At 35.7% G+C, this 245,023-nt stretch overlaps 9 protein-coding genes across 19 annotated transcripts; 4 read left to right on the plus strand and 5 right to left on the minus strand.

The window, feature by feature from the left end:
- Positions 1-1,343: 1,343 nt before the first annotated feature.
- LOC128991775 (uncharacterized) lies at positions 1,344-34,026 on the minus strand. 2 transcript variants are annotated; one of them, XM_054414960.1, is made up of 7 exons: positions 33,828-34,026; positions 27,006-27,162; positions 15,911-15,962; positions 11,662-11,691; positions 10,675-10,709; positions 9,553-9,687; positions 1,344-3,383 (listed from the first exon to the last, which is right to left on the minus strand). In XM_054414960.1, exons 1-7 carry the CDS (start codon positions 33,865-33,867, stop codon positions 3,188-3,190), a joined length of 645 nt encoding a protein of 214 aa, XP_054270935.1. In that variant the 5' UTR covers positions 33,868-34,026; the 3' UTR covers positions 1,344-3,187. The 2 variants fall into 2 exon arrangements, with proteins under 2 accessions (XP_054270935.1, XP_054270936.1); XM_054414961.1 differs by lacking the exon at positions 11,662-11,691.
- An 18,076-nt stretch (positions 34,027-52,102) lies between these two features.
- Positions 52,103-67,558, minus strand: LOC128992204 (probable low affinity copper uptake protein 2). The gene is made up of 4 exons (XM_054415670.1): positions 67,117-67,558; positions 63,240-63,417; positions 56,406-56,623; positions 52,103-55,431 (listed from the first exon to the last, which is right to left on the minus strand). Exons 1-4 carry the CDS (start codon positions 67,190-67,192, stop codon positions 55,328-55,330), a joined length of 576 nt encoding a protein of 191 aa, XP_054271645.1. The 5' UTR covers positions 67,193-67,558; the 3' UTR covers positions 52,103-55,327.
- A 3,583-nt stretch (positions 67,559-71,141) lies between these two features.
- On the plus strand, positions 71,142-77,123 carry LOC128992447 (ras-related protein Rab-9B). Its single transcript, XM_054416024.1, has 3 exons — positions 71,142-71,510; positions 72,700-72,897; positions 76,609-77,123. Exons 1-3 carry the CDS (start codon positions 71,319-71,321, stop codon positions 76,864-76,866), a joined length of 648 nt encoding a protein of 215 aa, XP_054271999.1. The 5' UTR covers positions 71,142-71,318; the 3' UTR covers positions 76,867-77,123.
- Positions 77,124-82,880: 5,757 nt separating this feature from the next.
- Positions 82,881-110,441, minus strand: LOC128991866 (exocyst complex component 8). 3 transcript variants are annotated; one of them, XM_054415108.1, is made up of 15 exons: positions 110,340-110,441; positions 108,643-108,743; positions 107,997-108,152; positions 107,165-107,349; positions 106,214-106,356; positions 105,526-105,679; positions 102,185-102,317; positions 100,965-101,139; positions 97,610-97,754; positions 94,960-95,143; positions 92,908-93,038; positions 91,832-92,054; positions 91,191-91,381; positions 85,145-85,316; positions 82,881-84,093 (listed from the first exon to the last, which is right to left on the minus strand). In XM_054415108.1, the coding sequence occupies exons 2-14, from the start codon at positions 108,695-108,697 to the stop codon at positions 85,146-85,148; spliced, it is 2,046 nt and encodes a 681-aa protein (XP_054271083.1). In that variant the 5' UTR covers positions 108,698-108,743; positions 110,340-110,441; the 3' UTR covers positions 82,881-84,093; position 85,145. The 3 variants fall into 3 exon arrangements, with proteins under 3 accessions (XP_054271083.1, XP_054271080.1, XP_054271082.1); XM_054415105.1 differs by lacking the exon at positions 110,340-110,441 and adding an exon at positions 109,924-110,187; XM_054415107.1 differs by lacking the exon at positions 110,340-110,441 and adding an exon at positions 109,869-110,187.
- An 81-nt stretch (positions 110,442-110,522) lies between these two features.
- Positions 110,523-117,941, plus strand: LOC128991867 (uncharacterized protein C1orf50 homolog). Its single transcript, XM_054415109.1, has 4 exons — positions 110,523-110,720; positions 114,233-114,345; positions 115,469-115,687; positions 116,715-117,941. The coding sequence occupies exons 1-4, from the start codon at positions 110,663-110,665 to the stop codon at positions 116,907-116,909; spliced, it is 585 nt and encodes a 194-aa protein (XP_054271084.1). The 5' UTR covers positions 110,523-110,662; the 3' UTR covers positions 116,910-117,941.
- A 2,623-nt stretch (positions 117,942-120,564) lies between these two features.
- LOC128992659 (uncharacterized) lies at positions 120,565-148,935 on the plus strand. Its single transcript, XM_054416351.1, has 24 exons — positions 120,565-120,638; positions 121,642-121,778; positions 124,519-124,663; positions 127,248-127,517; positions 128,236-128,367; positions 130,176-130,341; positions 130,799-130,923; positions 131,270-131,397; positions 131,748-131,966; positions 132,551-132,753; positions 134,827-135,045; positions 135,838-136,032; positions 138,516-138,654; positions 139,378-139,501; positions 139,633-139,834; positions 140,123-140,284; positions 140,998-141,112; positions 141,482-141,597; positions 142,670-142,804; positions 143,813-143,979; positions 144,961-145,178; positions 145,542-145,775; positions 147,062-147,220; positions 148,658-148,935. Exons 2-24 carry the CDS (start codon positions 121,656-121,658, stop codon positions 148,799-148,801), a joined length of 3,840 nt encoding a protein of 1,279 aa, XP_054272326.1. The 5' UTR covers positions 120,565-120,638; positions 121,642-121,655; the 3' UTR covers positions 148,802-148,935.
- Positions 148,936-151,252: 2,317 nt separating this feature from the next.
- LOC128991942 (inhibitor of growth protein 2-like) lies at positions 151,253-157,130 on the minus strand. Its single transcript, XM_054415240.1, has 3 exons — positions 156,752-157,130; positions 154,755-154,961; positions 151,253-152,591 (listed from the first exon to the last, which is right to left on the minus strand). Exons 1-3 carry the CDS (start codon positions 156,885-156,887, stop codon positions 151,975-151,977), a joined length of 960 nt encoding a protein of 319 aa, XP_054271215.1. The 5' UTR covers positions 156,888-157,130; the 3' UTR covers positions 151,253-151,974.
- Positions 157,131-157,780: 650 nt separating this feature from the next.
- LOC128992109 (jupiter microtubule associated homolog 1-like) lies at positions 157,781-206,052 on the plus strand. 7 transcript variants are annotated; one of them, XM_054415524.1, is made up of 4 exons: positions 168,231-168,274; positions 196,713-196,787; positions 199,722-199,864; positions 205,253-206,052. In XM_054415524.1, the coding sequence occupies exons 2-4, from the start codon at positions 196,717-196,719 to the stop codon at positions 205,426-205,428; spliced, it is 390 nt and encodes a 129-aa protein (XP_054271499.1). In that variant the 5' UTR covers positions 168,231-168,274; positions 196,713-196,716; the 3' UTR covers positions 205,429-206,052. The 7 variants fall into 7 exon arrangements, with proteins under 7 accessions (XP_054271502.1, XP_054271499.1, XP_054271501.1 ...); XM_054415523.1 differs by lacking the exon at positions 168,231-168,274 and adding an exon at positions 195,119-195,144; XM_054415525.1 differs by lacking the exon at positions 168,231-168,274 and adding an exon at positions 195,231-195,250.
- Positions 206,053-210,364: 4,312 nt separating this feature from the next.
- LOC128992310 (threonine aspartase 1) lies at positions 210,365-221,403 on the minus strand. 2 transcript variants are annotated; one of them, XM_054415813.1, is made up of 9 exons: positions 221,158-221,403; positions 219,693-219,760; positions 219,313-219,584; positions 216,650-216,729; positions 215,931-216,031; positions 215,732-215,845; positions 214,263-214,434; positions 212,103-212,251; positions 210,365-210,480 (listed from the first exon to the last, which is right to left on the minus strand). In XM_054415813.1, exons 1-9 carry the CDS (start codon positions 221,183-221,185, stop codon positions 210,409-210,411), a joined length of 1,056 nt encoding a protein of 351 aa, XP_054271788.1. In that variant the 5' UTR covers positions 221,186-221,403; the 3' UTR covers positions 210,365-210,408. The 2 variants fall into 2 exon arrangements, with proteins under 2 accessions (XP_054271788.1, XP_054271787.1); XM_054415812.1 differs by having other exon boundaries at positions 210,375-210,475.
- Between the last annotated feature and the right edge of the window lie 23,620 nt (positions 221,404-245,023).

Consider the following 245,023-nt stretch of genomic DNA (forward strand, 5'->3'; position numbering starts at 1 on the left):
AAGTGGTGCAAGCCATGTAGGTGGTTTTGTTTGATCAAGATATAGCCTAGTCGAGATTGCAAATCATCTTCCTCTAGGTCTTTCCAAAGCAGGCATAATATTATTGATATGATATATAGTAACTGGGTAGAAAATATCAATAAACATTCCACACCTGCAAATGCATGTTTAGTAATTAAAATATTTAACACTTTTAAGACAATTGACGATCATGCGCTGTCACACTTCTTAGGTCGTGTAAGGAATAATTGCATTTAATTTATATTTAGACCTGTTTTACGAATGCTTTGGTTTTCACAATACACCTTTATTTGTCAATATCATACAGCTATTCACTGAAACATGTTTTTGTAAGTCAGAATATTCAATACTAAAAACAGAATTACTGTATACACAAATCAGGTCAAACGTTAAAATACATGTTTTATAGTAACCAAAACAAAATGCATTTTTCTCAATGTAGTTCATTTAGGCTCCATGGCAAGAAATATTTTATTGATCAATATGAAGCAACTGTTTCATGAAGAGTTGTCTGTAGCTTCATTTAAATGGTTCCAACTAACAGCTGTAGGAATGTTATTATTATTTATTGCCTTCTCTGCACAAATGTAAACAATCTGCACAAATGTAAACAAAATAAATGTTGAATATTTAAGGTTTTCAGAATTTTTCACCGAAACAAATATTATACTTAAACATAATATATAAGGTACCTAATAGAAACTCTCCTGGTTATTTTGGTGGTGGAACCACACTGATCGGTAAAAGAATCACAGAGAAATTGGTGAACATACATAGAAAAAAAAAACATCGCCACAAACAAATTGAGAACCTCCTCCTTTTGTTGGTAGTGGGGAAGTCGGTTTACAGTTCTTTTTACTTCAAGCAAAATTAGTCCTAAGAATAAACTTTAGACAAGTGAACCTCAACCCTTGGCTCTACAGAGTTAGTTAACAAGGAGTCAACACATTCTTTACAAGCTTGCTAAATAGTGAATAAAATTAAAGGGTATTTGAAAATAAAACAATTAAGCACAATATAAAACACTTAATATTTAGTTGAGAGATCAGGTCCCTCCATAAAAGATAACAAAAAATGTGCTCATAAAACAAACAAAATCAATCTTTCCACATAGGATACAAAACATGTTTAAACCATCTTAAGGATGGACTTTAGTATGCATACTAATATTGTGTAATGTAGGGATGGTCAAGTCTCGAAATTTCGGGAAATTTTCGGGAAATTTTCAATCTCGTTACACGAGACGAGATTACTTTTTGGCCGAGATTTTTATCAAGACAAGAATAAAAAAAAAAAAAAAAAAAAAAAATTAAAAACGCCTGCAGAAAGTCAATGCAATACCCGCAATACAGGAGCGTGTTGTAGTTGCGTTTCCTTTTCGAAGGCGTTCTTATTTAATTAATTCTTTTAATGTAAATATTACTTTAAATCTTTTAATGTAAATATTACTTTCATTATTTTAATAATATTACTTTAATAACATTTGAGAAGTTTTGTTAAGTGTAAGCAGTGTGAGGAATGTTTTATTACTATAAAAAAGTCAAAACAAGTAACTATTTTATAAAAATTAATATTGCTTTTATTTTATGATTTATTTTATTTTAGGATAAGTTGAAATCCATCCTAACTGATATCACCATGTTTCCTAATCGTAGGCATTTTTAATAAGTTAGGCGTGATTAATAAAAAAATGTTATGCTGATGTTATTTAATAAAAGATTGTAAATATTCTTGCCTATTATCATTATTTTAGTATTTAAACAGTCATCTAACAATGTTACAAAATCAGGTAAAAATTTCGAACGTGCATTTCCCGTTGTGTATGAGAAGAGAAATCTCGTCTCGATCTCGTCTCGAAATTTTATGAGAAATAAAAAATCTCGTCTCGTCTCGTCTCGAACTAAAAATCCAATCTCGTCCATCCCTAGTGTAATGCATTAACAAACTAACCAAATCAAAAACATGTTTAGACTGTATTAAGGTTAAACTTTAGTATAGGTATTTACAGGTATTTAACCCTCCGAGTGTCCCTTGTTTTGGCCTTAATGTCTGCCTATTTTTTGCTCATTTGCAAGGTTTTATTAAAACGGATCTGAGAAGCTTGAAAACAATGTTAATTATACTGTTCTATATACCATTTTGTTTGGAAAATCATGGGCTTCAATGTTATACATAGAACATAAGGAACATTTGTTTCAAAAATTTTTTTAGGTAAAAAAAGAAAATATTTTGGAAAATTTTCAAAAAAAAAATAAGTTTGCGCTCAATGAAATTGTATAAATTATAGGCCTATAAATATTTGAAAATAGCCACTTTGTTCTAAATTTTATGAGGATTACAAATATATAATAATATAAGGAAGTAGATTTGCAAATAAATAAGTTATGGGCAAAAAACAGATTTCAGTACATAGCGTTTAGCTAAGAATGCCTAACCATAGCCTAACCATAGCTAGGAATCTGGCTGATAATTTACATCAATATCACTACCTACTTCTTCAGGATCAACAACCAGCCCTTCAAAATCACTTAAATCTTCTTATAATGCACCACGTATATCACTACTTTTGATTTTTAACACTAAAACAATGATAAACGTAATAAAACACATCAGTCATCGGTCCGAGGGTAACCTAGCTATTTACAAATACGCACGTCAGCTGTCTGCTACAATTACGATCGGCTCGGAGAACATACAGCGCTGAGACAGACCTCTAGAGAAAGCTTAGAATATAATGAAAAGAAGCTTAGAATATAATGTGTTATGTGTCGCTGCAGCGACAAATAACACTCAGAGGGTTAAATACCAGTAATTGTATTTACTCTAACAAAATCAATCTTTCTGAGTAAACATGTTCCAACTATCATAAGGATAAACTTTAGTAAAGGTAGCCTATACTAGTACAATAATGAAATTGCTAGTCGTAAAATTGTAAGCTCACTAAAGACTTGACATAGTTTTATATAAAAAATACAATATTCATTAACAAAAATGTTTTTGAGGCAAATGTGGTGTACAGCTAAACATTTTACTATAAACAATATGTTGTTACATAGAGCACAGGTAATACAATCTCATGTAAAGTTTGTTGTGAGAATTGCAGCCATATTTAAGGAATCAGCTATTTGTCATTTACAAGTTCAAAACAGCTCTGTAATAACCGATTTCAATCATCATTCATCATAAAACGAGCAAATGTCGGTATGGAGGTAGCAACTGGCGTTACCCTGAACTGACTGAGGGACTTCAGGTCATCTACGAATATTTCTGTGCGTGTTTTCAGGAGAGGCTGGTCACCTGACTCAGCCATTCTTGCAAGCAGATCTTGTATCTCAGGATCCAGTTCTCCTTTCAAGCTGTGCCTGTAACAAAAAGCATAACAATTATAACTGGTATTCACTATTCAACTTTGAACTTAGATGCATGCTACAGCAAATGCCCCGACCGCATCCATCTTGCTGACTAAGCAAATTTCCATTTACCTGGTTGGATTTTCACCAAAATATTTCCTTTGAGTGTCAGTTATATTTTCTACATATTCAGCAGAAGGATTATGATTAAATTTTGGAATTAGGAACTTATGGGCCTATAAACGTGATTGACCACACCCACTACCTCAGGAAAATTCGTACTTCGCTTCACAACTCATTTGAAAACTTACAAATTTCACATTGGCCTTATTGTGAAGTAACTAAATACTAGCGTCTCATTTTCCTCGTCCGGAACTGGTGAGGACCTTTTCTGCGAAGGAGTGGGGGATTGTGGGAGAGCCCTTTACGTCAATTTAAGAAAAACTTTAAATTTATTTTATAATTTTTTAGTTATAAAATTAACATTTTTATTATAAAATAAACATTTTTAATTATAAAATTAATTTTAAAATTATTAATTATAAAATCATAACCTAGCCTAACCAACCAAACTTGCTGATAATATAAAAAAGAAGATACAAATCAAATGAAGATTTACTTAAAATTTTCAATTATAAAATTAAACTGTCATAACCTAACCTAAACAACCAAACTTGCTGATAATATAAAAAAGATACAAGATAAAAATCGAATGAAGGTTTACTAATAAAAAAAAATTGTTCTGTTCATAAATAAAATTTTAATGCCTAAAATTCTAACAAAAGATGTACAGATTCACATTTTAAGCAAAATCTTTGAAAAAAAGTTAATATCCCCAGCAGGATTCTAACTGGAGACCTCCATAACACCAGTCGAGACGCTATCATTTATCTTATTTAATAAATTTAGCATTATATTCTTTTGAGGAGTTTTCCACCTCCCATACATAGATATAGTATTTTTGTTTTAAGTATTCTGACACTATTCACTGTACCACCAATGTACATGACTTATGATGAATAAAGATGTTTGAATATGAATATGAATATCAATATCAACTACGCCACAAACACCGATGGAATCATATTGTCTCGTTACGATAACGGTGGTCAAATAAAATCAAAGAAGATCCCTCAAGAGAAGAGTGACGTCACGCCCCCCACTCCTTCTCTAAAGAGGTTTTCATCCGTTCGTGATGAAGAAAACAAGGTGCTATAGTAACTAAGTTGGTTGAACAAAAAAACAAAGAAAAAGTAAACAAAAGACTAGTCACATGTGTTGATAAAAAGGTATCCACAGTATACCAGCAAATTCAGTAAAAAGGGGGAAAAATCAGTTGTATCTATTAAGCAAAGATTGAACTGCAGCAGCTGTGTACCGCTGGGGGACTTGGCGGGGCGGAACGCTGCCGCGTTCCTTAATATAGGGTAAAATAGTTCTGATCAAATACAGATTATTTATTTTACTTAGCCCTATCCTGCCAAAACTCGATCCACGTAGGCATTCCAAGTAAACTAATTAACAGCGGGTTTTAATCGGCAAACAGACAGAATCTCAATTTCTATAGAAGTTAGAAGTAGTATTGAAAATCTTTGTCACAAGCCATTTTGACCCTAACATAATTTTGTTTGTATTATATTTTTACCTGCTGTCATTGGTGAACAACGGGTTTCAATAACTAGACGGGAGAAAAATTCTGTGCAAGTAGTACTTTCAAGATCATAAAAGTATATCTTATTTTTGTTTGGTTACATTCTATATATTAATTTGAAACTGTTTTTCTTTGTCACAGCTATTTTGAGAGAACGGCTGGGCGTAGAAACTCGGTAGAGGTGTCTAAAGAAAGGTCTTGGTCTGTAGATGAGCCATCAAAAGAGAAACATTGTGAATTCCCTTGGGGCTCTGCCCCAGTGGCTTTTGAATTCCCATCCCATGTTATTCTTATGGAGGAAAACGGGGTTTTTGTCACAGCTAATTTGAGAGAACGGCTGGGTGTAGAAACTTGGTAGGGGTCTCTAAAGAAAGGTCTTGGTCTGTAGACGAGACATCAAAAGAGGAATGAGGTAAATTCCCTTGGGGCTCTGCCCCAGAAGCCTTTAAAGTTGCCTCTTCAGATTTGTTTACATTACGACCATGCATAATTCTACACTACTTTTTAATGAAGCAGCTGTTAATATTTAAATTGTGATTTATTGAATTTGTCAAAATGAAGTACAGTATTTGCAATGGGTTTTTCTGATTTTAAAATGGATTTTCTTCTGCATCGTGTCATGTTTTGCAATATCTATTACCAATGCAATGTTTTCTATTACCAAATCAGTGGAAAATCCTAATATCACAGTAACTCTTAAAATTATTTCTTTTGAAGTTAACTTATATCTATTGTATGGGTTGGTTTCTGCTTTTTATACCACTTCTTGGAGATTGTACGTAAGTGATATTCGTTGGCATATTGCATCTGTAGACGAAACTTGGGTTGGTGTAATTATTAGAATGGAAAAGAGCGAGAAATCCTGGACAATTTGATATAGGCTAGAAATAAAACTGAATTAACACTCTTCTACATTTCTTGAGCAATCATTGAAATAACCGATTTGCAAACAATGGAAACATAGGAAAAGTCATAGAACACAACCAAGTAGAAGAAATAGAAATAATGTTTTTTTTTAGCGAATTTCCCTATAGGGAAGTAGCTATTACCGTAGGTCTCATGGTAAGACCTAAGCCCGGGACCGATTTAATTTTTCATTTTGATGTCCCCAGAGGCCAAAAACACCATTCGTTCAAATTTTTATATATCTATATATAGAGATATATATATATACTAGTGAACCTGTGCGGCTCAATGCCCCGCAAAAACATATGAATTTAGAAAACAAATTCATCGTGTTATATATTGACTCGTCAAAAATTAAATACAGTAATAATAAAGCCTTAGAAGGGAAGCAATCCAGCCGTTTTCTAGCTGTATGCGTATTATATTTAGTAAATTAATAAGTGTTCAAGTTCAAGTATTTTACAGGGTAGTTATTTTTTTAAGATTTTTAAAAACACATTTAACAAAACGTTTTATCATATCAAACCAATAGGCAGTGAATGTAGCATATTTTGAGGGTCATAAAATGCTGCTTGAAGAAAACACTTTTAAAAATAAACACTAAAAACAATATTTTTATCACAAAAGCACTTCCATAAATACTACGATTTTAGTCTTAAAGTTACCTTCAGGAATATTACCCTGGTCAGAATTTTCCGTAATGAATATGCTTATCCTACTATTAAAATATGTAGCCTTACTTAAAACAACATATACAGTTTAAAGTTGCTTATGACTTAAATTGGTCTGGCTAAGAACATTGCTACTCTTTAATTAAAGTGCTTGTGCTGCAAATGCCAAAGATAACAGAATTTAGCATCTTTCCATTTTAAAAGGTAACTTTGTTTCAGACGGGCAAATTTTTTATCCTCGAAATCAAAATATGTCCCTACTCACTTGTTCCATGTTAGGACTTTACATTCTACTTTACATTGTTGTTAACCGTTCTGATCACATGAAGCCTTGTGCCATTAATGGGGCCCTTTTTGATGTATTAGTATCAATAAAACCACTGCCTCCTTTTATTAGTATAATCCGTGTCTTGGCAATCCACTGACCTCTATATTTAAAAACTCAGTTGGATTTTCTCGATGGGTGCCTCTGCCTTCGACTGTTTTCGAGGACCCACTCTTCCCCTTGGCATACTGACAATTAACTACCTATCTTGTAAAGTTCGTGTAGTAATTCATTAATACTGTTAGTTTATAAAGAAAATTAGGTAAAAGGTACTTGGCTTGGTGCTTTCATAACTGCAAACTCAAAACACACCCACAAGTATAAAAAAAAATCAAGTTATTGGTAAAAAAAAAAACTATGTTTGTGTAAAAACATTATTCACATGAAGTAGATGATTTGTTTGATTTCTCGATCAGCTGTTTCGTTTCTAATGAATTAATAATGTCAAAGATTTGTGATTTTAAATACATCAATTATTATAGTAAAGTTTTCTAAATATGGTAACTTATTCTCAACTAAATTTTACTATTCCCAGCATGAAAATAAAGTAGTGAGATCCATTATGAGTAAACTTTAAGGTACACAATCCTTGATTGAAATGTAGTATACATAATACACAGCAATTATTATGTAGTAGACCTTGACTATTTTCAAGTAACAAACATATGTTTCTGTAAATAAAAATTATCTCCCTTGTTTTCCTTATGGAGAAATACGAAACTTTAAAGGGCCCCAGGGCCTCACTCTCTAATTATTTCCTTAAAAAGAAGGTTTCCTGCACAACTTCACGTTACGCTCTTTCCAATGACACCAAAAACATGTCAATCGGTTCAGTAGTTTCGGAGGAGTAATTGTCACAAAAATCGTGCTTGCGTATTAAATAAGTACGAGAGGTCGTCCAGTGGTCGAAACTCGACCAAAAATATGTAATGTACTCACTTATCTATTTTCACCCCACACTGTAAATAAAACATGTGATTGGAGTTTCCTCCATTTGTTTTGATTTTCTGTTTATATTTCGTTGTTATTTCGTAACCAGCATAGCAACGCATAAGATCCATGTTAATTTTTTCAAATTTTCAAACTCATTTTTTGTGCTTATCTTTGAGCCTATTTAAATTTATAAAGGGATTCTGCACACCTACAGGAAAATAGCTTTCCAACGGTATGCGTAGATTTTCCCTACGATTCACACGAGCTGAGAAAAAAGGTTTTAAAGAAACATGCTTGCCTATTAATATATAGATAGATATAGATATAGATGTGTCCATCCGCACGATAACTTGAGTAATTTTTGTCCGATTTTGATAAAATTTGGTTTGAAGGTGTAAGGCGGGATAAACTTGAATGAGTTCGCGAAACAGCATGATCGGACTATGGGAACGGGGGTTTATGGGGGGTTTTATGGGGTAAAAATAGGTTTTTCCCATTTTTGACCCTAAAAACACAAAATTTCACAATTTCTTTCTAAACCATTTTGTAGAGCTTAAAAAAACAAATAATTTAGTATATTGAAGCATTATTATGCGCCTAATTGTTACGGAGAAAATTCAAAAAAAATTGTAATTTTAAAATTCCCATGTTATTCTTATGGACAATAAGTCAACTGTTGTAGTTTGCTTGTTTATGAACACATTTTGATAACATTTGGAAAATACATTAATTTCTTACTAAACCACAGTACCTTTTAATATTATACACAAAAAAAACTTTTTTACCCTCCCTGTTGCAGCAAACCTAAGTACTCATTAAACTAATTCTGTTTAAATAGGGAATAAATGTGATATTTTTAAGGAGACATTTTAGTTTAAATCCAATCAGGCAAATGGAAATTCGCTAAGTCTGCAGGTTTGCCGCGGCGGGGGTTTTTTCATTTATAATCGTTATCATAGACAACCTAATGCGGCTATGAGAGGAAAAAAATTGTAGAAAACACTTAAAAAACAAGATCAGCTTTTTGAAAAAGATAAGATATTTATAAAAGATTTTGATTATATCTAACTGTTGTGTAGATTGTGAGTATTTACATAATCTTTGAGTCGCCTGTAATGCTTCGCAATTGCTCGAATTCGAGCAACAGGTACACTAGTACTTTTATATTACAGAGCTGTTATCATTTCAGCGATCAAATGTCTTTGGTTTGTAATAAAATACTTTTTAAATTACAAAATTTATATTTATGATATTGCTTTTTAACGATTTAACCACAACCTGTCCCCCGGCACCATAATTCTAAACGAGCGAACTACAACGTCTTATTTGTTCTCCATAAGAATAACTTAAAATTACATACCCTATGGACTTTTCAGAAGTTTAGTGATCTTTTAAGCCAATCATCCAACAAAAATTAACTTGATCCATACAAGTTTTTAATAAATTTCCCTGACTGGGGAATATTATTTTTTTTGAATTTCCCCTGACTTGTCGCCTTTTTCAAAAACTTTCCCTGACTTTCAAAGTCCGTGGGAACCCTGAACTAAGACAGCTGATCCCTCTATATAACAAAACAATCATTCAAAGCATACCTAGAGTTTTATTTTGTAAATGAATGTATGAATTGTTCGTCCAATTTATTTCAGTAGTACAAATTACTAATAGTAACCAATAATCAGATTTTACTATCCTTACCTTTTTAGTTGAGGTCTGCTACTTCTAACAGAAAATGACGATACTGAAGGAGATTTCTTAATTCGCTTAACTGTGAAATTGCCATTTGTTTCATTATGTCTCTTCAGCACTCTTGTTGTAAGTGGAGGAGCCATACTATAAAAAAAAGTTTATGAATTTTTTTAAGTTTGTGAACCACTAACTTTTAAACTAGTTTCAAGAGGGAATTTATAAATGATTCTTCAGGTTTTAATATCATGTATCTCATTTATTTCTTATCCCGCTAATGATTTTAAAATAAAATCAATAAAATCAAAATTTCTTCTATTTCAAATAAAATAATCAGTTTTATAAAATATAGTACGTACAATAAAGGTAAGTTTTAAACTAACTGTATAACTTAAAAATAAACTAAAATAATCAAAAATGGAAGAACCCGTGCATGGGAGTGAGTCATTTTATATTGTAATACAAAAGAAATAAGAGCTTTGATAATATAGAAAAAACAAAGAAACCTCTAATTACTGTCATGACTCCACAGTACTTGTGGAACTTTGAGAAATTACATTACAACATAGATAATAACCAGATTAACCTCCCTACAACCACTAACCACAACAGTCGCCCAGTCTAATAGTACATTAGCGCCATCTCTACCAATGAATTTGAACCAGGGACTAATGTGTTTTTTGTACGCAGTAATTGAGTGTAGTCTCAATAGTCTAGTGGAAGGTTAGAGTGAATTACCTATGTGTGCAACGTAGTAGCAATTAGGAATTGGTGGTAGAAAGTCTTTGTAAGCCTGGGTAACCATATATCTTGGCCCAGTAGTGCATGTCAAGTATTATAGTCATGTCGGAAACGATCAAAGTTTGTCTCATAGTGTCAGTGAAACAGTGCTAATGAATAGTTGTTTTATGTAAAGTACATTCATTTCAGGTAACAGAGCTTCCAAAATGTATTGCCTACATTTGCAGAGTTCAGCTTTGTTGTAGGATATTGTAGTATACACAGTCCCAGGCAATTATCCCCAAATCCACCAATTTGCTTGGGAATGCTAAATGAGCTATTACTTTTCAATCTTTTCTTAATAAAAATAGCTTTATACAAATATAACAATTTTGAAAATTATCAAACACTTACCTGTTTGAATTGTTATTTTGAAAATTCCCTTTTTTCTGAAAAAAAGGAAGAATGTATTAGTAACCAAACATTTTGAAAAAAAAAAAACAATATGTAGGCTAATGTCAAAAATACAAATATTATTAAAACCATAATTAGTATGTAATAACAAAACTTGTGATTGGTTAAAAGCAGTATCTAAGCCTCTTTTTGGAACCTACTAGTTCAACTGAGTAGTAAACACCCTAAAAATGTATATGAACAGGATACAGATAAACCGTGAGAAATAGTCTTGGTATCAAGTCCAGGAAGTGACCGGATAAACCAAGGACCGGAAATTCTGAGGCTGGATATTAGGTGTTCTACTGTAGTCATATAAAAAATGTACCCCATCCGTACACTCGCTATGTATATTTTTCCCTAAAAAAATAAATGTTTAAATCACAATAACAAGTTAAATGTATGTACTTTTTCATTAAAAAATATGATGAACAAAAGTACATTTTTTGGTCCTATTTCAGCTCAAATGGTCCTACAAAACAAGGAGATGGAAATTTTAATTACCATCACAAACGTGTTATATACAACCTACTACATACAATATACACAACATAGGCCTACATTATTCAGGATCCTGCTGGGGGAGCACAGATCAGACTATCTTAAGCGTTTTCAAAATTGGTGATTGACCTTTTTTCTAAATTGGGGTTTCTATTACTTAACACTGTCCCATTCTACTCTACCTTTTTCTTTGTTAGTATTTTTGGTGGGCTAATAATTAAGTTAGGTTTTGTAAGCGACTGCTGAGAGCCCAAACTAATAGTAGGTAGCCTCCAGTTAGCCCGGAGGTTACCTTCAGAGGACCCAAGGCCAAAGACCAGCAATACTTGGTGGACATTAATTTACAGCCAGATTCAGAATGTGCACTTTATAATTTTTTTTTTCACTAAACCATTACAACTGTGGAAGTAACCTCTGCAATGTGCCCTATGGTAGGTAGTGGTTTACCTTGTAGTACATTTTTCTGTTCAGGCTATTCTGAAAGAAACAAAGTAGGAGTTAAAGATAAAATTAAACAAATCAAATTAATTGTCATGGGAGGTTATTGTTGATAATGATAATGAGATTGTTTGATATTGATATTGACAATGGCGAAGGTGAGGTAATTGTTGATAATGTTAATGAGATTCTTTAATATTGATTGACAATAGCAAAGGTGAGGTTATTGTTGATAATAGTAATTAAGAGGTTACTGTTGGTATTAGTAATGATGTGGTTACGGTTGGAAATATAAATAATACAGTTACTAAAAAATATATTTAATCTTTACCGTCTTCACAACACAATCAGAGGTAATAATGCACTACAGGTTTTGAAGATCACTCTAGCCGTCGGGTGCGGTACACTAAACTAATGTCTTGTTTTTTAAACGCTTAACACAAAATTTCTTCATTGGCATTTCATTACCGCTATTCTAATACTGATTGCAGACTTATCAACTAAAATCGTGTGATCGGAAATATACTACTATTCCGATAACGATTTTCAACTTTTCTGACAAGATCGCGTGATCAAAAATATACCGCTATTCCAGTTACAGATTTTCACTTTTTTACATGAGCGCGCTATCGAAAAATTACCTCTATTCCAAAAATTCCGATACCACCAACCGGTCACCGGTGTAGGTGACTTCTACGAAGATCGCAAGATCGGAAATATACTTCTTTTCCAATACCAATTTGCCGACTTATCTACGAAAATCGCTCGATCGAAAATATACCGCTATTCCAAATTCAAATACGGATTGCTGACTCTTTAACGAAGATTGCACAATCGTAAATAAACTGCTATTCTGATACCGATTCCCGAATCTTCTACGAAAATTGCGCGATGGATAATATAACGCTGTTCCGATATCGTTTGTTGAATCTTCTACCAAGATCCCGCGATCAGATATAGGCTACAGCTTTTCTGTTACACATTCGTGATTTATCTGCAAAGATCGCGTGATCTGATATACAGCTATTACGATACAGATTCGTTATTCATCTGCAAAGTTCACGCGATACGAAATAAACTGCAAAAATGCTATTCCAATACAGATTTGCGGTTCATCTGTGCAGATCCCGGTATCGGATACACAGCTATTCTGATACAGATTTGTGATTTATCTGTAAAGATTGGGGATCGGATATACAGCTATTCCGATACAGATTCGTGAACCATCTGCAAAGATCGCTCGTTCTGAATTTACTGCATCGCGCAAGACTACAATAATGCCCAAACAGTATGATTTAATTGGATTTCTGTAAATATCTAATAAGTTTTTTTTTTAAATTCCGTTCTAATAACAGTACATTTAAGCCCCGCGCGCACTGCGCCGTCACGGCCGGCCTTTTACAAAAGTCGTTCCCATGTAATGTAATGGAGGTGCGCGCACTAGAACGGCACGGCCGTCACGGACGCCACCGCCGCCACCGACGTCTGTCAGAAAGTTCGGAGGAGCGAATCTCAGGACAATTCCGCGGCGTCCGTGACGTCCATGCTGTCCCAGTGCGCGCACCCCACGGCACGGACGTCACAGACGCGATGTACTTGCCTTAGTACTTGCCTTAGACAAACAGCTAATCGTTCCTTCGGTTTGACTGGACATCGGAAATTTGTATCATGTCTAGAAAGACTCTCCTCTAGGTATCGAAGTAGACATTCGAACTTGTCATGGGTCATCCTAAAGTACTGGAAAAATTTATCATCGTCCTCTACAAGATCGGGGAATAATGTGTGAAATTCACCAAAACCTAGTCGTTTTCTATTTATATTATGTATCCAAAATCTCGCTTTCCTCTTCCTCTTGCCCTAAAAATTAATCCAACTACCACCACGTCTTCGTCGATATCCATAGCTCCCACACTCACACTGTTCACAGCAAAACAACTAAACTGCAAAATACATCAGTCCAAAATGCTGTGACGGCCGTGTCAGCCGGCCGTGCCGTCGCAGTGCGCGCACCCCCCCTGAAAAAGGCGGTGACGGCCGTGACGGCGCAGTGCGCGCGTACCTATACAAGTACATAGTCAAAGTGCCTGCTCCAGGTCAGTTTCTAGTCCAGGTAAACTCCAAGGTATTTTGTTTCCTTCACAAGTTTTACACTTGTCCCCTGAATTTTCGGGGCTGTTAGGTTTGTTCTCCTTCTCGTAAAGGAAATTATCTCTGTTTTGTCAGGGTTAATTGTGAGCCCCTCTTTGGAGCACCACCCCTCAATGAAGCTAACGGCTGTCTGGGTGAGGTTGTTCACTGTGGCTGCGTGTTTTCCTCTGACAGTCAGCACTAGGTCGTCTGCAAAGGCTTGGATGTCCATGTCTCTCCTATCAGCCTCTCTCAGTAGATCGTCCACCACAAGAGCCCACAGCAAGGGTGAGATAACTCCTCCAAGGGTGAGGAACAGGAGCTTTTGGTGCCTGCAGAAGAATCTTTGGCAAGAAATGGGGACTTAGTCCCAAACTTACACATTGGACTTATGAAGCCATAGTCAAACCAATGGTTACATATGTAGCCTTAGTATGGTGGCCTAAGGCAGAGCAGACAGTAGCTGGCAGGAAACTGCAGCAGCTGCAAAGGCTAGCGTGTTCGGGGATCTGTGGGACCATGAAATCCTGTCCCACAGCTGCAATGGAGGCAATACTCGACATGCTCCCACTAGGGCTGGAAGTCAAGAAATGTGCAGCTATATCTGCACTAAAAATGGGTAGCAGAGGCGAGCTGAATCTACAGAGGCAGTCTGGTCACCTGTCCATCCTGAGGGGATTCCCAAGCATGGACATGGAACTAGGCACACCAGACCTCATGACAAAGGAATACGACTTCGAGAATCCTTACCAAGTTGCAATAGGGGGAAGAGACAACTGGCAACAGTGCAACTTCAGCATTGACAGAGCATGCTTGGTCTATTACACCAACGGAAGTCGGAAGGATGAGAGATCAGGGCTGGGAGTGTATGGTAACAAAACCAAAATATCTCTGGCCTTGGGTAGAACAACGACAGTATTTCAATCAGAGGTCCTGGCGATTAAGTGCTAGGTGCTAATAATATTATTGGCAAGAATCTAAGAAAGGGGAAAATCCTTATTCTCTCTGAGAGCCAGACAGCATTGAAGGCGCTGGGGTCATGTGTGACACAGTCACGAACAGTAAAAGGGTGTAAAAACACTCTCAAAAAGTTAGCAGAGCGAAACCAAGTTAAATTGTCTTGGGTTCCTGGACATTCGGGGCATGAGGGGAACGAAAAAGCCGATGCATTGGCCAGAAAGGGTGCGGAAGACCAACTGTCAGGACCAGAACCCTACTGTGGTACCCCCATAAGCTCACGAGTAGCCAAAGTCCAAGACTGGGTCAAGGCTCAAAAGGCTCTGGCCTGGATGAACCACCCAGGTATGAGGACGTCTAAATTACTAATTGACCCCACTGATAAAGGTTGGAAAGGCTTGCTGAGCCTTAAGAAAGGGGACATTAGTCTATTAGTAGGAGTGTTAACAGGGCACGGTCCTATGAGGAAACATCTAAGGACCATAGGGAGGTCACAGACAGACCTCTGCAGGTTCTGTGAGAACGAGGTAGAAACCTCAGAACACTTATGGCTGGACTGTCCAGCCCATAGAAGGCTTACATCTCTGGGGAGGTTATTCCTGGAACCAACAGAGATAAGGAAGCTGGATGTCTTTCAGCTCCTGGGCTACTTGAGAAGCCTAGGGCTGTCATAATGAATTAAAGGGTGCTACAAAAGGTCTCCAGGCCAAAGTAGCTAGGGGTAGGTTATTACCCCAACCCCACAAAAAAAAAACAGTACATATAAGGTCTACACTGAGACATTGCCTTGCCATATAAATTAATTGTTTAAAGATATAAAGATATAAGGTTTATTTTTTTCCTTATGTTTGACTAAGTTAAGCTGTGAATTTAAACTTCAGTTTTTATAACTGAACCAAGATTAATAATTTAAAATATCACAATTGCGCAGTATTCATATTGTAGTTTTTGTATGTAAAAATGTAAATTATAACTTCTCAACGTTAATATTTATTTATTAGGTACTTGAACGTCAAACCATCCGAATCCGAACCTCTAATTCCGATCAGATCAGAACCGAGCCTTAACTATCCGAACCGAATCCGATCCGAACTGAAATTTCACTATCCGCACACCACTAATTAACATAAAGACACACATTTATATTTCTTTATGCAAATAAAATGTTACTTACCTTCCACCCGAGTCTGTCGTGGACAGGCCTTCTCTGAGACATTAGGTCCTTCCTGAAAAAATTTAAGTTATTGGGCCAATACATATAAAGTGATGATCCAATAAAATTAGTTGTTGGACCATTTTTTTTTATTTATTTGATATGTTTTTACTCTATAAATGCAAAGTTCACAGCAATTATTAAAATGTTTTTATCTTGCACCATTACCAAATGGTGGAAATTATTGTTTGGGAGTGCAAAGCCATTTTTCAGTTTACATTTATGTTATTCTGAATATTTTGTGAGTGGAATAAGTTACAGCAATGAATATGGCACCACTTTGTTGCCATGAATGGCTTCCCCGCCATATTGTGGAGGCCCTAACTGGTACAATAGGGTGAGGTTCATAAGGTCCAAATTTCACAAAGTCCAATGGTTAAAATATTAATAAACAGAGCGTTTCACAAGGTCCAAATTTCACAAAGTCCAACGTTAAAATATCAAATGAACAGAGCGTTTCACAAGGTCCAAATTTCATAAGGTCCAAAACTATGACATTCAATTAATCACCGTTTCACAATGTCCAAATTTCACAAAGTCCAATGTTAAAATATAAAATAAACAGAGCGTTTCACAAGGTCCAAATTTCACAAGGTCCAACGGTACAGTCTTGGCCAGAAGTCGCTGCAGAGGTTGCCGTGGTTCGGTGTTAAGTCACTACACGATCTAGTGTTCTTGCCGCGCGTCACAAAACATCATTGTGGGTCCGAAGATATGTTGTAAAGAGTGTAAAATAGTGGTATTTACCCCCTCCGCAGCAAACCTGCAGACTCATAGAATTTCCATTTCCCTTATTTGATTTACACTAGAATATCTCCTTAAAATGATCACATTTATTCCCAATTTAAATAGCATTAGTTTAACAAGTATCGTACTTAGGTTTGCTGCAACAGGGAGTAATCAGTAATCAGTAGTTGAGGGCCGGCGGACGGTGCCTGCTATCTAACCGTGGCAACCACTGTAGAGACTTCTGGCCCAGACTGTACCGTTGGACCTTGTGAAATGCTCTGTTTATTTGATATTTTAACATTGGACTTTGTGAAATTTGGACATTGTGAAACGGTGATTATTTGAATGTTATAGTTTTGGACTTTATGAAATTTGGACCTTGTGAAACGCTCTGTTTATTTAATATTTTAACTGTTGGACTTTGTGAAATTTGGACTTTATGAAACGCTCCCGTAAAATAATCTATCAAATTGATATGTTTTTAACATTGTTTAATTGCAGCTGACTTTTAAGTTCTTATTATTATTGTTTTTGTTTCTAGTTTTGACTCATGAATAAGTTCAGTTCTATTTTATTCAACTAATTTACCTATCAATTTATGTATTAACTTCAAACATAAAACTGGCAACAAGGATGATTTTATGGAAAACTTAAGAGTGCAAGATAGTTTATTCAATTCCACAGTCTAATTAATTATAATGTCTGAAGATACATTACCAGCAACTCTTAATAATCCTATGTTGGTAAGTCAACCTAGATGTGAAAAATCTAACCCTAATTCATGCGACATTGATGTCTGGAATATTAAATTCAAGGCAAATTTATGTTTGGGCAATATTACAAATGATGATATTAAAAGATGTTTATTCATTGACTGCCTAGATAGTACAGTTCTTAAAACATTCGTAACTATTTGCAAGCCAAAAGATATTTGTGAATTCACTTATGAACAACTTTATGAACTTTAGGTAAAGCATTTCAAGCCAGTAAAGTTTAAAGTTGCTGAAAGAGTAAAATTCTTTTCACTGGAGCAAGGTGATGAATCTTTGTCCACCTTTGCAACTTAAAAGAATTAGCCAGCAGTTGTGATTTCCCTGGCGACTTTATCAAGATGCTCTCATTACATCCTTCATAATGGGCATAAATGAAGATTCTATTAGAGCTAATTTACTTCAGAAAGATTACACAGATTTCAATACTGTACTTGAATTCGCTAGAACATTAAGTTCAGTTTTTACCACTTCAGCAAAGAAAAATCTTATTTCATTTTCCGATTATGAGAGCAATGGAGAGGTTCTAATTACAAATTCAAACTATTTATGCTATTCTTGTGGTGGTGACCATTTTAGGAAACAATGTAGATTTAGAAATGCAATATGTAATAATTGTGATACAAAAGGTCACTTGGCAAAAGTTTGCAAAATTAAAAGTACGGTAGAACGGATTTTCAAAACAAAAAAATTGGTGGACATGGAAAAGGAACGTACAACCGCCAAGTAAATTTCACTGAAAATGAAAAAGGAAGAGATTATAGAACCGTTATCGACTCTTAACATACTTGATTGTTCACCTAAGTTGACAAATAAAGCTATTTCTTCTCTTGGTCTTCAGTGTCATAATGTGAGTGTATTTTCTCCAATTTGGGTTTCTATCTGTATCAATAGTATTTTAATTAATATGCAACTAGATACAGGAAGTTGTGTTTCTGTTATATGTCGACGAACTTTATTCCCTAAGAAAGATTGGAAAATTTCATTCAAATACAAAACTGACATCTTATAGTGGTCATTGCATAAACTTGATTGGTGAACAAACAGTTAAAGTGGCATTCAGGAAAACTAAAAGAGAGCTAAAGCTGTACGTTGCTGAAGGTGGCACTCAGGATCTTTTAGGTAGAGACTGGATCGAGGAGCTTAAAATCAACGAATTGCCACTTAATTAATTACAAAGTGATTCTTTATGGGTTTCCAAGGAAGTTGATGACATTTCATGGTCAGGGTTTCAAAGTTCACTTCCAAGAATGAGCTTAAGTAAATTAATTGATTATAATAAGGAACTCTTTTGTAACAAAAGCGGCCATTGTACAAAATTCACGGCACACTTAATTTTAAAGGAAGACGCTTCTCCTATTTACAAAAAGGCAAGGCCAGTTCCGTTTGCAATAAAGGACAAAGTGTGTGAGGAAATCGACAGGCTTGTAGAATCTGATCTGATAGAACCAATTGACTATTCTGATTGGGCTGCACCTTGTGTAGTTGTCAAAAAACCTTCTGGTCAAATAAGAATTTGTACAGATTTTTCAACAGGATTAAATCAGGCTTTAAAGATTCAGAAGTTTCCTCTACCTACACCTGAGGAAATATTTGCTAAGCTGAATGGAGGAGAAAAATTCTCAGAGATAGATTTATCTGATGCCTACTTGTCAATACCAGTTGATAGAGATTTGCAAGACTTACTAGTGATTAATACCATCAAAGGACTTTTACAGATACAAGCGACTTTGTTTTGGAATCGCATCCGCTCCAGCTGGTGGCGAGAGGTAAGCGTAAGCCCCTCAGGGGGGATGTGGGCCCTTGTGGCACCCTTCCCTCAAGACCGCTGTGAGTCAGTTAATCTGTACTGTGTCCTTTAGTCACAGCCTACATGGGGTGCCACTGTTATCACTAAAGGCAGCGGATCTATGGTGGCAGAGTGAATGTCTGCCCTAGGGTCGGGGAGCAGCGACACTAGTATGACCTGAGGCCGAGGTGATGGACACCGGTCCGGGCTCAGTGTCAATTGAGCAGCAGGCGGAGTGAATGGATCACGGTAAGGCTGCTGCACTGCCCTCCAGTTCTGGTATGTGTGCAGCGGTGCTGGAGTAAGTATTGATGAGCGGAGTGTATGGAACACGGTACGGTCTTCAAACTGCTAACCTGGTATTGTTTCAGAAGCTATGATGTCTGCTAATCAAACTACGGAAAATACCCCAGGTGGGTCAGCGCCTAGGCGTGAATCCCACCCCTCCATCTTGGAGGGCTTGCCCATGGATTCTGGGGAGGGCAAATTATCAGGCACTGTTTCAGAGACGAAGGTGGAGGGGGGCAAAGAGGCTTTTGCCAGCTCCCTCACTGCTAGATCTCCACAAAACCTTAGTATCGACGATGTTCAAATGCTTGAGGAAGCACACAGGGCTTTGGCGGGTAGTGTGGCTGACTCAATCGCCCATTCAAATCTAACCCTGGGCTCTACCTCTGAGGTGGCAACACCGGATCTGTGCGTAGAGACCCAGGCATGTGCAACTGTTCCAGAACAGGAGAGAAGACAACGGCCATCTTTACCCCCTAGTGTGTGGAGGACACAGGTCAGGGCAAGGAAGGAGGCTGAGGGTACTTGGCTTTCAAAAGCCGAGTACAAAAAATCCAAAGGGTTTGTCAACAAGCCCAAGAGGAAAAGGCAGGCTGAAACTCCCAGTCCTGCTGGAGGAGAGGGCTCTGGTATTTCTCCTATGCGCAGAGTTTCAGGTCCACCGCAGCAGCATCAGACTCAGCAGACTCCAAAGCGGCCGAGAAGGTGGGATGTCCCACCCCCGCCGCCAAGGAGCGCTGCAGAGGGCGATGCCAGCAAGGACTTGACCTTCAAGGACCAACTCTCGGGCTGGAAGATGGCGATTGTTCCGGAGAATTATCCTGACGATAGGTTCACTGATGAACAATTTTGCCTGTTACAGGAGAAACTGTTTGAGATGGTTATTATGGCCGCCACTCCTCAGCAGATCCTGAAAACCTACAAGGACAAAGGTGCCCTCGCAGTCTTGTGCGGAAACGAGGAGACCAGAGATTGGCTCAAGGAGGTGGCTGTTGGTCTGGGTCCGGTGGGCGTGGGGGGGCCGAGTGTGATTGTGGGGGATCATAAAGATCTCCTGCGTACAACCAAGGTCCTTCTCCATACCGACTGGATCCTGGCCAGGAAAGATCCTAAAGAAATCTTTGAGTTTGTCCAGAAGCTGAATCCTGGACTGTCAACCAGAGACTGGAGAGTGGTCAGTTGCAAGCGAGAGGCGGAACACCAAACTCTGGTTCTGGCAATTGACTGCGGGAGTGCCAAGTTCCTGAGGGACAGGGGCTGGAGGATTTTCTTGGGTATAACAAGGGTTCAACTCAAGGTTCTTTCAGGTGCTCCTGATGACGATCCGAATACTGCAGGCGAACCTACAGCACAGTAAAGCTGCCACTGCGGTACTCTGTGCGAGTACTGCGGGTGGGGCTTTTGACTTTGCCCTTATCCAGGAACCCTGGGTTAGAGACGGCAATATAACGGGAATGGGGGTCTCTAGGGGCCAGGTATTCTCGGCTCAGGTCCGGAATCCTAGAACCTGCATTTGGACTAGCAATGACACCATTTGTGTGCCGGTTCTGGAATTTTGTTCCAGAGACATCACGACGGTAGAGACCAAATGCAGGGAGTCCGGACGGCGTCTACTACTTGCTTCAGTATACATGCCGCAAGATGAGCCCACGCAGCCTCCGCAAGAGGAAGTTAGGAAGCTGGTCGAGCACTCGGCCAGGACCGGCGACGACCTCGTGCTGGGCTGTGACTCCAACTCCCACAACACTGCTTGGGGTTGTAGGGATAATAACGCAAGAGGTAAGGCACTTCTTGAATACTTAGCCTCTAATGGTCTAATGATTGCTAATGTCGGTTCAGAACCAACTTTTCATAGCAGGGTTGGGGAATCTGTAATAGATCTTACTATAACCAACGTGGGGATCAGTAACAGAATTCTGGATTGGAGGGTATCCCAGGAACCTTCCCTCTCTGACCACAGACATATCATGTTCAACATTGGTAACTTTTCCTTGGAAAAGATTGAGTTCAGGAATCCCAGAAAGGCAGATTGGGATATGTACAGATCAACTCTTAAAGAGCGCATTGAATGCTTTGACACACAGTTCCCTTGGGTCAGAGACACCAACACGCTAGACCTTGCCTCTGGGAGCTTAGGCGAGGCCATTGTCACGTCCTTTGACGAGAGCTGCCCGCTAACGGTGAGGAAGCAGGGTAAAGTGAGTTGGTGGACCACAGAGCTTACCAGCCTGAAAAAGAGAGTCAGGTCTCAGTTCAGGTGGGCGAAGAGGACAAATAATTGGGATGGCTATCATAGATTGCTAACCCAATATAACATGGCTGTAAGGAGGGCCAAAAGGCTCTCCTGGAAACATTTCTGTAGCAAGCTAGAAAGTGTTAGAGATACATCTAGGATATACACTGTCCTAACAAAGGACAACTCCTCCAAGCTAGGCCCCCTCAAGGAGCCTGGGGGAGATATGCTGTATGAACCTAAGGAAGTGCTAAAGCTCATGGCGGCCACCCACTTCCCTGGCTGCATCATCCCAAGCGAGCCATTGGTGCCGGAGGATGAGGAACAAGCTGTCGCAAGGGCAAACAACACTCGGTGGAGGGTTGCGTGCCACATTGTGACACACAGTCGTGTGAGATGGGCCATAGGGTCACTCATCCCATACAAATCACCTGGACCTGACGAGGTAAGACCTGTCTGTCTCCAGCAAGGTATCGATATATTACTTCCGGCAATGAGTAAGTTGTTCAGGTCCAGCTTGGCCCTGGGACACATTCCCCCGGCCTGGAGCATCTCAAGGGTGGTTTTCATCCCAAAACCTGGTAAGGCAAGTTACACGGATCCCAAGTCCTTCCGTCCCATCTCTCTGTCCTCATTCCTGTTGAAGACCTTAGAGAAACTGGTGCTGAGGTATGTGGGGGACACAGTCCTCAGAGTCAATCCCCTACATAGAAACCAGCACGCCTATACCCCAGGAAGATCCTGTGACTCTGCCCTACATCACCTGGTAAGCAGAATCGACAAGGCGTTTGAGTTCAAGGAGATTGCCCTTGGGGCGTTCCTTGACATCCAGGGCGCCTTTGACAACACTGAAACCCAGGCTGTAATCAATGCTGCCAGAGCTCGTGGATTCCATGAGGTGGTGTGCAGGTGGGTAGAGTCTCTACTTAAGAGGAGGAAGGTAAGACTCTCTCTTCACAATGAGGTTCTGGAGGCCAGGACCACACGAGGGTGTCCACAGGGGGGTGTACTCTCTCCTCTTCTCTGGAACCTTGTTGTGGACGACTTAATTAGATCTCTCAGTGATAGTGGTGTATTCGTTCAAGGATACGCGGACGACATTGTGATACTAGTTATGGGTAAATTCAACAACACAGTCTCCGACCTCATGAACACAGCCTTGAGGTCAGTTGGACAATGGTGCACTGAGGTAGGCCTTTCTATCAACCCCTCCAAAGTGGCGGTTATCCCCTTCACGAGGAGGCGCGATCTAAATGGCATTGGACCTCTGAGACTACAAGACACAGTGCTTGAAATGCAGAATCAGGTAAAGTACCTGGGGGTGGTATTGGACCGAAAGCTGCAATGGGGGCCACAACTCCAAAAGGTCATTGATCGAGGTAAGTGGTCACTCATGGCCTGCAGACGCATGGTGGGAGGAACCTGGGGGCTCAAGCCGGCGCTCATGCACTGGCTATTTGTCTCCGTGGTAAGGCCCACCATGACATACGGCTCACTCGTGTGGTGGCCCAAGATGGACTCAGTGTCGGCGGTGAGAGATCTGGCTGCCGTCCAAAGACTCGCCTGTCTCATCATCACGGGCGCAATGAGCAGCTGTCCGGGAGCCTCACTGGACTGCCTTCTCAACCTCACTCCGATTGACCTGCATGTCAAGGTCACTGCGAGGAGGACTGCCTACAGACTCCAGTGTGAAAACCTTTGGTTGGATGTTGGAGGATCCCGAGGTCACTCTCGGATCACTCAGCAGGTAAGAGGGGAGGTAATGGACATGCCCTCGGATCACATGCCGACTCGATTCTTCTTCGCCAGACCATTCACTGTCCTCCTTCCGTCCAGGGATGAGTGGAGTCCGGTGGGAATCCTCTTCCACAAGGCAACCTTGAATGGTATACTGATGGTTCTAAGGTAAGAAGTGGGACTGGGGCTGGAATTCATGGAGTGCAGAACGGGGTGGACATTTGTCTTCCTATGGGCACTCACCCAACTGTGTTCCAGGCCGAAATGACTGCGATTATGGTATGTGCTAGGGAAAACCTGAGGCTAGGCTTCAGGGACATCAACATTTCCATTTTCACAGACAGCCAGGCTGCGCTCAAAGCGCTTGATTCCTATGAATTTAATTCTAAGGTGGTCTGGGACTGCCTTTCTGCGGTATGTGACCTGGGCAGGCGCAACAAGGTAACGCTCTGTTGGGTTCCTGGGCACTCAGGGATAGAAGGGAATGAGGTGGCTGACAGGCTAGCAAATGTCGCGTCAGCCTCAGACTTCGTGGGACCACAGCCTTTCTGTGGAATCTCTCGTGGGCATGCATGTCACTCAGTCATGGCATGGGCTCAGGAGGAACACAGGAAAAGATGGGTTAGGCTTCAGCACCATAGGGTAAGTAAGCTCACCCTCTTCTCTCCTTCCCAGACGGTCGCCTCCAATGCCCTACGCTTGGACAGGAGGCGACTCAGACAGATCACAGGAATGGTCACTGGACATGGCTTTCTGAAATTACACCTGCATCGCTTGAGGATCCACAATGGTGACACTGCGTGTAGGAAATGTGGGCAATCAGAGGAGACTGCTGATCACCTACTCTACGACTGCACAGCTCTGAATGAGGTAAGGGACAGTACTCTTGGTGTAATGACAAGGGGCAGACACCTTCCTCAGGAGGAGCTCATTGACAGGATGCTTGAGTTCATTAAGCAACTCAGGTTTGACGGACTCTGAAGTACCATGTGGGGAGCGCAAAAAGCCCATCAGTGGCTGACGTGCAACAGGACAAGGTCCGCCCCTACAGAATCAATCAATCAATCAATCCGCTCCAGCTATATTTTCTAAAGTTATGTAGGTACAACATGTTGAATGGGTTGCCAGGCGTAGCAAACTATCTAGATGATATAATTGTTACAGGGCACAATGATGAAGAACACTACAAAAATCTAGAGAATACTTTCAATAAAATTAAAGAGTTTGGATTCCAATTGAACAAAGATAAATGCAAGTTTATGGAAGAAACAGTGACATATCTTGGGTTTGTAATAACTAAAAATGGCTTACAAGTTTCGGATTCTTAAGTTCAAGGCATTGTCGATATGCCACAGCCATCAAATGTCAAAGAACTGGAGGAATTTTTAGGGATGATTACATACTACTCCAAATTCATACTAGAATTTTCCAAAGTTTGTTATCCTGTAAATCAATTGCGAAAGAAAGGAGTAGATTGGTTGTGGACTGACCAATGTAAACGCAGTTTCAACAAATTAAAAACCTTGTTAATGAATGCACCAATACTAACACATTACAATCCAGAGTTACCCATCATTCTTGCTGCAGATGCATCAGCTGTAGGAATCTGTGCTGCAATTTTTCATAGATTTCCTGAAAACTCTGAAAAGCCTATTGCATATGCTTCGAAAACATTGACTTCCACTGAAGCGAACTATTCTCAAATAGAAAGAGAAGGACTGGCCATCAATTTCGCCCATATCTACTGGGAAAACACTTGATTTTACAGACCGACCACAGACCGTTGCTTACAATTTTTGGATCTAAGAAAGGGGTACCTACCACAACTACCAATAGACTTCAGCGTTGGGCACTGATACTGTCTAACTATACGTATGACATTGAAAACATATCTACAAAAGATTTTGGTAAAGTCAATGGTTTGAGTAGATTACCGTCATTTCAACCTAATTCTTTTGATTCCAATGATGAGGGACACCATAAAATAGTAGCGACAATTCAAACAGAAGTGCAGTCCGAGATCCCCATTACTTGTACTGCAATCGGTGAGGAGTCTGTTAAGGACCCTGTTTTGAAGAAAGTGATGCACTATGTAAAAGTTGGTTGACCTACCAAGTGTCCAGATGAGAACTTGAGGCCTCACTTTTCTAAGAAAGATGCACTGACTCTACATAATAACTGTCTTCTGTGGGGAATAAGAACTGTTATTCCACCTAAATACGGAACTTACATCATGGACTACTTGCATGAATCTCACAATGGCATGGTCAGAATGAAGTCTGAGGCTTGGGGTCATGTGTGGTGGCCAGGTATGGATGCCCTAATTGAACAGACGTGTCACCGTTGCCGAGAATGTAATTTGTTTGCTAAAAATTTACAAAGTAAAACACATCTAGTCAACTGGCCCAAAGAAAGTGAACCTTGGAGTCGAATCCATTTTGATTTTGCTGGACCATTTTACGGACAAATGTTTCTCTTAGTGATTGACGCTTTCTCGCAATGGCCAAAAATAGTACCTATTACAACAGAAAAGACAGTAGAAGCGCTCAAGAATTTGTTGTGTAAATATGGCATACCTAGGACAATCGTCTCAGACAACGGAACTTCATTTACTTCGCAAGGTTTTAAAGATTTTTGCCTGCGCAATAATATCACACAAACTGTCAGATTTATAATATTAGTAAGATTTAAAATAATAATAAAGAGAGAGCTAAAAAACTCAGTACAAAATTACTGAGCTTAAAATCTTTTCAGCACATTATTAAATGAATAAATAATATTTATTGGCACAAAACGTACAGAGTATTACAGGATATTTATACAGGTGCTTTGTCATGAATAAAATTGTCAAGTCATCTCTTTCCTTCAAGGTTAAATTCATTAAAAGATCGTGAACAAAAAATAATTCAGTGATACGCTACCTCCTCAGGGGGATGGCCAACTAGGAGTCAGAAGAAAATCTTAAAAAAGTGTAAGCATAGTATGCATTTTGTATGCACATTAAATAAGGCCCAAAGGTCTATGTTAGTAAAATACAATTTTGCTAACTCCCGAACTCAAACAGACGAGTCCAGAATGACAACTAACTGTAGAAAGATTCCTTGTATTTATAAAGCTACAATTCACTATCTTCTCAAGGAAGCACATAAGCTTAGGTCAATATGCACATCAAATTAGAGGTCTTCATTAGTAGACACAATACTGCAAATTTGAGCTTAAAAAAAACAACAGAGCACAAAATGTCAGCCATTCAATATATTCAAAATGGCAGATTTAAAAAAATCTTTGGACGGCTACCATTGTTGACTTGGTTGTCCGTTCGGGTTCAAATTTATAGCATTGTATTCTACTTAGTAAATGGCTTGATTTTAATGCTCAGAAACTTTGTAGGATTTTTTGTAGCACTACCTTAACTATTTTTTTAAATATTTACCTGTCCCGGGATTTTTTCACCCTGTAATAAACATATGCTGATGAAAAATAATACTATAAGTTTACAAAATGACTAACTTTATAAGTCGATGACGTTTGATCGGGCTTACTGAAGGTGGATCTTCATTGATCACGGATCCAGCCCTGGATTGAGTTCTGCTGTTTATAGTGAAAGCAAGAGCTTTTTTCTCCTCCGCTTCTGAATTCCGTTTTTTGTTTAGTACTATAATCTCATCTGAAAAAAAGAGAATTAAACAGTGTTTGACATGTTGGTACCACCATGGTTTAAGGATTAATTAACTAAAACCTAAATTAATAAGACCTTGACTTAAATAGGCCCTATTATATTCTGCTAACTAGCAGGATCTGGTAATGAGAACAAGGTGTTATGTGAGTTCAAAATTGTTCAGAAAATGGTTTTTTAAAGCCCTGTTTTCATTTCATCCATTGTGTAGATCTCAAAAACCCAAAGTTAAATCGTTGTTGTAGGATTGAAGGTTATATAGAAAAGCCCAATATTAATAAACTGAAGGCCTATATTGCAAATGTCCATGTTATTCTTACGGAGAAAAAGTCAACTGTTGTAGTTTCCTTATTAATGGATATATTTTGATCAAACATGGCAGTTATATGTTTTCGTACTTTTGAAATTTAAAAAAAACCCTTTTCCCTTAGAGGAAGCAAAACTAAGTGCTCGTTAAACCTAATGTATTTTTGATAGGGAATAAAACAAACTGTAGGTCCCTTAGTTGCCATTAACTGTATGGGCTATTAATTAAAAGCTGTGTCTAAGGAATATGTCGGATATAGTTACTAACAAGACTACAAGATTGCGCCACTCGTCCTACACTCATCTCCTCTACTTGGCTTAAAATACCTTGTACTAAAAGAAAACACTATGTGTTTATTATGATTTATCACTACCCAATTGGTTGAATATGTTTTACAAAATTTGTTATTGGTAGTGCTTGTAATTTAGACTAATAAAACTTGGTTCAGGTTTGTATCTTTACTTACTATAAAGCTAAGTAAAGCCAAGATTAAATATACTTATAGAAAGACAAATGATTAAGCTGAAGTATTTCTTTACAATACAAATTTAATGAACTAAGAATGAGTTAGGATATTACAATGATGAATGGGGTTTGATATTTAAATGAACAGATACAGGGTCGCCATCTTTGGTTTAGCCTAGCTCAGTAAAACAGAACAATGAGTTTACAATAAGTTTAATTACATAAATTTTCTCAGGGAGGGGAACTCGGCTGGCTAAAAAGATCTTCAAATATTTTAGGCCTAATTTATAAAATAAAATATGTCAATTATGAAGATTTGGGAGGCTTGGATAGGTAGGTAAATAGTCCAAACAATGAATAGAATAGGTGAAAAATTAATCAAGGTTGAATTTAGTTCTCTTGTTCAAATTGTTTTTCTGGAATTACTCTAGATGAAAATAAAGAAGTTTTTGAATTCAAATATAAGGTTCGATCAGAAAGTAAATAAAATAGGTCTGTATTAAGTTGAATTTTCTTGAAGTTAAGCTAAGCCACAAAATGGAGAGCTCTCACCAGATTGGTTCAAGAAGCTGGAATCATTTCCAAAACAGACAAGTCCGATTGGGGTACTCCAATTGTACCTGTAGTAAAGCCTAATGGTAACATACGAATATGCGCTGATTACAAGGTTACAGTAAATAAACAAATCAAAGAAGAACATCATCCAATACCTCGGATCGAAGACATTTTTGCTCAAATGAATGGAGGACAGTTGTTCTGTACTTTGGATTTAAGTAATGCTTATCTCCACTTGGAAATGGATGCTGAGAGTGCAGAAATTCAAACTTTGAGCACTCATAAAGGACAATACATAGTTAACAGACTGATGTTTGGTGTAAAAGTTGCTCCAGGGGTTTGGCAAAAGGTGATGGACGGAATCCTTCAAGACCTTCAAGGTGTTCAGTGCTTCTTCGACGATATAATAATTCAAGGAACGTCATCAAAAGAACTACTAGATAGACTAAAGCAAGTGTTTGAGCGTTTAAGGAGTCAAAATTTGAAGTTGAACCGTGACAAGTGCAAATTTTTTTAAAAGAAAATTGAATACTTAGGACATGTTATTGACGCCACTGGAATCCACAAAAGTAAGGATAAAATCACAGCAATTAGAAATGCACGAAGGCCTCAAAACATACAGGAACTCCGATCTTTCCTAGGGCTTGTTAATTACTACAACCGGTTTGTAAAGAATTTGTCCACTGTTTTAAATCCTTTACATAGACTTCTAAAAAAAGGGCAGTCATTCATATGGGACAGTAAGTGTGAAGAAGGTTTCCAAAACATCAAGAAAAGAATAACAAGTGACACAGTTCTTTGTCACTTTAACCCAGACCTGCCATTGATCCTTGCAACTGACGCTTCACCAGTGGGACTTGGAGCAGTGATGTCACATCGTTTCCCAGATGGAAGTGAAAAGCCTATAGCTTTTGCTTCAAGATCATTGACCAATGCTGAAAAACATTACAGCCAAATCGATAAAGAAGCCACAGGTATATACTGGGGGTTGGAGAAATTTTTTTTCTTATTGCTACGGACGTCATTTCACACTCATCACGGACCATAAACCATTAGTGTCAATCTTCAATCCCAACAAGAGCCTACCGTCAATGTCAGCTACTATTCAACTACTCCCATTTTTTATCAGGATTTAACTACACAATTGAATTCAAGAGAACTGGTGACCATGGCAATGCAGATTTCCTCTCAAGATTTCCTGTGGAAGATTCAAAAATTACAAGTATTGACCAGTTTGGACATTTTCAAACAAACCAATTGAACACCATAACTATCAATCCCAAAGAACTAGCCGAAGAAACTAAGAAGGACGCATATCTAAAACAAATTCTTGAGGCTCTTGAGGAGGGTCAATCATTAGAGCCATTGGGATTTCACGATAATGAAGTTACATTACATGAAGGATGCCTCTTCAAAGGGTGGAAAGTAATCATCCCAAATTCCCTTAAGAAAAGAATTTTCAATGAACTACACTACGGGCACATTGGTATAGTAAAAACCAAAGCTTTGGCAAGAAGTTACTGCTTTTGGAGAGGAATGGATAAAGACATTGAAAACATGATTGCTGTTTGCAAGCCTTGTCGTGAGAAACAAAATTCTCCAACGAAAGAGATCAACCATCCTTGGGAACCAGCAACTCAGCCATGGGAGAGAAAACATATAGATCTCATGGGCCCAACAAATGGACAACAATTTTTCATTGTTGTTGATGCCTTCTCCAAATGGGTAGAGGTAATACCCACAAAAACAGCAACTACCGATTGGACTATTAAGGAGTTGAGACTTTTTAGTACTTTTGGTCTTCCAAGCCTCCTAATTTCAGACAATGGACGAAGTTTCACTTAACTCTTACTTTTCAAGAGTTTCTTAAGTCATGTGGAACTCAATACAAAACGACTGCTCCGTTCCACCCATCATCTAATGGACAAGCTGAACGCTTTGAACAAACAGTGAAGAAGATATTGAAGTAAGATATTAGATGAACCAGTAACACTTGACAGTAAAATTCACAAGGTGTTAATTCAACTCCGTCAAGTACCAAACTCAACAGGAAACTCGGCATACTATCTCATGTTCAACAGACAAGTAAGAACCAGTGTTATGATACCTTCTAGAATCGAGGACTCAAAAGACAAACCTAAAGGTATAACACGCATTTTTAAGGTGGGAGACCGTGTTCAAGTGAGAAACTTACAAGGGTCAGACAAAATGGAGTTTCGGAAAATTTACATCAAGAGATGGAAATCTACATTACAACGTTGAACTGGAGAACGGAGTAACATGCAGACGACATGTAGATCAAATGCTGCGGTCAAGACTTTAAAGGGGGAAAATTGATGTGTCTTTTCTAACATACTGTATGTTTAAAAAAATACAATATGTTATGTTTAATGAGTTAACTTTGTTTTTGTTTACAATCATTGTTATTCTAGGATTCAATTCAGAATACACCTATTTTATTTTACACATCTTTTATTTAATATGTAACACCAGGAACTGTTCCAAGGCCTTCTGTGCGTGTGGAATCTGAGGGGCTCGTGGGTACAGAACGTCGAGTAGAGTGTACTACATTGAATGGAACTGCGGTTGATACAGATAATAATTTATTTTAAAAAACGATAAGACAACTCAGTATGTATATGGATGGAAATGTGAGAATATTGTATTCCTTGAAGAGAGGCTTGCAAGATGTAGGCTACGACGGAACATTTTAAAGGCTGCTCTTAGGGCTATTTTCTGAAGACGGAAAACAAACTTTGTTAGTACGATCTCACAGCCCCAAACTGCCACGAAATACGACAATAATGGGTAAATCAGTCCATAATAGGCACTCAAGGTTACACGAGAATCGGTAAACTTCGAAAGACCTCTAATCACAAAAATTGGTATTTAAAATTGTCCTTGATCTACAGAATGAAATGATAAATAATATGTTTGTGTTTTTGGTAGAACTTAGGTAGCCTATAAACTAAATAGCCTATAACGCAAAACTGCCCTAAAACCTGTAGCGTTTTGGAAAAAATGGTCAGCGGATCTAGGGTTAATTGCACAAAAAGTCATGATAACATAAACTTACAACTAGCAGTTTTTAAAGTTTGGGCCTAAGTTAACTTAGGATAAACTTTAGGCTACCTCAAGCAAAAACACTTAACCTTCCGTCGGTCGCACCTAGTAATTTTTTTAAGTGACTGCTGGCTCAATAAGTTATACCTTTATACCATGTAGCCTATCCATCATTGACCAGTAGTGACTGGATAGATTTCGTCAAAAAAAAAACAACATTTTATCTCTCAGATAGGTAGATTTTTCCTCAAAAACTCTTTTGAGTCACAGGCTACTTTGGACATAGCCTATATTTTCCCCCTAATTTTTATTTTCCTTAATATAACCAACTCTTGACCTATAGATTTCATACACATTTGCCGTCGTATAAGCAATTCTCAAATAGTAAAAAAAGTTGTCAGACCATGTACGCATTCCTGTATCCATTAGCCTAGATACAATAGTGCGAACATGCCCGTGTAAAATTGAATTGCGGCCAGTGCAACTGTTAACTTATATCTAGGCTAAGTTAAAATTGAACTCAACATTTTCTTTGCTGGGTAAAAACAAATTTACTTAATTAGCCTAAGTTCAATATTTAATGGAATGACCTAATTTAAGAATATATATTTTTTTTTTTCAAGGGAGGAGGGAAAATGCTTTTATGCACACAGGTAGCCAGCCTGTAGTGTGAGCAAGCCTCCTGAATTTATCACAGACTACTCACTAAAAAAACCCCTCTACTCTGTTGGACACAGACTGTTTGTCACATTAAGTTACTTCAAAGTCAGGCCAACATGTGACCTAAGACCTCAGGGCTCTCACCGTTTCTGACATTTACATACTTTATGACCTACACCACATCCCAGTCAAGGTCAAGCTTCTTGGCGCGGAAAATACCCTGGATGTAATGTGACACACAGGTCCAATTGTCCTCACCCTCCATCATCATCGGTATGAATTTTTGAATGATATGACACATGTGTAAGTTAGAGCTTATCCTGTAAAAACGAGACCATATCCTGTTTTTATTTTGGGATAGGCCTACATCACAAATTAGGAATGGCACCGATAGTACTGCATCGATCAGATACAACTCAGCAAAACAAGGTAGGTACTTAAGTAAAGTAGCCTATGTGTGCACAGGACGGCGCAAACAGCGATGGGTACTGAAGTGGTTGGGGGGAGGGGAGGAAGCAGCACACTGGCCAAGGCTGGTTTTGGAGCGGGAACACAAAAATGGCAAGAACTTTTTAATGTAGGCCTATACAATATCTAAGTTAAGTAGGCCTAATAGATTGGGATGCGACCGAAGGAGGGTTAAGCTTAATCAGTTACAGCCCTGAATCCACATAAATTCTGACCTAACTTAGGCGTATCATCCTAACATGCCTAAATGAGGCAACCTTAAAACGCGGATTCTAGGTGAAATAGGCGTTTGCCCCCCAAAGTTTTAAAGGAAAAAGGAAATGGGCTTGCCTGTAGGTCGACCACTTAGAAAAGAGTGTTCTATGTGGTCGCCCTATAGGTCAAAGACATTTGCCAAAAAAAGCCAAATGACTTAGGCCTAAGTTAGACCATAGTCTCTTGCTACGGCTAAAGGTGATTGCAATAAATTTCTTGATGTTGAGACTCATATCAGAGACACACCAGTCGCATATCCTCCTGAGGCAGTTCTGGAGTGTTGTACAATCTTCAATGGAAGAAATGGCCGTAAAAATCTTAATATCATCAGCAAATAACAGTTTATTAACATCCATGAGTTCTATGATGTCATTAAGATATAATGAGAACAGAAATGGACCCATGTGTGAGCCTTGAGGGACGCCAGATGTTGCAGTGAAGGGTTTAGACATTGATTGTTGAAACTTTACGATAAGTTCCCGGTTATCCAAGTATGAGCGGAACCATTTCAAGAGTTGTCCAGTGACTCTATAACTTGCCATTTTGGAAAGTAGTATCTGGTGGTTAACACGATCAAAAGCCTTCTGGAAATCCAAGTAAAAGCTGTCGACCTGAAGTCCCATCGGCACATTGGAAACTAGGAAATTCTGGTAGATTACTAGGTTGGACGAGGTTGACCTGCCAGTCGAGAACCCATGCTGGTGAGTTGAGAGGAGTTTATGAGCAATTGGCTAGGCCTAATAACTTAAAACCATGTTATGCTACTGTATCGTAAGCGTAGGCCACGTATAGTTGGAATTGTTTAAAGAAGGCGTTACTACATATTCATATAGGCCTACTGTCTGTTGTTATAAAGAGAATAGACCTAGTGCTGTAAACTAACCTAGTGTGAGAGTAAATGGGTTGGGCTGATCCGTTTCCATTTTCAAAATTCCTTTGACTTTTCGACTCCTAGACGGTCAAAATTATTATTCTGTTAGAAAATTTAATTAATTCTAGCTAGGCTAGAAACAAGAAACTGGATGGCGTTCAACTACACTGTAACTAAAAACTATTCCAACCGAGAGAGAACGAACAACGAGAACGAGGAACGAGAACTAGTCACTCTCACTCAGAACAGAACGCCCGAGCCCGAGGAGAAGGAGAAGGAGAACAGGGTGAGAGACGACCTTCTCACCGCAGTATTTCACCTCCCTTTTTTTAGAACCGTTGGAACAGTTACACGGAACTGTTTGGGATAATGTTCAATACAACTGTGACAAAAAGTATAGAATAGGTTAGGCGAAACCGTTATATTACAAATAGCTCCGTTCCTTTTCAACTTTATTATTTTTCCTGCATAAAAATTTAATTATTATGATATACCTTTTTTCCTCCTCCTCATAATAATAACAAGTCTTTTATAGACATGGACATAACCTGTAAGTTAGTTAACTGGTTTCGTTTATTTAATTATTCTTACATTACATCACGAAAACCGGCTTATTCTTAAAAGACAATGATATAATAGCATATTAAGGAAAACTATTCAAAGAAATTGCACAGTTTTGTTAAATTTGCTAACAATGAGAAAGGTTATAAGGTATAAGGTATTGTTGATGGAGCAGGAGTCACAATGAAAAAGCACATCCAAATTAAAATCAAAAGTTTTACTATTATATTTATAGTTATATTTTGGATACAGTATTGTGAAGTTCATAATTATAATAAATTTAACTTACCTTCTTCTGTTTCAAAATTCAGCTCCCCAACTATTATTTCAATGGCATGGGCTTCTTCCAGATGCTGGATCAAGTTTTCAAACCACGAAAATTGATGAGAGCAATCACCCTCTGGGCCTTTGGGCAAATAAGCCTTTTCGGGTTGTTTGAACAGTCAGATTGTTCACTACAACAACTATCATGCACATTACGTGTATGGCGCGTTAAATTAAATTTACTAGCAAAAGTGTTTGTCACAAAATGAACATTCAAACTTTTTTGTATTAATATCAGACATACTGATCCAGTAACTCTTTAACTTGAAATAACACCATCGATTTGAGATAAAGTTTCCAATCACTTGACAAAATGGAGGTTAAAGACAGAGATCCACGAAAAACAAAATGAACGCCTAAAAAGGAAATGGAATGGAACTCTTTGTTTGTAATGTAACGGTTTTAACAAATCTATTCCAAACAGTTCCGTGTAACTGTTCCAAAAGTTCAAAAAAAGGAAGGTGAAATACTGCGGTGAGAAGGTCGTGGTGAGAGTAGGAGTAGGAGTAGAGTGGAGAACTGAGATCAGTGAGAGTGAGAGTGAGAGTGAGATGAGATGAGAACTGAGAACTGAGAAAAGAGAGAACTGAACTGAACTGAGAACCGGAACAGACGGAGCAGAGCAGAAGAGGAACTAAACACTGAACTGAACTGAGCCTGAGCGAGCACCGAGCGGAGCGGTCAGCGGAGGTGGGCTCGGAAATTTTTATTTCAGCTGCAGTTTTTTAATACGGGCAAAATGAGAGTTTAAAATTAGAAATAAAAAAAAAATTTATTATAAAACTAAAAAAATTTATAATTAATTTTTTAATTATAAAATTAAAATGTTATAACTTAACCTAACTAACCAAACTTGTTGATAATGACAAAATTGAATGAAGGTTTACTTATCAAAAAAATAGTTCTGTTCATAAAATGAAACTATAAATGCCTCAAATTCAATTTAATTTTTTTTTTATTATAAAATTAAACTGTCATAACCTAACCAAACTTGCTGATAATGCAAAAATCTTAGATAAAGTTAGTACCTGGTAGAACCTGGTATGTACCTTTAGTTTCTCAGCCTAGCACATTTACAGTCAACGCTAGCACTTTATCCATTAGACTACCGAGGCCGATGGCTACAAGCCGTATCGTTGCGCTAATGGCTCCGTGTTTAGCCCGGACGTGTTTGACGCGGACACCCTCAAAATGGTGTTTCACCCGGACGGACGCTTCAGAAATCCCCGCGCCACGGCTGGGTGGGTAATTCGTCGCTTTTCGCCCCCATTATATCGAGTAAGGACGCTCGGTGGCGTTTCCCTCCCAACACAGGGAATTATTACTATCGTAACCAGAACTGGTGGCCCGTAGCTACAAGTGGTAGAAAATACTGTTTTTTTATTTATTATTAATTCTATTCGGATTTCAAAAACTAAACGTTATTACACTACCTGTATTGCAAGCACGGAATCTATAATGTTATAAATTACAATTACAAATATTACTTTTAGCAATAACTTTTAAATATAACAATAAAATAAAGGACATTGAAAGTAAAGCCTTCAAATTTTAGTATTATATTAAATATTGCACATACTTATTAACAATGAACCTGAGCATATTCCATAACAATTAGAGAATGATTACTTAGGTGGCTATTTTAAAATCAAAATTTAAACTTCAATTTTAGTCCTGCCCCATGGATGGTAACAAGACTGTTTCATGATTCTTAGCCTGAATTTTTTTATACTGCTTTACTGCTGTACCGGATTTTTTAAATTATGACACAACTATATATTAATGACGTAAGCCGATTCTTTGCGTCAAAATTGTGGGCAACTGGGAAGTTGTAGAACGACCGGAGAGGGCTCAAATTAAAGGTCTCGATCCCGTAACGGCGGGAAAAATACCGGTAGTGAAATTCCAAAACTTTTTTGATCGTGATTTATCTTTAAGCCAGTATGCAAAATTACATCTGGATTACTCCATTTGCTAGTCAATTCTGCAACATACTGTATACTATAAAACCAGGGTTAAGGGTACCTATATTAATTAAGACTTTTTAGGGTTATAGAATGTTGAAGTAAATTATTTTACTGTGAAACTTTTCAAATTTGTGTATTTTTAACGTTTAACATGAAATAACCACGTTGACTAAATAATTAACGATTCAAGATGGAAAACTTCTGCTTTGTTTATATTTCAAAACACATGTTCTAGATTTATTCTACACCTTCTTTGTAAATTAACTAACATTTTAAATTTTTAGATTTATTGTATATCAATTTTGTATATAATTGTATATAATAGGGCCTATAATTTTTATTTATTGTACAGGGGTGCCCACAAGGGGGGGCTGTGACGCAGACTGCGTCATTGAAGTTCTTGGGGGGGGGGTTCAAAAAACTAAAATGGGGGGCTATAGTTAATTGCAACAGTGTTCAACGTGACGAAAATAAAAAATACATTACGAAGTCGCCAGATAGAAAGTCGATTAATTAATGACAATAGTTATATTATTTCATTCAATTAGTAAATAGTTATTTGTGCAACTAGTGAGAAAAGTGAGCAATTGACTCACTCGAGAGAAATCCTTACTCACGAGCCGTAGGCGAGTGAGGAATGGTTTCTCGAGTGAGGCAATTGTACTTTGAACTCGAGTTGCACATTATACTTTTCCTACAGATACCATAAAACAAATAAATTGGTGAAGAAACATAACCTATTTTTACACAGAAGTGAACTTTTAACATAACATTTAATGTGAAGTGACAAATACAACAGTACAACAGCTGACCAGCTGATTTACAGCCAGTGCTGCCAACGTATTTCGCGCGCATACGACGTTGCCTGCATGTTACGCGCTCACTATTCCGTGCCTTCACGTTGCAAATCTGGAGTGAGACAAAGTAATTAGAGTGAGACAATGTTAACATTGTCTCACTGATAAGCGAATTGGCCACTTTGCTTTCTTAAATCAGTGAGAAACATGTACATTGTTAGGTAACTGTAGGAAAAATAGGATTTACTGATAGTTTAGGATTTGTAGGAAGTTATTATTCAAGCTTAGTAAGACGTGAGATCTATGAGGGAAGGCACGGAATGGCTCAACTGCTGTGATAGATAAAAGATTGGCACACCCACGTCCAGCTACACCGCGACTTAGCCCAGAACGCTTTGTTGACATAAAGCTAGTTAAAATACAATCAAGTAGCATAGGCTACAATACTTTACACTATTGTTTAGATACAGTACTCGATTACCTGAGTTAATAGGGAGGGGGGTAGTGGGTAATGAAAAATACGGTTAATCCAATATAATATAAAAATAGATGACAAACCCATTAAAACGCGGTAAGCAGCCATTAACGTCACGATTTGCATTTTTATAAACGAAATTCAATATTGCACAATGATTATTATTGTAACTTACATTTCAAATCATTTATCTTGGTTCGGTTGTACAAACGGCATCGTTTAAAATTATAGCTAACTCAAACGTTTTCTGTGCTCAAACACAACTAATAACTAGCCAAACACTGCATTGCTATAAATAACGTAAATATTAAAGGAACCTTTAGAAAGTGTTATAAAAGCTACTGCTCATGATAGACAGATAGCCTACCGGTAGGTGCTGTATCACAGCATAGGAGTTGATAGATAAGTAATAAAAAGGTGTAAAATTATATTTAGAGATAATAAAAACACTCTTAAAAAAGAATGTAACGAGAACAATCTTGTTATTCTTTTTCTTTGTTCTTCTGTTCTTTATAAGTTTTTTTCTTCAATTCATACACAAATTCAACAAGTCTCCATATTTAGGCCTACTCATTGCCCAATCACAGCCTAACTAAAGTTACCATGGTTACTAATCACAGTTTACTAAGCATTATATCGTCATCATTCCCCAGCTGTTGTATCTGAAATCTGTTGTAACATAGCGCACAGCAGACAGAAGTGTATAAGGCCCCGGGTACGATACGAGCGGCGAGCGGCGAGCGGTGAGCGGCGAGCGGCATGAGCGGCGCCGCTCTGACATCGGGTCTCATTTAGTTGCGTGTAAATTTGTTGAGGTTGGCCACGATACGTCTGAGCGGCGAGCGGCGGTGAGCGGCACCGCTCAGCGCCGCTCATGGTTCCAAGTCAAAACCGATTTTCGCGAAAACGCCGCTCGCCGCTCAGGTGATTCATGCTTCAGTTCGGCCTAAAATGACAGGGAAACAGCAGAAAACATGCGATACTGGTCGATACGTGAGGTGCAGTCCAGGGAATGTTTGTGTAATGACCAGCACGGAAGTTTTAAAACACTTCAGTCCCCAGAAAAGTATGGGAAAAAATTATGGTTAAGGTTTTTCAAAAAACTAAGTTTTTCTTTAAAGGCAAACAATTGTCAGATATCAACCGAAGTTGCAATACGTCTTGCAGGTAAGCATAGTTTACCATTTTATACTAAACTAACTCATAATAAAACTTGGGAAATTTAATGAGCGTTATAAAAGTGCCGCTTGTATCGTAGCCACCACCGCCGCTTACGTGCCGCTCAGGTTGCCGCTCGCCGCTTGCCGCTCACCGCTCGCCGCTCGTATCGTACCCGAGGCCTAACGGAGCAGACGACTGTTGGCGCAAGCGTTGTTTCCATTTAATTTTCATCGAAGGAGCTGTGATGTTTCCAAAGAAAGGGAGAGGGTTTCGTTATATCAAGAAAAAGACGCTGACAAATCGTTAAGCAGAGGTTACGAACGCTATATAGCTATTCTGGCAATAAAAAATTCCTTAAATTGAGGTGATTTATAATACTCTAATTATATTTATATAGAAAGATAAGTTTTCCAGTCCTGTACAACACTGATTCACGTACGGTCTTTTCCCGGTACCTAATCAAAATTCAAGTACAACTTGATATACACAGAATCTCCGGTTCCCGACCTGGATGATGGCTAGTTATTTATTTTTTTAATTTACAGTTACATATTAGTACCCGTGATAAATCAAACCCGTTATTTAAACTAAAGCCACACGGTTAATTATCTCACTTGGTTTTGGATTTGCTTACAAACGTGATCGGAAATGGTTACAAACGTGATCGGAAATGGCTAGGGCCTAAACAGTATTATTCGTAAATTCGTAAACAACGTTTATTTTTGTAAACATATCAGTGACAGCTAGAAAAATGAATCGTTATCAAAATAGCTGTTCGTAATTTCATATATGACGTGTTCTCTTAACAGATTATTAATATTTCATAAATGACGTGTGTTAACGTATGTTTACTAACATGGAGAAAAAACCTAGAAAATGACACAAAATTGGGTTTTTAATCGTCCGTTATTTGATTTCCAAAATAGTGAGGCCATGTTTTAATGGCTAAGGATGACACTCCTGTGAATACAATTAAACCATTAGAATCATAATCGGTACTCTAGTTTTCTTTAGAGTAGGCTGCGTAAAACGCATTCTGGGCCGTGACAGACGGACATAAATTGAGATAAGACATGTTTCAACTTCTTCAATGTATAAAACGTAAAAATAAACCAAAACATGTATAATTCTGAGCAATGTATAGACAAAACTATTTATATAGATTAACTACAGGGTGTCCACATTCTGGAAAGTCAGGGATAGTCATGGAAAGTCATGGAAAAAAATTCTGGTCATTGAAAGTCATGGAAATAGGCAAAAAGTCATGGAAAGACATATGGAAATCCCCAATGATGGATGGATTTCAGGGGTCCTTTCAACGATCTAGTCGGCCGTAACCCCGACTATTGTAGCATTTTTCCGAATTTTTCACAAATATAAGACAATTCAATTTATTCAGTTGGTTTAGTTGATGGGTTTTGAGTTTGTATTTTGTTCATTGTTGTACCTGTTGTACGCCATTGTTATCTGTTAATACATATTTCAGCATTTTCTGTCTAGGCAGTATTATTCGTGTGTTTACGGTATATTATAATTTTCGAGTAAAGTTTGTGAGTCATCGAAATCAATGGTTAATGGTCATGGATAGGCCTAGTCATGGAAAGTCAGGGAAATTAATGAAAAAATTTCTGTGGACACCCTGAACTAGGTTTGAATTTTTAATATAAAAAAATGTATAAAACTTATTTTAGTTTTACAAATAGTGCTTGGCGGGGAATAATGTTTCTCATTTGTTGTGTACCTCATTTATTGGGGGGGCTGTTGCTCAATTGGGGGGGGGGGGTGCGTCATGAGTCTAGGGGGGATGGGCACCCCTGTATTGTATATAATCAATATTTGGTATGAAGTGAAATAACCTCAACGGCTACTCTTACAAAATAACCTGGGAATAAAGATGAAATAGGTTTGATCAGGAAATAAATTTCTTAACTAAGTGAGTACTATGACAAGTTCCAATGGGCGGAAAACAATATTGTTTGGAGGAGATTTGAAACAGGTACTGTCTTTACGTTCCAAGCAAAAAAGGTTAAAATAATATAGCCTAGCAAGTATGGTATGGTAGTAAATGGAGCATCCATATATAACAGTAAAACCTAGATGTAGTTTCTGTTTCTTTACGTTTTTTAAACAAACCAAAAAAAAATATGCATAAATGCTGATGAAAAGTATTTTCGTAATTGGTTTCGATAACTGGGTAATGGAACCAGTCCAATCGCAAATGAGTTAGGAATCAGCTGATGATTAGACTTATTTTATGGTGGTTGTGACGTCGCCGGTGTGACGACGTCTTAACTTGACAGGAGACGGGACTAGTGAGAAATAAAAACTACATAATTAGTTAATACCACGGGCTGCACGGACCGGGATAAAAGTGTACGGTTGCAGGACTAGGACGGACTGACGTAGTGGTTAGATGCACGGGTATAGGTGGTCGCGGCAGCCAATGGGAATTTATTAAAAATCACCTGATATGACGTCACAGACGTGGCGTGATGTACACACACACTAACACACACTAACATTTTATACAAATCTGGTTTCCTACAAGAAACGCTGTTTTACAAATATAATATTGAATACATAAAATCATTAAATATACTACAGTGGTGTCAAACTTTATTTGGTGGTGTCAAGTCAATCGCACCTTTACGAGGAATACCACCTAATAATCTTACACTAGGCTAATTATTGTAGTTTTTTATGTTAATCAGGTTAGGTTTGGCCAATGGGATACCTTTACTTCACACTAATTTTGTTAAACCTTTTACAAAAGTAGTATAAACTATTATTTTGATTTAGCTGTTTTGGCCAAGAACTAAGCATACCTCAACACACCTTCTTTGCCTTTATTTGCCTTTTTATATTTCACGAAGGCAATGTCTAACATTCAAATCAGGGAATCCTTTTTTATGCAAGTTAATCACGAAACTAAATCTACCTTAGTATGACAGTACCGTATTTATTCACAAACAAGTATATGTTTGCTGCCTTTAGCAGAGTGATTTACTTATGGAGTGATTCAAATAATCTATTGAAAATAACATCATCAAAAGCAAACAAAAACAAACAACAAACTGTTTCTACACAAAAGTAAAGTAAATTAAAGTAATGTGTTCTCCATAAGAATAACATTAGCAGCCATTTTACAGCTGATTTTTGTTTACTTCAATACTGATGATCGTGATTTATCACTAATCCAGTACGCAATATTATAATTTAGAGGATTGCGTATATAATTCAAATATAATCTTATTTGCCAGTATATTTGGCAATGTACTGTATACTGTATAAAACCAGAAATAATGTTATCTGCATAGACCCTTTTCGTTAGTCTAATAACATCCAAAGGCTCTCTAAGGGGGAGTTCAAGTTCTGATTTGTATACTTATCTATTTTGAGATAGACCTATTATGTTTTCACTAAGCTGAATGAATACATCGAAGTAACCTCTCTGAAAGGTACTAGGAAGCCTTATAAGTTAGCCTAACTTGAATGAAAGATATTTTTCCAAACTAAGAGGTCCAATTAATTTTTTTTAATAATGCAAAATAATACAACTTCCTTACGGTTCAAAAGTTATTGCAACTTTTGGGATTTTTTCTACACAATTATTATAGTTACTCATCCCACCACTTACCCATGATAAAGGTTGTTTACAAGCTTATGGGAGAAAGTATGTGTCAGATTTGTGATACAATTTATTTAGTTTCTTTAGACTATTTAAAGATTTTTACACATTTTTTAATTTTCTTCTATTTGCCGAAAGACATTTTGTTGGACAACTTCAGGTTCGTGTTCAGAACCTCCAAAAATATAAAGTAAGCCTTAAAAAACAATTACCTATGAACTTTCCACTTCAAGCCCTTTTAAAAACCCACTTGACTAGACTATAAGGCCGTTATTTTAAATACAAAATTAATGTAGGTTAGGATAAGGTTGCCGTCATAAATATCCTTATATAATTCTGTAAGACAAAATTTTTACCCTAAAATTGTGAACGTCTGGTAAGTCGCAGAAACGTGGGAGAGGTCTTAAATTAAAGGTCTTGACCCCAAGGACTCAGGAAAAATAGCAGAATTTCCATAAAGTTACAAGAAAACGAGATGTAACGTTAAATGTTCTTTATAGTAACTAGCTGTTACCCACGGGCTTCGCCCCGTTTGAGTTCATAAGTTTAATAGCATTATTGATTGGTTAGGTTGGGCTGAAATAAACAAAACAGAATAAAGTAATACAAACAAATAAGTACAGCTGAGGTATTTTAACATTAGGTAAATGGAAAGTTTCCTTTAGAAAAGAATTACGACCTTAAAGGGCAATTTATGAAATAATGGATAGTTTTGCGCAAGGTTTCTCGTCATTACGAACATTTTAAGTATATGGTTTATGGGCATGGTGGAAGATGTTTGCGACTCGGTCCCTGCACTGAAGCTTTGCTTTGCAGGGACCTGATTTCAGATTATTTAATGTAAAAAGTATATGTAATGTTTATTTTTTCTAAATAAATGAATGAATTGAATTGAATGAATTATATGTTTGCTGCCTTTATCAGATTTAAACTTATGGAGTGATTCAAATTATTTATTGATAATAAATATATTTTCATGACTCACAACACCGTATAACATCAACAAAAGCAAACAAAGGCAAAACACCAAAATGTTTTTTTACACAAAAGATATGGTGTACGGGGATATCTATTCTGACACATTGATAACATATTTATGAGATTGTTTAAATATTAAAATAATTTGTCAATTATTCAGCTTTTTAGGGACTTATGTCCTTACAAGCCACTAGTGATATTTATTTAAGTAAATAAAATAGGTATGTTGAGCTTTAGCTTATGTTCTTTATTTTCACACCTATTAATAATTGCTGCGGCACACGTGATGCGCTAATATTTTGGAAATAATAAAAACTAACACTTTTAACTGAACTATAATTTTATTGATGTAAATATGAACAAATTGTATCAGTGGACTGTATAGTGAAACTACAATAAATGAATGTCTATATCGAAACTGATTTGGTTGTAAACTAAATGTGAATTTAAGAATATTAAGAAGCTGAAAGAAAGCAATGTTACTCGGCCGAACACGACAATCTCTAGGCTAGACCCTACTAATCATATTGACCACAGACCACCCTTAACCCACGGCCCTAGATAGCAATTCTAAAGACAAATAGAAAGGTAGTTTATGTGACTGTATTAGTTCTTTACGCAGAAGGACGGTCTCAACTGCTTTGTTAAGAAGCCGACTTGCCCTAGCAGAACGAATGAGTGGTTTATGCGATCGTAAACAACTCTAGATGTTTGACAATATTTGAAATTTAGAAACGTAACTATCTTCTAAAAACATAAATATAAAGACACACAACAAATGAATTAGATACACTCTCCCCAACAATGATTGTTTCAAGCAAAAATACTCATAAATAAAAAAACAAATTTTTGAATGAATAGTATACAAGTATTTGCCAAAATCGTGTACGCCATCTTTAATTTTGGACTTCCGAGACTCCGATTTCTTTATACCGTTTCCCTAGTAAAACCACACAATTCTTAGTCAAAATAACCAATTAAACAATTTAAAGCAATTTTTTTAGGGTTGTCTTACGGATTTACTCGACTATATTCAAATCTTTGAATTATGTTTCAATTGTTTACTTATTAGTTCAGTATATTTTGAAAACACATAAATTGATGTTGCTGACAAATGCTGTGAATACAATTCAGTGACACAAGAACAAAAAATCTATGTAAATAATACCCCCGCCGCAGCAAGCCTGCAGTCTAAGCGAATTTCCATTTACCCGGTTCGTTCGATTTTTACTAAAATATTCCCACAAAATTGTCAGATTTATTTTCAATTTCTAAATACCATTAATTTTAGTGAGTACTTAGGTTTGCTGCTATGGGCAAGATATGAGGTGTGATTTTTATTGAAATGTTGATAACTATGTTGATAGCTTAGTATGAAATAAACAAAATTGCCAAATTTGATTAAAATATGTCCATAAACAACCAAACTACAACAGTTTATTTATCCTCCATAAGAATAACATGGGAATGTCAAATTTACAATTTTTAAAATTATCTCCAAACCGTTGGGCATACAACAACTCTTCAATATACGAGTACAAAATTATTTATTTTTTCAGCACTACAATATGGTTTGGAGAGAAATTAAAAAAAAATTGTGTTTTGGGGTCAAAAATAGGAAAAATCAATTTTCGCCCCATAAAACTGGTTAGCAAACTCGTTCGAATAAACGTAGGTTTACACGTTTGTGCCAAAATGTCATCAAAATCGGATCATTTTTGCTCTAGTTATCCTCAAAACGATAACGTAAATCGGTTCCGGGTCTAGTCTTACCATGTTACATGTGTCTTACCATGAGACCTAGGGTGAATTTTTGCTTAGTCCCTATATGGGAAATTCGCTAAAATTAGAGTTTTGTCTGTACACTGCTTAGAATCGTAAATGTTTCGGTTAGTTTCATCGTATGGAACGAGTATTACGATAGGAAAGCCATAACGCGTGCTATCTCAATTTCTGTATAAAAAGGATTAGGTGTAAGGTTATAATACCCCCGCCGCAGCAAACCTGCAGACTAAGCGAATTTCCAATTGACTGATTGGATTTACACTGAAATGTCTACTTAAAAATATAACATTTATTCTCTATTTAAATAGAATTAGTTTAACTAGTACTTAGGTTTGCTGCATCAGGGAGGGTAAAACTGTTTTTTTTTTGTAAAACGTTAATAGTTAGTAAGAAATAAAAATATTTTCCAAATTTGATCAAAATATGTTCATAAACAAGCAAACTACAACAATTTACTTATTCTCCATAAGAATAACATGGGAATTTTAAATTTACAATTTTTTGGAATTTTCTTTGTAGCCATTAGGCGCATAATAACGCTTCAATATACTAAATTATTTGTTTTTTTAAGCTCTACAAAATGGTTTGGAAAGAAATTGCTAAATTTTATGTTTTTTGGGTCAAAAATGGGAAAAACCTATTTTTACCCCATAAAACCCCCCGTAAACCCCCCGTAAACCCCCGTTCCCATTTTCCGATCATGCTGGATCGCGAACTCGTTCGAATAAACGTAGGTTTACACGTTTGTACCAAATTTTATCAAAATCGGATCATTTTTGCTCGAGTTATCGTGCTAACGGACACACATATATATATATGGCCTAAGAGCCGAAACATGTAAGTTTATTCAATAAATTAATAACTTTAAAAAAAGGGTACTAAATGTTTAATTATTTATTTCATTTATTAATATATATATATGAATTTGAACGGATGGTGTTTTTGGCCTCTAGGGGCTTTAAAATGAAAAAAAAAATCGGTCCCGCGTCCAGGTCTTACCATGAGTACTACGGTAATAGCTTATTCCCTATATGGGAAATTCGCTAAAAAGTACAAACAAAGAAACAGCCAAGAATAAATTATTCACAAACACAATTGTAGCGTATTACAATGTAAATGATCACTGTTTTACAGGGTTTTGCCCGTGGTCTGTGTGTACTGTTATCCAAGTGACAGCCGGTCTATGTGTAAGATTCAAATGTATACTTCGGTCCGTGGCAATGACCGCGGCACGTGTTAAACGTGTCGACATTTTAGATGAGTACGGTAACGCCAAATCCTGAACATATAAATCAACAAATCCTAAATTAACACATAGACCTATTCACGTCTTAAATTTAAATTGAAGATTCCACAACATTTTAGAGTTTAAAGATTTGTCTAACCCTTCTAAAATGTTAACATTAAAAATTTGGACGTCCACGGGGAGTAACCAGAGATGACTAGGCCTGCGTGTTAGGTACTGCAATTGGGTTATTAGAAATTATAGATAAAACATAGTCTCTTAGCTATTAACCTACAAAATCAGAGTAGGTAGTTTAGGTGTGGTTGAAAGAACTGGGCACTGGGAGGCAAAACGCGATAATTCCTCGGACGATTCGGTAACGGGGATATTCCCCGCGAGCCGGGTAGATGCAGGGAGACGTCCGCTCAATTACCCACCCGAACCAGTTTTGTCCGCCTCACGCACTGTCCGCCTCAAGCACGTCCGGGGGAAACACGGCACCTGCGCGAATGGTGTTCCCTCAGCCAATAGAATGCTCTCATTTTGACCGTATTAAAAATACTGCAGCTGAAATAAAAATTCAGCGTTAGGGTCGGACTACCCAAGCGTATGTAACGTCGCCGACCGTCTGTTTTTTTGCAGAGCCAATAGTTTTATATGATGTGGACTACACGAGCGTTTTGTCTGCCTGGTGAGGACGCGAAATTCAGGCGTTCGGCAGATCTAACGCCTCTGGATGCGTAAAATACGCGGGCAGATCGTCGGCGCACCGGACTACACTAGCGGCAGTTCACATTTCTCCTGCGCGTTACATCCCTCCCCTCACTTGGGCGAGTCAAATTCAGCATCTACACTACTTGTTGTAATTGGATATGAGTCGTCTTAATTATTTTAAAATGTTTTTGTAATTGTTTTTTGTGCCTTATTTGTATTTGTTTTGCTGAAAACGTTTGTCTGGGTACATTCTATAGAAATAACAGACAACTGGATTTATTACACTCTTATCTCAACACCATATCACCTAATTTAAAATTTACAATGAAAGTGGAAGAATCAAATAAGATTATTTTTTTTGGATTTGACCTTAGAGAAAGTAGATAACAGATTACGTTGTCTTGCTCAACGATGAAATCTCTGAGGACCCTGCCAGGGTTGCAAACCTATTTGCCAGCTTCTTCTCTTCAATCTTCAAAACTCCCAAAAACGAACCTCCTACTTTTGATAGTAAGACTGAAGAATATCTTCTGCTTGGCCCTTTTTTATTTAACATCTTCATAAATGACATCGCAGATATTCTGGACGTTAGGTTTCTCCTCTTTGCAGATGACCTGAAACTCTTTTGTGAGATTTCCTCAAAGGATGACAACGCTCGCCTTCAGAGAAACCTTGACAATGTTATTCATTGGTGTCGAATCAACTCTATGGACCTGAATGAGAATAAGTGTGTGGTCATGCAGTTCACACGCTCTTCACAGATGAACTGTAGATGATGTTGATGTGTTGTTTGAAGATGTGGTTGCATACAATGACCTGATGATGTTCTAAGGAACGAAACTAGTTGTCATACTAGCAACTGTGGTTGGATAAGGTAATTCTTCCATTTTATGAACTGTTTCAATAACCATATTGGTCTTCAAGTTCTGCAGTCTGTCAAAGAGGCCGCGACTTGGGGGGTTTCTTCACATCCAACCTTCACCCTGCCGCTCACATATCTCGCATATACTCCAAGGCCTACTCCGTGCTCGGTTTCACCTTCAGAGCCACCAGAGGACCATTTTCTCTTACTACCATTAAAACTCTCTACATGACTCTCGTCAGCTCAATTCTTGAATTCAACTCAACTGTGTGGTCCCCTTACCAACTGGGATTGGTTAATGAACTAGAAAAAGTCCAAAACCGTTTTCTCAGATTGATCGGAGTCAAGATGGGTCTTCGCTACACTGAAGTTGAAATCAACGAGATTGGTCAGCTTTTTGGCCTCCCGCCGTTGGTTCTTCGAAGAGAGTTGATGGACGCAGTATTCCTCTTCAAGCTATGGCTCATTGGACTGTCCTGAGCTGCTTGGAAAGATCGACTTCCACGTCCCTCCGTCATTCCAAACATCAACAATTGTTTAAAAGAGATCACTACTCCACCTCTTACATTCAGCACAGTCCAGTACCTCGCCTGATGCGCACAGGGAACAGCATCTGCGGAGACGTCAACTTCTTTGCCCGCAGTGTCTCCTCCTTCAAGTCCGAAACGAGTGCCGTACTCAGAAGAATGCACATGTGGTGAAATCTTGTTAATAATGTCACTCATCTGTTTCACTTTCTGTTTTACTGTTAAATGTTCTATTTATTTTGTTTTTGTTGTGAAATAGTCTATTTTATAATGGTTTTGTTGTAAATGATCTATATATTTGTCTTGCCAAGGCCCCACTAGAAAAAAACTAGTTTTTCTAGTGGGGCCTTGGTCTTGCTCAAAATGATTTGTTATGTAGTTTTTGTTGTTAATAGTCTATTTAAAATTGTTTTTGTTGTTAAATTGTCTATTTGTTTTTCGTGCATCATGCCTGTATAGCTGTCACGTCCTGTAAATCATATTTATTCATCAAAACTTTGTTGTTATCGTATTTCATATTACTGTATCATATTTCATATTATTTATTATCATTTCATATTTGTTAATATTTGATCGCACTATAATCTATTTCACTTAAGTCACATTTAATTTTTATCAATCTCAAATCAACTCTCTTGTAAAATGGCGTTTTTTGCCGTGCATAAATAAATAAATAAGATTTCAGCATATACAGGAAGCCAACCACTTCAAACCAAACCATTCATAGCACCTTTTACCATCCACCCTCACATACAAGTTTGCAGCATAACAGAATGGTGTATAGGCTCCCTATGTCACCCACTAACTATCAAAAAGAGCTCAATATCATTAGGCACATAGCAATAACTAATATGGGTATGAAACAAACATGGTTGACAGAATAATTAGCAAACAAAGGAATAAAAATAAAAATAAAAATGGTAATGAAGTACCGCGAGATAAGAAATATGTATGCAAATATGTATGCGTATAGAATGTTATTTATTTATTTGTTTATTCAAGGTAACACCATTTATACAATAGTAGTTAGCATAATCAATTACAAGATGGCATAATTTACAACGACACTACATTACTAATACAATTAATATCAAACAAAACTGAACTTGAAAAAAACTTTGGGTAAGTATGATATTCAATGAAAACAACAGACAACAGGCAATGCAGACAAAAAAACAATCAATAACAGGCAATGAAAGACTAAAAATAACAGGCTATAAATACGGCAAGCAATAACAGGCAATGAAAGGCTATAATGACAGGTTATAACTAACAGGCTATAATACAAGCTATAATACGGCAAGCAATAACAGGCAACAAAATACATAAAAAAACAGACAATAACAATACAGAAGCAATAGAACAACAGGCAATAAAATATAGAGGCAATAGAATAACAGGCAATAAAAAACGCTCAACAGACAATAACATGCAATAAATAAATACGGACAATAATACAGACAGTGAATGCAGTTAACGGTGGTGTCCTTTCAGATTTATGTAGATTTTTTTGGTGGTCACAACTGAGGTGTTCCAAAGGTCAACGTGAGGGAACAGGAGGTTCCCAATCCTATGGAGACGGGGGATCACACTGTTGTGCTCATAGTTGTTGGCATAGGCTTGAATAGCGAAGAGGTTCCTTGACCGAGTTCCTCCTGGAACTCGAAAGTTGATCCAACCGAGTAGCTGAGGGCATACAACATCACCATTTAAAAGATTTACGAGAAGAGAAACATCAGCTAATTCTCTTCTCAAATGTAGATATTGTAGTCCCAATTGAATTTCAATGTCGCTGATGGGAATTGTTTCATAGTTATAACCCATCTTGAGTCCAACAACTCGAAGAAACCTTCTTTGGATTTTCTGTAGGCGGTCGATTTGTCCAATTGCATAGGGAGCCCACATAATGCTGCAATATTCAAGTACTGAGCGAACAAGGCAGATGAAGAGATACCTCAGCGCTGTGATGCTGAGACCATGTCTAGAGGTGCGAATAATGAAGCCCAGTGCCCTTGATGCCTTGCCACAAACCAATTCCATATGGTCAAGAAATGTGAGGTTTGATGAGAACACCACCCCGAGGTCACGAACTGAGGTCCTCCTAGGAATATCACTGCCATCGATGGTATAGTTGAAGATAATATGTCTCTTGCTACGGCTAAAGGTGATTGCAATAAATTTCTTGATGTTGAGACTCATATCGGAGGCACACCAGTCGCATATCCTCCTGAGGCAGTTCTGGAGTGTTGTACAATCTTCAATGGAAGAAATGGCCGTAAAAATCTTAATATCATCAGCAAATAACAGTTTATCAACATCCATGAGTTCTATGATGTCATTAAGATATAATGAGAACAGAAATGGACCCATGTGTGAGCCTTGAGGGACGCCAGATGTTGCAGTGAAGGGTTTAGACATTGATTGTTAAAACTTTACAATAAGTTCCCGGTTATCCAAGTATGAGCGGAACCATTTCAAGAGTTGTCCAGTGACTCCATAACTTGCCATTTTGCTACTTGCCTTTTTGGAAAGTAGTATCTGGTGGTTAACACGATCAAAAGCCTTCTGGAAATCCAAGTAAAAGCTGTCGACCTGAAGTCCCATCGGCACATGGAAACTAGGAAATTCTGGTAGATTACTAGGTTGGACGAGGTTGACCTGCCAGTCGAGAACCCATGCTGGTGAGTTGAGAGGAGGTTGTCAAAAAGGGGCTTTATTTGGTCTAAAACGAGACTCTAAAATACCTTGCCCAGGGTGGGTTGAATGACAATCGGCCTGAAGTCACTTACACCGGAAGAGTTTTGGACTTTGGGAATGGGGACAAAAAAGCTGGTTTTTAATGTATCTGGAAAGATTCCTTCTTGAAGTAAAAGATTGAAGACATGCGTCAATTTGAGGAGCCAGTAGCACATTACAGTACTTAAGTACAGATGGAGGTATTAGGTCAGGCCCCGTTCCCTTGTAAGGATCGAGAGATGCCAGCTTCTTTTGAACGTCATTACAACTTAGTCTGCAGGAGTTCAAATTCAGTTGAGTTTTGAAATCGTAAACTGGTTTAGCCAAGGGATGAAGCTTGGCTGCTTGTGTGTGTAAACTAAAAGACATGTACAACTCTAAATGTGTGACAAATCATTTCTATAAAGGCAAGTCTTTTAAGAGCACTTTTTCTTCTTTTTGTCCAAAGGAAAATGCAAGGTTAGACCAAAAGACAAAGGTTTACAATATGTTTTCTTAATGAACATCACAAATATTAGGATTTCAAAAAAAGACTCACACTCATGTTTAAACATTTTTTTATTTTCTAATCTCTTAAAAATCAACATTTTAGAGTCTATTAAAATATAATAACTGTAACAATATAAAAGTTCTCACAAAATCTATTATTGTTTGGTATTACTCTGGGCAGTTAGAATATAGACTTTAGAATAGAATTTAGAATTTATTCTCCTATTTACAAGATGATAATGAGTTGAGTCACAGGACTAATTGTTTTACATATCACAATTTGTATTCTGGTAACATCAATGGCTGTTAAAACTCGGCTTATAAATAGGTAATATCTAATGAGCTCCTCACAGCACTCTTTGAGTATAAAATAAAACAGAAGAAGGATAGGTATATATTATAAAAGTTAAAACTAACGAGTATACACCGTATATATACATTCAAAAGATTACATTTAGAAACATAAAATTTCTTCATACAACTATTTTAAATATTGATTTCATTAAATTAAAAAGTTCTGTTAATAGTTTTAACTGAAACAGCTCTTAACAAGCATGAGTATTTTTTTCTGCAGTCAATTGAAGATATTTCACAGTAGATATATTTTAAAAGAGACGGAAGCTTTTAAAACACCAAGGGTTTAAATTCAGTGCTTTTGCAAACTAATTATCTATTTATAACGACATTTTTTTACAGTTAAAAATATTAAAGACTTTAACAGTCTATATCATATATGGTCATCTATGGATTTAGAATATTTATCAACAAAAGAAGACATTTTTCTTAAGCAATTACGGTATTTGATCAATTAGGCAGGTTTTAAGTAAATGATAACACATGCAATATACTGTTTTAAGAGAATCTAAGTCAACCAAAAGTAACAAGAAAAGTTTCAATTTCGAACACAGGCAAGACCCATGATCACTGGCAGGAAAAAATACAGTAGGCAGACTAAATACTTTTCCCTTGGTTATAGTTATCATTTTTTAAAAATATATTCAACAAGATAGTATCCAACTGTAACTACAAAAATATGGAGCTATTCATAATTAATTTTAAAATGTTCCAGGTGAAATGTTGTTCAATAAAAATCACAAGCTAGATTTTGATCTGTCCAGTTACTATCATGGTTAAAACTTACATAAACTTAAAAAACGGAAAGGGAAAGATGGTTAACATTATTCTATTAAACCTCCAAATGCGTAACATCAGAATGAAATGGAATGTTTAGAGAGGATGGGCAGCAGTTGTAGATTACATGGCCATGTCTCATGAAGAAGTAGTTATTTTTCTGTACTTCACCTTAGTTAATTGACTATTGCACTTCCTCTTTTACTAACAATATTTGTTCACAAACAAGTACAGGTTCATATAAAACTAGTCTATTAGCTCCTGTCTCTCAATGACTTAAAATTATACAGGGGAGCAGAGTACTAAAAGGAACATTCTATTTTACAGTTCAGACTTTATTATTCTATCAGGGTTCCCCAATAAAACTAACTATACTTAATGAAAAAAAGTTGTTTTCATGTTCTTTAATTCCTTAATTTTTTTATTTACAAGAATAATTATTAATCCAGGGGGTGAAAGTTTCTATAAATCCCCCATAAGATAATAAATTATAAAACTGAACAATTTAACCAGTTATTTGTTAATTAAAAGAGTTTGTAGATTTAACAAACGTGTCCATCCAAGAGATCTATTTATGCATCAGGAAGACTTTTACCTCATGAAAATAGAAAAGATCTTTTAAGTTTCATGTAAACTTTTTTAAACAATTTTTAATATTTAGGATAATAACTTTTGTAAAATTGATTGGCATTAAACTTCATTTATAAAGTCACACTTGCTCATTAATTAACAAACAAAGGGTGCATGTGTGATGTTAACGCTGTTACTATGTTCAATGCAAACTACGGCTTTCACCTGCACAAACAAAACTTGTCTTTTCATTGGCTCATTATTAAGACAGCTTTGTTTAACAATGTAGAAACCTCACAGTAAAAAGATGTTGAATTTGGTAGGTAGCCTAACAAAGCATTACAGAACAAGGCTTTTAGCAATCGTTTACCATCAACAATGTTCTTTTACATGATTTATCATCAGCTATGTTAATATATTTTTCAAAAAGTTACAATAACACTTCAGATAGTATACAGTTTTAAAATACTTATAATTGAGTGTAAATTGTTGTTAAATAAATAAATAACAATAAAATTTTATGCTGGAATTCAAACAATAAGCAAAAATGAAAAATTACAACATCAAATTTGCCAAGAAAGCATTTTGCTCTTCAAAAAAATTCTACAAAAATCTTATCTTATGACAGTTGTTATATTGTCGCCTCATAACAAATAGTCTGGTTATGATTAAAAAATCAGACAAATCCTTATTTTTATGACTTGTTTGACTTTTGGAAAAAACGACCAAATAAAGGAAAAACTTAATGGGTAAGACACAATAACAACTCAGAAATCTCTTCAAAGAGGAATAAATATTGGCAGGAACCAAATGTAGAAGGCTAAGATAAGCTGACCAGCTCATTTAAACAGAAGAATAAACCACTACAACAGACCACACACCACACAGAGGAATCAAAAATGAAGGCGACTGTGTGGTACATTAAAAAGCGGTGTGAACATGAAGTAGAAAAGTTACCTGGCAAGAAAGTATCAACATACAGGTGACAGGTAAAGTACCATCTGGATAAGCATGGTGATAGGTGTACATAAGATATCCTACCCAAACACCTCCCCCTTTTTGATTGAGCACTTCATACATTTTCTGCTCCCCTGACTCGATACTATCTAACTAAGCCTAAGTATGCTATGGAAAATATTTTTTTACAAATTGACCATTGATAGTTATTACTTCCATCCATGATCAACATTAAAACCCAAAAGTTGCACCCCGACATGTTTCCAAATCATATTTTAAAAATTGTCTGGTTCGATAGAATAAAATGCATTATGATAATTCTTGTCAGCGATGAGCACTCACGAATATCGACCACACTTAGACAATGTAATCAGGATCAATTGAGGGTGTTTGGCTTGAGTTTGGTCATAATAAACACCTAATCTTAACAACCCTATTTTAAAATGAAGTGCCTAAAACTGACAAGTATACACCTTTTCCATCATTTTACTTACAATATCTACTGTAAAATTCAGCTGCCATCACCTTGTGAAATGGGTGCAACTTTCACGTTTTGTTTATGGCTCCTTAATAAATAAATTACATTACATTACAAATATTGTACAGATTCAAGGCTCGCTTCTGGTTAATCTGTTGGAACTTCAGACGCATGTTGGGGCCGAGACGGGTGTGAACAGCTTGATGAGTTTGCAACCTCATCCAAAATTGCAACTTCTGTACTTCCTTTTCCTGTTGAAATACAGTTAGAAATCATAAACGTTAATTTATGACAGAAAAGGAAAATTGAGATAGAACTATATATTTGTATGTAGTCATACTACATAAATTCACTTTCTCCCCCAATAATATGGGTACTATAGAAAAAATATAAAATAAGATAATTGGCATACTTTTATTGTTCAGTGTTATTATAACTTTTATATGGAAGACTGTGAATAATTTAATTGAGAAATCTCTTTCCAGCCCAACAATCAAGATCGTTAGCAATTCTGATTACAAAGCCAGTACTAACGTACTACTGAAGTATAACCTAAAATCAGCTTTTGTAGGGAAGGGATGTTATCAACATGTTCTTGGTAACAAATTATATCGGCCTGTTATTGGAAAAACATTTTATTGACCTGTTGTTGAAAAAGAATGTTTCGGAATGTTAAAGTATGTTTGTCACTGGTTTATTATTTTAAAGAAATGTCAATGACATCTTGTTGAAAATAAATATTTCAGTTTTATTATTTTTTTCCAGGATAATTTAATAAGATCCTGGGCCACTAAGAATGAATTTACTTCAGCCAGCTGTTGGAAAAGTATCAGTCTTTTAATACAAAGGAATGTTATCGACTTGTTATTGGATAATGGATGCGAATAGTAACGGCTCTCTGATGGGAAGGAATGTTCTTGGGTAATAGGTAATTTATAACCTGAGTTCAGTTTTAACACCTGAACACGAAATCGATCTTAATTACGATTAGAACTTAATACTTTGGGATTAAAGGTGACTGCTCTGTTCAGTTACAACAAATAAAGATTATGGAATTTTCTAAATGTCTGTATAATGTGTACTTATAAAGTCCCCGACCACTCATGAGTTCTCTTGTTGTCTCCAGTTGAAAATGGATCAAAACTGACACTAAGTTCAGCTAGACCTATCGACCCAAAGCAAGTCAGATAAAAATTTATTTATGAAAACTATTTTCTTAACTTACCTTCCCCAATAAGGCAATGCTGACAAGGATAGTTTGCCCGAAGACTCATCAAATTCCTTTCACTAATTTTTGGTCCGAACACAACGTAGCCAATGGCATATCCAGACAGCACAGCCAGTGTAAGGTAGCCGTTGAACGACATCACGGCAAGCATCAACACGAAGCTCATTATTGAATGAAGCATAAACAAGCAAGACCCAATTAGGCGCTTGTATGTCCTGAAAAAATATTGCAAACATTCAAATAAAAAATCTGTAGGCCTAATAGGTAAACCTTCGATAGTTCGACACTCGATAGTTCAACACTCCTTGTAGTTCGACACGGGCTGAGCTATTTTGTCAAGTGATATTTAATGGTTACTATTGTGTGATGTTAGCTGACTTGAACATTAATTTGTCATTTGTTGTTGACTTGAGACTTAACTAATGAACAGTCAAATTGTTAAGTATTTTAGTATTTAATAAATTTTGGTGATTTCTATATACCATAAGACTTGTGTTTTTACTTTCCTGTCTTTTTAAACTCCAATTACTCCCATAGTTCGAAATTTTAATAGTTCGACATCCCTTAAGTCCACAAAGTGTCGAACTATCGAGGTTCTTATGTGTTTTAAAAATTTTGTAAAGTACCTAAAATGTTTTATGTTTTGGGTTTATTTATTTATTTCATACGGAATCACCTTTTTACAAAAAATATTATGCAAAGCAATAAATAAGTTCTTCTAAAAAGCTCAAATGTTTAACTCTGCTAAAGGCAGCAAATATGTTGTGAATAAATATTGGTTTACTAAGGTAGCTTTGGTCTTTTGGTTAGTGATAAAAAGGCTTCCCTGATTGAAATATTGGAAATAGTCTTAGAATAAATGAATGAAAAGACAAATAAAGGTGTGTTGAGATAAGCTTACAACCGCTAAATTAACACCCAGGCCTAGGTATTATTTTTAAGTTTATACTCCTTTTTTAAAACAAAAAAGTAAATCGGTCCCAGGTCCAGCTCGTACCATGAGTACTACGATTCGCTAAAACAGCCCACTAAGAACAAACTACAACACTGCGAGTCTCAGCACACTGTGCAAATGCCCACACTAGCTTGTTTCTAACCTCAAACTTTTATGCCAATATCTTGACATGATGTCCGTTGTTTATTTTTGTTTAAAAATCATGTTTAAAAACTTTCTGAAGCACAAAGATGAGTTAGCAAAAGAAGGAACAAAATACCCCCGCCGCAGCAAACCAGCAGACTAAGCGAATTTCCATTAGCCTGATTGGATTTACACTAAAATGCCTTCTTAAAAATATCATATTTATTCCCTATTTAAAAAGAAATTAGTTTAACGAGTACTTAGGTTTGCTGCAACTGGAAGGGTAAAAAAGTATTTTTTTTATGTTAAAAGTTCAGTAAGAAATGAATGTATTTTCCAAATTCGATCAAAATATGTTCATAAACAAGAATAAATTAAAGGTTTACACGTTTATACCAAATTTCATCAAAATTGGATAATTTTTGCTTGTGTTATTGTGCTAACGAACACATATATATATATATAAATCTATATATCTATATCAATAAAAGAGGAACTATGTATGTATATATGTATGTACCTTATGGACTCTAAAACCGCTCGACAGATTGTAATGAAATTTTCAGGCATCATTAGACATTATTTAAGGATGGTTTGTGTGAAGTTTGGAGCAGATCTGTCAAAAGGGCTCCGCCCCAGAGGGTTTTAAGGGGTCCAATGTCAGACTTTTGGAACTACAATGTTTACAAATAAATATAATTTAAAAGCAGATGTTTACTTTCACCAGCTGTTGGTTTAAATAATCACAACATTCTGTATTAGTCATGATTTGGAATAGTGCCACAATATTTCCACAGAATGCAGCACAAAAAACTATTTTACTTTTAGATAAGTCCAAATATATTAAACCCGAATCGCAGAAAGTCCGATTAATCCAAAACCAAAAAATATATTTTTTATATTTTTTTATAAAAAAATTTTTTGAAATTTTTTTATTTAACTTTTAACACAGTTAGCTGTACCTCGTCAAAATATTCTGTAGCGGCCGGGCGAGATAGACTTTTTTTGTAGAGTATTTAGTAACTATTTCACCATTTTTGTTATTAACATTTTTCATTTTTGCCCACCAAATCACAAATGGATTTTATTAAGTGACTAGCTGACCCGGCGAACTTCGTATCGCCTAAGTTATAGGTTTCCCCTAAGACGGACCGACCCGGCAGACGTTGTCTTGCCTTTGACTATTTATAATTTAAGTACCGTTACGTTTAATTTTCAAGATGATCTCGTTCGCATCGCTCAATCACGTCCTGGTTGAAGTTCGTTCGCTACGCTCACTCACCTTTGGGTTGGAGCTCGTTTGCTACGCTCACTCACCTTTAGGTTGGAGCTCGTTCGCTGCGCTCACTTGCCTTCAGGTTAGCTCGTTCGCTACGCTAACTCGCCTCCAGGTTGAAGTTTGTTCGCTACGCTCACTCACCTTTGGGTTGGAGCTCGTTCGCTACGCTCACTCACCTTTAGGTTGGAGCTCGTTCGCTGCGCTCACTTGCCTTCAGGTTAGCTCGTTCGCTACGCTAACTCGCCTCCAGGTTGAAGTTCGTTCGCTACGCTCACTCACCTTTTGGTTGCAAATTAGCTGTTGTCATAACTGTAAAAGAAATAATAGTGCTGCACCCTGTTGGTAATCCTTGTAACTTTAATGCTATTGCACATCATAGAACAGAACCAACTTGTTTAATTGAAACAGCTGTTAAGATTCATTAATTCCATTTCTCATAAGGTTAACATGGGAAACTCCAGAGCCACTGGGGCGGAGCCCTTTTAAGAATTTCGAAACGGGAAATAGTTTACGTCCGATTCGCATACCTACAGAATTTACACACCAAATTTCATAACGATCGGTGAAGTCGTTCCGGAGGAGTTTGCAGACAAACACTGTGACACGAGAATTTTATATATTAGATAATGCTGCAGCCACTAGCTCTAGCCTTAAGTAATGTGAAAAACAATCCCGGGCTCGTGCCTGTGTCCTAAGACAAAAAAAATTTAAAAAAAAACTTTTAATCCGAAATATTTGGTAATCTGAAATGGGCCCGGTCCCAACCATTTCGGACTAACGGGACTCTAATGTACATGGTGTTTTTGGCTTCTAGGGACCTCAAAACTCAAAACAAAAAAGTAAATGGGTCCCAGATCCAGGTCTTACCATGAGTACTACGGTAATAGCTTATTCCCTATATCGGAAATTCGCTAAAACCTATTTACTAACTTATGAATTGCTCTGTAAAATTTCAAAATAGTATTCATAGTCAAAAAACTATTCAGTTGTATTTAACCAAATTTAAATCTGAATATTCTCTTCCAAACACTAACAACATTCCCATCCCCAAACACTCCACTTCATTCTTCCAGCATAATTTTTAGTACAACACTACAAAGCTGTACAACAGCCTCCCTCTGGCGTTGAAGACCGAGCAGGATCACCGGACTTTTAAGATGGCTGTGAAGAAACTGTTCTTAAATAAGATTTACTACATCGTCCGGGATTTTTTGGCTGGTAGTCACAACCCGTAAATAGTCTTACCAATGCTATCACCTGAGAAGTTGTGTATTTTAGTTTTTAGTTTACTTTGGCATGGCTATCGCTGATCATTTTGGTTAGTTTGACGGAATAAATTACTTATGACCCAAATAAAATCAGTTTAAATTTGTCCTTAAAAAACTTCCTAAAATTAGCAATATGTGTTGTCGACTCTCTTACTACATCTAATATCATCTTATACTATTAGTCCTTACAGTAAAAAATCAAAATAGCTTCCAGTGAAAAAATAGTAGGTACCGTATTCATTATCAAACTATTCAGTTGTATTAAAAAAAAATTAAATCCGAGATAACTTAGATCAAACCATATAGCCTATAGATCAACTAAACAAAATATAATGGTCAACTTTACCATCGACAACTGTAATAATTTTATCCTCATAACTCCAAAAGATCGTAAAGTCGTAAAAAACAATGTTAAAAAAACTTAGTAAAAATCTTTTTTGAAGTAACAATATAGAAGTTGTTCTAATAAATTACTTAATATTTTTTACATTCAGAATTCATTAGTAGGTAATTTCATATGTTTTCCTTACAATCCCATATTGACCTTGACAGAACTTATCAGTGTAATATTGAATTACAGCCTGCAGAAGTTGTCAACCATTCAGCTATCATTGTTTTAAACTTAATGCTAGACTGAGAAAACAGCAAAATGTGCTGATTAAACCTGTGTTCAAGGTCAAATGTAGCAGAGGATAAACATTTGATTATATGTCAAATTCACATGGTGCATCCAAAAGTTCAAAAACAGATTATTATTGAATTTTTAAATTAGAATATTCTGTGTTTGAAATGTCTTGAATCATATTTTTGTAAATTATCTAGTTATTTGACATATTTTTATTGTATTTTATTATTTTAAGTAAGTTACTTGTTGAAGTAATTTTAATTTAATTTAACTGATGAATATTAAAATATTATTTATTTATTTATTTTAAGAGGGCGGCATCCATAAATTCTTACAGGGGGTGTATGGGCTAGCAGCCACTGCATACAAAATGTAAATCCATTACGCTATGTGCCAATAAATCCTAGGGTAGCCTATAAATGAAATCCAATTTTAATAAATGTTTTTTTTTTAATAGCCATTGTGGCCTATTTTCACTGAAAGACAATCATATTCCATTTTAATTTTTTTAACTATTCATTAACTTAATTTACATGTTTGTTAATGGAACTTTTGAAACTTTGCCTCTTTTAATAGAAACCAGTTCAAATCCCTCAAATTTTTTGTCCAAACCTCTGAAATTTTTACCCCTTAAATTGATATGCCTGTATGTTAATTCTAATTTTAATAGAAAAGTTAAAGAATATTGGCAACATCTTTAAATAGGTTTAATACATTTCTAGTAAATAGGTATCAGTATGTAGAAGTAAAACATTTGTCACTGAATAACAAATTAACGAAATATATAGCTTCAGACCAGGAACTAGTAAAATATAGTGTCGCACAGGGATCAATATTAGGACCTTTGCTTTTTATAATACTCAAGGATATAAAATAAGGTTCAGTCTTATAAGAACAAATATTAGCTTTATATATATGCTGATGATTCCAATTTAAAAATAACATCAAACTCAATAGAATAAATGGAAGTACAATTTTTGTAGAGGTAGAAAATTTATATGATTACAGTACACTCCCTCTTATCCGGACACCTTTTAACCGGACATCGGTTTAACCAGACTACACTCGGCGGAAATTATATCTCTTTAACCAGACAATTTTTATCAGCACATCGGAATAACCGGACTAGATGATCGGCAGGAAGTGGGTGGTACTGAAACAACTGCTCTCATGGGAAAGATTTGAAACCAGTGATCAAGTGTGTAAATACAATGCTCTCCTAAATTTAAATCAAATACTGTAAACAGTATGCATTTAAATGGTCCGTTTTAACGAGTTTTTGGGGACGTCGGTTTAACCAGAAAAACCGTTATCCGGACTGGCCTCGGTCCCAAGGAGTCCGGATAGGAGAGAGTCTACTGTACTTTAAAAAATCATAATTTGTTACTAAACACACTAAAAACTAACTTCATGCAATTTAAAACTGCCCAAAATAAAAATAAATGAGAATTTAACTAACTATTATGTCAGATTCACAGATGATTGAGAAGACAAGTAGCCTACATGCATCCTTGGTTTAACCCTTTGTGGTCGAATGGCGAGTATAGGTTGCCGCCCGCCATTTTCCCAACTGCTCAAAAGTGGCAACCTATACCTACTCACAAAAAAAAAAAAAAATTAAAATACAAATTTCTTGACTCCTCGAATGGTGATCTATACCACATACTTACCACAAAAAAAAAAGGGAAACAAAATTTACCTCAAGGATTAACAGTGGATGCAAATTTAAATTGGAATACTCATGTTAATAGGGTGTTGAGATAAGTTAATTCTGGTATATATGCTCTTAGGAAAATGTTGTTATACTGTGGATCGGAAACATTATGTCATAATTATTTTTCATATATTCACTCAAACACAAGTTTTGGATTGTGTCTTTTTGGAGCAAAACGGTTGGACAGTACCTTGAAACAACAATAAAGAGCCATAAAAATGATTCTTAAACTGAATTATGATCAATCAGCCAAATAGGAACACTTTGTAAATAAAAAAAATCCCCTCAGTTTATGGACAATACATCTATGACTACATACTAATTTCTAAAAATGAGGCAGTAAGTTCTAAATATTCCATATGCTACAAGTACAATACAAGACATAAAAATGAAATAATCCCAACTCATCATGGATTACAATTTTACGGGAAAAAACCGACATATTCGGGAAAGAATTTTTTTATGTACTGACCAAAAAGTCTAAAAAATATATAGCTAGTCAAATTTAAAAACAAATTTAAAGAATTCATAATAAACAAACCAATTTATTCTTTGGATGAGTTTTTCCACCTATGTTCACAAAAAAACTAAAAGTAGCCTATATTTGAGGACGAATTGTGTTGAATAGTTAAGGTTTCAATACTAGGTTAGGTATTTTTAATGTAATTGTTTGACACTATTTATATATGTAGGCCTACCAATGTGCATGAAATAAATAAGAACTTTTGATTTGATTTGATTAGACATGTCCATCTTGCACCGAAGCACGAGACACTAACCGCTAGTTTAGCAAATCACTCCCTTTTAAGTAGTCCCAGCTCCCCAGAGCCCGAGGACGCCATGATAAACCCTTTAAAATTGACCTACCTTTTTCTCCTGATGCCTTTTGGTACCTCCCCAATCAAAGTGGTGCTATCATGAGGATTACTTTGTTGATTCAGTTGAGATATTGAGTTTGTTTGGTTCTTGTTGTCAGCTAGTGTAATTTTTAATCCTTCATAGGCGACCCCAAGCACAATAAGAATCAAGCAAACAATGAGAAATTCTGAAACAAAAGAAAGTTGTATCAGGTCAGTATGTCATCTATATATATAAAATGCAAAGCCCTCACTGACTCACTCACTCATCACTAATTCTCCCAAACTTCCCATTTACCTAAAGAGGGCTGAAATTTGGTACACTGATTCTTTAGGCATTAAATAGGAAAACTAAGTTGTTTTTATTCTGATCAGACTCTCGGGCTCCGCCCCAGTGGCTCTGGAGTTTCCCATGTTAAAATTATGAGTACTCATATTTAAATGGAATTAATGAATCTTAACAGCTGTTTCAATTAAACAAGTTGGTTCTGTTCTATGATGTTCAATAGCATTAAAGTTACAAGGATTACCAACAGGGTGCAGCACTATTTTTTTTTTATTTATGACAACAGCTAATTTGCAACCAAAAGGTGAGTGAGCGTAGCGAACAAACTTCAACCTGGAGCCGAGTTAGCGTAGCGAACGAGCTAACCTGAAGACAAGTGAGCGCAGCGAACGAGCTCCAACCTAAAGGTGAGTGAGCGTAGCGAACGAACTTCAATCAGGACGTGATTGAGCCATGCGAACAAGCTCACTTATGAAGTTAAACGGGGCGAAGCCCGCGGGTACAGCTAGTTTGTTCATATTCAATAGTCATTTTGTGTTAACTTATTGACAGTCAAGCTTGGACTCAGCTGGGCTATGAGTGTACCAGAATTGTTTGTAGGTACACTAAATCAAACGAATGTAAAACATGTAGGCATATGCATTTTTTTTTCGTTTCCTCGTTGATTAACTAACTATTCCAAAAAGATAAATAATATGGATGTAACATTAATGGGTACACTTCCGCAGAGAAGCTACGATATATTATCGTATGAATAATGAGAAATATCGAAATAGGGATAATACTGAACGTCTACTACGTATGTTATATTGCATTTTTTACCTTATCTACCAAAATTAGGCTATTTTAAGAACTTTTTCCCTCTATAGCACTTTTTTGGCAAACACCTACCGGTATTTCACCCCGAAAAACATGAAAAGCATTATAAGTCACTAAATATCGGCACATTTGACCGGTAAGTGTCAATAACATAACCTAACTAAACCTTGGTTTACCCAAAATCGGCAATTTTGGGCACTTTGCTAACCTACTTAAGCATTGTGAATATTCACCAAATTTCTAAGCATTGGGTTAGGTTGGATTTAGTTAGGTGGTAAATATATTTAACTTGGTTTACTCGCAATCATTCATTTTCAGGGTGAAATAGTCGTTTCCCCCAAAAGTTCCAAAGGAAAAAATGCTTTAAGGTCCCGCATCCACACTTGACAAACAATGTTCGCTAACCCCTAGCGAAAGTTCAATAATGTTCGTTATGTGTGGACGCATCGACGTTCAGGTCGAAATTTTTGTTCAGCCAAAATGTTTGCTCTATGAGCGCACTTTTCTCCAGTTCAATATTAATAACGCAATGATTTTAATTTTACTGTATGGTATAGGTAAAAAAACAATAGAAATAAATTAACGAAGCGTTTTATGACTTCTAGTTTCCACTTAAATTAAATATTTACCTAAGATTAAAAATTGAAGAAATGGTTTGTAGCCTAGGTTTTTAGTTCATATTTCTTAATATTTGTACCATTAATTTATCTTTTGGTTATTGTTTGTTTTGTTACTTTTCATATAATAATGTTTTTCACTTAAGCTTATGGTTTTTATTGATAGTTTTAACTTATTTATTAAATCTATACTTACATATTTAATACGCAAGCAGGTTTTTTGTGACAATTAAAACTTACTTCTCTGAAACTACTGACTGAACCGATTGACATGTTTTTGTTGTCAATGGAAAGAGCGTAAAGCTAATCTGTGCAGGAAACTTTCTTTTTAGGGAAATAATTCGAGAGTGAGGCACTGGGGCCCATTCAAGTTTCGTATTTCTCCATAAGATTAACATGGGAAACAAACATTGTTATGAAACTCCAGCTGTTGTCAGATATTAACCCCGGGCACATATTATAGGCTATACCAAAATGTTCGACTAGGTGTGTAGATTTGCAAACTGACCTTAGATTTTTTTATAAGTCACTTGGGCTCTCCCCAGTTGCTTTTTAAGTTCCCATGTTATCCTTATGAAGAACATATTTGTTTACATTAGGCTATGGTCAGCTGGATAATTTAATTGCTGTTAATATTTTAGTCGCAATTTAAGGAATCGTGTGCTACAAACATTTACTGACAAGGTTGGAATGAAATATTTACTTATTTGAATTTGGGTTGGTGTAAATATTACAATGAAAAAAAGCGAGAAAGCTTGGACAGTTTGATATAGGCCTACTAAAAAGAAAACTGAATTAAATGTAACACTGTGCTGCATTTCTTGAGCAATCATTGAAAGAGCCTATTTACAAACTATGGAAACATAGGAAAGTCATAGAACCACACCAAGTAGAAGAAATAGAAATAATGTTTTTTCAAGCATTTATAATCTTACTTAAATTTCAATTAAATGACGACCATACAAAGTAGGTATTTTAAGCCAAGTATGAATGGAGATGAGTGTAGGATGAGTGGCGCGATCTTGTCTTGTTAGTGACTAGGCTGACTTATTCCTTAGACACAGCAGCTGTTAATTAATAGCCCATACTGTACCGGTACTGCTAATGGCATCTAAGGGACCTACAGTTTATCGCTAGTGGAATCCGAACCACAATTTGCCTTGGTATATCTACAAGAATTGGTTTAATTTTCAGGATAGTACTACGGATAGTTGTAGTACTCACTCGTGCGGACGTTAATCCACACCAGGGAGTATCACATCCACAGTGCATGCCTATGGACAACCTAATGTGGGTATGAGTGGTAAATATTTGTAGAAAACACTAAATAAATCAGCTTTTGAAAAAGATTGATATTTTCAAGAAATGTTGATTATATCAATATGTTATGTACATCGTGAGGATTCTCATAATCTTTGAGGCGACTCTTTTAAAGTCATCTGAAGTTATGACTGATATTCATTTTAAAATAACGCCTGTATTACTTCGCAATTGCTCGAATTCGAGGAACAGGTACCTACACTACAGTAACTTAGTATCAATAAAAACGTAAACAAACCAATTTGAATTCAATGGTTACAATAGATTATACAAAATCGATGTAAACTGAACAAGTTTCTATATAGCCTATATCGTTATACATCCGATAATATATCATAGGTTAGGTTCTCTGCGGAAGTCTACCCACATAGGCCTAAATAAACAACCCGATTAAGCTTTACTAGGGTAGGCCTATAACCTACACTTTACTTTCCTAACCTAACCGCAAAACACTTCAGTTAATGCAGCAACAAATCCGCATAAAACCCCAACATGCCTTCCCCACATGCCTAAGTTAAAAAAGGGTCAATGTCCAATCTGAATTTCATATAGGCTACTTAGGCCTAACCCTTGGTTTTGGCATAGATAAATAGGCTAACTTAAAACATAGGCTTCTTCCAATAATTATATCCAGCGCCTACACTGCAAAGGTTTGTGACTACGAATTAGTTATTTTAAGCAAATCCAACAATGTCTAATGTAGGCCTGGTTAAGTTAGCGTATAGGCCTATCTTTACCCTTAAACAATCTCTCAAACAAATCTATCTTTTAACTTGTCCTTCATATTTCTAGGTTGTACCTAAATGATTACAAAATTGTTACATGCAACACGTTAAGTTGCTTACCTGCAATATTGTCGGTATTTAAACCATGAATGAAAAAGTCTTGAAGTTTGTAGTCAAAATAAAATGACATATGCATTTTGACAAATAACTTAATGATCACATTCGCCAATACAAAAACAAGTCTGATACTGATAACCCCAAGCTAAGTTTACTACAACACTTACAGCTCAAATAGGCTGATGATTAATAAAATAACACTAGACCATTCCCAAAATCTCACACTTTTAGTTCATGCTTGGTGACGGTTTGTTGTTGAGTTGACAGACAAGAGACAGGACATGTCAATCAATTGACGTGGGTAGGATAATCAGCTGGCTAACTAAACTGCACTAGAACTACTCGAACTCAACTGGGCTGGAACTTCCCGGAATTTACAAACTGGATCAGATCCCTATTAGACCTGTCTGCACTCTGCAGGAAGGAGGAAGGACAAATCCTAATCAACAAGAAAACAGCTGTTTACATTACAATTAAACAGCAAACAGCCAGTCTACGTACAGTACAAGGGGAAATGTAACTAAAAGCGATTGAAAGGGGATGCGAATGAGAGAGAACTGATAACTGGGAGGAATCATGGTGGAAGGAAAAAACATAGGTCATAGGTGTGCTATTCCCACATATTCTGACGTCACTCGGATTGCAAACAAAAGATCACCTGGGGCCTATTTCATAATAAAGTACAAACTAATATTATTAGTAAATCAGCTGATCGCCTAATGCAAATCTAATGGAAATTACAAGTTACAAGTTGTAACTTGTAGTTTATTATGAAATGGGCCCCTGATTGTAACTGTCAAATTAGTATGTATTTTTTTATTTGATTGTTATTGTTTTTATAATACTGTAATAAAAACAATAACAACCAAATCAAAACAAATACATATACTAATTTGACAGTTACAATCAGGTGATCTTTTGTTTGCAATCCGTGGGAGTATATAATATTATCATTTGAAATAGTTATTTGTGCAACTAGTGAGCAACTGACTCACTTGAGAGAAATACTTACTCACACGAGCCGTAGGCGAGTGAGGAATGGTTTCTCGAGTGAGGCAATTGCACTTTGCACTCGAGTTGCACATTATATTAAATTGTTCCTACAGATACCATAAAACAAATAAATTGGTAAAGAGACGTAACATATTTTTACACAGAAATGAACTTTCAATATGACAATTAATGATACAACAGTACAATGCTGCCAACGTATTTCGCGCGCATACGACCTTGTCTGCATGTTACGCGCTCACTATTTCGTGCCTTCACGTTGCAAATCTGGAGTGAGACAATGTTAACATTGTCTCACTGATGAGCGAATTGGCCACTTTGCTTTCTCAAATCAGTGAGAGAACCTGTACATTGTTAACTGTAGGAAAAGTATTGTTTCCGTCAACATTCTCGAGTTAAGAGTGGACAGTGGATATATCCGTTTAGGGTCCCCTCAAAAAAAAAGTTGTTTTCGAAGTGATGTCGATGTCTGCCTGTGTGTGTGTGTGTTTTACAGTATGTGTGAAAATGTTCAGACCACACCCGTGTTATGAAATTTCTGGAGTAGGTACTAAATCCATAGTATTTCCGAAATACTTGTTTACAGTATACAGATTTGTTCGTTCTAGCATTTTTCTAGTTACTTGACATGATTTTTTCGCAAGATCTATCACTGGAGAGATTCTTGCTCAAGTCATTTATTTAAATTATGCCTTTTACTAATCGTTCATAATTCTGAACACATTTTAAAATGAAATAAAGTAAAAAGAATATGAAACAGGTCCCAGGCGTATTTTAAATTTTTTTTTATTTTTTTTTTTAATTGTGCTTTTTCTATAAAATCTAGAAAATAACGTAAAAGTCACATTTTCTAAAACTGGCTGGGCAATTTTGATGAAAATTAAATGTTAAAGTCCTTTAAATTCTGAACAAACTTTCAATTCCGCACATTGCTGTAAAATGAAACGGTTCAAAAGTTGATAGTGAACTTACTTTTATTTTTCCATTTAAAAACCATAAAAAATATCCTGGAGAATTTTATTGGACGTTGATTTTTTTTAAAGACGTTCACTTCATTTCAATGGAAATTTTACAAAAATGAGTATAGTACCAGTACAATCAGAATTCAACAACTATTATAAAATAACGGAAGTTCAGATGTAAGAAACCCGGGTTTGATTAAAACCAGTATGTTATGGATTATGGTGGAAGGCATTTTCCTTTCACCATGGTTATTGATTTAATTTTTTTGTCCATGGTTATGATCCTTATAATTCTTAACAAAATAGTGTCATAACCCCCATAACCCCATTGCTGTAACAATTAATTGCGGTTTGGTTCAAAAGTATTTGCAATGTTTGTGATTTCCCCTATAAAATACAGTATAATAGTAATTTTATAAAATACCATCAAATATAATAGTAAATTATATAAAATATAATATAATTTTATTTTTACCCTCGCACCAATGAAAATAAACGGTATCAGCATTCTGACACATACTTTCTCCCATAAGCTTGTCAACAACCTTTATCATGGGTAAGAGGTGAGAGTAAATATGATATTTTATAGTTAAAAATCACAAAAGTTGCAATAACTTTTGAGCCATAATTTTTACATCAATTGGGTGTTGTACTATTTTTTTTTATTATAAGGACCATAACATATTAATTTGGATATAAGCCAGCTTTCCTCCAAAAATCAGATTTTCTGTTATATGTTTTTTTTATGGGAAAATGACATAATTTACAATAAATTTTGAACCGAAATTTTTAGGGAAATAGGATTTGTACCATTCTGTTCAGAATTTAAAGGACTATAACATACTAAATATTTTTCAAGGTCGTTCTGGCCATTTTCGAGAAAATCCGATTTTCCCGTTTGTTTATGGGGTTTAGTGGGAAAATTCCCATTAAAAGTCAAAATTTCAAAAAAGTGAAAAAACCTTCAACGTTTTAAGGATCAACATTTTAAGGATCCTTTTTAAGGATTCAACATGCTAAGTTGAATCAAAACCTGCTTTTTCTAAAATCCTATTTTTCGTGTTTTTGTGGGTTTTTCACGAGAAAATAAAATAATTTACAATAAATTTTGAACAGTAATTTTTACAGAAATTGGAGTCATACCATTTTGTTCAGAATTTAAAGGGCTACAACTCCTACATTTTTTATCAAAATCGTTTGGGCCATTTTTGAGAAAATCTGATTTTCCCGTGTTTTATGGGAAAATTTACATTAAAAATCAAAATTTATAAAAAATGAAAAAATACTCCTGGAGATACCATGGTTTAACCTACATACCAAATTTCATCGTAATCGGACCACAGGTGTAGTCCCTAGCTCTGTACACTTCCAGCTTCCAGACACACAGACATCACTTCGAAAACCACTTTTTTGGGTCCAGGGGGACCCAAAACGGATATATCCACTCAAAACTCAAACTCGAAAATTTTGACGAAAACAATACTTTCTCCATATACTAACTATGGTATAGGGGAGAAAGTAAACGTTGTTGACAAGCTAATGGGAGAAAGTATGTCAGATTGCCGATACCGTTTATTTAATCTAAGAAAGTACTTTATTTACAACCACAGATGTAAAACTAAACAACCAAAGTCGCATTACGAACGGAATGACTTACGAAATATATCCTATAAATTAAGATTTTTCAATACCCCCTCCCCCACACTTTGCACCCATTCTTTACAATCCTCTCTTCAACACTCTATGGACCCAAAAACAAAATACCTGGAACCTGCTGAACTAACTGAATGACTAATACGCTAATACCATAGAATATAGATAAAACCATAGCATACTCCCTTCTAAAAAAGAAAGGACATCAACATGAACATTTTCCCAAAACTATTTTTAGCATTTTCTGAAATGTATGGCTCAAAACAAACAACTAATTTAAGATTTATCATTTGTATATGTACAGTTACATAGTTAACCCGTGTAAAAAAAGAAAAAGTTAAAACCCAACCCAACAACTCAAGTGTAAAAAAAAAATAATGTCAAAACAAAAGAACTACAGACAGACGGACAGAAGGAAAGAGGTGTTGTTGTTGTTTCAGAAATATCCGAATATCGCTGACCATGAAAGTAATTGAATTAATTTAATTAGATTTATTTTTCTTAACTTAGGCTATAGGAAATTATTTCTTATTAACTACTACCTTTTAAAATGTCTTAACATTAAATGTCACATCAAACATGACATCTTCAAGCTGCAACCGTAAGAACAAATTATTAAAAGTTGTTATCCTGGGCGATGGAGGTGTTGGAAAGTCATGTATAATGAACAGATTTGTTAGTAACAGTTTTGATAGTCACTCTTTCCATACAGTCGGGGTTGAATTTTTTAATAAGGACATTGAAGTAGATGGAGAAAATTATACTCTTCAGGTAAGTTTGATTTATGATGGATCCTAATTAGGCTAGCTCATTTGTTTACAATACTGTTGTCTTTTTTCAGTCTGTAACTTAATCACTATAAATAGTCTGAAGACTATGCCTTGCTTACTTTTAATAAGACCCGGATAGCTTTTCTTCTTAGACTAGGCTTTTGACCTAGTGAAATGTAAGATAAGGTCAAACTAAGAATTTATTTAGACCATTAACCGAGAGGTACCCAACTGCTTTCGACAGGTGCTGTCACTGCACTTCAAGTTGTGTCAATCCTAGTGCACACATCGTTTTGCCTCAAGCCTTTAGCCCGAAAGACGAAAATAGACAAGGCAGTACAAAGCGCCATGCGGCGCTGCTTTGCCTTGCCTTGCAGTGCCCGATTATATGTGCTCCATGTAACTCCATTTGAAATACAGTATTAGAAACCTAGTCGCATAAGGCAAAACGTCGTGCTGTGCCGCCTCTGGTACATGCACCAGGCCTTATAATAAGAAAACATTATTGACTACAGAATTTGAGAATTACACGAAATATTTTTATAGTCAAGGATCATTCTTTAATCAATAATGTTCTTCTCATCAACTATATTATTCTTAGGCCTATCACTTCAACTTACCGTACCGGTACCAGACTAGCAGCATTATCAGCACAATATTGGTATTCTAGTTGTAGTGAATGAAGTTAGGCCTATTGACGATGACAGAATCAGAGTTAGTTAATAATAAAGTTGACACTTCCAGCTGCTAGCCGTTGAAAACACTCAGCTTATCCTACTTTACCCATAGTTCATTCCACTTGTACCTAAATGTCATCTGTGCTACATTGTTTATTCAAATGTCTTACATTTGAATGGTGATATCTTCAGTAATATTCATTTGCAGTTTTTTTTTCAATTAGACTCTTAGGCCTAAAGTCAGGACCACGTAAGTTTGCAGTTGGTGGCAGCCAATCACAAGACAAGGCCAGTGCGACGTTGCCACATCGCCCGTTGACAACACTAGGCCTAATTAAAATATACTAAGCAATATTTTCAAATCAGCTGGTATTATTAGATTTGGCAACACCGCACGGTTCTAATTGGTTCATTCAAAACCATATGGTAAATAGGCTCCTCCCTCAACTGCAAACTTACGTGGTCTGACTCTTGGTTAAAATTCTGATGGCATTGAAATTTCTTTTGTTTTAGCTATGGGACACGGCCGGTCAGGAACGATTCAAAAGTTTAAGAACCCCTTTTTATCGAGGAACAGATATTTGTATGTTGTCTTATTCAATTGATGACCAGAAAAGTTTTGAGAATTTAACAATGTGGAGAGACGAATTTATTTTCTATTCAGGAGTGCAAGATGCTCAGCAATACCCGTTCTTGGTTGTTGGAAACAAGGTACGCAAGATAGTTAATAGGTATACTACTATAATCTAATAAATGGTTGTCTAATAATCTTGAATAAGTTTTAACAAATTAGAACACTTATCAACAATTGCACGATTAGCAAAATTTATGAATGGAATATTAATATTTTTGAAACATACTCCTCACCCACACTGGAGATTTGTTTTCCTTATGGTCTTCTGGTTTTAGCGAATTTCCCATAGGGATTAAGCTATTACCGCAGGTCTCATGGTAAGATCTAGACCCGGGACCGATTTACTTTTTTGTTTTAAAGTCTCCAGAGGACAAAAACACCATACGTACAATTTCATATATAGGCCTATGTATAAAAAAATTTAAAACATAGTTAATAAAACGTAGTTAAAAGCATAATTAACATTTATTATATTAGTAGCCCTAAACATGCAAGAAAATAATACACATACTAGGTGAAACCCGTCAAATTCGACGGTTACTCTTGTGGTTTTACGTAATTTCAGCTAACTGCGATAGAAAGAGTGAAGTTCTTAGTTAAATGAAGGGAGGATAAAACTAATTATTAGTACGACGATTGTGTACCTTAAAAAACGTGGTTGATGAATTCGTTGAATACCGGTACATTATTTTCTGTCCTTTCATCGGCTTTAGGTTGCCCAAAAGGTTTTTTATGAGTCTTACAATTTTTTCTTCTTCATGTTTCTGTCATCTGACAGAAAGAGTTAATCTATAATATTAAAACGTGACAGGGTTTTTTTATTTCACGATTCTGAATCAACCACTTGACGTATTTTCATGATTTCTGTGTTGAAAGAAAGATAATTTTGAGAACTAGGGAATGTCGAAGCCATAATTTTAGTTTAGGGTCCCAGTTTTTTAGAAATTAAGTTTTAATTTTTAAAAAGTCTAGCAGCCGACGCTAAAATTCTAAACTAGCTTTTGGTATGATATAATTTGCATAACATAACAGCTGTAAACATTCAGCGTTTGTGACACAAATTCAGCATTTGGATAAAAATGAAAAGACATAGGCCTACTAAGGGTTGACATTTATACTAGGCCTATGTGTGATGCTGATCATTGATACGTTCAATTCTTCGGTAAGAGGATGACAGATTAATTAAATATAAATAGTAAAATACTAGGATGTTCAAATTATTTTGTAAAGCAATCTTTGATTTGTTTTAGTGCAATATCATTTGTTTTAACTAACAGCTGGGTTAAATATAAGAATATTCTATAGAACTATTAGGTTATTTTATTAACTCTGATTTGGTCATTGATTATAGGAAATAAGTAAGATTAGTAGATATAATTAGACCACAGAGATAAGTAAAACCATTGCTGTATACAAATCGAGGCTCTGTACACGAGTTCTATTTAGTTAGTGGCCCAGAATTAGAGTGCCTCATTTTCAGTCAACTTCAGCACACTCAAATGTCGGCAACAAGTTACACTCATGAAACAGGGATCCAATCCAACGAAAGGATCAGAAGTATTGCACTGTTCAAAGTCAATTACATAACCGCATGATTAAAGTTACAGTAGTATCCTTGGATAAATAGTGGTTTAAAAAACGATACTAAGTTCAAAGAGCTGATTCAAATGGTTTGTTTTATCTGGTATGTTTTATTTACACAGGCCTAGCTCAACTTACAGTTGGTTGTTATGTCAATAAAATCAAAACCCTTTAATTGACATCAGTGCACTCAAACATTTCTAGCATCAATCATACTACAAAACCAATAAGTTAATTATTTTTAGGCAATGGTAAAAATAACATGTTTTTATTAGCCTATTCATAGCTTTTCATAGAGCTTGTGATTGACTTGACGTTTGCTAGTTCCCTCGAGCCAGAGTCCCCTCTAAATGTAATTCTTAGTTACTGTAGCATAACAGCAGTGACAAGTACAGTGGCAATTAACAATTAAGCAAATCTCAGTGTTTTGAAATGAAAATAAAAATGAATTTGGGCCTATTGAAATGATTTTTTGGATTTCGGCTTAGTTTAGCCGTAATCCGCCATTTTGTTTTTTGGGGAAAATATTTATTATTTCAAAATCCCTTTGAGATATTTTTACAAAACTTGGCAAAATTGTTTACACTATAGTAAGTAACATTTCTAAAAAAAAATATTATTTTAACTTTCCAAATTTCAAAATGGCGGTCGTTTGAATTTTTTTAATGCCAAATTTCATGAAAACCGGTACCTAAATCAAAATTTTGTAAGAGACAAAAGTTTTAGTATTTATTATGACAAATCCAACAAAACAAAAATGAATAAAATCGGTTCATAAATAAAGAAGCTGTGTTTGTTTTAGTAATTTAGACTGAAATTATTTAATACGTTACATAAATTATTACATTACATTTAATACATTTTAATATTAATAATTTCAGTCTAAATTACTAAAATAAACACAGCTTCTTTATTTATGAACCGATTTTATTCATTTTTGTTTTGTTGGATTTGTCATAATAAATACTAAAACTTGGTCTCTTACAAAATTTTGATTTAGGTACCGGTTTTCATGAAATTTGGCATTAAAAATTCAAACGGCCGCCATTTGGAAATTTGGAAAGTTAAAATAATAATTTTTTTTATAAATGTTATACTATAGTACTATAGTAGTACTATAGTATTGTTTACTATAGTGTAAACAATTTTGCCAAGTTTCGTAAAAATATCTCAAAGGGATTTTGAAATAATAAATATTTTCCCCAAAAAACAAAATGGCGGATTACGGCTAAAGTAAGCCGAAATCCAACAAATTTTATTCTTCATTTTTGACTTATTTTTGCATGTAGAATTAGGTCCTGTATAGCCCATCACACTTTTTTGTGACACCCTGTATACTAAAAAACTTTTGCAAAACTTATGACAGCTAGCCTGACCATACTACCATTGACTAAAAATAAAGTCAATGATACTACTGTACCGAATTGCATGCTGTTGGTACCAAATGAAAGATATTTTCCTGTAGATGTGCAGAATATAAACAGAAAATTAAAACAAATGAAAGAAATTACAATCACGTAGGTTTTATTTACAGCCTGGGGTGAAAATAGAGAAGTTTGCACAATACATACTTTTGGTCGAGTTTTCGACCATGGGGCGAGCTCTAGTTCTGAACTAAAAAGTTTCTTGACAGCTGGCTGTTTATGTCGTTTCCTAACCTCAAAACATCACTTGAAACACCTGATCACTTGAAACACCTGATCACTGAAATGACATAAACATGTCAACAAAACAGTGGATACCGTACCTAATATTGCTCGCACCAGTAACTCGCGAGAAAATGAGTCATCACGCCACTTCAATGTCCACTGATTCAAACGAGTCCATGGCTGTTTTCGGGGATGGGAGCTTGGTTGGTGTGTGATATTACTGGAGTGTGTGGAAAGATTTGATGATTACAGTACGTCTAATTTTCAACCTCCGACTTTCAACTGGTATAAAGTTTTTTTTTTTTTATTTCAGCTAAATATATTTTTGAAATTTCAAACTAAAAAAAATTCTTCTAAAATTTGCCGCCCTTACAAATCTGCCGCCCTGGGCAGCAGCCCCTTCAGCCCCCCCACCTAAATCCGCCACTGTTTACAGCCAGCCTTCTAGTCTATTTAACATGTCTGAAATCCTCTTTCAAGCATAATAAACTTAGAATCGCTGAAAATGAACATAAAACAAATAATATTTTTTTTTTTAATAATTATTATTTTTACCAGGTGGATCTCGGAGAGGAGAGTCGGAAAGTTAACGAGGGTGAAGTGGAAGCTTGGTGTGAAGCTAAGGGTAAGCTGCCACACATCGAGACTAGCGCGAAGGACGCCATCAACGTAGACAAAGCGTTTGCCTTGGCTGTGGAACGATGGAACAAACTCGAAGAGTTCATAGAACGATCAAATGATTACAAAGCCGACATGGTTGATCTGAGAAGGCATCGTGGAACCAAAGAGAATACCAAATCAGGCTGTTGTTCTTAAATTTGTATCCATACAGTATTCATACAATCTTAAATATATTTATATATATGTATATAAAATATTTAAATATTTTTATCGTATTTACTTATACTGTAAGTAAAAAATATTTTTATATGACTTTTGAGGGACCACTATATGTAAACATATCACCAGTATTAGTTACCAATGATGTATAAATCATACAATCATATAAAGTAAACAATTTTATTGATTGTTCAGACTATAATGTTGCAATAAATTTACAAGTTTCATGTTTAGACTGAGTTTTTTTATCTGTTCTTGAAAATTGAACTTAAAACAATGTTTTTTCTCCCTCCAGTTCTTATGAATGCAAGATCATCCAACCATTCTTGAGATCAATATGCATCGCAATCATTTACAATAATGCTCCCTAAAGAAAAAAGTAGAATCATAGATAAAACATACTCCCTTAGTAGATTTCTCATCCTTATGGAACAGCTGAAGACAATTTTATTGTTAGTTCATGTACGGTTTATGTAGAGGTCGTGTTTTGTTTACAATTTGTTTCCTGTTATTACAGACATTTAAAACCTCGTTTAACCAAATAATACGATCTAATCATAAACAATAACTTGTCCCCTAGCTATATAACCAAACAGTAAAGCACAAATCAAGAAATTAACCCTAAAATAATGGAAACAAAGTTTCATCGACACTAGTGCCTTTGTGTCACGTACATGAACTAGACACGAAAAACGTGCTTCAAAATTTACAATGGGATGAGAAGTCTACTTGTGTTGGTTAGTCTATGGTAGAATGTATTTAATACACAGTTGCAACACTGTTTTCTCAGTAATTACTGGACCGATCTACAAGATTTATGTCTCAAATTAAAGGGGATAGTGTGTAGATTTGCCGAACTTCCTTAGAATTTACGTTTTTTCTAAGGGCTACGACCTACAGCCCTTTAAAGGTCGAGTCAATACAATTCTTATTGAAGAGTATAATATAATACACAGTTTATAAACTATTCGTCAGCTGTTTAATGTTTGTCAGACATTTGTTATTATTTTTATAACCTCACTTTCAGTATGCAATTATTAAACTTAGAGTTTCTGTTTATAAACACACGATTTTGATCAAGGAAAGTGTATTTGTTAACTTATTTTTGAAATGTTTTAGTTTTCCTGCAAAGTGATCTGAAGGAAAGTGGTAATTGAGTTTAAGTTTGAGTATGGAATGTGAACTAATACCCATAGTAGGGAACGGAAACTTATTGTTTTGATCAATATAATTTATTCTCTACGGCCACCAGAATAATCATGGGGAAATCCGCTTGCAAGTTGTACATATAATTGCTAATGAGTGGGAAACATACAAACATTTTATAGTAGGTGACGAATCTTACTCAAGATCAGTGTTAGACGTTCAGTGGTACCAAACTTTACCTTCTCGAGATGGCGAGTACGCTGGGATACGTGGAACTACAATATATCAGTGAATTTTTTTCAAGTACACAGGGAAGTTGCTTGAGAAACTGTGACTTACCATTCGGTTCCATGGCGAAGAAGTATGTGACTTGATGTGTTAATGGCAGTGTTGACTTGAGTCATTATAGCGTTATAAAACTTTATCATTAACCCCAGGGTGTGAAAAGTACAAAAAGAAAAAGAAAAGGTAATCATCAACCGGGCGTAAAGAGACATACCGAACGAAAAAAAAATGTAGAGAACCATCGAACTAAAAAGGTAAAGAGCAGTGTTGGTGTTAACCCTCCGAGTGTCACGCGTCATAAAAACGACGCACAACACACTTTGTGTAGGGTCACGCGTCGCTTTTAAGACGCACAAACATCGTTTACGGCGAAGGCTCTATGACTGACTGAATCGGATTGAACTGGATCGAGTTAGGTATCGTTCTTTCCGTAATATTCTAAGCTTTCTCCAGAGGTCTGTCTCTAAGCGCTATTCATTTTAGTTCCGAAAATATTGTAGCAGACAGCTGACGTGCGTGTATTTGTAAACAGCTAGGTTCCCCCGGACCGATGACTGATGTGTTTTATTACGTTTATCATTGTTTTAGTGTTAAAAATCAAAAGTAGTGATATACGTGGTGCATTATAAGAAGATTTAAGTGGTTTTGAAGTGCTGGTTGATGATCCTGAAGATGTAGGTAGTGATATTGATGTAAATTATCAGCCAGATTCCTAGCTATGGTTAGGCTATGCATTCTTAGCTAAACGCTATGTACTGAAATCCGTTTTTCGCTCATAACTTATTTATTTGATAACTTACCTCGCTATATGATTATATATTTGTAATCCTCATTAAATTTAGAACAAAGTGGCTATTTTCAAATATTTATAGGCTTATAATTTATACAATTTCATTGAGCGCGAACTTTTTTTTTTTTGAAAATTTTTGAAATTATATTTTTTTTACCTAAAAATTTTTTTTTTGAAAAAATGTTCCTTATGTTTTATATATAATATGGAAGCCCATGATTTTCCAAACAAAATGGTACATAGAACATTAGAATTAACATTGTTTTAAGCTTCTCAGATCCGTTTTAATAAAACCTTGCAAAGGGGCCAAAAATAGGTGGACATTAAGGCCTAAACTATGGACACTCGGAGGGTTAAATGTGCTCTGGAAGTCCCTACAAAAAATACCAACTCTTTTGAATTGGGGTCGTTAGATTGGATTTGTCACTACTTCAAATCTATGAATTTCGAGTCAGAACAGACTAACTGGGACACAGAAATGTTTTAGTTTTCCTGCAAAGTGATCTGAAGGAAAGTGGTAATTGAGTTTAAGTTTGAGTATGGAATGTGAAATAATACCCATAGTAGGGGACGGAAACTTATTGTTTTGATCAATATAATTTATTCTCTATAGCCACCAGAACAATCATAGGGAAATCCGCTTGCAAGTTGTACAGATAATTGCTAATGATTGGTAAACATACAAACATTTTATTGTAAGTGATTAATCTTACTCAAGATCAGTGTTCGACGTCCAAATTTTACCTTCTCGAGATGGCGAGTACACTGGGATATATGGAACTACAATTTATCAGTGAACTATACCCTAACTATATTTTTTCGAGCAGGCCTACACAGGGAAGTTGCTTGAGAAACTGTGACTTACGATTTCGGTTCTGGCGAAGAAGTATCTGACTTGATGTTTAATGGCAATGTTGACTCGGGTCATTATAGCGTTATAAAATTTTATCATTAACCCCAGGATGTGAAAAGTACAAAAAGAAAAAGAAAAGGTAATCATTAACCGGGCGCAAAGAGACATACAGAACGAAAAAAACATGTAGAGAACCATCGAACTAAAAAGGTAAAGAGCAGTGATGGTGTTAAATGTGCTCTGGAAGTCCCTTCTAAAGAATACCAATTTTTTTGAATTGGGGTTGTTAGATTGGATTTGTCAGTACTGCAAATCTATGAATTTCGAGTCAGAACAGACTAACTGGGACACAAATATTTTTTCCTTATGTTGTCACAAGGGGAAGGTAAAATGAACTCCTTATTAACATTTTGTGTTTATGGAAAATCTTATCAACAGCGACTATAAAAAAAGTATTAAGGGGCAAAAGAGACGAAAAACTATTTGAGTAAAATATAATACAAATCTGCATTTGAAATGGCCAGTTCTAAGTCTCACTTGAATCAACATCATTCTGGTAGTGGTAGTCTACATAGTTTTAAAATCCACGACTCCTTTTCCATCAAATTGGACCGTTAATATCCTCTAACATTGAACAAAGTATGCCCAACTTTATATATAAGACGTAAACACAGCTTTTACTCACAGTATGGGTCAAAGATTCGTGAAATGCAACCAACTGCTGATGCGTGATTTACATGTAGGCTAAGTGACTATCTTTAATCCATACAACAAATGTAATGAAAAAAAAACGACGAATATAGGAATATACTTGAGCAAATGATCTAAATAGCATAAATAGCTGCTTATTAGGTTATCAGCATTGCCCAGTTCATATACTATTTATTTTTCAAATGAAACTCGAATTAATATAAAACATTCATTTGGTTAAAATAATATATCGGTTTGATTAACATAAAGTAGTTTATACAGACAAACAATCAGTTCTATTTCATGTAAAAAATTAAACAACCCCTAAATAAAATACAAAGATAAACAGTATTTGTTAATTATTATTTCTTTTATTGCTGACAATATCCCGTGGCGGAGCACGGGCGGTTAACTAGTACAATTGAAAGAGCAGCTAAAATACTACTTTTCTACATAAAGAATTATATAGGATGGAGGGGACACAGCTAACACACCTGAAGAAAGGTTGCAGACGAGTCACAGCATAAAATAGAGCAGTTGTGCTGTGACTTGTCTGCAACCTTTCTTCAGTGTTAGCTGTGTCCTCTCCATTCTATATACCCTAGCTAAATGCTTTTTCCTAAAAACTTCTACTTTTCTACATTGTCACTGAACAAGGTGTCACATTTATTATACCAGTGGACAAGCTTAGAAGTTTATTTTTTGTAGAATTACACCGTCTGTTAGCTGAGCCCACCCTGACACGCAATTGGATTTCCACATCATCATCAACTTTATCTCTTGAACATTAATTATAGTAGAAAACTCGAACCTTTAGATTAACTCAAGCCTTGACAATACCACTGTTTGAGTAGTTTTAACACATCCAACCATTATAAAGCAAACTAGCCTATTTGAAACACCGGAATGAGCTCTATCTAATATGACAAGTTTGTAAAAACACTTTCAGTGTAAAAAATACCAGATATTATCCAAATTCCAAATTTTACACCATGAATATGCCTTGAAAGAGAAATAGTTAGTTTCTTGATTACTTTAGGTATAGTGTTTTTTTTTTGTATTTTTTTTTCTTATGCACCATATAACTGTATGTCAAGTCAAGATATAAAAATAATAGCATAGTTTTTTTCTACAAGCAAGTAGTTTACAATGTTTTATAATTTATATGTTACGATATATGTTTGTTTGTATGGATTTTCCAGATATTTATGGTGATTTACTCAATTTGTGACTCTATTTATTATATTTTCTTTCTCAAATATGTCATAGATAAATGGTAATAAGACTGCAGTATGGAATAGATATAGCAAGACATTTTCAAATCCAACGGTAGAGGTCATAGTCATAATTCTTTATTTACAACTGATCTTCAAGAACTGTAAATGAGTCAATGTTACAAATAAGTAATGAGTTCATGTGTTTAATGTGTTCTTCTTTGCTTCTTCATAATATTCCATGATGGTGTAAAATGGTCTCAGAAGCAGCCACTTATGTAGAGCCGACTTAAGATCTTCTTACTTTACCTCGAAGAGTCTTCATTGTTTTTGGTAGTGTTGCATAATCTACGACCTGCGTTTGAAGACTTCTTCTCAAGCTGAGTTGTTTGGTGATTGGGCAGGGGCGGAGCCCAGAGGTCAGAGGGTAAAATCCTTTCTTAGTGAGCATCTACTACCCAAAAGGAAGATGCCTGCCAAGTTTCAGGTTCCTAAGTCTTATGGTTTCTGAGATTTCGTAATGAGTGAGTGAATGAGTCAGTGGTATTTGAGCTTTATATATATATATAGAAGATAGACCGTAAGCTGTGCTGCGGTTACCATAGGTTCTGGCACACACAGCTAGGAGCGCCATGTAGTCACGGCCTAATCACTAACAACACGGCGCTCCCAGCGGTGTGTGCCAGAACCTATGGTAACCACTGCACGGCTGACAGTACATTTATTCTTTTTGTCTATGGTCTAAGGAATATGTCTGACTTGGTAACTAACAAGACTACAAGATTGCGCCACTCATCCTACACTCATCTCCATTCATACTAGGCTTAAAATACCTACTTTGTATGGTTGCCATTTCATTGAAAAGTATTAAAATTATTTAAGTATATACCGAACTGGCTAAAAACAGGGTTTATACAATTAAAGTCAAGTTGAGTACAAATATTGTTTTGCTAATTTATTAAATAAATTACACTCTTCAAATATATACATTGACACTACTTGTTTAACCCTCTATCTGGCGCTGGTCGATTTTCGACCACTAAAACGTGAGTTCTCAGTGGCGCTGGTCTATTATAGACCAAGATGACATGGGTTGGGTTTTTCTATTATTAAAATATGAAAACAGTTTTAAAACGCAATAAATCTTATACCATTAGAAAGATGAGATTCTGAGGATTCATTTTCATGCATAAAACATTATTGAGTGAGTATTATGTAGCGAGAAACGGTAGTTTGAAAAACTAGAGAGTTCAAAATAGATTTTGGCGGTGGAAAGTTTTGGTCACCTGACTACAAAAACAGCTGTTTTTGGTGATTGTCAATTAAATTGTATACAATATTAGTACATATTCTGAAACTACAATAAATTCCATACAATTCCATGTGAATCTATATGGTTGATTGTAAAATTTTTTTTTTTTTTTATGTCATAAATACCTATTATGTTTTTGTAAAAAAATCTTCAAAATTTTACATTCCGACGTAAATTTCTCCGACATTTTAGAATTCAACTAAATATAACTATATATTTTCAGAAAGATCTTTTTATTACCTATTGTACAGTATCATTTTATTTTTTGTTGATGCATTCTATTATTTCCTACGTGACAAAAAGAAATTTTGTAGTTTTTCAAAAAAGAAAATATGTATGAAGAATTTATTTTTTTATAATTTTATTTTTATGAGTATTTAAAAAACATTGATATTTCTACGTAGGGAATCATATTTCACACAAACTTTACAGTTAAATAAAATGTGTAAAAAATTATTTTGTGGTTTTCTTGTGGGTTGCTTTTGAAATTTCTAATTTGCATAATCCAAAAATTTGCAAACCTTTTGCTACTACGCCTAAACGCATTGCTATGAAAAGAATATTTTTATATCATTATATTCTAAATTCATCCCTGAAATAGAATATATATATATGTGTGTACTTATATTCACAAATAAATGTTCTGTGGCAAAATATATGATACCACTACAAAAGCGCCAAAATATACCCGCCACTGGTGAATAAAATGACCGCCAGATCTAGGGTTAAATGAAGTGTTGTACAAGTGGGTTATGTTATATTACATATCATTACTTTTGATTAAAGCTTTATAACGTTACATAGAACCAAATTCTTCATTGAATCTTATCACCTCTTTTCTTCAATAGATGATTTTCACTGGACTAGCACTCCTTAGCTCCCTGTCTGTCCAAAAGAATATTTCAACTTCAGCCTAAAAAGTCAAGATAAATAAATGTTTTATCAGCAAACACTATTTTTAGTTATTCAATTTAATTTAGAATGTTAGACAATAGACTTGAAAAAGGAATGACAAACAGTAAAAATTAATTTTTTGATATAATGTCACACAAATTAAAATTTGGTTTTTAAAAATAAATCTATGAAAATCAACTTTTAGTAAAATTATGTATAAACCTTGTGTATGTATTTAGCTTAAATTTGAACATAAACGAAACACTTAACAGTAGAACCCCTCATATCCGACCTCGGAATAACCGACTTCTCGGGATATCTGACCTTGACCTAGTGTCCACTGTCAACTTGTTTCCTGTCTGGGCACGATAACGCAGAGCTTGATCAGTTAACCGAAAGGCCGATCACAGATGTTGCCGTAATCGCGGCAGACGATCACCACTGTCACCAATCAGCGGGTGTTGCTGCCATCGAAGAGACTTCAAGCTACACTCATGGGTTTTGTCGCAGGAGACGATTACTGATGTCCCACAGAATGCAAGTTACACTCACGGCTGTTGCTGTGATTGCGGGAGACGATTACCGAAGTCACAGAGACTGCAAGTTATGCTCACGGCTGCTGCCGCAGTCACAGGAAACGATTACTGAAGACGCGGAGGCTAAAAGCTACGCTCCTGGAGTCCTGGGTGATGTCGCAGTTGCGGGAGACGATTACTGATGTCGCGGAGACTGCAAGCTACACTTATGGGTGTTGTCGTGGTCATGGGAGACGATTACTGATGTCGCAAAGACTGGCCATTCCGACCTTGCCCCGGTCACGTCGTGGTCGGATATGAGGGGTTCTACCGTATTAGATAACCAATTTATTCCAGTGATCATTTAATGTTTTCATCCAAAACCTCTCCAGCAGTCGTATAGTAATTTTTGTCTCCTGCGCTCAAGAAAGCATTGTCCTCGTTTTTGGTATCACCATAAAATGTTATATATATCCCTATATGTTAAAAAATCTCTCAAATGATATTTTATTAGTGTTTGGATATAAAAAAAAAACTTGTATTTCTTGTATTTACCTCAAACATAACCAATTATGTTGGTACCACTCTCTCTGAACTTCGGAGAATACTCTTTGACGATCAAAGGAAGTTGGTGAGAAGGAGTGTTCAGGTGTTTTACAAACGACTTTTCACAAACTGGCACCAATGAGTCCAATATGAATGAGGCATTTTTCACTATCAGTGGTCGCTGAAATATAATGCAAAAATTGTGGTACCTATATTATTTTTTTATTAAGTAAAATTGAAGTAGTAACACACAATTATTTAAGAAACTGTTTATTTACACTCAGTGTTTCACTCAGCACCTGCAAATTCTTCAACATTAACATGTTGAAAGACTAACCAAATTTCAATTTGTACAGGTATACAAATAAACAAAAATCAACTCATTTTGAGGTTAAGGTACACTGCTGTTATAGCAGGCTAGGATCCAACTGGTGGAAAACTGTAGAACTCAGTCTGTGTCAATAGTTACTCAGTAACTTAACTTGTCTTTAAAAATTTGACCTAGCTCTAGTTGAAGACATTAAGACCGATGAGCCACACAAACCTCATAACCAGAGCGCTGTAGCCAGAGCCAGTAGCCTAATTAACCATAGTGTGGTGGCTTAGCAAAATGATCGTGACCTGATGGATTAAAGCTGCAGCTTTTGCACATTTCTTCCATACCCTAAATACAAACAATTTATGGGGGGGTGCCCGATTTTTAGGTCCGCCATCTTGAAATACGACGCCATCTTTGTTTTCTTTAGAGGAATTGAACTATTCATTGAAAATGGCCTAATATCACCCAAAAAGACACTTTTACGACATTTTTATACAACATGTTTTGTTCACAATTAAATTTGCTATAAAATGAGATAAAAACCACTTCAATAACTTAAATAGTCTTGAAGATATAAACTGTTAAAGTTGAAAATTTGATATATTCCTCTACGCTACATGTAGTTTTTGCTATATTTCACCCAAAAGGTCAACGGTACATATCTGTTATTATGATATATTTTATTCGTAATTAAATTTGCTACAAAATAAGATGAAAATCTCTAAATTAACTTAAATAGTTTGGAAGATAGAAACCGTTAAAGTTATAAATTTCTTTTATTTCTGTATGCAATAGGTCAGTGTTTCTTAAAAGTCCCCGCGCTTTGTTTTTTCTGCACGTATGGCGTCAGAAGACTGCAACTTCACACATCAATACTGGACCTAAAATAGTACTTTTTTAAGTACTTCTTGACTTTTTTCTCCCAAGGGGGGTCGGCCCACAAGGAGTAAGTTAAAAATCTTAAGTAAAAGCATAGGCCATGATGCATATCAAATTAAAGAGATTTACCTGTAGAACACGTTACCACAAACTGCACTTTAAAAGGACAAGTGGGTCAAAAGTTATACAGTTTTATAGTTTCGCATATTTATTTATAAGTAACGGTCAACACCATTTCATCTCATCTTGATGAAGCTCGGAAAGTTCCCTCGGGGTCTTAAAAATGGTAATGTGCTACCAATTTTCTAGAAAGGTGACACATCTGTCAAAAATCATCGTCCAGTGGTGGTACAACCTGCATTGGCTAATATATTTCCAGCAATTCTACTTCATGGACTCTCTTTTTCTGTGAAAAATATCATCGTGCCCTGTCAACATGGCTTCAAGAAAGGGTGATCTACCTCGACCAATTTGGTTCTGTACCAGGATGACATTATGCAAGCCTTTTCTCGTAACCATAAGGACGATTCTGTCAATTTGGACCTATCCAAGGCTTTCAACCGTGTAAGTCACACTTATCTCGTGACAAAGCTTGGTGGATTAGGGATCACTGAATAGTACTTGTATGATTTGAGGACTATTTGTGGAATCACTTTTTAACAATGAAATTTGCTGGAGCGAAGTCTTGTAAGTTTGAAGCTTCTTCTAGTGTACCTCAAGGATCTCTACTGGGACCAATTTTATTTTCAATATTCATTAATATATGGCTGACGTTGTCAAAGATTCTTGACAACCGGCTTCATTCGCGCATATTCCTCTGACAAGACCACCATTTTGAGAGGGGTGCCTCAGGGCTCTGTTTTAGGACCTACCCTATTCCTGCTCTTCATTAACACCCTTCCATCTTGCAAATCAACCGCCAAACCAGCACTATTTTCTGATGACACCTCACTCTCCATTTCCAGCCGCAACATCGAAAGCTTGGAGCTAACTACCTTTCGGGAAGCCAGTAACTTAAACGACTGGTTTGATTCCTTTCTCCGTCAACGCCGAAAAAAACCCAACTTTTGCACTTTTCTATTTCAAAGAGACTCTCTAATGGATTCAGCCTACTTCTGGACGACACAACAGTTCATCCAACTAACAGTGTTAGGTTTCTGGGACTGACACTAGATAAACATATTGATTTCTCAGATCACATTAAGCAGGTTTCAAGAAAAGTCGGTTCTGGAATTTTTGTTCTACGTAGTTTAAAGAACACATCTACCTCCGAAGTTCTAATATCCGTATATTACGGACTAATATATCCTCATTTAGCGTATGCTATAGCCTATTCCTATAGCGTACGCTATACCTATATGGGACTATGACATTTTAAAAACTGAAGTTCTATTTAAATTCCAAAAGTCGGCTGTACGAACAGTTTTATCTCTGCCCAAACGCAAATCATGTAGAAAGTTCTTTTCAGAATCAAAATGCCTCCAGCAGGACATCAATGGAATTACAATGTCTTTTATGCAAAATGGAATGCTTTTGAATGAATTCAAGTGCATGATAGTTTCATTCAACATGACCTCAACACCCTCTCTATTTTTAACTATTCAATAAATGGGAACGCACTTGTTAGATCCACCTCTGTCAACGACCTTGGAGTATCATTTACATCATCTCTCAACCCTGATGATCAAGATAACAGGTTAACAAGGAAAGCAAACTCAGCCCTTGGTTTCATTCTGAGATTATCCAGAAATGGGTTCTCTCTGTGTGGGCTGTGCCCCCCTTGTTGGAATATTTTTCTGCTGTATGGTCCCCATTTATACAGTTGGTCTTTCACAGGACATCGAAAGAGTGCAGCTCTTTTTTTAGAATCGTAGAACTTCGTCTGGGATACCCATTCAGGAATGTACCCATTTGAGGATCTTCGACAGCATCTTCGGCTAAACCACTTGAGTTCTCGAAGGCGTATTGCTGACCTGGTTTTCTGAGGAAGATTCTCATTGCAGAACTTGACTCTCCTGAGCTGCTGAGCAGGGTAAATTTTCGCTGCTCCAGACCATACTGATCCCAGGACCTATTTGAAAGGGGATATCATTCTACAGCATATGCCTACAACAGCATGCTACCAAGACTACATCGTTTGGGAAACAGTATTCCTAAAAATCTCAACTTTTTCTCCTCAAGTTTTATTACTTTTAGGAAATAGCTGCTTGCTTGTTATTCATAATCCTTGGTGCATTATACAGTAAAGTGGTCCTATGATTTAGTTTGTTATTGCATTTCTTGTTTTGTTGATACATTTTGATAGAATTTCTAAATATTATCACTTTAAACCGATCAATTTATGGAATTCCAGATTTATTTACATCTTTTTTATTCAATTCTTGTTAAGTTTGTTATACATTTATTCTTGTTGATCAATGCTTTGCTTGTTATCCTTGCTGTTAAGTTCCGTTACGTTTTTTATATGTTATGCAATGAGATGAAATGGTGTTGATCGTTGATTAATAAATAAATATGCGAAACTATAAAACTGTATAACTTTTGACCCACTTGTCCTTTTAAAGTGCAATTTGTGGTAACGTGTTCTACAGGTAAATCTCTTTAATTTGATATGCATCATGGCCTATGCTTTTACTTAAGATTTTTAACTTACTCCTTGTGGGCCGACCCCCCTTGGGAGAAAAAAGTCAAGAAGTACTTAAAAAAGTACTATTTTAGGTCCAGTATTGATGTGTGAAGTTGCAGTCTTCTGACGCAATACGTGCAGAAAAAACAAAGCGCGGGGACTTTTAAGAAACACTGACCTATTGCATACAGAAATAAAAGAAATTTATAACTTTAACGGTTTCTATCTTCCGAACTATTTAAGTTAATTTAGAGATTTTCATCTCATTTTGTAGCAAATTTAATTACGAATAAAATATATCATAATAACAGATATGTACCGTTGACCTTTTGGGTGATATATAGCAAAAACTACATGTAGCGTAGAGGAATATATCAAATTTTCAACTTTAACAGTTTATATCTTCAAGACTATTTAAGTTATTGAAGTGGTTTTTATCTCATTTTATAGCAAATTTAATTGTGAACAAAACATGTTGTATAAAAAATTGCGTAAAAGCGTCCTTTTGGGTGATATTAGGCCATTTTCAATGAATAGTTCAATTCCTCTAAAGAAAACAAAGATGGCATCGTATTTCAAGATGGCGGACCTAAAAATCGGGCACCCCCCCATAAATTGTTTGTATTTAGGGTATGGAAGAAATGTGCAAAAGATGCAGCTTTAATCCATCATGTCACAATCCTTGCCGATATTGTCTCTAAGCCACCACACTACCAGCAGTCTAGTAAATCAGCATTATTACCATGATTTTTTAAATCATGTATTTTCTTAAGTTGATTTTATGAATCAAAATGTTACGGTGTTCTTAATATGTAAAACATTAAAACATATATAAGAAAAACAAAAGGAAAATTCAGTATAGTATGTCTCTGTTTTAATTGTTTACACTTTTTCTCCATGTCCAGGACTTTTTGAACTCGGCACCCATCTGGTCCACATCACGCCAAGTTTTTAGGATTGAACAACAACCTCCAAAAATATTTAAATGTACTTTTTAAGTTTTTACTTCTACTACTTCATCAACTAATATTAGTCAACACTTAAATTACTAAATCATCTATATATTAATTTGAAACTGTTTTTCTTTGTGACAGCTAATTTGAGAGAACGGCTGGGTGTAGAAACTCGGTAGGGGTATCTAAAGAAAGGTCTTGGTCTGTAGATGAGCCATCAAAAGAGAAACGTGGTAAATTCCCTTGGGGCTCTGCCCCAGTGGCCTTTAAATTTCCATCCCATGTTATTCTTATGGAGGAAAACGGGGTTTTGTCACAGCTAATTACTGAGAACGGCTGGGCGTAGAAACTTGGTAGGGGTCTCTAAAGAAAGGTCTTAGTCTGTAAATGAGCCATCAAAAGAGAAACAAGGTAAATTCCCTTGGGGCTCTGCCCCAGAGGCCTTTAAAGTTCCCTCTTCAGATTTGTTTACATTACGACCATATGCATACATTTACACTACTTTTTAATGAAACAGCTGTTAATATTGTGATTTACTAAATTTGTCAAAATGAAGTTGGTTTTTTCTGATTTTAAAATCGATTTTCTTCTAAATCGTGCCATGTTTTGCAATATCATGTTCTATTACCAAATCAGTGGAAAATCCTAATATCACAGTAGCTCTTAAAATTATTTCTTATGGAGTTAACATCTAGGTATTGTATGGGTTGGTTTCTGCCTTTTTTACCACTTCTTGGAGATTGAACGTAGACGATATTCTTTGGCGTATTGCATCTGTAGTAGACGATACTTGGTTGGTGTAATTTTAAAATTACAATGGAAAAAGTGAGAAATACTGGACAATTTGATATACTAAAAATAAAACTGAATTAACACTGTGCTACATTTCTTGAGCAATAATTGAAAGAGCCGATTTGCAAACAATGGAAACAGGAAAGTCATAGAACACAACCAAGTACAGTACAAGAAATAGAAATAATGTTTTTTTTTTATTTATAATCGTTATTATATACAACCTAATGCGGCTATGAGTGGGAAAAATTGGTAGAAAACACTAAAAAACAAGGCCAGCTTTTGAAAAAAGATAAGCTATTTACAAAAAATATCTAAACTGCTGTGTACATCTTGAGTATTTCCATAATCTTTAAATCGACTCTTATAAAGTCATCGGAAATTATGACTGTTATTCGTTTTAAAATAACGCCTGTAATGCTTCGCAATTGCTCGAATTCGAGCAACAGGTACACTAGTTATAATCAATATAAAATGCTGTCATACCTGCTGGGACAGTTTGTCAGCCTTGTATGAGGTGAGGAGGTGTTTCAGTTGCGCACTGAGAACGTCATACAACACTTTGTCTACAGTATAGGCCATGTCACAGTTAGCCAGGCGTAGGCTATCATTGACCAATGACAGGTAGAGCTTGGTGAAGGACACGGTGTTGGCTGTCAATTCCACCCAGCTGTCTCCTGCAATAAAAAGGTCCAATTTATTTTAGTGTAGGTTGACAGAGTTGCTACTATACAGTCTTGAGTCATAAAAATGTCTAGGTTAGGCCAAGCCAACAGTTGGTCTGAGAGATAAGTTAAGGAAATAATTTTTGGACCAAACTTGGGTCGGGTAATTTTGGGAAGTGAGCGGCATGATTTTCAAACCTAGCCTAAGAGTTGGAAAATTGAGCGGAGCCCAAGCTTTTTATTCTTCCAATGTTATCGGGATTGCAGAAAGCGTCAGCAAAGATTTATCGGGATTGCAGAAAGCGTCAGCAAAGATTTGAGACTATACAAAGTTAACTATTTTGCTTTGATTGCATTACAATACTTTATAAGCCCCTAATTTATGGCATGTTTGGTGAAACTTTGTGATCGCGTACCTGTGACTCCAGTGACCAGAGACATAGCTACTTTACAATATCGTACCTGTGACATACTTGGTGAGAGTGAGTCCCTGATCACTCAGCTCTGTGGACAGTTTGTGTAGGGCTGAGGGTGTGTTGAGGTTCAGTGGACGCCAGTTGTCCTCGACACAACGCAGCTTCACCGCCTCCGTCAACTTGTCTCTCGCCTCCGTCAGACACCTGGTGATGGGCGGACTCAGCTGACCATCCAGCTGGTAACACAGGTCCATGCCTAGCTCTCCAAGCTACACATTCAACAGTGATACATTGAAAGAGTTTATTTAGAGAGATTATTATGAGCCAATGATACAATTTCATCAAATATCTTCACTTATTTCAAGTTTTATTTTTGTCTTCTTTTTGTGCATTGTGCACAACATAGATTTAGTAAAAACACTTTCACCAAAAATGCACAATCACAGTCTTTAGGGTAGAACCATGTCACATAACTAACATGGCGTGCTAACGTTTTGGTCTCGTTGCAGAAGGTGGCTGGCAGTGCTTCATTAGTCAATAGTGCTCTGAAATTTACAACCTGGAGGAGAAAATATCTGCAACAAGGCTGAGTTGTCTGTTTGGTATATTGGTGAATGTCAAACTGCCCTACCCTTATATAGTGTTAAGTTTGACCTTGGAAGTATTGCATATAGTGCTAATGAAGGTAGTTAAGTTACAATACCCAACAACATAAGACCTAACCAACATAAAAAAAGAGAAAAAAAGAAGAGCCCACTTTTTCATCCCCCTAACGACAAACATATTGACTGGTACAGTGGCGTCATCCTGTAATCCAGCTGGTTGGAAGTCACGAATTGGTAGAATCTGTGAATTGTGATACTCCCTAGTGACGGTGTGGATTAACATCTGCACTAGTGAGCACTATGACTATCCACAGTCCTATCTTGATAATTAGACCAATTTGTAAAAAGTGGTTCAGATTCCACTATAAACTGTAGGTCCCTTAGTTGCCATTGGTCGTATGTGCTATTAATTAACAGTCCTGTCTAAGGAACATAGTCAGTAACTCATACTACACTCATCTCCATTCATACTTGACTTAAAATCTACTTTTTCAGACTCAGACAGTACAAATTTTACCTGTTGACATTGAGATCGTACAGACACAACACATTCCGCCAGAGATGTGAGTGAAGCTTGTGGCATGAACACTTGCTTGATGAAGTGTGAAGTGAAATGGGACAATTCTTGGCTAGCCCAAACAACAAACACTGGAAATACCAAACATACTAATTTAGGCCTACTACACAAAATAAACTATAGATAGGATAGCAGGCCTACCAGAAAGGGAAGGAGTCTAAACTAAAGTTTTGCGTTTCTTGTATCCGTTAGGGTTTTCATATTTATTTAGGTAATCAAATCAAATCAAATCAATTTATTGTTGTAGACATTTCACAATGCATTAACAATGTCACAAAATACATAATGCTGTTATTAAATACAGCAAATGAATACTTACTTGTAATCAATCAATATAATAAGACAGTACAATAAAAAATTATATATATACATATAAAATACAGGCACAATTAAATAGAAATATTTTGACATGTAAAAAAATCCTCCACTGTATACGGGCATTTTTGTAATAAATATGTTTTCATTTTTGATTTGAAAGTGTTCAAGGACAACTCCCGAGACTCCACTGATAAATTATTAAACAATTTAGCTGCCATGAATTGAATGTTTGTTTGACTCTTTGAGTATTTACAAAGCACTGTTTGTAAGTTGTCTTTAAATCTGGTTTCATAATTATGTTTATTTGAATTTTCTGAAAAAATTTCCAAATGATTTTTTACATACAACAAAACTTGAAGAATATATATTGCAGGTAAAGTTAAAATTTTGAAATGTTTAAATATAGGTTTACAGTGAGTTCTAGAGCGTACACCACTTACAAGCCTTATCGCCCTTTTTTGCAATTTAAATAACTTTTTGGAATATGATTGGTAACCCCACACCAATATTCCATAACTCAATAAACTATGTATCTGTGCATAATACACTATTATCATAACATCTTGTGTTACACAACCTTTTAATCTTCTTAAACAGTAGGACACCTTTCGACAGCTTGGTTGAGGTTATGTCAATGTGACCCTTCCAATCTAGTTTTGAATTTCCTTCCAATCTAGTTTTGAATTTAAATTAATTCCAAGAAATTTTAAAGGTTTTATCTCATTTAATAGGGGCTGCCTATTTGAGAAACAAATTTCCAAATCTTGCAATTTATTTAGATTTAGGCATAATCTATTTGCATTACACCACTGATAAATCAGATCAGATCTGTAGCATTTTCAGGATGTGATTCATTTGATCTCTAGATTCAGAACAAACATTCAAGCCTAGGTCATCAGCGTAAAGAAAACTATTAATATTTTCACCTAACAAATTGTATGGCAGATCATTGATGTAGATATTAAACAGTAGTGGCCCTAAAGATGAACCCTGAGGAACACCAACGTCTATAATTTTTCCTAGAGATAGCTCATTTTTGAAACTAACAAATTGTTCTCTATTTTTTAAATACGAATTGATAAGTTTAATTGAATTGTCTTGAAAACCATAAAATTTTAATTTGTGTATTAATATGTTGTGATTAACAGTGTCAAATGCTTTTGACATGTCAAAAGAGCGAAAACAAACCAGTCTTTTGTTCTCTATATTTTTAATCACATCTATGACTAAACTAACAACAGCATCATTTGTGCTCTTCCCAGAGCGAAACCCAAACTGCCTATCAGTAAACATGTTATTACTTTCAAAGTATTCATACACCTGGTTATACATTAGTAATTCAAACAACTTTGATATGGTTGGTACAACTGATATTGGTCTGAAGCTTTCGTAACTATTATTATTTTTCTTGGGAACTGGAACCACTTTAATTTTTTTAAGTACTGTTGGGTATACACCCTTTTCTATCATCCTATTAAATATTGTGGTCAATACTTCACAAATACTAAAAGAAGCGTGTTTAAGAATAATTGAATTCAATCCATAGATATCCAAACATTTACTTGTACATACGCTAAGATAAGTTTAAGTTTTTTAAAATATGTCAATACTGTAGAAGAAACTAAAAAATATCAGTTTGAGTAATACTGCGGGAAATACAGGTTGAGCTCATACCTGATGCTAGGGATGGTGAATTAGGGAAAGCACGACCATAAAACTCCTTTGTCATGTCCGTCAGATTTGTGAAGAATATTCCCCCAAGTCTCTTGACATAAGTGATTGTGGCTCCTTCCCTCTTTACCCTTTTCAGCTGAGCTTTCAGGATGCTTGTACAGAGTTGCAGAAACAAATCACAAGCCTGAAACAAGTTTTCAGAGGTCAGAAATTTGTCTTTTGATTTTTATTTTTCTATGTATCTGTATTGTATGAATATCAAATCATGTGGAAAAATTGTATTTTTTCACATTGAAATATAAATTCTAAATTGAAACATTACTGTTGGCTACCTTAACCCTTTGAGGTCGAATTTAAAAAAAATGTTTTGTGAGTATAGGTTACCATTTGAGCAGTCGGGAAAATGGGGCCCGGCGACCTATACTCGCCATTCGGCCGCAAAAGGTAAAAAAAAATAACTTTTCCAAGCATTTACCTTTTAGAAATTAAGTTTAGAACTCAAATAATATTTGAGGCCTGCACAGAATATCTGTAGAAAACAAAAGAAAAATAACTAAGTACACTAATTAAGTAGGTTTTTTTTGAGTTTGTGTAGCACTGAGTGATGCTAATTTTACCTCTTTAGATTTTATCTTCAAGACAAAAGTTCAATACTAACACTTGATTGGCCTTGGCAATCAATTTGAGCATTTTGAAGACGATTTACACACAGAAAATTCAATACAATTGACATAGGCTAATTACATTAAATTGCTGACCCCATATTAGGGTTGAAACCGCACGCAACCATACCGCACGGACGGTATGGTTATCTTGAGTGTGGGGGGTTCTTCCCGGAACCTCAATTGAGTCAAGGGTGTCGCCACCTCTGGTGGATAGGTTCATCCGGGTGGGTCCCACTTCTATACCTGCCTCCTTTTGGGAAACCCTGATGGCCTGGCAGTGATGTTGGGTCTGACGGGCAAACGAAGTAGATCGGGTGCTGGGTCCGAGCCCGCCAGGGGTATCTGGGGATCTATCGCTCTGGATATCTCTGGTTCCCAGCAATGGGTCAGGCCTCGATCGGGCAGCGGTGTAAATGGGAGGTTGGGGTTCCCCCCCGTCAGCGTGCTGATGGTCCCCTTCCTCCTGGCTATTGATGGCGGGTTCTGCCTGTCAGGGATGAGATAGGTCCCGAGTGTTGCTTGCACTAAATGCGTCGGGGCGCTCTACTATGGACCTCTAGGTTCCGACCTAGTGGAACCCAGGTGGAGTGACGCTTAAACAAGCAGCCGGAATCCCTGGTTAGGATTGAGGGGCAACCCTCTTTCCGAAGGGTCTGCTTCGGCAGCCGGCGAGCCTGATGACCTTAAGTCATCCGCCCATGATGTGCTAAAGGTTGATGCGTAAGCTTCGGCCTACATCATGGGGCCCGGGTATGTCCTGTAGGATAGGTACCGGGTAAGCAGTCAGGGGGCTTCGGCTCTCATGACAACAAATAATAATAATAATAATAATAATGACCCCATATTAGTAGTCCTCCAGAAGTAACCTTTCCTGGAGGTGAAAACGGGCAAGTACCCGCAGCTCACGGGGACACTCAAGGGCAACGTAACTTTCCGCAGTGTGAGGGCAACGGTTTGTAGGTACTTATGCAAACCTATCCCTGTCTCTGAGCACGGACGGTATGGTTATCTTGAGTGTGGGGGGTTCTTCCCGGAACCTCAATTGAGTCAAGGGTGTCGCCACCTCTGGTGGATAGGTTCATCCGGGTGGGTCCCACTTCTATACCTGCCTCCTTTTGGGAAACCCTGATGGCCTGGCAGTGATGTTGGGTCTGACAGGCAAACGAAGTAGATCGGGTGCTGGGTCCGAGCCCGCCAGGGGTATCTGGGGATCTATCGCTCTGGATATCTCTGGTTCCCAGCAATGGGTCAGGCCTCGATCGGGCAGCGGTGTAAATGGGAGGTTGGGGTTCCCCCTGTCAGCGTGCTGATGGTCCCCTTCCTCCTGGCTATTGATGGCGGGTTCTGCCTGTCAGGGATGAGATAGGTCCCGAGTGTTGCTTGCACTAAATGCGTCGGGGCGCTCTACTATGGACCTCTAGGTTCCGACCTAGTGGAACCCAGGTGGAGTGACGCTTAAACAAGCAGCCGGAATCCCTGGTTAGGATTGAGGGGCAACCCTCTTTCCGAAGGGTCTGCTTCGGCAGCCGGCGAGCCTGATGACCTTAAGTCATCCGCCCATGATGTGCTAAAGGTTGATGCGTAAGCTTCGGCCTACATCATGGGGCCCGGGTATGTCCTGAAGGATAGGTACCGGGTAAGTAGTCAGGGGGCTTCGGCTCTCATGACAACAAATGTAAATGTAAATGTAAATGTAAATGTAATGACCCCATATTATCTAAGGAAATAGCCGTGGCTGTGAAACACTAAGGATTCAAAAAAATTCTTACTACTAAATCAGCCAAAAGCCAGAACACATTACCTTTCATGGTCATTTGTATCAGATTTACGATGCATACATTAGTTAGTTACGTATAGAAAATAAATAGTTTGAATGAGTTATAAATGTAACTTTGTAAAACCAAGGGTGAAACCAAAAATTAATACTAGGCAAAAAGAAGAACAAAAGTGCAGGCCTAAGACTTTTTTATTTTAAAATCACATACTTGTGTTGATCTTCCAAGTAGGTTGAGTAGGCGCACAGACCTCCTAGCCGCTCGTAAACCACCCTGGAAACTCTTTTCTGATGTCACAGTCAACTCAGCTGTCAAAGCGTTGATGAGACTAGTGATTCGTTGGTCTAACTTTCGTCTAAAATATTTCACATTCTTATAGAACTTTGATTGCAAAAGCTTGGACTTTTTAAAGTGTAAGTTCAAAAATATCATCAAAACTGTAAATAAGAATTTATTTTCAACATAATTTAATAAGTCCACTGAAACTGTATATTCACTATTCATTTAGTCAAGTGTAAATATTAATTATACGAGACATTTTCTCAGTACCTATCAAAAAGTGCTGCATCAATGAATTTAAAATAAGTTACTTTTATTTACGAATACTTGAAAAGAACCGTTATGGATCATGAAACAAATGACGTGATTTTATTCATGATTATTATTTTTTGGCTTGAAAATAAACATTATTTAGCATTGCTTGAATGGAACTGCCAAAACATTATTATGTTAATGCTGTTGCTGTTAGTACAGGATTTGGGCCAACAACGTCATTTGTTTATGTTTATGATCCATACCGGGTTTTATTCTAGTATTCTTGCTTTTATTCTAAGCCAGTAGCATTTCCACTAGTCTAGCAAAACTCTTAGCAGGAAAATTTATTTAGATCTTGTGGGTGACAAGTAATTAATTGTTTGTACTGTGTTATAAAAATATATAATTGTTGTCATTAACCGGATGTAAAACTTTTTTGATGACTACAGTCCCTTGAAACAATATGTAACAGCACAGAAAACATATTACTATAACCCAGAATGCCAACCGCGTGGTAAAAAGCATTAAGCGGTTTGAGAGAGCTTTGCCTGTCAATCCGTAGGCAGCGCCACCAGCGTTGCCATGCAATAGCATTTCTGTGGTGGTGTTTTCTGTGGTAACAGCTGTACAATACAGTAGACTATAATGAGTGGCTGAGTGATTATATACGATCAACATTGTGGATAATGGAAACCTAACTTTAATAATCACTTTTCAATAGGGATGGACGAGATTGGATTTTTAGTTCGAGACGAGACGAGACGAGATTTTTTATTTCTCATAAAATTTCGAGACGAGATCGAGACGGGATTTCCCTTCTCATACACAACGGGAAATGCACGTTCAAAATTTTTACCTGATTTTGTAACATTGTTAGATGACTGTTTAAATACAAAAATAATGATAATAGGCAAGAATATTTACAATCTTTTATTAAAAAACATCAGCATAACATTTTTTTATTAATCACGCCTAACTTATTAAAAATGCCTACGATTAGGAAACATAGTGATATCAGTTAGGATAGAGTTCAACTTATCCTAAAATAAAATAAATCATAAAATAAAAGCAATATTAATTTTTATAAAATTGTTACTTGTTTTGACTTTTTATAGTAATAAAACATTCCTCACACTGCTTACACTTAACAAAACTTCTCAAATGTTATTAAAGTAATATTATTAAAATAATTAAAGTAATATTGACATTTAAAGAATTAATTAAATAAGAACGCCTTCGCAAAGGAAACGCAACTACAACACGCTCCTGTATTGCGGGTATTGCATTGACTTTCTGCAGGCGTTTTTAATTATTTTTTTTATTTATTTTTTTTAAATTCTCGTCTCGATAAAAATCTCGGCCAAAAAGAAATCTCGTCTCGTGTAACGAGATTTAAAATTTCCCGAAAATTTCCCGAAATTTCGAGACTTGACCATCCCTACTTTTCAATGAAATGGCGACCATACAAAGTAGGTATTTTAAGCCAAGTATGAATGGAGATGAGTGGCGCGATCTTGTAGTCTTGTTAGTGACTAAGGCCGACATATTCCTTAGACACAGCTGTTAATTAATAGCCCATACAACTAATGACAACTAAGGGACCTACAGTTTATAGTGGAATCCAAAACACATTTATGCTTTGGTATTAACGAATTGGTCTAATTATCAGAATAGTACTGCGGATAGTCGTAGTACTCACAAGTGCGGACGTTAATCCACACCAGGGAGTATCGTATCCACAGTGCATGCCTATAAATATCCACAATTTGTGACCTCCTAGTAGCTGGATTACAGGATGTCGCCACCGTCCCTGTATAAAATTCCTAATATTCCAAAAAAATAACCTAAAATTCCCAGGAAATAGCTAACATTGGCTTGGAATGTATAGTTAAGATTCAATACAGGTTTTAGTAATAATAACACATTTCAAATTCAGTACCTATGTGTAAATATTACTGGATAAGGTTAAAAACCATCAATGTGACATTAAGCGCATGTGTCTAAGGAGAACAAGAAAGAATTGGAGGACCCTTAGAGAGTTTGATGTTGGGGCTGGAGTAACGCCATTTCATTAATTATTTAAAGAGAATTGTTTATTTTTTATGTAAACTGATTGATTTATATTAAATTTCTGTTAATATTTCAAATTCAGTATCCTCATACATCCTTTTAATATTAACTATGTTTCACACACTTGTATTTAGAAAATTAATAATATAAGCTCTTCCACCTATATGCATGCAGTGCCCAATTTGCGGAGGAACAGAGTTTCTGTACCTCTCTTCGGGAAGATAAAAATATTGGCATAAATAGATACAAATCACATTCAATAGGTAACAGTTCCGGAACCTCATTTTTTTAAATCCAGCACTCCCTACATGTATAATATAGGCCTAGTAAAAACAAAAATTGGACCACACAAAATGTAACTTAACATAACTAGCTGTTACCTCGTTTGACTCCATATAAGTATTAATAAAACTATTGATTGGTTGAGTTAAGCTGAAATAAACAAATCAGAATACAGTAATACAAAAAAATAATCACACCTGATTTTAATAAGGAGCTAAAGTATTTTCAACATTAGGTATATGGAAAGTTCCCTTTAGAAAGGAATTACGACCTTAAAGGTCAATTTATGAAATAATGAATAGTTATACGCAAGGTTTCTCGTCATGATGAACACTTTAAATATATGGTTTATGGGGGTGTGACTTTTAGTTTTCTCAAAAGTTCAAGGGTACTTTGGGATTTATATATGGATATGGTTGTAATGGGTGACTCGCATTGGTAGTTGGAGAAGTAAACAGCAGCTCGCAAGATGATGGGTCTCCTCACACTAAACATCTTGCTCGTCACTGTGTAGCTTACATTTAACTTGGATCAAAATTTTGTTTGCAATCGTTGTTAATCCGCAGCGAAGTTAATCCACTCATAGATAATCGTGAGTCAACTGTTACTTAAACACTGGTATTGTATGAACAGTATGTCTACTAAGAATGGTGGGAGTAATTGTTAAGGAAAAACCAACCTTATTTCTAAATTAGTAGGCACATTGGGAGCTTTCTCAAGGCACTCTTTAGTTTTCTCGATCAAAGCGTGAGCTTCCTCAAAGTGTCTTTGGGCTATCAGCACATCTAGGTCTTCAGAAACTTCGCTCAACCATTCATGCTCATCTGAATTGTCTTCATCAGGATCACCAAAAGCTGTAAAAAAAACTGCAATATTATTATACAGTAGGAAAAGGTAGGCTATATGAAGAATGATGAAAACCAGCTGGTCCTGAAAAGCTCTCTGAATTGTTTGTCTAAAGTATATTGGTTGTACACTGGGTTCTAACAAATAAACTTATCAGCAAAAACGTTGGCTTGCTAGTGTCTGCTAGCTTCTATTGCACCTCATTTCAATATATAGCTCAAATATAGGAATTAAAAAAAGTGGTATGTTTTAAATTTCCGTATATGAACCAATGTCATCACGTGCATCCCCCTCAGTTTGGCCCACCTCAAATACTTTATAAATCTGGGGCTGATCTAGTGGTTAGAGCGCGGGACTTCGATTCCAGAGGTACCGGGTTCATATCCTGCCAAATCACCAATGGATTTTATCCATGTGATAATGCCGCAACTCCTAGCTAGGTCTAGCCTGAAGTAATGTGAAAAACTATTCCGGGCTTGTGCCTAGCGTCCTAGGACAAAAAAAAAACTTTATCAATCTTGGTGCAGTACCACTACCACAGCATAATATGGATTGAAAACGTGTCTAGTTAAAAGCTGGGTAAAAAAAAACAAAAAAAAAACAACAAAGATTTTCACTGAGATATAAATAGAGTACCTTTTTTGTTGTTATGATAGGCACTACATTTACAACATCATGACATTGACATAGATAAATTTAACTTGCTGAAGAGAAGCTTAACTGTTATTGGCTCGGTCGTTAATCATCAGTTATGAGTAATGCTAGTGTCTCTGTCTCAATGTCCTTAAACGGCACTAGGTCCAAATATGAAAGGCAAAGAACTGAATGACTCTTGAAGTAACTAGTTATGCAGTTCATTACCAGGATCGCTTGCATTTCGTTCGTAATTAACATCTTTGGGGTAATGTGAACCTTGCATAAAAATATTTTTGGATTCGATAATGTATCCAGACGGTTGGGTCATCAGATGCAGAGTTTTTTTGGGACTTATTAGTGGGGAACTTAACTCAAATAAATATTTTATCAATATTATCTTAACAGGCTCAAACTTACGGTTGGAAGCTGAGTCTACTGAATCAACATGAACCAAGGAGTGTTGGTCAGATATTGAAACTGCTTCTCGTTTTGGATGTTCTTGGTTTGCTTTTGCTTTCTTGGCCTTCTCGAACTGATCCAACCATTCTTTCTAAAAACAAATAAAAACAAACTTGAGGAAAAATGCAACTTTGCTAATTTCATAATGTCTTATTGACTATCATACTCAGAACAGAAGATTATACACTATTGTACTTTTCAATATACAATTTGTGTCTATGGAATAAAGATGATTTGATTTGATTTGATTTGATTTATACTTGTTGTAAATGGACTTAAATTATGTAGAATGATAAAGAGAAAGGTGTTTTAGGTACAAATTTTACTCAATACAAAACCACAACATAGCTTTCCACACAACACATCTGGTATCCATGACAACTAACTTATACATAGAACACATGTGATACCAAAATGAACTATTCACACAAATCATATTTCAACAATACTGTATATGTGTGGCATTCCCATCCCAGTCTCAAGAACAAGTATTAATAATTTAGGTTTATTATGGTTGCTCGTTCTTAAAGTATGTGTGAAATGTAGCCCAATGTACATTTCTTCAAATGTTTGGTGACATCAGGAGCAAAGTTTATATATTTATTTAAACAATTTCTTGATAAAACTACACTAAGTATATTCATTTAGTTAGCAGCAGGAATTAATATTGGAACCAAAATAAATGTGCTAGCGTTTGCTGAGGATGTGGCACTTCTTGCAGAAAACAGAAAGGATCTAGAGAGCTTAACAAAAGTTTTAATAAAAGAAGCCAACCATGTTGGGCTAACAATAAACCATCAAAAAACTAAGAATATGAAAGTGGCTAGAACCGAAGGAGTAGTCAGGAAAGAGAATTTTAAAATGATCTCCTTCTTTAAATGATCTCCAATCTTTAAAGTGGATGATTTGGAGTTTGAGCATGTGGATGAGTTTGTATACCTCGGCATAACAATAAACCATGATAACAAAAGAGGAAAAAGAAATTCAAAATAGAGTAATTGTAGCCTCAGCAACCTACTAGTCCCTAGTCAATATGCTTAAGTCAAAAACTCTGTCCAAAAATACCAAAATTAAAATCTACCACTCGATCATTCTTCCAGTACTACAATATGGATTAGAAACATGGGCACTAACAAAAGAATGGGAAAAGAAACTTATTATTTTTGAAAACAAGATTCTAAGAAAAAAATATGGACCAATTCAAGATGAAGAAGGCTGGAGAATTAGGAAGAATAAAGAATTGAGAGATGTGTATCACCATCCAGATGTAGTAGCAAGGATAAAAAGCAGGAGATTGAGATGGGCTGGACATGTGTGGAGGAGAGAGAACTGATCATTAATAAAAGCTGTGGACCAGAACAAACCAGAAGGCAGAAGACCACTCGGCAGGCCGAGACTGCGATGAGTCAGGTGCTGCAGGATGTGGCTGTGTTGGGCACTACTCCTGAGGCAGCGGAGAATAGAGAAGAGTGGAGAAGCATCGTTGGCGAGGCCAAAAACCTTCTGAGGTTTCAATGGCTAAGGAGGTAAGTAAGGTAAGTATCTATACTTATTTAATACGCAAGCAGGATTTTTGTGACAATTACTCCTCCGAAACTACTGAACCGATTGACATGTTTTTGGTGTCATTGGAAAGAGCGTAACGTGAAGTTTTGCAGGAAACTTTCTTTTTGGGGAAATAATCAGAGTGAGGCCTGGGGGCCCTTTAAAGTTTCGTATTTCTCCATAAGATTAACATGGGAAACAAATATTGTTATGAAACTACAGCTGTTGTCAGAAATGCTGTTCTGCTATTTAATTTAATTTGTTTGCAAGGAAAATTGTTTCTTGGTACCATGTGGTCAATGAATTATACTTTAAATGCATATATTTTAAATGCTATACACTATATAAAATGATAGTACTTTAATTAAGAGATCTTAATTTAAATAATCAATAAGCAGGATTGAGCTTTTGCCTATATGTTTCCTGGTAAGTGTGTTGTAACTGTTTCTCATAGTATATTATAGTATCTTAAAGTAAAACCGAATTATACTTTTAAAACTGCATTCTCACCCCGTAGCGAAGCACGGGCAGAGCAACTAGTATTCATTTAAATTCAGTCAGCGAATGATTTAAGTGTGGGCATCGGAACCTGTGCCCAGACTGGAGACGTTACACCTTCACTTATGTTCCATGGACCTTTTTTTTTAAGGATCCCGTAAAATACAGGGTGTTTGCTAAAGAATGCCAGGATTTTAAATGGTAATTGCTTGAGTACTATTCAAGGTAAATAAATGTGTTAACGTCAAATTGAAGCTAAAATAATAAGTTTTGTTTCCCGTGTAGCAAGGGAGGAAACTTCCAAACTTTGACCTTGGCATGCGCAAATCAGGTGCGGGGTGATAGGCCACCACTCACACGCCTGGCGCCAGTCGTCAGTGCGATGCTTACGGCACAACAGAAGGCACATAGTGTAATCTGTGGTTCACAGAGTTTATATCGATTGCTTAATTAGTCTAAATTTTAATCTACTTTATAACAAAATTTGACGCGGCTTTAATGAGTTTCGTGGCACCGTAGTGTTTTGAAAAGCATTCACCTGGCCGGCTATAAATAAGCGAGGACATAGTTGAAGAAATCTGACAATTCTGCATCAGAAGCTCGAAAATGCGATTGCCCGACGAAGTCTTCAGTTGAACATAATTAAATCGACACTTCATGATGTTATCTGTAAAAGATAGAGTCTTTGTGCCTAAAAAATTCAGTTAAGCATCAGATAAACCCACCGATCGCCCTAAGCGTACAGACTTGGCCAGTTTTACGTTCAAATAAGATTGATGAAAATCTGAATTTTATCAAATTATTTCAAATTGTATCAAAGTATGTAAATCTTTGTTCATTTCCCTTCAATTTGACGTTAAAATCATTTGATTATATTGAACTGTCCCCGAGCAATGGTTGTTTAAAATCCCAGTGTTTTTATACAAACAATCTGTAGGCCTACTTTTGCAAATTTTTTTTTTCCTAGGACGCTAGGCACAAGCCAGGGATTGTTTTCACATTACTTCAGGCTAGACCTAGGGGTTGCGGCATTATCACTTAGATAAAATCCATTGGTGACTTGGTGGGGATCGAACCCAGGACCACAGGGACTGGAGTCCCGCGTTCTAACCCCTACGCCAGTTCGCTCCCCCTACTTTTACAAATAAGGTAGCCAAAACCACCATATTTCATTTCCTAAATCATTAACAATCCTCTAACGTACAAGCTAATAACCTTCCTTGAGGGCTTCAGCTTAGATGAAGATTATATCCTACCTTGGCATTGAGGCTGGAGCATTGGAAAACCCTGGAGTCGGGGAAGGCCAGCAGTTTGAAGGCGTACCTCACGTTGCCGAGGTCTCGCACATTCACCACCGCCAGGCTATCCAGCTCGTACTGCGCCTGGAACTTGTATTTTGCTGGGCCTCGCCTGGAAAACAAATTCTGAGTTTCAATCTAAAACCATTCAGAAAGTCTTTCACAAACTTTGACCTAAATTACAAGAAAAATGTGTCACAGAAACTTGATTGGGTCATTTGGAAAATATTAGCTTTCGCAATGACTTAGATTGTTGCTTTATACCCTATACCCTTTCTTATAAGTATTTTTCACCATGTATCTGGCTATAATAATGAATCTATGCTATAGTTTAATATATTTTAGCTTAACTTCTTCATTTAAAGTTATTATTAAATAACCTTACTTTGGAGAGAAATTCATATGCTAACTTTAGGGGGAAATTCAGAAGCTAACTTGGTGATTAAAACTAATGAATAAAAAACTCAAAAGACTGTATATTCCTTGACTAGTAGGAATGCTTATCTAGATGAATTTGTTAAATGCAAAAAATTACTAGGTGTGCAAACCGATTGTAAATTAATTTGGAACAATCATATAGATTTAGTCTGTAGTTAATAAATATTCAAAAGACATATATAACACCAACCGTAAAGCAGCAGTCTACCTGTTAGATATCCAGGTGGCGATGAGCAGTATGTCGGTGAGAAGGTAGGCATGTACTCTATGCAATGGAACACTCTCCACAGGATCTAACTCTAACAGATCTCCTTCATGACACAGTCCACGGTCCTTGTAGTCTAACAGGCTCTGTAATAGAACATCCTTCTAAACAACAGCATTGATATTCAAACATTTGCAAAGCAACATCACCAACAACAAAACGTGAGCGAAAATATTTGTCTACAGAGACGTACATGTTAGCGCAACTTTTGGGGTGGCTATCACTGAGTGAAGGCTGTGTGAGACAGTGGTGAAATTATTTTAAAAATTACCGAACCAACTTTTGCATTGAGGACAGCGGTAGTAGGTTTATCTAGACTAATAGACTGAGGTACTGTTGGAAAAATCTATGACAAAATCAGCAACAATTGCCGTTCCACAATCAAGGAACTCGCAGAATATTTTCCCTAAATTTAAAGGCATTTGGTTAGTGAAATTGGTTTGGAAAAACTTGATGAACAAAAATGTTGTGCTTCAGAGGTTTTTAAGATTTTAACGGATGATTAAAAAACAGCCTTGCTGCAGCACTGACATTGCAGGAGTTTTAAACAATTTGATGCCAACACATCACTGTCTAACTTGGCCTTCACTCATCACTGCTTTGCCATAAACGTCACAAAGCTGGCAATAAATTTCAATCGGCTAGTGGTTTTTCAATAACAAAATTCTGATCCCAGAGTGCATCTGGCAAGATAGTGCAATTACATCACCCATTTTAAAACTCCACTGCAGAAAATATGTACGAGTAATATGATGCTCAGGCTACTTATGCTGGATGCGTACAGAGTGTAGAAACGCTTTGATACTACAATGGCTGATGCAAAACATCTGTTACTTTCTGGATGGCCTTTGTGCTAAACCTGATCCACAATATTTAAAAATAATGAAAACTCACAGCACATCCTTCGACTTTCTCCGCAATCGCTGTTAGCAGGTTGACTCTCCGGTCTTCTGTTTTCACTTCCTGCTGTGGGCTCTCCAACGGAGCGGCCGGTGCGACAGAGGAGCTGGCCAGGGTTGACAACAAAGTCCGCTGCTCAGTCAACATATGTGACAGCTGGTACATCTCACTTTCCAGGTCTACCAGGTTTGTCAAGGTTACAATGAGCCATCATTTCAAGGCAAATGTAAAATTTAATTTCAAAATTTATAGTACCGGTAAGCGAATTTGTAGAACTGAATGTGTTTCCAAATTGTATTTATCACGATTGGTTCATTTTAGAAAAATAGCTACAATATTTATTTATTTATATGTTGATGTTCTCTAAAGTTATAGAGAACGGTTACGGTAATTAAAACTAACTAATTGGGATGAAGCCCCGTTTGGGTTAGTGAAACTTTGGATAAGGCACTTTTATCTGCTAATGACATACATTACTTTTATGAGGCAAAGGTAAGAGTTTACATAATATCCTAGTACACTGCAATTTAAACATCACTGTGTGTAGGTGACAATGATCGGAGGTAAAATCAATATGGTGGACGAGTAGTAGCAGAAGAGCAGTGATCTTGAACTTGGATACTACTTTTTTCTCTACTTTTCGAAGTCCAGAAATATTTTACTATTTTTTCTGCTTCTTTTTGGGTTAGGTTGATTTTAGGATTAGCATGGTTTCAACTATTGGGACTCCAAGGTGTAAAATATTTAAATAGTACGGTACAGCTTCTTTTCTAATGAATAAATCTTAAAATAACATTACAATAGATGTGGCAATGTCAAAGGATACGTGCAATCTCTTTTGCAGTTTCGATAAACTGCATATAATTGTGGTACACATTCTTCTTTAAAGCCGCACTGCTGTCCTCGGCTAGTGTTTGGATCTTTGATCGAAATTGTTGAAGTTCTTGTCCCCCCACACAGACTTGAGATATTTCCTTCACATCTAGAAAAAAAAACATACTCACCAATTTAATGTTCCTACACAAATGCAGTTAAACTAAAATAAATATAACTATGGTCAGCATCGAGTACCCGGATATAGCAGGGTTGCCACTCGTCTCGATTCTGTCGGGACAGTCTTGCCTTGGTCCCATAAGCCCATGTTTATGTATGTGTTAATCTAGGGGGGAGGGGGGCCCATCCTGATTTTCCCTAACCAAAGGTGGCAACTCTGACCCATAGTTTTAGCCTACTTAGTTTCCAATAAACATTGTCCCTGATTATAAATGAGAAAAACATTGTTAGAAACAGTTCTGTATTAAGTAGACCCAACTATATGAGCATGTTCTAAAATTTTTAGAACATGCTCATATTGTTAATAAAAAAAACTGTGGGAAGTCAAAAAAAAGCCTATAATTATCAGAAATGCATGAGAAGGCTTCATAAAAAAAAAAACATATTTCTGTGACATTGGAAACAGATTGAAAACTTACATTTATCTGGATTGAAACCAACTGACTCAAATTTCTTAACGTTTACTTCTGCCATTATACTGCAAGATGGAGGTCAACAGATGCTCTATGAATAGTCCAACCTAAAATCATAAAATGATTGGATTATGTTAAACATTTCAATAAACATTATTTAAGATTCAATAAAAGATTGAACATTATAAAAGATTCAATAAAAATCATCAGGCCTACAATAAACATGACAAATACTAAACCGACAGGGTTCGTACTTTACACAAATATAGATTACGCACCCACTTAACACATAGGCCTATTTACGTCCTTAAACTGCCCTCGGGCTCCGTCCCAGTGGCTCTGGAGTTTCCCATGTTAACCTTATGAGTTTTCATATTTAAAAGGAATTAAAGAATTTCGTCAGCTGTTTCAACTACACGTGTTGGTTCTATTCTATTCAATAGCATTAAAAACTTTAAGGTTTGCCAAAAGGGTGCAGCACTAAGGTATTATTTTGTTCGCATTTATGACAACAGCTAATTTTAACCAAGCAGCAACAAAAATCTGTGTTACCCTACACTAACTTATGAGAACTTTACTTTTTCTATTGTTTAGGTGCAGTGGTGGTAGAACGTTAACTTAATTAATTAAGGCTATGGTAGATGTGCTATAAAATGGCATAGGCCTACCGAAAGTTAAGAACGATACCATGTTAACTTAAATGGAGAATAAATATGTCTTGTTTATGGAAATATTTTAGTAAAAATCCAATCAGACAAATAACAATTCGCGGGTAGACTTCCGTATCTGTTGACACAACAACCGAGTTAAAATATTGATCAGTATATTGATTATTCGCTATATCGTTTTAGTTAGGTTAGTACCTAGTGTAACCTAACTAGGCTAACTTAACCAAACGATATATCGAATGAAACAATCAAATTATCAATATTTTCATTCGGTTGTTTGTGCCAACAGATACGGAAGTCTACCTAAATTTGATATTTCTGTAGGTTTACTGCGGTGGGGGGTATTGTGTTTTATATCTTACAACAGTAAGTTAAGTTGATTTTATATTATGGAACCAGAAGACCTAAATTAATGTTTCGACTAAAACCCCTGACACCAATCCTTAAATATTTATGCTGATTCAAATGTAGCTAAAAGAATTAATTCTAAATAATATCAGATCATAATAATAACTTAACCAATGTAATGCTGAAGTAAAGCTAACCAAAAAATAACTAACTTACTGAATTGCTAAAAACCAAGATTTCTAATCCAGATAATGGGGATTGTAGTACCTACCTGAAAATAATATTTAAAAACACGTAGGCCTAGACATTTTCAAAAGAAATTTAAAAAGTAACATTACAAGTTGGCAATAGAAGTCAATCAAATAAATAGTTAAAACAACAGTATGATTGGTACTTGGTAGGCTGGTAGGCCTTTGACAAAGAATAATCACAACGAAATGAAATGACAATGACAGTGAAGTGAGTGAATCGAATGAAATAATAACCAAGTGTCAAAAATCAGTACTACATGGTACTACCAAACTTGAGACTTGAACTTGAACACTATAAACTTCCCAGAAATAAGTTGAAATACATTGTTTATATAACTACTATTTGATCAAGAATTAGGATTGTCCTAGGATACAACAAGGAACAAGAACAAGAATACTGGCAATGGGCAATACTCATAGATATATAATAACTTACTTATATATCTATCTATGGCAATACTGCGTGGTGATAGCTCCAGTTATAATTTTAGCTCAGTGGGTGATACTGATAAGTCTCAAAGCATAGACAATATCTGTGCTCAAAGTCTCAGCCTCAGCTCCAGCTGGCAACCAACCCTACCACCAATGCCAGAAAAAAATAGGAAGAAACATAACCATAACATAACGACGATAACCTCTTTCTTTTCTCTACCCCTGCTTTGCTTTGGCTTTCTGCTAGTGTTTCTGCTTCTTCAACACTTTAACAAATCAAGTAGTTTATTAATTTAAACCGGTAGGATTCAATTGCCACTAATAAAAATGAAACGACGTGTTATGAATACAAATCATAACATAAAGGGTGAAATTTTACCTGAAGGTAAGCACTTATTGTTTTCTATTACATAACCTGAATTTTCAGTAGATTTTCCAAATTTTTATAAAAAGAATCGTAGAAACTAGAATTCTCAAGTTTCATAATGTGTATAAGTTAGTGAATTAATTAATATTTCGATTTAAGTATAGGGGTACAGTTTCTTAACTGGGCTACGCTAATATCGATTGAAACTATCGTTTCAATTAGTAAACCTTCATGCGATTTTTTCACCATCAGCAAGTTTGGTTGGTTAGGTTAGGTTATGATAGTTTAATTTTATAATAGATATATTTTAAAATAAACTTATCGATTATTAATCAATATTTTCAATTCGATAGTTAACTCAATCGGTATTAGCGTAGCCCAGTTATGAAACTACCCAAGTATAGTACGTCACATCTATGCAGCTTTACCATCACTTAAATTTTGAATTTTTTTACCTTAGCCTTCCTAGCTTAGGCCTAAGTTAACTTAGTTCATTGGTAAAGGTAGGCCTAATTGCATCAAGTAGGCCCACGCCTACTATTAAGTTAGCTGTTGATTGACGTTGAAACTGTGAGCACATTTAACTTAGTTTTTACATGAACTTAACTTAAGTTAGGCCTATGTCTAAAACTATTGACTAAACTTATGGGAAATTGTTTTTAGGTACAGTTCCGCAGAGATCCTGTGATATATTTAACTTATCGGACGAATAATGATAAATATCAACATTTATCCAACTTGATACCGACTAGCCTAAACAACATTTTTATTTTTTCCCAATTAATGTAAATACCGTAGGCCTATCAATTGTTAACATTAAATTTGATTACATTTCTTTTTTATTGATATTTTATAAATAAAACTACTTAGCCTATTACCCTAATAAAAACTTATCCAACCAAAAACAAAACATATATTTTATGAAAATTAACAAAACAAATTACAACAACAACAGTATCTAATTGATGTTAAAGAAACAAAGAAATATAGGCTAGTCTAAAAAAAACCTACAAACAAGGCTATATTAAGTCAATTTAATATCTATCGATACTGTTGGATATGGTAATCACATAGAAATCGAAAATTCATGGTTTATTCCATCTTGGGTAGGCCTATATTCTATTTATAAACAAATGAAAAAACAAATGATAAAATAAAGAAAAAGCCCCGTTAATGTTTTGTTATTGTTTTTTTAATATATTTTATAAGAAAATGTAAGTAATTTGATGCGATAACTTATTAATGAGTGAAAATTTAAAAACGTACGTTTTCAGGAAAAGCACTTTGCAAATTTTTCTCCCCTTTTTTCAAAACTTTTATTAATTTTTTTATTTCATTAACATTTGAAGTTTCATAAAATGTCCATGGTAACGCAATATCTTTGGTAGTTATTTTTTAAAAGAGCGTCTTTAGTGGAAAAACACAAAATCCTGTCACGACCATAACGGACGTTTAAATGAATATTAAAAATGGTTAATATTATTTTTATAACTATGTTTTGCTATAAACTAATTTACTTTTATGACCATTATACAATAAAAAGGTCACTAAGCTTTTGGTATATTTGGTCTTTCCAGAAAAAAATAAAAAAACTCAAAAAATTGAAAAAAAGCCAATAAAATCTTTTTAAGTTTGTATAACTACGAAAAAACTTACCTGAGACCCAAAAAATCGTTATGTTTGTATAGAGGTGTGCTTTTTTTATGTATAAAACATTGAAATATGACGATATTTTAATTTTTGAAATTGTTATGATAGAAATCATAAACGTGATGGTCAGGGACAAGCGGTACGGTCGTGAATTGTCTGGAATAATTTAAATCTTTCTAAGCAATCCTTCAATTGTACTCTTAGTTATAATAAAAATATGTGTTTCAAATTAACTAAACTGTTCAATTTACAATTATATTAAATTTATTGTCACGACCAAACACACTATAATCCATAAGGCTGGATTGGTCATGAAAAAACCCGCGATGGTCGTGAAACTTTGGTCGTGAAATTACGTGTTATTTGGCCCTGTTCTGGCGGTAGCCCTGCACCTCATGTTCGAGGATACAAAGTGGACTTCTAGGTTAATCTAGCAATTGAAATATCTTATAAACAAAAATTAACACCATGTCTACTTCATCGAATGACTACGTACGGTCATGGACACACCAAAATTACAAAAAACACAATCTTTCCTTTATTAATCTTGTAATTCCTCCTTTCAACTCGAAACGACCGGCACTACAATCCTGACGTACACCCTGAACTAGTCTCTCAAACCAACTGACTCCATCGACGCCAGGCTTGCCACTGTCGTGCTCCAAAGTTGAAAATTTTTCCCAAATGGTCGTGACGCCAAATCGAGGGACAGACTTATTTTGTCATGGTAGTCAGTTTGCAATGACAATAAAATTATAATATGCTCCTTTTTTGTAAGTTTAATAACCATTGATGACACAAAAATATGGCTTTATATATTTCGGCATGAATAATTAGTCTAAAAACAGCGTGAAAGTTGGAAAATGTACCCTAGGGACACGTCATGGTCGTGAATTTTGAGACTTTAAAAATACGAAAAAAATACCTAGAACCTATTTAAAACCAAATAAATGTGTGTAACATGTTGCCCCCGTCCCAAAAAATATTAAAACACATAATAATAAACTACAAATCCAGTATCTACGAAGTAAAAGGCCAGGGACATGAAAACGTACGTTTTTAAATTTTCACTCTAATATCAAATTGTATAAATATCGATATTTATTGTTATTCATCTGATAACATATCACAGGTTCTATGTAAAACTGTACCCAATTGTTTGTGATAAGCTACAGGCTACAGAGTTTTTTGACAGATTCACCTACCAATAGACCTACTTAAATACTGTCGCCGCTGAAATTTAAGTTATTACCGCACAAATTAATTTTTTGTTGGCAGCATTTAGGATAAGCATTTCTAAATACCCGACCCACTGGGTATTTAGGACCCAGACCACATAAGTTAACTATAGGTCGACCGCTTAGAAAGTGTGCTGCGTGCTAATGTTTATTACCTTATTACCGGTTCTTCATCTTTTACCCCATGGGGGATTGATGGCGTAATTAAAACATGAAAACCCTTGACTAAATTGTATACATATTTACAAGTTTCAGAAAATATATTTTTAACACTGAGGCTGTGGACAGGCGTACTTCAGCCAAGGCCTGATATAGGATCATCAAAATATTCCTTCAAGGGATACTCGATGCTAACCAATACTAGAGGAGGTCGCTTTCTAAGCGTCTGACCTATAGTTAAACAGTAGGCCTATAGGCTGAAGCCGACAAAAGCATCAAACAAAACAATTAAAATAAGTTAGGCCTAATCATTATTAACATCAATGTTTTAATGATGGTGTACGTTGATGGTAGATGCTAATTTTACCATAGAAGGTGGACATTGATTGTTGAACACCCATTGATGTCCATTCCTACTAAAGCTTTGTCTACTCAGTTTTCAATGATATTAAAAAAAAAAAAACATATTTTCTTCTTTTGCAGTTGTTCTAGTGGAGAGGAGTGAACAACCATTAGGACAAGCTTTAGTCAACAGCTACGCTGTTCATAAAAGTTCATCCATAGACCTCCTAGAACTAGCCAAAGAAATTCAAAAAGTATGTTAGTATGTCTACCTGTAATGCCATGCTGTAGCTCCATTCAATTCAGATTCAACCATTAATTCTTTAGCGATTAACTTACTTTTTAATCATCGACACTATAGCAGTAAAATTATATGTTTACAGAGATGTGATTGTCAGCATCATTATAGATAGGCCCATATATTTTTTTCAAAATGTTTTACTCTACTAGATTTTAGTGGGTACTTTTTGATCAAATAACATTGTCATTATTTGTGTTGATTCCAAAATCTTAACATTGTGAATTACTTGTATGAAGTACACTGTATAACTCTTCAGGATATCCCACCTAGTGTCCGCCGTTTACTTGTTTCCTGTAGGTGTGGTAACTCCAAGCGTGATCGGTTAACCGAGAGGCCGATCGTTGATGTTGCCGTAATCGCGGCAGACGATCACTACTGTCGCCGATAACGGGTGTTGCCGCTGTCGCGAAAGACGATTACCGATTTGTGGAGACTGAAAGATACGTTCATGATTGTTGTTGTGGTCGCAGGAGACGATTACTGATAACGAGGAGACTGCAAGTTACGCTCACAGCTGTTGCTGTGGTCTCGGGAGACAATTGAAGTCGTAGAGACTGCAAGATATGGTCACGGGTGTTTTCGCGGTCACAGGTGACGATGACACATGTCTCAGAGACTGCAGGTTATGTTCCTCCCAATATCCCACCTTTTTGTCGTTCCGACTTTTCCTTGGTCCTGTCATGTTCAGATATGAGGGGTTCTACTATATAATAATGGCTGGCAATTGAGAACCTTTTTTGTAGGAAACTATTATTTTGTTACCATAGAACATAAATCTGTTGTTGGGAAGTACTAACTAATAATTAAGTAATACTGAAGTATAGACAATTCATCAACCTCAACTATATTGAGGATCAATTGTTCTCTGGCTCAACTCTAAACTCTCCTTTTGCTTATTAAAATGCTTGATAAGATGGAATTTTCAACTTATGTTAAACTTAGCACCTTAAAGTTATTGAATTTGATTAAATAGTCATAGCCTATAGACAGTTTAATTTTACCACCATTGTTCTCCATTAGTTTGTTTTGTATGGGACCCATTTTTTGTAGGCCTCTCATATTTTTATAATTTTCAGGCGGACAGCTTTGTGCAAGCAACAACATGCAACAAGTTGAAAGTGATTGCAGAACAGATGAAATTTTTGAAGCAGCAAGCAGAATCTGTCTTGTTGGAAGCTAAACGAGACGACCATCTACACCATGTTGCTTGTAATTTCCAAAAAGTGCCTGGAAAAGTGTATCACCTTTACAAGAGAGATTCTGGGCAGCAGTTTTTTTCAATTATTTCTCCTGAGGTTAGTTGATTATTTAAAACTGTTCTTAAGGTATTTCAAGCGGATTATCAATTACAATCTTTTTGTTACAGGTGTGTTACAGAGAAACCCCTTACTGTATTAATTGTACTAAAAATGCCAATATATGTGAAATTTGACATTTAAGGTTAGACTAGCTAATTGGACAGTTCTTATTCTTCAGTTTGCGTTTGCACAATTTAAGTGACGTGTTGGTGTTCCTCGCCTGTTTTTTTCCTAAAACTAGCAGTATAATCTTTTAAACAACATAAACTTTTAATAATGACATACTCTAAAAAAAGAAGTGGTTTATTTTACATGCCTAATCTTTTATTTACCCTACAGAAAATGATTCATTGAGTTTTTCATAGATTTATAGGAAATGTTTTAGTGTCGGTTTCACAATCAATGTTTCTTATATAAAACAACACTTAGGCCTAAGTAGCCTACCCATTTTAGTAATTACGTATTTAAGTAGAACCACAATTAATAATATCCAGTCACTTTGAAACCTAAGCTTGAGTATAGCTCAAGACATTAGTTTGTTGTATCTCACCTGCAAGAGCTAGTGTGCTTAAAATAGCGGTTCTTGACGCGTTCAGCCAACAGTGGCATGGTAGCTAAGTTGGCTAAGGCGTTACACTGACGATGACGATGATTCTACATGAGCAGGTTTGGATCCTGTACATGTGCAATCCATACTAAGCTCACAATAATGTGTTTGGATCAGCTGACGGGAGAGGTCCACCTTGAATAAGCGATGTGTGGCTTGGGTGGAAGTTGACAGCGTTATTGAGTTTAATAGAGATTGCACACAACACCAGTTTTGCTTTTACATTAGAGGAGGAGGACACAGCTTTTCTAATGCTATAATTTTAGTTAAAAATTAACGTACCGTATTGTGTTAGAAGAAATATACTATTAATGAAAAAAGACATGAACCTAAAAAAGATTTTAACAGAAAAATATACAAAAATGGGCTTAGGACTTAAAGATTTATACCTGACTGAAGCCTATTTTAATGTTTTAGGAATGGGGATCTTCACTACCTCATGAGCACCAAGGTTCTTATCGCCTGGAACACGACATGTCATGGACCCCTGCGGAGAAACTTCACTCGACAGAAACCAGAGACAATATGTTTCTATTGAAACAGGTGCTGCATTTAGAAAACAAAGTGTCCAAAGATATTCAGTCCGAACAAATGATGATAGACTTTGAATGAATGAGGTCATCTTTTGTACAGTATGACCTAAGAGAATTTATTTCACATTACAGTTTTATCGTTAATACTTTTTCCTTTAGAACACTTTTCCGTACAAACGTTGATTGTCTTTGAGTTTTTTCCAAGCATATTAGAGTTTAATAATTGGATGTTTGGAAAATAAACAGCCATAGGAAGATTTTAATATATTTAGTTTATGGTTTTTTATAAAAAATAGAACTACTGTATTAGGCCTAAGTGGTTTCCCATCCAAACCACAATGTATTGAAAACCAAAACACCTATTTTGTGTCAAAGTAGGTACTTTAAAAGATGCAAATTATGAAATGTTGGGTCCCTATTTTTATAAATACATGGGGAACTAAATGAAACATCTAAAATAGCCATTTATTTCTAAATGTCATAGAAAAAAAAAAAAAAAATAGGAACCTTGGTAAGAGTAACCTAATTTTTAGGATCCAGCTTAAGTCATGAATATGATAGAAGAGCAGTTACAAAATCACTCATTGATGTATGTGTTGACAATGACTGTAACTGCCTTTACAGATAAACTTCAAAACATTACAGTACAGCAAACACATCAAACTAACAAATCACTCATTATTGATAATTTTGTACATCTAAATACACAGTCTAAAGTCTAAACAGATAAAAATCATGTATCCCCAGAGCGTGTCTTAACCGTTTTTACATTGAGGTTTGACACTGAAGGGTTGAAGAAGGCTACCATGTCATAACTTACAAATGTGCGTTTCATATTTTTAAACTGGATAAAATAAACAGAATGTTGTGAATTGTATTATTTTTCCTCCTCAATGTATGGAAATGGTCACATTGCCACACCTGTAAACAGTACGGTACGTAAAATGGCTCATTTCCACTTGATTTATTCTTCCCGCTCGCAACCTTTATTCATTCTCAAAACCTCACAACCTGAAACTGTATAATTAAGGTTAGGGTCCTATTGTAATATACCTGATGTTTTTATTGTGATATTTGTTTGATTTAGGAATATTAAAATTTATTTTATTTACTTGTTAGTTTTCATTGGAACCTCTGAAGTTGCATTATTAAATTTTTATGTTGAATTAACAATACTCAATTAAACTATCTAAATCCATTCAGATAAACTGTTATTACATTATTATCAGTTAAGTGTAGTCATGAAAATCTGAAGAATTTTGCATCACTACTTAAATCATAGTAAAAAATTTCAATATTCCTTATGTTGATGTGAAACCTATTTACTTGGCTGCTAATTAATTATTGAAAGATAATTCATTTATTGATAGTAAAAACACGATTTTATTAGCCTACTAAAACATTTGTTTTGTATTCTTAAGAAAAAATAGTTTGATGTGATTTAATTAGTAATGATCACAGTCAGTAAATTCAGTTATTTTTTCAAAAACTAGGCCTATACCAACTGTTTCCACTTGTATGTTTTAGCAGAACATACTCATACGGATGTGACATCTTTTGAATCTGCTGAATTTTAAGATTTGTTAATATTTTTTGTAACACTTTCGAGTTTGTTGATTTTTTCCGTTTGTTTGCAAGTTATTTTAATAACTAAACAAATACGACCAACGACCAACTTGAACACTATGTTTGTAAACCACGGCTTGTTCTCTTGTACCATAGTCAACGAGTATAGTGCGTACTTTTAAAATTTGCTCTAAAATAAGAGACAATCATATAGTTGACAACAAAGCACTTTACTTAAAGATCCGAAATTAGTTTCATTATCATACTTTTTTTGTCCTAGGACGCTAGGCAAAAGCCTGTAATTGTTTTTCACATTACTTGAGGCTAGACCTAGGGGTTACGGCATTATCACTTAGAAAAAATCCATTGGCGATTTGGCGGCATTTGAACCCGGGACCCCAGGAACCGGAGTCCCGCGCTCTAACCACTAAACCAGCTCTCATTATCATACTACCAAGACATCAGTTAGCATACTAAGCCGAGCATGAATGTAAAATAGAAACAGATGCCTTGTGTAGTTTGGTTACTTGTGTAGTTACTGGCAGCTTAAGGGTGCACTCTACCTCAGCTCGGAACTCTCGGATCAGCCTTCAGTAGCTATGCTGCGCCATTGAACAGCGCCGTGAGAAGCTCTTGCAGATGTTTAAGTCCTCTCAAATTGAAGTTTCGTATGAAGTAGGTTTCTTACTCATTACATTTTAATCTTTGACTCTCTGGTTTTGATTACTACCAAAAAATTAATTCTCATGAGTAAAGTGTTTTAGAAAAAACTTATTTGAGGTATTTACCAGTCACTTCACACTAAAATTTCTACTATTAGCACAAAATTTCAACCGTAAGAGCCTACACTAATATGAAATGAATAAACTTAAATATATTTTCAATCGGTTAAGAACCAAGCTGACAATGACGGAGATCCTAAACCCTTGCATTTGCGCGTGGCAGACAGGTAGAGTGCACCCTTAACCATAAAAACATACTGTCTTTTTCACAATTACCTACTTGTACCAGCTATCCTCTGATTAAATCAGCTACTGTGCTAACTTATCTTTTTTTACAGTAATGTAAGAAGTATACTTGCAACATCAAAATTCAATGGTTTTACGTAGGTATTACCAACATCTATGGAGAGTAATTATTATGTAATGTTTGCTTAATTGTTAATAGTTTCATAACTGTACTAATTTTAGCGAATTTCCCTATAGGGAAGTAGCTATTACCGTAGGTGGCATGGTAAGACCTAAGCCCGGGAGCGATTTACTTTTTCATTTTGATGTCCCCAGAGGCCAAAAACACTATTCGTTCAAATTTTTATATATGTATATACATATATATATATAGATTTATATATATATATATGTGTCCGTGAACGCGGTAACTTGAGTAATTTTTGTCCGATTTTGATGAAATTTGGTTTAAAGGTGTAAAGCGGGATAAACTTTAATGAGTTCGCGAACCAGCATGATCGGACCATGGGAACAGGGCTTTACATGGGGTAAAAATTGGTTTTTCTCACTTTTGACCCTCAAAACACAAAGTTTCCCAATTTCTCTTTATACCTTATTAAAGAGCTTAAAAAAAACAAATAATTTAGTATATAAAAGTATTTTTGTACGGTTATTGGTAATGGAGAAAATTTAAAAAATTGTAAATTTAAAATTCCCATGTTATTCTTATGGAGAATATTGTAAAATGTTCTAGTTTGGTTGTTTATGGATATATTTTGATCAAACTTATTTATTTTGTACTAAGCTATTAATGTTTTACTAAAAAACACACTTTATTAGTTTACTTGTAGCAGCAAACTTAGGTACTCGACCTATAATGTTATTTAAATATATTTAATTGAAAATCAATTCAGACAAATGGAAATTCGCTTAGTTGTCAGGTTTGCTGCGACGGGGGTATTTTTTTTGTATACCGTATTTATTACACATAAATATTTACATTTTAATTCCACCATGTAAGAAACATGTATTAAATGATCAATTGAATTGCGGAACCTCACTCAAAACAAATAAACTAAGTATTAATAGTTTGTTACACATTGATGAGCGTGTCAATTAAAATTAAAATTTAAAGATAGAGGTGGATCAGAGAGCTTAAATCCCAAGTGTTATCATATGATTGACCTTCGAACATCGTATGACACTCCATAGAAGAGGCTGACTGAACTGGCCGGTCTGATAAAGTAGCGTCTTGGTTGTCAGTGACTGTTTACACATCCAACCTAACTTTTCAGGTAAAGTGTTTTTAGCTTTTTCTATGTTTTATAATTGATCAACCACAATTTAAAAAAACTTATTGTGTTCAAAACAATTTGTTTGAATAACAACTACACTTTTTTTGTTTATTGTTTATACATTTCTTTTGTTTCATATTTGTTTTTTTAATAGTTTTTTTTAAATTTGATTTAACATACTTTTTTCTCTTTGGGTTACTATGTAGTACGCTTAAATTTATGTATAAAAATACAATTGTTTCTTGCATTTTACCAGTTAGTTACTTTACTCAGAAATATTACAAATCTATTTAAATAGTTATTTTGAAATATTTTATATCATTTATTTAAAAATTCAGGATTTTTATAAACATGATTTTTTTTAAGTATTACCTGAGTAGGTGAGATGTTATGTGTTCCCAAAACTCTGTATGAAGCTTGACTGTAAGATTAGTCACGTCTAATTGCATTTCAATTGATCCCACATTAATGTCTTAAATTTAGTTAAAAATAACGGTATCAGCAATCTGACTCATACTTATTTATTTCATTAGCTTGTCAACAACCCTTATTGACATCACATTTTAGTGGTAAGTGATTGGATTAAAGATGACCGTTTTGGGAAAATCACCATAAAAAATCCAAAAAAATTAAATAAAACGCCTGGAAATACCATAGGTTAGTACCCACATATCAAATTTCATCTAAATCGGACCACACAGATACACACACACCAGCCAAAAAAATTATATTTTTTGGGGGGTATAAGGGGGCCCAAAACAGATAATTCCACTCAAACTGAAAAAAAAATTTCCATGTACACTCTATAGGGGGAGTTATCCCTCATATAACTCTGTATTGAGGGAGAAAGTAAAATAAAATAAACCTATACAGTCCATAATAACAGAATATTCCACAAATAGTTTCAAAATATTAAATTATCAACTAGTAATACTTGCAATACGAACCAGATTGTTTGATATTTCTTGTTTTTATGAAATACATGTTAACTTTTTATTTGCAGATCACCCCTATACAATGTCTACTCCGACAGTAGACATGTCTGATTATGACAAACTCGGCTGCCTTCACGATATGTTTACATCACAAGTAAAAAAAACTCCGAACAACATAGCTGTGGTTAACTGCGATGGCTCAAAGGTATGTCTTATCTAACAGTTAATAGTAAAATGTGTTCTACTTTGGAAGGTGTTTTTGAGACCTCAGATCATAGTTTGCTGAAGTGGAAATTGAAGAGTAGTGAAGTAAAATTGTGTGTATATCACAATCCTCCTCTTTTCCAAAATTTCTTAGTTTTTAGTAGCAAGTAGCAATGGTACAGCGACAGGTTTAGTCATGGACATTCATCTGACTTTTCTATAAGGGTGGCTGGGGGGAAGGGGTACGGAATAAAGCACAGTAGTAAAAGGGAAATCCTATGGGTACTCCTGGAAAGTGATTAAAATTTAGATCAAAATGTTTGACCTATTTAAAACCGAAATTTGCTTTGTCAATTTATATTTGTTGTTTTGTTTTTAACACGTTCGCTGCGGCACGTCAAATAGCGGGCGTATCCCCAGTGCGGCGCAGCCCTCAGCGTCGAGCAAACCCGATTGCCGCGTGTGATTGGTTTTCCAATTTTGGTCTGACGATTTACAAATAACGTGCGGGGATGTCCTGCTTTACAACGAGATTCGACGTAGTTCGCTAAACACCCACAGATAGCAGCACTGCTTGGAACGTAGCCGGTCCCATTGGAATTGTATTGCCAAATGGAGGGAAAAAGACAGGACAAAAAGAAGACTTTTGAAATTGCCAGACGGGGGTTTTACGGGGAAATTTACTACCAACCTACACCACAACAAAATGCAAGTCACATACTACACGCTAACGTGGTATGTGTCCGCTTTCGACCGACGCTAGAGCAAAAACGAAGATATACAAAAGGCATAGCCGAGCGTTCCCGATGGGGTACAGACGCACCGTACGGGGGCCAAGCGCCGTACCCGATCAGGAACGGCCGCACTCTACGTGTTAAAATTTGAATACTTACCAGTGTGCTACTGGCATATTGTAAATTTCTTAACTTTTATATTTCTTCTCAAAAATCCAAAAAAAATGTAGTTATTTTGGGCAGAGCTCCAAGGCATGATTCATTAATTACTATCAGATTTACTGACGGAAAAATCCAGTTTTTTCCTGGTCGTGATTCCTATAGTTGCCAAGTGTACCATACCTTTTACCAGTTGTCTGTGGGTATTCCATGCTTTTGGATCATGACTGACCAATGGTTGGCACGAGAGAACCGTACGCACAGAAAATTATAATCAGACCAATGTTGGATCAAGTGGAGCCGAGCTGAGCACTGACAGCAGAAAGCGTTTAGGAAAGATGCACGATCGAAGATCTAAGATTTTGCCTCCCTGATGGCGAAGGATGATGTCCCGTGTGCGCTAAAGATATTCTCAATCTTGCCGTGACCGCAGAAAATGTTTTGGATTTTGCCGTAACCACGGACGAACAACACAATTTCACTGTTACTGTAATATATTTCATATTGACACATTGATTTATGTTCTTTGCATTTATTTATTGTCATATGTTTTTTGTTATTAATTCCAATTATTGTGATTTTGTTTACCTTTTGTCTTGTCTTTATAAATTGAAAATACAGTCCCTTTCTATTTGTAATAGTCTGACATAATTTCTACAGTTACTGCAGGCTAATGCAGGAGCAATTTTAAAATTTTAACATTGTTCCTGATTTAACAAATTTATGCAAACTTCTCAAAATTCTCAGTCTCTATAGTCAAATGGTGGGGTCTCAGATGATGGCACCCATGGCCCATGGGTTTTGTGGTTAGTGAGCAGAACTTCAGTCTTGGAGGTCCATGTTCTAATCCCATCAACTGTAAGCTATAGCATTCTGTGACTGGCTCACATAACTATGTTCTCTTGAAATAAAAAATTGGCGACAGCTGTTCCGTATAGATGGGATGCTACTTCAGTATCCAATTGTCAACGGTATTATCAATGAGTACAAACCTCATAAGGAACAAAATGCCCATGTTAAAAATCCAGCCTGGAATTTTTGAATTTTGGCAAGTTTTAGCGGCGGCCGCTTGGTAGGTAAGGCTCTACTATCGATGACGTGCGGCGGCGTCAATGTGTCACCACAGCAGTGGGTGAAGTTCGAGTGAGACAAAGGATGTGTGGAGAGAGGGGAGAGGGGAAGAGGCTAACGCTTACTTAGTGGCGGCCGCGCAAAGCTTATTTCAGCATCAAAATCCAGTCTGACTATTCCCCATAAATATTTTGCTTCTTATAAGGTTTGTAATATTTTTTTTTATAATTTTAACTGAAGTAGCGATCACACGAAGGTAGGTATGTTAAGCCAAGTTTGAATGAAAATGTGTGTAGGATGAGTGGCACGATCTTGTAGTCTTATTACTGACTAAGGCCAACTTGTTCCTCAGACAGGACTGTTAATTAATAGCCCATACAGCCAATGGCAACTAAGAGATCTACAGTCTATAGTGGCATCCGAACCACATTTTTGTCTTGTAATTTACGAATTACTCTAATTATGAGGATAGTACTGCGGATAGTTGTGGTACTCATTAGTGCGGATGTTAATCCTAACCAAGGAGTATCGCATCCAAAGATCATGCCTATAAATATCCACAATTTGTGACTTCCAAGTTGCTACATTACAGGAAGATGCCATGTTCCCAGTCTTCATTGGTATTACTGAATCTTTAAAAGTGAACAATTCTAGAAGTAAATCAAACGCTAGTTGGGTGAAGTCCTAAAGGAAATCAAACCGTTACTGTTTAACCATTAAAACCGGTTGGCGGTTAGTAACCGTTAAAAATCTGAAAACGATTTTAAATTGTTTCAGACTACATACAAAGAACTCGATGATATGACCGACCTATTAGCCAACAAACTTCAAAATCTTGGATTGAAAAAGAACCAAGTTGTTGGAATTTTGATGGAGCGTTGTCTGGAATACACAGTGGCCTATATAAGCATTTTAAAGGCAGGTTAGTGATAATTAAAAGGTACTGCATCAGCAAAATGTTCAAATAAAAAAAAATCTACTAAGGATAAATTCTTATTATTGGTGTTTGGCATATGAATTACTACTATAGATATACCACGAACAAAACAACCTGCGCAGAAACGAAAAGATCACGTGGTTCGCGCAGGTAGGTGGGCCGTACCATTCAAACCTGCGCGGCTCGAAACGGCCGAGGGTTCTTTTGTTTCTGGTATTACTATAGTGTACATGTTGCTCGAATTCGAGCAATTGCAAAGTATTAGGCCTAAAGGAGTTATTTCTAAACTAATAACAGTCATATTTACATTGAGTTTAAAAGAGTCAACTCAAAGATTACCGGTGTGTAACTCATGGAGATACTCAAGATGTACAAAACAAAAACAGTAATCAAAATTCCCTGTAAATATTGTATCATATTTCATAACCTAAGATTGCTTTTTAATGTTTTATACAAACACTTCCTGACTTATAGCCATATAAGGTTGACCACGTTTATCTTCGTTATTGATAAACCTCAAGCATTCCGGTCGGTTTTCTCCTTCTCAAAATGCCTCGCTGTACAGGCAACACAGGTCATTGATAGAGGGCCAATTGAGAACGAAAAGTCGTTTTGTGGTAGTGTTAGGGCGCATTGTAACCTAATAGTTGAGATTGTCCAGGGTCAGGTGCTGACTGTGATGAGTTAAGTCTATTACGCGCCCCTGTTCTGTAGCTGCGGTCGTTATCACGATTACGCCTCCTGTCTATGTTTCGTTTTCGTCGCGTCGTAGGCATTTAACGAAATAACAAATAAACAAATTATAGATACACAAAACAACGATAAATGCACAAATTAAAGTTACAATCATGCTAACCCGATCCGTCATAGCGACACAAAACAACGATAAATACACAAATTTAGGATACAATCATACTAACACGATCCGTCTTGGGGGTTATGTTTACACAAACTCAAATGGTAAATAAATGTACTCGGTGCGCCGAAACGGCACACGGAAGATTTCTCAGGTGCCGTTTGACGTCACTAACTGCTGACGTCACTTTGAGGGAACACCAATACCGCAACGATACGGTTTCAGCCATCGGCCTCGATGGTGCAGTGGATAGCGTTGCGGGCTGATAAACGGAATCCGAATGATCCGGGTTCGAATACCGTCGGTGGCACTAACTTTTTATCTAACAATTTTTTCATATCAGCAAGTTTGGTTGGTTTGGTTAGGTTATGACAGTTTAATTTTATAATAAAAAAATTATAAAATTGAATTTTAGGCAATTACAATTTTATTTTATGAACAAAACTATTTTTTAGATTAGTAAACCTTTATTCGATTTTCCATTATCAGCACGTTTGGTTAGTTTGGTTAGGTTATGACAGTTTAATTTAATAATAGAAAATTATAAAATTGTCTGTTTCTTCAGACGCAGCAGTTAGTGACGTCAGCAGTTAGTGACGTCAAACGGCACCTGAGAAATCTCCCGTGTGCCCCACCGCTCAATGCGCTCGTTGAATTGAAAAATAAATAACAGCAATTAAATTATACATACAGCTGATCAAAATGTAAACAATTGTGTTCTCCATAAGGATAACATGGGAACTTTCAAAGCCACTGGGGCAGAGCCCAAGGGACTTTAAAAAAAATGTAAGGCCAGTTTGCAAATCTACGCGACACGCTCTTTCCAATGAGGCGTCAATGGATAAAATCGGTCAAGAAATGGCGGAGGAGTTCAACCGACAAAGTTTCATGTAGCGTATTAATTATATAGATTTGTATTAAGTTTTAAGTACTGTCATAATCAAGGATTGTTAGCTACTATCAGTTCCCTACAAATAACTATCGACAATGCTATAAACATTTTAGAGGATTTAATAATCTTATCTGTGGTATTTACAATCCTTATACTTTGGTTCAAAGTTTATTGCAACTTTTGTGATTTCTTACGAAGAATCTGTATTATAACATCAAGGTTTCTTGATATTAAAATCTGTAGTTTAACTTAAAAAATATAAATAATGTAAAATAAAACTTGTATGTATATTATTATTATTTATATGCACATTAAATACTGTTCTGATATGTACAAAAAAAAGGTTAAGGTAGTTTTTTGTTGGGCTAAAAGATATTTTGGGCATTTTTTGTGTAATTTTTAAGTAATAATCCTGATATAAGTTTTGAAGTAAAATAATAACTTTTTATATATTACACATTTTTATTGACCCACGCCGCAGCAAACTTGCAGACTATGGAATTTCCATTTACCTGGCTAGATTTCTACTAAAATATTCACATAAAATTGTCAGGTTTATTCTCTATTTAAATAATATTAATTTGAATGATTACCGGTACTTGGGTTTGCTGATACGGTGATGAGGTGCGTTATTTTTAATTGAAATGATGATAGCTTTGTATGAAGTACCTAAATAAAATTGCCAAATTTGAATAAAATAAATCCATGAATAAGCAAACCACAAAGATTTAGTTGTACAAAGATTTTTGAACTGAATTAATATATGTAAGAGTAGATTAGCCTTCAGTTTTTCAATAAAATTATTCTTATTTATTTTTCAGGAGGGGCGTATCTTCCCATAGAGGTATCTTGGCCTTTACCTTTGGTAGAGTCAGTGTTGAAAGATGCCACCCCTTCAGTGATTTGTGCAAAGGAAGCTTTCAGTGATAAAGTCAAAACGTCCAATGTCCCTGTCATACTTATGAATGGAGATTGGTTAGATAAGTTGAAAAAAGAACAGAAAGTTTCACCCTTGCTTCCCCCAGTGAAAACTTCATTGGATGACATCGCTTATGTGGTTTATTCTTCTGGAACTACAGGAACTCCTAAAGGTTGGTATTGAATTTTAGGTTGCATTATCAATATTTATTGAAGGATTTCAAAATGTAGGATTAGCGCTGATAAATCTGTATGATAAAAAAGGAAAAAAGTTTAATGAATTGGAACCAATTACATGAATTTGATAAATTATTAAGAAATTGGGTTACACGGCCCTTAATTACCATCCTCCATGGTCTTTATGTGTTAGCATGAAAATTTAAAATTGTTCATTTAAGAATAGAAAAAGTAGGTAGGATTAGGTAAAATAAATCTGGTTAACGAATGTAAAAAAGTTGAAGGAGTTGGAATCAGTCACATCACTTGAGCTGATTTATAAAAAAATTAAGTGACACAGCCATTATTGTCTGTTCTCCATAATCGTTTAATGTTAACTTAAAACATACTTTTTAATACTTTTAATTGAAATGGCCACCATACAAGTAGGTATTTTAAGCCAAGTATGAATGGAGATGAGTGTAGGATGAGTGGTGCGATCTTGTAGTCTTGTTTAGTGACTAAGTCCGACATATTCCTTAAACAGCTGTTAATTATTAGCTTAATAACATTAAAGTACTTGTTATACATCCACATTCAACATCATACTCCTATCTTAGCTTTGACTTGATATAACCATTTGTTTATAATTACTCAATTTTATAATTTGACTGTGTGTCGAGAGATACTGGAAGTTAGTAAACATATTGACACAATCAATTTCACTCTTCACAGGTATTCTCTGCCCTCATCGAGGCGCTGTGTTCTCCTACACTTGGAGGCATCGGGCTTATCCCTACGCAGACAACGACCACGAGGCTTGCAATGTCTTCTTCGTGTGGGAAATGTTCCGCCCCTTGGCCAAAGGTAAGGGTGCTGGCTGAGTGCGGTGCTGTCTACTGTAATTATTTATTACCTTAGAGTTTCTTCTAATTGAAACTCACACCACTTTTATTTAACTGGTTTCAAGGATTTTCATGTCATAATCAAGGCCTTTTGTTTTGACAGAATAGTGTACATCTCATGACACAATGCTGCATATTTTAAGATGTTATTAACGAGTGTACAGAGGAGTGGAGATGCCTTGTGTAGCTTTTAGTAACATTATGGGTGTTTCTTCATCCATGATGATTAATCTAAACAAAACTTCAATTAATAATTATAGCTGAAGCTGGGCTCGGTTTGCAACAGTAAAAAGCTTCTAATCTTCATCCACAAGCTTTTGTGGCTGGTGTCAGACAGACTTTTCGTGTAAATTGTGTTGTCTGATGCCTTAGTTTAGCCACTTAGACATCACTTTATATCTAGGACAAAATATCAGGCAGTTAACTGGCTTTTTCTGACATCCCAAAAAAATCAATGGGATAAAGCTTTCGACATTTAAAATGTTATTTGTCACTTTCAATGTAATAAAAACAAAAATATATATTTTAGAAAATAATGGACGTTTATGAGTAAATAATTACTTTTATATATTTCCCTGATATGAGCAAGTTACAAGAGTAACTTAAGAGTCATGCACATGAGTAGGCCCAGTGGCCAGAGCATAGGGCTTCTATCCCATCAACAATCATAGACTATATGATATATGATAAAGATAATGCCCTGACTATTTGACTAAGTGGTTTTGTGTCCACATTAAGCTGGCAGATAACTTATTAAAAAAAGTAACCTAGGTTTATTATCTTGAGAAAATCTCCCTGAAATCTAAAGATCTTCCTCACAGAAAAATGTAACACCCCCGCCGCAGTAAACCTGCAGACTTAGCGATTTTCTATTTGTCTGATTGGATTTTTACTTACATACCGTCAGTCGGGGCTACTTTGCTCCTGGGGGTATTACTTTGCCCCACTTCTGAGAAAAGATGTCAGTGCCATCTAGTGGCATTTTAATGTAACATAATGACTTAGTTACAGGTTTCCCCACTAGGTAGCATCACTGTTCACATTTAGATACCATCTTGTGCTCTTCGGCCATCTTGTTTAGTTGTTTTGGTGGTATAAAGTTGATGAGGCAAATGTTGATCTAAGTTTACCTCCAAAAAAGTGTTACCTGTACGAGATTTTTTTTCTTTTCAATAATTTACCTGTAAAATTTATTTTTGGTCTAATGATATGATCCATCTTGTTCAGAGATAAATTCTCTACAAAATCAGCATGTTTAACTTTGCCCCACTGCCATTTAAAATAATAATACTGAGGATTTATTTAGGTGGAGCAAAGTAACCCGCTCTTATGGGTTACTTTGCCCCACTTAAAAAAATAATAAAATCATAATAAACAGTTGATTTTCATGTTTTTTGAGGGTAGCACTACTCTTTCACATTAGTTTAGAGTACAAATCAATATTTATACCTGAATTTAAGTGACAAACAGTGGTGTTTTTATAAAATAATGAAATCAAGTACTCAAAAATGGAGCAAAGTAGCCCCGACTGACCCGGTATGTCCATAAACAAGACATATTTATTCACCACTTAAATAACACCAGGTAAAACCCGTTGAAATCGATTATTCCTCTTGAGGGTTGATGCAAATTCAGGTAGGCCCTAACTACTAAAGTTTAGGGTAACAGCTACTTCCCTATATAGAGAAATTTGCTAAGGAAAATTACTTTTTTGTAAGTTGGCAGACAAGCATAGCAAAGCAATTCTAATAACTAAATCTACTTTGACAGGCCTGCCAATGTACATAATCCCAGACGATGTTATATATGATCCTCCCAAGCTTGCAAACTTTATCCAGAAAAATGAAATAACCAGGATGTTATTCACACCTTCTTTGCTACAAGCTTTGTTGGAATACAGAGGAATTGACTTGCAGACTACATTGAAGTCGTTAAGGTAATATATTTGGAGATAAGAAACTTTTTACTTCCCACTTTAAAATGATTCAATTTTAGATATTTTAAAACATAGCATGTATCTAGTTTTTTAGTAATTTAAATTGTTAATATATGAAACCTGTTTGAAATCTAATTTACAAGGAAACCTTTTGTTTTTGTTCCAGAATTTTACAGTTTCATATTTCATTAGTGGCTCAAATACACTAAGTTATTTTTTATTCTAAAATTGGTTAAAGCTTTCATCTACTTGACAGTAGTGTATCCATAGACAAAGATGAACATTAATTTTTTTTTGAACTTGCATATTTTTATTTTGGTAATTATAATTAAAATTCTATTGTCCACAGAAAACATTAAGTGTTGTAAAAAAAATCCAAAAAGCATGTTATTGTAACTCCTAACATAGAATAATTGTCTGGACATTTTCCAAATACAACTTTCAGCTGATTGTCTAGGCAAATCATCTATTGTGGTGAAGTGGTGACGTCAGCTTTACGAGACAAGGTCGCCCAGCAGCTACCGAGGATTCAACAGCTCAACTTGTACAGCATCTCAGAGTGTCACGATGTGTCTAATGCAGGTACTAAAAGACAGTTGACTGTCCTAGAGGCAGTTAATTTGGTATATTTTACTAAGAAGTTTGATCATTCTTACCCTCTTTTAAGTTGAGAAGAGAATATGGAGACAAGTATCCAGGAATCAGGGCACTGATTGTATTATACAAATTTGTAAATTGTTACTCATGTAACATTAATTGTGGGTTTTAAGGATATAAAGATTATTTTCTGGGCCCTTCCATTGAATTTAGCCTGTTAAATTGATAAGACAACTTTAGAATGTTTTTCAACTCTTGTGCGTTGTGTGCGCTATGTTAAAAACTTGATTTTACCAGATTTTTAATTGGAAGATCATTTACTTGATTTCAGATTTGTCTGATATGCCCAGCGGCTGTGGAGGAAGACAGTTTTGCCCGGTTGGCAAGTTGTTTCCTGGAGTTCATGCTGTTGTTATGGATGAAAACCTTACAATGAAACCAGTTGGAGAGCCAGGAGAGGTAATTTTTACCCATTTTAGCTTATTGAAGTAGAGTCCTTCTTAATTGTATTTGGGGTTAAATAACATCCTTAACCACACAAATACATATTTATCTTTATTTTTTCTCAAATGCCCTTTGAATATCAATCTATATTTGTATGTTTTCCCTGCAAAACATTCTTGTGTACTATTTTTTCTCAAATAAGAAATGCAACTGAAATGTACTGAAACTCTAAAACTAAAAATAATAAATGTTGACGGTGACGGTATCAGTAAATTAAAAAGTCATGTTCTTAATTATTCACTACAGTAAGTAAAATTTTTCAAAATCCTTTGAAGCCTATGATCTGACAAAACACTTTTCCCCAGATTTACATTGGAGGCCCAGGACTTGCCATTGGTTACTTGAACCGACCTGAGTTGAACACCCTGAGGTTCATACCTCGACCGTCTCACGTCAGCAGTAGCGTGGGGGATCGTTTGTATCGGACGGGTGACTGGGGATATGTGCTCTCTGATGGGAGTCTGGAGATCTGTGGACGATGCGACTCCATGGTCAAGATCAGAGGGTACACCATCGAGATGGAGGTAGAGTATAGTTAAGTCTAGGTAACATAAACAGAGTTTTTAATTGAATTTATTGATTTTCAAAGGTGTAATAGTAATGAGCTAAACTGTTTAAGCTATTATTTTACATTATTGATTTGATTGCCAATATTTCATGTTGACTATGTCAGTTTCTGACTGCTGTATAGTGTGACTTTGTCAATGCTAATTGTTTTACGACCATAAAAGATTACTATTATCATCCAGAGTTTTCAAGCGGCAACGACAAACTTTATAAACTTAATAAAAAAATAAAAAAATAGCTTTAGTAGTTCAGAGCTTAAGGTTTATAGTTATACAAATTTAACGCTTGAAGCTTGAAAGGTAAAAAGAATGCCTTTATAATTATGATTTATCTGTAAAACACCTTCTCCCCCAAGCAACTATTATGTTCATACAATAAAAGTAATTTTATATTTATTTTGTTAAGAAAGTGTTTGGGTGATTAATTCTTTTATCCCTCATTTCCTAGCTATTTTACACATTAACCCAAAGTTTCACAAATAAATAAGTAGAATTTTCCACACTTTTTAATTAGTTAAACTTAATTTTGTCCACCTTTTCAGGCAGTAAGACTGAATCTTCTAGAACTACCAGGAGTATTATCCACTAGTGTTCAAGTTTATGGTTCGGAGGGAGAAGAGAAAACTTTGGTGGCCTTCCTAGTTCTCCAGGAAGGTATCCAGTTATCGCATCGTGACATTCGTGTACAGCTGAAGAAAAAGTTGCCTTTTTACATGATTCCTTCTCGATTCATAATTCTTGAAAGGTATATGACTTCAGACTATCTGTTAGACCACCATGTGTAATGCATGAGTCAAATGTGTATTTATCTTTAAAAATTAATTCTTCAGGGGCCCAGTGAAATAAATGAAGCAACTTAGTTGGAAGCTAAAATTGGAATATTTTCTTTCAGAATCGATTCGGGCAGACTGATAATTGTTTTGTCTATTTAGAGCAAGAAGGAGTAATATTATGTATTACTAGCAGAGTACCGTCCTTCGTACGGGGTTAGCATATAAGCTTTGACTATTAATACAATAGTATTAATACAAGACTTCTGTATCCAATAGTCAATGATATAAGTATAAAATGCTTATTAAAGTTATGAGAGAGGACACAGTTGAAGAAAATTTGGTCTTTTAATTTATAAGGTATCCTATAGTGTAGCACACATCTACCATAGCCCTAATGCTCTACCACTGCACATAAACCATAGAAAAAAGTTCTCATTGTGTACCACAACTTTTTGGCCCGACAGACGTTGTCCTGTCCTAATGTGGTTTTATGCCAAATGCTTGTTCATTTTCAAGATGAGCTCGTTCGCATCGCTCAATCACGTCCTGGTTGAAGTTCGTTTGCTACACTTACTCACCTTTAGGTTGGAGCTTGTTCGCTGCGCTCACTTGCCTTCAGGTTTAGCTCGTTCACTACGCTAACTCGCCTCCAGGTTGAAGTTCGTTCGCTACGCTCATTCACCTTTGGTTGCAAATTAGCTGTTTTTATAAATAAAAAAAAATAATAGTGCTGCACCCTATTGGTAAACCTCTTAACTTTTTAATGCTATTGAACATCACCGAATCAAATTGTTTAGTTGAACCAGCTGTTAAGATTCATTAATTCCATTTAAATATAAGTACTCATAAGGTTAACATGGGGAACTACAGAGCCACTGGGGTGGAGCCCGAAAGGATTTTTTAGATAAGAATATGCCTAAATGTTAATCGGGAATGTGAGCTATTATCATAACAAATTTCAGCCCAATCCGTCCAGTAGTTTATGCGTGATTGAGCAACACACAAACTTTCAGATTTATAATATTAGTAAGATTTATTGTTTCTGATATGAGATATTAAAGTTCATCAAATCAAGATAATTAAGAAACATAAGTCCAAATGTGTGTGAGTGTTGACATTTTCAAAAGGATTAATACAATCTTGATTGTGATTAAATGATAACCATATTTTCTGATCATATCTGATCATAGACGTATTTTTATTGAATTTTCAGGTTATTCTCTTTTAATACCCTCGCAAGATGCAAAATCATATTTTAAGAAAAGAATTTTCTCAAAAATTAAATTGTGGGTCCCGCAAGGATTAATTATAGGCCAACTCTTATTCTTGGTTTATGTTTATACTAGCTGTACCCGAGGGCTTTGCCCCGTTTAACTTCTTAATTTTCAAGATGATCTCGTTCGCATGGCTCAATCACGTCCTGGTTGAAGTTCGTTCGCTACGCTCACTCACCTTTAGGTTGGAGCTCGTTCGCTGCGCTCACTTGCCTTCAGGTTAGCTCGTTCGCTACGCTAACTCGTCTCCAGGTTGAAGTTCGTTCGCTACGCTCACTCACCTTTTGGTTGCAAATTAGCTGTTGTCATAAATTAAAATAAATAATAGTGCTGCACCCTGTTAGTAATCATTGTAACTTTAATGCTATTGAACATCATAGAACAGAACCAACTTGTTTAATTGAAACAGCTGTTAAGATTCATTTATTCCTTTCATAAGGCTAACATGGGAAACTCCAGAGCCACTGGGGCGGAGCCCGAGAGTCCGATCAGAATAAAAACAACTTAGTTTTCCTATTTAATGCCTAAAGAATCAATGTACCAAATTTCAGCCTCCTAGGTAAATGGGAAGTGGGAGAATTAGTGATGAGTGAGTGTGTCAGTGAGTCAGTGAGTCAGTGAGGGCTTTGCCTTTTATAAGTATAGATGAATGACATTCCAAAAAACTCATAATCTAACCTCTTACTATACGATGATGATACCACGGCTATAATCCAGGCTAAAGACTCCTTAACTTTATCACTGTCCTAAAATTGCAACTGTCTGATGCAGCATACCTGTGGTGGAGGCTACAGGTAAGCTGGACTCCAAGGCTCTAGCCTCTCTACACTCTCAGCTGAGAGAACAGTCAGCAGCTGTGGATGTGGTGAAGGTGGTAGAGGGGAGAGAAGTAGCAGTCAGCACAGAGGAGCTGAGAATAGCTCAAGTCTGGAGTCAGCTGCTAAATCTCTACGTGCTTGATACTGAGGAGAGCTTCTTTGATGTTGGAGGGTAAGATTTGACAAGCTGTGCAATGGTAGTTTTTGTTTTGTTCACCATTTGCATTTTTGGGGGTTTTTTTAGGAACGATCCAAGCCCTGTACTTGCTACTATCTTATGTTCTCCTATCATTAACGTGAATAATTGATAACTCTGTGATGAATGGAGTCTCTGGGAATTGATATCAATTTTGATTGGAATCGAAGCGTTATATACCCAGACAAATAAGTGTAGCAGACAGTCCAAGGAAGAAGTTAGACAGTCCAGTATGGTCGAAATGTAAAAATCAAGCACCAAAATTACCAGACTGAATTTTTTTAGTTGAGAATGCCTTCACTGACTTTATAGAGCCTTAGTTTCAGCACCAAACAGTAAAGGTATTTTTGACATGTTAAACATTTTTCAGCTGTTCTTACTTCATTTAGCTACCTAGGTGTTGAATAGCTGGCCACCATCAGGGTTGAATATAGTAGAAAAAATTAACTTCAGAATTAATTACGATGATAGGTTCATTTTTTGGATCAGAAAACAATAATTTTTTGGATCAGAAAACAATAATATGGTTAACAGTTTTAATAAGACACCAAGCTTAAGAGGTTGTATATGCTTCTCAACAATTTAAACCAGATAAAGTGATAAAGTCATCCATATACAAGATCACGATATTGGGTGATTTTAAGGCAATGATCTTACATTTTAAAATTTGACTTTTAAACATTGTATCCATCCATCTTGGTTCGTTTACTTTATAGCGTGAGTGAATATAAACTATTTTTGATTTACTCATTTTTTGATAATTTTCAGACACTCACTGCTAGCTGCTGCATTAGCGAGCCGACTGAGTGAAGAATTCAAAGCCAACCTTACAACAGCAGATATTTTCAAAAACCCCACAATATCATCTCAAGCATTACTGATGAGTAATTCAAACTGTGCAAACCCCTTGGAAAAAATAGACCTTAAAAAAGAACTCAGAAACTTGAAGATTGAATTTGGTGGGTAAGTAAATTGATAAGTCAATATCATGGATAAAACATACTCCCTAAGTAGATTTCTCATCCTTATGGAACAGCTGAAGACAATTTTATTGTTAGTTCATGTACGGTTTATGTAGAGGTCGTGTTTTGTTTACAATTTGTTTCCCGTTATTACAGCCATTTAAAACCTCGTTTAACCAAATAATACGATCTAATCATAAACAATAACTTGTCCCCTAGTTATATAACCAAACAGTAAAGCACAAATCAAGAAATTAACCCTAAAAAAATGGAAACAAAGTTTCGTCGACACTAGCGCCTTTGTGTCACGTACATGAACTAGACACGAAAAACGTGCTTCAAAATTTAAAATGGGATGAGAAGTCTACTTGTGTTGGTTAGTCTATGTCAATATTCAATGGTGTATCTCCTCTTAAAAAAATACACTTCAAGCCAGCAAAGCTGGATAAACAGATGGGAAATGTCAAGGTTTACATCAAACTCTAAAACCAACTCACTAACACTCAAACTATTACTGATCAAGTCAATAACTTGGATGGAACAAACTAAATATTATTGTTGACATGGACTGTGTCCAGATGAGAATCTATTATATTATTAAAGTGATACAATCAAATTTTATGTAAACGGTTAAGGCCATTTACCAAATAAAAATATAGGCATATGTCACATCAAAATGAAGCTTAGAGTGTGTAGATTTGCCGAAAAGTATTGATATGGATGAATTTCCTAAGGGCTCTGCCCCACAGGCTGATTTCCAAAGGGCTACGCCTGGCATGCTTCCAAAGTTGAATTTTTAGTTAATGAAACAGCTGGTCAGTACAATGACTGATGTTTGTTTATTTACTCGAAAAAGTGTAATGCTTTATGTAGATTTAGGAGGGTTATGTTTGGTTTTAACCCTTAGAGTGCCAGGCGAGAAATAAAAGTAACGCTCAAAAAATGCCGATGATTTTTCCCGAAGGTCGCGCTAAAAATGCCGAGCGCAATCTGGCGATTTTTAGGTTAAAATTTCGTAAAAATCGAATTTTCGATATTTCGACCAACGAAAATTGATGTATCGCATCTAGTAACTTTCGACTCAATGTTAATATATGGGTTAAAAGAATCCGAGTACACATTCGGTTGTTATGACAACTGTTCGATCATTACGAAACGTCCGGTCAGCCGGACGTTGGCACTTTTGGCTCGTTCTAAAAACGTCCGGTCGGCCGGACGTCGGCACTTTTGGCTCGTTTTAAAAACGTCCGGTTCCCCGGACGTTGGCACTCAAAGGGTTAAAGAAATGTTGTATACGTTTTGTAAAGTGTTGCTCAAAGTTTCATTTTGTAATTTATATAGTAAGCTACATGTAAAGAGGCTTGACTAAAGTTGAAGAATTATGGTAAAACATGTCATTCGTGAAGCATCAATATTAATAAATTGATGCTGTTGCTACACTAAGGTGTTGTCATATACTTTTCAATCTATTAACATAAAAAGTAGGAGTTTGAAAGTAAGTAGGTTTACACTTTTAAATCAGTTTATATTTTCAAACTAAATCATAGACTTGCCGTATTAAAGCACACATCAGAATTACTTTAATAGCTCTCTAGGTCACATTTTCTTCCCGTTGCAAAGCACGGGTATAAGCAGCTTGTCTATATATAAAGCCAAAAGTACCCATGAACTTTTGAGAAAACTACAAGTCACACCCCCCATAAACCATATACTTAAAATGTTCGTCATGACGAGAAACCTTGCGCAAAATTATCCATTATTTCATAAATTGCCCTATAAGGTCGTAATTGCTTTCCAAAGGGAACTTTCCATTTACCTAATGTTAAAAATACCTCAGCTGTTATTATTTGTTTGTATTACCATTACTGTATTCTGTTTTGTTTATTTCATCTTAACTTAACCAATCAATAGTTTTATTAATACTAATGTAGTAAAACGGGGTGGAGCCCGTGGGTAACAGCTAGTTTAAATTAATTAATGGATCACGTGTTTTTATTTACATTTGCAATTTACTGTTTTCTTTATATTTGATTATTAAAGTCGCCCTTGTTTGATTTAAATGTAAAGAATAATTGTTCTATGTTTTGTGGGTTTATTTAAAGTCTATCCCTTTTTTAGATGAGTCAGCCTCGCGTTTTAACAATCATACATATGAATGTTTGGAGTATGTCAATAACGTGAAAACTACTTGTCCAATTGAGCTGATTTTTTCCATGAGTAGAGCCAATATAACCACAGGCTTAAAGGACATAGTCAAGAATCTTTTATTTTTATAAAACTCTACGAGGGCTCTGACCTGACAGCTTATTAAGTTCCGTGAAAAGTCTTTCGTAATGCCACAAAAACAGGTATGGCAATACTTACTTATTATGTTGGCGCTAAGTTGATTCTTTTTTAATCTATAAATAAAGATTTACTGTCATTAATTGGTGATCTCAATTTATTTATGAAAATATTAAACATTGGCAATCATACTTTGACTAGGATGGATGCAGACATTCGAGCGTTCTGGCAGATTGTGAGTTTATCCCCAGGAAAGTTTACCAGAGGAAGTGTGCTTCTCACAGGGGCTACTGGCTACGTTGGCTGTTTTCTGCTGGAGGAGCTGTTACAACATACACAGGTCATTAACTATCTTTTTGAATTGAAAAACCTATTTTAGAAACAAGTACTTTCTCCATCTCAGTTTGAAACCAAGATACCGTTAGTAGTTTTTGCCGTAGTAATTTTTTGTATATTATATTTGTGTAAATATTAGGCTAGTTTAGTAGGCTACCGGTACTATTTATGCATTTGAATAAAACACAGTTTCCTCAAAAGTTTTTTTAACTTGGAATTAAATTAAATGAGTATTGATAGACCTACATGAATGTACTTTTTTATGACTCTTCATGACAAATATGGAACCTGAAAACGTATTTTTAAGGACACAAATAAATGTCACCTTGTTTAGTAGTTCAAGGATGAACAGTATTGATGAAATAATGTCAGCACCAAGTCATCACAGCCTTGGTTTCACAGTCTGTTGCAGTACCAACCCACAATGCTACTCTTATGGCATGTATATTCCAGTTCTTGGAATTGACTGCATATTATATGCTCCATTTCATCATACTTGGGAAAGAGGACGAAAAGAAGGCTTGGAAATAAAGCTCCAACCTATAAAAGACAATTATCACTTTTTTAAGACGGCAGTTATTGATCACCATTCACCTTAAACTCAAATTAACAATGAATAGGTCTTGTTTGATAGTTCATCTTCTTTACAATATTTTGCCATCTCACACGACATACATTAGACATTAAATGTGGATTTTTCACTCTAAATTTTGTATTATGTCTACAGACAACAGTCTACTGCTTAGTGAGGGAAAGTCCTGACGTCAGCCCCTTGGACAGACTCATCAGAGTAAGGACACAGAACGGCCTACGAGGATACCTTCCTGCTGACAGGGTGATTCCCATCAAAGGTATACTCTGTCACTGTAACAGAAACAGATTGCTTGACTGTAGGTAGTAAGTTACTTTGATAAAAAAAACTTTTTTACCCGATTTTCACAGTTACCTAATTACCTACTTTTAACAAAATCTTCTTACGCAGGTGATGTGTCCCTGACTAACCTGGGACTCAGCAAGGATGTCTACTCAGCTCTCACAGTCGAGGTTGATGTTGTGATACATGCTGCTGCTCAGGTCAATCTTATCCTTCCGTTTTCTGCTCTTTACAATTCCAATGTACTTGGAACGTACAATGCACTTACATTCGCCTTCAGTGGGAAAATCAAACCAGTTCATTACATAAGGTAATCTTTTAATTTAAACATTTTTAATGCTCATTGTGCGAATTCACAATGTTTGTTTTTCAATATCTCGATCGTGAAACTTCCCAGTAGCTATATGGAACGTCAACATGATTCATGCATTCTGACACACCTTCATACAAAAATCACCACCAATGTCGTTAAAGAGTTGTGGTTCTTGGTTTGTTGTTGCTCTGGCATTACTTAAGTAAATATTAATTTAGCTATGATTTAAAAGTAAAGTAATTCTGATAATTCCTCAAATCTTGTTCATGATTTTCATCTTTCAAGCACAAACGCAGTATTTCCTGACGGGGTGAAAGACGTAGAAGAGAATGTGGACATGTCACTGTACGCAGATGTTCTGCAGAACGGGTACGGACAGACCAAGTGGGTGGCAGAACAGTTGGTTTTGGAAGCGTCTCGGAAAGGATTTCCAACTGCTGTTTACAGGTAGTTCTTGTAAACATATTAACATGTTGTGACATGTAGACCAGGTCAGACTTATGTCAAATACAGACATCTATAAAATAATGATAAATAATCTGACTCACTTGGGTGGCAGAGCATCTGGTTTTGGGAGTTGTTTAGAAGGATTTTCAACAGTTTTATCCCTGTACAGGTAGGTTTAAACAACATATGTACCTAAAAGATACTATAATACCACTGGTGTAGTTGCGTGCCGGAACGCTCACCGTTCAGAAACTACAGGGTCCTACCAATTAGAGGATTTATTTTTTGGAAAAGCAGAGTGGGACCGGCGTTTCTGCTCCACACTACTGTATACTACCACCACGGTACTTGTGTTGTGGACCAGGACAGACTGATGTGAGTCAAGACGATGAGATTATCCATAAAAGAATGATAAATTGAAACCGGTAAATGTTCTGATTCGCTTGAATGGTAGAGCAGCCGGTTCTGCTCAGAAAGTATTTCCGACATTTATATACAGTAGTAGGTACGGTATAAAAAATTGATCCTGAAAGGACCATTGTAACAATAGAGTCAACTAACCAAAATGATCCAATGAAAGTCTACAAAAATAATATATGTATAACTAGGTTGTGAGTTAGACCAAATGTATATGAGCTGAGCACATGTAAAAAAAGCACAAGTCAAATTTGTATTTACAATTCAATTTAGACTATAGACTGTGATCATTACAGGTGTGGCAATGTCGGAGGGTCACGACTTGTGCCAGGCTGGAACTCCGCTGACTTCAATCTTCACATGCTAAAAGGAGTTTTTCTAACAAGTTACGCGCCTGACTTGGATTGGCAGGTACATTGCTCTTCCTTTTCATCCATAGAGTTTGTAACCATAGTAAATGTTGTTATTACACTTTGTGTATCTCTTGAATAGTGTTTTTTTTTTACCAATTAAAATAGCAAATCTACAGATTAAAAAATCATTTACGGAAATATTACTACTACTGTAGCATGCAATTTGGCAAATTATTTTACAGCTTATAGTGAAGGTTACCTAAACAGAGTAAGTATAGGACAGCTCTTTCTCATCTGAGAGACATATCTTTTTGTTCTCTGAAATGATGATCTTGTATTTTGAAATCCCTCTAATTAAAAATCTTTAAAACATGTTTTGGGCTTTCTCTCGTAAGTACTGTTATTTAACTCTGTTTTACGCTTACAGATTGAGCTCACCCCAGTTGACTTTGTAAGCAAACTAATTATACATTCGGTTGGCAATCTCAATGATTCAGTTGGGAAAGTATTTCACTTAATCAACAACAACACATTCTCTTGCAAGTAAGTATAGAAATAGTTATTTGAGTAACTATTGCGGCTCGTGTGGAAAGTTTCTCAAGTGCAGCAAAGGCACTTTGCTCTAGCGTCACACATTATATTTTTCCTACAGTTACTTAAAGCATAAAAATAACTAGTCAAACACTATACAACACTTTTAGGTTAGGTTAAATCCATGTTGAACAATATGGGAAACACTGCACCAGCTGTAGTCTTTAAGTGTTGCCAACTTATTTTCAAGCATACATGTATTACGTGGCTCATAAAATTACACTGTTTTGTGTTGTTTGGTTGGAATACTGTAGTAGTGGGGCAAATAAAAGAGTGTGGAAAGTAAGTAAATGCATCAATTAGCTACTTGGCATGCTATAATCAGTGCAAGGAAGCACACTTTGTCAGGTAACTGTAGGAAAAAATAATTAATCTAAGAACAGCCACTTGATTTAAAGATGTGTCAGATATCTTACATATAAATCAAATCACATATGCTTTGACAGTGGTATAAAATTCACATTATACTAATTCATATTATCAATTATCATATTGAAATTTTTGCTTTGATACTCTTAATTAATTGTTGGCTTATCAGGCTATATTATTTTAGTTTTTTTAGTTCTGACCACACCAGATATGAGGGTTCCTACCCAAGGCCCCACTAGAAAAACAGTCCATGCTGCAGGATCCATGACGTCACACTAGTGGATTTCATTGATAAATTCATTGCCATCACCATTCCCATATGTTTTAGGTAAATAAACAAGCTGGTTGTTTGTAGATTTTAATGGTAAGAGTTTAGTACAACTATCCACCACCGTGACTTAGTGTTGCGCTGCTCGTGCTGCAGCATGGCCTGTTTTTTCTAGTGGGGCCTTGTCCTACTACGCTTTGGGTGGTTTTCAAACATTGACTATTACACACAAAGGAGGTTTTTTGCTTGGTCTCATTTCCATTGACTAGATAATATCAAACTAGTTGTTGTAATAGTCTAATATTGTTAATAGTGAACTTGTTGAAATGATTCTTGTGTTGTAGTATTCTTTTTAATCTTTGATCAAGTGAAACCTTTTGATTTCAGGAAGCTTTGGGCGTTATTGGAGGACCTTGGTTATAAGGCTAAGATAATCCCTTTTTCTGATTGGAAAAAAATTATCCTGGAAAACTCCAATGAACTGCTTGCTCAGCTTCGTCCGCTTCTTGTTAATTACGCTTCGTAAGTTTTGCATTTGTTTTAACAATATTGTCAGAAAATGTTTAAAACAGTGGTGTTGTCTAATATGAATATGATAACAGAATTTGAAGGATGTCATGTAAGTAAAAGAAATAAAGGAATAATTTTATGGGTTGAAATAAAATGAAAATCTAGAAGATAAAAAAAAAAAAAAAAACACCTTGTAAATGAGATAGCACCCATTTTTTTCATTTAAATTTTTAATGTGTCTATTATAACAGTTATCTTTAAATTATGACATAAATTGTAGTTTTCAATGTCTATCAAAAATTATATTTTGGGTTATTTTTGGGAACACATTCACTGCCCATGAAGAGCTATCTCGGTCACTGCTAGCCCTTTCCATTGGCGTGCGACGAGTTTACTTGTCAAAGTGTCGTTTACAAACTATTTTGTTCCAATGCAAGGTTAGCCACTACCATGAAATGTTGTTTCGCTTGCCGCTTATTTCTGGTATAATTCTTTTTAAGATCGGACTATTTTATCGGTGGTAGGGATTGTTACAAATTTATTACTAGTGTGGGTTTAAGCTTGGACCTAATGACATGCAATAGAATAACGATAATGAATGACTGTAGCATTGTAGAAGGAGCCTAACCTCAAAATTGTGCTTGACAGCTATTTTGCGGTATTTTTTGATAGTGTATCCGGGTACTTCACCCCTGCTTTTCCTTCCATTTAGCAGTACTGAGGGCCGGCTAGCAGTATTGTTTAGTGCTGCTATCTGTTGGGTTCTTGTAAAACTACGTCCATCTATGACTGGGGTGCAGTATGTGCCTCCCATTTGGATAAAACTAAATTTAAACGATTTCGCGCACTCATCCACGCAGCGCACATTCACTATACACATGAGTATAAAATTAGCTGTCTCGCGCCACCGGCCGCGGCCTGCCATCTCACAACCGCATTGAACGTGTTAAGCTACTAATTATTATAAACAATGTTTATTTGTTGTTATTTGAATAATAAAACACTAATACAATTTTCTAGTGAAGAAAATTCCTTCTTGACGTCAAGTTCTTATAGACAAGACAATATGAGTGCTCTCCTCAAGAAAATGAATTTGAACTACCCTCAATTGACTAATGAGCTTTTCCAAGCTTATTTCAAGGATCTGTCAAATATTGGAGCTATCCCTAGACCTACAGTAGTGAAAGGTAAGAATGTAGTTGTATTTTTTAGTTGAGGTTTTAAAATGAAACAATAAATTTTTCTCTAACAAAAACATATATATTTTTAAATGGTGTGGTTGGGTTACAATACAATACAAGCACACGCAAACACACATTTACACAATAAAAAAAACTAGTGGTCATCCAGTGGTCGAAAACCCGACCAAAAACATGTAATGTACATGTATTGACTATTGGATACTGAAGTAGACATCCCATCTATATGGACCAGCTGTCGCCATATTTTTATAAAAAAATATGTAGTTGTGTGAGCCAGTCACCGAATGTGTGTCTTAAATAATTGTATTTTCTACCTTATTTTTGTAGCTGACAAAGTTGATGGGTCTTAAAAGTTGCTATAGCTCATAATAAGTCATTCAAAAAGCTTGAGTTGGTAAAAAACATTGTGTATTCAACAGAATTTAGTCATTTAGATCCATTATTAATAGGCAAGCATGATTCTTTAAAACCTTTTTCCTCGGCTCATGTGCATCGCAGGGAAAATCTACGCATACCGTTAGAAATATATTTTCTTGTAGAAGTGCAGAATCCCTTTAAAAGTCCAAATAGGCTCAAATATAAGCACGAAAATGAATTTGAAATTTTAAAAAATTAACATGGGCTTTATGGGTTTCCATGCTGGTGACGAATTAACAACAAAATATAAACAGAAAATCAAAACAAATGGAATAAATTACATCACATGTTTTATTTACAGCGTGGGGTGAAAATAGAGAAACCTGTACCTTTACATTCCATCCCAATGTTAAAGTTGTCATAAGTTTTTTAATTAAATTTGTCGTAGTTGATGTGAGCCACCAACAGACTGCGCTGATCTAAATTAATTAATTCTGTTGAATACACACATTGGACATGTGTCAGCGCCATATAAATCTAATCTAATAAGAAGTCTTTTCTCTCTTTGCCCAAGCAAATTAAACAAAATATTTTTTAACTTTTTCAAAGGTGTAACACGAGACAATCGTCTGAACAGCAAAGTAGTCTTGGTAACAGGTGCGTCATCTGGTATTGGTGAAGGCATCGCACGCACACTTGCGCACGCAGGGGCAACAGTTGTACTGGCTGCAAGACGAGTGGATAAACTGCGCAGTATAGCTACAGAGCTACGGCAGGCTGGTGGCAATGCACATGCAGTAGAAATGGACGTGTGCAATGCTCAACAGGTGAACAAGGGGCTGTTTTAATTATAAGATTTGAGAATAACAGTTGAATTCCCCTCCGTGGGACACAAAAATCTTAACACCAAACATAAAATTAGAATATTTTACCGTCACTGAAAGTCAACTAACGTTTCAGTTGGGAAGAGAGGATATGTTGTTTGGGGTTGATGATGACAACCGGTGAACGAAGTTTTCAGTGACATAAAAATAATCTAGTTTCAGTTTGTGTGTATCGTGTGAAGCTTTTTTTGCTTCCTTATGCCAGAATTACTTTCTCCCATCTGATAAACAGAAATCCATAAAATCTTTATGATCACGTCAAATCTATGAATGTATATTGAACATAGAATGTATGTTTACTCGTAGGTAACCAACTGTATCCAAGATATTGAAGAGAGGATTGGCCCTATTGACGTGCTGGTGAACAATGCAGGAGTAATGTTCTATCAGATGATCACTAAATGTGACTTGCCACGGTGGCAACACATGGTGGACGTCAACGTGAAGGGAGTGCTCAACTGTCTGGCCGCAGTGCTGGGTCATATGGTTGACAGAGGCAGCGGCCATATTGTCAACATATCCTCTGATGCTGCTAGAAAGGTAGGTTCTTAGTAATATTCTGAACTGTAGTAGATTAATGTTTGAAATTTTGGTATTTTTCAACTATCTGGACCCTACTAATTTATGTACATTACCAACCTCCCGGAAACAAAACATCCCCGTTGTTCCAACTGAGTCCTGGATGCCAGAAACTTTGTTGGATCCAGCTGTCTATGATCTTAGGCACATGGATATATGATCCTAGCTAAAAAAAAGTACCCCCGCCGCAGTAAACCTACAGACTAGGCCAATTCCCATTTGCCTGAATTGATTTTAAATTATATCTATTTAAAACAAAAATGGGTTTAACGAGTACCTAGGTTTGCTGCTACAGGGACGCTAATAAAGTGTGTTTTTATTCAAATATTAGGAGCTTAGAATAAAATTAATAAATTTCCTAAGTTTGATAAAAATTTTGCCATAAACAAGCAAACTACAACATCTATCTTTATACATGAAGCGGTTTTTTGTGAACACTACTTCTTCCTTATTTGTGGACCAATATCAATGTTTTAGGTGTTACAAATTTGTCTCAACTTGTAGTTTTGCAATAAGGTTTAAGAATTTAAATATTCTTACCCTTAAGGGCGTGAGGCGCTCTCAAAGGTTGATTTTTTCTCATAAGAGTTACATAGAAGAAATAAAAAAAAAAAAAAAAAAAAAAAAAAAAAAAAAAGCTGCTGTGAACAGAAAGGAACTCAGCAGATTTTTGGAACAAATTTATTGATGTTTGTAATATTCAAGAGGTTACAGACCCATGTAAACAGTCGATCAGTTTTGCTGGAAGAAATTATTAGAAAATTTTGAGAGTCAAAAATGAGAAAAACTCATTTTTATCCCATAAAATCCCCCGTAAAACCTTGTTCCCATGGACATCAAATGAAAAAGTATATCGGTCCCGGATCCAGGTGGTCTTACCGTGCCACCTCTTTCCTATAGCTACTTCCCTAAAATTTGCTAAAAACAGTTGGTTTTAGTAAGTACCAAAGCTACTACACAAGGCATCATACACTCATTCTTGACTTGTATTTAAGTTCAAATATACCCAATGGGATATTAAAATTTAAAGTACCCCCAATTGGTTACGCTTATTGTAAATGATTTAACCTATTAACCAAAAAGGAATAGGTAATTCATTTTCTGAACCTTTAGATATTTTTATTCTGTCTGCGTAGTTTTTTTTTTCAATTTGTTTTACTATATGTGAGGTAACTGAGATGTGTGAGATGGCAGATATAATTGTGGATGTACACAAAGTGGAGTATTTATTACATTTTATTTTTCAGCCATTCCCTGGTTTGGCAGTTTACAGCGGCACAAAATACTTCGTCCACTGTTTGTCCGGAGCGTTGAGATCCGAGGTCGCGTCAAGTGGTGTAAAAGTTACTGATATCCAACCTGGAGACGTAACATCTGAACTTCATAACTACGTGTCCGATCCAGAGGTGGGTTATTTTATTACAGATAAATTTTTGTTTCAGAATTAGAAGGTTTTGGATAATTTAATAAACTAATTACTTTCAGCACAGAAAACAGGAAGTGGATTTAGTAGTTTATTGTTTTTAAGCTAAATAATGTTCCAGTGTATTCAACTTTAAAATGTTTCCATTTGAGGCAAACCTTAGTACTAGTACTGCTATTTATCTAGCCCAGGGAAAAAACTAGATTCAAATGTTCTCTTAGTTATGAATGTAACTTATACCTATAAAAATTGAAAACCTGTTTAACTAAAAGACCTTTGGGACGCCAACTTAAAAAAATTGTTAGGTACTTTGCGTTACCGGAGATATCACTTAACTGGAACCCAGATTAAACACAAAAAATATGACAGTATAAGCTGCTGTAATGGCCACCTACCATTTATAGGAGTGGTTTTGACAACCTGACCAGCATTTAATATTATTCATTCTGATAGCCCCTGGACTACGGATAATGACTTTATAGGCTTACCTCCGTCAGTAGTCCAAAATTGTGTTTTCAATTTCAACTAATGTTGATCAAAGCTAACATGTTTCGTTGCACTGCAACATCCTCGGAGCTTTACGTCAAAAACATCAAATATCAAATTACAACACGGGACACGGAACATTTAAAACACGAAATAACACGATAGCGCTATCATGACACGGCACGGCAGCGGTTGTAGGTAGACTGGACACGGGTTATGTAACTTCGTCTCGTCCTTCTCTGTTATTAGCTCGGTGGTCAGCTGTTCCAGATGAGATAACAGCGTTGAAGAGGGATGACCGGGTCTGAAGTTTTACATTATTGCGGGAAAGGTAATAAGTTGGACACACTTGAGGAGTAGGAAATATATAAAATGAACATAGACGAAGAACACAAGGAATACATCCTCAATGTTAAACTACAGTTCAAGTCCCACTCCCTCTTCAACACTGTTATCTCATCTGGAACAGCTGACCACCGAGCTGATAACAGAGAAGGACGAGACGAAGTTACATAACCAGTGTCCAGTCTACCTACAACCGCTGCCGTGCCGTGTCATGAGCGCTATGTCATAGCGCTATCGTGTTATTTCGTGTTTTAAATGTTCCGTGTCCCGTGTTGTATTTTATGTAAATGATTTGATGTTCTTGACGTAAAGCTCTGACGATGTTGCAGTGCAACGAAACATGTTAGCTTTGATCAAAATTAGTTGAAATAGAAAACACAATTTTGGACTACTGACCTGTCAGCCTATAAAGCATTTAATACCCAACTTCAAAGAGTAAAGAGGGTACTTTCTCCCAAAATTAAACGTTTAAACACATCAGGAAAAATATCTTGCCCTGATCATTCCAGTAAGTAATTTTCTGTACATTATATCCATACAGAAATTTCTATAATTTAAAATATAAGTAGTAACAATTATTTAATTAAAGGCGGAGTTGGCCTATGACTGGAGTGCCAAGGTGCCCATCTTGAAGCCAGCTGATGTGGGCGAGGCTGTACTCTACGCTCTGTCACAACCTTCGCACTGTGCCATCAACGAGATCCTACTAGAGCCTCAGCTGCTACCACTGTAGAGAGTAAAATAAGATATAGAGAATATATTTCATATATATACTTTCCTGTTGTATCACAATGTAACAAGTTTGACTCAGTTTGTGCTTGTGAAAACCCCAATAATTAACATTTTAATAAACTTTTTTCCATTTAATTTCGGTTTATCTCTGGACAACCTGTGCTATTTTCATGTATTTTACCTAGAATTACTTACCTTGGAGGGTTGCCAGTTTGATTCTGAGAGGAGTCAGTAGATTTTGTTAGTTCACAACTGGGCCCAGATGACCTTGATAATTAATTATTGGGCTATTATAAATAGTCCTGGCTAAAGATACATCACATCCTAGTCAGTTACAGGAGTTCTCACTCATGTTAAGGTTAAAATTATATCATGAACATAAAAAACTCAAATCTTTAACTGAAACCATCACCTTGTTACTTCACCTTGTTGTTTCACCTTGTTACCTTGTCACCTTGTTGGTCAATCTACAATACTGACTTACACAACTGGTTTAGACTTATATTAGAGCAATCATTATATCTATCATTGTTATCAAGGTTCTACTGTAGTTCATACTCGACTATTTCATTAAAAGAGAACCAGAGACTATTCGTTGAAATATACAAACTAAACAGCAAGATATTATTTCTTGACTAGCAGAGTACCCGTCCTTCGTATGGGGTTGGCATTTAAGTTTAAAATGCTTAATGCAGTTATACTCAAGCTTTCCGTTTGCAAGGGGGGAGGACAAAGTTTGATAAAATTTGCTTCTTTAAATTGACGGTATACTAATGGTATTACCATTGACTATTGGATACAGAAGTTTTAATAGTATTAATAGTCAAAGGTATTAAACATCTAACAATCTAACATAGCCATAATGTTCTACCACTTCAACTAAACAATAAAGAAAAGTAAATTATTACAAATTCACAAAAAATCAAAAATTACTCATGACATTAAAAACATAAACATAACTGTAAACAATCCTAATTTGACAGTTCTCATTGCGTATCACAGTTATTTGTTGATGCTTAGTTCAAATTAGCTGTTTACATAAAAGCAAAAGAAAAAAAAAATATATAGTGCTGCACCCTGTTGGTAAATCTTATAACTTTTTAATGCTTTTGTATATCATAGAACCAACTTTTTAGTTGAAACAGTTGACTAAATTTTTCAATTCCCTTTAATATGAATACACATAAGGTTAACATAGAAATTTCCAGAGCCACTGGGGCGGAGCCCTCGGAAAGGATTTTTGAGATAACAATATGCCTATATGTTAATCGGGAATGTGAGCTATCGTCATGCCAAATTTCAGCCCAACCCGTCCAGTGGTTTATGCTTGATTGAACTTCAAACAAACAAACTTTCACATTTATAATATTAGTAAGATAGACTAGTAGCTTTGACTATTAATCCAATAGTCAGTGCTAGTAGTCAAGCTAAGCAAATCATATTCTTTTGTGTGATGACTTTTGATTTTGATTCAAAAGAAATTTTCAACCCATATTTAATTTGTAAACCATACTACGGTTGTATCTCTAAGTCGGACACTAAACCACTTTTGCTAAAATTTATGTTGTAACAGGATCCTTTGTGAATCTTTGATGGATTATGACTCAACCCTACATACAGCATGCCACAAAGGGTATCATTATGTAAATTTCACATACATAGGAATTGTATACAGTAAGCTATCGTCGATACAGCATGACGCTAAGGGTATCAATGTATCAATACGTAAATTTGACGTACTGCCGGCAATTTCACTATACATAAAAGGTATTGACACGTAAGTTTGACGGATGCGTTCCAAGAAACCAACTAGCAAGGACATAAAGAAACACACTATACGACCCAACCAAGGCAGCCATCACAAGGCAAATTACTGCTGAGAACACTGCTGGAAGGAGGGTAGCGTCGGTTGAGGGGGTGGGTTGTGGGACACTAAAAATTACTCGCCCTACGTCAAATTTACGTGCGATACCCATATAGGGTTGACAGCAATTTGATTATAGTCTTTATGACAAGAACCGGTACATCTTTTGATTTCCAGTGTGAATCTTTAAGCTTTCTTTGACTGTGTAAGGTTGCCCTTCTGTTTTTTCACACATATTCATTCACACCTTTTACTGAGACCTTAACATTTGATGTACTGGTGGCATTTGATGTACATATTGGCTTGAAAAAGGCATCTAACTCCATTCTACATCATTGATACCCCTGCCAATTCACCAATGGATTACTACATATTGGCTTGGTAAAGACATCTAACTCCATTCTAAATCATTGGTCACCCCGCCAAATCACCAATGGATTTTTATAAATACACAGGTAGTTGACATCTCTAAATTCGCTAACGTATGTTGGCATAATTAACTGTCCTCAAGTTACTTTTTATGCATTAGGAATAAGTCAGATTCAAGCAAATAAAAAGATCACGTTTAAAAATAATACACATATTTTATTCAAAGGCCTACAAAGGTTTTTATTAGACACATAACACAATCAACATGCACCGAGTTAAATATTTTCAAAAAATAAACTATAAAACGATTCACTTGAAATTATGTTTAAAAACATAAAATTCAAATTTTAAGATACATTACTAGTAAACCATGTTTTACAAAAACATTTCTGGGAATTATATATAAATATATTTATTTATATATATATGCTTTTATGTTCTGCAATAGTAAATTTACAAGTTAAACTTTAAAGTACACTAACAATCAAGGACAAGCAACAAAATAAATACAAAGAATAATTACAAATTGACAGTCTAAATTTTTACAAATTATTATCTGTTGATTGTTGGTAGAGTCTTCGCCATCTGACACTTTGGCAGTCTAGCCTAATACTATTGTACATTTGATCACATAAATGTACTGTACTACTATTTCAATATCGTCGATAAAAATATAAATTATGTACACTTTATGTTATAATTCAACTGTTGTTACCATGTAGCCTACTCACGATCAGTCATAATTTAACGCTCATTTAATATTTATAATTTTACACTGTGATTAGGTCATGTGTCAGAGCAGCGTTACTCTAGAATTTCAAGTGAATTACTACCAAATTGGAAGAATTAAATAAAACTAGGCCTTACCATGGAGACCTACGGAGTATAGGGAATAGTTTTTTCCCTAAATGGGAAATTTGCTCATAAAAAATACAGTTATTTTAAGACTTCTCCTCCTTCTCTTTGTTATATCTTTCAAGCTCCTTTAGAAACTGGGCCTTGGGTTTCATGATGGTGGACCGATCACCGCGGCACTTGGGGCAAAACCACTTGCCCTTAGGTTTTGTCGCGAGAGCCACACAAGAGAAATGAAACCACTCGATCGGACACAAGTCATTGTCACACAGGATCATCTCTCCGTACGAGATCTGATCGCACAGACAATAAGTTGGCTCGTCCGGGTCGATTGCCAACTCTTCTTCTCTCGGAGGCGACTCTTCTCGCTGCACTTGTCGAGACTTCCTCTTCTTCTTCTTCCCGGTGCTCGTTGTCTTCTTGTTGGCCGTAGCGGTGGCGTTGGCTCTTGGTAGTGGTGTTATAGGCTCTGGCGGGGGAGTCGGTTCCGATACTGGAGTGGAGTCCACCACCAGAGATGTCTCTTGACGGCTGCGTCGCGACCGCTTGCTCTGCCTCTCCCCTCCCGCTCCCCCACTGTTGTTCTCCCTCACTCCCACCACAGACAGTTGCGGCAGCGACCCTTGTACATCTCTTGTTTGTAGAATGGCTCTCTCTACGCTTGCCTCGATGGGGTCTGGGTCTTTGCAGAACGACTTGGGATCTGTAATTTTTAAAGGAGAAATCAATTTATATCACAGAAATCCTGCTGAATATACAAAATATTATTTGCCTAGTTAAATTTTCACTAAAATATTTCTAAAAAATTTCAAGAATTATTCCCTATTGAAATAACATTAGTTTTAATTAGAATTTCTATGAAATAACCTAAATAAATTTGCCAAATTTGATCAATAAGTCATAAACAAGCAAGAAACAATAACAATTTACTTAGCATTTTTACGTAAAAATAACATAGGAATTTCAAATTCATTTTTTGGATTTTTTCTGTAACTATCAAGCAGACAACAATACTTTAATATACTGTACTAAGTTAAAGTTTGACCTTTTATGTTGTTCAATCTCTATATTTAATAGTTTGAAAAAAAGTTCAAAAATATTATCTTCTGAGAGTATAAAATACCCCCACCGCAGCAAACCTGCCGTTAGAAAAAGCCATTAGAATTATGTTCCACCTTAAAAAAGATGAATCAATTAAAGCTCACTTCAAAATCTAAATATTTTAACAGGTTTTGCAGCTTAAATACTTTTGAAAATAGACAGCATAAAATATGAGCCAGTTGTGACACATAGTTACAATACAAGACATGAAAAGGAATTGTAACTTAAACCTATAAGCTGGAATTCTCCAAAAATAAACCGACGCTAATTCTAAGGAAATTGCCTGCCTCTATAAAGAAGGAATCAAGTTATAAATCATTTAAAGCTAAATAAAAAAAATAAAAAAATAATAGGAAAGGTGCCTTACAATTGAGGAACTCATTGAATTAATAATAATCATTAACAATTCGGTATGGTACCTACTTAAAATGTATCTAGGCCTAGGCTAGTTTAGTACTTATATGTGAAACTATATTTGTACCCATGTACATGTAAGGAAAATGAAGATGTTTTGAATTTGAATTCGATACAGTCGTATTTTAAACGTTTGGTGTTTATTTCTCACTCTAGCAGAAAGAAAATGATATAAACCATAGGTAATTTAAAAACCGATGGTTGATACCATGGAGTTGTCTTTTTGGATCTCGTTAGAATTGCTTTAACGTGTAGCAAAAATAATTTTATTTTGGATCTAAATAGTCTATGTTAGATATTAGCCAATGGAAGATCCAAATAGATGCCTCTATAAAATATCTTCCCTTTCCGGATTTACCATGAGGATTTTGGCCAGTTAAATCAATAAAATAATAATTTCGCTGATACATTGTTGCTTTGTTTGCCGTAGCTTTTTTAATTTCATACTCAATAAGAGACGAATTTAACTCAATTGGAGCTGTTTGTCTGTTATGGGTGTGATTGTTTTTTTAATATGTATCTTATTTGCTACCCACTGTTAAAAACAAGTGTACAATTGTAAATCAAAATGTTTAATGGTATAGTATGCCTACCTATGAAATGGTGAGGTAGTATTAAGCCATTTTTAACTAGGGTGGAAAGGAGCCCCCAATTAAAAAAATAGTTTTTCTGCATGTTAAGTGGTCTGGAGATTCTTTATTTATTTCGACGTTTAAATTTGTTTCATAAGGCCAACGAGTCTTAATTAACTTTTGTCCCTACGGTTCGTTCCACATGACGTATAGGCCTATTACAAAACCATTTGTAACGTGAAAGCCTTTTTTTTAAAAAACTGAACTTTTGGGCTGACACATATGTCGTCAAATTGTCGTTAAAATCAGTTAAAAACTTTTTTTTTATATACTATTTTACCTCGGTGTTTGTAGCTAAACCAGCATAGACATTGAATTAAATCCACCTAATACATTCTGGAGCTCAGGTCCTTCTTGGAAGTAACTAATCCTATTCATAGTTTTTGCCCCAGCTTGCTGTGTCACACACCCCTATCTCCCCTTCCCTACTTTCCCTCTTACCCACAACACCTTTTAAATTAACCTATAGGGAATCTTTTGGGGGACAACATACTCAGAGCTACCCATGTCACCCATGTTCCCTATTGTTTGTTGCGGAGGGTAAGTTTCTCATAATCACCCCAGGCCGAGTGTCCTACACTCCCTTAGAAGTTATGTGTAGCCTAGAGGCCACATCTCTAAAATGGTCAATTTAACATAGGGTGAGATATGGAGTACAGTGTTAGATAAGCTAATTTTATTGCCTTTTTATGATAAAAATTGGCTCTGTAAAAACTTACCGAGAAACTTAAAGTCTAGCTCTAGTTGCCTTGCTTTGTTCTCAATCAGGTCACAAACTTGTTGCGCAATCTGTAGTTTTTCATCTCCAACTTCTTGTGCTTGTATGAGAGTTTGTTGAAGACGCACTACTGCTCGCTTCCGCACATGTGACTCAGGATCTTTACGTAGAATTATGTCTTTTTGGTGGTCAATATCTTTTAGAAATGCTGAAATGAAGGAGAAAGCGGTTAAAATATTAAACAGGTCATTTATTTCAACAGGTACCGGTAAGTTTAAGTCAAATAGGCCTAAGTATATTAAGTTAACTACTAGGCCTAACTTACGACCTAACTTGGCCTAGGCTACTTGCTTGGAGTTTTATCTAAGTTAACAGGACATAACTTATGAGGATGAAAATTAATTCAGTCTTGTTTATGTAAGTGTTGTTTGTTGGGTTCGTTTCATCCATTTAAAGCCCCGTTAGGGCCTAGTTAAGTTAATTAATAATTTGACGTTAGAAACTCAAAAGTTAATTCTATCACTTCGCTAAGATTGAATTGACCTAACTTAGCTACTTAAATAAAACAAAAATAATAAAGGAGATTAGATTTGATTCATTTATGTGTAGGCATACCCCATCTTTAGAGTTAATATTATTTTGAATTAACTTAGGGATACAACTGTAACTTAGTTGCAATTGTTTTAATGCATAACTTAGCTCAAGCTGTTCAAATGAATTCATTGATTTCATTTGAAAATTTGCTTAGCCTACTTATGGTACAAAACAGTTTCAATGGTCAAATCAAGTCAAAAGATCTTTACCTATTCATGTCTCTGTGCGGATATGGTATGGTGGAGACAAGGCGGACTTGTGGTCCAAAGATATTGAAGGAGGAAAATAGAACTTAGCCTAGGCCTTAATTATTTTTGCATGGGACCTGGAGGGTCTTGGCTAAAAGACTTCAATGTTAAGTAAAGTAGATCCATGCCTAACGGTACACCCAGATTCAGATTTTCGGCGCTTGGTTAATCTGAGTCAGATATTTTGTTAGTTTGGTGGCCACAGTGGAAGCAGGATAAAAACGCCACCGATACTGACTCGGTTAGCAAAGAAGCAAGTCATTCGTTGTTACAGTATGAAATTGTCGGATAATGAATTAATGTGTAAAATTATGACGTCTGAAAATTTTTTGAAGTTACAGCCAGTGAAAATAGGTGTCCATAATATTATATAGGTACCTAACTTATTTTCCTTTAGCTAGAAATGATAGAGATTCTTTCTATATTGCGATGAATGGAGCCCGAAACTTAATATTAGAATTGAAAGATTGTATGGGTATTGTATTGTTGATTGATTGATTAATATATAGGGTAAAAATATATTGTGTAACTTAAAATGTATTGTAAGAAACTGGTGTATAACCTAGCCTACATATAAACTTAAACAAAAAATCCTGAAGACTGTTTAGTGGTAGGCCTAACCCTAAAAGTAAGAGTGAAAAAAATTAAATATTTTACTAACTTATAAAACCATAATTTATTTAACTAGATAACTTAGTATAGTATGCGTACAAGCAAAATCTGAATCGGCATGCACTCTGTACGTACCGCGGCTGCACTTTACTTTAGGTCCTACACTCATTCGAATTAAAATATCGATCGATATATCGATAAGTTATAGGCTATTGTTTGGTTAGTTAGGTGAGGTTAACCTAACCTAACTATCCAAACGATATATCGAATAATCAATATTTTCATTCGAATGAGTGTGGGACCTAAAGTAAAGTGCAGCCCATACCGCATGTCTACAAACTTTCTCTCATCGAGCCACTTTAATTGTAGGCTAGGCCTAGCATAGTGCTGTAATTAAAAAATTCTCTAGGTATATGATTAAAATATTATCAAGGAAATCAACTAGATCCATATGTAACAAGATTACAAAATTAGCCTAGGCCTACTTCCATCTTCTAACTTAGACTAGGCCTAGGCCTAACTTATGTTAGGGTTTTTTACTTACTTTGATAAGTTAAATCCAATTCCCGTATCCTAGATAGCTGGCGAGCGACATCATCTGGTAGATTATCCAACGAATCTAAGTAGTTTTGAATGTATGTAGTAATATAAATAGAATCCACGTCTGAATGGTTTAACATAACTTAAAATTTGATAGTGCCTTGTTAATTCATTAGCTGTATTTAACCTCTTTTCTAATGGAAACCTCGTCACCTGATGAGAAAGTAATTTAAGTGAAACAAACGAAGATTATTAAGATGCTCATTTTACTAATCAGCCAAATAAATTTTTATGAACACCGGTAATCTGAACAATTGCTTCACCTACAAAGCAATGCACCCACTAACCTCAAGCTAAGCATCCCCCTTACCATACCAAGCCAAATGCCAAGATCGAGACCGAGAGCTGAGCCGAACTCCGAACAGCCGAGACGTTTACAAATTTTTTAGATGCATGATGCATGCAAGCAAAGCAAAACAACAAAACAAAACTCAGCTGCTGCCGCTGCTGCAGTGCTGCTGCTAGCTGCTAGCTAGGTCGGCCTCGGCCATCTGAAACTCTGACAAAATTATTCCCTGTGATGTTTGAACATTCCCTTTCTTTTCATGAGTTTTTGATTATGACAAATTATTGGTAGTTAGAAAGTAAAATGCCCTTTTAATCAAACTATTATGATGTGAAATCTTCGATTATATTTGATTTATAACTTAAATGAGAAATTTTAATCGTTCGACAAAACACTATGATAACATTTAGGGACAGGGAGGGAAACTTTATTTTATCACCATAACTAACCTCTTTTAGAAAGTAATTGTTAATTTTTAGTAAGAAAGTAAGTAAATTTAGTAATGGATATTAAAAAAAATGTAGATCTTCATACACAAGGATTATAAAATAAATTAGCTCATTTGACTTTTAGAAATGATTAAAAATATTCTGTATGAAAATTTTATTTCCGCTGTGGGAATTCTTTGCTTCTGGCGGTCCAGCCTGCATGCAACCCTGGACCTACACCCGACGTGACGTCAACCGACAACCGTCAACGTTCAAACGGTTGCTTCAAATGCTTCAAGACTGGCGCGTATTTTCACACGTTTTTGTTGTTCTCTGAGTCATTTTGTCAATCAACAGTGCGTAATCCATTTTTATTCTTCACGTTTCAGATATATTTTTGTGTTAGTCTAGACAATATTAAACAAGAATGACTTCAACAAAGTTTAATGTCGGGTTGGGTTCAGCTTCACGCAATTCTAGCAAGTAAGTTATTATTTTTCGTTACACCGTAATTTAACCTTTCAGTATGGACATTCAGAAGTTTAATTTTTTGTCAAATTCTGGAAGACCAAATTTGTTTAAAAGCTATTTGTCGTTGTTAAAAATACGTTATGCCACAGTTATAACGTTTATTTTTTGAAAATGTGGATGGACACCGCGGATTTGATCATCGAATTGAGGCTGAGGCCTATCTTAGACGTGTTAACCATAAAACTTAAAACATTTGAAAGTTCTTTGTCTTCTAATATTTTCTTTTAACTGTGAACGTGTTTTAGGGGAGCCATGAAGTATTGTCAAGCAATATTTTTCAAAATCTGACTTAAAGAATTGCAGGCAATGAATGGGATAAGTTAAGTTAGTTGGGTTTGAACTGGTTCATACTGGTTATAGTCAGTTTGCTCTGGATCTTAAAAACAAGGATCCTATAACTTATTGGTTTTTTAAACTATAATGGACAATTGTACCCAACTGATTTACAATCAAGACACTTCTAAATAGGCCTAGGCTACTCTAGTCTAAATATTATAGCATTGTAAGTTTAGATGTGTTCTTATTTTCATATTTAAACATAGGCCCTAACTCATTCCATGTTGTTGGGGTAAGTAGGCCTACACTTCCATAAATGTTCTCACAAACAACCGAATGAGTAAAATTGTTTATTGGATTGTTTATTTTGATATATCGTTTGGTTAGTTAGGTTAGGTTAACCTTAACTAACCAAACGATATATCGATCGATATTTTCTTTTGGTTGTTTGTGCCAACAGATATGGAAGTGTACCCCATGTTGGTCTTTAAATATATGAATGGGCATAGGCTATCTGAACATTCATTAGGAGAATAAGTTCTTGTTAGTGTTAATACAGCATGTTGAATGGAGTGTGTTTAGGCAGTGTTATATCCACCTCTGAATTATGAACTCACCTTAATTTTTGTCCCAAATGTAGGCTATTTGGATCAGTTGATCAATCTATGTAGCCAATTAACTTAGCCTAACTTGATTTAAATCAATTAATTAAGTTGGGCTAACTTATTATGAAACAAAATGAATAAGGTAACATTTAAGTAAGCTAAGTGGTAAGTTCCTATAAGGTGTGTAAAACAAAATACGGAAAAAACTACATTTTTAATTAGTTTAGGCCTACTTAACTTATTGATTAGGCCTAAGCTATGCGACCTTTGAAATAGTCCCACTTAAGTTAAAGATTCTGACTTGGAGACTTTTAAATCCCTGGGGAAACAATTCTCAAACTCGATGTTTGAGATAGAGGTAATTTATTTCTGGTATTTCATGTCATCTGTGACGAGCCAGAATGACCCCACTTCGAACAATGATTGAACCTCAGTTTTGACTCTAGGCTATAGGCTTATCCATTTAAAACATTTCTTCACCTGTTATTTTATGTTTGAGTACCGGTACCTAAGTTAATTCTGCATCATTGTTGACTTCATTTATAGTGACTCCTGATCAACTACCATTTGGCGAGCTGTTTTAGTTGAAAATCAACAAATTTTGCTGCACCGCATTTCATTCCCAAACATAGGACAGATTTTCATGACATGATCTGGAAACTCGCCATACTAATCCTATACTAACATTTCACATCAGACCTCCCTACATTGTTGCAATTTCATTCAATATTCCACACAAAATTTGATTAAGATTCTTTGATATATTTTTATTAACAAACAAAATAGCAGTGTTTTTGCTCTTATAACTTTTTTAAGCGTCTCACCTCATTGGCTGATACAAACAAAGCCAACAATTAAAACATCTTAAGTTTTACTACGGTATTATATCAGGGTGGAAACCAACTTAGTTTCATGTAAAATCAGGCTCTCCAAGTAGTGATGTAAAATACCCGGGTATTTAAAACTCGGGGTAAATACCCTGGGTATTTACCCGGGTAAATACCCAAAATCCATAAATACCCGGGTATTTTGGGTATTTATGAAATCGATTGAAATTCATATATATTTACCCTTAAATATGTTATTGTAATCATTACATGATAAATTAGGATAGTCTATAACACCTTTTACAGTAACTTGAAGCTTTGCTAGTACCTTTTATTTTATGATTTAGCACTTTTTTTAATAATACATAAAGTTTCTAAATAAGCATGGGGTTTTGTGTCTTAAATCGAGTAACATTAGTTAAATTTAACTTACTAAAAAATAGTATATTAAAAAAGGCTGTGGCTATTTCAATTTTTATCATTGAGAATGCTAGATAGAGAATGCTAGAAACTAAACACTCCCTATGAAATGAAATCAAGACAACACCTCATCAGAGAAATAGTGAACCTAAACCTACTTTTACTGTTATTGAAATGAAATGAAATGTGTTTATTGTCTTGTGAATTTATACAAATTATTGACAATGTCCGAGAAACTGCTAAAACTAGCATAGTCAGTTAATGAATACAATATACAATATTTACAAGAATACTACACACAAGGAGACATGTTACAATACATACTTTAATATTACAACCAAATAATCTTATTGTTCAGAAAAATGCAAGGCATTTAGAATAATTTATGCTATTAAATTATGATAGTTAAAATTTTTATTGTATAAATGGCTTGGAAGGCTAGACAGACCTAAGGCCTGATTGACATAGGCAGAATGGCAGAATACTAAAAGTACCTAATTAAACTTTTCTGTGTTACCACTTAGTTGGAAACAATAATATAGGCCTATTTGGATAAACCTACTAAAAAAATGTATCTCCTTTTTGAATGATTTATTGTGCTATAGAATCAAATGTTTTGTATCACAAGTTTATGAAATTAGTTTTTTTTTTATTTTGATACCACTGATACCAACAAAAGATCTAGAACAAAAATACCTATTATTAAAACCTGCCATCCTACAGATTGAATTTTAATTTTTCCTAAGTTGTTGAAACATAGGCCACTACTAGGTTAAATTTTCCTGTTTTTCTAAATAATAATTACAGGGTGTCCACATTCTGGAAAGTCAGGGATAGTCATGGAAAGTCATGGAAAAAATTTTTGGTCATTGAAAGTCAGGGAAATAGGCAAGAAGTCATGGAAAGTAATGGAAATTTCCAATTATGGATGGATTTGAGGGGACCATTCAATGCTCTAGTCAGCCGTAACCCGGACTGTTGTAGCATTTTTCAGGATTTTTCACAAATGTTCGACAATTCAATTTATTACAGTTGTATTATTTTATGAGTTTTCGGTTTCTTTTAGTTCATTGTTGTATCTATTGTACTCCATTGTTATCTGTTATTACATATTTCAGTATTTTCTGCAAAATAACATATCCAGGCAGTATTATTTTTGTGTGTATGTTATATTATAATTTGCGTGTAAAGTTCGTGAGTCATGGAAATCAATGGTAAATGGTCATGGATAGTCATGGAAAGTCATGGAAATGAATGACAAATTTTTTGTGGACACCCTGAATTATTACTTTGCAAATTATTTTTCTTCACTTTCAATAAAATAAATTCATCTATCTATCATAGAAAATAAAAAATCATAAGTAGTCAGGACCAGTGCAACCATGCGACCTGGGTATTTATGGCGATTATACCCAGAAGTAAAGTGCTAGTAGTGACCATATGAAATTTTGTTTAACACATTTTATCATCATTTTACTATCCTTACAGGGTAATAATTAAAAAAAAACATCTCAATCTTCTCTAACTTTAATAAAAATTATAAATACCCAGTTTTTGGGTATTTACCCGGGCCTGGGGTAAATACCCGGGTAAAAACCCAATTTATATTTACCTACCCACTGGGTATTTACCCGGCCCACATCACTATCTCCAAGCCCTAAAAATTAAAATATAGGCCTCATAGTTGTTTATTTTTTATTAGTAGGCTACACCTTGTGTAGTGCTTGCCTTATAACTTAATCAAAAGATTGCCAGATCGATCGTCAGAAAAGTCAATGCAGTTGTAGCTTTTTGATGCACTTGAATCTGGACCCAGCTGCCCCTGATCTCGTTGGGCTTTAAATAAATGATTTTGGCTAAACAACAGCTGACCTTACTCAGTAACAAAGCTACACAGATCATCTAAGCCCATCCTTAACTCATCTTTGGGTGAAAATATGTACCTGCCTAGATTGCGCCCCCATCTCAACTATTAATGAATAGCCTAATAATAACTAACTTAATCTCTGTTTTAATAAGCAACCTCAAAGTCTGTTTCCTTGTCCTGTGTAACTGGGTTTCTTTGTTTTATATGATCAACTTTGTAGGCCTAGATCATTATGGGTCTTTATTTATCTTCCCGTCATCATGTCAAGGTCTATGATTCATTTGCATACGCATAGCCTACCTTTTGAGCTCAAAGGGAGGAGACACAAAAGTAATAAGGAAACTTCCACTTACAATTTACAGTCTACAGTCCATACAAGTAGGCCCTAAGTAACAAGTCTAGACTGTGGCACTAGACAGGAGTCACGACCACAACAGAGGAGTCGAGCTTAGAAACTACTGCGCTTGGGCTAGTGCAGTAGACAGCGGTCAGTCTTCAGATTAAATTTGATGCTTTGATATTTTTTAGTTGTGGCTCTGTAACCATGAGAAAATATATCTATATTTCGGTTGATCTCACTGGAGGCAGCACCTTAGATTGAGGGTTTGAATCCTCTCATGGTCAGGTGTTTTAAAACTTGTTAGGAGAGGCCCGTCTAAGTAAAATGTGGAGCCCAGGTAGGCCTAATATTTTATTAAAATATTTCCATAAACAAGACATGTTTATCATCCATTTAATTAAATACAGGGTGAGTTTTAATTGTCCCCCCCCAACTTTTTTCTACATTTTTTAAAATATCAATCCCAGACTACTTCCAAACATTGTTGGGTACTAAGTACTTCATTTTGACAAGGTGGTCAGTTCCGGCCGCCATCTTGGATCCGCCATATTGGATGCAAAATATTTTTTTCAAATGTAAAGGTGGGTATGTGACCCATTATTTCGAACTAGATTTTTACCCTGATTACAATGCCACAGACCGTTTTTAAAAATCTTGATCCATTCCAAAGTTATGAGGCCTTTTTAAAACTTTATTTTTAGCCCATTTTAACATTGTGCATGTACAAACTAAGACCATAATCTCAAAATAGTGCTAGATAAAGATAAGTATACACTACCAGTCATTGTCGACCTACTTTCACTTGGTTATGACAGATAACATTTTTTCGGCCGCCATCTTGGATCCGCCATAATGAAATGTGATCAATTATTTTAAATATGAAGGGGGTGTTGTGACCCATCATTTCGAACTACTTTTTTAAGCTGAACCCAATTCCATGATCCGTTTTTCATTTTCATATTTTGATTTTGAAATATTGATATTTTTAACAAAAAAGTTGCAATATTTCATAAATAAAACTTGATAACAAAAACTGATTGCGGCGTTGAGTTAAGCTTAAAAAAGTAGTTTGAAATGATGGGTCACAACACCCCCTTCATATTTAAAATAATTGATAACATTTCAAAATGGCGGATCCAAGATGGCGGCCGAAAAAAAACATCCGTCATAACCAAGTGAAAATAGGTCGACATTGACTGGTAGTGATTACTTATCTTTATCTAGCACTATTTTGAGATTATGGTCTTGGATTGTAAATGCACAATGTTAAAATGGGCTAAAAATAAAGTTTTAAAAAGGCCTCATAACTTTGGAATGGATCAAGATTTTTAAAAACAGTTTGTGGCATTGTAATCAAGGTAAAAATTTAGTTCGAAATAATGGGTCACAACCTCACCTTTACATTTGAAAAAAAAATATTTTGCATTCAATATGGCGGATCCAAGATGGCGGCCGGAAATGACCACCTTGTCAAAATGAAGTACTTACTACCCAACAATGTTTGGAAGTGATCTGGGATTGATATTTGAAAAAAATGTAGAAAAAAGTTGGGGGGGGGGACAATTAAAACTCACCCTGTATAGGCTACAGTAACATTAGATAAACAAGTAGGGTACATAGTTTTGCTGCTATAGGGAGGCTTAAAAGTTTTATTTTGACCAATTAGTAGGTATGTGATGAAATAAATTGACCGAATTTTATGAACATTTATCTATAAACAAATAAACTGTAACAGTTTTCTTTTCCTCCATAAAAATAACATAAGAATTTTAAATGTTAATTTTTTTAAACATTTTCTCCGTAACCTTTAATTGTACAACAACGCTTCAATATACAAAATTATTATTTTTAAGCTCCACAAGGTGGTCTTAATAAAAATGGGCATTTCCATCCCGCACTACACCTTCAAGCCATATTTCATCAAAATCGGACCACAATTACTTAAGTTATTGCATTCACAGACAAACTTATATGAAAATTTGAACGAATAATGTTTTTGGGCTCTAGGGACAAGGGGATATCAAAATGAAAATTAAATCAGTACCAGATCTTTCTGTGCCACCTACACAATAGATACTGTACATCCATGTAGGGAAATTCCTAAAATAAACCTTCAGTATTAAACCAATGTTTGTAAGATTAATGGTGTTGTTGGATTGTTATTGATTTATTTATATAAAAAAAACTAGGTCTTAATCGTAATGGGGGTTTCAAGAAAATTTATGTTTAAAGACTTAACGAATAAGCTAAGTAAAACATTAACCTACCTAAAAATAAAAAAAAAATACACGTTACTAATTAGCAGTCAAATATAAATGACTGTATCAAGGATTTACTGAGAACGCCTTCAGTTTAGACAATGTTTCAAGCGTAACACGTCGTCGCGTTGATTGTATTTTCTTTTTGAAGGAGCAAACTTTCACCTGAAAATAGATACTTTGTCATTCGAAAATCACGTTGACAATAATTGAACACTCAATAATTGTTGAGTATTGTCAGTCAATGGTATTGTGAATAATGGTGCTTGTATACGGAACTAGTGCTTAATTATTGTAGTGTTTAAAATAATTGTTACTTGATATTTTGTCATCTGATCTAGCCTATTTTCTTTATCAGGTTAAAACAGTAACAGTTGTGAAGATCCATTGACTGGAGTGGGTATTCAAAATGCGTAGGAATCAGTTGTTGCAGATTTTGTTGTAAAACCGCAGCTGAAAACCGCTTACAGTATTTGACTTTTCACCAAAAGTGGGTTAAGTTCGCAGTTAGTCGTCATTTTATTTTGGAATGGGTTTGAAGTTGATGTACAATAAAAACTACGATTATTTTACAACATAGCATCTTGTTGAAGGTGCTCAGTAAAAAAAAAATAAAAATTAGAGACTGCTTGAGTAGGCCTACAATCTACTCATTACATCTACGATTGATCTAAGTTTATTTTAAAATCCAAAACATAGATTACACTTTCTTTCACATGGATTTATGATCCTTATTATTTAACTGAAGACAATTGTATAAGGCAAGCTCCGTCAAGTTTATTGCTATTTTGCCAATTATAAAACAATATTTCAAGTGAATAAATCGACCAAAGTGTGAGCTATTGCTTGTTCTCTGATATTAACCAAACAGTGAAGCCAAAAATGGCAAAATCTTACCTAAAATAAGAGAGAAACATTTCACAAACATCAGCGCGCTTAAACGTCACTGACATGAAACAATCTTCAGATTTCACACTAGGATCAAAACTCTTTTTGCACTTTTAAAAGACAATGCAAAAACTTAAATCATAGGAATGTAATGTCATTGCCTATAGCGCAACTCAACTCGCAAGTAGATTCCAAAATCTGAAGTTTTACGTGTTTGCTGTTGGTAACGTTTATAGTGCGTAGATGCCGGCTGAATGTTTTCCCCTTAATTTAAAGTACAATGGACGATAGGCCCTAACTACTTAATTTTTGTTATTAGTTATTTTGTTATTTTGTTGTTGTTATTAGTACAGAAGCGCAAGTATTTTTATCTAATTATTATCGGATTATTTGTTCAAAATCTAGGTCTATCTTGAGTTAAATTACAAGAAATAACAACATACTCCATAAAAATAGAACTAACCTACAAATTGTCTTCAGCTGATTCTCAAGCATGGTAAATCCAATAATGGTATAATCTATGGTAATGTTTGGTACCGGTAGTTTATCTATAGTCAATGCTACGACACGATGTGGTTTCGATGGGAAAGGGTGTGAGTGACACAGGAAGAGGAAGGGAGGGTAAAATCGGACCCGGAAGAACAGGGTGTGATTGCGGAAATGGAAACGGTTGACTTAATGTCGGAAAAATCATCGATCTGAAAATTAATTAAGAGACCGAGAAAGCATTTTCAAGTAAGGTTTTGGTAATGCCACAATGACTACAGATGTGATTTACTTTAACTTGGTTATACGTGGTTATAGGTACCCAAATAAGTAGTTAATATTTACATGAAAATTCATAACTTTTGTTGGTTTCCTCTTAGTAAATTTACAGAACAATGTATGTTAAATAATAAATTGATAAACTCATCAAACTATAGTTCACGATGGATGTACGAAAGCCACTCGACACTCGGCTGCATGCCTATCAGTTGTCGGTTTATGGAGTGCAGTATTGAGCACCCAGTGTTCTCCCTTAACAAAACAAAATATCCCATCTGTAAAAAAATCTAACCTTTTAAAACGTCAAATCCAATGTCACTATTTATTCTGAAAAAGTTGACCCTTACTCGATATTTCGTTCTCAACAGAACTTAACGTGATAATATTCACTTCTTTTACTTGTTTTCAAATCTAAAATACTATCCAGAAGTTCCCCGTTATCCCACAGGTACTCCAAAATATCCCGTTACAAATAAAAATCCCACCAGTGGTTAACACTACTGCCTAGTGCCAGTAAAGTTTTATGCGTTGGCTAACCGGTTTTTGAGTCATGGCTTGGCTGGCACCACACTCTGGCAATATAAGCTTCCTACTTCAAGTAGATCAACTATAACTGTGAACCCTGGGAAAATACAAGGACGATGATTACAAGAAATAACATTCGTAGCGTGAACAGACTGGACAATAAGTATATGTTCTGCTAACTACATTGTTGCCATCTACCATAGATTAAACATACTAGTCTATGCTAATCATTAGTTGTATGGGCTATTAATTAACAGCTGTGTCTAAGGAATATGTCGGCCTTAGTCACTAACAAAACTACAAGATCGTGCCAATCATCCTACCCTCATTTCCATTCATACTTGGCTTAAAATACCTACTTTGTATGGTCGCAATTTCATTGTAAAGTATAAAGTATAATAAGTCACTTAACAGACTGCACAATTTTATTAACATCGGGACTCGAAACAGATTGCTACGGTACGACGAAGATGAGGCGTTCACACACACCAGTCAGCTGACTTAATTAATTGTTCCATTTCATTTCTTTATTGCCATTTAAAAAATCAGTTCAGATAATCAAATATTTACCATGAAGAACTGCACAGAGAGATCTCAAAATGCAAATATCGACCGACGAAGATGCTCATTATCCTAATCATATTGTTTCGCACACATAGGGTCAGCTGTTTTCATTGTTACATTGTTGTAATTAACTAATAACCGCTCAACAATTAGTACAACTGAATAATTTTCGCAAATTTTTAACCTGTAACGAAATTAACATAAACGAAAGTTAATATTCTAAAAGATGATAGTCTTAAAAACGTTACCGTACACAAGTTTGAGACAGTAGATATCATTGATGTATTTACTGATAATACAGTAACTCAATTATTAGATTGACTGCTTATTGTTTGTTGCCTGTTAAGTATTATGGAATTGTATAAGCTAACAAAGCGTGAACTGGGAACTGTTTGCATCGTTGCTATATACCAGGTCAAATTTGTATGCTAGTCTATTGCATAAGTTAAAACATATCTTTTAAAATCCGCTATAATTAGGTGAAACGAGCCAACTCTTCCCTTTGTTTAATCGTCTTTATTGACCCATTAAAAAACTTGTAACTGGTAAAACCGAGATTTAAATTCACGAATTTAATCGTTTTCCCAATGCTTCAGCGATTTAGTTATCAGTAGGGACTAATAGTAATATTCTCAAACCAAATAATACTTTTCAATGTCGACCTCCAGCTGTCAAATTTCGCAGCCCACCGAGACATGGCTGGTGCTATCCTCGGCCTAATTATCATTTAGTTGGGCACGTACGGTGTATGTGTATGTATGATGTATACTAGTGTAGCAGTAGATGTAGATGTAGGTGATTCAAGGCTGGTTCACCCACACGGCAGCAGCCCTACTTGGTCACTCTCGCTCTTAGTTCTCAGTTGTGTTGTTACAGTGAAGCTACAGGTTTGATATTCGTTGCTAGAGGGTTTTTGGCTTTTGCTTAGGTTGTGGTAGTTGCTATATTTAGGGCTTGTTACGCTTTTGTTGCTTGTTAATTCTGGCTAGGTATCGTTGCTTCGTTAAGTATAGTGGTTTTGCACCGAAGGGAAAATTCATCTGTTTTCACTTTGATATTTGTTTATTCATGATTTAATTGTTTTGATTGGTCACTATGCGATGTTAGTCGGAGCTTATCTCATAAATTCAATTGTAACAATTAAAGTAAATTTCATCAAATCGGACGAAATATTATAAAATATAGGTTTCGAATTTGTTAATTAAAATAACACGAATATAAAATCTGTCCTTTAATTTTAAAATAACCTCACCAACCAGTTGAGTTGAAACTACGAGATAGGCCTACATGATTTTATTGGTATACTTTATGAGATAGAAGATTATCCTATGTTAAAATATAAAACAAAATTTTGTTAGTGAAATGTAATTGTTTTTCATTTGCGATTTTTATGGAGAGATTCATTCCCGCACGATGATTTTTCTCCTTCCCATAGAGTTATATTTTACGTATTCTAGATTTGAACTTAAGATGATTCTTCAACCGTCTGGCCGTGAAATTACCGTAAAAATGTGATTTTGGGATTTAGTTACTCTTCAAGACCGTAGTCCCAAGCTTTAAGACAGTTATAAAAAGCCTACGCAACTTTAAACAAAGTGAGCTTTCAAGTATGTTCTCTTGGCGGGATGAGCTTATCACTAATCATTGTGTAATGTGAAATCGTCCAACTATTGAAACATTGTTTAACCAGTGGAACATTGTAGTTTCTGCGTTGGCACGTCAGCCCTGCGTCGCATCCCTCGCGGCGCGGTAGCGGGTTTCACCGCGCGTGCGTCGCCCGCAGATCGCAGGAAAGCAGCGAAAGGTGACCTTTCCCCATATATAATTATCAACCGTATCGTCTCATATCGGCCTCTCTCCGCATTGTTTGGTCAGATCCAATGACACCGCATCCCCTTTCACCCGGTGGCGGTGGCTTATGTGCGGCACAGGCTTTCTTGAAGTCCAACACTACGTATACCTGCTGCTCGAAATATAACATTCCTAGTTTCATTTTGGATAACTGTTGCGAGATTAGTTCTAATGGTTCTACGTATTCACAAAGATTATGTACAAATGATTTTATTAATGCTCGCCTCAGCTGTAAAACTTCAACTTGAGATAGTTTGCTTATAAGTATATCCGTTTTATGTGGCAGCTGACATGGCTGGGTGATGGCGTGTGGCAAGCCGCAGAAAGTCACAAGCGGACACGTGAAGCTAAAATAATTTTAGTTACAGACAACCGTTACAGTTTTCTAATGAAATCCGTCCTTTCTAAAATTTGGTGAAACGATTCTTTGTCAGTACATTTCGATGTCACCTAAACCACTGAATTAGATTGCCAAATATTAGTAAAGTTTCTGTTTAAAAACATAATATCGCCAATAAGTTCTGATTAAAATTAGGATGCAGTAGTCCTTGTGTAACTAGTGGACAGTTTTTGTATAAGTTCGTTTCTTGGTTGTCGATTGTCTTATGCAATATTTATCCTAGTTTATATGCCCGTTGCCTTCCCCTTAGTATTTTTCCTTAGTAAGCTTCTCACAATCTTCGTCAGGTGGAAGATTTAGAATTAATTTTATTTAAAACTTTCTCAAAAGTTTCTCATATTGGAAGCATAATTTATTGCGAGTAGCTGACGAACATTACATTTGCTATCCCTGGCATCTCATCCAATTAACTAAAGGATAGCAATTAGTATAACGGTCCCTTGACTGTAGTTCCTATGACTTTATCTCAAGCGGTTGCAGTTAACGTGTTAAACATGCTAGAATATGTAAATACCGCGATGGCTCGCGATGATGCAGGGGAAATCAACCCGTGTTGCTTGTTTGTCCGTCCAGCATCTCGTTACTGAAGAGGCCTGGCGGAAGTGGTCGACGTAGGAAGGTTGTTGACGGTCGTTATTCAGATGGCAGAGAAGTGTCACATCCGGTAGACTCGCCGGAAGTACATGAAACACGTGCGTCTTAAATTGGTTCGAGAAATTTGCGGTAAATACCTATAACTTTCTGTACAGCAGTGCTAGATTGTGAACTAGGTGCGATGAAGGTCAGATCCCTAGTCTAGGGGAGTCATGCGTCCGGGTATTTCGATCAGTCACTGGGGTTTCTTCTAATATCCTGTCCTGGAGTACAAAAAACGGCGCTCCAAGCGAATGGTACCTAATTTGGAAAACATTACTGAAATAACTTTGTGAAGTACCTTTAAACATGTAATGTTAAGTTTGTGTACAATTATAAACTAGTTTTTAATATACTCAAAATCCTAAATGATCCCTGTGAGGGTTGTGTTCCAGCATTGTCAACTAAATAAGGCAGCGCTTTGTAATTTGTGTGATAGACGAATGAATTTTACATAGGTTAAACGTGATTACTTGAATAGGTACCTCCATAAGAAATAAGTTACATCTCCGCAAGTGTCATGCTGAATCACAAAGTGAATGGTTGACCTTTGATTGCTTCGTGGATCGTCGAGTGTTCATTGAATGATTGAAGGAGAATTTCAATAGTCTAATGCATTGTAGTTGGCTTTTTAAAGGAGATATATTTTGCTTTGTAAAGGGATTATGGAGATACAGGGTGATTACTGGGAAACGCATGTTTTTGACTTTCGTAGTACATAAGGAATATCGTTCGGTTACGGCCGGAAGTTGTTTAGCTGTGGAGGGGGAAGTGTGCAGTTTCAATTTTTGCCAAGATGTGGGACCTTGAACATCGTACGTTTGTCATGCGTCGATATTACGCAAATGGTGAATTTTAACATTGCACGGCATGGTGCTATCCCTGATCGTAACACGATATTGCGTTGGATACATAATGTTAACTCAATTGGATCTCTGCTTAAGAAGAAACCTCCTAGACTGGCAAGGACAGTTAGTACCCCTGAGACAGTTGAAAGAGTTCGCCTTGCAACAGTTCAGAGTCCTAGCCGCGACGGCAGAGCAGTGACAGTGAATCCACAACGGTACCTAGAAATGTTGGAAGAATATTTCTTGCCGGAACTGTGCCATCAACGTGTTGAGATACGTAATGACGTATGGTTCCAACAAGATGGGGCAACAGTCCATAGGGCTCGCATTAGAATGGAATTCCTTCGCCGAACATTCCCCAAAAGAGTTATCTCACGTTTTGGTGGTGTCACTTGGCCGAGCGCTCACCAGGTCTTAAAATTCCAGATTTCTTTCTATGGGGATTTTCGAAATGTAGAGTTTACATAAACAAACCAAAAACAATACAGGGACTTAAAGAAGCTATTTGCCAGGAAATCAACACCATTCCTAGAGATATGATAGCAAAATCCGTAGCAAATTTTTAGGAACACCTTCAACACTGAATCCAAGCAGAATGCGACCTGTAAAATTAACAATGTTCTCTAACCACCACCTTAGAGATGTAATTTTTAAATGCTAAATTGCAAGTAATTTTATTCTGAAATTGCATATTGTGTACACTGTTTTTCCACTCATAAATACATTTTTTGCTCTGAATAACCTGAGTACTCGTTATTTAAAAAACATGCGTTTCTCGGTAATCACCCTATATATTCATTATGATTGAATTTTAGGAAATATTTTAGCAAACTCACGACCTTCCTTCATCACCCTCTGTCGATTCAATATTGAAACCACTCGTTATTTTTTTTACGCATTCCCACAGTCTAATCTTGGTTCTGCAGAATTCTTCTCCAACTCCTGCATCAAGCCACAACACAGTTTGCGGTTCTCTGTTCCACATACAGTAGTTCATTCTCTTCTCCTTTCAACCATCATTGTAATGTCGCGGTCGACGCTAACTGACTACGCGACTAATTCAGTCCCACATTAGTTCCGTGGCTTGGATTTCCGCCGTCTGCATTATCTCTCCTCCTGTATTTCAGTCAGTGGACGGTTTAGTATTTAGGAGTCCTAGGGGTTATAGTCAATGCTTTTACCAACCTCGCGATGAACCCACGGGGAATGAAGAGTTGTCTTGTAAGTAATCCTAAGAGACCTAATGGAGAATTTCTCTCAGAAGTGCTGTGCAGGCTCTTCAGAAATGAGAAAGCTTAGTGTAGTATTCAGCAAATCAGAACTCAACATTTTTTCCGTGGAGATAACATTTATGTAGAGCGTGTCTGAAAGGTTAAACATGTTCTCGTCAGCTCCGGCAGACAACAAATCGAATGGTGCTGTGCAACTTGTGTATCCTCCCCTTCCATAAGATTCTGTTCCCACTGAGAATGCTTTTTAATAATAAGGGTTGCACGTGGTAGCAATACCCAACTGAAGACTTGGCCGATGCAGAAAACAATGACACTGGCCGCGAAATTAATACAGTTTCCTATTGAGGTTAACAGCTCTGTATACACGCAATGAAGAGCTAATGTGATACAATGATAGAAACATTTCCATCGACTTTACAGACACGAACCAAGCAATCACAGCCTACGTGTGTACCGAGAGATTACAAGGCTGAACATTACCTCCGTTATAACGACTTGTCCGCGTGCACGGAGTGTGGCGGAGTAATTATACTTGGAGCATCTCGTGGAGCATTAGTGTGGAGCACGGGGTGAGTGTGGTGCTGGGCAGTCACTGGGCATGACGGTTCTGCACGGGGATAATTGGTGCGATGCCCCGTCAGTCTTGAGTGCTGGGCAGTTGTATAAAGAGATTCCAGGATTTGCAGGATTCAGTAGAAAGGGGTTCGTGATTTGCAGGATTCAAAAGAAAGGCACTCAGGATTTTTGCAGGATTCGGTGGAAAGTTTTGAAATAGTAATTCTTGAGGAGTTATCATTCTTGATTGCGATTGCGAGGATTATTTTTTCTGTGGACACAACATTAGACAACTTTCTCTCACAAGCTAACCCCTCAGCACTATCTTGACAATTTGTTGGCTACTTGGAAAACATCAGTACCTAGTTTAGTGCTAAGGTTGGAGTAACTTGTTTGGCCACTCAAGTTTGTTATCCTGTCTGCGTACCATGTTCTCTTTATCAGGCTGAAAATGTCAATACGTGCTCAAGGATTTGTAGACCTTTTTCTAGTTCCTTAAAAAGTATGGATTATTTTCAGTTCGTGTTCAGCCACATCCTGACATAAAAAGAAAGAAATATAGAACTATAACTGTGTTAAGTTCAGTAGTTACATGCATAGTCAACTCATAGATATTTTTTACCAAAGGTATAATGTTTGTGTTGTGTTTAGCCAACCGTTACGGAATATAAAAAATTAGGCGGAGGATGAGCAGGATTGTCAGGAAGGTTTCGAAAATCTTAGGATTCTTGGGAGTTAAAACAATATTCATATCATAGTAAGAATCAGTAGAAGAAATAATATTTATAGGTAGATTCCATGACAATAACAATCCTTTCTGCATAACCAACCGGGACCCTCCAATAGACGTATACTCAAATTTTTCAAGTCCATTCAAACTGTTTTCGTCTTGGTGACTTGAGAATCATCTCATCTTAGTACTGTACCACCGTGGTATAGCGTGTTTCTGAACATTTACCTTTGTTCGATACGGTGAAATCATGACTCATGTAGATTTAGTGATTGATCACACAATTCAAAAAGTGTTGATGTTATTATTATATTTATTGCAGATTATTTCGATGATGTTACTGATCAATCAAAGCAATCAGTTACGAAAGGATCGTCTATCAATTGTTCCAAATGTCACTTATCACTGTACATCTTACAAATGTCGAAACATTCGTTTGAATCATCAATCATCTGCAAGTTTGGACAGTTTTTGAATTTCAATCAAGCACTATACACGTGAATCGATGAGACAAAGAGTCGTAATCGGGTGGCGAATGAGCCGATATTTATCACGTAGGAAGCCTCTCAAGATCGCGGTTAGTCGATCTGCTTATGTAACAGTTTAAGGTCTCCACCTACATCGGCTTTGGCTTGTAACCATTCCAGTATGCTTGTCATGTAAAGTTGTCTTTAAGATCGGTTAAGATTCCTCTCATTATAGTGTCTAAATACTGTATCTTCCAGCAAAACGGAGTCAGAATTGTGACAATGGTGGCTGACATAGGGTCAGGATCATGATAAATGTTTTTATAACAATCCGTATCATGAAAAGATACAACATTGTTTACGAGAAGATGGTACGTGGGTTTTTTCGTTGGGGGTGAACACAACATTTATTTTGTGAGCTTACCTTGGCCATAATTTTAATTTAGTACTGAACCTAAAATTGTATTGGCTATTCATTAGTTAGCTTACACATTATTTAATCAGACGTCGATGAAAAACACTTTAAAGTGATACAATATTGGTGCGTCACACGTTAACGATTTATTCGGACAGACAGCTGATTAATATAACTAAGCTGTAAAACTGTTGTTTCTATAATCAATCATGTGCGTGTGCAAGTTTTCTACGGTAAATTTTACTCTTCCGATCTCTTTACGCTGCTGCGATGACTAACTACAAAGTTAATAGATTCTGTAGAACTTGCATGATCTTGGTAAACGTATTTTATTTGCGCTATACATGCTTACTTCAGCCACTTCATCAAAGTGTACCATTGTCGTAACAAGTTAGAATGTAATACCACCCTTGTTTACAATCCCAAAACCTGTCCATCATGAACGAAATCTTACCCATCACCTTTCTACCATGACCAGAGGAACTGTTTGTCTATTGGAGGAAACTAGATCCGCACCGCGACCTCTAAATATACCTTTCGTTACGAAATACTCCGCTTCAGAGAAACCGAAGGTGGTGACGTATAACAGTAATCGTATACCCGTGAGTGAGCCGAGCCGGGGGAAGTGGTATCAGAAACTTGTCGAGAAACCATAGAGTACTAGGAGAGGCGAAGGACTCTTGGGGTAGTGACGGGGTTGGGAGGTGCGCAGTGAACATACACACGTGCGCGGTAACCCGAGAACACCACTATACTTTATACGGGCTCTTGGATCAATGTTATGCAACGTTCAATGGGTCTACGCGTGCTAAAATAGGTCGCAAAATTGGGTTGGATGAGTTTTGGGAAAGGTAGACACACGAGAAAAATATGGATTATAAAGGATATCTACTTCTTGTGATGCGTAATTGAAGTTGTACTAATGTTTTAATGTACGGAGTTGAAGGCAAATTACTCGTTATTGTGTGAATAGCACAAAATAATGTTTAATGTTAAAATGAAACAATGTCACTTTAAGAACATGTTAAAATGAAATGAAAATCCCTATTAATTATCACACTTGGTTCAAACATTTCTTACAGGTGACAGCCTCTTTAAATTATACAAAATTCTGAAATCCTTAAATACTCCCCAAATTACAATAGTAACGAAATAAAAAACCTTTGAGATTGCCTTTTATTTGGTACTGAGTTAACCAAACGTTTTCCCAAACATCATTTCCCCATCAAGATCCCTGTAACATTTCCATTCCTAAACCATTCGCCGATGAGCACCACAGCGGAGTTCACCGTGTTTACCATTTAAAGCTCCATCCAAATCAAAATTTCAACAAATTTTTAATCTACAAATATTCCTTGAGATTAAAACTCCTGAGACCAGCCGGCATGATCACTTCAATTAATTAATTCCTTTCATCATTGAAATAACAACAAAAATTTAAAATCCACAAACATACCCTTGATCGCCACTCTTTGTCAAATATACATAACTCCCAGCCCATTTAAACCCCCAATACAATTTGAATCCCCAAATTTTCCCCATGGTGTACCCTTGGGTCAGTCATTGTCACATTCCAGCCCCATTTCCGTCCGTCCCGTTACTTCCTATACACAATTATTATAAACCGGCTACTCGAAATAATTGCCTCGTTCCTCGGTAAGCCCCGTAAAACTGTGACTATTAAACGGACGGTGACATTTTACATAGCGACGGCAACGCTTTCTGCTTTCTTCTTCCTCCATTTAAAAATTTACCGGATGACATTTTCCTCGGACACTATTATTCGTTGGATCTTTTGAGTTATGGTTTTGGTCTTGTCGTGACCGATGGTTTTCATAATGGTCTCTGTCGAGGTGTAGAAATTTCAATGTTTTGGGTTGTGAGGATTTCTGTTTCCAATTTCTGGACAGAGTAGAGTTCGTCGTAGGTAAAAGTAACAATCGATTTTAGAAGAAGTAAATAAAAGATTGATAAGCTTTCTTAGTAGATAATAAATCGTATTATTTTTTCTATATAGAAACAATAACGATAGCTTATTGTTAAAAATAGTTAAATAGTAGGTAAAATTACATTCTTTAGGAATCCTGTTTTTTCATAATCTGCTTTTAAATGCCTTTGTAATACACGTGAAAGGTGATGATTTCATACATTTTTATTCGTACCATATGTATGCAAACAGTTATAAACCTTCAAAATATAATATTTTTATGCTATATAATAACGAACTCCTGTGAAACTACTTTGTTATTTTATGTATTAGTAAGTTTCATAAGATTGTCCTTTGCATCACAGACATTTTGGGAAAATCAAATGAGCAAATAGAAACTTGCCTTGTCACAGGTTTACAGGTTTACTGCGGCGGGGGTGATTTTATTGTCTTTCTTCATTCAATCATTATTACAGTAGTAATATTTTAGCCCCCCATACTCAACCGTTTTCCACGTTTTAGTAAACAAGTTTTGATGTGTTTATTGATTACCAAGATGGGCATCCTTCCAACCTCATTCATACATTTATGTACAAGGGGCGCATACTAATGGGCACGGAAAAATATTTCATGTCATTTGTCTATTGTAACAAATTGGTTTCTAGTTTGCAGTATCTTAGGTCAACCTCAGATTAAAGTTTTCCATAGTTACATGAAAAACTAAAACTTTTTTAGTAGAGATAATGTATTACCGGTTTTAGAACCAATCAAGTTATCCTCTTAAAAAAAATTCATAAATGACGATTGTCGATTGAAACAATAATGTAAAGCTACTAGGTTGAATAGTTAAGTCCCTTTGTTTTCGGTTGAATTTCGTATGGTTATATTTTGTACAAACACTCGTATACTTTTTTAAATATACACAAAACGCTTCCAACTCCACACAAACAAGGACTCATCCGTAAAAGTTGTTTAGTAAATTTTGCGCACAATGTTAAATTTAGCCATACTTTTCCTATTATTGTACAACTATTGTTGTATTGACAAAATGAAAATTGAAACTGATAATTTCTACAACTCATTGAGCTGCATTTATGTATTTAATAGCAAACCGATTGATGGTGACCGCTACGAAAAAACACAGCCTTGAATTTGTCCTACATTATTCTTTCTCGAAATTCACCTGTAAACAATTTATGATGACTGATGCGATTCTCCAATTTAACACCTCAATAGAATCTTTTGTTTCCCCTAACTATTGTTTTCGGTAACGTGATAGGTGTATGGTGTTTATGGTCATGTACGGTGTTTTCCCGGTAACCATACGTTGGGGGGGCGTGCATGTTGGGGGGTGGGGGGTAAGTTTTGGAGGGGCGTCGTCGCAACAATGCCTGCACTTCCTCAGTATCATCTCTACCCGCGCACTGTTGGGATGGCTACCTACGCTGCCTACCGTCACGTCGAACTCTACAATGTCGGCCATGGAAAGAAGAGGTAGATGACATTTTATGTTATTGAGAAACTACTGTATTTAAAGTATTTTTTACAACATTATTGGTTGTGTTACTAGCCAGTAATGGGGGTTTGTTGAATTAAGGGTTGTGGTTATTTAATTTTAATTTTGGCTATTTAGTTTTACATTTTTTTGTTTTGTGGATATTTTTGATATGACGAACTTTTTGAACGATACAAAAAATACATGGTGATATTTCAAAACTACACGTAAAAATAATAACATTATCCAAAGCGCTAAGCAATAAAACACTCTACAAACTGACGTAGGTCTAAAGAGGTTTATGTTATATTGAAAAACAATTTAGTTGTTTACTTTTGTAAATTTAAAGATTGAGAAATTAAAACTGTTAGGGATACAAAAATAGTTTTTAGCGAATTTCCCATATAGGGAATAAGCTATTACCGTAGTACTCATGGTAAGACCTGGGTGCGGGACCGATTTTTTTTTTCGTTTTGAGGTCCCTAGAGGCCAAAAACACCATCCGTTCAAATTCATATATATATATTATATATAATATATATATATATATATATATATATATGTGTGTCCGTTAGCGCGATAACTCGAGCAAAAATGATCAGATTTTGATGAAATTTGGTACAAACATGTAAACCTACATTTGTTCGAACGAGTTCGCGATCCAGCATAATCGGACCATGGGAACAGGGGTTTATGGGGGGTTTTATGGGGTAAAAATGGGTTTTTCCCATTTTTGACCCTAAAAACATAAAATTTTAGAATTTCTTTCCCAACCATTTTGTAGAGCTTAAAAAAAGAAATAATTTAGTATATTGAAGCATTGTTGTATGCCTAACGGTCACGGAGAAAATTAAAAATGCAAATTTAAAATTCCCATGTTATTCTTATGGAGAAAATGAAAACTGTTGTAGTTTACTTGTTTATGGATATATGTTGATCAAATTTGGCAAACTTATTTATTTCATCCTATACTATTGTTGTTTGGTCAAAAAACACTGTTTACCTTCCCCGTAGCAGCGAACCTAAGCACTCGTTATATCTAATGTTATTTAAATTGGGAATAAATATGTCTTATATATGGAAGTATTTTAGTAAATATGTAATCAGACAAGTTGAAATTCGCTTAGTCTGCAGGTTTGCTGCGGCGGGGGTATTGTTTAAAATATTACTGTTGATATACTAATTATAAACCTAAAATGTTACGTGTGTTAAACAGGAGATTTATATTTGTATACTACTACAGTATATTCTGAGCTCAGTTTTGGACACTTTGCTAAAATAATTGACAGGAATTTACCACTGCCTTTACTTCGAGATCAGATAAAAAAACCTTTATTTTAATGAATGGGGAACATTTAAACATGTAATTTTTGTTCCATTTTAAAATTGACTCCCTTCATTATTATTATTATATCCACACAAATAGAATATACCTTATACAGTGTAGTACATGTGAAGCGACTGATTCCGTACTATATAACTGCTAGGAACAATGTATGTTTACATTGGTTTAAACGGTGTATTACATTTTGATGTTATACTATTGCTCGATTGGCATGTATATATGCTGGACTAAACTGTGAGATAAATATCTACTTTTTAGCAATATTGAATGCTCCACTGATAAAATTACTCATAAACTTAAGATTCGCTTAAGAAAGACTCTTTTATCTACTCCACTATAAATAGGGCCAACATCAATGTTTTAATCATGCAATGCTTGCATTTCAGGTTTGCTCATAACGTTATAACTACACACACATTTTATGCATGTGAGGAACTCATTTAATGTGGGGAAAACAAGAGAAAAGAATATTCACCAAACAGTTTTGTCTCGTCTTATCATATTTTGTTAACGACGCGATCACAAAACTATCATTTAGCTAAAAAGTGCTTCATGAATGAATTTTGGATTTACCAACAATGTTGTTTCAATTTATGCTGTGCTATCCACTAATTAAATTCCAATGTAGTTTGACACGTTTGTGTTTTACGGTCTGGCTGACGTTTTGTAATTCATCACCAACATAGTAGGCTTACGTCTTCTCCATACACTATGTGCAATGTTCTGGGTCAACGTACGATCATGATGGTCTAGACATGTCAGAAGCCTCACGTGCAAGAAGTGTGTACATCAGGTGTAGTTGACTGAAGTAGGTTCGGTAAATATTTATTTTATGCTGCACTGAACGTGTGAAACATGCGTTGATTGATTTTGTTGTATATTTGTTAAAAGGCTTGGTTTTGTAAAAGATTTTAGTTTCCAAAGTTGTAAACTGGGTTTGGTATGTTTTTTCGATGGGGTATTATTTGTTGACAAAAGTAACTAAACTCACAATTTTGGTCTTAATTTGATAAAACATTAATTGCTAGTGTTAACTTTGCAAAACATAATGGCAATAAAAATAAATTTAACCGTGAACCGTTCCCTTAACAACAGGAATTTAATAAATACTATCATCTCGTGAAAATAACGAAAATGATGGAATAAAACTGTACATTATACTTTTTATACAAAATTTGTATCAATGTCCTTCCATTTTGTGAAAATTTCCTAAATTTGTATCAAAATTGTTGTGTTTCAAGTAAATTAGTTTTAAAATTCATAGGTGTATAAAAACCAAATCAATCATAAATATGTCACCGACAAACAATCGATTAACAATACATGTTTTTCTAATGTCACTTTAGACATGATTTGATGGATTAAGATTTGGATTTCTCTATCATTGTAGTAGGATTAAGATTATAAGGATGTTTGTAATAGATAAATTACCTAGAAGCCTCTCCCTCTATCTATCGTATATTGGTTTTTATAAGTTGTATAAAAATAATACGTGGTTAGAATAAATGATAGATGGTAAAGATTTTCACTTCAGTATAGAGATGTCACACAATCTAACGATTCAAATATTAAATCGTGTGAAAATTATTGATGTAATATAAAGTTTATATCTATTTTTACTGCAAAAATATGTCATGTACAGACACCTATATTTTCACCCCACACTGTAAATCAAACATGTGATTGAAATTTCTTAAATATTTTGTTTTGATTTTCCGTTTATATTTCGTTGTTATTTTATCACCATCATGGCAACCCATAAAACCCATGTTAATTTTTTGTTAATTTCAAATTCATTTTTTGTGCTTATCTTTGAGCCTATTTTAATTTATAAAGAGATTCTGCACATCTACAGGAAAATAGCTTTCTAACAGTATACGTAGATTTTCCCTTCGAGGCACACGAGCTGAGAAAAAAGAAAAAGAAACATGCTTGCCTATTAATATATAGATATGATCCCGACAACTTAAAAAAAAACATTCCCGCTTTCTTACTAAGCCATTCTCTAATTTTCAACGAAAACTAAAAACACTTTTTGTAATTATTCGTTACAAAAACCAATCGAAGCACACGGCCGATTGATATCGTATTGATAAACGGCATTAGTGGTACCTAGACTTCCTATGTGATATGAAAGTTTGAAGCCAAGAAATTAAAAGAAGTTCAGGTCCATCTCACCAGATTTACTAGTGTATTGGGTTGGATATTAATTAAAACCACAGAATATTGTCATTAGTTGGCGACCATCTCAACAGATTGCACCACGTTTTTTGGCTTCAAATCTTTACATTACATGGAAGTCTATTATGTGTATAGTCAATGGTTGTACATACATTATCATTGGCATAGTACACCTATGTAAGCATCAACCGTATGTTGGCCGGTTTGTCTTTTAACACAAACATAACAGAGGCTAAATATCCCCTTGTTGAGTTTGTCATCATAGATGAGTAATGTACGGTAATATTACTTCATCTAGGACACTATTGGCGTTGTATTCCATATCATACTAGATGTCCCATCACAATAGTTAATGGGGACAATCGATTGGCCTATAGTTTTCAAAGTGATGTCCCCTTCAGTTTAGCATAACTAACGATTTGGCGTAACATGTTCAAAAATTGTGTTTACACACTTTGTCAGCGGCTCAATTGAACTACGTTTTCTATTTTAAAATTTGCTACGGTATGTCGTCTTTGTGGTTAGTGCATCTGTATCCAAATATGTGTCTTTGCTACTTCACAATTTCATAAAATCATCATGTAGGAATCATGTAAAATCATCATGTATCATATAGGAGATTGGGTACGTTCCCATAAGACTTGTATCCTTGCATGATATGTGAGCGTTATGGTACAATGGTTAGTGGTTTATGACGCTCGCCTTTCAAATCATAAGGTTGCTGGTTCGATTCGATTCGTGACCGATGTGAACCCAGACGCCATTTGTCATTGGGCTGTATAACTAAAGGCAACAAAATTTCAATAAAGTAAAAACACATACAAAGACAAATCAGATTACCGAAGGAACGTACACGGTCCCGTTCCAAGGGCTTCACCATGATTGTCCAGAGCTGGACTCCCAACGTTCGTCTCGCACGTTCGTCTTCACATAACGGTAGACAGAAGGTGACGTCTGGACGCGGATATCCGTCACCGACAATACGGTACATGGTACACCTCGCATCATGTTGATGACTGGTAACACGGTTTGGAGGCTCAGGGCTCTGGGCAGTCTGGCTGAGGTGGTTCCTCAACTATAACATCAATCGAAAACAGAAAAAACCGTAAGCAATAAATTATATCTTTGACATCGTATCTTTGGTGCTCGGATTTCAAATTCTTCTGTGAGAAATACCATAGACAAATAGAATTAAATATAGACCGACAGCAGTGCTTCGGTTAGCATAAGTTCTGGCGTCCACCGCCAGGAGTGTCTTGTAGTTAGGGAGCGCGTTCGCTGGAACTACACGACACTCCTAACCGCAGCACTGCTGTCAGTCTAATTTTATTTTTATATGGAAGTATTAAGTTGTTGTGGCTATTCAATTGTTTTCGAGGACAATTCATAGACCTCCTTACTACCGTAGCTATATTGTCAAATAGCAATACAAAATGCTTTGAAAGCTATGATACCTCGTACTATTTTGCTCTAAGATTCGGAATTTGATATATTAATGTTGACGAATAAAGTAGTCTGAACACTTAGTGTTACACTTTTATCCATATTCCTTGGACGTTAACGTTCCATGCGGTTGAGATCTTTACTCACAGTGTCTGCGTAAGATATGTATTGCATTTTGTAGTACCGGTACCTACACTATATTTATTAAGTTTTACCATAGGGCCTACTGATTCTTGAAGTAATAAAGTCAAACAGACAAACATAAATACACTATTTTCTTCAAACTGTAGCTTATTTTCAATGTTTACGTAAACTTATTTAACTGTAAACGTTTTTATTCCACCGCCAAGTGCTTTGTGTGATGGGTAAAAATGATGTCATTGTTTGACTGTGCCGCCGACACAACAGGATAAATGACTAGACGTACGTCAAGTTCACGGACCACCGATCACAGCCATACAAACACGTGAATTATCAAAGACCTTTGGACACCGACGTTTGGAAAGTCAAAACGCCATTGTCACAACACCCGGTAATTTCGGTCAAAATCACTCCGAGATCCGAAACGGGGATTTGGGGACGATAAATGTAGGGTATAGTTTCACGTTCAACTTTCGTCAATTCTATGGAGTGGTTACACTTGAGTTTTGCGTTTGAATTGCAATACTACAATTGAACCGGTTGGTTAAAAATTCAATGGCTATGGACCGTAATGTAGGAACTGAGTTGTGTAGAATATGGGCTGAATCAAGGATGAGTCTTTTTTTGTTTTGAGTATAAAAAATGTTTTTGTTAGTTCTCAATGATCTGATAAATAGTGTACTATATTCGTCGTGTAGGCATATATTTTAACTATAGGTTAAATTTATTTGAAACCTACCTCTTACAACTAAACTTACTGGATTATAAACCTGTTATACACACTTTGTAATTCGATTGTCTAGTTATTTTTTACGGGGTTTGCTGTGCCTTCGACAATGTAAATACCTTCTATAACTGTCAGTCATCATACTGTTACTCCATTATTACGCCATTATTATGACGACGCAAATAGGCGTATCTTAACCGAAATACGAATGAAAGATGAGTGAGGGATGGGCGTGATGCCTTGTGTAGCGTTGTTACTGACTATAAGATCAGCTGTTTTAGCCAGGGCGCATTAGTGACACATTTGATTTTGCATACTTTTGGAACCTGCATACCTATCCAAAAGCATCGATCTCTGTAATAATAGAGATCGATGCCCAAAAGTCAACCAAGGACAGCTGAGTCTAGGGCAATTAAAAACCACGGGTTCTGCCCAAGATCGAACCAGCGACCTATGACTATGTATGATGCGATTACTTAACTATTTATGTACTGTATCACAAGAAAAGATCAAGTATTCTCGATTTTAATACGCCTCACCAACGAACAATGTCAAACCCGAACAATATTCTTTATTCTTTGGCACTTCGAGTCAATTGTGAATATGAAAGCAAGTTGTGGTTTTGTCTATTGTTCATGTTAAATTTAATTTGAAATTCAAGCAGCAAACCAGGTCAATTACTCACCCGTTATTCTGTGTTCGCGGCACTTTCACTTGTTACCATTTCAGGATATCTTTAACTGTTAAAGACCTCTGATAACAGTGTTGCTTTCCTTCTGTTATCAGTGAAAGTTCTGAATGTTAACATGCGTACCCTGTGTTAGGCTCCGTAATTACTTTGTGTTTGTCGTTTGAAATCAACCTTTGTTGGACTTGTATACAAAAGTCTTAATGCAAATTATTATTGTTTATCTTTTTGTTTAAACAATGCCTAATACAAATAAATTCATTAACAACTAGAAAAGCTGAATGTGTGGTCTAGTGATAAAAGGGCGGGACCGCTATCCTGGAGTCCCCGGTTTAAGTCTCGTCTATCATTAATGTCTCTTAGCACAGAAAACATACTACTAGTAGTATATTTTATGTGCTCTTAGCTATATGCTAATGCCGTGACCCGCTGGTTTGGGAACCCACCTTTCTTTGTATTTTAGAACACCTTCCAATAAAAAATATCCTAAACGCATTAATTCAGATAAAATGATTTCTGATTTGACATCAAGATGAGCAGTGTTCTGCAGTAAACGTCGCCCACCGCGAGTGAAGTGACAGACTGTCGTGTTGAAGTATGTCGCGGCGCGGCTAATTTTAGTAATATTCCTGTTGATTGGTTTATTATTAGTCGGCGAGGGAGGGGTCAATGCATGGAGTCGGCAGCACGCGCCAGGACACGCGGCTGGACTATGCTAATCGCATTGATCCGCTGACCGCATTCTGCGAACTTGCCAGGTCCTTGGCCGATGATTGGTGAATCCTTCCTTCGGCACGGACTGGACAACTTTGGTAATTAATGAGAAACGTTTATCTTTATCTATCAGAAAAAAAATACAGTTTCAAATCTGTCTACTGAATCCTGCAAATCGTTAACCTCTTTTAAGTGAAGATTAGAGAAGGAACAATTAACCTATGAGAACTAGATAGAGAGGGCGGTATGCATAAATTATTATAGTGAACACTTGGACTAGTCTCCTAACCTAACTAATCGCTAAATAGAAACTGAGGTTTTTCATATAGCTTAAGATCTAGACTAGATCCAACAATACACGGACGTATGAAACGCAAACTTCCCAAAATAGAAGGAAGGATCTTATACATTATCATCAACTGCTGATGATCTGGTGGTTCTTTTCTTCTACGTTTTTGGGAAATATAATTTATGGTCGTTTATGTATAGACCTCAGTACATGTAAAATATCATATGTGTAGTAGACTGTCATACGGCTTCTCCACTTGTCACCTACAGTGGGGTTTTAACTACTAATGGCTTCCTTCATTTTATAAGTTTCATACTATGGGTTGATGTGTTGCTTGCCGCTGCCGTTGGAGAGACTGCTAGATGCCAGAGAAGTTTTACACTAAACCGTACAAATTGAAACGCATTTTTGCTAACAATTTCACCCCGCGTTCATTAGCTCTATTAGTAGACAATTATGATTTTGTAACTTTACGGGAATATATTTAGAAATACACCTCCAAAACTAAATGTTTCAGGACCTCGATTACGAAACCTCCGTTCATTCTCATTAGCTTGTTTACAAATCAGCCGATCGTGTATAATCGATGAAAGGCACGAGCTCCGCAGTGATAGTCCAGCTGTTGAGTGGAACTCCTTAGATGGCGCTGTAAACAGTAAACATTGCACTGAAGAGCCTGAACTATAACCAGACACTGCACGTGGGACAGGGTCCGAGTCACAAATAAACACTCTTCTGTGCCTTGCTGGCGTTGCCGACTAGGAAATTACGCTCCGAGAAACATTTTATACTTTAAAATAATTTTTATTAAAATTAATTATTTCAAGGTTGCTAGGGGCTTGCCGATACAGGGTAAATTGTTCTCGACTGACAGAGCAACCTTTTTCTATTTCAGTGAAACTAATTCAGTGAAGCGGTTGTTTATACGAACACCCTGGACAATAGTCTATTTATCACATAGGTAAAATCTAGTGGTGATTGGCGGGATTTAGACGTCGGCCACGAGAGCTGCTTGCGTCGATAGTGTTATTACACACCAGTTCGATCCTGTAAAATAAAGGTACTTATTGATGGTTGAAACTAGACCTACCCCTCAGCTGCCCTGAACGCAGTAATTGATTATTATGCTTCTGCCCTGAAACACTAATTGATTACTCTGCATTATTGTGTGGATACTAACTGTGGTTCCGACTTGTCAGGTTGGCGAAAAATTATCTAGTTCGTGAAGATTTGGCATACATTATCCTTTATGTCTTTTTTATTAAGCCGACAAAGGTTATTCAATTGCCTGCGTTGATTACACTTTAGAATAATATCTAAAATGAACAAAACAAATCTCTACCATCCACAAAGCTGAATCGAAACCTACGCCATTGAGGTGCAGCTTCGCTCATACGATGCACGCCAGGAAGAACCTTAAAGGGCAATCATTGGCCTGAAAATGACATTTTTCTCCCACAATTCGAGACGGCTACCGCAGACTCCTGACTCTCGCTGCAGCTCACGCGGTGAAGGGGTACGTTCTCTCATGAAAGGTCTCATTCCATTAAAGCACTTTCGCGGGGTTATTAGAGATAAGCCCGCGAAAAGTCGTGAGGTGAGATCCACTACGCACGCACGCGTTCCCCAGTTTTGGAAATGAAAATGCTGCAAAAATCAGAGCGTGGCTCAGCCTATATCTTGTTACGTACTTTCTTTGACTTATGAAAGTGAAAGTGTAAAAGTGATCTATGAAATGTGCGTGAGGAGGATTAAAATTCCGCTGGTTTCTAGTTTCGGTGCTATCCGATGATAAGTGAAGTTTTACTTTCAACTGAAGGTATTTTTAAAGAGGATATGTTCGCTTTGCTCGTTGAGCATGTCAAGGTGCAATTAGTGATTTTGAGGATTCTTACGTTGGTATACTGGTCGCATGTACTACAACTTTAGGAACTAATCACTGACTTTGAATACTGCAAGTAGAATTTTTATTATATGAAACCCGAGGTCTGTTTAATTGCATGTTTACGCTGATTTCAACTTAATATCTCCCGGTAGTCAAATGTTGTGTTAAATTTTCTCTTTGTTTCATTTGAAAGGGCAAGCCATAGTTTGTGAAAAACATCAAACCACGTGTGTATTAATTTTACCTGTACTGCAAAGAAGCATCTTCAAATTTATACGGTTTTTAGTTTATGTATAACATTGATAACTGGTGAATTAAGTGTAATAATTGATGCATGTTGTAATTTATTTTACCTACGACCGTTTATTAAAGTAGCCGTTTCAGTACAGTTCTTAGAATTGAAAAGTATCTCATAACAGCATTGTTTACTTTCATAACAGCATAGTTTTACTCATAACAACACGGGTAACGGACCAATGAGGTTCAAGGATTGAGAGAGGAGAAGAAAAATTGTAATGATTCGAAATTCAACTAATCAGCTGTTGAGGCCAATTTAATTGTTGATTGGTGCAATTAGTATTTGATACAATGTTTCGTTCCTTCTCTGTCAAGGGCAATTAGAGGTTATAAACAAAAACATAACCTCTCTTAGAAGTTATGAGTAGTGATTTTTAGTAATTAAAACACCGTCGTAGGTAAAGTAGTGTACGCAACTCGCGTAAATAGTGTTAACGACACTCGTAGAAGTTTTTAAGGCACTCATCGCCAAGGCTCGTACCTTAAATTTTCTACCCGTGTCGTTAACCCTATCTTTACGCAATCGTTCCGTAAATTACTACAGTATTACATATGATTTATTTTCGATTTGGAACGATCAATTCTGCCAATCAAAACATTACTGTCGCAATAAAAGTCCTCACGAAGCTATCATTAATAATTTTTCTGTCAAACGACATTCCTTCCTAAAGCATAGCCGTGAAAATAAACCAAGGAAATTTATAAATAAATCGATCCTACCTAATAAATCGGTCTCTGGAGTCTTGGAAGTAGTCTCACAGTATTGAACTATGATTCTCTTCGCCAAGGTACCCAATATACCATGTCTTCTCATTACATCCTCCAGTAGTTTTATATTAATCACCTCTGGACCATGAAGACCTCCCATCGGGTCCACGTGCGGCGCGACAGGAAGTATACGAGGACGAAGAAAGTAATAAGAAGTAGAGGAGTAACGGTATCAAGCAACGAGCTGCAGGCTACAAATGCACTACCGTGACGAGCCCATCTCCCATCACAATCCCATCAGAGACCTTTCTAGAGGGAATTGAAGGTCCGTCCCTGATCTGACCATCGGTCCAACCGAGACTAATCGAGTTTTCACCGCCGATGTTTTGATAGTCATGTCGTCCGGGAATTGGAGTAAGAAGGTGTTTCACAGGATGAGATGCATTATGGTAGTTTCATATCATCAGAAACCTATCTTGGGAAGTCATCCGGGTTTGACCACGTTTACTCGTCGAATGGCTGATGATGGAGGAGTTATTGCCTGGAAAGATTTTGGTTGGCCATGACAGGTTGGGTTAAAATTAGTTCAAGAACTCTGGGACAGTTTTTAAGATGGAAGAAAATAACGCTTTACTGAGACGATTAAATCTCTCAACAAAATCCAACCGGGTTCTTTCTAAATGGGCACTTTGCTTTGACCATGTTGACACAACAATTTAAGTTGATTGAGGAGTTTTCCTGGCTGAAAAGATTTTTGTTGGTCATACTAGTTAGTTAATGGTTGAAAATGGTTTATTAAGTTTGGGAACATTTTTTGAGTGAGTTGCAGGAAAATAATGCACGTCGTGACCATTCAATGTGTCTTCCTAATTCGATCATGGCACTTTCTAGATAGTACGTTGAGTTGAAGGTCAAACATATTTTGAGTTGAAGGTCAAACATATTTTACCAGTGAATGCGGAAAGATGGTAGATGTATGTCTAGGGAAAAGTGTTCGACAGGCTTGACAGTTTCACATGCTTTTACACTACTACAGTGATAAGTCTGGAAATTGCCTTCTTTTTGAGTAAGATGCAGAAAAAGTTATTGCCGCGACGGTTCAATTTTCCATCATAATCCAATCATGGTACTTTCTAAATGGAACACTAAAGGTCGCCTGAATTTCACCACCTCAACTAATGTGAGTAGGCCTATAGACTGTCGTAAAAATGATTTGGTGGTCAAGTTTATTTTAAAAAGTTTGGAAGGTGATGAAGGAATATTTTGTGAGGCTAGAAGTTGAAAAGTTTACTGCCGCGATCATTCCAGTTACCATCAGAATCCATGGTTCATACTGTCTGTTTATAGTTGGTGATAGAAGTCAGGACATCTTGCATACGACGAGATGAAGGAAGAGATATTTTTGGAAAGGGTCTTGTGACGTCTGAGAAAATTTGGGAAGTAGTGAAAATGCATTTATTCATTGTAGCAATTCCTAACACACAGATGATCATTTATGAAGATTTATGGTGTAGATGATTTCAGACTTATTGTAGACGAATTTGAGAGATTGTGGTAGATATTGTTTTTACCAATATGCCTACATTTGTTAAAAAGAGTCCTCAAAAGCCCAAAACATTAGATTGATTGTCGACACGTAAAAACGTGTATTGAGTGCAACCTAGGCATGGCCAAACCATCAGAAACTATCTCCTTCAAGACATGTACATTTTCTTATGGTTAGTGATCTTCCTTCTCTTCGATTGTGCTTGGGCTCGAACCAACTGTGCATAGATAAAATTCCCATTTGCATAGAATCAATAAACATACAATTCGGTTCAACCACTCTATCAAAGTTGCAAACCGAATGTCCCTGGAACGTTAAGAGCCAAGAATAGCTCGGGTTATTGATTGACATGAAATCCTGTAGATTGTCGTCCAGTAAGATATAGCTCTGATGGCACATATATCGACCAGACAGACGGCAGCCATAGCGACTGTCTTGGCTGGTACCGGGCGAGCGAAGACGTGCGTGTCTGGGGAGCGATCGGTTCTCAGGATTCTTTCTTGTTCTTCTATTGATACCTTGCAATACAAAAGGGTTAAAGTATTAGAGATTCAGTGGTGCAGTAAAGGCTCGTTTTAGGATTGATCGGGGATCCTATTCGTCCGGATGAAAGAAAAAAAAACAGTCACCTGGTATTCAATAAATCAACTATTTAGAAGAACTTGGAATTGTGTATTTTGGCGTAACTTACAGTGGTTCTTTCTTAAGTTACCTGTATATTTTTTGAAATATTTGTCCGGATAAAGCAAAGTTCGTATTAATGAGGTCCTGATTTATTGGAGTTTACTAATGTGTGCAGATTGTTGTAAAGTATCTGGTTGAATATGTTGTTACGGTTTAACAACGAGTAGAAGTCCAAGTAAGATTTGAAATGGACATAATACTGCGGGTGGTTTTGTGAGTCTCTGAGCGTTTATAATAGAAAATACAGCCTAAACAAAAAGGAACGATTTATGTATGCGTGCTTTATTAGATCACAAGACGTTTATTTCACCAAATGAGGATTATTGGTTGCATTTTCGTTCCCAGATATAAATGTATAACGGGATGTTATACAAAATATACCAAATTATACCAAATCATTTTACACCCAAGCAAGGTTTAGCAAAGTTTGCAAATTAACGCTGCATATTTGAGTCTCGTAGCCTGAGCGTCGCGATGTAGATTCATTCTGTTGCCAGTCACTGAACTGACTGTTGTCAGTGAGAGAAGGTCTAATGGATCGTCTGTCGGCGACACGATGACTGACGACACAATCCGTGGGAAATATTCCCGTTCCCATCCCATCTTTCCCGCCAGCGCGATTGAAATGAACGGAGCGTATCAAGAGTATTGACTCTCATGTTGTGTTCCTGCAACGCGTTGTTTGTTGAATTTGTGATTTAGCTTTACATTCAGAGGTTTGAATGTGAAGTTGGGTGGTTACAGTGCTCATTAGTAGCCGTTGGTTAGATCTTGGTGAAATCAGTACGGTTTGGTAAATTTAGACGTACCTCTATGATTAATGGTTTAATAGACTACAATTTTGAACAAATGAATCTAGTCCACTTACTTTTCATCCACGGTTTATCAGCACGAGCGAGTTCGAATCAAGGTCCCGAAGTGCATTATCAACTGTCAACCCTTCTACTGATAGGTCCACTCACAGCTTAAGTGCAGTCGGGTAGAGGTGACAGGCTGTTAACCCCAAAGAATGGACCAACTTATAAATTGGTTTGACAATTGATTTTTAAATTGGTTCAACAATACATTTAGAAGTAGGTTTCTGACTAAATAGCCATTGCTTGTACGCGGAATGTGGAGAGCAACTGGTGTAGAGATGAGAGCGTAGGATTTATTCTGAACGCATAGGTTCAAATCATACCAATACCTACTGAACTAAAGTTTGTGTTTACGATAAAAAAAGTAACGGCTACCATTGACTATATAGTCAATGCGGCTACACACAGTATTGTTGCAACTGTTTTTACAAAATAACCGTTGAGGCAGTACCTATTGTCACTCCAGACCATATTCCTTTGTAATCAGTCTCTTTTTTAGCCATATTGGGTAATATATGCAGGCCCTCTCGTTGTAATAAAGCAACAGTTCAAGCTAGGCCTAGTATAACTCTAGACCACATTCCTCTTGTTTATTTCCAGTGATAGAAGTAACTGCTACATATATTGTAAACCCGTTTTTACGAAGTAACAGTTTAGTTGGTACCTAGTATCGCTCCGAACCATGTTCCTCGTGCTAAGGAGTGATCGACTGATCGCCCCACGCCCTTCATGCTCCGACGCTCGTTCCGCTGTTCTGCTACCGTCTGCCGTCGTTCTTGTCTCATTCTTCTTCAGTTTTTACCTTATTGGGTTTCAGGGTTCAGAGAATCTTCTGGAATCGGGACTTTCCTCTCGATGGCGACTATTTGATAGGAACTATTGCGATTGCATGTGGTTGAACGATCATGTGGTTGAATACTTGCAAATTATAGTTTTTATTGACAGAGTATTCAATCATATGTTGGATTTTATGTTAATTTGCTGCTGAAATTCCCATAAATTATACCGGTTCAAGGAAAGAAGAATGTTTCCACCCCGCCTGGCCACCTAGGTTTCAGTTGCCAATTAATATCGCCAGTTCGGATCCTATGAAAATAAACTAAATTTAGTCATATAAGTTTCGAAACATGACCGAGCTGTCCTAGTTCTTACTGAAGAAACACCTAATTTTGGTTAGTGATCAAGGTACACAATGCATTTATCTCTCACACCACACGTAACTTCATATATATTTCATCCATTTAAATACGACTTCGTAGCGTATTCATACCACTATAGTTGTCTAGCTATTTAATATTTTTACATTTACATAATCGTTCATACATTTACACGGTTTATACAGTTTAAGCAAAAATGAAATCAAATTTCTTAATTGCCTTGTTATTTTCCCCAAAATATTAAAAAAGTAAAATTATAACAAGAACATGTTAAATGTAAACAATCATATTTACCCAATATTATTTGTATTTTGGCTAATCTCGAAAACAAATTATTATAGGGTCTATTATTAAGCTAACCATCTAAGATCTTTTACTGGATATTACTAATCTACTAGAGAAAACAATGCATCGAGATCTAAAACATTTCATATGTCGTAAGTTAAACGTGAACAAAAAATATTTATTTCATAACATTGCGTCTACTAAAATAACTGCGTCTACAATCGATCAGTTTGAGGAATCCTTGCGCCAATTCACTAAGGTCGGTAACATTTTCCACTCGATATAAAATATCCCACGCAATACTTAAAAATCCCACTCTATCCCGTGTGTTTTCCTACTAAATCCCGCACAATAATCTCACATAAATTGTGTTTTTCCTCCATTTTTCCCATGAAACATTTTAAGTCTAATAAAAAATACACGCTTGGTTGTAAAAATGAATTATCATAGTACACATTCAAAAGGTGGGCAAAATTGACTTTGACGGTTATTCAGAAGTGACCAAAACTTGCTAACATTCCTTCGCTTGATCCCACCGCGGTAAAATTTATCCCGTATTCGGGATAAAGTCCCGCATGGTTATTGAGGACAGGTGTCGATTTTGCTACCATATGTCGTCGCCCCCGTTGTCATGGTGATTTGTATACAAACCGTTGTTTGCCGCAATATTCGCCTTCACTTAGCTTTTGTCACTGTTGTAAAATGTTCGGTGGAAACGATACTCCAGATAAGCCGCCGTCGAGGAGAAGGTGCGATTTGTTATATTTAGTTGTATAAAATATGTTGCGAATGTGTTGTGTGGTTGGTTTTGTTGAAAGAAAATGGACATTCAATAACCTAAGTGTTTTGTGAGGTTCAGCTGTGTTGTTTATTCGATACGTAACCTATTGCAATCCTATGTGGTTGTGTTAGTTTCAGGGTGGTTCCAGGCTTGTGTGATCTTTACGTTGAAGTTGAACGTTATGTCATATATACTAGTGATATTGTTTGGTTAAGAGTTATGAAAATAATCATTTTAGGGTTATGTCGGTAAAACTAAGCCATTTACGATTCCAAATCCTGGTTGGATGTTATTTTGGGTTGATCTGGTGCCTAGGTGATTACACTATAATTACTGAAGCAATTTCTTATGGTATTTTAGCATACGTTGGAAATATTGTTCAGCTCCGAATTTTATGTAAAGAATCGTTTCAAGCTAAGTATTTTGTAAAACTACCCAATTCGGACTATAAACACGTTTATTTTATTTACAATACATGGTATTATAATGGATGCTGCAACCTTCAATTCTCGACAAGGTTAAGTTACGACTTCTGTGAAAATATTTTAAACATTGTTAAAATACAGGTAGGCATACCAATTTGACTATAACGGGTCAGATTTTCTTCTGGGTCGATGTGGCGCCCTTAATGAACACTGTAATTTGATACTTGGGCAATACCAGCTCGTAACGTTGAATTTTGCTGTAGATTAAGTAATTTGTTTTCAGCACGATTTATATTGTTTGGATTGAGCTAGTGCAATAATGACCAACAGCGTCTTCATATTTTGTTTAAGCGCTCATGAGCAATGATTTATGTCATTTTTGTATGAATCTGTTTAATTGGTCTCTTGGTCCTTGTCTTTAAGATTCAAAAATATCTTTCACTACTTATTTGCTATTTCATGAAAGTTAAAAGTTTGATACCTATCCGTGTAGTTGCGTGATTGGTCATATTATTTAACGAATTGGCGTTTCATTATCGACACGTTAATACAATTATGTCTTATCTATCAAACGTTTAGTCACGCGTTTATTGTGCTTTTGCAACATGCACCAAAATTAGTAATGAATCAATGAGTGGTAGGTGGTAGTCAAAGCCGTTCTCAGATTAGTCCATTTCACCGCACCGTTACCGTATGTGAACATTTTAAAGTTGTAATTACCTGCGGGCCATTTATTACTCTTAAAAAGTGGAAATGATCGTGGGCTAAACACAAACAAAATAATGACCCTGTTATAAATATTTACCTTGTACTAGGTATGAGTGCCACTAATCTCTCATTCTCTGCAATTAAACTACTTATAAAGTACCGACGTTAAAACAAAAGCATAGTCAATCAGTGTAATTTAACACCGGGCGGTGCTTTTTGGCGGGTGTGTGATGACCCGTCAGTCATAACTCCCGCGGGCGCGGGTCAAATCCTCGGGAACTGGTTGTGGTTATGTGGGCGACCTGCAGTGTGTGCTAGTCCGCCCGGCCAACATGGCGTCTAGGTAACTTGGTAGTGATCGTCGATATTGCACGTCGACGATATCATAGTGGCACTAGTTGCAGTGCAATATTATGACTTTCGGCGATAGTGCAGTGCATCAGTGCATGGTTGTAGTGGTGCTTGGTGGTCTTGAGTTTTGACTCGGTTTCACACTGTGTAGGAATTCATAATGAAGTTTTTGTCACTTCTCAGCTTATTGTGTGCTTTTTAGTGTAGTTTTTATGTGGAGATTTGGGGTTTAGTATTCTTGCATTAGGGAAAGAATGTGCTTAATTTTAGGGCTGAAACATTAGTTATTCAAAAATCTGAACACTTTAAAATTGTGTTTGTGTGGTAAAACATGTAGAACTCCAATTACCGAGTTTCAAAATTTGTCTATGATCTATCACACATTTCATTAATATATTGGCTGGTACTGTAATTTTTACTTGATAAACTCATGAAATAAAATGCATGTTCATATTGAGAGTGTTCTAAAATTTTTTTTTCTGATCAAGAACGTATTCAAAAAGATTTGTTCTTCATAAAATGCACTTATTGTACAATTTATTCTTAAAATGACATGTTAATTTTTAATGCTTCCTTAAAATATGCAAGTTAATTTGATCAGAAACAATCATTTCACAAGTGAATTATTTTTTGAATCTTTTATTATTTATAAGAACCTTTTTAGAAAACAATTCAACAATGTTGTTAACAACAGCTTTGGTAGGTCAAAATAACATTGCAATGCCTCATTTATGCTTTAATTAAAGGATTTTTCCCTAAAACATGTTTAAACAATTTGAATGCTCCAAATTTAGCTGTCTCCAGCTTAATTGGAATGGTTGCTCATTACATTCCACCTCCATCTTCCTTGTAAAAACCCAAATAGTTAGCATCAGCCAAAGTTGCTTCTTCTTCTTGCTAGCTTGAAAATTCTTACCTCTATCTTATCCATGCTTCAAGTGGTTGCTGGGCTGAGGGATGTTAACATTGACATTGCATAAAAGTTGCTCTACTTCCAAACTACAGTACTTTCTGCTGAATACTCTTTAATTCTCGATAATTTTGGTATTGTCTTACTATTTTTTGTTAGTTTTTACCACAAAGATTTAGGCATTTAAAAATTGTGAACAATATTGTTAGGTTATTTCTTTGATATTACAATTACCAATATATATTTAATAACCAATTTTCCAAATTAGTGAAAGGTGAATAAAATGTTACAACATAAAACATTTGTTCATTCTGGAGGGATTAGTTTAAAAGTTGGTGTTTCTACAAATCACAAAATTGTAATTAGACATAGATGAATTCATCTTGCGAATTAATTTTTGGTAGCTTATAGCAAAAACTAATCATACAAACCGTTAGACAACTAATTCCTGAAATTGTGCCTGAAATCGAGTCGAGTGTGAAATCAGATAACTTAAAACATCTTTTTAAAAAGCGTATAAACCAAACTAGAAAACGGTTGTTTGTGGGGGTTTAGTAGTGGCTTTGCAAAAAATAACCATAATCTTGGAGCTTGAGGTTGGCTCATCCCTACCAAAGATTGGTGGATGAAGAGTATTTTTTATGGTGTAGAAAGATGAAACCTCCAGGCGGTGAATCACATGATCTATGGGGAGCTTCGTTCAACGGAACTCCTAGTCATCACAGGTTAGGCTTCATGATTTTAACAATGCTACTCTCTACTGGTTTCATTCATTATGTACTTCCTCTTCAACCAGAGGTGCTTTGTGTTGAAGGAACAACACCTCCTCCTCCTTCCTTAGTATGACTTAAAAAAACCGTAAGAGTTTCTCAAGTTTGTTAAAAACGATGCGCCTAGGTCTATAGATTGTATCAAAGTTATAGCTTTAAGTTTAAATGTCTCGGCACCGAGTGGTCAGATTGCACAGGTATCAGTAAGAGGTAATGTTAAGAGTATGATATTGAAAACTTGTTTTGTATTTACCTTTAACTTTTATGTGAAACATCTACATTTACTTAACTGAACTCATATATTTATGATTCTGTTGTTTATAGGCTATCTGAACAGCAGTTGTGTTTTTACTTTTTAATGGGGATCAGTCCAGTCCAATTTGTTGCATATTTTATAGTATCGTGGTCTTGTTATTATTTATTAGTATCTGTTAGGAAGTGTTGTAATTGATAACTCATCAAAAACCAGTAACTAGGTATCAAAAAAGATTTTACTTGAGATCGATCTATTTCAATTTGAAAACTATCCAAACTACCCAAAACTATCCATTCATTAAAACATGTAAAATATATCAATCAACTGATGTATTTTTCTTTTAAAGGGACTCAGACTATTTACATTAAAATACATTTTTCATTGATGAACTACCTACTACATTGAAAAGTAAGTGAAACTGGATATCCTTTTTAAGAGTACAGACAATTTTATAAAATTGTACTTGTATTTGTAAGAAAAATGTAAAGAATGTAAAGCTAATGTCTTACAAAGGAAAAAAGCAAAAGAAGTCTGGCTCAATAAGAAACAAGAAAGAGATAGAGAAAACTACACAAAAATCTCAAGAGAGACAGTAAAGGTACTTCGGAGGAAAAAAAGAGAATGGGTAAACCAAATCTTAGAGAAAGCTGAACAAGACAGGACAGCAAACAACAGTAGAGACTTCTACCGATCAATAAGATTTTTTAGGAAGGGATACAGTCCAATGCCATATGGGATTAAAAACAAATCAGGACAACTGGTGGTGCAGAACAAAGAAGGACTACAAGTATGGCAGGAACATTTTAAAGATCTTTTGAATGTAAGACAGTCTGAACAAGAAGAAGAAGAGGAGGAAGTGTACCAGAATGTAGATCCAATTGTACCATACCCAACAATTCAAGAAGTAAAAACGTCCATCAAGGAATTAAAAAATAATAAACCCCCAGGGGAGGACTCTATCCCATCGGAAGTAATCAAAGCAGGAGGCACAGAACTGGCAAGGGAGATCCACAAACTGATCATTGATATTTGGGACAACGAATTGATTCCGAATGAATGGAAGGAAGCAGTTATCATTCCCATTCACAAGAAAGGAGACAAAAAAGAATGCACCAATTACAGAGGAATTTCCCTCCTTAACTGCACCTATAAAGTATTATCAAAGATTTTACAAAAAAGACTAGAGAAGTATACATCAAATATCATAGGAGACCATCAAGCCGGCTTCACAAGAGGAAGATCAACCACGGATCAAATTTTTATATTGAAAGAGGCAATTGCAAAATATTATGAATTCAACAAATCCTTTCTCTGCCTTTTCATTGACTTCTCCAAAGCATACGACTCGATCACTAGGGGAAAACTCTGGAAAGTAATGGAAAAGTATGGAATACCTAAAAAGTTAATAAATCTATCAAAGTCAACTGTTTCAGGATCTAAATGCAAGGTTAAAGTCAATGGAGAATTCTCAGAGGATTTTGATATAAATACTGGTGTGAGACAAGGAGATGGTTTGTCCCCATTGTTATTCAACCTAGCTCTGGAAGACTCTCTACAAGAATTACAAAAGCTAGAAGCTGGAATTACTATGGGAACCAACATTAATATCCTGGCATTTGCAGATGATGTGGCACTTGTGGCCAAAAACGAAGAAGAACTAAAAGTTATGGTCTCAAAACTCATAAACCACACTAAAAAAGTTGGCTTAAATATCAATGTAGACAAAACCAAGATAATGGAATGTGGAAGAGCTATCCAATTAAATAATAAGAATCATGTAGAAATAGAAGGACACAAATTTTATAAAGTAAACAATTTCTCTTACCTAGGAGTAATGCTGACAGTTAATAATGAGGAAGACTCTGAAATTCAGCAAAGATTAAATGCAGCTCATAAAAGTTTATCGGCATGCCACAAATTGTTGAGTTCTCGCCTACTCTCACAGAAAACTAAAATCCGTATATACAAAACTATAATAAGACCAGTATTACTATATGGCTCAGAGAATTGGGTGATAAGCAAGAGAACTGAGAAACGACTTATAGTGTTCGAAAACAAGATTCTAAGGAAAATCTTTTGACCAACCTTTGAAAACGGAGAATGTAGAGTTAAGCACAACAGGGAGTTGAGAGAGTTGTACAGGGACCCAGATATTGTGGCTGAGGTGAGAAGTAGGAGATTGAGATGGGCAGGCCATGTGTTAAGAAAGGAAGAGGGATCCTTAGTGAGAAACGCCCTAAACAACAATCCCGAGGGTAGAAGACCTCCTGGAAGGCCCAAGTTGAGGTGGAGAGATCAAGTGAGAAGAGATCTGAGAAGAATGGGAAGAAGAGAGGATGAAGCAATGGATCGTGCAGTCTGGAGGCAGTGTGTTGGCGAGGCAAAGTACCTCCTTGGGTACCAAGAGCCACGGCAGTAAGTAAGTATTTGTAAGAAAAAAGATAGTACAGTAGATATATTCACATGCTTCATGATGGTTAAAGGCTAGGTTTATCTCCACCATGTCAGGTATAATAATTGTCCACACAGTATATTATTAGTTAATATTATAGTATATTATAGATCATCAAGTGCCGAACTGGGAACTATCACTCATATGTACAAAGCTCTACAAATCATCTGTTTTGTTTCAGGGTCCTGAAGCCCCCGGGTGGTGGAAGCAGCGACATTTTCGGAACCACTAACGACCCAGAACCACAACAGCGGAAAACAAGAAACCACCTGACCTCCTCAATATTCGGCGGCGAAGAGAGCCAAACACCGGCGAGGAAAGCTGGTAACGATTCATTTTACAATTTGTTTGGTGCAGAACCCCAGAGCCTGAGTAGACCTGGAACAGCAGTCAAGGACAAGTTTAAGAGTAATATTATTATGGAGGACGTTAGTACGGACGCGAAGAAATCTTTGACATTCCCCGATGAGGATAAGACAGAGAACAATGGAGAAACAGTGGATGAAGGAGACGGGGTGAACGGTGTACATAATATGGTGACTGAGGATGTACATAGTAACGGAGTAGAGGAGAAAGAAGGTAAGGGTGTTGAAACGTAGCAAGTCCACTTGAAAAAGAGTTTGTTGTTTTGTCACTGAGTGGTCATTGAGTCTAGCGTTTTTTTAAACAACCATTCATGCTGGTCTATTTCTTAGAGCGCGGGACTTTGATCCCTGAGGTCCCCGAGTTGCTAGCCTCTTTTAACCTTGTGTTTGTTTGTCCACACAGGCCTTGGGGCTGTGTGTGGAAAATTGTCAAGCAAAGCAATGGGTGAGCCGGTGGTGCAGTATAAGGATGATTTAAACTTATACATTTTAGTGGTGTCATCAGGACCCCACGACATAGCTGTTTTGATTTAACAGCCTATTGCCATATCGCACTACCTACCAACCTGCCAATGAATACCATTGCACCTTTTTGTGTAGCCTATTGTTTGACCAAATGACCACATAATCCTGTATTACAAAGCCAATTTTGATAGCTTGACTGTCGACAGTTATTTGATGACCAAATTTGGCTCATTGAGTAAATATTTCAGTTATTAAGAAATTTCACAACCAAATAAAGGTGTTATAGTGCTTAAAAACTTAAATTATTTAAAATTAAATCTGGCTCCTTGTGGACTTGCTATGTTCTTTTTCATTATTTACCACCGCTTTGTACATAATATTATCATGGTGTGCAAATTGCTTTGGATTCATGCACACTAACATATTGCATTTTTATTTTTATCATTCCATCATATGCATTGCTTATCATGCTTTTCAGAAATTGCAATTTAATATGTCACAGTTTAAATTGGAACTACACACCAAATGAGGTTTTTGTACAGTAATAAGCCATCTTACTAAATTTGATCACCTATCAAATTATCAGAGTAGACCATTTCTCTTTTTGGATCTAAAAACTGCATAAAGGTATCAAATTAACTTTTTAATTACAGGGACATGTACCTGCCTAAACAAAGATGTGTTTTGTCTATTTGTTGAATTATTGTAAGGACCTGGATTACTCAATGCTAATAGATTTTCTTGAGGTTATATTAGAAGATAATGTGATTTGGCTAACTAAGTTTTTTTTAAGGAATAAAGTTAGCTAACTTGTTATTCAAGCTAAGCTTTGTTATTCAATTACATTCAATTTATTGTACATTTTTGTACAATCACTGACGACAGTTGATAATCTTATCCTCTTTGCCATTTTCAGGATTGGTAACTTATTTATCTGTTAATTATTGTCAAGGTGAAGGTATATTAATAACAATGCATCTTAACTACTTAATTACTTATTTTGTTTGTGTAGTTCATGCTTTTTATTCTTATAACAGAAACATACTTTTTTTGCTTTTCTTTCACTATGCATGATGAAAAAGTGTTTATTGTATTGATGATTGGATTTCTAAAAGGTATTTAGTATTGCTTGACATTGCAATATATATTTTATACCTGAGGTTTTTTATTGTTACTAAAATGATTATTTTTGCTTTGAATATAAACACTCTTCACACTCTTAAGGGGAGTCGCTACTGAAAAACTACCAATTTTGTAAAAAACTTGATTTTTTTTATTATTTTTTTATCTTGTTCTATGGATTGTAAGGTTTCAGAAAAACATAACATTTGGTATAATATATATTTTTTTAACTGTGAAAAAAATATTTGAAGTGAAGCGCGCACACCTCTTTTGGGGCATCAACTAGGCCTAGTATAAACCAACGTATAAACTTCAACCGCTGTTTTCCGCGACTTTAAAATTTTGTTTTTTTATATATATAAGTTCTTATAACTTTTTAACTATTGCAGCTATATGAATGAAATTTTTACCACACATTGTTTATACTATAAATCAACTTTCTGTGCATGGATATTGTAATTGGGTAAATAAAAGTACATGAAAAACAAATTTTAAAAATTTATAACCTATAAATTTTTCAAAAACTTATTTTTGAAGCCATAACTTATAAACTAATTGAGAAAATAACATGAGTATGCACAGAAAGTATGTGCTTTCCTTGCTCTTTAAAATAAGATATCGAACAATAAAATTGGTTCAGTAGTTAAATAGTTATAAGAGATTTAAAAAACCCCATTTTTCCCCGCCAAAAAACTTAAAAAACTCCAAAAAGTATGTAAAATTTTTTTTTTTTTTACTTTAACAGCAGTAAATCTTTTTCTAAGACTAAATGAACTTAAAAAAGTATATATGATAATTTTTAAAAGGATTTTATTAAAAATCACTAGTTTCAGTAGCGACTCCCCTTAAGTAATTTTTTCAAGGTTTTAATCATCTTAAAATTTAAATTATGCCTACAAAATAATTTCTACTACAAAATTTATAGTTTTCTAAACAATGCCAAAATGCTTTCTGAAATTTTCCATAAACCAGTTTGGTTTTAGCAATTCTTTGTACTACAAATTTTTTTCCCATACAAGCAGCTATTTTATACATCCCCAAATCTTAGTGGAAATTGAATCCCAATCATCAATGCTAAGTTAATCTTGCTTGAAACATTTGCATCCGGTAGTTATATTGTCTGACAACAAACAGAAAGGAATCAGTTAGAATTGATAACGTAGGTACAGATTGAAAACTTAATGTAATCCTTAGGTTTAATGTTTGTGAAAAACACCTTTCAATTCAGCTTTTAAGTCAACAAGTTAACTAACTATTTGATAATCACAAAATACAGTGATGTATGCTTTGGTAATTGTCAAAGTCGAATATGAAAAAAGTATTGTGTACAATGGGGTGAGAAAACCTAGTAGCCTGTTACTGAAAAATATCGGTTGTTTAATGTCTGCACTAATGAGTACTATGACTAAAAAAAACTATCCTGATAATTAGACCAATTTGTAAATTACAATGCAAAAATGTGGTTCGGATTCCACTATAAACTGTAGGTCCCTTAGTTGCCATTGGCTGTATTGATAATTAGTCCTGTCTAAGGAACATGTCGGCCTATAGTCAGTAACAAGAAGACTACAAGATCATGCCACTCAACACTATTCATACTTGAAAATAACTACCTTTTCTATGTTCGCCATTTCAAATTAATATAGTAACGTCAGTGGCGGATCTAGACCAGCCTCAAGGGGGGGGGGGGGCTGAACCAGGGGTGTCTGGGAATCGGGGGTGCCCCCCCCCCAAAAAAATGTGTGTGAACTAAGTCTCCAAAATGGCAGTTTTATACCATTTCTTTGTCCAACGTTAGTGTCACAAATTACTTTACGCAATTTGTATGCACTACTGTATTATATGCAGTCAAAAAATATATGTATTATGTATATGTATGCGTATGCCAGAGGGGGGGCAAACTGGATCCGCCACTGAGTAACATATTCTCTAACCAGGACCAATACTTAAAAGCCTGATAATCCAGGACAGCTAACTGGGACTATTGGATTTGTTTAAAATAAAAAAATTGCTTGTGAAAATTATTGAACAACTCAATACTAAACAATAACAGATTACTGTACCAATAATATCATCTGTATGAAATGAAAAGTGCTACATTAACATGTCGTGACATGTTTGTGTGCGTTAAATATGGCCAGAGCAGCATTTGTGTGCAAGCTGGCTGTCCAAAACATCCAAAGTCTTAGACAAGACGAAACCTATTTATGGTAGTAGCTCTATTAGGGTTAGGAGAATCAATCATTTAGGCAAGGTGAACATGGGAGAAATGACTTTCCATACGTTGTCAGACAGTAAATTGGTTGTGGTGTGAATGGAACATAACTTAGTTGCTTGCTTGGCTTCTAGAGGTGTTGTGTTATGCGTGTAAACAGAAACCCATATAACTGTAACAAGTCTTAGTGTTTGGAGATCATCGTCGGTTACATCAGGTAATATTTTACTGTTACGCTCCTTCTATGTCTATCCAAGGTGTTAACTGTCAAACAGGTACAGTATGTTGTCAGTAACTCTTCTTAACTCTAATTGGATATTGTAGCGAATCTATTTGTAAGATTTTGTGTATTATGTGTTTCTTTAGTTACTTTTTATTTTCTGTTAGTTTAGTAGTACCGGTAGTGTCTCTTTTCTACAGTCTTGATACAATCTTGATCAAAAATGGTGTGTACATTTGAATTATTTTCAAGGTTAAAACAAAACCAATAACTGAAGAGGAGGGATTTTTAATAATTATGGTTTACAAAATAAAGTTTTAGTACTTTCATGTTTGATATGTATTCAAAAATTGCATGAAAGGTTGTAAAATATTCCCATTTATGTGTAGATTTGAATAACTTGTACATATAAATAAGAGGTTAATTTACCTTGATGTCTAATACCTAGTGATGTCTAATACCTCCTCTAAGGAAAAGGATGTAAGATGATCTTTTTGGCAACTATATGGCCCGCCGCACATTGGAGCGAGGCGAGGTGCAGGCTAGGTTCAGGCGAGGCACGGATGATTCTGGTACACATGTTTAAATAGAGCACCGCACATTGAGCAGAAGCTGCGCGCAAGCCTCTGTCAGGCCTCCGCGGCGTTGTAGTTGGAATACAGTTTTCCTAGTAGTTAAAAAATACTCTCCATGGCTTAATCTTTTTTCGTGTATGGTAATCACATTTCCCAAAACAGTTTTTACATTTTTTGGATAGCGAATAGAGTTAAACTAAATTTTAAACTCACAATCAGAACTAACAAAGGTCCAAAAAATCATTCTCCTTCTCGCGACAGAAAGACCAAAGCTAGGAAACGTCTGTCCCACCTCGCTTCACTGTGCGGCGGGCCTATCACCTTCTTTGGATCCTTGTCAAGAATATCTCTCTTCAATTATACTGAGGTCCTAAAAACAATAAGCACATATACACAAACATAATGTAGATTTAGACAAAACATAATCAAATAAATAGTCGACTACTACTGTGGCTACAAGTTCCGCTCGGTTGATTTGTTTACTTTATGTTCAACATACATTAAAGGAAAAATGAGTTTTATTGGGTTAACTGACATCTTGTTAACTCTATTTTAATGTTTTTTATAATGAAAACTTATGAAATCCTCCACTTGTGAAAAAACAACCTATAACAAAACAAAACCAAATAGGAATTTTACCTCTGTTACAAGAATTAATATCTCTTCATTCTTGCTATAGAAATTTTAGTGATGTATTACCCAAATCAATTGCTGTAGATTCAAACTTACAAGTGTGTCGATTTTGTATAGAAAACCACGTGGCGACCACCAATGGTGACAAGGCAGAGCCAGTAGTGAACGGGTCATCGTCTGCTCCAGCTCCAGTAGCCGCCCCCGTTGTCACTCCTGCAGCCCCATCAGCCACCAGCGCCCCGCCCTCTAGACAGCGTGTGCCTCCCGGCGGCTTTTCCTCCGGCCTGTGGTGAATCGCTGTCTTCGCTTTTGAGTTTTCTACTTTTTCTATTGTCAAGTCTTCTTATTTGTAAACATTGTGTTATAATTTATAAAAAATAATTGATGCCTTCAAATCTTGTTCATGTTGTGTTAAGCTAAAGTTTCATGTTTAATCGCAGAATATTTGCAGAATAAATTGATTTGTTGGAATGTGCTTCCTTATTGTCGGCTATACTGGAATATTCTGAGAATTTATCTTGTCTTGTTATGCTTCAATTTTGCTCGATAACGAATGTAAGACTTGTATGTTAAGGGTGGGTTGTTTATAGTACTTATGTATTATTTTTTCTTGACTCGCAAGTTCTGTTCTGCAATAGTAATAAGTATTATTTATGTAAGTGACAGCGGTCCAAGTTAACTAACTGTATCAAACTAAGTTTATTTAGATGTTAGTGACTCAAATACAATCTGTATTATAAGTTGAATGTTCAACAAATGACTTTTTGTACTTTTTATAAACTTATTGGTTTGTAATTTGGTCAAAGTTAATGTTTTCTTTTATATCTGTTTCCATTCAATTATTTTCCAAACCGTTATACTACCTATTATTTAAAACACTGTTTGGTTATTTAATAAAAATTCAATTTCACAGTTAATTTATTTTCCAATTTATTTTCCATGATCCAAAGGTACTAGGGTTTTCTTGAAATATTTAAACAATTTTACTTAAAGAATAGGCATTCAAAAATCAGAACTTAATTTGTTTTTGAATCATTGTTTAAGGACTTTGTTCGAACATAAATTTACTTAAGATCTATTTCATGTGTTTTACAAGCAGTGTTAAATATTCTACAGGGTTGGACAAATGTACGAAGACCACCTCTTTTTCCAATTGGTTGCACCAGAAAAACTCAACTCTGCACTTCTTTCCTTCTTTGTATGGCAAAAAGGAAATCTTTTGGTTGATGTGACAATTTTGCCCAAGCTCCCAACAAAATGATTTTCAGGAGTAGCTTGAAATGTTTAAATGTAAAGCCCCACCGAGTAAACACTCATTTAAAGACCTCTACAAAAGAAAAATATCAGACAAAGTAAAGGTCTCTATCTCAACCCAATCCCACATGGCTATGATATAGGCCTACACTATCAAAATTCACCAAAATTACTTCCATGAGGATTCTCTCAGGCTGAAGGAAATTTAAATTGTGGGGTTACACCAAGACAACTAAAACTCATCGCACTTTCACATGGTATTTAAGTGCACTGAATTCAGGGACCTTTGCGTAAAATCACTACTAATATATAGGTTGTATGTAAAAATAACAATCTAAGGTTTAGGTTATGCCATAGATTAAACATACTCCCGTATGTTTAATCTATGGTTATGCCTTGGTTCTTCTAACCTAACCTAACCTTGGCACCTTCACATGGTATTAAAGTGCACTGAATTCAGGGACCTTTGTGTTAAATCACTACTAATACTATCACTAAGGTTGTATAATAACAATCTAAGGTAAGGTTATGCCTCTTTTCTTCTATTCTAACCTACCCCTTAACAGGATCAGTAAAAATATTACATTTGTCTTAAAATTACTCTTAAACCAACTATTACCAATACCAATCATGTTATAAATTACATGGATTGCTGTGTTAAAATTGTCAGAAGGCCAAATAAACGATGTGTCGTCTGCATATAGAATTGTTTTACAAGGCATAGCATTAGGCAAATCTTTAATATATAATATAAACAATACTGGCCCAAGTACTGACCCCTAAAGTCTTAATAAAACTATTGATTGCCGTACCGGGTTGGGTGGCATTTCAAGTGGCTTTTCATGGTTATTTAGAAGAACAACATTTGGACTGAAGTTGTCAGGGCAGAGCCCTAGGATAATATTAAAATAAAAGATTGACTATCTCCAGTATGATGTGTATGTATATATACTAATACTTCTTCGAAAAGGGCTGGTTGCAAATTGGTGTCAAATCTGCTACAAAATCACACGTTAAGTTTAAAAAAGATTTTACCAGTGTACATTTGTTCCTCTAATGTGGGACCTTTTTACATAAAAAATCCTAAAATTTTTTGTTCGCTCACTCTTAAGCCTGTGGTTATATCGGCTCTATTCATGGGAAAAACAGCTCAATTGGTCAAGCAGTTTTCACGTTATTGACATACTCCAAACATTCATATCTATAATATTAGTTCCTTCCATTTAAGCCATTGACTTATCAGTAGGTAATGCACTAAAATTATTAACCCACTACTCTGTTTCCCAGACATTATTTTTGATACAAATTTGGGGGGAAAATAAAGTCAATAAATTGATAAATTATGCAATTAAAAATAAAATGACCCTATTCGCAAAATACCACAACAATTTAGTATTTAATAGTTCTCATCCACAAACAAATCCCAAAGTACCCATAAACTTTTGACAAAACTACAAGTCACACGCCCATAAACCATATACCGGTACTTCAAAATGTTATGACGAGAAACCTTGCGCAAAACTATCCATTATTTCATAAATTGCCCTTTATGTCGTAATTAAACCTAATGTTAAAAATACCCCAGCTGTACTTATTTGTTTGTTATTCTTTCAATTTGTACCTTATTAAAATCAGGTGTGACTATTTGTTTGGATTACTGTATTTTGTTTTGTTTATTTCGGCTTAACTTAACCAATCAATAGTTTTAACTTATGAAGTCAAACAGGCTGAAGCCCGTGGGTTACAGCTAGTTGTGTATAACAGCTTTTGTTGCTGGTTGTTATAAATTCATACAAAAAGTTAAAAGTGCTCGTGCAGCACCCTGTTGGTGTTATTGAAATATATTGAAACAGGTGTTAAGATTCATTAATTCCTTTTAAAATATGAAAACTTAACATAGAAAACTCCAGAGCCACTGGGGCGGAGCCCGAAAGTCAGATCAGAGTATAACTACTTCGTTTTAGTATTTAATACCTAAGGAATCAGTGATGAGTCAGTCAGTCAGTCAGTGAGGGCTTTGCATTTTGTATAGACTACGTTTACTCAAAGATTAACACTTAATGATAGCTTCAAAACTTACTTTTCCTACAGTCACCTGACAAAGTTGGCTTCCTTGTACTGTTTATAGTACAGAAAGCTGCTAATTGCTGCATATTTATACTTTGCCGTACGGTTTATACTTTGCCGCACATCAGGATTCCAACGAAACAACACAAAACAGCGTGGTTCTATTATGCACGTAATTTGTGTACGCTTGGAAATAGGTTGGCAACACTTTATAGTTTCGGTATTTCTGAACTTTCTGGACTTTTCTTTTAAACGTTTTTAAAATATTCCTACGATCTTAACAAACAAGAAAATACCTTTAAAGCATTTTTTTAAGGCGCGGAAACCACTTCAAATTACAAAAACATACGGAACTATATTCTCAAAACGCGGAGCATATTTCTTGCCGAGGAAAAATAGCGGAGTGATACGGACCGCGGGTACTACTTTCTCTAGGGCACCATTTGTGTTGCCAGCTGAACCTAAAAACGTGTTGTATAGTGTTTGAAAGACTAATTATTTATATGATTTATAGTGACTGTAGGAAAAATATAATGTGTAACACGAGTGAAAAAGGCCTTTGCTGCACTCGAGATCATTCCGAACTCGCCTGCTCTCGTGTGCAGCAAAGTGCCACTTTCACCACTAGTTACACAATAGTTATTTGTGTAACTAGTGGTGAAAGGCACTTTGCTGCACACGAGAGCAATGTTTACGCGGAATGATCTCGAGTGCAGCAAAGGCCTTTTTCACTCGTGTTACACATTATATTTTTCCTACAGTCACTATAAAACATAAATAATTAGTCTTTCAAACACTATACAACACGTTTTTAGGTTCAGCTAGCAACACAATTACACAAATGGTGCCCTGGAGAAAGTAGTACCCGTGGTCCGTATCACTCCACTATTTTTCCTCGGCAAGAAATGTGCTCCGTCTTTTGAGAATATAGTTCCGTATGTTTTTGTAATTTGAAGTGGTTTCCGCGCCTAAAAAAATGCTTTAAAGGTATTTTCTTGTTTATTAAGACCGTAGGAATGTTTTAAAAACGTTTAAAAGAAAAGTCCAGAAAGTTCAGAAATACCGAAACTATAAACACGAAATGACAGGTTAAATCGTAGTTATAATAGTCAATCAGCTGTTCATAGTATTGTTATCTTTAAGTGTTGCCAACCTATTTCCAAGCGTACACGGATTACGTGCATAATAAAACCACGCTGTTTTGTTGGAATCCTGATGTGCGGCAAAGTATAAACCGTGCGGCAAAGTATAAACCGTACGGCAAAGTATAAATATGCAGCAATTAGCAGCTTTCTGTACTATAAACAGTACAGGGAAGCCAACTTTGTCGGGTGACTGTAGGAAAATAACTATTTACTTACTTTCGCTGCACTCATTTTACTTTGCCACACTCCAGTATTACAACCAACCAACACAAAACAGTGTGCTTTTAAAAGGGATGCAATACGTGTATGCTTGAAAACAAGTTGGCCACACTAAAGATACTACGACTATGATCCGCTGGTGCAGAGTTTAAAAGATAGGTACTATGACTACGATCACCTGGTGCAGCGTTTCAGAGCCTTTGAATATTGATACTACAACTTAACCTGTTGTTTCAATTTAACATTCTATTTCCTTTAACACTTGGATTCAACCAAACATAAAACAGGTATATCCTTACTGTTTGAAAGACTGGTTATTTACATGCTTTAAAGTAACTGTAGGAAAAATGTTATGTGTAACACGAGCGCAGAGTGCCTTTGCTGCACTTGGGAAACTTTATACTCGCCTCTGCGGCTTGTGCATAAACATTTCTCTCATGTGCAGTAAAGTACCACTTCGAGCACTAGTTACTCAAAAAACTATTTTGTCTCAAGAACGAATTCAAGAATTTTCAGAATGTAGAGTAAGATTTGAGAGACATTTGAAGGTTTTAAACTATTTTATTTACAAAAGCTTACATAATGTTTTCAGAAACAAACTCCTTCGATCGCAATTGACTGTCCATGCTTGGACCCAGGTGGTAACCTGGACATTCTACTCTGAAACAATTTAGAGGTTGAATAATACACAAGATTAAGTTTGATGTATATGACAACATAATAAGTAAAGTCAACAGCAGTTTCACAACTCATAATAGTGTAACAACCCTAAATACCTTTAAGCAAATCCTTATCACACAATAATAATTATTTTTCATTAGATACGTTTGATAATAAAGGGTATTAGAAATTCAAGCCATAGTTGGTCAAAGAACATAGTAGAGTCGGCCAGGCACAGAATGCGCTAGTGTAAAAAATTCTATTTTTTACCTTTGTTTGGTTGCTGACACATCTAATAGGTTGAAACAGTTGCTATAGCTCATAATAAGTTGTTAAATTACCGGTACATCAGCAGTTGAGTCGACCAGGCACAGAATGCACTAGTGTCTAAAATTAAATTTGCTATCTTATTTTGGTTGCTGACATATCTAATAGGTCGAAACAGTTGCTATAGCTCATAATAAGTTGTTAGGTACATCAGTTTGATTTGAAAAAAATGTGTGTATTCGAAAGAAATCTGTAACTTATATCAGCTCAATCTGTCGGAGGCTTACATCAACAATGAATGACGATTTTGATTTTAAAACTGGAAATGGAATGTATAGTTTTTTTTCCTATATGGGGTGGGGGTATTCAGCTACCCCTAGCTACTTCGGCCTTATGGCCTATTGTAGCACCCTTAAGTCCAATCTGACAGCCCTAGGCTTCAGATATAGCCCAGGAGCTGAAGGACACCCAGTTTCCTCATCTCTGTAGGTTCCAAGTGCAGCCTTCCCAGAGATGTGAACCTTCTTTGGGCCAACGCTGGACAGTTCAGCCAAAGGTGTTCAGAGGTTTCCACCTCATTTTCGCAGGACCTGCATTCGTCTGTCTGTGACCTCCCTATGGTTCTGAGGTGTTTCCTAATAGGTCCATGCCCGGCTAGCAGCCCTACTAGTAACCTAATGTCCCCCTTCCTTTGGCTCAGTACGCCTGTCCAGTCTTTCATTGTAGGGTTGATTTATGTTTTAGACGTCCTCATTTCCTGGGTTGTTTCTCCAGGCCTCAGCCTTTTGAACCTTGACCTAGCCTCGGACTTTGGCTACTCCTGAGCTTATTGGGGTGTAACAGTAGGGTTCTGGTCCTGTCAGTTGTTCTTCCACACCCTTCCTGGCCAAAGCATCAGCTTTCTAATTCCCCTCATGCCCCGAATGTCTAGGGACCCGAGCTAGTTTGACTTGGTTCCGCTTAGCTTTTTGAGGGTGTTTTTGCACCCCTTTACTGTTTGTGACTCTGTCACACATGACCCCAGCGCCTTTAAAGCAGCTTGGCTATCTGAGAGGATCATTATTTTTCCCCTCCTCAGGTTCTTACCTAGGATGGCATTTGCAGAGCACTCAATCGCTAGGACCTCTGATTGAAATACTGTTGCTGCGCTTCCCTGAGGGCTAAGGAAATGTTGGTTTTGATGCCATACACCCCCAGCCCTGATCTCTCATCCTTTTGGCTTCCATCTGTGTAGTATACTATATACCAAGCATGCTCTATCCTCTATCCCTCTTAAGGTTGAACTGTTGCCAGTTATCTCTTTCTCTTATTGCAATGTATAGTTATAGGTAACAGTAAAGACCACTAAAAGGTACCTTTGGTTTCTTTTGATTGGTAGTTGAATAGCCAATACACATTGACTGTGTGGTGTGAGCGTAGATCATCTCCCCTCTTCCTGCCTCGTAGGTCTTTACGACCAGTACTCCCGCTAGCTTCTCCTCCACCCTGCTAAGAAGTGGCGAGTCTGAAACATACAACTCTGGTTGGAAAGGATTGAGAACTTGATGAGGCAAACAATGCTAGTAATACCCTTTACTATTAAATAAAACTAGAGACATAAGACACAAGTCTGAGACCCATGTGGACAAATTACACTTTGTGTACACTAGGCTACTCAATTCTAACTACTGGTCAGTGGCGTAACAGAAGGGCCCGCAATGCGGGGGGGCCCGGGAGCTGAGGGGGCCCGCGAACCGGTGAGCAGAGAGGCCCGTGAGACGAGTGGGGCCGAAAAATTGGAGTTCATTATTTTTTAAATGTATTATCAATCATTCAATAATATGTTGTTATCAGTTATTGTTTAATTTCGTTAGGCCTCTTCAGTGATAACAAACTAGGGTAACAAATTTAACGTGTTATAACGTGGGTCTTTGATTATTATGCAATCTTACTTTCGTCACCAAGAAATATTTTACTTCTCGGTGATTTCGTACACTGCTTATGTCGTCTGCAAACATTTTGTTACTTTGGAGCCTGAAGTCATTAACATTGGCTGGGGCTTTTAATATTGTATTATTTTACATTTTAGTCTTGTCCTAATATTGATTGTATTTTGTTAAATACAATATACTGCTACTCTACTGACTGTGTTTGTTAGCCCATATCTTATTTTACCTCACAATTAACCAATAGTAAAGACACATTTGTTGTAAGATAAACGCTTACAACATAATAAGACGCTTGGAATCAATATAAAGATAAAAAAAAAAAAAATCAATAGGCTATTATAGCCTGTGATAAAAGTATGTCAATCTATTAAATTAACCAGCTTTTAGTGTATGAGTTAATTATAACCAAAGATTAAACTAACCTAATAAATTAATACTTTTTCATCCTTCAGTCATATTTGGGTTAAAATACGCACATAGTGGCGTACCCATCTTAAATAGGTAACTGATAGATTGGCTTAAATACTTTACTTTGAAATGGCGATCATACCAATGTAGGTATTTTAAGCCAAGTATGAATGGAGATGAGTGTGTAGGATGAGTAGCCCAACCTTTAAGTTTTGAAAGGGACTAAGGCCGACATATTTCTTAGACACAGATGTTAATTAATAGCCAATACAGCAAAAGGCAACTAAAGGGGGTTAGTTGGGGAATTCGAACCACATTTTTGCCTTGTAATTAACGAATTAGTCTAATTATCAGGGTAATAAAAATTGATAACATGCGTGATAAATTAAATGTAAAATTTTTAACCTCCTTGATATAAACATTCTGATAGACGGATGGAAAATAAGGGTTTTTTTTAAATTTGATTTCAAAACTATGTACAAGCACTAATATTGATATAATGATGTAGTGAACACTTTCATCAAATCAACCTTTTATAGAACATAACCCATATTTTAATATTTTATTTGGGCCCGTGAAAATTTGTTACACCACTGGTAGCCTCCAAGCTTATGCAACATCAAACCCTAGCCTTAACCAACTAAAACAGCTCACTTCGTATTATCTTATTGTCCAGCAAGAACCTTAACATCAACTTAATACAACTAAAACTAAATCATATGCTGTGTAGGTATTTAACCAGAATATGAAAGCAGAATGAGTGTAGATAAATGTGAAGTTTTGTTAATAACCGGAACAGCCAAGTTTCTTTAACTAGGACCATCCAAGCGGACAGCTAGATTCATTTTCGAACCACCAAAAACCTATTGACTTTTATCAGGGTTGAACCATGGCCACACTAAAAAACAGGCCGTAATGCACGTCTAGCATGAGGTCACGATAGAAGACGGCAAAGACGTAATGTTTGCCGTTTGTGATCAGCTGCTTGTTTTATTCTTTTCATCGAAAACAAAAATATAACCTTAATTACGTCATTGCTGTCTTCTATCGTGACGTCATGCTTGACGAGCATTATGGCCTGTTTTTTTAGTGTGGCCTTGGTTGAACTAGGTCTAGCATTTGTTTATTGCTAAGCAAACACTATAACCATTCAGCTACAGAGCTTTCTGATCTACTTACTCAAGAAGTCCTCTCGTACTGTGTTTTGAAGGGCAGTAATAGGACATTTGGAAGACTTAATGTTTCTGGCTACTTCCCGCGCGAGACAGGTGGATATGAGATGTTCCCCGCAGCCCGTTGTTACGACTCCAACGTCACCTTGAGCCCAGCAGCCTGCGCCTTGAATGCCTGCCTGAGAACAGTGTCAGTTGTCAAGCTCACTTTGTAGGTTGGGTTGAATGTTCAAATTCTATTCCGGTTTTCCTGATCTTTATTGCATCAGCAGGGCAGGATAAAGTTTTTGATTATAGCTGGTGTAAGCTCTTTTTTTGCTCACTTATTGTAGTAAATTTTGTTTGTAAATTACTCCCTTGCTCAACAATGTTGCCCTTGTGCCAACACTCTCAGAACAAGAATAAATTTTAATATTGTTTCTTCCCTAATGATCGTATAAACATAGGCCTATTTAAAAATGTGATAATCATATTTTAAAGTGAAGAGATTAGTTGATGGCAAATGACTGTTAGATTGTGGACATGTAGTATAGTGTCACACAATTCAAAATCTTGCAAATACTCTTTGGGGTGTCAAATCATAGTTAATACACATGAATTCATGAAAATAAATATACAAATGAAAGCGTTTTACTTCAGTTAAACTATGAAGATAGATAACACATCATTGTAGGCCTACTTAGGATCATATTTTATTTCATCCGAGTATGACTTATAGACGTAAGGTTTTCCAGGAAAGTGTTTTTCTGACGGATAGTAACCATCGTACCTAACCTAAGTAGTTAATGTGTTAAGATTGCAAAGAATGCCTTGAAACGATTTTGGTAAAAGTACCTGCCAATTAATTTTAATGCAACTTCATTTTTACTGCTCAAACTCGTATTACATCATTTAGATTCACATAAAGTTCTGCACTGAGTTTAGATTGTTCTCTTCCAACGAATTACATCTCCCCCTTCCCTTGATGCTTTCTCTTAATCCCCATTAATGTATGAACAATGTTGAAGAAATAATTAACCACCATGTATGACTGGGGGGAATTCATGTGTGATAGAAAGTATTTGCTCAGAGAACTATAACTGTTTCATTGTGTTGCGTTGTCCAGTTGATCGATCTGAAGCTTGAGGCATGTCTTGAAACCCCTTCATATCCATAGGGATACATTAGTATACACCATAGAGTCAAGATCAGAGCAGTGTGATGATAAATTCTCAGGAAGTCCATTTTTAGGTATATAATAAGCTCAGGAGAATCTTTGGGACAACCATAACCAGATTTGAATACTGCAGTAACGTAGTTTTAGTTGGTAAGTTATAGCACCCAAAAATCTTACCGTATGCTTGAGAATCATTACTGTTGCTACTGGTCATAATATTTGCATATTGTTATTAGAGACATTGAAGCAGATTTTCAAAGTTTGTTATTGTTGGCCGATATCATGCTTAATTGAAATGATGATTGACGCCAAGAACTCACCTGACCTATCCTTCCTTCTCGTTTGAGCAACACTCCCCCGCTCGAACACGCTGCAGCAATGTTCCCGGCAGAGTCAACACAAACTGCTCCCACTGTATCTAACACTTCCTGCATCTTGACAAACAAAAATACTTTGTTTTACATTACTGTTACAAAAATATCCAAGAAATATTTAGGCTACTGACAGACATATATTTACCTCTTGTTTGATTTGCTCTTCGGTTTTCATCAGTTTTGCTGAGTGTTCATCGTACCAGGATAATCTCTTTTTGCAATGTTTATACATTTTTAATGCTCTCGCTGTAACAATGAAAAAATTACGAGTCTGTAGCATTCATCAGTATTATGTTTGTTTGATGAAACTGACAACCAGATAAATAGTGCCATGAGAATAAAGCCACCAAATAATTCCACAAACCAGTATGAAGCAACCTCTTTCTCTTGGCTGTCGGTTCTTTGCACCATTCCTCCAGCAGATACTGTATTTTAAGATACAAAGAGGCTATTAAAGGGTGCTAAATTATAACACAGCCACAGTTGCTGACAAAAAACTAAAGAAATCAAGATCGGCTATTCAAAGGACATTTACTGTGACAGTTAAAAAACTTGAAGATATTTTAAAGAAAGAAATAGTTGATTTTATACAAGTATCAGCACAGCTTGAAGTAATAAATAATCATTCTTACATTCTCAACGACCTAAATTCATCATTATATGATCGATTACTAGAAGGTGATGCAAGAGATGAAGACATCGATGAAGAACTTCAAGGGCAAAATGAATATATTGTCCAATATCAACATATTTCTAAAAAAGTGGACCATCTTATAACACCCAATACATAATAAAAAAAGAGTGTAATAAAACAAATGCTGTCTATTGTCCACCTTCAAAAGAAAAAAATCAGAAAATACTAACCGCTAATAAGTGAATCACAATCAACTATTGTGATGTTGTTTTCTATGGCATACTTGAAAGCACCTTCTCCTGCTAACAGACTGAAAAAAGGTAACATTAAATTTCACACCGATTCCAGATAATTTACTTGATGTTATGGTTTGGCAATAGGGAATAATTGGAGTAAACCAATGCAAGTTTATTTACTAACATATAGCCTAAATTAATACAGTATTACTAATAATAAACTCAATTTTCAATGTTTATAGCATCTTTTTAAATTCAATTCTTTTACAAATAAAAATTTAAAATGATTTGTTGTCGCCTTGTGGTCCAAGTTTAGTCTACTGGATTGTGCACATTTTGACGCGAATGTCATCTTCAGACTCCGATAATAAAAATTCTTGCCTGAAGAGGAGTGTTTTGTAAGTGAACTTTGACACCCCTCTTCCAAGATCTTAGTCTTTAAAAGTTGTACAAAACATGGTTAACAACTCTTTGACTGACGTATCTATCTATCTATCTATCTATCTATCTTCCCAACAAGAGGTCCCTATTCACTTTCCACATCAAATATAGCTTCCATAGGTCAAATATGTGGTAAAATAAAGAATGTATGAACCTTTATCCATTTGAGGAGATGTCCAAACGCCACCAAAAAGGTGAAGGTACTTTTTCCGTGAAAATCCAACATTCGGATTTTTAAAAGAAAGAAAATTAGACAAACTGCACGCACATATTTAAAGTGTGTTCAACACAAATATAAAGTAGGCTACTGAAGGATAATTAGAATTGACAAAAATAATCTGTGGTGTCAAAAAGAGAAGTAGTAAAAACATAGCAGCCAAACACTTTGAAACTTTACAAGCTGCTAAGCCCATGCTTCGCAACAGGAAGAGGACGCGAAAGAGAATAATTACGTACTTCTTAGAACTGCAGTATGAAATAAGTTATATCTACTATTATTACTACATCCATTTAAGAAACAAAACTTAATGTTACCACATGTTAACATTCTTCTTTTTTCAGGTACCGTAATGAGTTGAAATTCCCAAGACAATCTAGTGCAGTGTATAAAGTGGCGCTGTTGCGTGTTAAAAAATACTGTACTCTATAATTTAATTTGAAAAAATATACTTATTTGAATGTGTAGACCTACTTATTATCAAAACCCTACTTATTTGAAGTCACTAGATCCAAAGGAATAACAAAAAAAAATTCTAACCGTTCCAAATTTAGAAGATATGAGGCCCACAGTAGCTTACACTAGAAAGTCCCCTGCATTCTGATTCTTTAGTTAACAGACAACAGAATTCTGGAGCTCCATCAACATGATGAACTCGACACTTTGTTTTCTACCGATCAGCAAATAGACCTAGGAAACTAGCTAATAAAGTTTTCGTATAGGCCTTATAATATTAGGGGTTTTATGCAGTGAAATTGTGACCACAAAACTAAATTGAAAATGAATGTCCTCGGTTACGAGGGAATCGTGGACATCTTTTGCGATCCCAGAGTCATCTCCTACATCTCCTGCCATCGCCACAAAATTGTGAACGTCTTCCTTGTTTATGGGAACATCATCCTCCTTTCCCGCTGTTGCGAATAAATACCGTAGTGAATATCTTTTGTGATTGTGGGGACATCATTATCATCTACCGAGATCGCAGAAAAATCGTGAAAATCTTCTGCGTTTAAAAATCATTTCCGTCTTCTGCAACCGCATCAAAATCATAACGTCTTTTGTGGTCACCTGGAGATATTGTGAAAATCTTTCGACGTCACGGAGACTTCGTTCCCTTAGTCCCAACAAAATTTTAATCTTCGATTGTGCAATCTCCGCGTGTGCTTTTGGTAATCGCAAGGTTAAAGCTTGTCTCAAAATTTAAACCCCCTTGAATGCTCATAGGAAAAATATTGGGATTTTAAGAGCCCTTGGAGGCTGGCGGTCATCTTGGATTAATTTAAAACAGCTGCTGAGGAGCTATTTACTATCCCATAATATTGTTCCAAATACCAAAGTGATTGTAATTTAAATAGGTTATATAGGGCACTATGAGATCAGAAATTTTCTTTGTGGTTTTATAATTGTTTTCCAAAGGAGTCCTTGGAAGCTGACTGCCATCTTGGATTTGCCCACAATAAGAGCAATGTTAATTTCAACGATTTTAAACAGTCACTGAAGGGTTAAAATTTATCACCCCATTGAAATATTTGGTCAAATAGGCCTACCAAAGGAATTGTAATTGAAATAGCTGGTGCACTATGAGATCAGAATTTATCCTTGTATTTTTGTAATTCATTCCTGTATGTTTTTTTCTTGATGGTATTATTTATGTTAATCTTGATTTGTTGGCTACTCATCATATAAATAAATTTATACACAATTTACAAAAAAATGTGTATAAATTTATTTATATGATGAGTAGCCAACAAATCAAGATTAACATTTTTGTAATTGTTTTATGAGTAGGGTCACCTAGGCTCCAAGAGAGCAACTCTATTTCAGTAAAATCATTATGAACACAGCTTAACTTTCCTATTTGTATCCTTAATAATGAGTAGGGCCTACCTACCAAATTTCAGCATTCTAGCTAGTCAGGAAGTTTGAGAATTAGTGATGAATGAGTCAGTCAATGAGTGAGTGAAGGCTGTAATTTTTATGTTTAAGATGTTCATTTTACCTGGGAGGAACACGTCCGAGAGGCAAACTAACAAGTTGCTGTTGACAGATATGTTTAGCAAGTGCGACAGGATTCTTCACACCGGCAACAGCACCGCAAGCTCCAAACGAGAAATTCTCCCCATTCATGACACTCGCGTCACACTCGACCTGTCCGTTCCAGCTCAGGTTGGAGCCAAACCCAGAGTTGGTCAACGGAGAATCTTCCAGCAGCATTGTAGCTTCCACAACAGCGTCAATTGCAGAACCTCCTCTCTTTAGAACATCTATTCCCTAGAAACAAAATTATTTTAAGAACTAGAATGTCACATCAAAACTCAGATAAATTATTTGTTCTGTTGAAGTATTTTTTGAATAAATTAAGGGGAGGAGGACACTTACTTGTTTACTTGCTTCTCGACAGAGCTGTTCATATCTCAATCCTAAATTATTTGAATGCTGACCTGCTCCTAGAACATGTCAAAATTACTTTAGGCTACCATATGTGTAGGCTATGAAAAAAAGACTACCTATCTCAGATTTAGTGGTTCATGATATCTATTGCATCAACTTTATGCCCACAATCAGTTAAAATTATTGATATGCATACATCAAATAATAGCGACTCAAAAGATTGTGTTTAATTTTGTTAAACTTACTGGCAGAGTGCCTCTTTGTTAAGTTACCCCCCTTAAGTAAAAAAAACCCAGATTGGTATGAAATAAACAAGCATAAAGACAAATTAGTAAACAATTTTGGTGGCGTGATTTTACCGAGCGCATAGTGGTACAGTTTATGTCATTTTCGCGCAACAGACGTTTTCCATGACTGTACATTTTGATGCCTGACTGTAGAGATGCATGCCTGCGTCGTGACTCATGAGTAATTTTCGTTGTTTTTTTGTTTGTGATGTAGGCCTAGCGGTAAGTAACTTAAATATTTTAAAAGTATATTGCTTCGTTATCATTTTGGTTGTTTTCTGCTCTCTCTCTCTGGCTACCACTAGAAGTTTATGCCTATCTATGTCGAATCGGCCACAGTCCTGCCTGGTCTGACTTAACGAAGCTGAACTGTACATCAAATGAATAGGGACCAATAGGTTTAACAGTTAGCCTACCTTTGGCTTGGCATGTCCAATGTCACTTATACTGAAACATCCCACTGTCTTTTAATTAGGATACTTCACATATTGTTAGACCTACAAACTAAATATAGCCTATGGTACAATTTAATCAACTTTTAAAGGAGCATATAGACATGGTCAAGGAGTTATACATTTAATACTTAAATACTTTTTCATGAAATGGCGACCATAAAAAAGTAGGTATTTAAGCCAAGTATGAATGGAGATGAGTGTAGGATGAGTGTCGCGATCTTGTAGTCTTGTTAGTGACTTAGGCCGACATTCCTTGGACACAGCTGTTAATTAATAGCCCATACAGCTAATGACAACTAGGGACCTACAGTTTATAGTGGAATACGAACCACATTTTTGCCTTGGTATATACGAATTGGTCTAATGATCAGGATAGTACTGCGGATAGTCGTAGTACTCACTCGTGTGGACGTTAATCCACACCAGGGAGTATCGCATCCACAGTGCATGCCTATAACTATGTGGATTAATACTATCCACTGAATCCGTTAAGTTAATAGTTTCAATTTGAAATTATTGGTTTTTTGAGTGAACAAGCTAGGCTACAGTAACTTATCTTTTAAAACTTAGATCTAGCCTACACTCAGATGACACAAGATAATTTTATGTTATGGTACACTTGTTTAACCTGTTATAGTTGGTGAAAAATCTTAAAATTAAGATGTGTTATGTGTTTAATAATTACTAGATGATGTAAATACTATACATTACCAACATGGACACAAACGAAACCCGACATGCTTGTAGGTTAAAAATTAGGCCTAGCTTAGCACTTAAGTGAGTAATGGTTTCAAATGATACTTTTAGTATAATTTTTTATAGAGTTCATTGGTTAGGTTGTGTTTTAATAACTGTCAAGTAATGATTGTCACAACAAAACATTCATTATTTTCAATCCTGTTTCAATAAATTATTAAATTAAAATAAATACTCAATTTGACATTTCGTTAAAGAAAACAAACAGTTATCCAAGTTATGCCTTCACCTTCTTTTCTCTATGTGCCGAAGCCAGGCGTCAATCTGATATGGTATAAAAACCATGCAACTCTTTTTAGTTCTAGAAGTTGGTATACTCTTTAATCTACGGTTGTGGTTACTTACTTAGAATTTATAAACAATTGCATAAAAACTGTAAAACGCAAAACTCTTTGATTGAATTGCCGCCTGGTCAAGGGTTTCTCGGGTTAAACTGTTCAAAATAAAAACAGATGGATGAGCATCTTAAAGTTTCTGTTAAACAAATCATATGATAGATTGTAGAGTATTGGCATAGACTAACCGGGGACGCGGAAAGGTCGCCCCCGGAAACATCACCCCCCTACGTCATTTGCACATCTACGTGAAAATGTCTTTAATTTGACACCTCAAACGTCAAAATACGTCAAGCCGTTATCGAGTTATGACTGTGAAAAGAAAACTGCTTGCAGATTAGTGTTGGAAAAAACTATATGATTTATTTGGCCAGATGGTGCTTTGTTTTCTGCTTTAAAAATTGCCGCGACACAGGTAGCACCATTGTAAGACACTTCTTCTGTCTCTTATTATGTACATAAGAATCTCACTTGGCTCCTCGGAGCTCTCGTCCCTACTGTCTGCCACTGTGCTCGCTGGTCTGCCAGTCTTCAAAGATTTGCAAATGGGTTGGCATTGTAACCCTATTTCCCGCATATTTTTTCATAGCATTTTTTGTTTGAATTGTGCTTAATTCTCCTTTGTGTTCTAGTGACATTGTCCTACTTACTTATATATCTGTGCAAATTCAGGATCATCACTTTCTTGAGGAATTAGAGGACCCACTCGGTGGTAAAACGTGTCACGGATCTTAAAATTGTAGATCCCTTTTGGAAATTTCTCATCTTAATGAGCTTCGGAGCTGACCATGGTAAAGGCAGAATGAAAAAGTAAATCGGTCCCGGGCCTAGGTCTTACCGTCCTACCTACGGCAATAGCTACTTCCCTATAGGGAAATTCACTAAAAACCTTGAATGAATGAATATAAAAGCTTTTTACTACGCATATAATACACATATAATTTATAAAAATTAATCTTTCTCACATAATCTCTACACCTACAACTGGAATGGCCATTTTTGGAATGAGATTCTTTAAACAAAAGAACATTGGAGTTCGGAGTAACGTACGAAAGGACTATTGAGACTTCCTGTACACTGGTCACTCGGGAACGATGAAACTGCCCCGATATTTTAGGTAAGTTTTAAATGATGAAACTGCCCCGCTCATTACAGAGCATCAAGAAGGGTCACCTCGCCATACCAGAAATGCTGAAATTGCCCCGAGCGCCCGGCCAGGTAGCCGCTACGGGTCTGGGGAAAAGGGAATTGTTGTTGTCCCTGCGTTATGTCAGTGACTGCAGTCTTCTAATAACGGGGACGCGGAAAGGTCGCCCCCGGAAACATCACCCCCCTACGTCATATTGACGTCAGAGACCGGGGGGTGATGTTTCCGGCCGCGGACACTCAATTTCAGTTGCAGCATGCACTCGTCAATATGGCGAGTTATTTTAGAGTTTGCGTATTAATTAGATAACTATATCCACTTATCATATACAATTACCAGATTTTCTAATTACAATTTATGTTAACCGGATACGTTACCCCCGATCGCTTTCAAAATGCACACCCCGGAAAGGTCCCCCCTGCCATGATCACCCCCGGTATACCTGCTGTAGGGCTTGGGCTCGTGACTCGAGCCAGCTAATGTTCACAAGGGTGGAGACTGTCCCATATTACCACCGCTCGACTGAACTCTCGTGAATGTGAAGGATTTTAACTTGCATGAATGGGAAGGATTTTGTATTATTACGCAAATTTTGTCGATATTAAGATAAATACAAATTAACACTTCGATATTGTGCTTTCTCTAGACATTTCTCGTTAATTTTATACATAAAATGTATAAATCTTACTAATATTATAAATGTGAAAGTTTGTTTGTTTGTTTGAAGTTCAATCACGCATTAACTACTGGACGGATTGGGCTGAAATTGACATAATAGCTCACATTCCCGAATAACATATAAGCATGTTCTTATTTCGAAAACCCTTTCGGGCTCCGCCCCAGTGGCTCTGTAGTTCCCCATGTTAACCTTATGAGTATCTATAATATTAAAACGAAACAGGGTTTTTTTATTTCACGATTCTGAATCAACCACTTGACGGATTTTCATGATTTTAGTGTTGAAAGAAATATAATTTTGAGAACTAGGGAATGTCGAAGCGATAATTTTAGTTTTGGGTTTCAGTTTTTTAGAAATTAAGTTTTAATTTTTAAAAAGTCTAGCAGCCGACGCTAGCAATTTAAAGTATTTTCAATGCTGGTTTAACTAACAGCTGGTTTATAACTGTCATTGAAATGTTTATGTTACGAGTTGTTTGTTTACAAAAATATTGTTCGTTAGTGTTTGTCTACATACTATTTCGTACGAAGGACAGATACTCTGCTAGTTACATATAGTTTTTTTCCGTCAACGTACAAAATGTATTTGAAACACGTGGAAATGAAATAAAATGTTTATAGTAATATAAGTAAATAATTAAGTAGAGAATCAACTCGTAATAATATGAGCATGCTTTAACCACGCTACATCATAATACAGTACACACTTGACAAACATTTTCACATTTCCTAATACTTAAATTGTAAACATTGACCAATAAATGTTGTATATAATATCCATTTAAAAAGATTATCTGGATTTTATGGTTAAATAAACGCATTGAGAATATTCCTGATTTGATATTGGGGAATGACTCTTTCCCGTAAAAATAGTTTAGAAAGTAAATATTGGTTAGTTTCTTCAGAAATAAACGGAAAATAGTTCACACTGTTTACGTTTACGTTGACGGGAAACAAGCAACAGTGTCACATTCACTTTATTTCATCATTTCACACTGCTGATTTTAAATAACTAAATTTACATTGAAGTAGTAGAGTTATTCAATGAACGGTCGCCTTTTGTTTTGAAAAGTTACACATTTAAATCTACCTGTCGTTCGCAGAATATTTAATACGTAGAACTTAAAAGTTTGCAAGAGAACATAATAATTCTAAGTATAGTATCCACTATTCTCAGAGTATTGATTAATAATGGAATTCGTCTGTAATTTGGAGACTATTAGTTCGTGGAATACAACTGTATTTATAGCGGGATGTATTTTTTTTTTAATAGCTTAGACTTCCCCACTTCAGGTATCCCTCCCAAAAATACCAGAACCAAATACGTGTGTTTAACATAGTTGTTAAGGAAAAGTTTAGTTATAAATGTAGTTATAGTTAGGCTATTTACTAAATATTAAATCCAACTAAAATGTAGCTTGCCAATAGCTAGTATTTTTAAAGTCAGTTTCATCTTTCTTCTATAATTCGTACATATAATTCATAATTATCAGTGTTATGTAGCCTATGTACATAATTAATTTGGAAGGGGTTAATTTGTGAACAGAACCCGTCATAGAGTTTTAAACAGATTTTAAAAATTTTAATGCAATTTGTAAAAAGTAAGATCCAATCACAGGGTGTTCCAAAAATGGAGGGTTCAGGATCGAATCTTGAATTATCCTTTGGTCAACATAAGGATTTTTAGTATACACTAAAAATCAAATAGTATCAAATGTCAGATAGCATATATATATCTATATTATTAATACGCTACGTGAAAATGTGTGAACAATAATGCTTTTTTAGTTTAAGATTTAATGCCACATATTATATACCAAAATGTTTGTTTAGGGGCTAGATTTGCAAACTGAACTTAATTTTTGAAAAGTCCCTTGCACTCTGCCCCAGTGGCTTTTAAAGTACCCACGTCATCTTTATGAAGAACATATTTGTTTACATTATGATCAGCTGAATAATTAAATAAGCTGTTAATATTTTTGTTGCAATTTAAGGAAAAGTCACTGTGTAACAAAAGACTTGGTTGAAGTGAAATGTTTACTATTTGGATTTGGGTTTTCGTAAATATTACAATGAAAAAAGCGAGAAAGCCTATAGTCAATTTAATATATAAAAAAATAAAATTAACCCTGTGCCGATTATATAATTGAAAGAGCCGATTTGCAAACTATGGAAACATAGGAAATTTATAGAACATTACTAAGTAAAAAAAGTGAAAATAATTCTTTTTATTATTTATAATCCTTGTTATGGACATCCTAATGCGGCTATGAGTGGGAAACATTTGTAGAAAACACTAAAAAATCGACTCCATAATCTTTGAGTCGACTCTTTTAAAGTCATCGGAAATAATGACTGTTATTCGTTTTAAAATAACGCCTATAATACTTTGTTGTTAGGTCTTGCTATGAAACTCTTTATTTATGAGCCAGACTTAGTTAACAGATGTTTAAATAAAAATATACAATTCCGGCTTTGCCCTGGAAGTAATAAGTCCTGCAGTCTATGGTTAAACTTAAAAACTATTTCAAACTACGTCCATATATTTAGTTGTTATGGTTTTATGTTTTATGGTTCTACTGATTGATATTCCACCACAGCGTCTGTTATTTTTCTGTAGAAAAGTGGTTGTCCAAGCGACAATAAAAATGAATGAGCGGCCGACCCTCAGAACAATGGGCTGGGGAGGACGGGCAGCAGGTAGGCTGCCGAGCAGCCCAGCCCTACTAGGGGTAGCGTTTCAGGGGGGGACGATTCCGGGGTGTACATAGGGGGTGTCTTGCCGGGGAAGACCTTTCCGTTTCTCCTTGTTTGAATTAAAATTAATAACATAATTAGTTCATATCAACTAGACTTTGATAAATGTCTTGTCAAGCCCTTGGGGGGTACGATTCCGGTCGCGGACATAGATTTTATACCAGCTGGTTGTCTGGTTTCGTGACGTCACGTTTAGCCTGGGGGGTGATGTTTCCGGGGGCGACCATTCCAACCAACACAAGTAGACTTTTCATCCCATTGTAAATTTTGAAGCACGTTTTTCGTGTCTAGTTCATGTACGTGACACAAAGGCGCTAGTGTTGATAAAACTTTGTTTCCATTATTTCAGGGTTAATTTCTTGATTTGTGCTTTACTGTTTGGTTATATAACTAGAGGACAAGTTATTGTTTATGATTAGATCGTATTATTTGGTTAAACGAGGTTTTAAATGGCTGCAATAACGGGAAACAAATTGTAAACAAAACACGACCTCTACATAAACCGTACATGAACTAACAATAAAATTGTCTTCAGCTGTTCCATAAGGATGAGAAATCTACTAAGGGAGTATGTTTTATCTATGGTATTGGATTGATAACCATTATTTTTCTTTATTTGGCGGTTACCACAGCCGCCTTTAACTCCAGGCCGCGGCCTTCGGAGTGGCAACGTTGCAAGTGGTATTGTAACAGCTGTTTTGTTTGGATGGTATTTGTGTATTTACGAAAGACATAAGACATAAGATCGATTTATTTCCTTTAAAACTTACAAAGCTTGGATACTTGACTATGAAAATATTGACTCCGCTTTAAATGTACAGATACAGATTTTAAATTTATATTGTTTTGGTTTTAAATTCGGTATGTTTTATTTTCAATATTTTAATAAATTTTTGTTCATAAAATTTAAATTTAAATCAATAAAGTGCGAATTATTGACTTGATGTCACCTGTCTGCCATGTTATTTTATGGGACATCTGACACTAAATAACCCTACTTGCGACGTTGCCAATTCTACAAGGCCGAGGTGGCCGTGCTCCAGGTAAGCTCCTGCCCCCACGCACACCTTCAGTTGCCACCTAACATGAAATTACGCCACTATGCACACTGGCAATCAACCCGTTGGATTTTTATTTTGTCAAAATAAATATATTTTAAACTGATGGAGTTATTTGAAAGAAAGTTCATTGACTCTTTGAGTATTTCCCCTATATAGGATATTCGCTAAAATAAAAAATAAAAAACCATTTAGGTATATTGCTTTAGCATGAAAACTGAATTACTTGTAAGCTTGAGTCGGCCATGGCTGTCTGTATTAAATTACATAATGTAACATTATAAACGAGGAAGCGATATAGTAGAACTATTTATCGTCAATGTAAGACGTGTGGTGTAAGTGTAAAGGCATTATACTCTACGAACGATTGTGTTGGACTAGTCGCATTGTGATTGATCACTAGCCTGACAATGTTGGACTGCAATCGCAATCACAACTGTAAAAGACTCAACACTACTGCACCCGGCCTTCTGATAACAGAGTCACTAGAATACAAAATTCAATAATCTTACTTCAGCATATTTGACTGTATGCGTAAAACATTAACCAACACCGGTAGTATAAATATTACAGTTAGCTTAGTAAATAGTTCATAACACATACAAGAGTAGAAAGTCGAGTATATGTATAGACACACTTTCACTCGCGTTTTGAACGTTATTTTTGTTACATTACAAAGACTAATTGTTTTCTTGAACATTACCAAACTCGTAGCATTTTTCAGGTTATAACTTCAATTTAAAGTTAATATTTACTTTGTTTGTACAGTTATGGTTGTTGAATATTAAAACAGTAGTAGACAAAAAAATAACAAATATTTTTGTTTACATCGGCAAAAAAAACAGTAAACATTACTTTTGCATAATAAACCTTCTTCTCCCGTAGTAAACAATCTAATGATGAAGTTTCAATGGTGATAAACATGTAACGAAAACAGGTCATTTCACAGAAGTGTAGCGAACAATTACTTTTACTTTAAATATTTTTTTTCTTTTCCTTTTTCTTATCCCTAGTTGTGTTCAATGTTCAATATGCTACTATTAATGCATCAGCAATTATGCAATCCCTAAGCCATACTACTACAACCAGGCCTGACTACCTTCAGGCTCATTACAAAATGTCCTGTCGCTTCATTTGAAAGTTGTCAACGAATAATAACATTAGTTGCAGTTAAGTACATTAAAACACTGCAATTTAAAAGATTGAAAAACTAAAATGAATACTCTAGTTAAGAGGGGTCCAGATGTGATTGGGAACATTTATGCAACATTTTGAATTGCATAAATACAAGCGCCATACTATACCCAAACAAATTTTAGTATTTAAAAGCAATCCTGAACGTTAAAATCAAGAACACGAAACATTTTAATGGAAATAAGCTCTCAACAATTTGTTTAAATTTGTATAGACTATTAAAACGTTGTGAAGAACATTGTTTATCAACTCAGATGTTTAATAATGAGGAAGTAAATCAGTCGTTATCCAGGATCACGAGACGCCGGATCATGCCTATTGAGATTCTGGAGAAGGCATTAACCTCAATTCCAAACAATAGAGCTTATTTATAATTTAAAGAGTGGAATTATTGTTGCTAGTGGATCTTAGTGCCAAAAACCACAAACAGTTTAAACATAATTTTTTGCGTATTGAGGAATGTAATGATGAAATTTCGGCAAGAAAAACATATAACGAAACAGTAGTGTGGCGAAAATTATACCATTAATTTTGACAGTGTTATAATAATTTAAAAAGCGAATTGTCGTTTCCAGTCAATGTGTAAAGCCCCTCTCATCCTCGTCAAAACTTTGAAAGCTCAGGGAGCGGAGCCAGGTAGATTTTGAAGGGTGAACAGACTCAGAGCAATCTTATACTGCAATATGTCAGCCAATTTATTTCAGTGGCCAGTCTAGACACCTCATTGTTGACTAAGTGATTATGAAATATTGAAAATGCGGTGTATACGTCTGAGAATGCACCCATAACATTAGATCAAATAAATGATTCAATAAAATGTTCCATACGTTATTAATGACAAACTAAGTAATGCGAATTAACGCAACAATGCTGTTAATTAGTGTTAATACAAGCAGGTTATTGTTAATTCACGTGTATGTGGCTGCCTCAGGTTAACCGTGATAGACTGGTTAGCTAGTTTTGTCTAACGAGGAATATAGTAAACCATCAACATAACGTCGACTTCGACTATATCGATTAGACAAAAATCTACATGAATCTTTTGCACGTAAAGGACATAACACGAACGGTTATAATATAATTGTTCATTGAAAAAAAGTATTGGTTACATTATGTCATGGTACTTTATCGCCACGATAAACCAATATTAATTACAAAACACTCTTAACTAAAAAGATTAACAAAGCATATACTGAAATTAAATTATGATTTGGTTATTTAGTATTTTATTTTTAGTTGTAACTATAATTCTATTACATATTCAATATCGTTACTATCTATTTTACATATGTGAACCAATTTCGCATGTTTACAGCCACCTTATGGTAAACAAATAATAGATACAAATTTGAGAAGGTCAAATGCATCAAATGAGCTAATTTTTGGCACATATACTTGTTTTGGAAGTCCTTTTAATTTTCTTGAATTTTCTTTAATTTTATTGAACTCTGAGATGACCACATCTATAATAAAAGACCACTTTTCCGATCTCATTACAATGCTACTGCCACATATCATAGGCTATAAAATATAGCCTATTTAATAATAACCGAAACAATCTCGGAATCTATGGTTAAAATCCTGAAGCAGTATCAAAATCACAAAACATTTCTTTAAACAAAATTATCGTTTATAACCTTCACGAATAAAGTAAGAAAGCAGGTTGCGGCCGCCTGCCTTGTAAAGCGAGTTAGGCATAATGCAGGCATGCACACAATGGCTAGGTACATTGACAATGAAGTTTAGGCAGCAGACCCAATTATGTTCCACAAAAGCGACATCACTTATGCAGCAACTGCCCCTAGGTAGTCATGATTAGTTCCCAACTCCTGCTTTGTCTTTGATTCCTCAATTCTTGATGGTCCTCAGCCCTCTATATCAGCTCAGATAGGTGTGATTATCCAGTTGTGATTCTACGCCATTTGTTTCTTATATTTGCTGGCTTCCGATATTTTCATATGCAAGTTTAATCTGCTATTGTGTTATATGGCTGGTGACAGCAGTTTACGTCGAGGTGGGATTTAAGATGTCCTAGTAAACCCATAGACAAAAAGAATTAAACAAAAAGAATAAAACATAAAATAATTAAACATAGACCGACAGCAGTGCTGCGGTTATCATATGTTCTGGCGTACACCGCTGGGAGTGCCATGTAGTGTTACGGCGCACCCGCGAACTTTTGATAGTTATGCAAGCACTTTTAACCTCTAGGCTACCCATCCAGTAAAAAGAGTGGTTAGGTTAGGATTATCAGCTTTTGGTCCTTAATTCATTGCCGGAAAGAACCAGAGAAACTTGAAAATTTTTGGAGCATCAACTTTTTATTAGATTCAGATCATTGATATCGCAAATCTCTCTGTCCAGTTTTAAGTACAATAGTACTAGAGAAAACTTGAGTCGGGTCTATTTGAGATGAACGTTATTCCAATGTAAGCCAATATACTTTGCACGGCACAAGCTACTACATGTTTATAGGTCAACTTTAATTACGGAAGATTTTCATAGCTAACTGGTTAACTACAATTGTAAAAATCCAATTGCATTACCATATAGTTAGGATAAGGTCACATTTTCTGTATTAAGTAATATTTGTAGTGTAAACCAACACAAACGAAGCGTCTGCATTGGTGGTTATTCACTAATGCTATTACAACATTCCCTTTGACGTGGCTTTCAAATCATCACGCGGAATCCAGATATAACATGATCGATATCCAATGACTAGCCCTAGATCATAGCCACAGAAAACTTCAGATAATAATTGCTTCTTAGGCGATTTTCTGTATTGTTAGAGTTTTGCTAGAGTTTTGTACCAATGTTTAAACTTTAGTTAGAAAGTGACGAGTTCGATTTCCATCTCATCCACCAAAGTTTGATGCATTTTGAACATTTCCTTCTACGGCATTGTTTATTTACTTAATTGGTTATTTAAAGTAATAACCAAAGATTAAACATGACGAAACCGCTCGTAATTTAGCCTTTTAACTATTGAAAACTACGAACTATTTAAATACCATCCTTCTTGTCAAGCCTTCATTATCATAATTACAAATAGTGTCAAGAATATTATACATTGCTATTTTTCATTACTGTTCATAGTTTTGTAATAATAATATTGTACTGTAATAATCACCATAAATTGCGGTCTATTATCGTTGACCGTTCATTAAAAAGGGTTTAAAGCCATCGTTATTCTAAATAATTTGAGGTTGAAACCAGGAAATTGATTTTACGTTCGTAATTCCCGATGCAATTAATTACATTCAATAATTATGACCTGGATGTTGTAAAGTTAAAGTAAAGCTTTGACAAATATTTAATAGATTACATTTGTTTAATAATTTTAAAAGAATTAAAAAGCATTGATTTTTAATTTTTTCTAAAAAGTAATTCAACAGTCACGATTGCCACTTTTTAGCGAATTTCCCCTATAGGGAATAAGCTATTACCGTAGTGCTCATGGTAAGACCTGGACCCGGGACCAATTTACTTTTTCGTTTTGAGGTCCCTAGAGACCAAAAACACCATCCGTTCAAATTCATATATACTGTATATATATATATATATATATATATATATATATATGAAAAATAGGGCTACTATATAAAAAAAAGATTAAACATTAATAAACTTATTACCCAAGTAAAATTATTTATTAAAATAATTTAATAAATTTAAATCAGTATTTAAATAAAAATTTAGTAAATATTTTAATAAATAATTTTACTTGGGTACTAAGTTTATTAATGTTTAATCTTTATATATATATATATATTTATTTATTTATTTATATATGTGTCCGTTAGCGTGATAACTCGAGCAATAATCATCCGATTTTGATGAAATTTGGTACAAACGTGTAAACCTACGTTTATTCGAACGAGTTCGCGAACCAGCATGATCGGAATATGGGAACACGGGTTTATGGGGGGTTTTATGGGGTCAAAATTGGGTTTTCCCATTTTGACCCTAAAAACTTAAAATGTAGCAATTTCTTTCCAAACTATTTTGTCGAGCTTAAAAAAACAAATAATTTAGTACTTGAAGCGTTGTTATGCGCCTAATGGTTACGGAGAAAATTCCAAAAATCTGTAAAATTAAAATTCCCATGTTATTCTTATGGAGAATAAGTAAACTGTTGAAGTTTGCTTGTTTATGAACATATTTTGATCAAATTTGGAAAATGCATTCATTTCATACAAAACTAATGCATTTTACAAAAAAATACCGTTTACCCTCCCTGTTGCAGCAAACCTAAGTACTCGTTAAAATAATGTTATTTAAATATGGAATAAATGTGATAATTTTAAGGAGACACTTTAGTGAAAATCCAGTCAGGCAAATGGAAATCCGCTTAGTCTGCAGGTTTGCTGCGGCGGGGGTATTAATTATTACAGGGGTCAGATTTACACGATTCATTACATCCCTCCCTGCTAAACCATCCTTGTAATTTAATCACTTGAAAAATACAGTTTGTTAAGAATGGTAGAGAGACAATGACTACTTGTTATCAAATGGCCAAGCGCCTAGCCAGTCTTTAATACTGAAATACTATTATAAATTAAACAATTTCACAATCAACTCTTCAAAATCCAAAAACGTTTATTTCAGTAGCAAGCTTAACAGTGATGGTGCCTAGTGGCCCCATTCAAGTAAATTCTCTTGTACAATTCCTGATTTTTCCATGTTCAAAGTACAGATTTACACCTTCTTCCTCAATGTCTTGTGTTCATATGGGTAAAATATTGTCACATTCATCATAGTACACACGCATGTTTGGTTGCGTATTTTTTGTTTGAGCTTCTGTTTTTGTCTTTATTTGGGAAATTCCAAAAGTAACCTCCATTCTGTTAGTTTCTTGGTATTTCCATTTTCAGTTTTTCAGTATTCCAGTTTTAGTATTTTCCGTATTCCAGTTTCAGTATTTCCATTTTTGTGCTGCATGCTGCTAGTTTTGTTTTGATTGTAAGTTTTCCTTATCCTGCAGCACGTTCCTTACCTCTACCAGAAGCCGCCTCTGGCAAATGTTGCAGATTGGGTAGGCAGCCGTCGGAACGCTATTGGTTGAAGTACCAGAGGCAGGGGGGTCGGAACATCCCTTCGCCGAGGTGGAAGTGGCGGAATTGGCACTCTGTATACTTCCCTCAATATCGTACCTAAGACTAACATACCCAATTCAAACAACATTGCTAAAAAACAAAAAAAAACTTACAAAATCTGAAGAATCTCAAGAGAAAAAATTTGTTTGATCTGGAGTTGTTGGCGGCTGGTAGGAAAATGAGTTGGGTCCATGGATACCAATTTCATATTAATAGTTTAAATTTAGGTCCCCCTTAGTAACCAAATTCTATTGAAACAAAAATGTGAATAACATTAAAACATGATTAAACCTCAACTAAATCATACGGAAACTGTGCACAGGCTTGTTTCTTGACTATAGTTCAGCCGCTTAGAAAACGACCTGCACGCTAATGCTAACCAATGCGATAGGTACTAATGTACGATAGGTACGATAGGACGAGGTGGTCGCTTTCTAAGCGGCCAAACTGATGTTTTTTTATTATTGGGCTTTCAATAAATGATCCTGGCTAAAGAAACATCTAAGATTAGTCAGTAATAAAGCTACACAGATCAACCCCCTCCATTGTTTACTCCTGGCTTTTATTAAGCTTAATATAAGTAAAGACGATGTCATTCAATTAGAATGGCAGGTAGTTAAGAATGAGGGAAAAGCTTAACACATTTAGAGTCGCAAAAGACGTTATTGGTATTAAAATTAGTCTGTTAATTGTGATGACTGTACAAAATAACAAAATCAAGGGGGTTGGTTCTTGTGCGCATGCACAATTTGGGCATCCCTTTCTCCACTAAATGCTACAAACTATACGAAAAACGTCCGTCTTAGTAAGTGAAGTGAGTAAGTGTTTAATAACCAAACAATATTGATTACTGACAAATACCATGCTGAGATTGATGTTTATATTCAGACTCTGCAAATTGACCCATGCCTGGATGATTGTGTAGAGTTTGCCAAGAAACTCAAAAGACTCGGTAATCCAGTCACTTTAGAAATCATCGATGGTCTACCTCATGGTTTTCTCAACTTTGTCATGGTTAGTAACAACTTTCAATTTCTTAACAGTTTTGAAGATGTAACATTGAGCACAATGTTTTTAGGATTTTGTGCGAGGATAGCAGGAATAGCTGTTTGGTAAAGAATCCAGATTGGCACAAGAAACACAAAACTACTAAAAACAAAACATCATGTTTCACCGTCGCTGACAGCATTTTCTACTAAGAAAGGTATGATTTGAAGAGAAAAATCATACCTTCCTTTGAAAATGCTGTCAATGACGGTGAAACATTTTAATATTTTGTTTATAGTGTATCTAGTGTGTATATATGTGTATCTTTGCAAATGTCTGCATTATATACTATTGAAATAAATCACTATACCCTTCGTGCAACACCCCTAGTATAATACTGGAGATAATAAACTACTCTGGATACTATTATACTTATCATTGAAATAACTTTCATAACTTAGTTTGTAGATAGGAACCATGGACAAGAAAGCTACCCGTGTGAGAGGAACAGGGTTGAAACCCTAAAATAACACTTGGTACAAAACATGCTCGATATAAAACCAGCCTCAGGTCAATCTGTATTTATGAGGCATTTACCATGAAGTGTTATCTAGTGTACCGTACCTACTTAATACAGGCGACATTGGGTGCATGTTGCATTTACTAATTTTGTGAAACTAATACTGAATAGGTGTATTCAACCTAAAGGTATTTTCCCGTAAAATTACATTTAGGGTTATTGATTTGCAATACCGTTCATGTTCAAAAGTGGATAATTAGTAAATATATTTGCTCTTACAGAAAACTACTATTTATTTGTAATTTTAATCAGAAATACAGTATTTTTTATTAGTTAAACTGTTCTTATGACTTAGCAAATTATATTGAACAAAGAGTTATGAAGAGAGCTGCCCTTACAATATTTCGTACCATTAAGGTCATAGCCATGCTTTGTTAAACTTTATTTTTAAATATTGTAATTTCTAATGATGTTTGAAGACGACATAACTTTCACCTAAATAATGAATGAGTTCTGAATGAGATATTTTTCAAATAAAAAGGGAATTCATACCACACCTTTAATAAATATTGAAACTAGACAAAAATTTCTTGGGTTTCATTTCTATCGACTACTTAATAGAAAGTTCACTATTTCCTAATGGGTTTGAGTTTAGGCTTGTATACAGTATAAATTTCAGGAAAATAGATTGTATTCTTGACTCACGGGTTGTTTACACTTGAATAGGCCAATATTATTTTACAATAGGCACATTATATGAGGTATCTTTACATTTTATAGTAAAATATGTTTTAGTTCGAAGCCTTGTTAAAGTACAAGTTTCTCAACATGAGATAACCGAGGTTAGAAGTTGTACAAGTTCACTAATTACCGTTTACCTTAAACTAAATGCCTTCACACACCTGGAAACTTGGGTCCTCGGCTTTAATAGAAACTTTTTGAGTCGTGTTACTAAAGGTCCTCGATCATTGGAATTACACTAATTTGACTAAAGAAACAACATACCTTAGTCAGTATCAAAGGCATCGCTCTCCACACTAGATTTGGATATAATTAGACTAGTCTCTCGTTTTATTACAAGCTTCGACGGTAAAATATTAAATTGTTTTTATTAGTAAAATTGGAAACAATCACTTCCTTGGCCTAGTTAAACGAATAGTTGAATGGACCCAACAAATACAGGTGTAGAGGAACTGAACGAATCGTATAGAAACACAACAAATATTCAAAATAATTAGATAAATTGCACAAACTAAACCAATCTATAGTTATCTATAGTTACATTTTATATCAACAAACCTATTTAGATCCTAGAAACATGACACCAGTTCTGAATAAAAACCACTACAGTAATATGTCTAACAATCGATCAATTAGTCCATATTTTAAACTGGAGGAGCAGTTGACAGACTACAGATACATTATTAGAAATGCAACAGCATGTGTGAGTTTAATATGCACGGAACGAAGAAAGGGATCATAAATATAAATGACGAGTAAATATTCTGAACTGAAGACAAGAATATTCTTGTACAAAAAGACAAGCAACACAGATGTTTCAAGGCCTACAATGGAACTTCAAACAGTCTGGACCGTTCGTCCGCCTCGAGTATTAGCTTTGCTCTCTTTGCATACTTCTCCAAATATATGTATATACTTTCTACATTCTTCAAACTGCTAGATATTTAAGTCAGTCTATTTTTTACATAGCAGCTTATTTTTTCATAGCCAGTTTATCAAATTTAGACGGAAAAAGTTTTTATGTTTTCCAAACAGACATCGTTCATCGTAAACCAATTTACATGTAATCTACTCAATTATCAATTATCTCAATTATTTAAGATGGGGACGCCACTATGTGCGTATTTTAACCCAAATATGAGTGAAGTAGGATGAGTGGCGCGATCTTGTAGTCTTATTAGTAACTAAGGCCGACATGTTTCTTAGACACGGCTGTTAATTATCGTGTGAATATACATCGTAATTTCTGACGTCCTGGACACGATTATCTATATATATAAAATCTAACGTATGTTTGTTTGTATGTATGTATGTATGTTTGTTTGTTTGTTTGTCCTTTATGGACTCCGAAACCACTCGACAGATTTTAATGAAACTTTCAGGCATTATTAAGCATTATTCAATGATGGTTTGTGTGAAGTTTGGTGCAGATATGTCAAAAGGGATCTGCCCCAGTGGCTCTGGAGTTTCCCATGTTAACCTTATGAGTACTTATATTTAAACTAGCTGGCCCGACAGACGTCGTCCTGTCCTAATGTGGTATAATGTCAAAAGTTCGTTCATTTTCAAGATGAGCTCGTCGCATGGCTCAATCACGTCCTGGTTGAAGTTCGTTCGCAACGCTCACTCACTTGTAGGAGGGAGCTCGTTCGCTGCGCTCACTTGCCTTCAGCTAAGCTCGTACGCTACGCTAACTCGCCGCCAGGTTGAAGTTCGTTCGCTACGCTCACTCACCTTTTGGTTGGAAATTAGCTGTTGTCATAAATTAAAAAAATATATATAGTGATGCACCCTGTTGGTAAACCTATTAACTTTATAATGTATTGAGCATCACAGAATAAAATTGATTAGTTGAACCAGCTGTTAAGATTCTTTAATTCCATTTCAAATATGAGTACTCATAAGGTTAACATGGGAAACTCCAGAGCCACTGGGGCGGAGCCCTTTTGACATATCTGCACCAAACTTCACACAAACCATCCTCGAATAATGCTTAATAATGCCTGAAAGTTTCATTACAATCTGTCGAGCGGTTACGGAGTCCATAAAGGACAAACAAACATACATACAAACAAACATACATTGGATTTTATATATAGATGAAATTAAAGAACAGTTGGTTCAACTAAACAATTTGATATTGTGATGTTTAATGGCATTAAAAAGTTAATAGGTTTACCAACAGGGTACAGTACTATTATTTTATTTTTATTTATGACAACAGCTAATTTGTAACCAAAAGGTGAGTGAGCGTAGCGAACGAACTTAAACCTGGAGGCGAGTTATCGTAGCGAACGAGCTAACCCGAAGGCAAGTGAGCGCAGCGAACGAGCTCAACTTGAAAATGACCGAGCATTTGCCATAAAACCACATAAGGACAGTCTGCCGGGCCAGCTAGTGTATTATAAAGGTATTATTTACCGAGATTTAAAAGCCTAGTAACTTTTATTTGAGTTTATGCCAAGGCAGACCTATATATTAAAAGTTTTCTGTTAAATCCCTGTGTTATTTTGAAAGTAACAAGCATTGAGTAAACTACTTTTTTTTCGTACACACTGTTTGTGAAAAATATTATTATCTAATTCTTTTGACAACACCTACACACAAACTATAAATTATTCTTCTTCCTATTCTTGCAACTATACTTAAAACATTTTAAATTTTTTTATTCAGAATACATTTTTTTTTAATTCCGTTTCTCTCTACACAAAGAATGCAAAAAAGCTATTCTTGTTGCTTAACAAAGAAGCAAATTCTATTTGTTAAGGAGGACAGTTCTGAATGTGTTATACAACTCCATTGAAAGGACAAAATCTTTGCCTTCACAAAGACATTTATTCGCCTTTATTTTGTTGTTATCTAACAAAATACGCATTCACAATGCGCTTTACCAATTCAATGCCTAAAATACTGAGCTTTATCAATATTTTGTAAAACGATTGCTTAACGAAAAGTCTATTTTAAATAAGTAAATTATGGTCACAAGCTAAAATGCCGTTGAATCGTGATAGGCTTTAATTTTCAGGATTATAATTTTTAAGTAAATAAATTAATGAAACTTTATTATTAGTGAGTCATCCCAGTCAATACAATTTAATTTTCATTCAGTATGTTTCCAATCGTAATGTAAAGTTGGAGAGTAAAAATAACTCTCTATCAAATATTCTCCTAAATATCCTATCCATCTTATATGAGCAAATTAAGCCTGTCTGCAAGCTTGCACAAAGATTTCGAAAACGGCTTCGACAATTTTCTTCAAATGTTGTTGATAATTTATTTCTGGCCAAAAAACGTGATTGACAACAGCCGCTACCTAAGGAAAATTCGCACTTCGCTACTCAATTAATTTGGAAATTTAAAAATTTTACATTGGCGTTATTGGTTGCCAAGTAACTATGCTGGTTGAACAAAATAACAAGGTCAAAGTAAACAAAAGACTTGTAACATGGATTTATAACAAGCCATCCACATTACACTTAATACAGTAAGGGGATTCTATGTTACAACACTTTTTCGCACGCCCTACTTAACAGTTTTTTTTTTCGATTTAGGTGTAGTTTTAAAGCTATCTAGCGGAGTAGCGAATAATAAGCGAAAGGCTAATTTCATTTAGGGCCTCGCCCTCTCACGTTTGATTTATTTCTAAACTTTACTTTCAAAGAATCAGTGATGCTAACCAACTTTCTCAAATTGTCAAATGTGAATAAATTGTAATTTAAAAACAGCTGATCCCTTAGTTCAATAAAAATGTCAAAAAAATAATTAATAATTTATAAATAAAAAACTTTTTTAAACAAAACGTTTTTAAACGCCCTATAAAGTAGAAAATAATTTACAAATAATTTATAAATATGTTGAGAGAGTATAAATACTTGTACGATTTAAAACAAAAAACGTGGGGTGCATGCAATAGATAGTTTACAATTACCTTCACCTACTGAACTAATGTATTATTATCAATTAATTGCATGCACCCAACGTTTTTCGTTTTAAATCGTACAAGTATTTATACTCTCTCAACATATTTATAAATTATTTTCTACTTTTTAGGGCGTTTAAAAACGTTTTGTTTAAAAAAGTTTTTTATTTATAAATTATTTTATACTTTTTAGTTTTAATGTGTGTGCATGTTAAATATATTTCAAGCATCTATATCAGATTAAGACAGAGGCATGTGGGAAGCACGAACTAAATTTGCCACAACCATTGCAAAACATGGGTGTCCAGCATGTCGGGATTGAAATATTTCTTCATTACTTTGATTCCAGGAAGCACGTACTATTCGCGATGAACCATTAATTCGCATGTATGCACTGTGAGTTGAAGCATCAGTAGCTTGGTCATCAGGTTCATTAGGTTGTTGTTGCTGAGCTGGAAAAACTCTGATGGCATCCTGCGAATTTAAGCGTGCAAACCGATTGACTCTTACATCCTTATATAGTGGGTTATTTACAATTAGCCAATCAAGTGCCTTGTAAACATGATCTGGTGAAATGGTATAATCTCTGGATACATTAAGGTTCTCCAGAGTTTCACTCACTAAAACAATTCCTGTATCTGTGCTCGACCGAGGAAGCATTTCAGGCAGCTTTTCACTGACTTCAAAGATATCAAGAGCAAATAAAGTTGCATGCCCTTTGAAACCATATTGACCAAACCTGCCTGGAAATTTTATCACTTTGAGGCACGGAATGATGCGCTGAAGCAAACGTTGTTCTGGTTCAGTTAGTACCAAAATTTCAGTCGGGATATCACCTGGAAGTAAGTTATTCCAATACGCCTTGGATGGAGCATAACTCTTTGAGCTCCTCAAGTGCGTATTGCATCTATGGTAGGCAAGCAACACTTTTTTAGCAGAAAGTTCCGGTGGCAAGTATGGCTCCGGTGAAATAGAACATTGTTTCATAACCTGATTAGGGTAGCACTTTTTCATCCAGATATCACAACACTTGTCACAAAAAGTGTTTTTGGTTGGATGGAAATCAACTTCCCGTTGAGCATAGCCTGACGCTGACGTAGTAGTCTTGCCGATTTACAAACCTGCGTAGCTCGCTTACGCCATTTGGCTAATCTTGCCGATTTACAAGTCTTCGATTCATGTTGAAGCTTAACTTGTCTTTTTTTCTTCTCCTTCTCTAACCGTAGCTTGCGTTGGGAGGCTGTCTCCTTCCAATAAACCGTGGATTGAGCATAGGCCTGACGCTGACACAGTCTTTCCGATTAAAAACCTCCGATTCCTGTTGAAGCTTAACTAGTCTTTTTATTTTCCTTCTCTAGGCGTCGCTTGCGTTGGGTGACTGTCTCCTTGACCATAATATGAGTTATCATGCAATATTCACAAATAATTGATATTATTACATGTTTACAGTTCGTTAATCCGAAAACTCACAGTATATAATAGTTTAACTATAGTTTGTTATGGAATTTCTCTGCAATGCATTCACTCGAAATATTTATTGTTTACTTTATAGAATACTAAATAAACAAAAATTGACATTATTTACAAACACCTTGATACCTGCAATCAGATTGTTTATCTTTATTTTGAAATGTTTGTTTGTATAAAGAATCTCTTTGGAGCATAACCTGTACCTCTTAACCTCTGCTCTTCGAACTGTCAAATTTAAGTATTTACAGCTGACTTAAATTAGTTGATATATTTACATCCTTTCAAAATGTAAACATGAAAAATTTGGAAGCCCATGGGGCGTAGCCCAAGGGAAATATGAAAATTAAATGATATAATATTGCATTGTCATGCATTTGTGAGCTATGTTTCAAATTTCAAGTCTCTAGCTTATCGGGAACATCGTTTAAAATTGATATCAAAATTTGTAGGAAAGCGAGCTAATAAAAACAAGCCCATGGGGCGTAGCCCGAAAGGAAATATGAAAATTAAATGATACGAGATACGATACGATGATTCCGTCGTCATAGAACAGAACCGATTCGACTTCAGTAAGAAAGAAATATCGCAGAGTCACGATAGATCGATTCAATCGTATTCTGTCCGAGTATTGTAGTGAACCCTAGGCTATCCGTACTCAATGCGTTTCATGAATTGAAAAATAAATAACAGCAATTAAATTATATAGCTGATCAAAATGTAAACAATTATGTTCTTCATAAGGATAACATGGGAACTTTCAAAGCCACTGGGGCAGAGCCCAAGGGACTTTTTCAAAAATGTAAGGCCAGTTTGCAAATCTACGCGACACGCTCTTTCCAATGAGACGTCAATGGATAAAATCGGTTAAGAAATGGCGGAGGAGTTCAACCGACAAAGTTTCATGTAGCGTATTAATTATATAGATAATATTGCAATGTCATCCATTTGTGAGCTATGTTTCAAATTTCAAGTCTCTAGCTCATCGGGAAGTATCAACATTTGCAAGAAATCGATTTAATAAAAACAAGCCCATGGGGCGTAGCCCAAGGGAAATATGAAAATTAAATTGTATAATATTGCATTGTCTTCCATTTGTGAGATATGTTTCAAGTTTCAAGTCCCTAGCTCATCGGGAAGTTAGTATAAAATCGGTTGCAAAATTTGTAGCGGACAAGAAAGCGACCTAATAAAAACGTTTTAAAAATTATCAATCACAATCAGATAGTGGAAAAGAGATGAGACGGTCCATGAAAATAGGGTTTTAACCACACTTTAATAAACGGTATCATACCGGAAGTGAAGTTATTATTTATTGTGTTTTATCCTGTTTTATTCGGCAAATAAATTTCTTCTAAAACTGTAAAGATGAGGTATACTATTTTTTAAGTTCAATTACGAATTATTTTGTTATTGGTATACGTTGACGAGAATAACATAACCGATAGAAGAAAATGAGAAGTGGAGCATAACTTGATAATAGTACCTTTTAAGGAGTGTTTTTATCGATATGATAAATATTGAAATTGATTACTTTTAAGGCCTTGAAAGGTCAAAATGGGGAACAGTACGCTTCGTTGCCTCACCTTACGTAATGTTAAATACGGTTGTTTGTTCTGGATCTATATCGAACCTAATGAACTCTCTCGTTAAATGAACAAGCGTTCAAATATTGACTAACTAAGATATTCTTTGCTTTTATTTCATATTTATATACATAGGTATAACTGGTATATCCCAGCTGTAAAGGGAATTTTATTTTATTTTGTATAGTTGGCTCTGCAACAGCTAAACTATACACAAGAAGTACTGGATCTATTTTGTAATTAAAATATCAAATACTTTAATATTTTTCAATGAAATGACAACCATACAAAGTAGGTATTTTAAGCCAAGAATGAATGGAGATGAGTGTAGGGTGAGTGGCGCGATCTTGTAGTCTTGTTAGTGACCAAGGCCGACATATTCCTTAGACACAGCTGTTAATTAATAGCCCATACAGCTAATGGCAACTAAGGGACCTACAGTTTATAGTGGAATCCGAACCACATTTTGCCTTGGTATATACGAATTGGTCTAATTTTCCGGATAGTACTACACACGATTACTAGAAAAATACCGGACCGGTATGGATCATAAACATAAACAAATTACGTTGTTGGCCCGAATCCTGTACTAATATCATTCAACATATGTTTTGGCAGTCCCATTTAAGCAAAGTTAAATAATGTTTATTTTCGGGCCAAAAACGTCATTTGTTTATGTTTATGATCCATACCGGTATTTTTCTAGTAATCGTGGTACTACAGATAGTCGTAGTACTCACTCGTGCGGACGTTAATCCACACGAGGGAGTTAATATTAAATGTTATATGAATATAAAATAACATGGGAAAAAGTAAAGTGTGGGTAGTTGAATGTCAGAAATAGTCAAAGATATTTTAGTTATCATAAAATAAAATATTAAATTAATTTCGTTTGATCTTTTAAGTTCGTATGAATATAACATTTAAGATTGTGCAATCAATGTTCGATTCATAGAGCAACATCCCATTTTGTCAAAGAACTAAAAGTTAAAGTGCACATTATTAAACAAATAACTGATGCAATATTTTTATTTCACGTAACTATGAATAATATTGTATTTTCCTGGAAGTCATTAAAAAACCAATTATTAAAAAAATATATCGTGTGACAAAGTGTAGAATTACCCTTCAATAGCATCTAGGTTCTACATTAGCTATCATAGTTATGACGTTACGTCAAGGATGGTTACATAATGTCTATAACAGTTTGTTCCTTTTATACAATACCAGCTGTCTGGTACAGTCCCCCACGCTGACGTCATCAGCTAAATACAAAACACAATAGATTCAATCCAAGTCTACAAATGTAGTCTATAAACAGTGGACTGTATTTGTATAGGTTACATAAAAATAGCATTTGACCTTAAAACAAAAATTTCCTCTGACTGCTTGAGTATTTTTAACACTCTCACTTAAATTTCGGGGCTGTTATGAATTGGAAGAACATTTGAAAAAAAGCAACCTTCACTACTTTTGCAAATACATTTTTTGTTAAACTATATTCATATTCCACTGTATTAGATGGAGAAAAATGTCATTGAACTCTTTACAAGGCATCCATTAATTACGTTTTTCTACAACAAGGTTTCGGAGTTAAAACAAGGGAACATACCCTATTTATCAGGTAATTTAATTTCAAATATACCTATAAATCAATATAGTTTGAAATCAGAATAAACCCAATGTTTCCTGTTACCTAGTAATCATTATGACAACAGTTGTTGATCCTCAATGTCCCCTCCATCACGACAGTCAACCACATCATGTAGCGAGTCACACTTGATTGTCACACTTCACTCATTGAGTCTTCATTATCGTAATGAACAATGTCAAGAGTAAGCCACAGATAAGCGGTTGACAGCCATTATAGAGGTTAAGTGCTTAATGTTCATGTTACTTGTTCTAAGTGCTTTTCTGGATTGTTTTGACGTATTTACTGTCAGAGTTGGTTTACATTTTTTATTTTGGCCTTTCCCCCCTAATTTAAACATGTTTTAAATCACTAAAACGAATCATTACAATTTATTTCAGTAAAGAAATAGGTAAATACAGATTAGAAATTGATATGATATATTTGTTTACAGCATAGGCTCATGTTGGAACACAAATGCTTACAATATTTTTAGGATGATTATAATTTTTGTACATCACTTATAGATCCAATAGTCATGCTTATAGGTATAAATAATTTTGTACAAGTTTCTCTATTCTTAAAAAAAAAAATAAATTGTATTTTCATTACCCCGGGGGCCACTCAAGGTAATGGAACTATTACGTAACACATATTTAAAAACATATCTCTACTTTTATGTCAAACTATTCATTAATTTTCA

This window comes from Macrosteles quadrilineatus, unplaced genomic scaffold (genome assembly GCF_028750875.1).
Source record: "Macrosteles quadrilineatus isolate MER2022 unplaced genomic scaffold, UCM_ALF_1.0 Scaffold_4__1_contigs__length_99947679, whole genome shotgun sequence".
Classification (NCBI taxonomy): Eukaryota; Metazoa; Arthropoda; class Insecta; order Hemiptera; family Cicadellidae; genus Macrosteles; species Macrosteles quadrilineatus.

Coding starts and splice junctions, on each gene's coding strand:
- LOC128992447 (XM_054416024.1), top strand. CDS start 71,319: ATGACATCTTCAAGCTGCAACCGTAAGAACAAATTATTAAAAGTTGTT. Junction 71,511..72,699: donor GAGAAAATTATACTCTTCAG/GTAAGTTTGATT, acceptor CTTTTGTTTTAG/CTATGGGACACGGCCGGTCA. Junction 72,898..76,608: donor TCTTGGTTGTTGGAAACAAG/GTACGCAAGATA, acceptor TATTTTTACCAG/GTGGATCTCGGAGAGGAGAG.
- LOC128991866 (XM_054415108.1), bottom strand. CDS start 108,697: ATGGCAGAAGTAAACGTTAAGAAATTTGAGTCAGTTGGTTTCAATCCA. Junction 107,350..107,996: donor AACTGCAAAAGAGATTGCAC/GTATCCTTTGAC, acceptor CAAACCTGGTAG/ACCTGGAAAGTGAGATGTAC. Junction 101,140..102,184: donor AGTAGACTCAGCTTCCAACC/GTAAGTTTGAGC, acceptor TTTTTTTTACAG/CTTTTGGTGATCCTGATGAA.
- LOC128991867 (XM_054415109.1), top strand. CDS start 110,663: ATGAAACGACGTGTTATGAATACAAATCATAACATAAAGGGTGAAATT. Junction 110,721..114,232: donor GGGTGAAATTTTACCTGAAG/GTAAGCACTTAT, acceptor CTTCTTTTGCAG/TTGTTCTAGTGGAGAGGAGT. Junction 114,346..115,468: donor TAGCCAAAGAAATTCAAAAA/GTATGTTAGTAT, acceptor TATAATTTTCAG/GCGGACAGCTTTGTGCAAGC.
- LOC128992310 (XM_054415812.1), bottom strand. CDS start 221,185: ATGTCGGGTTTCGTTTGTGTCCATGTTG. Junction 219,761..221,157: donor TTTCGTTTGTGTCCATGTTG/GTAATGTATAGT, acceptor GACATGTTCTAG/GAGCAGGTCAGCATTCAAAT. Junction 210,476..212,102: donor CCAATCAAAAGAAACCAAAG/GTACCTTTTAGT, acceptor GTTTCAGAGTAG/AATGTCCAGGTTACCACCTG.
- LOC128991775 (XM_054414960.1), bottom strand. CDS start 33,867: ATGGAAACGGATCAGCCCAACCCATTTACTCTCACACTAG. Junction 11,692..15,910: donor ACGACAGACTCGGGTGGAAG/GTAAGTAACATT, acceptor TGTTTCTTTCAG/AATAGCCTGAACAGAAAAAT. Junction 3,384..9,552: donor AGCAGACCTCAACTAAAAAG/GTAAGGATAGTA, acceptor TTTTTGTTACAG/GCACAGCTTGAAAGGAGAAC.
- LOC128991942 (XM_054415240.1), bottom strand. CDS start 156,887: ATGTTAAACCATTCAGACGTGGATTCTATTTATATTACTACATACATT. Junction 154,962..156,751: donor ATTGGATTTAACTTATCAAA/GTAAGTAAAAAA, acceptor CCTTCATTTCAG/CATTTCTAAAAGATATTGAC. Junction 152,592..154,754: donor GCTAGACTTTAAGTTTCTCG/GTAAGTTTTTAC, acceptor TAAAAATTACAG/ATCCCAAGTCGTTCTGCAAA.
- LOC128992204 (XM_054415670.1), bottom strand. CDS start 67,192: ATGCATATGTCATTTTATTTTGACTACAAACTTCAAGACTTTTTCATT. Junction 63,418..67,116: donor AAATACCGACAATATTGCAG/GTAAGCAACTTA, acceptor CTTTTGTTTCAG/AATTTCTCATTGTTTGCTTG. Junction 55,432..56,405: donor GCATTGCCTTATTGGGGAAG/GTAAGTTAAGAA, acceptor GTATTTCAACAG/GAAAAGGAAGTACAGAAGTT.
- LOC128992659 (XM_054416351.1), top strand. CDS start 121,656: ATGTCTACTCCGACAGTAGACATGTCTGATTATGACAAACTCGGCTGC. Junction 128,368..130,175: donor GTTCCGCCCCTTGGCCAAAG/GTAAGGGTGCTG, acceptor CTACTTTGACAG/GCCTGCCAATGTACATAATC. Junction 132,754..134,826: donor CGATTCATAATTCTTGAAAG/GTATATGACTTC, acceptor TGTCTGATGCAG/CATACCTGTGGTGGAGGCTA.
- LOC128992109 (XM_054415523.1), top strand. Junction 196,788..199,721: donor GGAACTCCTAGTCATCACAG/GTTAGGCTTCAT, acceptor GTTTTGTTTCAG/GGTCCTGAAGCCCCCGGGTG. Junction 199,865..205,252: donor AACACCGGCGAGGAAAGCTG/GTAACGATTCAT, acceptor GATTTTGTATAG/AAAACCACGTGGCGACCACC.